The 288,358-nt window shown below is 38.8% G+C and overlaps 9 protein-coding genes and 1 pseudogene across 17 annotated transcripts; 3 read left to right on the top strand and 7 right to left on the bottom strand.

Annotated features, from left to right (window-relative positions):
* The first annotated feature begins 2,313 nt into the window (after positions 1-2,313).
* LOC106965661 (histone H2A.J) lies at positions 2,314-2,985 on the top strand. Its single transcript, XM_015061731.3, has one exon. It carries the CDS (start codon positions 2,426-2,428, stop codon positions 2,813-2,815), a length of 390 nt encoding a protein of 129 aa, XP_014917217.1. The 5' UTR covers positions 2,314-2,425; the 3' UTR covers positions 2,816-2,985.
* Positions 2,986-19,230: 16,245 nt separating this feature from the next.
* On the bottom strand, positions 19,231-35,093 carry WBP11 (WW domain binding protein 11). The gene is made up of 12 exons (XM_053225859.1): positions 34,990-35,093; positions 33,020-33,151; positions 32,500-32,531; positions 31,568-31,661; positions 28,447-28,643; positions 27,040-27,173; positions 26,630-26,829; positions 25,779-25,970; positions 23,513-23,614; positions 22,806-23,099; positions 21,656-21,838; positions 19,231-20,243 (listed from the first exon to the last, which is right to left on the bottom strand). The coding sequence occupies exons 2-12, from the start codon at positions 33,081-33,083 to the stop codon at positions 19,810-19,812; spliced, it is 1,926 nt and encodes a 641-aa protein (XP_053081834.1). The 5' UTR covers positions 33,084-33,151; positions 34,990-35,093; the 3' UTR covers positions 19,231-19,809.
* On the bottom strand, positions 33,068-38,208 carry SMCO3 (single-pass membrane protein with coiled-coil domains 3). The gene is made up of 2 exons (XM_053225864.1): positions 34,988-38,208; positions 33,068-34,350 (listed from the first exon to the last, which is right to left on the bottom strand). Exon 1 carries the CDS (start codon positions 38,206-38,208, stop codon positions 37,531-37,533), a length of 678 nt encoding a protein of 225 aa, XP_053081839.1. The 3' UTR covers positions 33,068-34,350; positions 34,988-37,530.
* Positions 35,121-51,463, top strand: CB4H12orf60 (chromosome B4 C12orf60 homolog). Of its 2 annotated transcripts, none has more exons than XM_027035622.2 (2): positions 35,121-35,261; positions 49,913-51,462. In XM_027035622.2, the coding sequence occupies exon 2, from the start codon at positions 49,937-49,939 to the stop codon at positions 50,669-50,671; it is 735 nt and encodes a 244-aa protein (XP_026891423.1). In that variant the 5' UTR covers positions 35,121-35,261; positions 49,913-49,936; the 3' UTR covers positions 50,672-51,462. The 2 variants fall into 2 exon arrangements, with proteins under 2 accessions (XP_026891423.1, XP_026891425.1); XM_027035624.2 differs by lacking the exon at positions 35,121-35,261 and adding an exon at positions 38,220-40,618 and having other exon boundaries at positions 49,913-51,463.
* On the top strand, positions 35,126-213,340 carry PDE6H (phosphodiesterase 6H). Of its 5 annotated transcripts, XM_053225868.1 has the most exons (7): positions 174,121-174,921; positions 175,959-176,279; positions 178,693-178,755; positions 193,631-193,730; positions 208,933-209,106; positions 210,138-210,178; positions 212,388-213,340. In XM_053225868.1, the coding sequence occupies exons 5-7, from the start codon at positions 208,973-208,975 to the stop codon at positions 212,462-212,464; spliced, it is 252 nt and encodes an 83-aa protein (XP_053081843.1). In that variant the 5' UTR covers positions 174,121-174,921; positions 175,959-176,279; positions 178,693-178,755; positions 193,631-193,730; positions 208,933-208,972; the 3' UTR covers positions 212,465-213,340. The 5 variants fall into 5 exon arrangements, with proteins under 5 accessions (XP_053081845.1, XP_053081844.1, XP_014917229.1 ...); XM_053225870.1 differs by lacking the exons at positions 174,121-174,921; positions 175,959-176,279 and adding an exon at positions 35,126-35,261; XM_053225867.1 differs by lacking the exon at positions 193,631-193,730 and having other exon boundaries at positions 174,122-174,921; positions 212,388-213,339.
* ART4 (ADP-ribosyltransferase 4 (inactive) (Dombrock blood group)) lies at positions 53,832-67,777 on the bottom strand. Its single transcript, XM_015061735.3, has 3 exons — positions 67,000-67,777; positions 64,503-65,211; positions 53,832-56,933 (listed from the first exon to the last, which is right to left on the bottom strand). The coding sequence occupies exons 1-3, from the start codon at positions 67,183-67,185 to the stop codon at positions 56,842-56,844; spliced, it is 987 nt and encodes a 328-aa protein (XP_014917221.1). The 5' UTR covers positions 67,186-67,777; the 3' UTR covers positions 53,832-56,841.
* MGP (matrix Gla protein) lies at positions 108,517-111,863 on the bottom strand. The gene is made up of 4 exons (XM_015061742.3): positions 111,704-111,863; positions 110,223-110,255; positions 109,295-109,370; positions 108,517-108,896 (listed from the first exon to the last, which is right to left on the bottom strand). The coding sequence occupies exons 1-4, from the start codon at positions 111,762-111,764 to the stop codon at positions 108,755-108,757; spliced, it is 312 nt and encodes a 103-aa protein (XP_014917228.1). The 5' UTR covers positions 111,765-111,863; the 3' UTR covers positions 108,517-108,754.
* Positions 148,232-170,934, bottom strand: ERP27 (endoplasmic reticulum protein 27). 4 transcript variants are annotated; one of them, XM_053225861.1, is made up of 7 exons: positions 170,688-170,921; positions 170,217-170,317; positions 168,200-168,337; positions 155,227-155,343; positions 151,109-151,234; positions 148,802-149,041; positions 148,232-148,396 (listed from the first exon to the last, which is right to left on the bottom strand). In XM_053225861.1, the coding sequence occupies exons 1-7, from the start codon at positions 170,779-170,781 to the stop codon at positions 148,349-148,351; spliced, it is 864 nt and encodes a 287-aa protein (XP_053081836.1). In that variant the 5' UTR covers positions 170,782-170,921; the 3' UTR covers positions 148,232-148,348. The 4 variants fall into 4 exon arrangements, with proteins under 4 accessions (XP_053081836.1, XP_014917224.1, XP_053081837.1 ...); XM_015061738.3 differs by having other exon boundaries at positions 148,802-148,999; positions 170,688-170,911; XM_053225862.1 differs by lacking the exon at positions 155,227-155,343 and having other exon boundaries at positions 170,688-170,934.
* On the bottom strand, positions 172,018-191,559 carry ARHGDIB (Rho GDP dissociation inhibitor beta). The gene is made up of 6 exons (XM_015061741.3): positions 191,412-191,559; positions 181,258-181,441; positions 180,519-180,602; positions 177,656-177,732; positions 174,475-174,538; positions 172,018-172,725 (listed from the first exon to the last, which is right to left on the bottom strand). Exons 2-6 carry the CDS (start codon positions 181,433-181,435, stop codon positions 172,526-172,528), a joined length of 603 nt encoding a protein of 200 aa, XP_014917227.1. The 5' UTR covers positions 181,436-181,441; positions 191,412-191,559; the 3' UTR covers positions 172,018-172,525.
* Positions 213,341-233,769: 20,429 nt separating the features above from the next.
* On the bottom strand, positions 233,770-262,444 carry LOC106965711 (sterol-4-alpha-carboxylate 3-dehydrogenase, decarboxylating-like; annotated as a pseudogene).
* Between the last annotated feature and the right edge of the window lie 25,914 nt (positions 262,445-288,358).

Consider the following 288,358-nt stretch of genomic DNA (forward strand, 5'->3'; position numbering starts at 1 on the left):
TTTAGGTTCTCACATCTTCCACTTTAAAATTCAGAGGTCTTAAAATAATAGAGCCCATGATCGTAGCTTTAAAGAGTGATTTGTACTGCAAATAGCTCATCAGGAGGCTTTCAATCTTTTTCTTAAGAGAATCCCTGAACAAAATGAAACTCTCAGTAGTTTCACCGCTCTAGGATACAGGACTCTCTGTCCTCCCAAAAGGTTTTATTGATAAAAGGCAGCAGTATTTAGAGGATGATTCATAACTCTTTCCCAGGCACTTAACATCTGGAGGAAGGAATATTGTAGTAAATTGTACTCCCTGTCCCCAGTCTTTAACTTTCTAAAAAAAGCTTTATAGTAATTTTTTCGATAGGTATAAATGCTTATAATTTACCCATCCTTACCCATCTCCATAACACATTTTTATTGTTAGTGATAAAAGAGTCCTCAGAATACTGTGTGTATGACTGCAAAAAATCTTGAATAGTCATATTGAACTACATGACTTTAATCCTTGACAGGAAGAAAGAAAAGTCTATCAGATCTTGAAGAGATCGGGATTCTTATAATGGTAAATTGGTTGATTAACTTATATTTTATTAAGACTAAAAAATCAAAGTTAGAACATTTTCAAGTTAGAAATCCTCTTGCTGACAAGAATAAAAGGAAAACATATCCAAAATAATAATTGTTAAAAGTTTCCCTTAATACAGGCAAAATTTAAGCAAAATTTACAAAACTCATATCAAGAACATGTTAATAAATGCACCGGAGGTTTGTCCATTATTCAGTTTATCTAGCAGTTGTTGGATGCTTACTAACATATTTAATCTTTAAACACTTTGGAATACCTACAGAGCTTATCAACTGGTAAGTGGTACAGCCAGGATTTGGACCAAGGCAGTTTGGCTCCAGAATGAATGACTTAATCATAACAGTATACTGCTTCTCAACTTCAAAGACATTTATTGAGTGTCTACTATGTATATATAGGTTAATCATTGCTCTAGGCAATAAGGACACGTACAGAAATAGGCAAAAATGTGATTTCATTGCAATCAAATCTTTAATTAGGATGGTGGGAGGGTAAATTTGTTTTACTTTTAAACGGATACTATAATCCACATAAAATGTTACTTATTTTAATGTGCTTAAAACAAATAGTATAATTGTATAATTGTTAAATTATGTCAGTGAATTGTTAAAAAATAGTTTCTTATAAAAAAAACAAAACAACTTATTTTGTTCCAAATGCTATGGCTCTGCAATTTAGGTAAGTACAGTTGATACCATTCTTTTTAGTCTTTTCAGGACTGGAGCACCACAGGGGCAGCAGAGGACTGGGAAAGGGAACTACCAAGTGCCACCAGAATGTCTTAGGCGACCATATTGATTTCCGGACTCCTCTACAAGGAGACCCTCAGTCTCCTTGGAGAACATGATCAGCAGCGCGGTGATGAATAAGGAGCAAACCAGGGCCAAGATTTTGTGCTTCAGAAACTGTGCTGCTCCTGCGGCCTCTCCCTGGAATCCAGAGACTCTTTTCAGGCTCATAACCTCAAAGACAAGACATGTTAGGTTTTGGCTAACCGAACTTGTTGCAGTCTCTGAAGAAAGCATTCACGTCTAGTCTAGCACTCTAGTTTCGCAGTCCCTAGAAGCGAAGATTGGCAACCTGTGAATGGCAGAATTGCGCAGGGATCCAGTGTCATCTAGGCTGATTAAGAAAGTTCAGATGGTCAGTTCAGTCCGAGGCATCTTTTGGAGCCAGCTCCCCACACTGTTGAGTAACAGCAGGAGCATCTGAGTTTGCAGGATACAAGGCGCGCATGTTTAAAGAAACGGCAGGCAGAGGGGCAGTGTTGCCCACAAGCGCGGGGGTCTGGAATCAGATAATTAGCTGGTTAGGATGCTGTATACGGTGAGAAAATCCACCTACCGGGCATAGCAAAGTAGGGCTCACCTTGCGTCCTCAATTGCTTTTAGTATTTCTTGCTGGAGTGCTTCGTACTTGTAGACAGAGTAGCTCTTCCAGATTTTTCAGTTTCTAACCATGGTTCCTTAATTCTTAAGACGTTCCTTGGAGCAAACTTGCACGTTCAATTCTCAGGATGCGCTGAATTCAACGAAGGCCCCAAACGCAGAGCGGTCCGGTCCTGCGTATTCATATGGGGGGTTATGTAAATGAGGACTAGGAGTTTGCTCTTTTGATTGGAGAGAGCTGGAGAAGGCGGTCCCTCAACCAGGAGCGCTGGTTGGAAGCGGAGCCTGCCTGTCATCGGCCAAAAGAACTGAGGATGTTGCTGCGCCCAATGAGAAGACACCGCCTAGTGTCAGCACAAAGTCTTAAAGGCAGTTCCGGTGTAGTACTTCACATTCACTTGCTCAGAGCTGGATTGCTGCGTTTCGCTTCGCAGGCAGGAGTTTTTGGCGAGAGGTGAACATGTCTGGTCGTGGAAAGCAGGGCGGCAAAGTGCGGGCAAAGGCCAAATCTCGGTCCTCCCGCGCGGGCCTCCAGTTCCCGGTCGGTCGAGTACACAGACTGCTGCGCAAAGGTAACTACGCGGAGCGAGTAGGCGCTGGGGCGCCCGTGTACCTGGCGGCGGTGTTGGAGTACTTGACAGCGGAGATCCTGGAGTTGGCTGGCAATGCCGCTCGTGACAACAAGAAGACCAGAATAATCCCTCGCCACCTGCAACTCGCCATCCGCAACGACGAGGAGCTAAACAAGCTGTTGGGGAAAGTCACCATTGCTCAGGGCGGCGTCCTGCCCAACATCCAGGCCGTGCTGCTGCCCAAGAAGACGGAGAGTCAAAAGGCGAAGAGCAAGTGATCCTGTCGCCACCACAGGGGAGATGGCTTTCCCAGCAAAGGCTCTTTTCATAACCGCCCGCAGTATTTTTCAATATACTCGATGTCATGGAAGGCTGGCGGGATTTAGTGGGGAGGTGGGCGGCGAGGGGCCCGCCAAGTCCAGGGCCAATAAAGTCGGTGAAAATCGTGTGGTGGAGAGAGCTATGTAGTCTCGGGGACCTTCCGGATGACCCGGGGGGCAACCGGGAGACCTCTGGAGCAGGTACTGGTGGGTTGGCTTCAGCCGCTTTGTGGGCTACTTTGGTCCGCACCCTCGAGGCGTTTTGTGGGCGGATAAAGGAGACCAGGAGGGACCCACTGGCTTGGAATTGGGCAGAGTTAGGGTCTCTCCCTACTCGCCTTAATGCAAAAGACAGGCAGAGTAGGGTGCGGTTGCGGCAGGGGGATTATTTTTACACCTCTTTCCCAGGGCTTTCACTCTTCTGTCTTGTCCTGGCTGTTCAGGACCCAATTCGGAAGACGCAGTCGGGGCTAGCTGGTGTCTGGCAGGACGTTGGCTTACTGGCCATACTTTTCAAAAGGTGGAGTAACTCTCAGTCTTGGAAGAGTGGTTCTGATGACACCATGTCAACAGATTTTTCTTAGCCTACGAGCTGTTGTGTTTACATGCTTTGGATAGCAGGTATTTTTATACACACATTTATGTTCACATTTCTTTAAGGTGAAGGAAACATCCAGTAAGATGTGTAATACAGAAGCATGAGTCATGAGTAAATTTGTTCTCCTGACACTCATGTTGCATAACAGTGCAGTGTCTTTAGTCATGAGTTGCTTATGCTTAGGAGCTTTTAAAATGATTTTCTCACGATGGCCTTGTCTCCACCATATTATACTCCTTTGGAAATGTAATCAATTTGATTTTGCTTCCTAACAACAAATAACTTGCTTGAAGTCTTTTATGTTCCCCCATTGGCATGGAGTAAAGATCTCATCCCAACAGTCTTCTAGGGGTTGCATTGCTTAATTGTACAGTAATGCTTTAATAAACATGGGATGTGTGAAAATGTAAGGGTAAATGACGTAAGTGCAAGAAGAAACACGTCTCAGATCAGGAATCCACATTTAAAAGTTTAAACCCTAGCCATCATATTCTGTCCTCAACTGACCCTTCCATCTTACCCTTTTCTGCAAGCTTCATCCTGGCCCACCAGGCCCACAAGTAGGATCCCAGTTCAGATTTCACATCTTTGGAGTCCTCTTTCCTATGAGTCAGAGTTGCAGTCTTCCTTTCAAAAAAACAAAACAAAACAAAACATACATATATATTTCTTCATTTTGGTAGTGTGTGGCCCATTTTCCCACACTGACTTTATTTCTTCCCCAGTATTTATTGAGGGAGTACAGCTGTGAATGAGGACAACTAGATTTCCACTCTCTGTGAGCTCACTTCTTTTTCCTGGTAACTGAAGACAGGACATTGAACAAAGAAATGTTAATATCAGAAAAAGAATCCCCTTCAGCTTCCGTTAATACTTGTGTCTGTCTGCTGCTTGTGGAAATGAAGGTCGGGATTACTTCTCCGACATGGTCAACTTTGAGGGCTACACATATCTTTGTTAGGAGGCAGATTATTGCCCCCTAATTCCCCAGGAGAATAGACTCCAAGGGTACCATGGGCAGGTGCCAAGATGTCCACAGCTATTTATTTACTGCACTCCTACCTTCCATCCAGAAGGCTTCATCATGTGTAAAACAGTCATAATACCAATTTTAAGGACTGAGATAGTTCATTTACTATACGTATGAGGCACATATTAGGTGCTGAATAAATTAAAAGAAGTATGATTTCCTACAAGATCTGGGGTTACCCTTATAGGTTAAGGTATAACTGTAACAGGCTTTTGTTTGGTTTTGTTTTGTTTTTTTAGCACACAATCATTAGGATAGTTCTCAGTGTTACCACTTTGGGGTGTATATATATATACACACATATATATATAGGCATATATATATATACATATGCCATATATATGTATATATATATAATATATATACATATGCCATATATACATATATATATGATATATATATATGTATATATGGCATATGTATATAAAGTGTGTATATATATAATATACATATATATACATATATATATATATATATGGCATATGTATATAAAGTGTGTACATATCCAATGCTGGTTTTGACATTTAAGTCTTTTTTTAAATGTTATTTAGTTTTGAGAGAGAGAGAGAGAGAGAGAATGAGTGGGAGAGGGGCAAGAGAGGGAGACCCAGAATTCGAAGCAGGCTCCAGGCTCTGAGCAAGTGGTCAGCACAGAGCCTGATGCGGGGCTCAAACCCATGAACTGTGTGATCATGGCCTGGGCCGAAGTCGGAAGCTCAACCAACTGAGCCACCCAGGCGCCCCGACATTTAAGTCTTAATTTTGTAAAAGATTTGAGGCATCTGAAAGGTTATTACCAAAATGGTGGCAAAACAAGAACAAGGGCCACCAAGACATTTATAAGAAAAAAGCAATTTTTCTTGTTCCTCTGAAGATTCACATGAGTCTGTCTAACCCTGTTACATGAAGAGCAAGCCAGTCAAGCCTAAAAGTACAACCAGTGCCCCCTTTCCTGCACCACCTCCACTGCCCCAGGGATTGTTTCCCCTCAAATACTTCCCTTGCTGCAAGACTCAATCAGTCTCTCACCATTTCTGTAATTTATGTATTTGTTTGTGTGTTCGTTCATTCATTCATTCATTCATTCATTCATTCATTTATAAGAGAGTGGGCACACAAACCTGCACCTCAGCAGGGAAGGGGCAGAGAAAGAGGGAGAGAGAGAATCTTAAGCAGGCCCTATGCCCAGCATGAGATCATTACCTGAGCCGAAATCAAGGGTTATGCTTAACCAACTGAGCCACCCAGATGCCCCTCACCATTTCTGTTTTCAAGGGTTTTTTTAAACCTGAATAATTTATTGGCTGTTAAAAATGCATACTTTTTGCATTACTTTTTGCATTACTTTGCAGTAAGCATGCATTTACTGCAAAATCAATTCAGCCTGTGATCCTGGATGAACAAATAATTCTTGCCAATGTATGACTGTTAATTGCAAAGGCCAACATTTCTTCAAGCACTAGACTGCATAGAAGATGACTTAGGACAGAACAGGTGGGACCTGAATTCTGATTTTTTTAATACATTTACAATCCACAGTTGTATTTATAGACACACATGCCCTTTCCTGCCAAGATAAGTCATTCATGTGGCAGGCTGTGACTTGGGTAGGATTTATGCTTTGTTTTTCCTCTGGGACCAGTCTTGTCTTTGTTTCTCTGAGAACTGGTCTGTGTGGTTTTTTCTGCCTGGAATCAAAAGGTTTAGTCTGTCTCCGTAATTGGTGATGACTGACCTACTGTATGCACTCTTCACAAATGCCCTTGAAAGGTCATAGACCATGGTGTTCAAGGACTTCAGCTATGTGGAACAAGACTTAAGTTCAAGTCCACTCTGCCCCATACTAGTTAGGTGATTTTGGAAATGTTGCTCAATTTCTTTAAACCTCAGTTTTATTTATTAAGGGGGCATAATAGTAGAGTTTATATTAGTGGATTTTGCAGAGGAGTCATTGAGTTAATGTGAATGAGAGCACAAAAGTTTCCCATGTAGAAACAAGTAATTATTATTTCTATGCGCAACTCGATTTAGAGTGAATTGCAATAATTGTGGCACCTATTGAAATAGAAAAACACCACTCTAGCAATCCTGTGACTTTTCTGATAGCAACTCATGAAAACAAGCTTAGTGGCTGTTTTACTAATTACAGGACATCCACAAATCAACCTATAACAGGAAAGAGAGTAATAAATGGTTAAAGCTTGTTAACCAGTCAGATTCAAATCTTAATATGCATTCTCCCCGCCCCTAAAGACAGCCTACTTTGGAATTAATGGCTTAACTACACCCATGCAGATTAAAAACGGAACCTGTTTGTTCAACAACTTATTGCGTATATATTATGTGTGAAACTTATCATTGATAACCAGCTGTTCAGAAAAATGATTATAATATAATAAAAAAAAAAGATTACCGTATAACAGGCTACACGTAAAGAAAGGGAGATGTTTCGGCAAAACATCTGTTTCGGTAAAAGCAGGTGTTTCGGTAACAGGGAACAGAGGCACCTGTCTCACTCAGCCTGGCGGGGAGAGTGGCACCTGAGATAGGCCTAGGTGTGTGAGTTAGCCTGACATGCTAGCGTGTTCCAGGCAGAGAGGCAGCACGCACCAAGGCAGGGGAGTCAGAATACAATGGCTGCAGTTGGATGTGAGAGGACCTAGGGAAGAAGGTCTGGCCTGGAGATGAGAATTTGGGAGTCATAACTAAAAATGGTCAGTGGCTAAAGTCATCGAGAGGGAATATACATACACAGAATATATGTAGAGATGCCTAAGTGGCTGTACAGAAAACAGCCACAGCTGAACGGGATGTGGGGATCTATGAGATCTAATCTCCTGGCAGAAGAGGAGGAGCTGAGGAGAAGGAAGGACATGGCCCATGGAGAGAGTCTGTCCAAGGATGGAGATTTCTCATAGTTTGGCTCCCTGAACTCCTGGACACCCCTAATTTGCTTATACTTTGCCATATAATTAGAAAATGCTCTTTAAAAGTTATTATGTTCTCCCACCCAGGCAATGCGGACAGGCTGACTCAGCTTACTAATGGTGTTGGAATGGATATGCATTTTTACCGTATGAATTTTCACTTTGCACAGACAGAAATTTGAGGGTGTATCTGATGACAGCGAGAGCATTTGTTTAAAAATTTTTTTTAATGTTTATTTCTGAGAGAGAGAGAGATCATGAGTGGGGGGGGGGGGGGCAGAGAGAGACAGAGACACAGAATCTGAAGCAGACTCCAGGCTCTGAGCTGTCAGCACAGAGCCCCATGCTGGGCTCAAACCCATGAGCTGTGAGATCCTGACCTGAGCTGAAGTTGCACAGACAGCATTTGTTTAAAAATCTGGGAAGAATGTTGGCAAAGAACCCTTTAATAATATGTCCTTTATTATCATTCCATTTAGTTGAATATTTTTTTGAATATTGAATATTTTTTGAATGTTGAATATTGAATATTTAGTTGAATATTTTTACATGTTTTAATTTTAATTGAAGTTTTAAGTTTTAATCTTAAAGAAGTTACAGAAACAGTGGTAACTTATTAATTCATCAAACTAGTTATTTAATTTATTTACTTTCTTAAAGAAATACATATTGCTTATAAATATCATTTGTAGAAAGCTATAGTTATTCTTATTGAGGTATAATTGCCATATAACATTTTCAGGTGTAACATAATTGTTCAATATTTGTGTCTAATTAACAACTGTCACCACACATGGTTACAATTCTTTTCTTGTGACCAGAACTTTTGAGATTTACTCTCTTAGCAACTTTCAAATATGCAATACAGTATTCGTAACTATAGTTACTATGCTATATATTACATCTACATGACTTAATTATAACTAGAAGTTTTTACCTTTTGACTCTCTTTACCCATTTGGTCCAACCCCCTCAACGCACCTGTCACCTAAGGCAACCACCAATCTGTGGTCTGTATCTATGAGCTTGGCGGTTTCATTTTTATTGTATATATATATGTGAGATCATATGGTATTTGACTTTCTCTGTCTGACATTTTTCACTTAGATAATACCCCCAGGTCCATTCATGTTGTTGCAAATGACAAGTTTTTATTCTTTTTAATAGCTGAATAATATTCCTGTGTGTGTGTGTGTGTGTGTGTGTGTGTACCACATTTTCTTTCTCCCTTCATCTATCTAGGGACACTTGAGTTTTTTCCATATCTCAGCTGTTGTAAGAATACTGCAATGAACATAGGGGTGCATATATCTTTTTGAGTTAGTATAATATAGACTTTTTCAAATGTTTGAAATGAGAAATTGGACCTGGACAAAGTAATTTTCTTTTAATCAGCTGATGTTTAGTTTCCCAAGGGAGGGAAATGGAAAGAAGAACAGAAAAAAAGAAAAAAAAAAAGAGAAAAGAAAAAGAAAGGAAGGCAACTGGCTTCAGGCAGATATGAAATTACCACTGTAAAGCTTGACTTTGTTTTCTATATAAGGAGAGGAAATAAAGTTTAGGTGTTGAACAATGGATTTTAACACATACACACAGAAAAGAGAATGACAGCACGTTTAGAAAGTAACTCAGGTCCTCGATAATTTTATCAAGTCATACAGTTAAAAAGCCAGTACTGCTTAACTCCAGTTGGGAAGGAAGGAGGGATAAGTTCTGTATTAAGTTACCTTTTTTTTTTTTTAACGTTTATTTATTTTTGAGACAGAAAGAGACAGAGCATGAGCAGGGGAGGGTCAGAGAGAGAGGGAGACACAGAATCTGAAATGGGCTCCAGGCTCTGAGCTGTCAGCACAGAGCCCGACGCGGGGCTCGAACTCACGGACTGTGAGATCATGACCTGAGCTGAAGTCGGCCGCTTAACCGACTGAGCCACCCAGGCGCCCCCCCCCTTTTTTTTTTAAGACAAATCAGACCAACCAATCTCCTCATGTGGGTTTATTTGCTTTCTGTTTTAAAGTACTTCTCAAATGAACTATCTTGTTCATTTCAAAAGCCCAAGTGGCAACTGCAACTCTAAAATATCCCTGGTGAAATTGTGCTTATTACAGAGAGAGATGTACAAATTCCTATTAAAATGAGAAAACATGAAGGAAGCAAGTGGTTGGCTCGAAAGAGGTGCAGTTTTAGATTGTGACAACTAGGAAAAACAACACGGTTTATAAAAAGGGTAATTTCTGGGGTGCCTGGGTGGCTCAGTCGGTTAACCATTCGATTTCAGCTCAGGTCAGGATCTCACGGTTCACAAGTTTGAACCCCAATTTGGGCTCTCTGCTCTCAATGCAGAGTCAGCTTTGGATCCTCTGTGTTCCCACCCCCCCCCCACACACCTCTGCCCCTCTCCCACTCGCATGCACCCTCTCTCCCTCTCAAAAATAAATAAACGTTTGAAAAAAGGGGTAATTTCTGATCCCCACAACTTGTGATCAGTCATCACTGATCATAGATCCAGACAAAACTAAATGGACCAGTCTTCAGGGACACAAAGACAGAGCTCTTTATCTGATTTAGAAATGATGATTGAAAGCAAAGTTTGTCCTAGGGTCGCTGGTCTGAAGAGTCCCGAACGCCTCAGCCCTCGGGGGATAGCTCAGAAACAGACTTGTCAGGCTTCTGTCCAGTCTTGCCCTGTGGACTTTTGTGCTCAGACACGATTACAGAGGAGTCTTCTTTTGGTTTTGACTTTTCATGGTCACGGAATGGCCTGGTCTGCTGTTGGCGTTCTATGACACGGTTTATGTTCCACAGAAAGCTATGGTGTGGCTGCGAGGCCAACCCTCAGCAGCATCAAGGCCTGGCTGACAGTCCAGGCTGGTGACAATGCTGTCATGGGCTGCCTTCCCCTTTGTCAGTGGCTAAAGAAAAAATGTGACACCCGGAAGAGGGCTTGCTGAACCGTAGAAGTGGACAAGGGCATCTCAAGACAATTGCCGGCAGTGTCCAAGTACCATGCAAAAGAGGGAGCTACGGTCTTTGGGTGTTTCAGCCCCACATTTGTATACTTCAAACATCCTGATCCTCTAACAACATCCTCTTGTTTTCATGTTCATCAAGGAGCTTTTTATCTTGAATCATTTTTTGTGTGTCTTTGGCTAGGGTAAGAATATTCTGGTTTCTTTAACATGATATAATCCATGTATCGCTCATAATAAATGATATTTTAAATTTATATTATATTTATATATACTTCTCTATATATCGTTTTTGTATGTTTAAATATAAATACTAAGTAAATGCCATGACCTCACTTTCCTCCCATCTTCCAATATCCTGCTCCCCATGGCCCAGCCCAAATAGAAATCACTGTTACTCTTTTTTGAAAATTTTTTAATGTTTATTTATTTTTGAGACAGGGAGAGAGAGAGAGACAGAGTGTGGGGGGGGGGAGGGGCAGAGAGAGAGGGAGACACAGAATCGGAAGCAGGCTCCAGGCTCCAAGCTTCATTCAGCACAGAGGCCCATGCAGGGCTCGAACGCACAAACCACGAGATCATGACCTGAGCCAAAGTCGGTCACTTAACCGACTGGGTCACCCAGGTGCCCCACCACTGTTATTCTTATTTGAACTCATGTCAGAAAAAAAAATATTCAACCCAATAAAAATATTGACATTTGTTTATAAGCTGGCTAAGCCTCTGTTTTTGCATGCATAAAAATAAGGTAATAGTGTCTATCCCTTATCATAAAGCATTTAGTGATTAGTGTATGGTAAGGGCTCAGTAAATTACTGCTATTGTTATAATCATTACCTTATATTTTCTTTTTCTTTTTTTTAAAAGAGTTTTTATTTTACTTTTGAGAGAGATTGAGAGAGAACGAGAGAGAGAGAGAGCCAGGCAGGGGCAGAGAGAGAAAGGAAGATGGAGAGGACACTGTCAGTGCAGAGTTGGATGCGAGGCTCAAACTCACGAACCTGTGAGATCATGACCTGAGCCAAAGTCAGATGCTTAACTGACTGAGCCACCCAGGCGCCCTACCTTATATTTTCTCTGTGGCTTTTCTCTTTCCCTTTTGTATTACCCTGTGTCTCCGTCAGTGTTTATGATCTATATCCCCTGCCTGCCTCCTGAGCTTCATACTTCCTCCGCCCATTTCAGGTTCCCATGGGGTTTTCTCCCAGAGATCTCAACCTGAGCCTGTTCCGAACTAGACCAGTTCCTTCGTTCTACTACCCCCTCCCTGGGTCTGAATTTCGACTCCCTTCATTGGGTACCCTGGGCGGGCTATCTAACCATTCTGTGCCTCAATTGACCCATCTGTAAAATTAAGGAAATGACAGTAGCTACCTCACTGGGTTGTAGTAAGCACTGAATACATTGATGCACACGAGGCAGAGGGCATGCTGAGAAGGCCTGGCACACAGCAAATGTTCCGCAAGTGTTAGCTGCTCTTACCGTCCGTTTCCTCCTCTTCAGCACCATTACACCTAACGAACCTGCGCCACACCCTTTATAAGTCCCCCGAATAACGAATAACGTCACCGCCATACAACCAAAGCTCTCAGCTGGAGACTATGCTCTTCCTTCCCTTTCTGTCTCATCCCTTCGATGACCTGGACTATCCAGTTTTGTGCTCTCTGTCCCTGAACTAGATCTTCAACTCCTCTCCTCCACGCTTCTGTGTTAGTCTGGGTGCTTGCCTGCAGTGGTCTCCCCCTGGGTCTCCCAGCTCTGGTGTTTCACCCTGCAGCCAGCCGATCCCCTGCATTACAGCCAGGGTCTCATCCTGAAATGCAGAGCCTATTCTGGCAAGCACATTGTAGTTACCATGTGCCAAACGCTACTCTGAGAGTTTTATGCTATGAACTCAGTTGTTATCTGTGTTCAATGACTTCTCCCTGTCTCATATATTATTTATTTACTCAATAAATCTTATATTTATTCAATAAATCGGGAACTAAATCAGCCAGGATCCTGCCAGGAAACAGATGGCATGGCCCAAATACGGTGAGTTGAGAAAAGTGTAATAACGGGATTATATTTTTTAATATTTTATTTATTTTTGAGAGAAAGAGAGAGGGGGGGGGAGTGGGGGAGGGGCAGAGCGAGAGGGAGACACAGAATCAGAAGCAGCCTTCCGACTCTGAGCTATCAGCACAGAGCCCAATGCGGGGCTCACCAACTGTGAGATCACGACCTAAGTTGGACACTTAACCAACTGAGCCACCCAGGCGCCCCAATGGGATTATTTACAATGATGTGAGTAGTGCACAGGGAAACCACATGGAAGGGGGTTAGTGACAGCTGGGCTCCACTACCACCCTTAGGCTTGATGGAGTGAAAGGAAGAGTGATCACCAGACCAGGTAGGAGAAGGTTGAGTGGAGGGAGCCTGCATGACAGGAAGAACCAAGAGAATATAACCCAAGACAGCCATGCAGGGAGGGTCCAAGGGAATAGTTCCCATGACCTCACTTTCTTTCCTTCCTCCAGTATCCTGCTTCTCATTGGCCGGCCCCAGTGAAAGCCAAAAGACAAAAAAAAGCCCATTGATGCAGTCTCCCCAGTTCAGTTTCCCGGGGCCAGAGAACAGAGCGGAAACATGCAAAGAGGGGCTCTGGAGGGCCAGGCCTCTTAGTAATCCGAACACAAAGTGAGCAGGCACTCACTGCCATAGGGGAAGGATACAACTGGGCCTTGCCTCGCATGACAAAAGGTCACCCCCTCACATGACCCTTGATATACAGAGTGTGCTAACAAGAGCAAATAAAACAGATGAAATTCCTGTGTTCCTGAAGCTCCCACAAGAGTAGACCTTAAATGAAGTCCATAAAACTTACAGATGCCGGCCTGTTCTGCCATTTCTTTCCATATATATACCACTACTTCCTGTCTCTTCCAGTAGCCGACGTAGAAGCATGGGGGAACTCACACCCACTCTTCTTTGCTTCAGCTCCTTGAGTAGAACCAGCTCCATGTTTATTTTTATTTTTTTAATACTTTTTTTTAACGTTTATTTATTATTGAGAGACAGAGCCAGAGCATGAGCATGGGAGGGGCAGAGAGAGGGGGAGACACAGAATCTGAAACAGGCTCCAGGCTCCGAGCTGTCAGCACAGAGCCCCACGCGGGGCTCGAACCCACAAACTGTGAGATCATGACCTAAGCTGGTCAGACGCTTAACGGACTGAGCCCCCCAGGTGCCCTGAACTAGCGCCATGTTTAATCTAAATGCCAATAAGGCTGGAATTTGTCGAAGAGCCGTTGGAATATTTTAGCGAGTGCCACCGTCTCTGCCAGAGTTTCCCAGGGCATGTTTTGCTCACCTCCTAGTTCTTAGCTTTGTTCTATTTAACAAACCTCTGACATGGAGACTGCCAGTCAACCAGGGTTCCCTTAAGAGTTTGTTAAGAACAAAAATGACCAAACAAGCCTTTTATCATTAGCAAGTACACACAGGCTAACGGTGCCTAATGACCTGCCAGAAGGAGCTGGAGGAATAAATGCTCCCTATTTTTGTCAAAGGAATTGGTGCTGATAATTGTGCAACTAGGCTTGTGACAGTGGACATAAAGAAGACTGGATTTTCTTCACACTCACATGTGCCAGTTCTGAACTGATTGCTTCTGAGCTCCACGTTCAAACTTCAGTACTACTTCTGAGAAAAGAGACAGAATTCCTTTAGTGATTTTTCCATTTTGGTAAGCATGCTGTCTCTCTCAGTAGAGGGCACTGGAATGACTTTGCAGGAGGAAAGGGCAAATCTTGCTGGCTCAGGCTGCTGGTCGTTGTGGTGGGTAAGCAGTGAGGGTGTGAGGACACCCGGTGGCAATCTGTCCCTACCATGTGCCCAGAATGCACCGTCTCTCTGTGACCTGGCAACCTTGCCTCGCTCTGGGGACCAGCTTCCCATAACCCCCCACCAGGGAGACCACACTCCAGGCCTCTGGCCTTCAGTGGTGCCCAGACTCCCTCACGTGCTTGCTTCCCCAGAGTTGATCTCCAGGGGTCCTTTCCTTGAGGTCAGCGAGAGTGACAGGCAGGCTACCTGCCTGCAGTGTGGGGTTCACACTACGAAGATAGCATTGAGTAGTTGTGACAGAGGCTGTATGGCTCACAACGCCCAAAATATCTACCATCTGGCCCTTTACAGAAAGTTTGCTGATCCCTGTTCTAGTCTAATAGTGGAAACGAACAAATAAAAATACAAAATAAAAAAACCAAATAAATGCAAAGCATCTATTTAAATAACTGGGTTGCTCTAATAAATGTGGTATGTTATTCTTTGCTTTTTTTTATGTTAACCATAAGGTTTTTCATGAACATGTATTTTATGAATAAACTCTCAGTACAAATTATGGATTTTAAAATAGCTCCTCCTATGATCTGTGTTACTCAGCAATAAGAACGGCCGTAGATGTTGGGTTTGTACTCTGTCTGCATTTTGATTCCCTTATCACTCAAAAAAGCCAACAAGTATTATTTGAAGGTATGGAGTTTTTTGTCTGTACGTTTTATTTTTTGTTTTGCAGTTAAGTCCCTAACTATGGCAACCTTTATCAACTCCCAGAAAAAAGTCCAGCTTTCATAAAGATAGAATGACCTTTTCGTTTGTGGGTAGTGTATTTTATAAAATCAGACAGGATTTCAGAGCTATTTTAATATATGTTTTTCCCTTCTCCCTGCCTGAACTTTGGTTGTTACCTTCTTTCTTTACTCTCATTCCCCATTTTATTGGAGCCAAGGTTGCTGGGTAAAGTGATAATAATGGAGTTAATTCTGTTTTTCCCTGGACTCTAATTTTTCTTGAGATTCTATGGATAAAACTATCGCATTCTAAGTTTCCTTCCAAAACATTGGTATACAAATCCCCAAAACAAAATTAAAAAAAAAAATTTTTTTTTAACGTTTATTTATTTTTGAGACAGAGAGAGACAGAGCATGAACGGGGGAGGGGCAGAGAGAGAGGGAGACACAGAATCGGAAGCAGGCTCCAGGCTCTGAGCCATCAGCCCAGAACCCGACGCAGGGCTCGAACTCACAGACCACGAGATCGTGACCTGAGCTGAAGTCGGACGCTTAACCGACTGAGCCACCCAGGCACCCCACAAAATTTTTTTTTAACGTTTATTTTTGAGAGAGAGAGAGAGAGAGACAGAGAGGATCGGTGGAGGGCAGAGAGAGAGGGAGACACAGAATCCAAAGCAGGCTCCAGGTTCTGAGCACAGAGCCCAATGCAGGGCTGGAAGCCACTAACTGTGAGATCATGACCTGAGCCCAAGTCGGGTGGAACCACCCAGGTGCCCCAAAACATTTTTTTTTTTTTTTGCATCTCACAGCATTATTCAAGTGTTAATTCTCCTAGTTATCAGTTATTTATCTCTTGTAAATGTGATACAATTCTTACTAAATAGGGATTCATTATGGTAAATTGCAATACAAGACAACTTTTAGGCTTCAGAAGCCTAATGAGGGGAAATAACCTGTTTGAATATGGTAACAGATCAAGGAAAAACATGTATGTGGGAATCCATGGTCTTTTCTTTGCAAACTTATTTTTTTTTTTTTAAACAAAATGTTTTTCCTATTAGGGTCGCAGCACTATTAAGGTAATCTGTTGATATTTAGTATTTTTAACCTTTCAGAGAAAACATTTCCACTTTTAAAAAACTCATTTAAAAGATTTTTAAGAAGATTTTTAAAAAGATTATAAAGATATGATGAAAACGTCTTTCACTGCTACGTGGCATGTAATAGCCGTCAGATTATTTTTTTTCCAAATTGTTTATTAGCACAGGTTAAATAAAATTCTTTTAAAAATTAGTGTTGGTAAATACTGTATTCAAGGTATGGGACAGAAGTGATATAGACACATGTTTATTTCTTGAAATTTCCCTAAGGACCTTGAAGGTAGGAACCACATCTGATTTTGCTTTACACTGTTTTCCTAGCACCTAGCTCACAGCAGGTGCTCAGTAACTATCTACAGAACGAACAGTTTATTTCTCATGTCTCCTTAAGCCAGGAGATACCTCATTCCATCAACTACCCTTTCATTCTCCAACCTCTCCTTCTCTACTGTCCATTGACCCTCAGCAAAATTGAGCATGCTGATCAAGCAAAACCCTTCTCAGCCAGTCTTCAGCCACCTGCCCTCTGTCCTACCTACTTCTCTTCACAGCCAAACTATAAGGCATTCTTAGAAATAAGAGGGGCACCTGAGTGGCTCAGTCGCTTAAACGGCCGACTTTGGCTTGGGTCATGATCTCGTGGTCTGTGAGTTCGAGCCCCGCGTCGGGCTCTGTGTTGACAGCTCGGAGCCTGGAGCCTGCTTTGCATTCTGTGTCTCCCTCTCTCTCTGCCCCTCCCCTGCTCACACTCTTGTCTCTCTCAAAAATAAATAAACATTAACAAAAAAAAAAAAAAAAAAAAAAAAAGAAAGAAAGAAAAGAAATAAGAGAACTGTGGTAGGGAGACTTATTTTGGTCTCATAGAGGTCCCAGCTCTGACCTTTGCTAAAAGTCCTTCATCCCAGGGATGGAAAGAACAGAAAGATTTCCCCACAGCTCATTTATACCTTCCTGAACCCAGGACTCGGTGTGTAGAAATTATCCATACCTCTGCTCAGTGACAGCTTTGAACTCTAGAAGTGCTGCCGTAAAGGCCTGTCCTCCAAACGGATTCTGACTGACGACGCTTTTCATATAGTAGATGTGCTGCAGTCAGAATTGAGGACACAACCTGAGTGTGCAGTTGTATATGAGTTGGTGATTGTGGCATCTTCTGTGGCCTGAAGAATTACTTGATGAAGTAAAAGAAAGTTTAAGAAATATTACAAAAAAGTCTCCCAACTCTATATAAAGTGGTATTTTATAAAGAGCACAAACTGGAATATACAAAATGAGAATTGAAACTAAACGGAAATTTGGGTGTCGTCTAGGACTTTACGCTGATTCTATGCCATGGCAGAATATTGTTGTGGTGATCCTTCACATCTTAAGCCCAGGAAAAAGAGTAAAAGGAATTTCAAAATGACTTTAAGGGGCAATTAATGTATAACAAAGTGACACTTTGAGAAGGAAACAGTAATATTTATCCGTATTATCTGCTTAGAGATTTATATCAAGCTTAGCAGTGATCGAACCAGTTTTTTGAAAACATGACATAAATTATGATCCTGATGGTTAAGTGCCGACTCAGAATCGACCCAAGTTTTGAACTGCTGATTCCCTTTTCCTGCAGATATGGCTAACATATAAAATGTGTCAGATTGTGCAACTGACTTTTCATACAATTAAACTAGTGATATTAGGAAATGACTTTAAGATAAACTGTCAACAGCTCCCTTAATAAATGTGAAAACACAAATCTCTTGGACAAAAATACAAATTTTAAGCAAGAACATTAAAAATTTGCAGACCAAATACCGGAGAACAATTGTTTACACTTAGATTATAATATTGACTTGATGATGATGTAACTGTGTTTGAATCTTGTATCTAAATGATAAAAGATTCAATTCACTTACTGGCCTGCACTGATTATACCAAAAACAAAAACCTCCAAATGATCCATAGACTGCTTTGACAGGATTTGCTTTAACCCGGAGTAACTTCCAAGAAAAAGTCACATACACAGATTTCAGAACAGAAATGTAAAAATCCATCAAAGAAATCACCCTCAAGAGAAGAACAGCCTTATTGTGTTATTGTACTATCTTTTTAGGATATCACCAATTTTTGATGACTCACATGACAGGTTAAGATCTAGTGGAAAGAATAGGTACACTTAGCCTAAACTCAGTGTATACATGGTCTCCTTGGGCTTGTACATGTGTCTTTGTTCATAGAATATTCACACTTTGGGCCACTGGGTAAGTCACACAAACCTTTTGGCTTCAATATTCTCATTTGTAAAATGGGGACAGTATCTATGAACATCATTTCCCAGGATTACTGGCTAGATGAATTAGTTAGAAAATGGTATTGATGCAAATTAATAAAATTAAGCATTCTTATTTTATGTGCTTTTATTTTTTTTTAATGCTTAGTAAGTTTTGAGAGAGTATGCACACACATGAGCAAGGGAGAGGGAGACGGAGGATCTGAAGCGGGCTCTGCATGGACAGTAGAGAGCCCGATGTGGGGCTCGAACTCATGAACCCCAAGATCATGCATGACCTGAGCCAAAGTCAGATACCTGGGCATCCCTCATTTGATGTACCTTTTTTAGTATTATTTTTGAGAGGGAGACAGTGCAAGCAGGGGAGGGGCAGAGAGAGAGGGACACAATCTGAAGCGGGCTCCGGGCTCCAAGCTGGAGGCGCAGAGCCTGATGTGGGACTCAAACTCACCAACTGTGAGATCATGACCTGAGTCGGCCATATGCTTAACTGACTGAGCCACCCGGCAACCCTTATGTGCTTTTACTAATAAAAGCTTATACAACTGACAATGCAATAAAGTAAAAGAAGTAACCATATCTGGCTATCTAGTGATTTAGAAATGGTTTCAAAGCTTTTTATCATCAATTAGTGTCAGCTCACACAGCTCTGGGAAAGCAAATAATCTTTGAGAAGACTCATCTTCCACACAATTAATAACCTCTCAATTTCTCCAAAGCCAATAAGATAATTCTGAAAGAAAGTAATCCTCTTTTCTTGATCCCTTAAAATTTAAAACTTAGTTTTAACCATATCTTCAATCAGAGTTTCATTGTGTACCAGCTATGGTAGTTCCTTAAAACCCAAGTTTTAAATACTGGTTTCTTTTGTGCCCATAACACAGATATCATATTTATATACTACCAGTAACACAGAGGATGTCTCGGTGTAGAACATTTATTTATTTATTCCATGAAACACTCAAAGTTTAGGTCAGTGGGAAATAATTTTAATCAAAGAATTGTACAATTTCTTCCCACATATCTTGCTTTGTATTAGGAAATGACATTGCGATCCATTTCACTAAAATATTACAAAATATTTACAAGAAAATATTAAAATAACTCAAACACAAAAGGCAAGATGGGGTAAAATAAACTGTTTTTCAGAAATCTCTACTCCAGTGCCCACAGCACACAAGAAGAGAATCATAACAAATAAGTAACAAAGATCCCCCCGATCACGTTTCCAAAGAACTGGAGAAGGGGAACGGGATGAAAATGGTGGTATGAAGGGAATGGATGTTAGCAGCACGGCTTCAATAACCAATCTATTCTGAATGAAATAACTCTGTCTTATATGCAACAAATTCTGAACAAGGCTAAATTTTAGGATATTCCTTGAACTGAAATTTAAAAATACCCTGACAGTGAAAGCAGCTCTTTCACTAAGTTTAGTAAGAGCCTCTTTCCCCATTAACCACTCATGTGAACAGAAACCTGTTCTGGCATTAAAAGCTGTCACAGTAGCCCTTCCATTTCTTTCATGAAAGCTTCATAAACATCATCCTTAGTCTGCACTGAGACCGGGACAGATGGACCAGATTTGGGGGCTGCTTTGGCAAGAGGCACAGCAGAATCATCCTCTGACTTTCTTTGGGGAGCAGCAGCGGCCCCTTTATTCTCCCGACGTACCCTCAACGCAGTGGGCACGAATCGAGTAATCTCTGCCTTGGGATTGGTGATCTGTGGCTTGGCACTGATGGTTGCGGTGGCTTTCTTCTCAATGGTGGCTGCGCTTGTATCATCCGCCTTGGGTCGCTGAATCAAGTTGGGTGGAGCACTTAGAACCCCCGGGTTCGGCAAGGGAGCTGGTGGGAAAAGCCCAGGTGGGGCAGGTCCAAGTGGAGGCACCAAAGGTGGGCGCATCATGCCAGGACGGGGTGGAGGGATACCTAAATGAAGGCGAAAACGGGCCGATGAATACTACGTGAAGCCATTTTAACCATTAAAGATGTTAAAAACATAGGTTGACAATTTTTAAAAAATGGGCAATTTAGAAAAAATAAGCTAAAATCATGCTGCTTGCTATTTGAAACTCAGGAATACTTTTTGATAGGAAGGAGTATTTTATCATGAAATTGTATTCACTTTCATTTTTTTTTTTTAATTTTTTTTTTTAACGTTTATTTATTTTTGAGACAGAGAGAGACAGAGCATGAACGGGGGAGGGTCAGAGAGAGAGGGAGACACAGAATCTGACACAGGCTCCAGGCTCTGAGCGGTTAGCACAGAGCCCGATGCGGGGCTTGAACTCATGGACCGCGAGATCATGACCTGAGCCAAAGTCGGCTGCTTAACCGACTGAGCCACACAGGCGCCCCAGGAAATTGTATTCACTTTCAGTCTGTGTCCCTGTACTTATGTTTTCTTCCTCTCAGAGTAATGTACTATTTTAATCTATAAAGTTGACAACATCAACTGGTTTCAAGTAGGATGTCACCTTTGTCAAATTTCAAATCTGACAGCCCAAGACATTATACTAGCTGTGTAATGCAGATACTATCAAGGCCAAGGTTGGGGGTTTCATTCTCATGCATTATTTACTGATTTCCACACCATTCCTCCCCTGAAAAAAGTAGCCCAATGGGCAGGAAATTAATTCTAACCTTGGAATGAGAGAATGTAACTAATCACAGTATGTCACCACCACTGGAAAAGAATTCGTGTCCTTTTGATGGTTCAGACATACCATTGTCATTTACCCAGAACCTCCAGATTATTTTTCTTCAAACACCACTTTTAAGATTGAATATAAAGTACCAAATTTCACAGAACCTAAGATGCTATTACTTATACAGACTCATAATTATTCCGGATACCACTGAGAATCCAGGGAGCTTAAAAGGAGGCTTTCACATTAAACCGGGAGTCAATGTAATAAACTAGAAATACACATACCACACAAACTAAGAGTGCAAGGAAATCTGCATATTTCACACTGATATTGGTTAAGAGAGGAGGGGGAATCTGCCTTATAATTTTAAACTTTAAATTCATACTCATGTAAATAAATGGAATGACTTCACAATTAGAAGCGTTGCCTGTCCCTGTCTGTGCAAAACACCCTACTCAAATGGAGAGTTTAATCCAAGGTGGTCTTTGGCTGGGAAAAATCCCTCATACGACAGACAGAATCCAATGCAAATACCCTTTGGAAAAACTCAACTTCAACCTACGTCAAAAGCGATTTAAAAACATTTTAGAATACCCCTTGACTTCAGGATATCGAAATGTGACAATATGTCTTAGAGCAGGATGAAGTATGTGGTAGTCAAATTTTTGTAGTATAAATCAAGAGCTTTACCTGGAGGCGCAGGGGGAGGTAGCCTTGGTGGGGGTCCCCGAGGAGGAGGGCCAGGAGGCAGACCTGGAGGTGGACCTGGGGGAGGACCAGGGGGCCGGCCTGGGGGTGGGCCTGGAGGTAAAAGTCGGGGTAAAGGCCCTCGGAGCCCTGGCATTCCAGGTGGTCTCAGGAATGGAGGAGCTCCTGTAAAGAGAAAAACGGCAAATTAGCGTAAGACAAATAACATATGAAGTAGGTAACTGTGGTATAAAGGTAACTCCGATGTGGTCTGACTTATCATTTTAACTTGAAATCAGGTAACTTCAAAAACTGACCAAAACATATGTGGAAACTGAATTCATTCAACAAATATCTGAGCACCAGATAGGGTAGTAATTTTGTTATGGATCATTTCTCTTTATATCCCAGCACTGAAAAAAAACATACTCAATCACAGCTCTGCTGGGCTAGAAATTGTACAAAGATGAGAAGAATTCTTAAATTTCCAAAATAAAGCTGAAAATGGAATACAGAGCAGGGTGCTTTAAGAATTCCCCTGAAACACAATAAGATATTGACAAGGACCACTGAAAAGGGTGTAAGACAGGTAATTTGCTTTTGCACCACCAATTGGAAAAGGATAAACTCAAGTGAAAAAACTTAACTGGCCAACTGCAGGATGAAGAACTATAAAATCATAAATGGCCAAGAAGTTCGCATTTTAAATAAACTTCTTATACTGGTATGCCCAACTACATTAATACTGATCACTTTTATCTCTGAAGACTGACATCCAACAATTCCCAACCAAAGAAGGATACTTGATAGTATTTACTGTGCCCTAGTCTCACTAGCTATCAATTTAGAATTCGGCCAACCTGTCATATTAAAAAGCAGTACTAAAGAAACCCCCAGTTTCGTATTCCAGTTTCTGCCTGCGAACGTCAGAAGTAAAGAACCCTGAAAAAAGAAGACCTTTGGAGAAAAAGACGGCTGTCGTAAGTACTATGAATTGCAAACAGTGCTGTAGGAATAAATCGCACTTATCCTTTCTCTCTTAGGGTATCAGGAGAAAACATCAGCACTAATGATGTATATTTTTGAAATGACTTCATCATTCTAATCACAGAGAGATGTAATTATTTTTCACAATACCGAAGTGCTAGTTTACCTGGAGGTGGTCCAGGAGGAAGGCCAGTAGGTGGTCCAGGTGGCCGTAAAGGTGGAGCAGGGGGTGGTCCAAGAGGAGGTGGTCCTGGCATGGGAGGTGCTTGTATCTGAGAAGGAGGAACAGACTGTGGGGGAGCTTGCTGCTGTGAAGAGGCAGCAGATGTGCCATCAGAAAGAGATTCCTCTTTATGCTGTTTCTGTGATTGCTTTTCCGCTTCAGAATCATCAGAATCATCTTCATCATCATCCTCTGAAAATTCTTCTACTTCTCGTCCCTCCTCTGGGATTTCCTGACCTAAAGGAAATTTTAAACCAGGTAAATGGGACTGATTCATTTTTTACAGTCTGCAAAAAAGTGATGCCTGAAGACACATGCTCAATTCAGTGCTTTCTTACAATTATCTCAATAGTCTTCTTCAGTAAAATACTTAGATGTGGAAGAATCAAACAGTATTCCACTCATCTATGTTAGTGGAGCAGAGGGAAATAAGCCCAGGCTTTTGAACAAGACCGACCTGGATCTAAATGCCAGTGTAACAACTTACTAGCTGGGCAACTCTGGACAGCTTACCTTAATGTCTCCAAACCTAAAACAGGATTTATTATTTGCTTTAGGGTTGCTGACACACTAAATGGGAAACCATATGTAAAGGAACTAGCAGGAGGAAATATCCAAAAGGTGATTTCACGCCTCTTTCCCAGTTGTACCTGCCATTCGAAGCATCATGGCTTGAAGAGGAGTCAGCTCCTTCATGTTCTTCTTTTTCTTCCTTGATTTTCCAGGCATATCCGCAAATCTTACACTCAGACCTTAGGGGCCAGGGGAGGGAGAGAATGGGGTAGATCAGGAACAACAAAATTCAGTAAATGCTTACTATATAATGCTATAAAGCACCAGATATGATGGCTTCCCACTATTTGGCAGAAGTTAAGTGCTGAAAGAGCCGTATAAAAGGTAATAGAAGAAGTGCCCACTGGTGGTAAACATATGCAATTGTGATTTCAAATCCATCAATTTTAAAAACTTGAAGAATACCATCAATATCTTTATGCCTGTAAAACTGAAAACCTTGATAAAAGACAGTTCTCTCTAAAAATATAAATTACAAAAATTGGCCAGAGAAGAGATAAGACCAGAATTTATAAAATTGAAGTGGTAGTTAAAAATCTTTTTCTAACCTGGCCCAAATAATTTTTACAAGGAACTTCAGGCAAACATGGGAGTTACAGAAATTTCCTGTAAAAGGGCACAGGAAAAGATGGAATGCAATCCAGAACTCATGAAGCCAGCACAACCCTGATACCAAAACTAACCTACTATAAAATACAGTTGACCCTCGAACAACATGGGTTTGAATTGAGTGGGTCCACTTATGCATGGATTTTTTTTGTGATATAGTACAGTACTGTAACTGTACTTTCCTTATGAATTAGCCTACTTTATTGCATGACTGTAGTATATAATACACACAACAGACAAAATGTGTGTTCATCAATGGTTTGTGTTATCGGTAAAACTTCCGGTCAGCACTAGGCTATTAAGTTTTGGGGGAACCAAAAGTTATGCACGGCTGTTCTGATTGCACACAGGGTCGGAGCTCCTAACCCCGGTGTTGTTATACCCACCTGTATAACCAAACAGAATCTAACAGTGTTTTAAAAGAAAAATACATCATAAACATGTAGGGTTGGTCCCAGAAATGCAAGGTGAGGTTTAACATTAGAAAAGCCATGAATATAGTTCATCACATTAAACAACTTAAAAACCATAACAACATCCCAACAGATGCTTCAAAATATTTATTACAAAAACTCTTAGCAAAGTAGGACTAGAAGGGACCTTTTTAACCTGATAAATCAAGCTATCTACTAGACGCTATTAACATGTTGCCAAAGGGTACAACATTGGAAGCAATCTTTGTTGGTAAACATTTACAAAGTTCCATGTGGGCAGGGCTTTAGTTGTGTTCACTTTGTATCCTTTGTCTAGGAAAATTCCTTGCATACAGTACAAAATGAACAAATATTAGATGAATGTCAAGTCATAGTTAGGATAGCCACTTTCAGCACATGTACACTGATGAGTATGTATGAGTAACAAAAGGTGGCAGGAAAAGGGAAAAATGAGGCAAAGGATCACACAATGCCAGAGAAAAATGGAGCTGCTGTGGCTCTAAGGACTTGCTATTTTTGAGTGCTAGCTCCTATGTAAGTCCTCCGTAACTTTTCGTTACCAGCTCTAAGGAAAGATCTGTCATCATTATAAATACATCAGTAGTATTACTAACACATAAATATGGTATTGTAGGTTACAAAAACAATTTTAAAAGAAACTGCAAGACTACAGAGGTGTGAGAGATTATTATACATTTTGCACTGCTCAGTTTCTATCATGATGCTTAACATTTTGATGAATATTAACTACTTTTTAAAAGTACACGTAACTCAGTCCGATTTTGTAATAATCAAATGGACACATAACCTACATTTTGGATGTTTCCATTATATCATGACTCACTTGCAAGTGTACCTGAATTATAATTGTGGTCTGGTTCATGTGAAGACACAATGAATACAGAAAATTTAAGTTATTTAAACAGACTTATTAAAAAACAAACAAACCAACAATGTGAATATGGCTTTCTCAGTATGGTTGTGTGCTTATTCTTTCTTCCTACACATCCCCATAAAAGTACATCCTCATGCTGTTGAAATAGTTATTTTTCTCCCCAAGTGGACTTTATTACATAGGCTTCTTTATTACATACACTGCTTAATTTATTTTTCCATCACAAACATCCACCGAGTACTTAGTATGTGTCAAGAACTTTTAAGATTGAGATATAAAGATGAATGGAGCTATGATCCTTCCTTTCAAGATATTCACAATTATTTTTACAGATGTGTTAATAAATCAAGACCTTTGTCTTGTGTGTTCATTGATCAATACCATGGACCTTTCATCAGGACATACCTGACTTTTTTTCTTCATTGTTGTCTCTTTCGTTATCATCACGGTGCACAAATTCATCCCCTTCACTTTCTCCATCTGATCTGTCAGTGTCGCTGTCATCAGTACTGTCATCATGCTTATCTTGATCCATGTCCTCAGGATACCCATCATCTTCACTGGTGCTGGAAACATCGTCGTCATGACCCCGTTGAGCTGACAAAGTAGGAGGGAACAGGAAACAAGTATTACTATTGGATCCTCCACATACACACGGGGTCTCAGAGCACAGAAAACTATTATTTAACTCAGAATGACCTACCTGTTTCTGTAGGTTCTGTATATGAACCTACAGATTCTGGTTCTGTATATGAACCAGAAAGATTCTGTATATGATATGAGCTGTTCATACCGTCTAACAATATTTCCATATGGTAACAGTTTTAAAACCTTTTTGATAACATAAGGTATTTTTTAAAAGGTTTAAATTTGAAAACAAATTCTATATGTGGACACTTGGATGCACACACATATACAAGATACTTGTTTATATAGAGAACATATAAAACTATGTTCTAGTCTGAGGGCAATAAAACTGAAAAGGAAACAAGTATCTGAATCTTAAGGGATTGTTAGTAAGAAGGTGACATATCTTAATAGAGCCTATTTTAAAACACAATAAACATTTCTATACTTCCTTATGTATGATGCTTTTACTTAAGCAAATTCTGTGACTTATCCGTCTGTTAGTATGTACATGTAATCCTCATTCATTTTCCAAGTTCTGAGGATGGCAAACAAGATGTTAAACAGGGCCAGCTTAAAAAATGACGGTAGAAAGGTTGTTAAAAGCAAAAGAAACAGTCACTCCTTACCAAGTTCTGGACTATATAACATGTCTTCATCCCGCCTACGAGGGGGAAGATCTAGAGCAAAGCCCACTTTACGGCCATACATTTGCAAGACTTGAGGAGGTGGTGGGCCAGGGGGAGGACCAGGAGGTTTTCTGCCAGGGGGCAAACGTGGAACACCATGACCGAGAAGAGGAAGTATAGAAACTGCCCGCGTTGGAGGTCTACGAAGAAAATTTTACAGTTACCACGTTAATAATGAGAAGATATTTATTTCCTCTCTTCAAACATTTTTAAGGGATTTCTTCACATTTAATCAGGCGGGACACCACTTACATTCACATTGCCTTTCATTTCCACTACAATAATTTTGGCACTGATAGTCAAAAGGTACTTTTAATAAATGCTATCTGATGATGCTACCGCTTCCTTACCCATAGGCTGAGGTCTTTTTAAGGATGGAGGGTGGCTGGGCACCAGGAAGTGGAATGTCCTGGATCAGAATGTTGGAAGGAGCATGCGGCATATCTGGCAAGGGAATACTCTCCACTTCCACGTGCTGAGCATTCTGAAACAAAATTTTTCAATGGTATGATAAGAGCAAGCCACAAACTCAACATTAAAAATTAACCACCTGCTGCTTCATAAACTGGATTTGCTTTCCACTTAACGTAAGTATCAGGAAAAAATATCAATACCAATATTTGTCAATATTTCCAAAACCTGTCAATGAATGGAAAAAAAATCCTTATCACCTCTAAAAGAGACAAACTCTGCTGCTCTTCTCCCTCCTATCATCAACTTATCCTTTTGGGTTATGGTTTGAAATAGCTGTTTATGGAAATCCAACTATTAAAAGTATCTAGCACCAAAGCCACCCTTTTAAATGTTCTGGATGATAAATAGCACTTACCAATTAACTTAGAAATAGCATATAGCCCGTGGAAGAGCTTGGGTTTCTAAAGTTAGTCTGCCTTCGTTTAATTTCTGCCACACACTAGCTGTGTGACTAAGCAAAGTTACTTTAGTTTCCTTATCTATAAAGCAGGACCGATACTACCTACTTTATAACAACTATATCATTTTTTTTTTACATTTTTGAAACAAAATTCACAGTGAAACGTATAAATTCTGTTTTGACAAATGCATATAGTTCATATTCCTGTCGATCCCTAACAATATCCCATAGCAACCAGTTATAAATTTTTTCATCCACAGATTAGTTTTGCCTATTCTAGAATGTCATACAAATGGAGTAACTATGAAAGAAGTTCAACATGTTTTGACACATATCCATGAAAAAATTTTTTTATCCCATGTGGTTTTGAGTATCAGTAGGTCATTCTTTATTGCTGAGTACATTCAATTTTATAAATATACTAGTTTGTTTATCCATTATCCTATTAATGGACATGTGGGCTATTTCCAGTTTTTGGCTATTACTGTGTTGGCAGATGGATTAACTTCTCTTGTGTAAATATGTAGCATTAGATTTGCTGGCTCATGGAGAAGGTCTATGTTTAGTTTGACAAGAAATTGCCAAGGGGCACCTGGGTGATTCAGTCGGTTAAGTGCCTGACTTTAGCTCAGGTCATGATCTCATGGTTCGTGAGTTCGAGTCCCACACCCGGCTCTGTGCTGACAGCTCAGAACCTGGAGCCTGCTTTGGATTGTTTGTCTCCCTCTCTCTCTCTGCCCCTCCCTGGCTTGTGCTCTCTCTCCCAAGAATAAACATTAAAAAAAAAAATCTGTCAAGAGGAAGAATATGACCAATTCTCACACTATCAATTTTAAGAGCAAATCTAAAAACATTTTAGTTTCTCTAAAAGAAACTTGATTACCTTGACAGCATCAAAATACTGGCTAAGTTGAGCCCTCTTCTGTTCATATTCTACTTCTAGCTTTCTCAATTCTTTGTAAATATCCGGATTCTCTTTTTCATAGAGTCGTAGAATACGTTCAAAGGTTTCACGCAGCTTTTTACGCTTGTCTTTCAGCACCTTCTCATTTAACTGTGGTTGCTGCACTGGGTTAAACTCTGAAAGAAAAGAGTAGATATTCAAATTAAACACAAAAACTTGTTTCATTTAGGTTATCAACTAACTATATAATTTAATATAATCTCCCTATATGCTAAAACTTTTAAAAGGGACCTAGACCAGGTATATTACTTCTAAAATTTACTATAAAGTGCAACAGACGTTTGTTGAAATTCCACCCTTTTAAGATAGCCATTAATTTTACTTTCTTTTATAAAAACAGCACCTAATTGATTTCATAATCACTGTAATAAAAATCGATTTTCATTCCCTTACGCTAACAACTTGCTATATAGTGAGGCTTCAATCAGATCTGACTCTGTCCTTTAATTCTGAGATCCTGGGCACTTTACTTGAATTCTGTGATCTTTAACTTCTTCATCTGGAAAATGGGGACATCAACTACTTTACAACAAAGTCTGATGACTTAATGGGATCACAAATAAAATATCCAGTAGTGTCTACCTCACCACTTAATTATTTTTATAGTGGACTGGTGTCTAGTTACCATACAATCCTTTCTCTTTCCATGTATTCAACATAGGGCTTCATTTCAAGTCTTCTGCCCCAAGAGGGATTATCAGCACAAGACTCCCAGGCTTGCCTGGTCAATTATACCTGCCTCCCTCCACTCCCCCTGCCAGTGACTGACTCAGAGATCAAATGGCACATGATCCAAACTGAAACTAGATACTTCTCTGAGATTTTAAATGTGGATGTGGAGATTTTAAGTGTGGATCCCTCACAGGAGGGATAAAATAAACCTAAAGCTGTGACCTTGTGTCCCACTAATTCCACACACACATATTTCACCTTCCATCCCAAGAAGTTCATTAGCAATATAGAGAATGAGGCTAACAAGAGAGTAGACCAGACAGACACATGAGAGCTTCCCTCTGGGATTTACCAACTATGGGAGTCAATGTACATATTTTCTCTGCCTAAACTAGTTTATACTGAGTTTTATAAACTGTGTTAAGTTTTATAAATTGTAATTAGAAACCTGATCAACAGTGTTCCCTTCTTTTTTTACAGATAGCAAGTTTAATTATCTTCTTCCCTAAATCCTATTAACCTTGGTGATTTATTTGGAAGATTCACTCTTACATCACATACTATTCTTAGTGTGATTAATACAAGTGTTGAATGCCTGAGTTTTAATCCCTGCTTGCCACTTCCTAACAGCACAACCTTGAGTAAAGTATGTGCCTGAGTTTCCTCACTCATAAACAGGTGGAACACACCTACCCAAAAGCTGTTGCAAGGGTTAAATAACATCTGGAAAAAAATTGGTAAATAGCAAGATAAGAGCTCAATAAACCTCAATTGTGATGATTATCTCCTTTAAAACCACAAAAATCATTGAAGTCATGTTAATAGGTAATGTCTTGACATCTCAGGGACAGCAATTGTCCATAGTAATATTTAACGCAGAGGCAACAAGTGGGATCAGCTACACATGAACTGGGAAACATCTGGGATCACTCAATCTGACCCAGAACTCTTGCCCCAGCTAAATGCACAAGATTTGCCACATTATTTAATAAAACTTCTAATACCATAATCCCACATAACTGGATTTTAAAAATTCATTTAATGTATTGTTGAGACCCACTGTACCTCTTTTGCTTACTATCTGAGTTTTGGCAAACCACTAAAACTGGGAACCTTTGCTAACAAAACTTGGAAAAATCATTTCATTATGCAATTAAAAAAAAAAAGGTAGAAGCAAATGTCCATGAACAAATAAATGGATAAAGATGTGGTATATACATACAATGGAGTACTACTCGGCAATCAAAAAGAATGAAACCTTGCCATTTGTAACAACGTGGATGGAACCAGAGTATATTATGCTATGTGAAATCAGAGAAAGACAAATATCCTATGACTTCACTCACATGTGTAATTTATGATACAAAACAGATGAAGGGAAGCAAAAATCACACAAAAATAGGGAGGGGGACAAAACATAAGAGACTCTTAAATACTGAGAACAAATGGAAGGTTGCTGGATGGGGTGTAGGTGGGGCGATGGGCTCAATGGGCAAGAGGCATAAAGGAGGACACTTGTTGGGATGAGCACTGGGTGTTATACACAGAGGGATGAATCACTGGCTTCTACTCCTAAACTCATTAATGCACTACATGCTAACTTGGATGTAAATTAAAAAAAATAAAAATTAAATTAAAAAAAGGTAAAGGAGGCAGAAAAATAAAAAATCCCATGTTCTGAATGGATCTTTGTGGGTTGGGATAAAATTTCCAGTGGTAGCATCACACAGACAATTCTCAAGCAACTTTGATTCAAGGAAAGATAACAAGTTATTTGTATGATTCCAGTTATAAAAAAACTTGTGACATTGAAGATGCATATGAAGAAACTGAGTAAAATTACTCAAAGAAATGTGAAAAAAGGGAGAAATCCTAATACGATATTCTATAAAATTAGATTTTAAGTATTTGATGACTTCTACCACCTTACTAAGTGGGTCAAGTGTCTGATCTTCTCATTGGGAAAAATGGGAAACTGATAAATTCATGGTGGGGTAATACTTAGATGTACGTTGTAGTTGCCAAAATTAAAAACCAAAACAAACAAAAACCTCCAGAATTCAGTCTTGTCTGGAAAACAGGCTTTCATTTTTGAACTGGTCACAACAGGCTTTCATTACTTCAATAACAATTAGTTCAAGCTAAATAAATGGGATTCATCTTACACTAGGTAAGATCTTCAGTGTGCAAATCGCTCCCTACCCCTCCATTTTAGTCTTCCTGATACTAAAACTAAGCCTAACTGTCAAATGTCATCATACTTTTGTTTTACTCATGCCTGTGCTGCTCTCCTCATTACCTGCTTGCCTGCCTCCATGTATAAGACTGTTACACCTGCTATGAAATCTAGCCTTTTATAAATTCTTACCCATTTCATCCAATTTCTCCATGTCTCGGATAATCTGTTTGGGATCCTTCATCTTTAAAACTGCAGCTCGTACCATCATGCGCTGTTTTTTGTTCTTAGAGAAACAAAAGAGCACTATGTCAAGAAACTGGACACCCATATGAGTTTTTATTTCCATTTGCATCAAGAATCTGAATCTATTTGAAATGAAGCCAAACTTCTCCTCGGTTTCTGATCTCGTTTCAACCACCACAACCAAAGCTATGTAATTTTTTGCTCTCAAATATTTCAACTTTAGACAAAAAGATAAATGACCATTACTATGTGTGCTTTCTTAGGCAAGTATTTCCTTCAATTTTGTGAGGTCTTTAGCAATTACTTAAAAAAATCTTAGTTTTTTTAAGCTTAATTCTAAAACTATATATTAGAGAAAAGTTTTGCAGATTTGATACTGAACAATGAACTAAGAAAACCCCATTAAAAGCTATTAAAAATCTGCATTCTCTCAATGTGTTAAGGCATGATACTAAAAAGTAAATACTTTTTTATTCTGGGAAACACTTTGCCACAAACTCGACAGCTACAAAATGAAAAAAAAAACCCCACAAAACTATTTAGAACCATATTTATTTCCATTCACTAATTCAGTAGCTTTTAACAGAGCAATATGCCTTAATAGCAAAAAGAAATTCCTTTCAAAGATATTTAACTCACTGGGAAAGATAATCAAATAGACAATGTTACAATAACTCCTCATGAGCTTAACTGCAAAGTTTTTTCAGTTCTGTTTCCAAATATGGTATTTTGGCTTAGTAATTTTATGGTTTGTTAGAAGCAGTATGAAGTATCTTTCCTGACAAAAAACTGTAAATGTTGTTCTGAAATCCACTAATCCCAAATAGTAAGATGTGCCAAACATCACTATGCCTCATAGGATGCTTCTGAAATCGTACCTTCTTTAATTCTCTCTTCCGGGCTTCTTTTCCTTTAGAGACAGAGAAAACATAAAACTTTTAAATCTTGAACACTAACATTTTCTCCAACTTAATACAGATTAATTCTTATTGTGGGAGGTTGTCCTATGCACTCCAGAATATTTAGGAGCATTTGTGGGCTCTACCCATTAGATGCCAACAGCACCCTTTAATTATGTCAACCAAAAATGTCCTGAGAAGTTTTTGTTTTAAGCTTCTTAAAAAGTAACTATGAATCTGAAAGAAAAAGATGTCACTCTCTCTGCCCTTTCCCCGATCATGCACACACTCTCTCAAAATAAATAAATAAACTTAAAAAAAAATATGGGTACTAATTTTTTTGCATGTTTAAAGTTTTCATCATGTACTCCCAAGAACACTGGATAACTTCATACAACTGACTCCTAGCACAGCTGGTTTTATAATTAAGGCGTAATAGATTCTCTAATGTTTGCAATTTTATCCTCTTCCTTATCATTCCATACTAATGGACACTTACGGGCTTGGTCTGTAGGGTTCATAAATTTTCCACTCTTGGTGGATGATGTAGATCTCCGTCCCATGTTGACAACTTGTATGATTTACTTGTTCATAAAAAAAAAAAAAAAACAAACAAACAAAAACCAAAAACCTGCAAAGACAAAGAAATAGCTTATTTTTCCTCTATTTACAAAGTGTCTTCCATTTTATGTTACAAAACTTCTACCAATCTCTTGAAAACAAACATTCCTTTGATTATTAACTTTTTAAAATGGATCACAACAGACCGACTGTCAACTGAAAAGAATCAGAATATGCTTTGACAATATGGGGACAAATCGTGCCTACGAAAAACCATTAGATCTTTTCCTACACCCTTGGTTTCTATTTAGGGTGAAAGGGGAATCAAAAGAGAATGGCGGTAATAATGTGAGTTCAAAAAAAACAGATAGCTAGCTCATTCTTGTCTCTCTCCATGGTTTTTCTTGTCATGTATTCCCAACATCTTTAAGATAGTAAAAACTCATTAATTTAAGGCTATTTAATTCAGATTTCATTCTAATTCAGATAGAATTCTTGACTCTCAAGAGCTTAAAACATAACTAAAGGTGCAAATATTAAAAATGAAAAGTATTATATGAAGGAGTGTCCAAGAATGTCAAGACACACATTTTTACTAGCACCCACTTGATTCCTGATTTGTGCTTTTTAAGATACCTGAAAGGGATGATCGTGCTTGAGAGAAAATATTTTGCAAGTCAAGGTTTTTACTAATCTGAGACATTATTATATTACTTCTTTCTCTTGTTCCAATTAAGGTTTAACTTTTTAATGCTCACCCTTCCCAATAATAAAGTTGACAAACTTACTTTCTTTTGAAAGTAGACTTTTATTTATCTTTTTAAATTTTTTTTTTACACATTTCTTTCTTTTTGAGAGAGAGAGAGAGAGAGAGAGAGAGAGCAAGCAGGGGAGGGGCAGAGAGAGGCAGACACAGAATCCGAAGCAGGCTCCAGGCTGTCAGCAGAGAGCCCGACGCGGGGTTCCAACCCTCAAACCGTGAGATCGTGACCTGAGCCGAAGTCGGACTCTTAACCGACTGAGCCACCCAGGCACCCCTGAAAGTAGACTTTTAAAGGGTGGGAAAGGGAAGATCATGAGATAAAATTTTTAGTAGCCTATACAAGTAATTATACCTCCCCTTCTTCCTCGTATGAAGATTTTGTCAAGAAAATTTCACTAGTTAATGCCTCTTTCAGCAAGTGTTCAAATGCCTTGATTTCTAAATGCTTCAAAGCTTTTCCAGTGGCAACTAATTCACCCTGCGCAGGATTTCCTTCACAGAAAAAACTGGGAGTCGGGGACAAAGGAGGTGGGAACAAGCAACATTAGTAGAAATATAGGCTCCCCTAATCTTTGATGACTTGTATCTTTTTTGCTGTTTTCTCAATTACCCTCAGGCTCCTGTTTTGACCTTCCTCTCCCGCAACTGTAACAAAGAACAGATACTAATTACAGAGGATTTCTACAGAAGACCATGGAGCCTTAGTCTGCACGAACTACTTTTGGTTTAAAAGCAGAAACGACAGGGAAACTGGGCCACAAAACCGTGGGGAAACTAAATTTAACCGAAGAGGCAGCAGTGGGACGGAGCCCAGTTTACCAAGGGAAGCAACAGCAGCAGCAACTGCCGAAACCATAGCGACGGTTGACCCTGACTCGAGGTACAAGAAGACGTCAAATCTAAAGCGGCCGGTCAACGAGCACAGGCAGGAGGTGGCGCTAACTGACTCGGGTGAACAGCTGCTGAAACGCTGGAAGCCGCACCGCCCTTGGCTCGAAGATCCCCCGGTCCGCGACCCGGGAGACCCAACCGCGGAGAGGAAGAGCGGAGCTGACGGGCCTGGTGTCCCCGAGGCAAACGCGCGGGCCCGGAGAAGGGTCGGGAGAGATGAAGGAACGGAGTGGAACAATCCTGCACACTCACACTTCTGCTGGGTTCCTGGGACTGCAGGAAGCGGGGATGGGACGATTCTTGGCCTCTTTTACCTCGTAGGGGCCTTCACCTCTGCCTCCCGGTCAGCAACCCTGCCACCGCCATCTTGAAACCTCGCGCCCCTCCGCCATCCTTACGTCACTTCCTATTCCTATCGCCAAAGATCTTAGCGTTTCTCCGCCCTGGTACCATAGAGAGGAACCAAGAACTCCCGGACCAGAGTCTTCTTCCGCTCCGGATTAATACCGAATTGGTTGACTTTCTGGTAAGAGCCCGCCCCCCATTGCGCAGAACCACGTTAATTGACACTTCTTTAGACCAATAGAAATAAGGAAAGCGAAGCAAGTGGGCTAGGTGATTGGCTGATGAGAAGACTGCTTTCCCTCTAGGACCGAGACATTCTGACTTAATTTCCGGGGTCTCCGTCACGTTGGGTTGGACGGGACGATTCCAGTTAGCTGTTTTGCGGTGTTTCTTTTGGCCAGAATTATATTAGTTTTTGGATTTTGGATTTTTTCGTGATGTAAGCGCGTGCTGTCTCTTTTGGTTGTGTCTGTTTGATTGCGGGCCCCCAAATTGCACTTGGTACTGTGTTGCTCTTTGCTAGCGTCATGTCGGTCTGGAAATTTTATAGGCACACAGAACATTTTGTAGATTTGAGCAAGTTAGTGCCCGTTTTAGAGTTCCAGATTGTTCATCTACGATAAATTAATCTACAGTAATCTACAATAAATTTTTGAGGAGGAAATGTGGAGATACGTCTGCAATTTTAAATCTAGAAGTGGCGAGGTTGATTTATGTTGGCTCTTTTCCCTTTTGGTCTTTTCACCACCTAGAAGTCCTTTATGATGTCACTATACCTATATACGGATTTTCACTTAGGTCTAGTCTTTCATCCTTCCCTGCTATCTGCGGTTTGTCTGAGACTCCTCCCCCTTTCCCCTAAAGGTAAGCTCAAATATTTAAAAATTTTACTTTTAAAAGACTCCCTTGGTTATTTCTGATTTTAATATCCCTTAATAGGAAAATATTTTAGATATAGTTCTTACTACCAATTATTGTAAATACTCCAACATTGAAGGAGATACATACTAATCTTAGCAGCAGAATATTTAAATGTGCACTTAAGCATTTAAGATCGGTACCTTACCTAAACTACCCTTTGTTTTAGAAAGTTTCCCGGTTTGGTTTTGGACCGAATTTTGAGTCCCAGAAAGAGCATTAACAAGGTATTGTAGTTTAGAACTTGAAAGTTAGGTAATAAAAAAATAAGCTTTAATTTTGAATGTGAACAAATTTAGTTTGCAACTAAGTTTAAGAAGCAGTGACAGAAGAGAAAATGAGTACATTTTGAAACATTAAAGTATTTCATCTAGCTTTTTAATTTTGGGGACATGATGAGATTTTAAAATCTCAAGACATTTCTTGTACTTTTATGCAAAAAATAAACTGTAACAAACACATTCTTGCATCAACAACTTATTAATAATTTTGTGAATAGAACCTAAGAGTCTCAATGGGTAGTTATTGGCGAAAAAACACTTGTGTCTGTAGAAATTAACTGAACCATTAGGCCTCATTAACCTCTGGATTTTTCTGAAATCAGGTAATTAATGAAATGGGCCACCTAACGTTTTATGTAGCAGAGGCAGCTTCCATTCTGATAGTATTGAAAATGAAATTTCATTTTTCTGAAAACTCAGGGTAATAAAAATTATGACTCTCCTTTAAATGACAAAGTGACAAATTCTTAAGAGAGTAACAGCTTCCTTCCCCTGCATCCTAAATGCATGTTATGTAAGTGTAGCTGGGGTTTGCATGTTTTCTTTTTAAATGTTCCAGAGGGTTCACACGTTCACGAGGGATATTTAATCATCACACCACAGTTGGTCAGGGTTGATTGCCATTATAGAAACAGAGCCTTTATCTTTTTAGTTTTAACTTTTATCTTTTAAAAAATCCATCCAGGTTATAGCGTGTGATTAGTAGAAGGTAAAGAACCATTGTGTTCTTTCATGATTGAATTGTTGCAAAACCATATTTCAGTCTCTTCCAGTTTATAGAAAATTGGATTTAAACTGATGAACAAAATTATGGTTGCATTTCTATTTCATTCAAAGGTCACAGTTTGTCTAGGCAGCAGTTACCAAGTATATCGCCTTAGAACTAAATGATGTCTGAAGCTAGTAGTAGAAACAAAAGTCAGTGTAAATTTTAAAGATTTGAGGAATTAGAAAAGGAAAAGGTAACCCTTACACCTGCTCTCCTACAATAGCATTAAACCTAATGTTGATCTGGTAGAGCAGTGTAAGAAAATATCCTGGGATATAATTTTACCTCACAGGGTCTAGCACCAGCTGATTTAGGCATTCATTGTTGATACAAAACTCTAGAGGCATCTAGTTTCAGCGTCTCTAAACCATCTTTCCACGTTGTTAACTGTATTTATGTCCATGTTGGAAACGTACAGAAAATGAACCTAATCAAAGAAGCAGAACACTGTTGTTGAGAAGCAGAAGTGGCACAGTGGCTGTTTATTTCATTTGGTGTTTCACTATGTTGGTGACTTCGGTAATGGCATGATGATATTTTTCTGAAGCTGACTTGAATTCCACCAGATGCTTCTCATAACTTTTAATGGCTGCTTGAAGCTGTGTTTTCTCCACTGCTCCCAGGATAGCACGGAAAATCATATCTATGCCAAGGCCAAGAACAGCAACCCCTATACTACCAAGGAGAGAAGCGCCAATTTGAGCTAACACGGTGACCAACTTGTTAATTATGCCAGTTGTGACATTTGAGCCCACAAGTTTGACAGCCACTGCACTGGCTGCAGAAGTAGCTTCTCCCAGGATGACTGAAATGACCTTTTGTACTATTGCAATTTTCTCTGTTTCCCTTTCTTTAATATCCTGAAGTTTTCTGTAAAGGGTTGGCTCTAGTTTATCTTTCAGTGCTTCATCAACCTTTTGCAATTCTTTTTGGATTTCCATCATGGCTTGGATGATGATATCACAGTTTTCCTTGATGGTCCCATCTCTTTTCATCTCAATGGAGGCCAGGCTGCACCGCAAGTGCGTGTTTAAAACCCCAATGAGCTTATTGGTGGCGTTGAAGCTATCAGATAAGCAGTCAAGAAGCTGCTGGTGAAGACGGTTGACTTCTTGCCTTCTCCTTGGGTTATCTGGGTAGAGGAAGTCACTGTGAGCCATATTTCAAATATAACTTCTGAAAAATAAAGTAGTAAATATTCACTAAAACTTTTGAAAAATATCTGTTGTCTGCATACATTTGACCGGGAAATCTTATACTTTATGAATAGAAAAATAGCACTGTGCTGTCTAAGGAATTCCTCAGAAAATTCAACAGGTTCCTCAAAACAATTAGTTTTATGAAACTTAGAGTCAGTGGATGGAAATGTGGGTAACAGAATGCAACCTGTTGGTGCATTAATTAGGGCACTAGCTTTTTGTGGTGGAGAGAAATCCTAGATAGGAAACACTTGTGTTTATCAAGTATCTTATTTGACAAATGTGATTATTTCCAAGTAATATTTAATAGCATTTGACATACTGTGTAGTTAGCCCTTGGTTTCCAGTGCTCCTTAATTTTCCCAAGCCCTAGTCACCTACCAGATTGATTTGTTTAATATTTGGAGTTAAGTTACTAGGGCCAGAAGAATAGTAAGATCTGAGTTTACAGGGCTATTAATATTTGATTTTGCTTGTATACTGTTACTTTATACTATTCAAGTCACTCTGTATGTCCTTACAGGCAATTATTTGGTCTCTAAACGCAGGGGCCATCCAAAGGCAGCACAGATATAACATTAGAATCTTTACACAAAATTTTCACAATAAGAGCACATATTCAAAATTCTTTAGATTAAAATCTCCCTTGGGGAGAAAGTGTTCATGGTGCCGGACACAGTGTAGTTATGACTACCTCTGTAGTGTCCGTTTGTAAATCTTGTAAGTTATTTAGACTGGTCTGTAGTGCACTTGGGCACTATTAAGTTTAGCTAGAGGGAGGGGCGCCTGGGTGGCTCAGTTGGTTGGGTAACCGACTTTGGCTCAGGTCATGATCTCACAGTTTGTGAGTTCGAGTCCCGCGTCAGGCTCTGTGCTGACAGCTCAGATCCTGCAGCCTATTTCAGATTCTGTGTCTCCCCCTCTCTCTACCCTTCCCCTGCTCACGCTCTGTGTCTCTCTGTCTTTCAATAATAAATGTTAAAAAAAAATTAAAAAAAAAGATTAGCTAGAGAGATGCCTGGGTGCCTCAGCCGGTTAAACGTCTTACTCTTCATTTCGGCTCAGGTCATGATCTCAGTTTGTGATATTGAGCCCTGTGTGGCCTCCACGCTGACAGCATGGGGCCTGCTTGGAATTCTCGCTCTCCTTTTCCCTGCTTTCTCGCTGTCTTTCTCCTCTCTCTCTCTCAAAAAAAAAAAAAAAAAAAAAAAAAAAGAGCTAGCCTCAGTAAGAAGACAATACCATTTCGTGAAGGTAGTAAGGAATGAGTAGCAAGAACGCACCATCAAATAAATAAAATGAATCTGGTAGGAGCCTCCTTGTGTTTGTACTTCTGGTTCAGGGTACTATGTAGAGAAAAAACGAACAATCACGTTCTGAGTTTATTTGGGTGAAAAAGTTTGAGTCCTGTAAGAACAATATTACTCCATATGCATTTGAATAGGCTTACTATGTGCTTGGCCAGTCTATTTTTAGTTTAAAATTCTCTTGGGAGAAAAGAGAAAATGAAATCTGTATGGGGTCTGGCACATTCTGTCTTGAGTAAACAACGTCCTGAGGAATTCAGGCCCTATCTATTCTGGGACCATGGGTCTTGGCCTAGATATGAGGAACCTCACAAGCATGGAATGAAGGAATGGAGATACTTTTTTCTCAAGAAAATAAACATGAAAATAACCTATTCTCCAAGTCATAAAGATATCATTTGAAAATGGAAAGGGGTACACTTTTTAAAAATGGATAGGGAACATAATTATTTATGCTTTTAAATTTAGAAAAAAAATGTCTCAGTACCCCTGATAGCATAAATTATCATGGTAAAAAATTCATTTTTTAAAAAAGTCTATTGATTTATTTTGAGAGAGTAAGAGTGCAAGTGGGGGAGGAGCAGAGAGAAAGGAAGAGAAAGAATCCCAAGCAGACTCCATGCTGCCAATACAGAGCTGGACGCAGGACTCGAACCCACAATTCTTGAGATCATGACCTGGGCCTAAATCAAGAGTTAGACCCTCAACCAATGGAGCCATCCAGGTGCCCTAGTCAGAAATTCATTTTTATATTTGATTCAGATCCGGCACACCCATGTGTTACACAAATTGCCACAAAACTGTACTTAGAAAATATCTCAAGTTCAATTAAAGAAATGGCTGAGGGTTTATTAAATACTCCCCAAACACACCATTGGGTTGCAAACTGCATTTCAATAACCACGAATCTGGACTTTGATTTCTCTTTTATCTTCTTGAAATTTTCCATTAAACTTGTTTCTTTTTTTGGCTCTGAGTTTTCAGATATTATCATGAAGTGAAAACTCCAGTTTCTGACTTTGAATTCAGAAGATCATCAACTACATTGCTATTCAGATATTTAGGTGAGAGGAGTCGTTCTTACCCTGAAAAAGCATAAAATATCTCTAGCATCTATCCTATGCCATTATCTGAAGGCATGGCTTCCAGAAAAGGTGTGTGGTCCTATGTATGTAAAGATAAACAAATGGAGAGATGAGTCTTCCTTCTGGGTGGGAGGGTGAATGCTTCCAAGTGGTCAGTTTCTTCCCAGTTAATTCACTGTGTTAGCACAACTTGATGAATGAATCATAAAGTAACAATTAATCAGGATGTTGTTTACCTGAGGAGAATATGTACCAGATCCCACACAGATACAGAGGACTCCATTTTCTCTTTATTTTCTCCCAAGGGTTTAAACAAAACTAAATAGGTGAGGTTTCCTATTTTTCCAGGAAAAGTAATGATGGGAATTTTTCCTCCCTCAGTATTAAAACATTATGAAAACAATCAGTATTGTACGGGTATAAAAATAGATGAACTCCTGGAACAAAACAGTTCTGAAAACAGACCCTTTTATATATTTGATAAATAATAAACATAGAATCTCAAGTCGATAGTAATTGAAATTATTATTCTATAAATGTTCTGGCATAATAGACTAGTTTGGGGGGGTTAAAAATTAATTTTAAAAAGTTAATGTAATATATGTAAAAAATTATAAAGTAGCTAGAAGAAAATGGATAATTTTCAGATGTTTATATGGAGGAGGACTTTATACACTTAAAGCCAAAGTAAAAAGTTACACAAAAATTTGATTAACAAGGATGACCATGTAAAAAGAACTAAAAGCAAACTGGGAAACGTGCAAGAAAAATGAAGTATGAATTTTCAAAGAGTGTTGTAATAAATAAGAAAAACAGTAGTAATCTAATAGCTAAATGAGCAAACAACTTTAAACAGGACAGTAAAAGAATAGTAGCTAATTAATTGATGAAAAAACTTAAATCTTACCTGAAAGACAGTATTTCAATTATATTTTCTTTCTTTTATATACCCAAGGCGTTACACCTGCACTTTTATACCCTTCTTCCCAGTTTCCAGATATCAAGCTATAATTTTGTGCCAGTAACAATTTTGAATAAGAGACACCATGACTTGCTCAGAATTGTTTTTCAAATCTAATCAAAAATGACTTTTATTTTTTCTGAGTTGGGCTTACCTTTCTAGCTCCTTTTCTCTTGGGGAAGGGTGTTGAAAAGGTTCCTCTGGTACTGAATAAGTTCAAGATTATTTTTATCCCAACAGTGAGGTAAACACTAGAGAAGTAAACACTAGAGAATTAGGTGGAGGAGAGGTAGGGTTTTAAGGTGAAACTAATGAATTATTTTTGGACACATGAAATTTGAAGAAGCTGGTGAAGGAAGTAGTTTAATAATTCAGTAACAATTTCTCTAATGGACTAGTACCTTACTATGTATAAGAAAGCATGCTAGGCTCTATAAAGCACACAAAAATGAAAAAGTACATGGTCCCTGCTTTTATGGCATTTCCAATCTAGTTAGGTAGTTAAGACATTTAAAAGTACACGTGGAGTTGAAAGTAATGTGTCATTTGAAATTATAGGCTTGGTGCTTGACTTGTGCACATTCAAATTTTATTTTATTTTAATTTTTTTTTACCAGTTTCTACAAATTATTTATTATATTTTTAAATTTCTATTCTGTTCTAAATATTTATTGTCAAGTTAGCTAACATACAGTGTGCTCTTATTTCAGGAGTAGGTTCCCATGATTCATCACTTACATGCAACCAGTGCTCATCCCAACAAGTGCCCTCCTCAATGCCCATCACCATTTTCCCCTCCCCTCACCCCCCCCATCGACCCTCAGTTTGTTCTCTGTATCTAAGAGTCTCCTATGGTTTGCCTCCCTCTCTGTTTGAAACTATTTTTTCCCCTTCCCTTCCCCCATGGTCTTCTGTTAAGTTTCCCAAGTTCCACATATGAGTGAAAACATATGATATCTGTCTTTCTCTGACTGACTTATTTCACTCAGCATAATACCTTCCAGTTCCATCCACGTGGCTGCCAATGGCAGGATTTCATTCTTTTTCACTGCCAAGTAGTATTCCATTGTGTATATAAACCACATCTTCTTTATCACATTCAAATTTTGAACAACCCACAGGTTAATATATATTAACATTGGGGCCATATGGAAATATTCAGTCATCTAGGAAAGGTTAACAATTTGTCCACTTTAAAGCTGTTACTCTTAAATAAGTGTTTGATATTTAGAGGAGAGGTTGTAAACCACATGGAAAAACAGCTGACAATATGCAGCATTTCTACTATTGCCCATGACAATTTAGCTTCGACTCTCAAATTGCTTACTTCACTCAGCAAAACAAAAGCCTTGCAATTAGTTGGAGCCACTCTTCTTCTTCTTTTTTAAATCTTTATTTATTTTTGAGAGAGACAGAGCGAGACCAGGGGAGGGTCAGAGAGAGAGAGAGGGAGACACAGAATCTGAAGCAGGCTCCAGGCTCTGAGCTGTCAGCACAGAGCCTGATGCAGGGCTCGAACTCACAGACCACGAGATCATGACCTGAGATGAAGTCAGACACTTAATCGACAGAGCCATCCGGGTGCCTCGGAGCCACCCTTCTTGAAGATCATAGTGTTACTTAGGCATGCCTCAAGTGATGTCTTACCAACAATACACTTCACTTACCTAAGAAGAGTTCTGGGTCGTATACTTCTTCCTATCTTTATTACAATTTCAGGGATAACCATTTATTTATTTATTTATTTATTTATTTATTTATTTTTAGTTTTTTTTTTTAGTTTTTTTTTTTTAACGTTTATTTTTGAGACGGAGAGAGAGCGCGCAAGTGGGGGAGAGACAGAGAAGAGAGCAAGACAGAAGATCTGAAACGCCTCTGCACTGGCAGCACAGAGCCGGGTGTGGGGCTCAAACTCACGAATCATGCATGAGATGATGACCTGAGCCAAAGTGGGACACTCAACCGTCTTAGCCACCCGGGCGCCCCAGGGATGACCTTTTAAATATTGACTTTAAAATTCAATCTTTTAAAAATCATTTCAAAGTCATTTTATAAAAAACATTTAAAGATTGGCACCTACAGGTAGCTAAGTGGTATACACTTCATCCAATTCTTACTTATTACCTGCACCTTTTGTGTGGTAAATGTGATTTTTACATTATTTGTTATCACATGATAGTGCTCCCTGTCAATGAAAAAAATTCACTTTATGCAATTAGCATCCACTTCTTAACAGCAGAGTTTGTACTGTTGTTTGAGTTATTTTATTGCTGTGGTTCATGAAATAGGTTCGAAAGATCCTGGGGCAGCCTGATAGAGAATTGCTGGCCAGCAGGCGGAGCTCGTGGTCTCTGGCATGCCTATTTTTACAGAGCCTTTGCTGGAGCAGCTATGATTTCTTGTTGCTATATATGGACTGTGGGTGCATAAAATTTTATTTGATGACAGAGTTCTGTTGCTAAAAGGAAGTTTGGAAATCACAGGTATTTTTGTCTTGGGAAATTGGAATGTGAACAAAGACTAGCTTCAGTGGATTCTTACTGAAATTAACCTTGTCAATTTTGTTGAAATGAGAAGTCAACATTCAAGACAGAAGAGCGTATAAATGGTAGAAATATATTGATGTATCTAAAAGTTAAGATTTATTTAGTGATACTATACAATTGTTTTAGTTTTTTTCAGGGAAGGAACCACCTTATAAAGTGAAAATGTATTGATTATCACATGTTCAAATAAAAAATTCTCAGGATACTTTTGTGAATAATAGTAGTTAAATGTCAAGTGTCACAGAAATTTAAAGAGGGAAATTATATTGAGGTGTTCAGAGGAAGCTTCACGGAGAAACACGTGTGATATGTGTTTTGACAGATGGTAGAATTATAATATGAAGAAATTAAAAGATTTGATAAAAAAGTATTTTAAAATATAAAGTCAATAGCACTGATATATAAGCACTTTAAAATAGGAGAAAAACACCCATTAACCTATCAATTTTTTTTTTTTTTTGGTTATTCCTTTCTAAAGTTTGTTTAAAGGTGCAAGTAGTTTACAAAGTTGCAATAACAGTGTAAATAAAATTGTCATCTTATATTAATTTGCCTCAACACTTTCCTTTATTTCTAGTTTTATAATCATTATATAAAATATTCCATAAGCTATCTATCATAATTTAATAAATATCCAATTGTTTCCCTATCATAATATTCTTTAAAAAATTTTTTTAATGTTTATTTATTTTTGAGACAGAGAGAGACAGCATGAACAGGGGAGGAGCAGAGAGAGAGGGAGACACAGAATCTGAAGCAGGCTCCAGGCTCTGAGCTGTCAGCACAGAGCCCGACGCGGGGCTCGAACTCACGGACCGCGAGATCGTGACCTGAGCCGAAGTCGGACGCTCAACCGACTGAGCCACCCAGGCGCCCCTAATCTTTTGTTTATTTTTGAGAGAGAGAGAGAGAGAAAGAGAGAGACAGGGTGTGAGCGGGGGAGAAACAGAGAGGGAGACACAGAATCTGAAGCAGGCTTCAGGCTCTGAGCTGTCAGCACAGAGCCCAACGTGGGGCTTGAACTCACGGACCATGAGATCATGACCTGAGCTGAAGTCGGATGCTTAACCGACTGAGCCACCCAGGCACCCCCCCATCATAATATTCTAATGGACATTCTAATACACAGGTTTTTTCCCCTTTTCAATTATCTGGATTATTTCCTCAGGATAATTTCCAGAAGAATTCTATAATCCATGGGAAATAAAGTTTTTATTGCTTTTGATAAGTATTGCCAATTGCACTCCAAAAACTTCTACACTACCATCAAAAATAAATTTTTACAGCAGGACGCTGTGTATGTTTCAAAGTCAAAGATGGTTCTGTTAAACATTATTAATTTGGGGAGCATGCAGTTAAATTTCAAAAAGTTTTTGCTTTTGTAGGAATACATAGTGAATATGTTAATGATAAAATGATATGCTTGATCTCTGAGATTTGCTTCAAAATAATCTGGAAGGGAGAGTGGAGTAGGGTTACAGAGGATATAAAATCAACCTTGTTTTGATAATTTTTGAAGCTACATTATGGGTAAATGGGAGTTTATTTTTTTATTATCTCCACTTCTGTGTATGTTTGAACTTTTTCCACAATAACAATTAAAGAAAAAGATAACTTCTCAGCCTCTAATGTTTAGTCATTTGTGCTCTCTGAGGTTTTACATTTCTCCAGGCTGTTACTTTTCCTCACTATCCATTTTGGGTCCAGGGATCATGCAAGTTTCACTTATTTGGGAACATGGGAAGAGGGTATAGGTGAAGCCCGAAGCTTTTCGGGAGAAAATAACAGCTATTAACTCGCTCTGGGCCTCCTTCTATAAATCAAAACCATGGCCTTTAACTGAAAAAACAAAATCAGGGGTGCCTGGGTGTCTCAGTTGGTTAAGAGTACAACTTTGGCTTAGGTCATGATCTCACAGTTCATGAGTTCAAGCCCTGCATTGGGCTCTGTGCTGACCACTCAGAGCCGGGAGCCTGCTTCAGATTCTGTGTCTTACTCTCTGCCCCTCCCTGGCTCACGCTCTGTCTCTCTCTCAAAGATAAACAAACATTAAAAACAACAACAACAACAAAAATAAGCTGATCATGGTGTCATGACACTGTTTCCCATGTGAGTTCTTCTAAAATATATTTCTGACTAGGGAGAGGAGTATCAAGGAGTTATCAAATGCTCAGGTGAGAATCCTCTACTTATGTGCCTTAAGGAATTAAAAAAATTAGTAGACAGTGTTTCTTGCCCTCAAGAAGATGACAGTCAATTTGGAGATACACAGCAAATGCTAATGATATTTAAATGTAACATGAAGGAGCAGAAGCAGTATAAATTAAGTAGTAGTAGATTATACGTTTCTTCTTTTACTGATTCTGAGTGCTTATATTGGTGTTAAAGACAAGAGGAAATGTTACAGTCCATGTAAACAGTACACATTCACATAGGTATCATTTCTTCTTTAATCCTAATAGTGATGTCTTTACTGCTTTATCTTCCCCTCTGATTTAATCAGTCATATGAGCTGTTACTTTTTTTTTTTAATCTGGTGTCTTCAGAGAAATAATCACAAGGAAGCTGACATCAGATCCTCTTAAAACGAAGTTGTTTTGTGACTATATTATATTTATGGCTAGGATTCAAGACTGACATGTTGTTTCAGGAATCCTTTAATCCGGAGAAACAGAATATCATATCAATACTAGCAGAAATATCCATATTGCTTACCTTGCTGTGTTCCTGAGTTCAGTAGCCCCAGCTTGTTTAGGAGTATTGCTGAAGGGCTTTTTCATCTGGTTTCATCCGGATGTTTCCATGGAATGTGATGACTTATAGCCTTTGCTAGTCTCTGCTGGGTCCCTCTGCCTGTCTGGTTTATAGACAATTTCTGCATTCTTTGTTCTCAGAATTCTTCTATTTCCTGTATAATATAAAGTCAGTGTATGTTAAGTAACATAATTAGGAAGACTAGTAAAGTAGTGAGCCATTTAATTTTCTGTTCTTGAATGGACTTCATTGTTGAAGGGCTGTACAACTGAACTAATTCCATTCAGCAGAGAAGATGACTCTGATCGCAGCTCTCAGATTCTGGGATTCTGTCCTGTCCGCTATTCCAGACATCAAGTTTCCTTTAGCTTCTGTTGCATTTATACTTCCATCTGTTGCTGGTGGCTTTGGGTTCTCAAGAGATGTAAATCCAGATACCTGCAGCCAAATGTGATTTGTGTGTAGAAGTTCTGCTCTTTATCACTGTCTCTCATTGTGTTGGTGAATGTCTTGACAACAGAAAAGCCCGAAAGACCAACCTGACTCCTTTCCCTTAAAGCTTAGATCATGGGGTGCCTGGGTAACTCAGGCCATTAAGCATCTGACTTTAAAAAAATGTTTATTTATATTTGAGAGAGAGAGACAGACAGACAGACAGACAGATGGAGTGTGAGTGGGGCAGAAAGAGACAGAGACAGAATCTGAAGTAGGCTCCAGGCTCTGTGCAGGCTCTGAGCTGTCAGCACAGAGCCTTACACAGGGCTTGAACTCACGAGTGGTGAGATCATCACCTGAAGTCAGGCGCTTAACCGACTGAGCTACCCACGCACCCCAGTGTCTGACTATTGATTTCAGCTCAGGTCATGATCTCATGGTGACAAGAGATTGAGCTCTGCACGGGGCTCTAAGCTGAAGTGTGGAGTCTGCCTAAGATTCTCTCTTTCCCTCTCCGTATGCCCCTCCCCCACTCATGTGTGCGCTCGCTCTCTCTCTCTCTCTCTCTCTCTCTCATTAAAAAAAAAAATGCTTTGATCAGAGTCTTCTATGCTTCTTCATCTAGATTCTGCCCTAATACCCACTGGTTCCTCTACAGCCGGCAGGGACACCTCAGACGCAGGAAAATCAGTCAGTCCCCATATAACTTAATGGAAAAAACACAGGCTTAGAATTGGACCGTCCTGATTTTGTGTACCCCAAGTATCACTTCCTAGCTATGTAGCCCTGGGAAAGTTACTTAATCTAATTTTTTTTCATCAGTGTGATTTGAGTATTAGTTAGTAATTTATGGATTGTCATTATGTATTGAGTGAGATAATGCATGTATAATATGGCAAAAACTTATTAAACGGTAGCTATTCTTATTATATTAACAACACTAATTTCTGTTGCTATTGAATGGGTAGAGGATATAGAACCAAATCCAACTAGAAAATGTGTAAAATGTAAAGATGCTGCTCTATAGTTTTAAAGAAGGATTAAGTGGGGTGTTATTTTACTTTTGTCCCAGTGGGTCATTTTGCACTTGACATATCCTAGGGCTTACCATGTACAGGCATGGGGGGAAAAAAGAGAAGAAAGATGTGTAGACAGTGTATTGAAAGTAATTATGGATGGATAAGTACGATTTCAATAGGTGTGGAGGGGGAAGGAGTGGGAAGAGATAATGCAGGTGGAGGGAGTACTGTGAACAAAGGAGCTAACAAAGTATTGTAGAGCATTTCCAGGGAACAAAATTAATCCACTAGGCTGGTGGCATAGGATCTATATGAGAGCAGTGAAAGGAAGGCAAGTAGTGAAAAATTGAAAGCAGTTTGTAGATGACCTTAAATGCCATTCCGGGAAACTGTATTTTATTCTCTAGGTGATACTGAATTATTGAAGGTTTTTTATCATGAGATAATATGAGGAGGTTTGGATTTCAGGAAGGTTACTTCATATAAAGTGCATTAGTGGGTATAGCCGAGAACGTAACTCCAGTGCCTACAGTAACTGGAAAAAACATATGTAGCTGAAACACTTAGTGTAAGACAGTAGGGTGTAGAGGGTAAGTGTCTAGTTTAAAAAGGACAGCTGTAGCTCCAGACGATTTTTCTAACTTATAACATGGGCTTAGTGCTGCCAGTTACTCTCATTTTTTTTCAATCATCAATAGCAGTCCAGATTTCTATCTTTCAGTTTTTGAATTTAGCAGTTGATACGCGTTTTGAAACTACTTTATGGTGGGTCAAACAAACCACATCTGCTGGTTGGACTTTGCCTGTGGATTGCTGGTTTGTGACTCCGGGGCCAGTGTTCACAATCCTGTCTTTTTGTATCTCCTCTGGAATTCTACTTGGGAACGTTGGTTAGAGACATCAACACTCCTCTCTGAAGCAGAAGAGGAGAAATTGCAGTGAAGGTACAGAAACATTCTGAGGCAAGAGAGACTCTGATGGAGTTTGCATCAGATGGCCTTGATCTTCTTTGGAGTGTGGCACTCTACCTCCTTGGTCTGCTGTTATCCACCTCTCACAGCTATCTGATAGTTACTTTATATATTTTGTCCAGGATTTCTAGTTGTACTCAATGGGAAAGATTGGATGGAGTGTGCTTGCTCTATCTTAACTGGAAGCAGAGCCCCTCTATGTAATTTGTAAGCTTTATACCATCTTCTCCACTAGATTGGATAGTTATTGAGGATAATCTCTGAGAATAATGCTACTCCATATATCAGCACATCTAATTGTGGATCTAGCACACAATATTCAATATGAGACTTAAGTTCATTGAAGCACCCCTACTTTATATATTTATATATAGAAAATATATATTTATATATAAAATATATATATTTATTTTAATTATTTTTCTGTTTTTTTTTAATTAAAACACAGGATCATTTCTGCTTTATAGCTTGGGTAGCTTTCCTACCCTTGACAGGAGTTACCTCCACATTTAGATTATACTTTCAGTCTCCCTATGGTAGACAAGTATAATTTTAGTTTTGATTCAGATTACTACTTTGTTTTGCAGTGCTGAAACATTTTTGTTGGAGAAATGTCTTCAGAATCAGAAAAAGATAGAGACAGGCTGGTTCAAGCTGCCCAAAAGTTCTTCTTTCATATGCAAGATCTTGCTTCCTTCACTAACATACTTATTGAATTGTTTAACTGCAGTCTGAATACTCAGATCAACCACATGACTGTGAAAGAAGATGATAATATTAAGGATGTCTTTGAACAAATGTTCAAAATTTTAAAGGAGATGCAATCTGTACTGGAGGCAAAGTATGACCAAATGCAAAAGGAACCTTTATGTTCCCAGATTGCAACAGCTGTTTGTTCCATAGTTGAGAAGAACACCAATGTAAAGGAGTTGCATCAGTCAGCTAAAGAAATGTTCAGAAATGTCCACACACCAGTCATTGTCTCTGTGCTGAATAGTAGTAACATCTTGGGGAGTTTAGAATCTTCTGTCTCACCCTTGATGAAATATCCCATCATGAATCTTCGGTTAAGTGACCTCTATAGAAAAGACACCAAAGAGCAATCAGATGCCACCACATCTGAGAAAAGCACAAGTCCAGGGCCACCCCAAATCAGTACAATAGACACCTTGAAGAAGTTGCAGGGTGCGCCGAAAACTGAGCAAACCAAGAATACCATCAAGTCCACTGCAGATCAGCTGGAGCAAATTGTCAAAGCTTTGCTACCAATCTTAGAGGTCCTCCAAAAAGTCATAAGCACTATGGAAACCAAGACGCCTGTGTCTAAGAAGACCAATGACCAGTAGGAGTGCTCATTTCTGTCAGAGAATCAGTTTGAGTCCTGTGACATTTTGGAGTATGTTCTAAGACCTTTCATGCTAGAAATGTGTTATGTTGAGACATAAGTGCAAAGAGTAGTCACCCAACAGACCATTTACCTTGAATTTTGCTTTATTCAAATAAAAATAATCAAAGAAAGCCTGCTTGAAGTGGCAGTTACTAAAGATAACATTTTGTTCAGAAAAGCAAGGTAATGTGTTATGTTTGAGGATGTTTCTAAACATTACCTGTCATCTTAAAACAGTTAAAATAACCCCAAACTAATTTCCACCCTCAGTAATTTTTTTTTTTTTAACATTTATTTACCTTTGAGAGACAGAGAGAGACAGAATGTGAGCAGGGGAAGGGACAGAGAGAGAGGGAGATGCAGAATCAGAAGCAGGCTCCAGGCTCTGAGCTGTCAGCACAGAGCCTGACATGGGGTTCAAACACATGCACCATGAGATCATGACCTGAGCTGAAGTCGTACACTTAACCAACTGAGCCATCCAAGCACTCCCACCCTTAGTAATTCTATTTCTAGATACTGCAGTGCGAAATCCAGGTAAATGTCAATGTTATCATTAGATAATCTGGCAGAAACTACTGTTGAGACAGGACACGTATAAAATAAACTTCTGCATTTCTGTCCCTTATATACCCATCTCTGAAACATTAATGCCTTAACTCTTATATACCATCACTAAATACTTTTGGTATGATTTATCCAGAAGTTATTGATTGATTGATTGATTTTTTAATGTTTATTTTGTATTTTTGAGAGAGACAGAGACAGAGCACAAGTGGGGGAGGGACAGAGAGAGAGGGAGACACAGAATCCGAAGCAGGCTCCAGGCTCTGAGCTGTTAGCACAGAGCCCGACGCAGAGCTCGAACTCATGAACTATGAGATCATCATGACCTGATCATGATGCTTAACCTACTGAGCCATCCAGGCGCTCCCAGAAGTAAATAAGATTAATGAAGGAAGAGTAGTTGTTTTCTTGCTTACTTGACTAAGACCAGAGCAAACAATTTATTCTTGTCTGTTTCCTACTGAAGTTTTGTGATTAGGAACTATTGGAGGTTGAAAATGGAGTTGCTCTAACCTTTCATGAAGACTGAAACACTTGTAGGATTTCTGAGATGTGCTTTTATGGGGGAAGAAAAGTTAGACAAGTCCCTTTGCCTACCAGAAAGTCTTTGACGCTTATTCAGTGGGAAGAAGCATATGCTTTCAACATTGCCATATTCTACATGAACCTAATAAGAACTTCATTGAGAATAAGAAAAGCAATTAGTAACTTGAGTTCTTTAAAAAAATTTTTTTAATGTTTTATTTATTTTTGAGAGCAAGAGAGAGCATGAGCGGGGGAGGGGCAGAGAGCGAGGGAGACACAGGATCCGAAACAGGCTCTAGGCTCTGGTCTGTCAGTGCAGAGCCCGACGCAGGGCTCGAACTCACAGACCTCGAGATCATGACCTGAGCCGAAGTCCGACGCTTAACCAACTGAGGCACCCAGGCGCCCCAGTAATTTTAGTTCTTTATTGGAATTTTTTTTTCTGAGAATACCTAAGTTTTTTCCTCGTGTAAACATTTTCTCATCTAAAGCTTTAAGTCCCATTTTCTTCTTTAAAGAGAAAACATATTTCCTTATACTTAAAAAAAGTCTGCAGCATGAGAAACTAAAAGGGAAAGAGATGGTGGGCATTTGATGGAGGGGGGAAGATGGCACTCAGTTTGTGTACTTTTTAGCCTGCGATGCAGTCACTTCCACCAAGGTTCCCAGGTCACCTCCTCAGTCATGGCTACTTTGAGGTTGCACTTTTGCTAACCTGAGTCAGGAGCTCAGCTCCAAAGCCAAGGCTGTCATTGGAATCACCACTATAATTTTAAAGTAGGAATGTCTTCCTTGCTCTCTAACAATAAGACCTTCCGAACATCCTGTGGCAAGGGCCACGGGGATTTTGACCATTTCCAGGGTTTAGAGGGTTTGCAAAAAGGATGAGTTTCATTACATGGAGTCTGCAGTTTCTCTCAGCTCCAATGCTGAAACCTTGTTTGTTTGCAATAGGTATCCATTAATAGCTGTCTTATTTTGAGGACATTCTTGAGCTGATCCATTTCTATCCTGACTTCAAAAATACACATATATAAATGGGAGGAGGGAGACGTGACTCTCACTTTGTTACTTTTTCTGAAACTGTGTGTATTCAGGTTTTCACCTGCTTTCTCTTGGTCTTAAGATTGTGTCCCAGGATATTACAACAGCAGGGGGAGTCACATGGAAATGAATGGGACAAGGGCCAAGAAAAGTCTTGGGCAGAGTCTCTCTGTGAAATGACTGGAAGAATGACTGGTGGCAGTTCTAGGGAAGTCCTCACCACATGTCAATGGGAACGCCAGCTAGTGTCATCCCTTGACCTCAGAGATGGGCAGGTCATCAGTAAGAGTGGTTTTCAGATGCTGGTGGCTCCTGTAAGGCTGGCCATCACTGACAGTGCCTCTCACAGATATTCCCCACCACCCAGGACCGCTAATCTTCCCACATTGATGACTTCTTGGTGGCGGCTGCTTCCCAGCCTGTGGAGATACTGTGTGTGTGTCGGTGGGGAAGCCTCACTCCTTTCCAACCTATTACTCTTGTTTAATGTTTCTCTCAAATTCTTTGTTTTGGGTTCCTCTCATTTTCTATCAGTTCCTCCAGGTTTTGAAAAGCAGCATGGGGAAGACTCACTAGTTTCTACCTCTTACCTAGTTTCAGTCCTCCTCAGGGGCCACGAGCCCAGTGTGAACTAACTGAATGAAGCATAAGTGGGAACAAAAATGTGAACTGCCATAAAGCAAAACAAAATGAAACACACGGGCATTTACTACGAGAAAATAAAGAAAAGAAGGAAGGAAAGAGGAAGGAAGGAAAACAAGGAAGGAAAGTAGGAAGGGAGTCCTGTAATACTTGTAATGCTTTTTTTTTCTTCACGTTTTCTCACTTGCCAATGTTTGGTACGTGTTGGCATCTCTGAAAGCATCTAGTTCAATGAATGTTTGTTGAATTTTACCAAATCAAGAGCTGGTTCATAGAGCGTAAGTCAATTTGATTCTGATCATGACACAACTCAGGCCAAGAATCCTGGCTCCCCAGGCAAATCAAACTCTACAGAAATTTTCTTTCACTGGCTTTATTATTTTTCAAAGTAATAGCAAACAGAGAAATTCACGACAATCAGATAGGCATATTAGAACACTGAATTATAAAGATAAAAATAAAATAATAGATGAGGCCAGATAACTTTTTGTGTACACAAAAAGGAGAGAAGCATGTTTTATTTTAATAAAAATTACTATAGGAGGGAAATACTATGCAACTTTATAACACCAGCTCTTTTAACAATTCATGTGAATTCGTGCACAGTCAAGCATCCATTTTATCTTCAAAGGTATCCCGGAAGAAAAAAAAGAGCAGAAATTACAGTGAAATTTTTGAAAGTGATGTCCTAAAATTTCATGAACTTAGACTTTGAATTGATTTAAATCAACGGTCCACTTCACAGTTTTCTTGCACAAAAACTGTGGACCATAGAGAGAGATCAAGGGAACGTAAACTATGGACATTCATCCTTAACCTACAAATCTACATAATTCAAGGGAATAACTTCTATCTCTGGAGATTTGTTCTATAAAGCAGCGGCAGGATCATAATCCCATAAGTCACAAGCCTGGAGGGCTTCTTAAACATAGGTTCTAAGTTTCTGATCCCATGGATTAGGATCAGGCCCTAGAGCTCACATTTCTAACAAATTCTTAAGGGACACTGATGCCGCAGGTGCTGGAGGCATGTGTTAAGAGTCACCTATTTAGAATGTCTTACTCAGAAAACTGATTTCTCATGGAGATCCAATGCATTAGACTGCCTTTTTAGCTTGTCTGGGTGACTCTTTCCTCTCTGGTCCACATTACAGCTTCACTCTACCAGACCTACTTCCTGACCCTTACGTACACTGGTCATTCCTATATCCTCCGACTCTCTCCTGCTCAGGTGTCTCCTTTCTACCCATCTGAACCCCTTTCTCAAGCCTCATCTCTGATAGAAAGCTGTATCCAACCATAGGTCAGAAGGATCTCATTTTTCTCTAAACTTCAAGTGCTTATTTGTATGCACGATGACACTAAGCACTTGACACATACCTACACTTACTATCTTCTTCCTCTAACCCCTTGCTCCACTCCCAGTGTTCCAAGACCTCGTTCAAATCCTGACTCCTCCCTGAAGCCTTCCTGGCATCTCTTCTTGCCTCAGTTTGAAGGAGTCTCTCTTTTGAACTATCATGAACAGTAGGCTTGATTTCCCCCTTTCTTTTGCTATTTCCTCTGTGACTCGTTTATGTTCTTTTTTTAATTTCTCCCAAGAGATTGTAAACTCATGGAAGATCTGGCCTACGACATTCAACTTTTAATCCCCAAAGTGTTTTGTACATAGTATGGTTCAATAAGTGCATTTATGTGGCACAGAAAAAAAAATTACATATGCAAGATGTTGGAAGGCTTTTCTATTGCTTCACTGAGGCTCACAGCAAAGCTTCTTCCCAGAGTCAGGCCTGCGGGACTCTACTCAGTAGCCACTAACCTGCCAAGCTCCCTGGGCAATAAATCAGGAATATTGTGTTTATGGAAATTTTATCCTTGCTTTATTAGGTATAGAGACCAATGTAAGCTAGGTGACAGAGATGCGCTTGGCCCTATTCTCAAAATTCCGTGTAAAGTATTAGATGCCTGAATTCTCTACCAGGTGATTTTAGGCTAATTCTTCACCGAGTCTCTTCTCTCATGGCACGGTCCTTTTAGAAAGTTCTCCTGGCGTCAGTTAAGCTGATTTTACTTTCGTTGTTTCTTACTCACATCTCAGAGGGGCTAAGTAGCATAGACTTTCAAAATTCAAAGGTAAAGAGCTAGCCCTCACTTTCACTCCATTTAGCCCAATACTAAGGTCTTTGGAAATCCGCTAAAACAACCCCATTACCCCACTCATATTGTATACTACTGAGGTGAGTTGGAGAACATTCCCAGCTGTGAAGTTCGATGATTTAGACTCCCTTTCACTCAATTATTGTCACATAGTGGCGACTCAGTGTATCTTTGATATGTGCTTGGTTATCAGACTTTTTTTCTCCTACATCTTCTCCTTTATCTCCACACACATCTACATACATTCTTAATAAATGTACTTAAATTTTTGATGCTGACTTAAAATCCAATTTGCCGGAAAGTTGTTTCTAAATTAATATATGAATTTAAATTCTCACTTCTGTAATGTTTTAGAAACACGTGCAGCACCCCACTACTGGCAGTGAATGAATGCTATTTCACTAACATCTTGTATTAACTTTCCCTTTTATTTCTCAAGTTTTCATATTTCCTCCTATCTAAGACTACACTGGTTTGGTCCTGAATTCTGATAAAAATCTCACACTTTAGTTATGTCTCTGGGCTTCAAAGCTTTTCCATCTGATGAAGAATTTGGTCTCTGTTTCGAACTCAAGCTTCTCTGGTTTGTTCCTACTTAGGATTGCTAAAAAAAATAATGGAGAATCCTTGTATTCATGATTCCTTTAATTGCTTAAGGTAGGATATTCAATTCAAATTATTTATGCAAATATACTATTTATTGATTTCTGTAATACAAAAAGCCCAGGAGTCCAGTTTCAGGCACAATTGGATCTAGGGGCTCATTTACTCTCATCAAAATGGTTTCTTTTCATTCCTCAATTCTTCCTTCATTGTGTTCGCTCCATTCTCAAGGAGATAGAGTCTCCCCTGCTGGTGGCAAGATAGCTGCTTAGTAGCTCCAGGCTCCTACTCACTCTGCTTTCATTAATCTTCACTCAAAAAAAAAAGGCTCCCACCCCACTCCCAATCCTGATGCCAAAAAATTACCATGATTGTATCTCACGGGCTCTGGCTGGGTCCTTTTCTATTTCAGTGTGAATCTCTGTGTCCAAGGAGAAGAAATATACGGAGTTACAGGTCCACTCACAGGCAGTGGGCTGAGCCAGCTCTGTGTCAGTTGATGACTGGGCAGACTGATTCCCCAAGGGTATTCAGGGTACCCTGGCTGGTGTCAAGCAAAAGGGCACAGAGAAAGCAAAACCACAAGGTTCCTTTATACTCTACTTTTGGAAGAGATGACGACACTGGTCAAGAAGGAGAGAGAAGCAATAACCATGGGAGCTGGGTTGTACTTTTTGCTGGAAGCTGTAAAAACAAACACAAAGTTAGAGATGTTTTAGGTGGCAGAGAATTTTTTTTTAAATGGCCTCATTTCTCCTTTGATTCACTTTTTTTTAAAGTTAGAAAATTCCTAATAAAAGTATTTTAGGTTGGCTATTTAAAAAAATATTCTTTTCGATATTTTCCAACAGAACTCAGCTTGTTTATTTTGCAGATGATGAAACGGGCACCAAGAAGTTCAGATATTTACTGCAGGTTACCCAGCTAGTAGGTATTTGAGATCTCCTGATTTGCCACCTTTATTATCATCAGCAGCACTCCCCGCATCACCCTTACCCCCATCTAATTACCATCAGCTTCATCATCATTATGAAAGCTAACATTGATTAAACAACTCATTCTGTGCTATGATCTATTTTAAGCACTTGCTATAGATGAACTCATTTAATCCTCACAGGAAATCTATGCAGTGTTTATTCTTCATTATCCCCATTTTTCAGTTGGTAAAATGGTGACACAAAATGTGGAGAAATTTACCAAGCATCACACATCTTTTTAACCACTATATTGTTTCTCCATACTTTGCATGTCCATTTTTTAATTACAAAGTGGGCCAAGGGTATTCACACAATCTTGCTTGGTGTGTGGTGTGTGTGTGTGTGTGTGTGTGTGTACACTGCCTACACATGCATGCTCTTCACAGGAAGTATGAGGAAGGTTAGCAGGCAGTTAGATGTGGCTCATGGAAGCAAGACTGGAATACAAGAAACTATGTCAGGTATCACTACTAATTGGGAATTTAATGGGATGAGGATATAGAATGAGTTGGAAGATGGAAACCTTTAAAAAAGGCTCTAGATAAAGAGTGGAATCGCCTTTTTAACCAGCCTTCACTGATTATTTAGAGTAGAAAAGATGTTTAGGGTAGGAAGACTTTCAGCTCTGTGATTGCCTATTTAAACATCTCATTTGATAGGATGACCCGATGATGGAGAAATATTTTTCCACTACTTTCGCATAATAATGCTTAAAATCCTTTGAGTTTCCTGGAATTTCTTAGAATTCTATATATGCAAACAATATTTAAAGCCCCAGTTTTCACCAATAAGAGTAGACACGGAGAGTTAATAGCGGGTACAGATTTCTAAGCTTTTGCCAAACTTTGTGTAAAACTATATTATCTGAACTCTCACAGGGACCTTGGAACCATTAATACCACTGTCGCAGGTTATTCATTATTCACTTCTTGTTTTGTTTTCTCTTCATTCAGGCTGAGGTCCCAAGGACCTCTGACCCTGCCTTTCCTCACTTTTTAACGGGATGAGATTCTACTGAAGAATTATCAGAAAATATTGATTGACAGCAAACCAATATAGCAGGTAGAAACTATGGTTATTGGAAGGAATTAGCTTTGGTCTTGAAGCTTTGCCCCTAGCCTACCTTTACCATGGTAGTCACTTTCACTGGGCCCCAGTTTTCTCATCTGTAAAATGAGAGCACCTCGAGGTTTTTGGAAATACTCGGATCACTGTCATTCCACTTTGTTTCACGGCTATTACAATGAGGCTCAAAAAAGTGACAGACATACAGATATTACTATTTTGAATCATACTCATCCTTCAAACCACCTATTAAGCCCCTTTCATAATAACCAGGATATTAAAAAAGCTTACTTTAATTTTATTTTCTCAGCTAAAGTAACTTTTCTTTCCTCTTTTGTTCCTTTTTTCTCTACCTTTCTTACAGTCATTAAATTTCTACCTCACACTTTATTATTTTTTTGCACAGACAATATCTTTGTTTAGGAGAATAAATGAAAAACATCTGTGAATTAAATTCAATGCAATCTACAAAATCTTTCATTTAAGGATAACTCACATTAAACTGACTTTTGTATTTGTTTTTACTTTTCTTCTAGGCTATCTATTTAATACTTTGTGTTCCCTCTGTCCCTAGTAGAGTGTTTTTCAAATTGGAGTTTGTGATGCATTGATGTCTTGTCATGACCATCACTCTTTAATAATGTCATAAAATGGGTTAGAATAAAAAACACTCTAGTTAAACGGCATGCAAAATGGTAACTGATTGTCTGTCTGTGTGTGTGTGTGTGTGTGTGTGTGTGTGTGTGTGTGTGTTTGTAATTTATGTGTATGCAAAGTGAGTTATAATCTAGTCACAGTCACAGAGGATTAAGACTAATGGTAGGTTCTTAGTAATATTTTTGAACAGCAAATAAATCTCCTGAAAATACTCTAAAGAGAAAACTGTCATGGGCTTTTTGTCATAAAGCATGGGTAAAAGTTGTATTTTTGTCATTTGTAAGCTGAATGATCTCACATAAGCCATTTAACCTCTCTAAACCTCAGTATTCACATCAGTACAGTGGGGTCAGTAACCCAATGTACAGGGTGGTGGTAAGAATTAAACAGATAATGTGTGTGAAAACCTTTTGTAAATGAAATTGCTACATAAATATCATTTTACTAGTGACTTATAACCTCAATTTGGTCATCTATACCTTAGGGTATACAGCCTGGGGAGAACATGATTATTATACCTTTTATTTAATGAATTCTGAATCTGCGAATTATACCGGATTGTTCAGAAAGAGTCAATCCCTTGAAAAAAACAGAAAAAGCTAAAACTGACATACAGCGTATCTAGGTAATCTGGTATTTGGAGCCGAATGCTATCTATAGCTCGTTTCTGTCAAAATGCAGAGATTAATGAGTGTCATTATTTTAGAGTTATCTAGGAAAAAGTTGGCACTCAAACAATGGTAAGCATTGTTTCTTCCGCCTCTTCTTTTGTTTTATTTTTAACTCTCAATGTCACTGAAGCACACATTTGTGCCATTAAACTATTATTCCACTTCCATGTGCAAAGTACCTTGCAGAGTTTTTCAATTGTGTTTGAGAGAGTGGATACCAAGTACTACCACAACATTCCCTCTTGCCCCATTTTATGAATAAAGAAACAGGCTTATAGGCTGTCATTTGCACAAGGCCACGTAGCTATTAACATATGTCCAGCCCATCCTGGCTCCAAAGTCTTCTCTTTCCACCATGCTGTGGTGGTTTCCACCATCCTAGATTCATTCAGTTACTCATTCTTTCATGCATTCGGGTGAGATAGACACTATCCTTCAAGAGTAATGTGATATCACAAATAGGGAAAACTTGTTTGAGATAAAGCCCAGAGTCAGAGAACACAGGAAACAGGAAGTTAATAAAATAAATAATATGTAACAGTAATAGTAGCTGAAAGTTTGGAGTACTTACTAGCATCAGGTATTGTTCTAAGAGCTTTTACATGCATAAGTCATTTTATACTCACTAGAATCTTATAAGGTAGGTTTTTATTAAAATTTCCCCCTGTGTTACATATAAAGAAACGGAAGCATGGAAGAACTAAGCCATTTGTCCATGTCCTTACTGCTAGTAACTGGCAAAGTTAACATGTAAAACCAGGCTTGCTAAAAACAATTAACTGTATTTTTTTCTAGAAACATGCTTAAGAATTTTGATTATGTGAAACATTTTAACAAATAAATCCTTCCTTGTCAATCCAACGATATAGAACAGAGCATGTATTTGTGTGTGTACAGATTTTTGGCACGGATTATTTTCTTGAACAAAGCAACATTTAAGGACAAATAACTGACATAACATATTTTGAATGTTTCAGTGAGCATGAAAACATCTGTTTCTATGGTAACCAGTATAGGTCATATGAGGGGTGAGAGAAGAATTAGAAGGGAGAGCTGTTAGTTTAGAATGTCTTAAATGATTTGTCTTTTTCAAATTGACTCGCTTAAATATATTATGCTACCAATTTGACCTGCTGACTCTCTGAAGGCGACAGATTCCTGGGTGCTCTTTGAACTTGGGAATCGTAGTTACAAGTTAACAGAACCAATTTTGAAATAAATTGAAGGACTGAAGAAGCTATGCTCTCTAATCTACTGTCTTTTCATTGGGAGAATTATGGTGTCCTGGCTGACCAATTTTAAAGGTCTTCGTGTTGTCTTTCAAATATGTTGTCTGTCAGATTAAGAGGGAACAGGAGAGGAAACAAGTCACTGGCTGAGAGGGACTTGTTGAGACATAAGATAGTTTGTGGCTTCTGCTTAGGAAAAAAATTGAAGGGGTAAGAAACAGTTGAGAGGACTCCGGTTTCATGAGGAATTAGATATCAGTAGAATACCATCTGTGCAGCCCTAGACTGAGGTTGATGGTGAACAATATCAGTTACCTAGAAAAACAGGTCTGGAGAGAGTCCACTGATCTTACTCCCTTCCAGTGAAGGACTCCCAGAAAAGAAAAACACACCGCCACCTTCCTCCTTCCATTGTTCATGTATGGATCAATCCAATACTGCTCCAAGATGTTGGGATAAGTGGAGTGTTACTTGTTAGTTAACAGAAATGAGTTCAGGAAAGTTTCAGAAATAGCTTACTCATTGAGAAAACAAATACCACTGCAGTGAATGGCTGCAAGCATCGTGAAATTAATCAAACTTTTTTGTAGTGAGTAGAGATAGGTGGATATTGGTTGTGTTTGTCTCAAGATTAGTCTTTTTGTCCTCAACTAAAGTGTCTATGCTAACCACCAGCCAATGGCAGCCTTGAGGCTTCCCTCAGTTGACTTCCCTAAGGGGTTTAGGGAAGGCAGAACCAGAGGATGGAGGAGCCTTCTCTGCAACTTTCAGCCAGAGCCAAAGGAGTCAAAGGAAGAATGGCATCACAGCAGCTTGGGCTTGTTCCTCTCCCTCTTTCAATCTTCCAAATAGTTTTGTAGTTGTGCTGGCTGGGAAGACACTCCAACTCCAGCTCTTGGCCTACCATGTAATGCCTCTGACCAAAACATCACCTTCTATGACCAGTGGTAGTTTCATTCCACCATTTACAATTTCTTCCCAAGACTGCACAGTTGGGGAATTTCTAGGAAAGATTTAGATATAATAACTCACATTGCAAGTGCCCACATTCCAGATCATTTATATTGTGGCTACAGCTCCTTAGTTTTTGACTAGGGGTTGAGCTTTCTAGAATATTTTCTCATTCTAGTAAGTATTGAAACTGTTTTTAGTCAATTGCGTTATCTGGTCATCTGACCCAAGTCCCAGGTCATGTAGAGGCATTGAAAGAGAATGCTTCATTTATTCACTTACTTATTCAACAAATACAGATTAAGTACCTCTGGTTCCAGGAGACTAAAATTAATATCGGTTAAGGCTTATGTATCATATACTATATGCTAGGGAATGTAGAAATTCTTTAGTGTTTTATTTTATTTTCCCAAGAGCCCTGTGGGGCTCTGTTATGATGCTCCTTACATAGCTGAAGAAACATAGGGAGTTTAAGCAACTGGATTGAGAACAGAACTAAAACATAGTACCAGTTGGACAGGAATTTAGACAGAGTGGACTGGGGTCCAAGTGCCTGGATTCCATGCCAAGCTCTTAAATACTATGTAGTCATATCCTGGCTCACAAAAAGCTTACAGAGCAGTACAAGATTACTGATTCCCTTAAGTATGATTTGTGATTCCAAAGATCCAGTCAAGACCAACCAAGCTTCCAGAATCTAGTGATATGCATGGCTACTCCAGCTAAGCCTTAACTCAAAGCTGTGCTTGAGTTGTTTCCTGACAGGAAAGCAAGGGTCATTAATTTGGTGTGGAGGGTCTTGAAACACCTTTTCTTTGAGACTTACAGAGAAGAGAGTATGGGTAATTGTTTGTATTATATTCTCCTTTTTCTCAGTTTCCTGAAAGCTACAAACATCATGAAATTAATACATTTTTTTGGTAATAAGTAGAGATAGGTGGATATTGGTTGTGTCAATGCCCTACAACTTTTTACTTAATATATTTTATTGTGCTCATCAACCTAGTAGAAAAATTTTTCTGTCTCAACTTCATCATGATGAGGATGAAGCAACCGTGTCATAGTCAAGTATAGTTCCAAAGAATCCTGGAAACTGGCTATGAATGTTCTCATTTATTATCAAAATCTCACTGTTTTCTTCATACTCTAGTGTTTCATATTCTCCTCTGCAAACACTAATCTCTTGGTTCTGTGGAACAGATACTCATTTCACGCATGGTACTGCCTACCACACTTCCAAGGAGAGGCAGGAGGAGATAAAAGTATTGATAGGTCACCTCTCCCCTGGTCTGTGTTTGCAGATAGCACCAGAGTGAGCAGGCCCAAGACTTCAGTGTGGATGATAGTTTCAAGATCTTTGTAACACTGTAGCCCCAAAATTTTGAGAAATGCTGACAGCCTGAATTACTAACAGTACCGATAGTGATGGAGTGGAGAAAGATTCAGGGATATTTCAAAGGTAGACACTGCAGTTGTGTGAGTGGGAATGAGTGCACAGGTGGATAAGGACGGTCTTCCTTCTGAATCAAACAGGGCACAGCACTTGCTACAGAAGTACCCTTTTGTGCAGTGACTGTGGCTGGCAACATACAGGGATGGAAAGGAGTCAGCCATGTATTTTTCTAAAAAAGGCCTTAACATATATTTTTGTTTCATGATGTCTCCAATTCCTCCTGCTTCAGTTCATTTTTTTCATGGTATCATCAGAGCTCTTGCTCAAATACTGCTCTAATCGACATTCCATTCCTTAAAAACTTCCAATGACTTCCCATTATCTATAGCATGAAATTTGAAAAGTCCTCAGCATAGAATACAAGAGTTTTAATGGTCTAGCTCGTCTGAATCTTCCCACTCCAATCAATCCCGTATTGCCTTTCTACTCTTCCTATGTCCTACACCTCCTACATTCCAACCCTCCAGAATCGCGGAGATTCCCTAAAGACACCAGCTATTTGAAATCTGTGATTCAGCATATGCTGTTTTCTGCTTGCAATGGCTTTTCCTCTCTTCTTTCACTGAAAGCCCCATGTGGTCCTCTATCTCAAGTCCCATGTGGTCCTCTATTCTGAAGGCTTTCTTACTTTCTCCAGAGACAATGAATAGCTTCCTGCATAGGGAAGCCACAGCTGTTGCTTAAACATCTAGTGTGTTGCTTAGTGCTTTTGAGTGTGGACAGTTGTTCATATTTCCATTTCTCATTAGACTAAAAATCTCCCTAGGATAATGATCTTGCTTTATTCATTTCACATTGCCTGGGGTCTCCCATTCCAGTTCCTGGAACATAGAAGATAGTTAATAGATAAGAGTGAATGAATAAATCATGCTTCCTGCTTTACTTTCAGCACTCCTTATTCCTGTAATGGCCATGACAAAAAAAAAAAAAATGAGTTAGAGGGAGAAGGTAAAAATACTATATTTTATGTGCTATTTTTTTCAGTAGAGGTTTACTCTCTGTGTCTAGAATGCCCCACTGCAGAAATACATTTTTTTTTTTCTAGAGGTAGTTTAGCAGAAAGAAGAGAAGGGAAACCAAGAAAGAAGGCAGATTATCTCTAATCTGTCAGTTCCACCATCCCTGAAGGCCAGTTTCCATGGTTTTGGCCTTTCCCTCAACAAGCTTACCCAGAAAAATAACTTTTGTAAAAGAACAGTGGTCTGTGATCCTGATTAGAGTGGATTCAATTTAGATCAATAATATAATACCTTTTAGTAGCTGACAGTTATATGTGCTCTGGTTCCCAGCTGACTGCAATTGCAACCAATTTCCTCTTGGGTTGTAGCTCATATTTACAACTTTGAACAACTCATAGGGAGGGACCAGGACCTCCTTCTTGACAGAGACTTCTTCTACAGGTGCACCCAGACAGGTGAATATGGTAAATAGAGTTTGGTTTTCAGACTTCTGTGTGTCTTCTTTTCGGAGGGAGGTGGAGAGGAATTGGCCAAATCGGATGGTGGCACCTCTGTAGGCTTCCAAATTGATACCCTTCATCTCATGATGCACCTCATAACACAATGAGTTATTCTTCCTGACTATCTCTTTCCTTAGCAGCTGGATTGCTGAGGTCAGGTAGTAGTGTAGGTATTTGAAATGGAATGAATGTTTATACTGCCGTGGAGTCCTAGTAGCACTGGCCATGGCTCTGATGAAGTCTGTGCGAATGCTATTGTTTGATGTATAAACTGAGATGGCCACAGCATGCGTAATATTAATGTTCTTGGGGAGATCTTTTTCTTGGTTCAACCAGGTTAAATAGGCATTACTCCAGACCCTGTAGTAATTTCTATGTGTTTCTATTTCTTTTGTGAAATAATCCCCTTGACTTAGCTTCTCCATGACCTGCTGGCTGCATCCTTGGTACTGATCATCAAAGGAATTTGGTGCCAAGTCAAAGTTGATGTTAATGGCAACCTATAAGAAAAGAAAAATATTGATTTTAACCATTCATATCAGATGGTAGGTGTGGTGGCTGACTTGCTATACTCCATAAAGCCAAGTCTTTGCTTCAAAACTTATTTGCTGAAGTAAGTTTCACTCATATTCATTACACACTGCCCCAGTATGCCCTGCATCAGTGACCTGTGTTAGAGATTGAATTTGGGTTGATAAATATTACTAAAAGCTCAAAAAACCCTCATCTCCTCAGGGAGGAAGTGACCCTTCTTGTGTAACCAAAAACAGTATTTTTGCACAGGGAGTACTTTGAAGAAAAAAATTGTAATCTTAAAGTTTATGTATACCTTCTGCTTCCCCTGTTGATTCCCTCCACATTCTCTCATGGGTGTTAAGAAATATCTCTGTAGGTGAATACTTAAAACCTATATTAAGTCTTTGAACTTTATTTAAGAAAAACCTTCAGTAATGAGTAATGTTGGGTTCTCCCAAGGGGGCCCCAGTATATAACAGCCCTCTTTTCTGACCAATTGAAAAAATTGAGGGGGGTGGGAAAGCATATATGAAGGTTAAAATAACATCTTTACTACTGAACTGTTGGGGCACACATCTTTAAGTCTGATGGAAAGTAGATTTGCTAAGAGTAAACCTCAGAATGAGGCAGACCTGCCTACTTAGCTGGAGACAGTGTTGGACTGTGGTCCTGCCCAAAGTAAGAATCTGGTCATGGAGGTACATGGAGCTCATGCCCTTTGCCATCAGGCTAACTCCCAGGAAGAAGAGCAGACTCAAACTCATAATACCCAGTTATTAATCCTAATGTTACCAATCAAGTAAATTTGTCCAGCTCCAGAGGAGAAGTACAGTGGTCAGGAGTGTGCCGAAGATAGTTCCTCCTCTTAGGAGACAGGAGTGGGAAAAAGACATTTTCTCATTGGTAGTCCATAGAATGTTACTTATTAATATCTAGTCCATATTAAACTGAGGTTAGAGATTTGAATACAAATTCATTAAGCATCATCAGTCCATATTTTTTAGAGCCCTATTTTCAATTATCCAAATTCCAAGATGTTTTCTTCTTGGCAAAGAAACTGTGCTTTTCTAATAGACAGTACTCATTATATTAGGAGATAGGATTCCATCCACTCAATGTCAAAGATGTTGCAGCTAACACTCAAAAACATACCATTTGGTGTTTTTACTGTTATTTATGATGAAAAGATGTTTAGTTGTATGTAAAATGGAACAGACTTTTAAGATTGCTTAATGATTTTAACCAATAGCTCTTTATGGAAGATTTACAAATAGTTCTACAGAATCTATTTATGCCAAAAGAAGCCAAAATCAATAATATCATGTTCTGTTCAATCTTGTAAGCTCTAAAAACTTTACTATATTACTCGATCTCAAATATGTACTTTGTTATCTCTTAACAGTAGGTTATTTTTCCTTATGCAGAACTTTAAATTATAATACTTCTTGTGACTTGATCCATATGACACAGTCTAAAGTCAAATAGGCTATTTTGTACCACTTGTCCTAAAGAAGCAGCGTTTCACTTAAGTTTTATGGAGGATCAAGAAAATAACACTATGCCCCTAGCTTCCATAATGCCAAATTTATAAACTCTAAAGAATTCCACAATTGTTGATCATTGTTTTCAACCCCCTTCACTAAGCATTACTTGTTAAAATGTCTGAAAGAAATTAGAATCAAGTGACTAAAGGTCATTTAAAGGTTGTCACCAGGAAAGTGCCCCGCTGGAGCACTCACCATAAAGAAATCTCCTCTTCAATTGTGCCCTACCTCAGAACTCCCGGAGGGTGTCTGCAAGGCAGAGAACAGCATCAGGAGAGGAAGCTGCTTTGGAAGGAGCCAGATTCTCAGCACAGGGGCTGTAGGAGTAGTTGGGAAAAGAGTCCTCCTGCATCTGTTGGTCAATGGATGGTATCTGTTTGTGTTAAAAGTACTTCTTTGCTCTTGCGGCTTCATCCTGAAACGAGTGTTCAGTGTTCTCCTTTGGGAACCTTCCTTGTTCACATCTTGTTGATGACTACCAGCCAGCAGTTTTCTGAGGGAAGAGATCAACTCCAACTTACTTGCAGAGCTGATATTTCTGTGAAATAGCCAGATCTGTGCACCAAAAAAGGGATTCTAAAGTGAACTTGTTACGTTTCCCATTAAAAAAAATCCCTTATCTAGTCTGTGTGGGGGAATTCCAAAGGCCTGTTAAAGGTCAGGCTCAGCAGCTCAACCTTAACTTTCTCAGGAAGACAGGAAAAGGCACAAGCTGTACAGCGTCTGGGGCCAAGCGACATTATCTTGAGCTGCAGGGTTTCATCGCGAGTGATATGATTGGCTCCCACAGGTTGCTGGAAAGATGCCACCTCAAGGTGGGTCTATGTCAGGTACATTTGGTGCCGCTGATAGGCCGCCCCTGCCCAGAAGGGGCTGATAAGAAGCAGCACACCTTTTAGGGTTACTGTGAAAAAGAAGGCTCTCATTGCTGCTTTCCCACGATAGCCTTGAAACTCTCTAATCCAGAAACTATTCCTGTTGGGGTCACAGCTCTTCTGTTTTCTCTTCTGAAGGCATCAGATCCTCTATCCACACTATTTCAGTATAGTGAATCCTACTGACTACTGTCAGAAGACAGCCTCTGAACAGCTGACATCAATCAAAAGCAGGGTCCAGTGTGCTAAGTTAATGCAGCACAAGTGTTCTGTTAGACATTCTCTCTCAGGCACTTCCCTCTCTAGTTTGAACATCTTTCATCTGTTCCCAATCATTGGGATAATTGTTTTTCTTGCACATCTTTCCCATTAACACTTCCCATTTCACTATTTAACTGTGAAGAGAGACTAAATCTTGTTCTTAGAAATTCTGGTATTTTTGGGGGTGACTGTGTGACCCAGTCTGTTAAGTGTCTGACTTTGGATCAGGTTATGATCTCACAGTTCATGAGTTTGAGCCCCACATTGGGCTCTGTGCTGACAGCTCAGAGCCTGGAACCTGCTTTGGATTCTGTGTCTCCCTTTCTCTCTGCCCTTCTCCCACGCACGCTCTGTCTCTCTCTCTCTCAAAAATAAATAAACATTAAAAAACCCATGAAATTATGGTATTCTTTTCAGCATCCTAAAATAGTTTGTAATCTAAATTTTCTGATGATCACAGCAGTTCTGTCTCATGACAAAAGTCCAGAGTATTCACACAAGTATAAAAGGGGATACAAAATTACCCATAACCTATCACCTGGACAAGGGTACTATTTAGATTTAGATTTTGGTATTACACAACACACACACACACACACACACACACACACTTAGGACTGAATTAATATAGTATGCAATTTTCATACTGTTTTTTCCCTTAACATTTTTAATGTAAGCACATCTCCCTATAGTTTAATAATTATTGAAAACATGACTTTTTTTTTATAGCTGCACAGTATTCCACCATAGGTGCTACAATGCAATGAAATATGGAATGGATCCATGCATCCATCTCAGAAACACATTGATCAATGAATAGAACATAATAGTACCTCCTTATCCAACGCTTTGACCTGTTTTTAATTCTTACAATAGCTTCTGGCCCTGAGAAATCAATCAATCAATTAAATAAATAAATAAATAAAAACAATTATCATTATTTGTGCCAAGGTTTATTGAATAAATATCTTACATTTAGCTTGCTTTCAACTTTGTGCTATTATAAGCAATGATTTGTGAGCCTGTTTGGGACATAAATCTTTGTGTGTTTCTCTTCTTGCAACTTTAAGATGCAAATCTGGAGATGTGACCACAGATCGTTGAAATGCATATTTTTTGGACTTAAAGGAAAACACGATAAAATAAATATCCCTTTAAGACTTTTAAATTCTTAAGATTCCTCATTATCAACCATCAATTTGGGAGACTGAGGTGTGGTGAAGAGCACTAGAGTCTGAAAACTTGAACTATGGGCTTAATTCTACAGCTTGCTGGCTGGATCAAGAAGAATAAGCAGGCTGGCTTAGTGGGTTAAGCGTCAGGATCTTGATTCTGGCTCAGGTCATAATTTCCAGGTTCATGAGATCAAGCACTGCACTGGGCTCTGCACTGACAGGCTCTGTGCTGACAGTGTAGAGCCTGCTTGGGATTCTCTTTCTTCATCTCTCTCTGCCCCTGCTCCCCACCCCCCAAATAAATTAAAAAAAAAAAAAAAAGAAGAAGAAACAGCAAGTTGTCCTGAGCTTCAGTTTCCTAACCTTATAGAGTTGTCAAAAGTAAATAACAGTTACCTTTTATTGGGAGTGTACTGTGTTTCAAGACCCTTTTTTTAGTATCTCAACCTACAAGACCACTGTGAGGAGATAGTTTAACTTCCACGTCACAGGTGCATTTCCTGAGGCTGTGTGAGGTTAAAGAGACTGTCAGTGATCACAGGTTCATTCCTCTCCTCCCATTGGCTCCCTGTCTCCAAAAACTGAAGGAGTCTGTAATTTTATTTCTATTGTCTGTAAACATTTGCTAGTTTTCTTTAAGTGTGACTTCCACTTCCAGAATAATACCACTAGGGGGAAGCAGGAAACCTTGTAACCTTTTTATATAGTTCCTTTGTCCAGAATTTAAAGGAGCTGGAAGAAAGAGGGGAAAAAGGGAGGGAAGGAGAGACAGAGACAGAGCAGAGAGTGGGTCTAAGAACAGTAGTGAGAAGTTGAGACTATTGTCGTTGAGCTGATTAAAGAGAGAGGGAGGGAGGGATGGAGGAAAGGAAGAGAGAACTCTGACAATAAAATGGAATAGGGAAAGACAAGAGGTCTGATGTGTGTGTGTACGTTTTTGGATTAAAATGAAAACAATATTTTCTGATAATGTTTTTAAAAAAATAATTATTTTGAGAGAGAGAGAGAGAGAGAGAGAGAGAGAGAGAGAGAATGAGCGAGGGAGGGACAGAGAAAGAGGGAGAGAGAATCCCAAGCAGGCTCTGTGCTGTCAGTTCAGAGTCCAATGAGGGGCTTGATCTCATGGACCATTGTTGCAGGATTCTTTACCTCAGTACCCTGGGGTTCCTTGTCTCCCCGGCTTGAAGAAAAGAAGTGGAATGTAAAAATGTGAGAAGTGAAAATGTGCAGCAGGCAAAAGTTTATTACAGTATAAGATTAGAAAGTAAGAATAGTAAGAAAGCTCTCTTTGCAGAGAAGGAGCATGTGAAAGTGAACGCCCCCGACTATAGGCAAGGCTCTTTGCTTTAGAAGGTTCCGGTCAGTCCCCCCATACTTTCCCCCTTGTTTCTTCTCAGTTTTCATCCTTATTGGCTTGATAACTGTAGGTGCTGGGTTGTCCATTCCTGGTTGGCTCGATTCCATTGTGTTAGGAGTCCGACTATGGTCATACTATCCCTTGTATAACATAAGTTTTATGTTTACTTTTTTTAGTTAGGTATTTTGACTGTCAAATTCCTGAGGAGAACCTGAGGGGGAGGAGGTGGTATCTGTTAACATTCTTAAGAGGAACCTTAGGCCTGAAGGAGCTTTCTGTGGTCAGATGCTCCCAGCATTGTTCCAAAATATGTGTTGTTTTTCACCCTGGGACCTCAGGTTCTAACCTTTCCCTCCCTGCCTATTTTATCCTACCTTTCCCTTATCATACCCAGAGATCATGACCTGAGCCGAAACCAGGAGTCAGATGCTTAACCGACTGAGCCACCCAGGCGCCCCTTTCTGACAATATGTAGAGTCATTAAAAAATCATCTTTTGCCTTGGGGGCTATTTTACGAAAGTTCCCATGTGATAATTTAATATTAGTTCATTTAGAGCTGGGAGTTCACTCCATTATCATTTTCTTGATACCCAGTTCCTTAAAATGCAATCTATCTCTGCTGTCTTGATGGGTAAAAAGGATGTGGGCTTTGAAATCGCACAGAACTGTGTTGGTATTTTGCCTTTATGTCTTCCTTCTTTTTGTGAATTTGAACAAGTTATGTTGGTTCTCAGTCTCATTTTCTGGAGGTGGTATCACTGGAGGTGGTATCACTCTTATAGGGCTGTGATGGCAGTGAAATTGAGATACTCTATAAAATATCATGGAATGGATCCATGAACCATACTGTCTCGGAAGCAGATTGATTAGTGAATAGAGAGGCACTTTGGTTCAATTCCTAGTTCTATTATGACCTTAATGTCTGACCACGGGCACAGTATTTTACCTCTCTGCTCCTCAGTTTCCTGTTTCCTAGTGCCACTGACACCAGCTTCTCAAGGCATGTGGGCTCAGCTTACGCTCTACTCAGATTTGTGAAGACCAACAACTCACAGGGTGTCCAACAAAGTAAAAGTTAATTTTTATTATTTTTTTTCCAAATAAACAGCTGTTTAAGAAAAGGTTTTCAAAAAAAAAAAAAAGAAAGAAAGAAAAGGTTTTATAGAATAAATTCTAAACATTCTAGACTAGTTTTGTAAAGCTACTTTTGGAGCATAGGTTGAAGTAGTCCTAGAGGGTCTTGTCCCGGGGGAACTGTGTCCTTTGCCACCAACCTAAAGGTTTTGTAATGGCCCTGAGTACTTCCTGTTTGGATTTTATTAAACTCCTTTGGACCTGTGTCAATTTAAGGCCAGAAATCCTTGTTATCTGCCAGAAATCCTTTGTTATCCAAAGGAAGGTAGTTTGATAGAGACCCCAAATTTGGTAATTTGGGATGGTTTTAACATCTTGTTAGTTCTCTTTTACCCTCAATACCCTTACAGAAGTGAGCAAAACTTCTTTAATCATTTCATATTTTTATAACTTTTATTTAGATAAAAATTTTAACTCACAGAAACATTTCAAGTCTGTATAAGGAACATGCATATGTCCAAGGAATTCCCCCATACCCTATCCATAATAGATAGCACACATGTTTAGATTTCTAGATTTTCCCCCACTTGCTCTATCATTCTCTTACTTTTTTTTTAAACCACCTGAGAATTAATCATAGACATCATCCCCCTGTGAAAAGATAAACTGAGGCATATTAAAAATGCTAAGAACTTATTTGTGCAAAAATAGATTCAAATCAGGCAGCACCAGACCAGAAGTGATTAGGAGAGCTCCACCAATAGGGTCCAGAGGCAAGATTTTTATGGAGAAAGGTGGAAGCAAAGCAAGGACATTATTTGATTGGCTGTAGTGTAAGCATTTGCCTCATTTGGGAAAGCTTAGTTGGCTGTTTGTGATTGGTTGTCTTTAGGTTCTGATTTCTTAACCTTGAGGTCTTTACATGCTTAGGTTTTGGTTTGCTTACATAGGTTATTAAGGTACTAGAACCTTCTCAGTCAAATGACTTCCTTGTTTAATTAATTTAATGTACTTCACGCTTAAATACCTCAGAATTTATTTTCTAAAGACAAAGATTTTTTTTTACATAACCACAATACAATTAGCAATGATGAGGTTTTTTTGGGGTGATAGTGGGGTTCGTGGGGTCCAGAGCCAACGACCAAGAAAGAATTCTTAAAGACGTCTTTGTTGCAAAAAGGTGATTTATTGAAGCACGGGGACAGGACCTGTGGCCAAGAAGAGCTACTCTGGACCACAGGAGAGACTGGTTATACACTATGGGGTCGGGGAAAGTAAAGTCGAGGGGAAGTTTCCTGTGAGATTTTCATATGCTAAGATTACAGGATCCTGGAGGCCTAGCTATTGTCAAGCTAAGGTTGTTTTTCCCTCTAGCAAAGCATTGACATTAAGATAATAAGGAGTTTCTGGAGAAACTTTGTTCTGCCAGCCTCCAGTATTTGTCAAAGGGCTGCAGGTTATAAGGAAATTGGGTTCTATCTGCCATTTCCTTCTGCCTTTGCTTCTCACATCACTATGGAGAGGTGATGTTGGGGCTCCAGGAAGCAGAGTCTATTGGTTTCTGGAGATTAGGCTATTGATAAGATTGCCTTTTTCTTGTGATTTACTAAGATATTTGTCAATAGATGGAGACTCAAATCCTGCAGGACTATGATCTCTATTAGTTATCCCTTTGTTTTTCTCCTTTCCTTTGTTCTTGGGCAAGCAGGAGTGCCCAAGGAATATCACAAGTATGGCACCTGGGGGATGGGGGAGCGTTGGCAGCCTGTCAGCTTGGCTTATGCTCCCTTATCAACCAATATCAAGAAATTTAACATTTATACAATACTATTATCTTACACATAGTCCATAAATGATTTCATCAACTCTTCCTATAATTTCCTTTCTGGCTATTTTCCAGGATCACCCTTTGCATTTAGTTGTCAAGTTTCTTTAGTATCTTTAAACTGAAACATTTTCCTCAGTATTTATATTGCTTTTTGACCTTGACGTTTTTGAAAATTATAGGCCAGTTATTCTGTAGATGTCTCTCATTTGGGGCTTCTCTATTATTTCCTGATGATTAGTTTCAGGTCATAGAGTTTTGGCAGGGAAATCACAGAAGAGATGTGCTATCCCAGGAGGCACTTGCATCCATTATTTCAATATATTTGTAACAATAGTTGTTAGATCAATAGCTTCATTCTGAAACATATTATCTAACCTTTCTTATTTCCACTTTTTTTTTAAGTATAGGACCTTAGTGTTGGGAATCGTCTTCTACCCACGGTGAATTTTCCCCTCAACATTCTTACAGAATAACTTCTGTTGTGTGTGTTCTTGTAATATTGAGGTTTATAGTAAGTAAATATTTGCTCTTGTCCATGGTTTGTGGCACACACCTCCTAGAACTTTTGTAATTTCTTAAGCACTAAGAGCTATAGGGACATCTTTTCCAGTTCCTCAAACAGCTCCAGAGCCAAAAGGGTGAAATTGGTGTCTTTTGTTATTCCAAACAATTCCACTGAGGTTATGTTAATGAAGTGGTGTTTTAAAGGCCCTAAGGAGGTTCTAGTTCAAGATGGCCACTTTAGGAAGACTCTGAACTCACTTCCTTTGGGGAACACACCAAATTAAACTTATTAATAGAACAATTCCTCCTGAAGAACTGAGGGCTGACTAAACAGCTACTGAGCAACCAAAGACAGAGAGAATGGCATTGGAACTGCAAGAGAGACAGAGACACAGTAACAAATGGAACCCCCGCCATTGAGGCTGCAAACATAGTGGGGAGGGATAGTACTGAGGTTCTGGGAATAGATCCGTGGGTCCTTGAGCACAGGACAAAAGCCATGGTTTAAAAGGGCAACTAGCAAACAAAAGAGACAACGCTAGAACCCTGGCAAGTGGTGGAGGAGCTTTGGGAAACCTTTCCAGGTCAGAGGGACATGGTTTACCTTTTCACCCACATAGACCGGGGCAGGGTCTGGACACCGAAACAGACAGGTGCGGTTGTCTCAGTGAGACTGGGACTTAAGTGAGCCCAGGAGTCACAAGCCCACATCAGCACTAGTCATGCTGGGGCACAGAAAAAGGAGCTGAGTTTTAAAAGGTCCCAGGAAGGGGCACCCGGGTGGCTCAGTCAGTTGAACAGTCTACTCTTGATCTCAGCTCAGGGTCATGAGTTCAAGCCCCACATTAGACTCCATGCTGGGCATGAAGTGTACTTTAAAAAAAAAAGGGCCAAGGAGATGTGGGAATGCTCTCCCCATGCCACCTTAAAGTCCCACACTGGATCAGGGTCTGGACATCATAAGGTATGGGTCGGGATGGCATAATTGGTGGGTCCAGATGCCATAACTGGTGAGTTGGATTGGCACAGAAAGCTTATGACCTCAGCAAGTCCAGGGTCGACAAACCCACACCAGCCCTAGCCATGCTGGGACACAGAACTGCAGGAACATTCTCTCCCCCTCCACTTTAAAAGCACAGACCGTAGGAAGGTCAGAATACCATAAGGTAAAGTGTTCGTTGCCATAAAGGGCAGGTTCAGAATGCATCCTTGGAGGGTCCTGATGCCCCAATGAGCAGGTCTAGAAACCATAACTGGTGGATCCATTCATCACAGGGAACTTGTAACCTCAACAAGTGCAGGAACCTAAAGCCCACACCACCCCCCCACCCCCCATCACACTGAGGCACAGAAAAAAAAAAAGACGAGGTTTAAAAGGTCTGAGAAACTGTGGGAAAGTTCTCTCCCCATCTACCTAGAAAGGGCAGACTAGAGCAGAGTCCAGCTCACAGAGAGGTTGTGACTTCAGCGAGACCAGGGACCATAAGCCCACACCAGTCAACCTTTGGTGTTGGGGTATAGAAAACACGTCATGATTTTGTGGATTTTTAAAATTTTTTAAATATTTTTTTAATTCAACATATATATTTTTTATTTTAAAAATTTGTCTTGTTTTGTTTTTATTTTTATTTTTTGGTTTTGTTATTTTCTTTCTGCTTTTTTCTTTTCTATAATTTTTTCTTTTCTTTTTTCTATTATTATTAATTATTATTATTATTTTCTTTATTCTTTCTGTAAAAAGTCATAGTTTAAAGGAGGCTGCACACTGAAAACCATAAAACATGGATGAAATAAATTAAAGATGATACAAGCAAATGGAAAGGTATCCCATGCTCATGAATTGGAAAAATTAATGTTGTCAAAATGTCCATATTACTTAAAGCAATCTACAGATTCAATGCAATCCCTATCAGAATATCAACAGCATTTTCCACAAAACTAGAACAAATAATACTAAAATTTTTATGGAATCACAGAAGACCCCAAACAGCCAAAGCAATCTGGAGAAAGAACAAAGCTGGAGGTATCACAATTATGGATTTCAAGATATACTACAAAGCTGCAGTAGTCAAAACAACAGGTATTGGGGGAAAAAAGACACATAGATCAATAGAACAGAATAGACACCCCAGAAATAAACCCACCTTTATATGACCAATTAGCCTATGACAAAAGAGGCAAGAATATAAGGTGGGGAAAAGACAATTTTTTCAATAAATGGTACTGGGAAAACCTGACAGCTACATTTGAAAGAATAAAACTAAACTACTTTCTAATATTATACACAAAAATAAACTCAAAGTGGATTGAAGACCCAACTATGATACCTGAAACCATAAAATTCCTCGAAGAAAACACAGACAGCAATTTCTCTGACATCAGCCGTCACAACATTTTTCTAGCTATATCTCCTAAGACAAGGGAAACAAAAACAAAAATAAACTATTGGGACTACATCAAAATAAAAAGCTTTTGCACAGCAAAACAAAACAAAAGGATAGCCTACTAAATGGGAGAAGATATTTGAAAATGATATATCTGATAAGGGGTTGATATCCAAAATATATAAAGAATTACATAGCTCAACACCAAAAAACAAAAAACAAAAACAAAAACAAAAAAATCCCAAATAATCCAAATAAAAATGGCCAGAGGACCTGAATAGACATTTTTCCAAAGGATACATCCAGATGTCCAAGATACATGAAAAAATGCTCGGCATCAGTGATCATCAGGGAAATGCAAATCAGAACCACAATGAGATATCACCTCACACCTGTCAGAATAGCTAAAATCAAGAAACAAGTGTTGGCAAGCATGTGGAGAAGAAAGAACCCTTGTGCACTATTGGTCAGAATGTAAATTTTTACTGCCACTGTGGAAAATAGTATGGAGGTTCCTCAAAAAATTAAAAATAGAAATTCTATATGATCCAATAATTCCACTACTGGGTATTTACCCAGGAAAAATGAAAACACTAACTTGAAAAAATACATGCACCCCTCTGTTTATTGCAGCATTGTTTATAATAGCCAAGACACGGAAGCAACCTAAGTGTCCATCAATAGATGAATGGATACAGGAAATGTTTTACATACATAATGGAATATTACACAGCCATAAAAAGGATGAGAATTGTGCCATTTGAGACAACAGGGATGAACTAGAAGGTATTGTGCTAAGTGAAATGAGTCAGACTGAGAAAAACAAATATTATATGACTCCACTCATAAATGGAGTCTTAAAAAGTAAGTGAAAACAAAATCAGAACTATAAATACAGAGAACAAACTGATGGTTGCCAGAGGAGAGGGGATAGGGAGGTGGGCAAAATGGGTGAAGGAGAGAGGGAGATACGGGTCTCTGGTTATGGAATGAGTAAGTCACAAGAATAAAAAGCAGGGCATAAGGAATACAGTTAATGATATTGTAAAAGCAGTGTAATAGCACAGGTAGTAGCTATACTAGTGGTGAACATAATATAATGTAATAACTTGTCAGATCATTAAGTTGTACATTTGAAACTAATATAACATTGTGTGTCAACTATACTCAAAAACATAAATAAAATACAATAAATACAATAAAGTTGAAAAAAAGCCTTCTAGGTCCAAGTATCTCTTTTATGTAACTGGCATTTGGGGAAATTAATATGTCAAGGAATCTTAAACATAGACTTACTGCACGTGTGTAAAATAATGTATGTTCTTGCATTTTTCAGAGGAGATAGTCCATAACTTATATTAGAGTCTCAAGCTATTTGTAACCATAAAAATTAAAGACAATAATTTAAAATATGTTATTTTTAGATAAAAATTACTTATATGTCATTTTTAAAAAGCCCCTAAAGATGGTTGCCAGGGGAACCAAACCAGTGTTAGAGGGTTGGAACTTTCAGTCCCACTATCTCTAGGGAGGGGAGGTGGCTGAAAGTTGAATAATCACCAATGGCCAATGATATATCGATCATGCCTATGTAAAGAAGCCTCCACAAAAATCCATCAGGCTGGAATTTGGAGAGCTTCCAGGTTGGCGCACACACCCACATTCCAGGATGGTGGCACACCCCACTTCCACTGGGCCAGAAGCTCTTGCACTTAGGACCCTTCTGGATCTCGCTTTATGTACCTCTTCATCTTGCTTATCTGTATCCTTTATAATAAACTGGCAAATGTAAGGAAGTGTTTTTCTGAGTTCTGTGAGCAGTTCTAGCACAGTAATTGAACCCAAGGAGGGGATCTTGAGAATCTCTGATTTATAGCAATTTGGTTAGAAGCACAGGTTGATAAACTGGACTTGTGATTGGCGTCTAAAGCGGGGGCAGCAGTCTAGAAGCACTGAATGAACCCTTCACCTGTGGAATCTGATATTATCTCTGAGTAGATGGTAAGACTCAGGTGGATTGAATTAATTATAGGCCACCCAGCCACTATTGCAGAATTGCTTAATGTGTGAAAATCCCATCCCACACATCTGGTGTCAGAAGTGAAGTGGCATTGTAGCTGAGTATTGAGAGTAAGGAGACATATAGGAGTGTTTGCCTTGATAGCCCCCACACAACAGTTGGCACTCAATAAGTGTTTGCTGAATGAATGAATGAGTGAATGAATGAGCACTTGCAAACTTTCAGTAACTGGACAGTTTCCACCACCCTAGGAAGTTGACATTTGCATTAGAAATGAGAAATGGAAGAGCTGACATTTCCAATAATCTTCTAGCCATTTGTTCAAGTTCATTTCTCTCAAGAAACATGGGAGAATAAACAATGAATAAATACAAAGAAAGTAAACAAGGAAAGAAGGAAGGCAGAAGGAATCAAGAACTAAATGAAAGAAAAAGTGGCTGAAGGAAAGCAGAAAGACAAGGAACGAAAGGAAGAAAAGAAAAAAGATAACTTCAAAAATTATGAAGACATTTTATTAAGTTGCTGTAATCTTACCCACTTTTTTCTTTGCTGGTACATGTGCATACCCCGACTGGGGCAATATTGTCTTCGAGGATGAAGCGATGAATGGAAGGAGACAGGAAGACTAGGAAACTTAAAGCTGGAAGAGAAGGTAGAAAGGACTAGGGGTTAGACAGACAAGACAAGATTCCTTCAAGATGCTCTGAGGCCCAGGCTCACAGGCAAGACAAAGGTCCAAGGACTATGGTTGGGTCTGTCTGTAGCTCTGGGTGCATAACTGGCAGCAGAAGATCCATCATAACTCTGGGACCATCCCAACACTTGGGAAGAACAGAGTGAGAATACCAGGCAAGGGAGTAGCCATCCATCACGCATTTGCTTATAACATATTTGCTGAGCTCTGTCTGAGGTCCTGGAGATTCAGCAAAAACAACCAGAAAGGTCCTGACTCTCAAGGAACTTAGATTTATGCAATTTTGAGGGTCAGCTCATAGGTAACAGGGGCTTAACACTTGGAAGAAAATTCAGGCAAAAACCTCCATCTTTCAAAAGGGTCCTATCTATCTATCATAATCATCTATCATCTGTCATTTTTTCTTTCTGTCATATTATATATATATGTTATATATATAATATATATATATAATATATATTATACTAGTCAGATTAATTAATTAATTAATCCTATACCTCAGGAGATTAGAACTGAAGCATAGCCCCCAAGTGAGCAATTTTTAGTAGAGAATGGAAGCTATAAAATTTTGAAGACATAGGATTGAGGGTAGTAGAAGCTAATTACATTTCTAGGGAGAGGTCTGTAATCCCAGATAAATCCTGAGAGCAAGTTCTTGTTTGGGAGAATTGTAAATGAGAAGACCTGCTTCCAATACCCAGGCCCTGGGTCTCTCTGAGATGCGCATATGAGGCTGGGTGTATGGCAATCTGGATGTGAACAGGATTGAGTTTTTCAGAGATGGAATGAGTGGGACCCTCTGTGGGAAACTGAGGCTGGTAGAAATGGGAGGAAACAAGGAAGGAGCAGTATTACGGCATGAGCAGCCCTGCAGGCACTCTAGTGAGCAGTCACTCTAGTGAGATTGCTGACATCTCTATTTGAGGGGTTTAATTTTTTTTCTTCAATATATGAAATTTATTGTCAAATTGGTTTCCATACAACACCCAGTGCTCATCCCAAAAGATGACCTCTTCAATACCCACCCTCCCCTTCCTCCCACCCCCCGTCAACCCTCAGTTTGTTCTCAGTTTTTAAGAGTCTCTTATGCTTTGGCTCTCTTCCACTCTAACCTCTTTTTTTTTTTTCCTTCCCCTCCCCCATGGGTTTCTGTTAAGTTTCTCAGGATCCACATAAGAGTGAAACCATATGGTATCTGTCTTTCTCTGTATGTCTTACTTCATTTAGCATCACACTCTCCAGTTCCATCCACATGCTACAAAGGGCCATATTTCATTCTTTCTCATTACCACGTAGTACTCCATTGTGTATATAAACCACAATTTCTTTATCCATTCATCAGTTGATGGACATTTAGGCTCTTTCCATAATTTGGCTATTGTTGAGAGTGCTGCTATAAACATTGGGGTACAAGTGCCCCTATGCATCAGTACTCCTGTATCCCTTAGCTAAATTCCTAGCAGTGCTACTTCTGGGGCATAGGGTAGGTCTATTTTTAATTTTTTGAGGAACCTCCACACTGTTTTCCAGAGTGGCTGCACCAATTTGCATTCCCACCAACAGTGCAAGAGGGTTCCCGTTTCTCCACATCCTCTCCAGCATCTATAATCTCCTGATTTGTTCATTTGGTGACTCTGACTGGCGTGAGGTGATATCTGAGTGTGGTTTTGATTTGTATTTCCCTGATGAGGAGCGACGTTGAACATCTTTTCATGTGCCTGTTGGCCATCCGGATGTCTTCTTTAGAGAAGTGTCTATTCATGTTTTCTGCCCATTTCTTCACTGGGTTATTTGTTTTTCGGGTGTGGAGTTTGGTGAGCTCTTTATAGATTTTGTATGTGAGTGTGTGTGTGTGTGTGTATGATAATATAATATTTTGTATGCAAGTATTCTTCATGATAAAGAGTTTTCTATTGAGCTATGTTCCTTCACTTTCTGCCCTTTCCTCACTTTGGTACATGTTTTGATTGATGCCCTTGTTCTTTCTCATGTACAGGGAGGAACTTGCTAGGTATTGACCAAAGTTTCCAACCAACAGATGCAAATCTGTGCTCCATGGCTTAGTAGTTGTAAATTCAGTTCCACGCTTATGTTGACTGCTAGACGCTGGTGAAATTAAGGTACTTCTGTTTTGGTATAATAGTTTTATATTCAATAATATTTTCTTTGCACATTTTCATTTTGTTCATTAAAGGGCAAGGGACTGGGAGGGTTTATACCAGGTTAACATCTGTATCCTGTGTGTGTGATCGGTCCCTTTCTTGCATTTCCTGTATGATGTATCTCTACCACTGATCAGAAAACAGTCATTCAGGGAGGATGAACCTTACTCTTCTCCTGATGCTCATAGTGAATAAATACTTTTGTGACTCAGAAGTCTGCCTCTGGAATCATTCTTTTAACCCATTACTCCTCCTGCTTCTGTGGGTTCATAAACCACTCCCTCGAAATATAATTAACTTTTAGTACCTTCAGTCCTGACTGTGTCTTAAAAACTTTGTAGTTTCTGTCTTCTAGTAAAAATTGATGGCCTTTCTTCTCCACCCAGGTATTGTCTCTCTGAGAAGAGAGGTGTATTCTGGGTTCACTGCTCATTGATGTTTCTTGAGAGTTGGGCAAAGTGACTATCTTTTAATGGATGGTGGTGAAAATAGAGAATAATCTATGCTACAGCCATTTTTTTCTCCTAGGTTCTATGAATATCTGAAATCAAAATGATTTATCAATTTAAAGATTAAATGATTTATCAATTTAATTTTCTTTTAAAAACTCTTATCTTCTACTTGAAAAATTGATGTTTGAGTCATAAATATAATATTAGTCTTGTTCTATAAAATTAATTACCCTGGACTTATGCTAACAGAACTTTTGCTCTCCTCTTACTCTGAGGCATGTTACAAATCTTACATTAATTAACAATGACTGGTACAAACAAATCACATTTCTTTAATCATTAGCTTTTTTCCCCCCTACTAACTAGAGGAGAAAACGTTTCAGTCTGCCTTATCCCAAATGTAATAATGTATCAAATAGCACATAGTATTACATCAGTTTCGTCTAATCCCAATGTATTCACTGTTGTTTTGAATAATCTCTGATAGTGGTGGCCAAATCCCTCCTCCCTCTTTCTTTTCTAAACTTGAAGATCCTATTTTGTTCTTCCAAGTTTTCTTTTTCCAGACTCAACATTCTGACTCCACCCTTCCTTAGACTCTATCATCCTGGCCATCTTCCTCTTTCAATTCCAGTAACTCAATGACCCTTGTGAAACATGGCAACAGGACACCACACATGTGTCTAATTAATGGGACTGAAACTTCTTTTGTTCTGAACACTCTCCACTGTTGCAACCTAAGGTGAAGCAGCTTTTGGGGGACTATATCATTTTTTTGAATCACTGAATTCACACCTATTAGAAATTATGTTATTTGCACATGAACTTCTACTGTTAAGTCAGATATCACCAATAATATGCACCTGTAACTTTGAAGTAGATTTAGCAAGCTGACTTTTAGGACCTGACATTTATGCCTACTTAACCTCTTTATTTTAACCTGTCAATGACTTCATGAATCCTGATTCTGATATGTAGTGTTACAGCAATAACTCATTGTTTAATTTCACGCAAAAATCAGAATACTATTCTTTTTTTATAGCTTCATCAAAACATTAATTAAAATATTAAAAACAGCACAAGACTAAGTAGAGATTCCTGGGTATGATAACAGGTGTTTCTTTTAGGTTGAAATTATGCATTTAATTAATTAATTAATTAATTAATTTGAAATTATGCATTTTAAAGTTCTCTTTAGTTATACATCAATCAGTTAGTCAGCTCAACTAGGTTTGAACACATCTAATTCTGCTAACATCTTAACCAGGTTCACAATTTATCAGGTGAAATCAAAAGATAGTTTAACACGCAAAATGTTTAAAAACTTTTCTAAAAATGCTGTTAGATGCATGAAAAGATGCTCAACATTGCTCATTATCAGGGAAATACAAATCAAAACCACACAGAGATAACACCTCACACCAGTCAGAGTGGCTAAAATTAACAACTCAGGAGACAACAGATGTTGGTGAGGATGTGAAGAAAGGGGAACCCTCTTGCACTGGTGGTGGGAATGCAAACTGGTGCAGCCACTCTGGAAGACAGTGTGGAGGTTCCTCAAAAAATTAAAAATAGAACTACCCTATGACCCAGCAATAGCACTACTAGAAATTTATCCAAAGGATAAAGGAGTGCTGATTCATAGGGGTACATGTACCCCAATGTTTATAGCAGCAGTTTCAACAATAGCTAAATTATGGAAAGAGCCCAAATGTCCATCAACTGATGAGTGGATAAAAAAGATGTGGTATACACACACACACACACACACACACACACACACACACACAAAATATGGAATACTACTTGGCAATGAAAAAGAATGAAATCTTGCCATTTTCATCAATGTGGATGGAACTGGGTATTATGCTACGTGAAATAAGTCAGTCAGAGAAAGACAGATATCATATGTTCTCACTCATATGTGGAATTTGAGAAACTTAACAGAAGACCATGTGGGAAGGGAAGGAAAAAAATAGTTACAAACTGAGAGGGAGTCAAACCATAAGAGACTCTTAAATACAGAGAACAAACTGAGGGTTGATGGAGGTGGGGGGTTAAGGGGACAGGCAAAATGGGTGATGGGCATTGAGGAGGGCACTTGTGGGGATGAGCACTGGGTGTTGTATGTAAGTGATGAATCATGGGAATCTACTCCTGAAGCCAAGAGCACAGTGCATAGTCTGTATGCTAGCTAACTTGACAATAAATTATATTACAAAAAATGCTGTTAGGTGGGTTTGTACTCTCCATTTAGCCATAATTCACACCTTTTACTCTTAGACCAGTTTAATAGCATATGCTATCTACCCACCTGGACTCTTTAGACGTTTGAATATGCCAACCTTATCTGAGTCATTCCACTTAGGATGTAGAAACCTTAATAGACTATCACTCTCACTCTGAAAATGAGAAAAAAAAGCCAGATAATCTACAAAATCATAAATTTCCTGGAATCCGTGAAAGAACCAAGGTCACATGACAAACAGGTCAACTGAATTTCAAAGGGTAACAGACCCCCTGAGGAGATATGGGACACATAAGTCGCTTCATCTTTGTTGAAATAGAAGAGAAAGATGCAACTGCCATAAAAGTAGGGAAAAAGTAAGCAGCCAAAATTTTAACACATTCTTAAAGGTCAGGTGTGGGCTAGCAAAACCATTTAGAATCTTCTGAAGCTCCAGACTGAAAGAGAATAGACACTAATTCTCAAGATCAGAGATTCCTCCTTGGTGATGGAAACAGGTTCACAACTTCTCTCATTTAAAGCAAAGGCCATTTGCCTTTGAGGGAGAGGCAGGGAAACCCATCTGGCTCAGGAGCCTGACATGATAGAAAGCAAAGGTCTACTTCATTGGGAAGGGGCGGGAAACTGTCCTTGCAAGATCCCTCATAGATACAAGGCAGAGTTTGGCTGTCATGATAAGGGGTAGAGGGGGAAATTAGGGTAGATAAAGGGAGTGCTGAGATAGTTCAATCCCAGAGGCCAGGCCAAGAGTCCTTCCTAAGGTTGAGGCTATAGAAGGAGGACAGAGAACCCCTTTCCCTGCTCCACAAGGAGCCTAGCAGCAAGCAGTAAGAAACAGCCAACTACTGCAGGGGGAGGAGCAAGATCACACAGAGAGATGATCTCCTACCCCTGGTAGTACAAGTGCACAAGACCTGCTGAAAACTGAGAGTAGAACAGAAACATGGAGAAAATCCATTAGGCACCTTAGACTCCACACCAGGCACAAGTTAACAGCAGTCCACCACTGGGGGAGTTTGAAGTCAGTGGTGCACTGAAGGCAGCTAGAGCAAAACAAAATCCAACACAGTTCAACTTCTGACTAGGTTGACTTAGTTCCCAACACTAATAGCCTGATAAGATGAGTGTCTCTTCAGGGCCAAATACCACTGACCTCGACTTTATTGTTTTCTACACACAGCATCAAGCCTTCAACCACAAATTATGACACGCATACAAAACCAAGAAAAACAATGTCCAAAGATCAATCTGTAGCGCCAAACATACAGATGGTCTGGGATCCAGATGTTAGAGCTATTAGACAGGGATTTTAACTATGAGCAACAGGTTAGAAACATAATGAAAGTTGGTCAAATGCTTTCCTAAAATCTAGATATAACATGTTCCAACCCTATTTTAAAAATTTTTTTAATGTTTATTTATTTTTGAGAGAGAGACAGAGACAGAGTATGAGCAGGGGAGGGGCAGAGAGAGAGGGAGACACAGAATCCAAAGTAGGCTCCAGGCTCTGAGCTGTCAGCAGAGGGCCTGATGTGGGACTCAAACTTACCAGCTGTGAGATCATGACCTGAGCTGAAGTTCGCCGCAGACTGAGCCACCTAGGCATCCCTACCTGTTCCAACCTTCTTAACTCAGCTGTCATTTTAAGATCTTCTGCCTTCAGTTGTGTTTGTTCTCTCTTTGAACTTCTGGAAACCTATTTCATAAGAATCTGGTCTATCCTGTTTATCAATTTAAATTTCTTCATGCTAATCATCTTGTTTGTTTTACTTAATTTTCTAATTTTCCTCAGCATTTGGTATAGGTGCTCCTCAAATATTCTATACCTATCTTCAAAAAAAAAATGTGTTGCTTTGATTAGATTATCACCTCTTCTGTCTTTTCTTCTCTGTGCCTTCCAAATGACTTTGACATGTTAGGGATCTCATGGTTTCCATGTTCTTTGGCTTCCTATGCCACATATTTGCTTAATCTACACTCAGGTCTTCTTGAAGCTTTTCTAAGCTCTTAGTCTTTGCTATATTTACCCTCTGGTTGCTATTAATTTGTGTATGCATTTTGGAGCTATCACTATGGGTCACATCAACATAACAATGATAGTTCTATCATTTTGTATACTTAAATTGTTCTAGAATTTGACATCATTTTATTGCTAAAATTTAGGGCCCATGATGTTGAGAAGAGAGAGGAACTTGTTTTAGGTAAGCTTTTTGAACTTCCCAAATAAGTCCAAGCGATCTCTAAGTTCCCCAATATATTTAACAGCTATTTGTGTTAGGAGATAACTATATTTTAAATTAAATTTATATATTCTGAAGGAAGTGGGTAGTGTTTTAAGAGTTTACTGTCTTTGGGGCAGCTGGGTGGCTCAGTCATTTAAGTGTCTGACTTTGGCTTAGGTCATTGTCTCGCTGTCTGTGAGTTCAAGCCCTGCACTGGGCTCTGTGCTGACAGCTTAGAGCCTGAAACCTGCTTCAGATTCTTCCTCTCTCTCTGCCCCTTCCCCACTTGCACTCTGTGTCTGTCTCTCTCTCAAAAAATAAATAAACAAAAAGGAGTTTACTGTCTTTGTCTTCTCAGTAGATTTCTATTCAGTATGTAGTTATTGTTGTTCTTAAAGGCTTTTTTTTTCATTTACAAATATGATTCTGCTGGTTCACCACCTATTAACTGTGGATTGGTGACTAAGTTGTGTACTTTGTGTGTCTAATGGCCAGAATGACTATGCTAACTCTTCTCTATCTGGAGCAGTGATGAATAATCTTTTTTCTTCATCCTCTTCCATTTTTAGTATGGTCTACCACTGGTTTCTAATAAATCAGGGCTTGTGGGGCTGTCGTTCTTAGGCAGTCATATTATCAGCTTGATTCAATATGCAGTTCAGATCAGACAAACACTTAAGTAGGATTTGAAATCAAATCTTTTGTTCACTATTCTATCACCTATGCTTATAATAGTGCCTGTCACCTGGATAGGCCTTCAGTAAATTTTGGTTGAATACATTTCTTTTTTTTGGCGGGGGCTGGGGGGTATGTGTGAATGAATCTGTGCTTGCCAAATACTATGCTAAGAATTTTCTAATATATTCTTAATTATGTCAACAATGTTGTGAGGAGGTATTATAGTCCCTTTTTTACAGGTGATTATATTGAGAGTCAGGCAATGTGCCTTGCCTAACTTTGCTCACTTAGTACAAAGCAAACAAAAGATTTAAACCAGATCTCCTGACCTTAGTCAATGAGTGTTTGCTCTAAACTGCACTATATTAGAAAGCTGAAGGTAATCCTTTAAAACAATAAGACCACCACCACCATTTATTGAATCTTTTCTATATTTCCAGATATGTTTAATCTCACTTAACTAAATGTCATTTTTTGGTAATACTATTATCATTACTTGAAGTTTACTAATTGAGGTTTAAGGTAAATAAAGTTTAACCTTCTTTCCTAGTTTCTGTTACCTCTTCTTCCTTAGATCCATTGTTGGGGTCAGGGGAGTGGGGAGGTGTTTAGTTCTTTTGTCTTCACTCTTCTCACTTTGTTGTTGACCCCTTGTACTCTGAATCTTGCTTTTGGAGTGGTGGTACAAGCCTGTCTCTCTCTTTCTTTCTTTCTTTCTTTCTTTCTTTCTTTCTTTCTTTCTTTCTTTCTTTCTTTTGGGAGCACATGTTGGGTAGGGGCAAATTAAGAGAGAGAGAGAGAGAGAGGGAGAGAGAGAATACCAAGCAAACTCTGCTTTTTCAGCCTGGAGCCCTCTTTGGGGCCTGAATTCACAAACCATGAGATCATGACCTGAGCCGAAACCAAGAGTCGGGAGCTTAACCAACTGAGCCACCTAGGCGCCCCATGTCTGTTTTTCCTATGTTCGATTCTTTTCCTTATGAAACTATAGTATTTATGTCTCCTTTCTGACTCAGCTTACTTCTCTGAACTTGACAGAGTTTGTCCAGTTCACAAACCCTGATGCACATGGTTTGTGATTCTCTAATCTTGTCTTGAATTATAGACAGTTTTAATACTTCTTGGCCAGACTTAGAGTCTTGATGTCTGAGTTCTCACTGGACTTATCTTTCAAGTCCCTGCAGGATCAAAGGACACAGTGCTTAAGATATAGGCAGATGTGGGTTTCACTCCAGATTCTGTTTTTTCTAGTGTGATGACACTGAGCAAATTACTTACCCTCTCTGGCAAATGGAGATAATCCAGCTCATATGGTCACTATGAGGACTGAACGAACAAAGTTTATGAAGTGTTTAAGACGGTATTATATAGGCAGTGCTCAAGTAATGGCAATTACTACTATAGTTTTGATTACTAGAATTATTATTATTTAGAAGGAGTTTGGCTAGACTCAAATTGGTATTTTTATTATTCTTAATACTATATGTTAATCATCAGAACAAACCAGTCAAAATAATTTATCTGCACAATTGTTTCCTGACAAACGAACCTCACTTTTCCCGTATATTTAAATAATTTATATTTATATTATTTATATCTTTGCTTAGCAAAGACCTTTGAGAAAGGGGTGGAGGGAAGAGGGATTTAAGTATCAGACGAGGGACCTTTATGGTTCTTTTTAATTTTAAATTATACACTTCCCTTAAGTTGCAACTGTTCAACATTTTATTATGTTTATTCTTATCCTTTCTTTTCTCTTTCTTTCTTTTTTTTTTTTTTTTTTGAAGTAGGCTCAACTTGGTGCTTGAACTCATGACCCTAAGGTCAAGAGTCACATGCTCTACTGACTGAGTAGAGCACCCCAGCCAGGTGCCCCTCTTACTTACTTTTTTAAAGCATTTATGAATGCTATAAAGATTATTATTTTTTTCTTATAGAAGAAAATATATGTACATTTCACAAATAGATGCTTTGTCATTTCAATGTATATTTAATTATAAAAATGTTAATGGGTAGCCATCATGTTCTTGTTCAAATTTAGAGAGTAAGTAAGAATATTTTAACTGAGATATAATGTAGGTTTTCTGGGCCTGACATCCAGTTTCATTGCTTAATTACTAGTATTATTTTTTCCCCTTCATTTTAAAAATATGCTTTTAACTGTTGTTTCAGGCTGGAAGACCTTTGGGTAAAACCCTAATTGCTGTCAAGGAAAACATAATTTTCCGGCCAACTTAATATAACCACACAGTTCTACATTCATGTAAGTTGTGTACAGACGCAGAGCCGTTCTGTAATATTGAGAAGGAAAGTTTTGGTCAAGCTGGTGCCTCTGGATTTTGACTGTAGGTGCATAAACATTGACATTTTATGACTAATAACCAGGAAAACAGCTGCTCACACCAAAGGTTCAGGATTAGTGTTGTTCACTTATTGGCCCAGAAGAACAGCTTACTATAATTCTCTCAATGATTTGAAATTGTGAGTTTTTAGAGCCAGCTGGGGCAGGAAGGATAGGAAACTAAGCACATGAACTCTACAGGCTCACTTGTGCCTGATCTTCCTCACATTAAAGAGGACTAGGCTTGCAGGCAACAGCTAGGGATAAATCTAAAAAGGTGATTATCTACAACAAGAATGGCACATTGATTTTCATGTATCAAGAATGACACATTGGTTTTCATGACTGACTGCAGATTATTTCCCAAGGGGGAGATTTTGGATTGGAGTATGGGTTAATGGGGCTGGCACAGGGCTACCCCTTACCTAGCAGTAAGAGGTGGTAATGGAAGGAGGGGCAAGCAAAAGGGATGAGAGACAGTGAAGTAAAACAAATCTATTTTAAGGATTTTACCTTGAGATAGTCCTTTGTGTGATGAAGTCTTCCATTATCAGATTTCGGTTAGAAGTATTGAATTATCAGAAAACACAGAGATACATAAGTTAGTATATTTTCACATTTAACTGTTTGTAGCACATAGGAAACTTTTATTTTAAAGATGGGTGTTAGAAATTTTTTAAAAAAGAAAGTGATTCATGATCTGCTAAAAAGTGGTTGAGTAGTGTGTATTTTTACCAGCTCTATATCTAGAAGGATGTACTAATGTAGATAAAAATATCTAACCTGGGTAGAGAATTGTTTTTAATGCATGTCCCCTGCCGCATACCAAATATACACTTAGCAGTTTGAAAATTCTCATTATCCAACTTAATTGTAATAAGTGATAAAGTAGGTAGAACAGACATTATTAGCTTTATTTTTCACAATGAAGAAACTGTGGGTCAAATAGGCCAAATGCTTCTGGTAAGTACTATGTAACCAGCAAGTGTTAGGATTAGGCATAAGACCCCCATCTATTATCTACTGTTCTTAAGCCCAGATTCATTTTTACTATATCACGTGGACAACAGCAAAATAAAATGTGTATTACCTTGCTTATATTAGTTTAATTACATTTAAGACTATGAGACACAAGATGCTTAGAGAGTAATAGAAAATCTTTCCTTCCTTGTCGAACTCTTAAATGTTACCTACGTTTGACCACATTTGTTTCATAACCCAGAGCTATGTTTACAATAATATCTAAAGAATGAAATAAGCTATCCAAAAAATAAAGTCAAAAGCCCCAAATATGCTCACCTCAAGTATATGTTATCTGTGCATATTAATGAAGAGTCAAGTTGTGAGCCTAAATGCCAAATGGTTATTTTATTTTATTCTGTAACCATTCATTGAACTAATAGCTCAATTATGATCATCTCCTTTTTTGCCCATCCTCATATGTTCATATGAGGTACCTGTCCTGGAGTACCTCACTTTCTTCAGCCCGCTTCTTGCATTGTATACTATATAATCCTCTCCCTATTCTGAACAGAGTGGGGGCTAACAGCTGGTTTTATGGATATGAATATTGGATTCATATATCTTTCCTTTTTGAGCATGGATAAAAATCACAGAGTATTAAGGTTAGAAGGTTCATTTGGTCTAACTGACAATCCATTCCAAGAATCCCCTTTTCATTGTTCCTGTTGAGTGGTGTTATCCCCATGTTTAAATGTAGTCCGTGGTGAGAAGCTTACTGAAATGACCTTTTCCAAATTTGGATTTGTCTCTTAAATTTTGCATTCATTGAAACATTTTTCTCCCTGTCTTTTTTACCCTTTGTTCATAATCCCACCCTTAAGATGACAACATGTAAATCTTTTTCTTTTCTCACATGTTAAACCTTTGCATGTTTGTACCTGGATGTCATATACACCTTTTCTGCTTCAAACCAAACAGCACTCATGATGTTAACCACTGGTCATACAGCCTAGTTTTAAATCCCTTTCCTTTTCATATTTATTCTCCTCTAGACATAATGGCCTGATATCCAGAGCCCATTTCTATGCTGTAAAATAGAGCCATAAGATGAGTCACGATAGAGAGACAGTCATTCTGATTTAACGGACACATACATCTGAACTTTCTAAGGAGGAGATTTGGGTTACTGAGATTATGACATGAAGAGAGGTCAAACAGAGGCAGGAATCTTCCCGTCTAGTTTTGACCCTCTTTGGTTCTAGTGACTGGAGTGCAAGAAAACACGGAGAGAGATACTGAAAGTAAATTCCAATTAAGTTTAGAGAAATACATGGCCTCACATGAAGGAATAAGCTTTCCAATCCACCTTTCTCAAAACCTCGCATGCCCAGCAAAACATCAGCCAATGATGAATTGTGGAAGCAGAGTGCCACCACCAAAAGGGGAATAGACACAGGCTTCATTTTGGTGCATCCAAAATGAATTATTCTGGATTTCTTTTGGTAGCTGAAGACAGAAAGAAGGCATTTCCTTGATTCTCTTTGAAAGCCCAGATTTATGTGTACCAGGATTAGCATAGTTATCTATTAGATAAACTAAATATCCTGTGGGGTGGTCTCTGATGAAAGATCTTGGAAATCTGGAGGCTTAAGAATACGGATACTGAAAAAGCTTTTTGAAGTATACATAGGGCTAATTCTACAGAATATCTGAATTCCTAGTTGATCCTGTCAAGATCTTCTTTAGCCTCTGGAAGTAATATCTCTTTGTTTTCAATGTGAAGATAATAAATCATGTCATTGTTTAAAATTGTAGGTATGTGTACACCAGGCAGGCACAGAGCTGAATTATGACTTTGAAGGTTTTTAACTGCAACATTTAGAAACCCATATTTTGGTTTGGCTCAGCGCCCTCTTTTCATCTTTCAGGTCACTGAGTGCAAAGGGGGAAAAAAAAAACCTTGAACTGTAAATATTTTTGAAGTACAGGTTTATTTTCCCTTCTTGCAAAACTAAAATTGAATTATTTGATTTTGTCCAAGGGATCTAGTTTGTTCCAAGACAGGAGATGAATCTTTACAACTGAAAAGTGCTTTTTAGACTGATTTCAAACATATAACTTTGTGATTCCCAAAGAAGTCTTATCAGAAACTGAAAGATGATTGCACAGGAGTTTTTCATTCTCAACATTTCTTCAGCATTAGGGTTTGGTCTTCTTTTTTTTTCTCTGCTGTTGAAAGTATGGTCGGTTTGCAAACATTGTCCATCCCTATTTTATTTTTTTTTGCTTTTGCAAAAAGACTCCCAAAGCTTCTCACCTGAAGAATAAGGGGCCATTCAGATATCAAAAATTGAGTTTCAGTCTTGTTTTGCTTTTAGCTTACTTATGACTTTAATTTAGTACTGTTTTAGTTTTCACATCTCTTGATTATGGATAATGATACCTGCTTTGCCTAAAACCCATAGATATTGTTAGTACCAGTGGAAAATATGTATATATGTGAAATCATTTAAAATAAATTCATTTATAAAAATGAAAAATTAATACCATACATCCAAGGCTCCATGGGCAGAAGTAAGGACAGACCTTGTACGGAGAAGATCTTGAATTGCATTTGCAGTGAGCTGGGAGAGAGGAGGGTTATCTGCAGTGAGATTGCTTGTCTTCTTTTTCTCATCACATACATACACGCAAATGCACGCACACACAAATACCATTTCTATTTAGGTTTGCATCCATAGCTGACATTCTAGATATTAGGCCTAGAATGTTTCTCTTTCAAACCAATCCTGACTTCTTATATATGCTGGGAAAATGCAGGGGCTCTAGAAATGAATAATTCCCAAGGTAAGCTTCAGGTTCCCCCTCATCTAGAGAGTTCCTCTAGGAATTGTCTGGGTCTCTTTTTTCTTTACTTTTGGTTCACAACCAGAGAAACCTGCTGTTCAGATGGCAAAGAAGAGCCTCTTTACTTGTCAGTAGACTAGATTGCTACTTTATAATATGATTTGAGATGTACCCTGTGACAAAACATCTTGTTCAGGAGCTTGTCTTGATGCTTTAAGGTCACTCTTTGAGACTAGTTTTGTGTGTGTGTGTGTGTGTGTGTGTGTGTGTGTGTGTGTGAACATAGTCCTCTCCAAATTCTATTTTTAAAATGCAGACCTCTCCTTAGAAAAACAAAGGCAAACTTGTTTGAGTCAGTAGTGGAGAGGAGAAAAAGAGACACTGGAAAGGAAAAGTGTGGATCCTTACAACAATATTTTCCTTCTTTGTCATAGTTCTAGCTCAGATGACCTGGTCTCATGTCTTTCTATGCCAAAGCACATGTTAGTACCTAACATGGACTTAAACCTCTGGGGTAGGGAGGAGTGAGGAAGGCCTGGCCTGGGAAATCCTCTAAATAGCACTTCATTTGGGAGACTTTATCTGACTCATTGTAAACTTTTAATGAACTTCCTTTGTCTTTTGCCCTCTTGGCCCAGTTAGCTGGGTTTATATTAGATTATATGTTAGCCAATCATTATGTAGCACCTGATAACTCTGTTAGGCATTTTGAATGATAAGGGGATAAAGTAAACGGGGGTCAAGTGACTGACCTCAGACAGCATATGTAATGAACTTATTGGCTCCCTAAATCTGCACTGGGACCTCCAATATAGCAAGCTACATTAATGAGGACGCAGTGGCAAGGTGTTACAATTAGCTTTGAAGTGAATTTTGATGCCAACTGTTCCTTCCTAGTGCTGCCTTCCCTCACTCTTTTTGGGTCTTTCCCCCTAATGAATCTGTTGCTAATCTTCATTGGTAAAGACATTTTATTCAAAGGCATAAAAGACTTTCTCATCAAATTTTCAGGTGAGTCATATCTCCAAAAAGAGCTAATAAAATAAATGACAAAATTATTTCAACTATCGAATTCAGCAAGATGACATTTAAAAAGCAATAAAATATACTTTGCATTTAGATTATAAAATGTACTCAGAAGGAGAGGATGGGGGAAGATATGATTTACTAGCAGCTTATGTCAAAACACCTGAAGGATTTAACAGCCCATGAAAAGCAACCATGAAAGAAATAAATGTAGGCTTGGACTCCTCATAGATGAAACAGGTTTGGGTCATGACAGGTCACAGTTAGTTGAACTCTGAAACCATCAGACAATATTTTGTACTTTGGGTCCTATGGGACAGATACTGATAAACTAGAATATATTCAGAAAAGGATGCATTGAGGGAGTGTGACATAAGCAAGATGGTGAAGTGGGAAGGCTTGAACTTGCCTTTTCCCTATAAACATCAATTCAGCAACAATTTACAAATTCTCTTTGTGAGTAATCCAGAAACTAATTGAAAGGCTCCTGTGCCTAGAGCAAACACAAATCCAGACTCACTGAAGCTGGTAGAGAAACTTGGGACCCCCTCACACTGGAGTCCCTGTCCCTAGCACAACTATATGATCTGGAAGAAACCCTTTAGCTCCCAGCTTCTCCAAGGGGAAGGAAGCTGTTGGTTTGTTCACCCAGCATCCTAACTTTTCTCAGGGGGCTACCCAGAAGACTGGCTTCTGTCTCACTAGTTTTGCAACTCTGGCAGGTTTGGCACAACCTAGTCACCCGGGGGAAAATGAAGATGGCATCTTGGGTTGGTAGATGCAATAGATCCTTCTCTCTGCTCAGCGCAGAGTTATTAGGATGAAGAGTGTCATCTCTCAGCTATACCTCGGGAGACGAAAAAGTTGATTCATGTGTCTAGAGCCCCAACTTTTCTAGGGCTGACCAAAGAATTAACATTTGTCAGTTTTGACAGTCTTGGGTGTCTGATGAGTCTGGTACAGTCTAGCTGCTGGGAGAGAATGGGCCAAGTGTGTAGATGCCATAGATCCTCTCCCCAGCTTAGCACAGGATAAGCAAATGAACCTCTCCCTGCCCCCAGCTCTCTGCTTCCCTCAGAGGAGAAAATGATTGATCCATGCATCTAGCACCCCAGCCTCTCTGGGAGTATCCCCAAGAACTGGTATGTATTTTGCCAGTTTTGGGGCTTTGGTTTTTCCAGCACAGTCTTGACAATAAGGAGGAATAGAAATAATGGTTTGGACTGGTAATCACCATAGTTACACCTCCTCTTGCTTCCCCAGCTCAGCACAGAGCAAGAGGACAAAAACCACAGCTTTCTGCTTCTCTTTAAGAGGAAAAAGAGTTAATAGAGGCCCCTAGAATCTCTGGCTGTCTGATAGGTGAAGCTGTTCTTCTGTGTGAGGCCAGTCCATGAAGACTGGGATAGGTGCTTGCTTTGTCAAAGGTGCAGACCCCAATAGAGAGTCAAGAAAAATGAAGAATCAGGCAAAGATCTTCTAAACAAATAAATACGATAAATCTCCAGAAACCAAAATTAATGAAATGGAGTTATATGGCTTACCTGAGAGAAAATTCAGAATAACTGTCATAAAGATGCTCATTGAGGTCAAAAGAGCAATATATGAGCAAAGTGAGAATTTCAACAAAGAGAAAGAAAGTATAAGAAAGTCCCAAACATAAATCATGAAGCTGAAGAACACAATTGAACTGAAAAATTCACTAGAGGGGTTCAGTAATAGACTAGATGAAGCAGAAAAAAGGATCAGCAAAGCTGAATACAGGGCATTGGAAATAATTCAGCCAGAGGAGCAAAAAAGACTGAAAAAAAAGAAAATAAAGCTTTAGGGAACTAATTGAACATCATCAAGAGAACCAATGTACACATGATTGGAATCCCAAAAGAAGAGAAAAACAAAGGACCAGAAAGTTTATTCAAGGAAATAATGGCTGAAAACTTTCCAAATCTGGGGAAGGATATGTACATTCAGATTTAAGAAGCCCAACAAAGCTTAAATAAGATGAACCTCCCAAAATGTACAGATCTTCCTCAACTTGATGGAGTTATTCCTTAATAACCCATCATAAGCTCAAAATATCTTAAGTTGAAAATGCATTTAAAACACATAACCTGAACATCATTAAACACATCACCTTAGTCTGTCTGGGCTGCTGTAAAAAAATACCTCAGAACAGATATCTTATAAACAACAGACATTTTTTTTTTCACAGTTCTGGAGGCTGGGAAGTCTGAGATCAAAGTGCCAGCATGGTCACATTCTTGTGAAGTTCTTTCTGAGTCCTAGCCAACATTTTCTCACACATGTCCTCACACAGCAAGGGGCTAAAGAGCTCTTGACACCTCTTTTATAAGGCACTAATCCCATTCATGAAGGCTCCACACTTGTGATTTATGCATTTCTTAAAGTTTACCTACTAATACCATCACCTTCAGGAATTAGGATTTTAACATATGAATCTGAGTGAGAGGATACATTCAGATGATAATACTCCCAAAGCAAAAGATATGGAGTGACCGAATGGATTAAAAAATCCCAACTATATCCTGTCTGTAAGAAACTCACTTTAGGTTTAAAGGCATACATAGGCTGATAGTGAAGGGATAGAAAATGATAATCATGCAAATAGTAGCCAAAAGAGAGGAGGTGTGTTTATATTTATAACAGACAAAGTGGACTTTAGGTCAAAAACCATCAAAAGATGTAATGGAAGTCATTAAATAATGACAAAAGGGCCAATTCAACAGGGAAGATATAAATATATATGCAATTATAAATATATATGCACCCAACATCAGAGCACCTAAATTTATAAAGCATTGACAGAACCAAAAGAAGAAATAGACAGCAATACAATCACAGTAGGAGACTTGAATACTCCAATAATGGATACAACACCCAGACAGAAGATTCATAAAAAAACAAAACAAAAACAAAAACAAAAACAAAACAAAAAACAGAGGACTTGAATAACACTTTAGACCAATTGGACCTAATATACATATACAGGACATTCAACCCCATAGAGGCAGAATACACAGTCTTCTCAAGCATACATGGATCTTTCCTCAAGATAGATAACATATTAGGTCATAAAACAAGTCTTAACAAATTTAATTTACTTCTTTTTCTGGTTTGTATGCCTTGTATTTCTTTGTCTAGCCTAATTGCTTTGGTTAGGACTTCCTGTATTACATTGAGTGAAAGTGGAAGAAGTGAAATTGTCCTAGTTTGCAGACAACAAGATTTCATATATAAGAATCCTTAAAAACTCTATTTAAAAAGGCCTATTAGATCTAATAAACAATTTTAGTAAAGTTGTAGGATACCAATCAACATAAAAATTTGTTGAATTTCTATACACTAACAATGAACTATTTGAAAAGGAAAATAATTCCATTTATAATAGCATCAGAAAGGATAATATACTTAGGAGTAAACTTATTGAGGTTGAAAGACTTGTATATTGAAACTATAAAATATTGATAACATAAATTAAAGAAGACATAAATGGAAAGACATCCCATGTTCAATGATTGGGAGACTGGCTAAAATGCCCATACTACCCAAAGGAATCTATAGATTCAATGCCATCTTTATAAAAATCCCAATGGTATTTTGGATAGAAATAAGAAGAAAACAGTTCTAAAATTCATATGGAACCACAAATGACTGCAAAAACCCTGAGAAAGAAGGCAAAGCTGGAAGCATCAAAGTTCCTGATCAAAATATATTACAAAGTTACAGTAACCCAAATAGCATAGTACTGGCATAAAGACAGATATATAGACCAAGAGAACAGAATAGAGAGCTCTGAAATAAATAAATGAATATACAGTCAACTGATTTTCAACAAGGGTGTCATGAATACACAATGGGGAAAGGATAGTCTCTTCAATAAATCGTGTTTGGGAAACTAGTTATCCACATTCAAAAGAATAAAATGAGACCCTTACATTACACTATGCACAAAAATCAACTCAAAATGGGTTAATGACTTAAACCTAAGACTTAAAATTATAAAACTGCTAGAAGAAAACATAGGGGAAAATCTTCATGACATTGGTCTTAGCAATGATTCATAGATATGACACAGAAAGCAAAGGTATTCAAAACAAAAATAAACAATTGGGACTACATCAAACTAAAAAGCTTCTGTAGAGTAAAAGAATCACCAGAGTGAAAGGGCTACCTAGAGGTTGGGAGAAAATATTTGCAAACCATATGTCTCATAAAAAGTCAATCTCCAAAATATATAAGAAGCTCCTACACCTCAGGAGCAAATGAAATGAAATGAAATGAAATGAAATGAAATGAAATGAAAATAAAATAAAATAAAATAATAAAATAACCTGATGAAAAAAATGGGAAAAGGACTTAAATAGATATTTTTCCAAAGAAAACATTCAGATGACCAACAGATACGTGAAAAGATACTATCACTAATCATCAGGGAAATGAAATCAAAACCACACTGAAATATCACCTTGCAACTGTCAGGATGGCAATTTTGGAGAAAAAAAAAAGAGATAACTATTGGTGAGGTTGTGGAGAAATTGAAATCCTTGCACACTATTGGCGTGAATGTAAAATGGTGAACTGTTATGAAATATAATATGGCAGTTCTTCAAAAAATTAAAACTAGAATAAAAACATATTAAACATATTAAAACATATAGTCTGGCAATTCTACTTCTAGGTATACACTCCCCCCCCCACAAAAAAAGAACCAGAATGTTGAAGAGGTAATTGTACTCCCATGTTCATTACAGTGTTATTTACAATAATCAATATGTAGAAACAAGTAAAATGTTCATTGACAGATGAATGAAGAGAATGTGGTATATACATACAATGGAATACTATTCAATTTTCAAGAAGAAGGAAATTCTGCAGTGTGCAACAATATGGATGAATCTTGTTACATTATGCTAAGTGAAATAAGTCAGTCACAGAAAGAAAATATTGCATTATTCCACTTATGTAAGATATGTGAAAATGGTCAAATTCATGTAATTGAAGAGTGGATAGTGATTGCCAAGGGTTAGTGGGGGAGTTATAAATCCAGGAATATAAAGTTTCAATTAAACAACATGAATAAGCTCTAGAGATCTGCTATACAATATTGCATCTATAGTCAACAACTACATGTAAAAAAATTAAGACAGTAGATCTTATGTTAAGTGTGCTTACCATAATAAAATAAAATAATGAAAAAGAAGTTGTATAGCTTTTCTGTACTAGAATCATAGCAAATGGAACATATAGCATTGGGCTATTTTTTTGCATCAATATAGAAAGAATATTTCAATCAGTAAATGAAATAGACCCCCATTCCTGAGAGTTGTGAGGTCCTGGTCACCATGTATTTCTCAGATCATGGCTGATATACCAGGTTGCCATGCTCCTGATAAGAGAATAAGTTTATTTTACAAATGAATGGAGTTTGTGTTTCTGTTTGCTAAAAATAAATAAATAAAATAAAGAAAAGAAAAGATATATGGGAGTATGAATGTGTCTGAGCAGCATAGCAAATATAGAAATTTGAAAAGAAAAAAGATATATAAGGCAGTTGAATATATGCACACTGTTTTATTCTAGAGAGAAGAGTTAATGCTAAAATGTTTAGATGGATTCAATATAAGAAAAATTTCTATCCTAACAATTAGTTATCCAAAGATGAGCTAGAGCATCATGTGACCTAGAGAACTTTACAACACTAGAGATTTAAGTGCAAACTGATCATCTGCTACAGTATGGCCATAGGGTGTAGTGTAGAGCAGGTATATGATAAATACTTTTTAAATGTTAAATACATGCTAGGCATGCTATATAAGGAAAGAGTGAGAGGTTGGGCTTGACCAACAATTCTAAAGTAAGTTGGGCACGGTGGTGATCAATGCTCTTTAAAAAGAACATTCTAGTGTCAAATTGTGACCCCCTGTGTTAAATAGATTTAAACAGATCCCTTTATTGATGGACCATACAGAGGTTTTAATATACCAAATTTTATATAAGTATATGCCTCCAAGAGGAGATATATAAAAACAATAGAACTTACTTGGGCATAAAACAACTTTTGGCAGGACAATGACTGGAACATCATTCCTTAGAATATTTTTTTGGGAAACGCTGGTGTAAATTTGCTCCATTTTTTTTTCTTCTCTTAATTCCTTTTATGTTTTTGAAGAGATGGGTGCTATTTGTCCTTGTGCTTCTACCAAATTTTGTAGTTCTAGCCATCTTCTCCTGTATAGCATGGCTGTATGTAGAAATGTATTTATCAGTTTATTGAAATATTTATCTCCTCTTTCTCAGGTCTATGACTTTTTGGTGCACTCTCATGTTTGAGGTCTAATTCACTCCTAGGAGTAAGTCACAGCATTTATGATTTTCTTTGAATACTTTTATAATAGAAAATCGTTATTCTTTAGGATCTTTTCTAAGACTCCTTGTATGGAGGAAAATTCTCTCTCGGAATGTTTAAAAACTGTATCTAAATGTATGCAGATTATTTTTCTATTTTATTATAGGTTTGTGGTCAAAAGAAGAAGTCATTATCCTTAGATGAAATGGGTAGAGACAAATTTTGTATATTACTGTCTCCAAAGTAAAGGAGTCAGAGTGTTTCTAGGTAAGCACCATAAAAATCTCCTGTATTAACTGAAAAAAAGCACATTTCTTGAACAGTATTTTTCAAAGCTTAACCTCATGTTTTAACAACCCTAGATGACTTATGTTCCTGGCTTTCTTGTTTGTTGGTTAGCCTTCACTGTCTGAATTCAGAGAAATGAGAGATGGAAAAACCCCCAACAGGTCACCCAGTTCATTTCTCTAAAAGAAGTTAATAGGTAAGTCTCATAATGTAGTCCCTACCATCAACTTACTTAAGGGTAATTTGGGGGTAGTTTACATTATTAAATTGGAGAAAAATGGGGCCAATTTCAATCTCAGGATGAATTTAGAGTCCACCAAAAGATTTCCATATTCTCCCTCTGCTGTGTGAGTGTGTGTGTGTGTGTGTGTGTGTGTGTGTGTGTGTGTGCATATATATTCATAAACTGAGCAATTAAGCCAAACATTTCTGGCTTTTTAAAACTGAGCTGGCAGGGGAAGGGAAGATAAGAAAGAAGTAATCACAAGACTGAAAGAATCCAGTGTCGGGGAAAAGGCTTATGTCTTTATGCCCTTGCACTGACCAGTTTTAAGATGTGGGCTGTTTCATAACTTGGAGCAAGTTGCTCTCTTCAGCTAAGGGCAATTTTGGGGACAGGGACTCAGCCCACTGAAAGCCATCAGCTGCTGGCATATGAGGAAATGAGTGCCTCAGTCCTGGGGAAAGGAAAGGACCACAAAATCAATTACAGTCTACACTTGCACTGTTACATCCACATAAACACTGTTTATGTTCCAGAAGCAGCTTCTCCAGGATTCTGGTTGGACTCTTTTCCAGGAAAAAATTATAATCTAGTCACATTTTCCTGTTTTATCGAAATGTATTTCCCAGTTTTAGTATAACAATGATCTCTTCTTTCTCAGCTCTACTTCTCTTTTAGTATATTCTCATGTTTGAAATCTAGTTCCCTCCTAGAGCAAGTTAGAATACTTTTAAAAAATAGCAGGACAAACCACAGCCCCTGCTACTGCAGCTCATTGTAATGCAGAGAACCACTAATACTCATTATTTTGCTTTCAACTACCCATTCTAGATCACCTTACTGTTAGTCAACACATCTGGTGGTCTAGGTGTCTAATTTACTAAGTGAAATAGATCCCCATTCCTGAGAGTTATGAGCTGGTCACCATGCCCTTCTCAGACCATGGCTGATATATCTGTCCATTTCTTATCACAATTGGGCAGAGAAACATCAAGAGGTATTCCAATGGATTACCTAGATATCAAATGCATTTTTCCCTTCTTAGATTCAGAAGCCCTACCTTCTCCTGATAAACATGTTCAATTATCTCCTTGAGAAAAGATGACTCTGTTATTTGCCAAGTGTCCTGTTAGCATGAAGAGATGTGACCAGTAGCATCTAGAGCTTAAATGGGACTTTTGCAAATGTCCTGTGGTGAAATTGTTCTTTTTGTATGACTCAGGATTTTCAACCCACAGGTATTAGAACTGTACAGAGGGAAAGTATAAATTCTTCATGTGGGTTACAAAATATGATAAACAGACCCCACTCCTGCTTCCTTACCTTAGTTCTCAGACCCTTCCTTACCTTAGTTCTCACTCAGCCCTCAGTCTCTAGTGGGGACATACTGAAATATTATGCTTGATAGTTTAGGATGTATAATACATCATGGATAAAGATGCCCCTTCTTGTAGAGAAAATGGAATGGGTTAATATGTTCTTTTCTGAATTAACATCAATTACCAGGAATTCTTACTCATGGAGGAGGCATGGCAGAAGATATATCTAGTGATAGTCAGAGAGGTGGCAATGTCTAGGCTCCAGAGGAGGGCCACCTAGGATGAAATAGAACCCTAGTTTTTGAATTAAAAAAAAAGAGCCAATTTGGGCAGTTTCAGGGTTCCAAATCAAAATAAGTTCAGGATAAAATTTTCTCTCATTAGAATTATGTATTATGGCAAAGAACCGAGCCCAGATCATAAGAATTGAGGAAATGAAGGAAAGGTGACTAATGATGGGTAATCAAAGTACTTAAGAACTCAGAGGTAGAACAACAGATTTCTTGCAAATTTTCTTTACTGAAAAGGTAGAGATAGGGATTTAAATAGTGCTTAAATGTACTACTACTACTATTTAAGTATATAACTTTCACTCCATTCTAATATGGATACTTTTATGACTGCATAAAAACCCAGCTGCATGAATTCTAAACCCAGTTGAGCATAAAAGCTAAGATAATAAATTTTTCTTAACAAAAATGAATTGCTCTGGCCTACTGTTCTTATACTACATGTTTCATCAGCATAGGTAGATATTGCATGGGGGCAAATTGAGGAAGAGTGGAGTACAAGCTGGCCAGTGCTCTCAATAGCTTTTGGCTATAAGTTCTGCTGACTGCTTTCAAAGTATAAGTGGGAATCCCCAAGAGGAATTGTCTTGCCATTTCTTAATATACAGAGGATAGTACATTACAACAATAGTAATAGTAGAATAGAAAATAACAGTAACCATAGCTAACATTTATTAAACACTTACTCTATGCCAGACACTGTTTTGTGTACTTGCATATATTTCATTTATTTAATATTTACAACAACTTTAAGGTGGGTACTAGAATAATCTTATTTTACAGATAGGGAAATTGACACCCACTGAGATTAAATAACTTGCCCACAAATTTCACACTTCTAAGTGGTGAAGCTGGGAGTTCCAAAGTCCTTATTCTTAAACTCTATGCTAAAATGTAAGATTTCTTTATAGGTTGGGAGAAGAGTATTCTGCCTACGTTCAAGCACTCTTTGGTTCCCAGGATGTACTATTCCACGAAAGGCCTCACCAAGATCATGAAAGGGGAAGATAATAAGGCCTGTGACCTCTTACTTCATTTGTCTTAGCTCTGAAAAACCAAAGCATATCAAAAAGGAAATAGAACTAAGAAGGTGGATAGATAAAATTTTGACCGACTTGAAACTACATTAAAACTAGCTTCATCAGATTGGAAAGTGTGACTATATACGATGAAAGTTTGGTACAAATATATGGACCATTTGTACATAACCCTTTCTAAAAACTGGCTTATGGATTTAATTTCCATGAGATCAGTACAAGTGAATTTCTCAAGAGAATAAAATTACCTGCTCTTGGAACAGTCATTCAGTCTCTAAGCTCTCAAATTACTCAATGTAAAATGAGGAGGTTGAATTAGGTTATTGATGAACTCCTTGTCAGCTCAAAAACTATGACTATAGTGTTGTGTAATTGATAAGAGGTCTGCAGCTTAAAAACCCTGGTCCCACTATTTACCATCTGATTGATTGTCACAGATTTGGTTCCTGGGAAACAAACTCTAAGACTCAGAGATTTGTGTGCAGATGGTTTATAAGGGAGTACTTTTGGGTACAGCCTGAGAGGGGTGAAGAACATAGGCCTAGGCAGAGTGAACATTTGAGCTGTTATACAATTTTAGTAAATGGCTCAGTCAGTTCTATGAGAAAACTCTGAGGCTGAGATGACTATTCAGAGCAGTCCTGTCTGATAATGGGCTTTTAGGCAATTTACCCTCTCTTAATAAATAACTAAAGAAAACAGACAATACATATGAAATAATGATTTTCAGGACACTGGGCATCAGTTAATGAAAGATGATGGTGATCCCTAAGAGATGAAAAACAAAGTGAGTCCTGTCATTACCTCAGCTTGTTGCCTTAATAGAATTTCCAGGCTATGGCTCAGGGAGGGAGGACTGTCGCGACCGGTGCGACAAACACCGAGGTCAGGGTCCTGAGGGTAGGGGAATGCAAGAAAAGAGAAGAGAAGAGAAAGTTTGGGAACAGGAGGTTCCCCTGGGCTGATGGCCCAAGTGACGGCTTTATTGTTGCTATACACAATCTTTTATAACCAGACTCTTATGGGTTAGGTCATTCTAAGAATAAACAGGTTTCACATAATCGCTGCCAACCAAAACATTTAGTTCTGTGTTTCTTGTGCATTTTCTAGACGGGTCACAAGACCTTGTTGATAAGATGGCTAGCAAAACACAATTCCCATGTTTGTTTCTATCTGACTCGGGGTAGAAAAAGGGAGGTAGCATTACTACCAACACCTGCAGACCACAGGCTTCAGGAATTAACTCTCTCAGCCTTGACAAGGCTTTCGTATGCCCTTGAAAGTGGGGGAATGGGAGGGGGAACCACTGGGTTGGCTTGAGTCAACGGGGAACATTGCTCGACCCGGTCTCAGCCTGGCACCAGGCCCCGGTCCCCCACAGAGGATCAAAATGAAATATGGTGGACTTGTTGAGTTGAGATGAGTTGAGAGTCCTGGGAGAATATGGTGGTTATAGTTTACATGGCAAAATACTGGAAAAGAGAGAGTTACAGAGAGAGGGATCTCCGGATATCTTGAGGACACCTCTCACATATGTAGTAGGGAGCTGATTGGCACATAAATATAAGAAAATACTCATCCAAGAGGAATAGAGGGAACAGTGGCTGGCACTAACTAAGGGCTGGGGTTATTGCCTATTCTTACCACCCAGTCATGGGACATTGGGTGCAACACTAAGAAGATCTTTTCTCAGTGTGGGGCAAGCAATTGGCCTAGACTAAATACTGAGTTTGTCTCATTTTAAAAGCAAGATTTAAGACAATGAAGCTTTTTGCAGGTGATTTAACTTATTCCCGGAACAAAGCTCAAGAATACTTATAAAAATACAGGAATATCCAGCACACACACACAAAAATAAAATTTGCAATGTCTGGCATCAAATAAAAGATTACCAGGAATTAAAGAAGTAGGAAATTATGATCCATAATAAGTAGAATAATCAACCAACCAAAACAAGTGTGGAAGTGACACAGATATTGAAATTAGCAAACAAGGACATTAAAATAGTTATCCAGGGGTATGTGGGTGGCTTAGTTGGTTGAATGTCTGACTCTTGATTTCGGCTCAGGTTATGATCCCAGGGTCTTGGGATCAATCCCCCCATTGGGCTCCACACTGGGTACATAGCCTGCTTGAGATTCTCTCTCTCTCTCTCTCTCTCTCTGTCCCTCTCCCCTGCTCGCACTCTCTCCCTCTCTTTAAAAAAAATTATCCTAACTGTATCTAAGATGTTTAAAATGTTGCGATATGGAAATTAAGAAAACATCCAAATCAAACTACCATAGATGAAAACTGTAATGTCTAAAATGAAAAGTGCACTGGATAGGATTAACAGTAAATTAGATATTACTGAATATAACTGAATAAACTCTAGACACATTAAAAGAAACTGTCAAAAATGAAATACACAGAGGGAAAAAAAAGCTTATAAAAATTAAATTAATAACAGGGAGCCCTGGACAACTTTAAGTGCATGTCATTGCAGTCTCCAAAGGAGAAGTGGAGTGAAGGAAGGAAAATCTTTGAAGAAATAATGACTGATATTTAATTCAATTTAATTAATAAAATGTAATGCAATCTAAGAAGCTCAATAAACTTGAAGAACAAAAAAAAAAATAAGGAAAACCACGCCAAGGTACAGCATAATCAATTTAGTCAAAACCAATGATAGAAAAACCTTAGAAGCTGCAAGACATAAGACAGTACCTATAGAAGAATAAAGATAAGAGCGACAACAGATTTATAGCAGAAACAATGCAAGCTATAAGACAGTGGAACATCTTAAAAGAATGAAAAGAAAAAAACTGACAATGTAGAATTTGATATGCAGTGAGAACATATTTCAAATGTGAAGGCAAAATTTGAAAACTTAAAGAATCCAGCAGACCTTCACTACAAGTAATGTTAGAGAAAGTCCATCAAGCAGAAGGAAAATGAGACCAGATGGAAATCTAGATGCATACAAAAGAACGAGGAGCAATGGGAATGGAAACTACATGGGTAAATGTATGAGATATTTTTTGTATTATCTAAGCCTTTTAAAAAATGATTGGCTCTTTAAAGCAAAAATAACAAAATTGTCTTATAGGATCTATAGCATATGTAAAAGCAAAAAAATAACTAGACCATTTAGATTGTTTACGTATAATGAAATTAGTGTGATAGGTTTTAGTCTATCATCTTGCCATTTGTTTTCAATTTGTCCCTTTTAGTTTTTTATTCCCCTTTCCCCCTTTATTTTGCTTTATTTTGGACTCCTTGACACTGATGCAAATGAGGAGGAGTCCTATAACTGCCCCAATTTTTTGGAGATTTTTCAGAACATACAACAGAAAATAGAACCCAGCAAAGCCTTATGGCCTTCCTAAATTGAGGAGACAGAGCTGGGAGTCCAGAAAGGTAGCTAGTGATCACAGAGAAGAGTACCAGAGAGGAGAGAGATGCACAGAAGAGAGAGCTCTAGAGGTCTGTAGGGAATTGTACTCAAATCCTTGGCTGGGAACCATCAGCTGTCAATATATCTGGTGGCCAGGGGCATATCTCAGCTTGAGTAATACACCACGGCATTCACTACAATGTCTTCAGAAAGTTACCGTTCTGAGTCTCAATTTTACCATCTAATAAATACTACTCATCTTCTGGGCTATTGTAAGACCCAATGAGTTATCACATGCATAATAGCTTAGAAAATGATAAAACAGTCGTCGTTACATTTATATGATGATGGTTTAAATTATGTAACACACATTATTATGATGAATGTAACAGTTTCAAAATTGGGGGATCCCTCCCAGGCATGACTAGTCAGTCTGTGTTTATACAGCTTTCATTGAAAACCCTTTATGAACAGAACTTAGTACCAAGTCTGTAGAGAGAAAAGAAATTACAGTTTCTTACCATAACGTTAGCCAAGAAAATATACATAAAAAGAAATTTTGATCAAACCATGAATTGAATAGGGGCTCCTGGGTGGCTCAGTTGGTTAGGTGTCCAATTTTGGCTAGGTCATGATCTCACGGGTCATGAGTTTGAGCCCTGTGTCGGGTTCTGTGCTGACAGCTCAGAGCCTGGAGCCTGCTTCAAATTCTGTATCTCCCTGTCTCTCTGTCCCTTCTCAGTTTGTGCTCTCTCTTTCTCTCTCTCTTAAAAATAAATAAACATTAAAAATTTTTAAACGAATTGAATAATGTTATTGTACTTGACTCTTTACATATATTCCTCAAGGGCTAGACACTGGCTTGAGTGGTGTGATAGGAAGTGGGTGGATTTAATCATTACTGATTTCATAAAGTGCTTGGGTTTTGTGCTGGATTTTGAAGGATTAGAAAGATCATCCACTAAAGACATGAAGGCAGTGGGCATACCAAAAGGAATGGATGATAAAGGTGGGCATGAACAAGTTCTCATGGCAAAGAAGAGAAAGTTCTGAACAGGGATTGAGAAGTCCTGGGCTCTGTCTCTAACTACCAAGCGGGAGACTCTGGAGTCTCATTTTTTCATTGACAAACCAGGCTTAAGTGAGTTATAGCGTATTGTCTGGCTCCAAAATTCCATGATTGAATTGTTAAAAAATCTCTGGTGATTGTGAAAGCAAACATTTTCTTGGCCTAAGTAAAAGTCAAAGCTGTGACATCTTAAGAAATGATAACACTCAGGAAATTATGATGAGGGTGATGAGCCAAGATAGAACCTGGAATCCACACAGGAAGGATTTAGGACCATTTAAAGTTTGGGAGCAGAGTCGCCTGTCTGGCCCAGTCAGAGGAGCATGTGACTCTTCATCTCAGGGTTGTGAGTTTGAGCCCCACACTGGGTATAGAGACTACTTAAATAAATAAAACTTAAAAAGTTTGGGAGCAGGAAAATCATATGATTATCTATAATGTTTGAAAACCCTGGAAATACTAAGAAGCAATCATTCACCAGTCCCAAGGTAGAGTTTAGACAAATTATGGCTGGGTGACTTATGCCTTCTAAGTTTCATTCTTTCTATGCAGTTATGTTTCTAATCAACACCAGAACATGATTAACAGAATCTCATATTCTGGGTTAGGTGGGCCATGATTTAAATATCTCAGCATTTTGCCAGAAGAAATCAGACTCACAAAATGAAAGTATCCAACCAGCAGTTTATTTTGTAATAATTACACATCTTAAGTCCTTCTTGACTTTCACTATGCTTCGCTTTCATTGCTTATCAATCTGGGGGCAGGGAGGAGGGCTGCAGCCAGACAAGAACGTTTAAGAAATAAGCAGTTTGTATGTGTTTATATAGTTCAGTGATGCTACTGCAAAGAAATACAAAACCAGGCACCAGGCTCTGGAAAGAAAGAGACTTTTTCCAATCTCATTTGCCCCCTCGGCGCTGTGGGAAATAGCGATTGTAGGCAGCATTGTATCCATAAACCATGGCATAGCGTTCGCAAAGCTTGAAGTCATCACAGGCTTCCCGATTGATCTCATAGGTGGGCTTGGTCCTTTCTCTAATCCTAGAAAGTGGGGGGAAAAAAGAGGTCCCAAATGAGAACATAATAGAAATTTTTTTTAAAAAGGAAAAGGGGGAAAAAAGAATAAGAAAATATATGAGACACACCCCAATATTAAGAGATACTTAACAGGGAGGAAAGGTGGAACAGGAGTAATTTTTTTTTTTTTAATAAAAATAGAAATTTTCTTTCTGTCCTCCTTTTCCTTCTCCCTCCCTCTGCTTTCTGGGTCTTTCATAAACTAGTCTTATTGAAATTCAGTTGTTTTCTGTATACTGTTTTTAAATTCTTTGATTTAGGGGGCACAATTAGAAATAATATATATGATTTAAAAAAAAGTTTCTCATTCCATTCCGATCGTTGGGAAAAATTACCTCTTTCCATCAAGTTTTGTTACCCACCTTTCATGGGCTTTAGCTCTCCATCTCTGTTGCGGGGATATAAAAGTATTAGCATTTCTCCTGTTAGTGAAGGGATCTTAAAAGAAAAAAAGATAATTATAGTTTTAGGGAAACAGTAGTTGAAAATATTTCCATGAATAGTCCCTGACACATATATATTTGAAAACTGATTAATTCATGCATTCCATGTAACTAGAGATCTACAAAAGTCAAAGGGAAAGATAAAGCCAATTTCATAAACTGCCTGATCAAAGGAAAGCAGTGTATGTATTTTAGAGACTTATTGCATAGGCCACAGTAATTTCTGTTTGTTTATTTCCCCTTTGGGAAATCATTTTGCCGTTTTCAATTTTGGTGTTCCTATTTGGTGTGTTTTTAATTCCTGTGAGGAGAAATTCTCTCTGTCCTGAGGAGGGACATGCTTGTAAAGCATGACTTTTGATTACTGGAAATGGACAGTGCCAATGTTATGAAAATAGTGAAAAACTGAAAATGAGAGTGTTACGTTACTTCTTCCCACACTCAGTTTTTGAAAGTCCAGATATTCAGTAACATTCAATGTAATGCTGATGACTGTGGTTTCCCAACTGACTAGGCCTCCTAATTCCTTACTCTGCCATTTGTTGTTACTCCTTGTTTTCCATCTGTGTGGTTGATGTGGTGCCAACTTAAAATTTCCAAGTGAGATTTTATGGCTCCAATTCTGTCGAATGCACTTTCAAGGCCATATTATGCTATTTCAAGCTTAAAAAAATTGCTCGTCTGGCGATTTTTACGGTCATTAGATTTTTAAACGTAGTTTTCCAAAAGAGACCCTCTTTCTCTTCCCTATATTACCTCAATGTATTATCATTTTGTCTATTTAAGACTAGGGAGAGAGATTCTTTAATACATGAGATTTAAATAAGGAAGTCAAATATTCACTTACAAATTTCATAGGATTCCATGCTTTCATGAGATTCTGGAATAAAAAAAATTCATTTGATTGTTATTTATCAGACATGACAATGGTCTGCATTTGGGGAAGGAAGGAGAGAAAAGAGTCAAAAAGATGTGAAGAATATATTTAGCAGTGTGGTTATTACAAATTTCAGGCATTTTGGATTTGCAAGTTGTGTCTCTAGCTCTGTCCTTGGTGTAATTATCTCTACACTTCAGATTTGCTGATGTTGAAGGAGCTAGTCGTCACGGCCTTGACTGAAATTTCTCAAGGGCTATGAGGTCCTCAGGCTAGTGAAATAAGATAATTTCGATGTTGCACACAAATCTCCAGAGAGGCATCTTCTCTGATTAATTTGGGACCTGGCTAAGAGCAGGGTTGAGAAAGGGACAGAAGGGTCCAGAAAATAGCCAACGTCCTCCAGGCAGACTGGGGAGATGGTCAGTTGGGCTTTACCAAGACAGGTTTTTAAGAGGTTCCTAAAGCCTCTTAAGGACCTGTGTTAACTTGGCAGGCACAAAACCACTGGCTCCAGAGGACAACTCACACTGGGCGTGATGCCAGTTCAGAGAAAGAACTGAGACGATGCCAGGGCAAAAGTTTTCTTCTTTCCACTGCTCTCCCATGTGCTGCAGGTAAATTTGGCAATAAGAGTTTTATATTCGTAAGCAAGTGGTTTTATGTAAAAAATTAAAAAGGAGATGAAAATACCAAATCCTCTGATACAGAAACCATGTGAATAATTTCAAGAGTGAGAAGAAATACAGATGGTTATTAGTATGATTTAGGTTTAAGAACATCTAAGATATCCAGATAACTGAAGCGTAAGACTGATCAAAAATAATCTTGCTTTGGATTTTCTTTCATAAGCTTTGATCAGACACAGATATAATTAACAACATAGAGAAACCAGGTGAAATTTATCTTTGGACAATAGAAATTATACCGTCTATTTTTCTCTGAGGTTCTTTAAATGTAAAACTTCGTTTTTAGATCAATTCACTGAAGAAATGTAGTAAGTTTAGGAGATTGTCTTGTCCCTGCAGAGAGAGCTATACTTAACACTTCATGTGAAAACTGATTTTCTTAAAGGTGAGTGATTTAACTAATACCTTTAACCAACAGTTCCCAACGTAGAAGTAAACATCCCTAAACATGAGAACTCAGGGGCTGGGAATTTCATATCTTCTTTCTGAAACAGTGAAGTGTCTAGGTGAATAGTGACTTACCAGAGACAGGACACGCCTGTCAAGTTGTATACGAAAGTCTGGATATTTAGTATGTAAAAAAAACACTTGATGGAATGAATCAGTGTCCATAGGGCTTGGGAAATGTTAAGTTAACGATACTTTAAGATTATATCAGAGAAAGGGGGAAGAAGAGGAGGAGGGGGAGGAAAAAATGGAAGTAAACTGAAATCAGAGACAGGAAAGAAACACCAGAAGCATGGCAGAAGAAAGGTTTCTCACCATAGCACAGAACTGCCACGGCCAAGGCAGCCAGAATGGAGAGAAGTAGCAGGCTCTTCATGGTGTCTCTGTGGTCCTGTGGGTTGGTCTCACTGGCTTGCGCAGCAGCAGAGGGGAGAGAGGCTCCTGCAGGCTGTCCGTGAAAGGCTGTGGAGTTTTTATAAGAACTAGAGCAGCTGAAATGGGAGGAACCAGTGGGAGGGGGCCAGAGAAGGTGGAGACTGGTTGGCCCTAAACTAACACTGGGACTTTTCCCAAATATTCATTCCTTCCAGATATTATCTACTCTGGGAGGGCAGTTTTCCCTCACTCCTGGACCTGACTGTGCTGTAGCAGGATGCTGCCCTGAGACAGAAGTTGTGGCCACCCTATATTTGGGGCCAGATCTGGGCAAAGTTCCACAGAGAAGGGAGTTGCCACAAACACGTGTTTGCCTTTCTGATTCCTTCTCTGATCTACTCTCCTGGCCCTGAGTGCAGTCTGGTTTGAAGACAGAGCTGCAGTGTTCTGCTCGCTCCCCTGATGGATGGACGAGAGGTTCTGAGGGCAAAGGACTCCACTTCCTAAACTGGTTCTCATACAGACTTACTTTCCCAGTAAGGTTGAGCTGTCAATTCTGGATCACTTGGCATGTGTCCGGTGATACGCAACATTTTTCATTCTTCCAAGCCCTCAGCACGGCAGAGATGCCCAGTGATGCCATGGGTTCTGTTTCCTCCCTTGGCCCCATCGTAACTTGCCCATCCAGTTTTGTGACTTGAGTCCAAACCTGTGCCCTGAGGCTCTCTTAGGCTGGATATCACTGATCTAAAGTGCAGTGAGGATAAAAGGGTACTCATCTCTTATTTTCTGAAGGCAGTGTCTTGATAATGAACTAATCCAATATGCTCTTCGTGAGTGATAGGTGAGAGGCTGGTTACTGTGCTAGGTGCTCTGGGGGATCTAGAGACAAACAAGACACGTCCCTAAGGAGGTAAGTAATACCTTCTTGTATATTCGCTTTGCTCTTTAGCTGTCATGTATCCTCAAACATAGATTCTCACAAACTCACACTTCCACTATACCTTCAGTAGCAGAAATGCTGTTTCTTTTCTTTTTTTTTTATAGGAGACAGACTGTAATTTGGTGTCTCTGGTTATCCTGGAGGCAGAGCTTTTTTTTCTTCTTCTTCTTGGAAATTTAGAAAACTCTTCTATCAAGATGTGTCTCTGCTGCCTGGTACCCAAGAGTCCTCCTGGCAGACAGATAGACTTGAGTCACAGAGCAGCAGATTGTAGATGAGCTGAAGCTGCAGGAACTCTGACTCGGGCTCGAACAGCAAAAGGGTTGGGAATGAGAGCGGGTGGTATAGTTTTCAATAATAGTTTCTTTCAAGGAGCAGTGATGGACGGTTAGGTGGAGCCTCATTCTTTTAGTCTTATTGGAATGGATTTCCTTCCCAACCTCCCCCCTCTGAAGAGCTTTTAGGATTCCCTGTTAAAGGGAATAGTTCAGAACGCTTATAATCTGAAGGATTCATGAGTTGTGAAGGACCAATAAAATTCAGGCTTTCCCTCCAGATTTATTCCTATTAAGAGGCATATTCTTTGTGATAAAATCTTAAAGAAGACTTCAAAAGGAGACATCTTATGCCTGTATGCTTATCCCTGATAAAGTAAACCCATCATGATTTCTGGTCACAAGATTGGTGGTTGCTTCCCTCTTTAAATTACAAACTTGCAGGGAGCCTGGGTGGCTCAGTTGGTTAAGCACTCTTGGTTTTGGCTCAGGTCATGATCTCATGGCTCATGAGTTTGAGCCCTGTATCGGGCTCTGTGTGACAGTGCAGAGCCTGCTTGGGATTCTTCTCTGTCCCTCTCTCTCTCTCCCCCCCCTCCCACCCCCCACTTGTGTGCTCTCTCTGTCTCTCTCTCTCTCTCAAAATAAATACATAAACTTAAAAAAAAGTTGAAATCACAAACTTGCTTTCAGGGTTGGCTTCAGTGCCCTTTTTACAAGAGAAATCATCCGAATTGTTATATTTGCAAAAGCTAGTTTACTACATTGCATTTACTTCATTTACTGCATTGCTTGTTTGGGGAAAACAAACTAGCCGTGGCCTATTCATGTAGCATTTTATGTGTACTCAACTCAGTTACTAACCCCCAATTTACCTGATATGAAGCAAGTTTAGTTCCAATGTTGCTTCTCTAAAATGAGTAGGACACTCCACCTCCTCTCCACCCTATCTCCAGAATTAAAGAGAATTCTCTCTTTTCCAGCTACAAACACGTGCTTTTTTTTTTTTCAATATATGAAGTTTATTGTCAAATTGGTTTCCATACAACACCCAGTGCTCATCCCCAAAGGTGCCCTCCTCAATACCCATCACCCACCCTCCCCTCCCTCCCACCCCCCATCAACCCTCAGTTTGTTCTCAGTTTTTAAGAGTCTCTTATGCTTTGGCTCTCTTCCACTCTAACCTTTTTTTTTTTTTCCTTCCCCTCCCCCATGGGTTTCTGTTAAGTTTCTCAGGATCCACATAAGGGTGAAACCATATGGTTTCTGTCTTTCTCTGTATGGCTTATTTCACTTAGCATAACACTCTCCAGTTCCATCCATGTTGCTACAAAGGGCCATATTTCATTCTTTCTCATTGCCACACAGTACTCCATTGTGTATATAAACCACAATTTCTTTATCCATTCATCAGTTGATGGACATTTAGGTTCTTCCCATAATTTGGCTATTGTTGAGAGTGCTGCTATAAACATTGGGGTACAAGTGCCCCTATGCATTAGTACTCCTGTATCCCTTGGCTAAATTCCTAGCAGTGCTATTGCTGGGTCGTAGGGTAGATCTATTTTTAATTTTTTGAGGAACCTCCACACTGGTTTCCAGAGTGGCTGCACCAATTTGCATTCCCACCAACAGTGCAAGAGGGTTCCCGTTTCTCCACATCCTCTCCAGCATCTATAATCTCCTGATTTGTCCATTTTGGCCACTCTGACTGGCGTGAGGTGATATCTGAGTGTGGTTTTGATTTGTATTTCCCTGATGAGGAGCGACGTTGAGCATCTTTTCATGTGCCTGTTGGCCATCCGGATGTCTTCTTTAGAGAAGTGTCTATTCATGTTTTCTGCCCATTTCTTCACTGGGTTATTTGTTTTTTTGGGTGTGGAGTTTGGTGAGCTCTTTAAGATTTTGGATACTAGCCCTTTGTCCGATATGTCATTTGCAAATATCTTTTCCCATTCTGTTGGTTGCCTTTTAGTTTTGTTGGTTGTTTCTTTTGCTGTGCAGAAGCTTTTTATCTTCATAAGGTCCCAGTAGTTCATTTTTGCTTTTAATTCCCTTGCCTTTGGGGATGTGTCAAGTAAGAAATTGCTACGGCTGAGGTCAGAGAGGTCTTTTCCTGCTTTCTCCTCTAGGGTTTTGATGGTTTCCTGTCTCACATTCAGGTCCTTTATCCATTTTGAGTTTATTTTTGTGAATGGTGTGAGAAAGTGGTCTAGTTTCAATCTTCTGCATGTTGCTGTCCAGTTCTCCCAGTACCATTTGTTAAAGAGACTGTCTTTTTTCCATTGGATATTCTTTCCTGCTTTGCCAAATATTGGTTGGCCATACGTTTGTGGACTAGTTCTGGGGTTTTTATTCTATTCCATTGGTCTATGCGTCTGTTTTTGTGCCAATACCATGCTGTCTTGATGATTACAGCTTTGTAGTAGAGGCTAAAGTCTGGGATTGCGATGCCTCCTGCTTTGGTCTTCTTCTTCAAAATTCCTTTGGCTATTCGGGGCCTTTTGTGGTTCCATATGAATTTTAGGATTGCTTGTTCTAGTTTCGAGAAGAATGCTGGTGCAATTTTGATTGGGATTGCATTGAATGTGTAGATAGCTTTGGGTAGTATTGACATTTTGACAATATTTATTCTTCCAATCCATGAGCACGGAATGTTTTTCCATTTCTTTATATCTTCTTCAATTTCCTTCATAAACTTTCTATAGTTTTCAGCATACCGATCTTTTACATCTTTGGTTAGATTTATTCCTAGGTATTTTATGCTTCTTGGTGCACTTGTACAAACACGTGCTTTGTAATGCACATTAGCTTGGTCTTTTCTGGCCAGATTCCAACTGTGCTCTGTCAGCCTTCTGACATCACAATTATTTATTTTTACACCTCTGAATCCAAATGTGAAAATCTTACACTTCTCTTTCCAATTTAAGCTTCACCTCTTCCCCACAAGTTTTTTTCATCACTGCTTCCACTGGATTTCTAAATTTGTAAGCATTTTTCCTTATCTTCTTGCTCTTTGCAAGGCTAACACTTTCTGTTGGAAAAGGTCTCTCACCAGTCACTCATCTTCCTTGTCTACTGTTTTCCATTTATTTATGGGTTCTCCTATGCTAAGTACCATTTTTATATAAAAATTAATAGCATGTGCGAGAATTCAGAGCCCTTCTTTTTTCTCTTCTCCCATTCCACTCCCTGTCTCAAAGATAATTTTGTATGTGCCAACTCCAGTTATGTGTTTTTATGAAGAGGATTGGGCTAACTCAATGAGGAACTCAATGGGGACTTTGTATTGGAAAGGGTCAAGATTGATTCATTGGAAAGAAGAGAGAGGGAGAAAAAAAATGGAGGTAGAAAAAAGTGGAAGGAGAGAAATAAGAAGAGCCTTGTAGGAGAGTTTTAGATAGAGGCTGAGTCACAGAGAGAAGAGCTTTGAGGCAGCTGTAAGATGTGAGACATTAAAAGTGAGACATCAGAGGGGTGCCTGGGTGGCTCAGTCTGTTGAGCATCCAGCTTCAGCTCGGGTCATGATCTCATGGTCTGTGAGTTCGAGCCCTGCGTCAGGCTCTGTGCTGACAGCTCAGAGCCGGGAGCCCGCTTTGGATTCTGTGTCTCCCTCTCTCTCTGCCCCTCCCCTGCTCATGCTCTGTCTGTCTCAAAAATAAATAAAAACATTAAAAAAAATTAAAAGTGAGACATCGGAAAAGACAAACAAGAGCTGCTTTGGTTATGAATAAGATTGTTTGAGATTTTAAAAGATTGAGAATTACCAGAAAATGTTAAAATTGGGTTTTTTAAAAATGTTTATTTATTTTGAGAGAGAGAGCATGAGTGCAAGCAGGGGGAGGGGCAGAGAGAGGGAGGGAGAGAATCCCAAGCAGACTCTGTGCTGAGAGCCCTGACTTGGGGCTCCATCTGATGAGAACTGTGAGATCATGACCTGAGCTGAAATCAAGAGCCGAAATCCTAACTGACTGAGCCACCCAGGCACCCCTTAAAATAGTTTTTAATGAACGTTGGTTGCTAGCTTGTATTTTCTTCATTGAAATATCTTGTAAAGACTAGACTACCTGAAGCTCCAGCTTGTATCTGGATTTTAGATAATTATGAAAGACGTTTTTCTATTAGTGCGGAGCCTGCTTGGGATTCTCTCTCTCTGCCTCTTCCCCCAACCCACTCAAAATGAATAAACTAAACTAAAAAAAAAAAAAAAAGCTTTAAAAGTTGCCAGCTCTTTTTAAAATTAATAGCTAATATTCTTGTTATTATGCTTACTAAATTTCTGCTAAATCATTTGCTGTTGTTTAAAACTAGTATTCTATCTTCCTTCGAACTATTTCTCACAATTTGTGACTGTGCTCTCAAGTTCCTGTGTACTACGATTTGATGAGCAAAGCCATCATCCTCTCCCTTCCCTTCATGTCTTGACAGATGTTGACTACACAAGTACTTTGTTTCCACCTCCTTCATAGAGACATCGGCTCATTCCCCCTTACATCCCAGCTCACCAGTCCTACCTGCAAGGCTCCTCTTCCTGTGAGGCACCAAATCTCCTTCAACTCCTACAGATTATTTGGGTCCATTGCTTGCTGTTGTAAATTTCCTGAATATAGGAAGGAGCATTTTAGAGTTGGAATAATGAAAGGCGAATACAAGGATGAACCAGAATGTGGGATGCCAGTAGTAGAGATCTAAGGGGATTCCTTCCCCTCCAGCTAAGGCCATTGGTGCTGTGGGAGAAATTTGCCAGACTTTTCCTTTACACCTCATTCTGAAGCAGCAACTGGAGTCTGATGAGCAAATGGCCAAACTTTCCTAACCTCATGTCCTGCCAAGACACAAGACATAGAAGCTGTTCTCTATTTTGCTCTGAGTTGAAGGAGCAGGTTGTAAACTGAACCTTGATTTCCAGTTTTGCTTGGGGTGGAAGTAACCGTAGAAATTGACTTTGCCGTCATTGCAGAACCTGTATTCTTATACCAAACCAGAGTAAATGTCAGATGACAGTCAGCAAACATGAGTGTTCATAGACTTGGTGATTTCTAAAGTAAGCTGAAAGGTTTTGGAAAGCAGATTTGAGTTAGAGCTTCTTTGGATAGACAATATAGTGTGCAGAGTCCTGAACAGAGACATGGGGTATTTGGGTTCCAATACCAAATTCATCCCTTTCTCTGATTTTGTGAGCCACTTAACTATCCAAGTGTAAGTGGTGATACGCAAATCTTTCATTCTTATTGTTAAATTTCAAAAGACATTGAAGAAATCAGCATTTTAAATATGTGTATCTTTTTATAATTTTATCTTTATTTCTGAGACTTTAGACTCATGCATTCCTGTACATGCGACCACAGAATTCCTTAAGCAGGTGTCAGAACCTTGGGGAATATTTCATGGTTGTATCAGCAGTTAAGTCATATTCTTTGAGATCAAATAGCCCTGTGTTTCTATGAAATCAAATAACCCTCTGCCATGAAGTTACTGTATGACATTGGATAAAATATACATAAAATATATAACCTCTTTGAGCCCTAATTTTCTCATATATAACATGTGGATAATTACATTCAGTTTATAGGATAATTATGAAAAGTAACATAATGAATAAAAACTGATTATCATACCTATATGATACATGATAATATTACTTGGATAGTTACATGATCATTACTTCACATCTGCTATCTTATTGAAATATTGAAGTTTTAATGGAAAGGAAAAGGGTAGAGGAGATGATCTATATGGGAAGACAGCTGTCCCCAACCAGAAGCCCAGTGTATTTAATATCCAGGCTTCTCTGCCTTTCCCCAGACATTTCTGTACATGGTTCCCTAGATGCCCCTCCCATGTCTGAGTTTGACAAGCATTTATTTTCACTTAGTTCAGCTAAGACAAATTAAGAAGAGACAGGGATTCAGTGGTCAGGAAGCTATGGCAGTTAAGGAATCTGAGATGTAGAATCCGTTCAAGGATCTTCCCTTAAACGAACAGAACGAAGAGGTCAGCACTGTGCTGTGAAGCTGGCTAGATTTCTGTCTCTCATTTCGTTGCCCTTTGTTGTCCTAGAAAGTGATTTCTGTTTACATTTTCAGGGCTGGTGCTGCCTAATTCTTCTCCCCTTTGCCTTTTTCCTTTACTGGCAAGACCAAGGATATTAGTGCTGCCAGTAAAATAATACTATGAACTCATAAAACCAACATTCTGTAAATAAAGCTGAATCTCATGGAACAGAAAAAAAAAAGTCTGACTGGAGCCAGGAAAATTCCTCAAAGAGACAAAATACTTAGTCTGAAAAAGAGAGGACGAATAAGCAAGGACGGACAGAGGAAGTAGAATTGGTGAGAAATACATTAATTTTATTACTATGCCATTATTTTAGTCACAGAAATACTATAGAAAAGGGTAACTCTCTTGGCATGTCCTCCAGCGAATAGTTTTCTGAAGCGCTTCTGGCAGATCTGACCATTTTCCCTCCCCTCCATTCTCTCCCTGAATTCAGAATTCTTTGAGCTTGTCGTCAGTGCTTTATGCAATGTTCTGCAAATAACGATGCTCCCAAGTGCTAATAAAAACTTTGTCCAACGAGAAAGCATACCACTTAGACTTTTCTAGGGCCGGTTGGCCGCCCAAACAAATTTTTAAAGAAGAGGAACCACTACTTAAATTTGGGACCTAATGTCACCCTTGATTCATGAGGCTAGGGTCCGTCTCTGTATTTTTCTCCATTATATTTCCAGTTTAGAATTGGCACATAGAAGATGCTCAGTACACTTGTTAAATGGATTGATGGTCGGATGGCTGGTTGGATGGATGAAAGAATGACTAAACCATGAGACTACTTCTGTCTCTGGAGGGCAGGGTCATGCTTCTCTTATCTTCCTGAGGGCAGGTGGAATACAAGATCTTGTTTTGCCTGTGGCTTCTGTTGCCCAGGTTATACCACCCTGCCAATTTCACAAGATTCCTATATAGTCTGAAAACACTGCCAGTCACATCACTGTCTCTCTAATCCCTTTGTTGTCACTCCTGGGAATATCTGCAAATAGTCTCTCCACTAAAGAATACTCTTTAGTCATGGGAAAATATCTATATAAAATATCTATATAAATTCTGACGTGGTGCTGAAACTCTCGGACTGGAAGATCATGACCTGAGCCAAAATCAAGAGTCGGATGCTGAACCGACTGAGCCATCCAGGCACCCCTCAAAATTAGTTGGCAACTTTTAAAGGTGACATGAGAAATGAAAATATGCTTTTTGAAATCCTTCAATTAGAGACAGATATCTGAATGGATCTTGTATAATCCAAAGGTACTTCACTTAAATGAGAATTTAAATCATTCTTAAAGTGGTTTTAACTTTAGGAAACAGATTGACTAGGAAACTTTAGGAAAATCTAGTAGCTAGCTGCATGGAACAAGTCTAGCAAATTCCTTTGCACTGCAGCACATTTTCACCTGCTCTTGCATTGCTCTCTCGGACAAAACAAACAACAAGTTGGGGACGTGAACATTTCTCATCTTCATTCCTTTTTGGTATTCCCTCCATACTTTTGGTATTCCCTCAGACAAACAACCATCCCATTAAATAGATTGGACTCTAAAGAAAGGCCCTGTAAGAAGTAAATAGCTCTTCTGGCTGAGGGATGTGCTTTTTGGAATAAGAAAGTCTATGGAAACAACCTAAGTGTTGACAGATAAATGGAGAAAGAAAATATTGTATACACACAATGGAGCATTATTCAGCCATAAAACCGTTTGTGACAACGTTAATGAACCTGGAGGATGTTATACGAAGTGAAATAAGCCGGACACAGAGAAACAAATCCTGTATGATCTGTCTTACATATGGAACCTAAAAAAGTCAAAATTCCAGAAACAGAGGATGGAATCAGTAGTTGCCAAGGACCAGGGGTAGGAAATGGGAAGATGTTGGTCAAAGTGTACAAACTTTAGTTACAAGATAAGTAAGTTTTACAGATCTAATGTGCAGCATGGTAAATATAGTTAACAATACTGTACTGTATACTTGAAATTTGCTAAGAGAGTAGATCTTAAGTGTTCTCACTGCACTAAAAAAAAAAAAAAGATAACTATGGGAGGTGATGGATATGTTAATTAACTTGATTGTGGTAATCATTTCACAGTTTGCATATAGAACCATCACATTCATCTCAAATGTATACAATTTTTATTTGTTAATTATACAAATTATACAAATTTAGTTTTAGTAAAACTAAAAACAAAACAAAACAAAACAAAAAAAGGCCTGGATTTAAATTCTGGCTCTGCTGTTTATTCTTTGTGTGACATTCGACAAATTATTTAAATTCCTGAGCCTCGCGTTCCTCAGTGCCACATATAAGCATTATAAAACCTGCCCCAAAGGACTGTTGGATGGATTAAATAAGACAATAAATATTAAAAAAAAAACAATAAATTTAGAGCTCCTTGAGTAATGGCTGGCATGTAATGCCATGGAATACACACATTCAATAAATATGATTTCAATAAGATCGTGTTAACTTCATTGGTTTAGTGTTACTTAGGATTTTCCCCAGTAGTGGAGGAATAGATGGCCAAAGCAGAGGAGAGAATGGAAAAAGTGGAAGCGACTGAATCAGCAAGGTGTCCTCCAATGGGAACCAAATTGGGAGCTGGCAGAGCTCAGTTTAATTCTTACGCTGCCATGTAATGCCTACATGACTTTTGATCCGAGAACTCAATTTTCTTTTCAAGCACTAGTTGGAATAGACTTGTACAAGTTTGTGCTGCTAGATTATTTCATCCTTGAAGTGGATCAACAAGATAGAAAATTATTCTCTAATCCAGTGTTTGAGGGAACACTCTGTTCTTAATGCTGTTTTGGGAGTGGTGCTTCCAGGACTGACTGGTGTTTGGATGGCAACGCTTAGGCCTGAAAGCCGCTAGCAAGATGTCTTACAAATGTTCCATTCAAATCACTGCCTGCCAGTAGGGCCCAGGCAGCTGTTGTTTCCCAGGGCAGTCAAATATCTTTGTACATTTGCATGAGATATGGATATGCTTTGAAATCTTTGGGAAAAAAAAAAAAAAAGATTTTTTTCAGCCAGTGTTTGGTCAGTGAGGGAAAAATCTCATGGAGGAGATGCGTAATTCTGCAATTTCTCTCCTTTGTTTCCTCATCTGGTCATTGCCAATCCTGGAAACAGGACGAAATTCAGAAAAAGGATCTTTAGACAGGACACAAAGGAAAAAATTTCAGGTTAGTATTAGGGAGCATAGGGTGCAGAACATGTCTCTGCTGATCAAGCTACAAAGCAAATGGGTTGTATAATAAGAGATTGTTTCCACATCCGAATTCTCCCCAATAGAACCATTTTGGAAAATAACGCCGTGAAATGTGTGTCAGGATGACCCGTGGAGACTTAATTCGGCCCTGCCTGCCGGCGTTCACTTAAGCAGTCCCATAACCAGGGCTTATCTGAATCCGGGTGGCCTCACCCAGACTCTGTTCCTTCTAGTTGATCATTCTGTATTTCCTGTCTTCCTCATAATCTTAGATTATTTATTTCCTGTCCCTATAGAATTTGGAAAGCGACTTTTACTCTGTTGAGGGAGTTCTTCCTCTGGTTTTTTGGTAGGAGATAAATGAATGGGTATAAGAATGGGATCCAAAGGAAAGGAAGATAAACTGAAGAAAACAAGATGTAATGTAGTTTTGTGTTGTTTTGCAAGAGCAATAGAAGGGCAGGTGAAATGGATATGGGCTGGAATGTGGATTAGTAATGATGAGGGTTCGGCATGAATACTCATTTGTCTTGCTCCTCCTCCAGACTTTGAGGTCTTTGAGGTTAGCCTCTGGATCTGATTCATCTTTAAAACATACAACAGTAGCTGCCCACTGCTTGAATTAAGCCAATAGCCCTTTCACATGTGTCCCCGGTTCTCTGGTGACAGAAAACAGTGGAAAAGAGCACAGGCTTTGGAGTCAATGGGACAGAACATGAGTTCTGGTCTGTCACTTTGTGATCTCTGCCATTTCCCTGATTCTCATTTTCTTTATCTTAAAAAAAAAAAAAAATGGCAGTGATAATGCAAAGTAGCCTGTGCAGTTGTAATGAGGATTAAATTAAATAACGCATGAGCACATGTAGCGGGCATAGTGCTGTCATATAGTTAATATACCATGAAAGTAACTATTGTTGTTATTTCAAACTAACTACGTGACTGTGGATAAGTCATTTTCTCACTGTAGCATTTGACGGATAACAATGGTTACATAAATTGTTGTAAAGATTTATTGAGATAATCCTTATAAAATACACAGTGCTTGTGATATAGTGGTTAGTCATTAAATGTAGAAGTCATTAAACCTCTACTCCTGGTTGTCTTTTTCATTCTTTTCTTTCACTATTTCCCTGCATATAACCAATACTCTAGCCAAAATGAGCAACTTGTTCCTAAGACGTCCCTCAACCTTTGCTCCTTTTATTGTTTACTCTCTTTTTCTGTTTTTCTGCCTCTGTCTATAACAACCTTGGGCATTTTTTGAAGCTTATCTCAAAAACTACTGACTTCATGACATATTACTTAAGTTAGCCTCCAAGTGGGTTATTTTTTCCCCATTAAACACTCCCTTAATACTCTTTTATTTCTTTACCACTACATATCTTCTTCCTTTTTGAGTTTACAGGCATTTTTGTTCTCTATCTTGCTACTTACCTTCTCCCCAGCTGTTGATGGTAAAATCACCGGTCTCTAGGCACATTTATCTGCCAGATTCTAGCTCATTAGCTAGGAAATTATCATTTCCAGGGAGATTGAAATCTTTCTTTCTGAAAGAAGAAAGGATTCTCTTGCTGAGTTCACATATTGAGTTAAATATCTCTGGTATCTTCTCATAGTAACCGTATATATGCCAAATAGCTTGAAACAAAGCCCAATTTTTAATTTGAAAAGGAAAAAGATGACTGGCTTATTTATAATTAATATACAGAAAGTTAATTCTAAAAATAGGGTAGGGCAATCCAAAAGCTTCTCATCTACCTCAATTTGCAAAATTTTTATATTCACTAAACATTTACTGAATAGCTGAACCATTTTCCCTCTTCCCAGAAGCTGTGCTGTATTTATTGGAATGAATCTCAGCACTTTCTTCCCATTTTCAGATGACTGTAACATATGAACTTTCTTACAAGGTCAGCAACCAGAGCTGGAGGATTTGTGGGGATTTGTGTTTTGAAGCCAAAGATTCTTGGAAACGAGAAGAAACTTTGATACAGAGATTGGCTATTCTCTATATTGTGGACTCTCCAGAAAAGCAGTTTGTAACATACTTAATATTTTTGTGCCAGCAATAAATCCAATGGACAATGGCACAAAAGTAAAAATGTTCCCGGAACAGCTGGAGGCCTTTGACCTTAGCAAGTCTGGCAACTTTGACTTGGTTTTCTCAGCCGCCACATTCGGCCTTCATATTGTGCTTCGTACCTGGACTCACCCCTTCCAGGGTCACGCACAGTTTATCTGGCCGCATTTTTCCTGCGGAGGCTCAAAGATACATTTTAAAAAAAGCAAACTCACTGCTCTTCTTGCTGGCGAATTTCTCTGTTGCCCTAAACGAAAGCAACAACGTAGGCTGCCGAGTAGATTTCGCAAGGCTTACTTGTAGGAATGGTTTCCATATGGTGTAAGATTAATTATTCAAACACAGAGCAGTTGAAGAGCCCTAAGGCATTTTAATTGTCCCGAAAGAAAAGAGCAAGAAAAGAAAAGATACTGAAACATGTCAGTGACTCTCGAAATAAATTTATGCAGGTCAAGGCATGGAGCCTATTATTTAAGCTATGTTTTAAGGCCTTAATTTATGTTTTGTGGAAACATAGGCCTTAAATTATGTTTAAAAATTCACTAACAGTGTGTACCAAAATTGAAAAAAAAAAATACATGCATAATAAAGAGACAGTTCTTATTATTCTTTAAAGAGGACCAGGAGTAAAAGGCAGACAAACAACTGAACAAATCTATGATAAAATTCACATATGCCTACAAAACGCAAAATATAGCCTAAAATATTATCTTCATATAAGGAATATAATTTTATTTATTTATTATTTTTTAAAATTCTTATTTATTTGAGAGAAAGAGAGAGAGAGAGTAGGGGAGAGGAGAGAAAGAGAGAAAGAATCTCAAGCAGGCTCAATACTCCTCATAGGGCCTGACATGGAGCTTGATCCCACAACCCTGGGATAATGACCTGAGCTGAAAGCAAGAGTCAGACGCTCAACTCAGCCACCCAGGTGCCCTTAATTTATCTTTATAAAGTTCTTATGGGAAAATGAAGGCTTAGAACTCTCCACTGACTTGTCTAAACGATACCAATACCATGGGCTTACATGCCTTGGGCTTTACCTGATTAGAACGATTCTATGTGTGCATGTTTATATGTTTGTGCATATACCATTTGTACTAAATTATAGTATATTAGATTAGATATTTATAGAGTGAAGATTATGTTCAACTCCTATCTGTATTGTAATGTAACACATGGCACATGGCCTGGCAAGTAGAAAGCATGTTATAATTATAATACATAAAACAAGTTAACATAGTGACAGAGCAGTTTTTAAGCACAATAATGATAATTCATTCATTTGCTCATTTATTCTACAAATGCTTATAAACTGCCTACTCTATCTAGATACTGTATGAATTAAAATTCATATCTTTTCTCAAGCAATTAGAGGGGTTGGAAGATATATAAACAAATAATTATAAATACTGAGAGAAAATCTTTTATCAGTTGTATAAAAAATTATACTGTAGGAACTAATCTTAATATAATGGTAATTTTAGTTAATGTAAATGAGTCAAGCTCACCAATTAAAATACAGACTATTGAACTAGATTTTTCAAAAGAAGTCTAATATTATGTAGTCCTTACGGGAGACATTTAAGACAAAAGATACAGAGAGATTTTAAATAAAAGAATGGAAAAATTATTTCAAGCAAATCTGAACCAAGAGAAAGTGGGGTATCACTCTTAATGTATGACAAAATAGAAGTTGAGAAAAAATATCATAAAGGACACTGGAGTATGTTCTATACTGGAAAAAAAAAAAAACACCAGTAGAAAAGAAAAACATAACCATCATGAACATGAGCACGCCTAACATTTCACTGCATGCACACTCAACCTGGCAACCTAGGACAAGATCAAGCAATAAGTTACAGAAATTCAGGGATAAACAAATTCTAAAACTGGATATTTAACACATACACCTTTCTTTGAAACTCAGAAACTGCTCACCAAAGAATACTTGTTTTTCTATCCTATTCTGAAAAATATTATACTTCATGACACAAAGGAAGCTTCAATAGTTCCAAAGTACCAACATTATATAGACTACATTTTCTGATTATAATCCAGTAAATTTAGAATTTAATATCAAAATGACAGCTAAAAAAAGTCAAACGTTTGGAAATTAAAAATATATTATCAAATAATCTTTAGGAAAAAAATGAAATAAAGGATTAAAGGAAATAAAGAAATGCTTAGATTTGAATAATAATAACACTATATATCAAGTTTTGTGAGAGCCAATCAAATTGGTGCCGAGAGGGAAATACATAGCTTTACAGGCATTAATCAGAAAAAAAAAAAAAAGAGGCTGAAAACAAGTGAGCTAAGCATGCAGTCTGAGTTGGAAAATGAGAAAAAGAGCAAGAGAAAAACCCAAGAAAAGAAGGAACAAAACAATAAGTATACAATAAGAAATCGATAAAATATAGAGCAAAATGTAATATAGGAGGTATTTATCCAAGCTTATTGTTTGAAAGATAAATAAGAGAAATATCTCTGCAAACACAAAAGTAGAAAACCCAAAACTGGCACGAGAAGAAATAGAAAATTTGAACAGACTATTAAACATCTAAGAAATGAAAATGGCAACCAAATATCTCCCCTCCAAAATACCCCCTGCCCAGATGGCTTTTTAGTTCAGACATACACATCCTTTGAGAAATAGTTTCTATCTTATACAAGTTGTTCTGCCAAATTTTAAGAGTGTTAAAGGTATATAGTTTGTTTTATGAGTGAGTTCTTCATTATAAATCCAAATTAAAAACTGCAGAAGAAAACAAAATTGTAGGTCTATTTTATGAAGGTGGATACTAGAATCTAAAATAAAATATTAGTTAACATAGTCTTAAAAATATTAAAAAGTCTACATACTGATCAAGTAGGTTTGTACCAGGAATGCAAGCATTTTTAACATTAGAACATAAATCAATGTTATTCACCATAGTAACAGATCCAAAGACAAGAAGTGTGTAATTATCTCAACTGATGCAGAAAAAGCAGCTGGTGATGTATAGCTTTTGATTTTATATATATTTTTATACTGATTTTGTATTTATGTATTTATAAATATAAACATGATGTAATTTACATATAATTACATATATCTTACCAAATTAGGGATATATTGGAAATTCGTTAAATTGGTAGTTATATGCCAAAAACTCACAGCAAACATTCTTCTTCTTTTTTTTTTTTTAATTGGTTCATAGCTTTTTTTTCTTTCATGTTTATTTATTTTAGAGAGAGAGATAGAGACAGAGCGCAAGCAGTGGAGGGGCAGAGAGAGAGGGAGACACAAAAACTGAAGCAGGCTCCAGGTTCCAAGTTGTGGGCACAAAGCCTGATGCGGGGCTCCAGCTCACAAACTATGAGATCGTGACCTGAGCCGAAGTTGGACGCTTAACCAACTGAGCCACCCAGGCGCCCCCAGGAAACATTCTTCTTAATGGAGAAAGTAAAAACGCACTTCCTTTAAAACTGGGGATAAGAAAAGTATGTTTACTGTTATCACTATTGTTTGTCACAGAACCGGAAGGCCTGACCTGTGTTATACAGAGAGAAAAGAAATAAAACAAGGACTGGATGGGGAGAGAAAGATAAAGAACTTTATTTTTTTTTTTGGAAACAATGTTACCCAAAACACATAAAAAATAATCATCCATTCAACAAACTATTAGAATCCATGAGAGTTTAGCAAACTTGCCTATCACAGATCAATTGACAAAGACAATACCATTTCTTTACATCAGAAATAACTGAAAAATATAACGAAAATGGAATACATTTCATAATACCAGCAAGAACTGCTGGGTATCTTTGAATTAATATAATCAAGACTACATAGACTCTCTATGAAAAAAATGCCAACACTCTAGCAAGAGTGATGGAAGATAATCTGAATAGATGGAAATAACTTCCATGCCCGTGGATAGCGTGATTTTCCGCTATAAAGATATCAGTTTTCCTGCACTTAATCTATAAAGTCAGTGCGATCCCAATAAAAATTCCAGTTGTAAATTTTGAGATGTCATAAAGATAATCTCTTAAAAATTTTACTTTTTATGTTTCACATTATAATCTTTAATTCATCTGGAAATATTTTTGTCCTGGCTTCTTTTATGTAATAGTACATCCTTTCCTTATTGATTTGCAATGTTCTCAAGCTGCCTTCAAAGAGGAACTGTTTCTGGTTTCTGTATTCTGTTATATACCTGTTTTCCTTGTGCCATAACAAATCTTACAATTTCCCAAGACTTCTAATAATTCTGTTGTCTGGAAGACTAAGTGTTCTCCTTTTCTTAAAATTATTTTGGCTATGCTTGGCTTTTTGGCTTCTCATATACTCTTGATTAGCCTTGTCAAATTTTATTTAAAATCTTTTTGGGATTTTTCTTGGAATTTTATTTAAAATGACTGAGAAATTTGAGGAGAAATGACATCTTTAGAAAATTGAATGTGTCCATCCATGGCCATGACATGTTTTAAAACTTCTTCAGTTGATTTTATATTTTTTATACAAATTTTACATTTTTTCCCGTAAAGATCTTGAACATCTTTTGTTTGATTTATTATGACTTTCAGTGTTGTTGTGAATGGCATTTAAAAGTTACACTTAAATATAATTTCTACTGGTGTATTTAGGAACACTGAGGATTTTAAAAATACCCTTTATTTTATTTTTATTTAATTTTTTAAAATGTTTATTTATTTTTTATTTTTATTTTTTCGACGTTTATTTATTTTTGGGACAGAGAGAGACAGAGCATGAACGGGGGAGGGGCAGAGAGAGAGGGAGACACAGAATCGGAAGCAGGCTCCAGGCTCTGAGCCATCAGCCCAGAGCCTGACGCGGGGCTGGAACTCCCGAACGCGAGATCGTGACCTGGCTGAAGTTGGAGGCTCAACCGACTGCGCCACCCAGGCGCCCCTAAAATGTTTATTTTTGAGAGAGAAAGAGACAGAGCAGGAGCAGGGGAGGAGCAGAGAGAGAGGAAGACACAGAATCCAAAGCAGACTCCAGAAAAAAAACTTCTTTTTATAACATGGTAATCATATTGATTATCATATTAATTAACTCCCATATTAATCTAAAAATTTGTCTATAGCTTCCTTCAATTTCTATGTAGGCAAATATAAACAGTAAATATTGACAATGCTGTTTTTGTATATTCTTTTCAAAAATATATTTTAGATTTTTTTGTTCGTTTTATTGCATTTGGTAGGAATAAGGTAGATAGTAGGTATCTTTTCTTTGTTTTTAACTTGCAAGGAAATGCTTCTCACGTTCCCCCTGATTATGATGTGATATATTTATAGATTTTTAAAAAATGAATATCCTTTATCTGGAGAAAATGTTCTCTTCAAATCTTAGTCTGCTAAGAGTTATTATTTTTAAAACCAAGAGGGGTCTTAAATTATACATATAAGGTTGTTTTTTCATGTGTTGCAATATCACAGATTATCTTCTCATTAATCTCTCAATATGATGGGTTATAATAATAGATTTTCTAATGTTGGCCTTATTAAATTATTTTTGTTTGCTTGATGATTAAAAGGTCTAATGCCAATTAAGTTATTCCCATGATTAGTCACAGTTACCATTAATGTTTTAGATACCCACTGTTTGTTTTGACTTACACATTTGTTTTCCAATCTCCTTGCATTCAATTTCACCTCTTTGTACAACTTTCTGAAGTAAATACATTGCCAACAAATTACAGTATTCATCCAAAAATATATTTGTGTATTTTGTCCTTCCTCTGAAGTGATAGTTTACCTAGAAATAAAAATTTTAGTTTGAAATTTGCTTTCCTAGTACTTTCAAATGCTTTTCCATTACCTTCTGGCTTCTTCCGATACTGTTGCGAAATCTGAGGTCAGTCTAACAGTTGCCTTTTCTCATCAGTGATTTTAAGATTTTTCTTTTAATTCTTTGGTGGTCTGTGTTTCACTATGACATGGGTATCTGTGTTTATGTTTCTATTTACATGGCTCAGGACTGCGCTTCGGCCATGTGATGAATTCATGCTTTTCTTCAATTCAGGCATTTTCAAAGACATTATTTCTTCACATACTGCCTCTGTCTCACTTTCGTTCACGCCTCTTTCTTCAACTTTTACTAACTGGTGTTGGACATGCTCAATTTATCCTCCATGTGTCTTAATGCTCTTTCATACCAAATTCTGAGTAGTTTGCTAAAATATTTTACTGAATTCTTTACTGAATTCTAAGTAGCTTACTAAAATATTTCCCCCTATTCACTAATGTCTTCTTTTTTAGTGAATTTTTTAATGTTTATTTATTTTTGAGAGAGAGAAAGAGACAGAGTGCAAGCAGAGGAGGAGTAGAAAGAGAGGGAGACACAGAATCAGAAGCAGGCTCTAGGCTCAGAGCTGTCAGCACAGAGCCCAACGTAGGGCTTGAACTCACCAACAGCGAGATCATGACCTGAGCCGAAGTGGGCCACTTAAGCGACTGAGCCACCCAGGTGCCCCTCTTCTTGATTCTTATGTCTGTTGATGAGTTCCCTCATATATTTTGTCTCTTTGAATAATGAGTTTACCTTGTTTGGGCTACTCTTTGTAGGAATCCTAATCAGCCAAGTCATTAGATTATGTTTCCAGAATTGTTTTAGTTTCTATGCAGTTGCCCAAGGGGGCAGAATTTTGTGCTAATTCATCAACTTGAGAGTTCTTAGATACAAAGGTAGTATACATTTAGAGTTCAAACCCATCTTCAGAGTAGACCTAACTTTTTGATTTCTCATGGGAGACATTTTTTGGATATAAACCCAGATACCAACAAGCATCCATGTAATCCCTCTATGCTACTGCATGAATTTCTTTCTGGTCATTTATTGATTCATTTATTCAACAGTATTTGTTGCATATTAACTGTGTGCTACACACAGTCCTAGATGCTGTCTACTCTCAGTGCAAAGATGTCCCTGATATACTTTTCAAAACAAACAAACAAACAAACAAACCCAGAATACAGTGGTGCCTGGGTGGCTCAGTTGGCTAAGCATCGGACTTTTGACTTCGGCTCACGTCACGATCTCATGGTTCATGAGATTGAGTCCCACGATAGGCTCTTTGCTGATGGCCTGGAGCCTGCTTGAGATTCGCACTCTCCGTCTGCCCCTCCTCTGCTCTGTCTGTCTCTCTCTCTCAAAATAAATAAATAAATAAATAAAAAATAATGTAAAATGGTTCAGTTAGTCACTCAAATGTCACAGTAGCAGAAATGTAGGCAGTCCTGCATTTCAAGGCAGTAGAGCCTCGTCAGGAGTTAGCCAGGTCCAGTCTGTGGCAGGGCATAGACACTGAACTTCCTACTTCAGATTCTAGAGCCAGGAAGCTTTGTTGATTTGTTTTTACAACTTCTCAATGGAAAGAATGAGGTATTGGCATGAGTCACCATGGTCAGTCTGTGCTGCTCATGTTTCTAGCCTCTGAAAAGCCTCAAAGCTCAATCAAGCCTAGAAAAATGGCCCCAACACTGTCACCTAGCTCATAGGTCTGCCATAGTGGGGTTTCAACATTTAGGCTGCTTAGAATATATAAAAAAGGCAGAACAGGTATTAGAGGCTCATTCTTCACTGAGGTGGTGAAATGGGGTGAATACAACCAAAGATTAATTAATCACATCCTTCCTTTGTCTACTGGTTGTTAGTTTTTCCCCTTATTAAAATAGCAACAGCAACAACAGAGGTTTACGGAGATGCATTCAACGTCTGTAATAATGTAACCACATATCTCACAGCCACTTCCTTTATTTTATTTATTATTATTTTCTATTCTCAAGTTAGTTAACATACAGTGTAGTCTTGGCTTCAGGAGTAGAATCTAGTGATTCATCTCTTACATATGACACCCAGTGCTCATCCCGAAAAGTGCCCGTCACCCATGTAACCACCCTCCACAATGAACCCTCATTTTGTTCTCTGTATTTACGAGTCTCTTATGGTTTGCCTCCTTCTCTGTTTTTATCTTATGTTTCCTTCACTTCCCCTGTGTTCATCTGTTCAGCTTCTCAGATTCCACATATGAGTGAAATCATCTGCTATCTCTCTCTGACTGACTTATTCACTTAGCGTAATACCCTCCAGTTCCATCCACGTGGTTGCAAATTCCCACAGCCACTTCCTATGCCCAGTGCTCTCTCCAGAGCTACCTTTCCCGATACTCATTTCCACTTTCCAGTCATACATGTTATTCTGAGACACTGACCACCCTCACACATTTATACTGATTTGTAATTATAGACATAATTTCCTTCTTCCCTGGGGCACAAATTCATTTTTGTGGCAAGAGTTATTTCTTTCAAATTGATTCGTTAAAATTTTTTGTTTTAATGTAACATTCACTTTAATTCATTGTTCACACCATCCATTTGTCAAGCTAATACTATGTGTAGGTACTAGCAGCAGAGGAGACAAATAATAAACTAATAAAAATAAGTAAATAATTTTATATAAGATATGGGTAAATGCTAAGAAGAAATGGAAAGATTATAGGAATTGCTTGGAGGGCCTGTACCTGTACTGCAAGATGTGAAGCTCATTTGCTCATTTTTTAAAAATTCTGTTTAAAATTTTTTTTAATGTTTATTTTGTGAGAGAGAGAGAGAGCATAAGCAGGAGAGGGGCAGAGAGAGAGGGAGACAGATAATCCCAAGCAGGCTCTGCACTGTCCGCACAGAGCCCAACGCAGAGCTCAACCTGTGAAGACCATGACCTGAGCCGAAATCAAGAGTGGGACCCTTAACCTATTGAACCCCCCCAGGCACCCTCACTTACTTATATTTAAATGTTCCCTTGGACCAGCCCACCCCCATCTACTCCCAACACTTGTTTATCACAGTGTGGTGCTATGCGAATGAGCAAGATGGATATATCTCCATCCTGTGGAACACACAGTCTTATTGAATGAGATGATCGCGAAAAATGCATAATTATAAACTTCAATAAATGTTATGAAGGAAAAGTATTTCAAGTTAAGAAACTACATGACAATGGATCTAGAGGTTGATTTAAGAGGTTAGGAAAAATTTCTTGAATAAGAATGTTTGGTCTGCAATTTGAAGAATAAATAAATAAAAGGGGCAGTAAACATAGGAAGAGAAAAACTAGAACTACAGTAACTATATACATTGTAAGGTGGAATGAGGCTTTGTGCATCCGAAGGCATAAGATCTTAGGTGTTCTCCTTGCACACACGCACACCCAAAGGTAGCTATGTTAGGGGATGGATGAGTTAATTGACTATGGTAATCATTTCACAATGCATATTTAAGTCATTATTTTGCACACATTAAAAACACATTGTACAGCCTAAATAAATACAAATTTTATTTGTCTGTCACGCCTCAATAAAACTGGAAAAAAAAGACATAAGTCTTGGGAATTAGGCAGGATCATGTGAAAATGCCAAAGGTCTAACATTTAAAAAAATTTTTTTTAATGTTTATATATTATTGAGAGACAGAGACAGAGTATGAGCAGAGGAGGGGCCGAGAGACAGGGAGATGGGGAGACACAGAATCTGAGGCAGGCTCCAGGCTCTGAGCTGTCAGCACAGAGCCTGACGTGGGGCTCGAACTCACAAACCGAGAGTGAACTCACAAACCGAGAGTGAACTCACAAACCGAGAGATCATGACCTGAGCCGAAGTCGGACGCTTAACCGACTGAGCCACCCAGGCGCCCCTAACACTTTTAAATCTTAAAACTAATTGAAAACCACTGAAGAAGTTTAAGAAGGAGAAGGAAGACATAATAAAATACTGTGTTAAAAACATGAGTCTGGCTGCCGTATAGAGAATAGATTGAAAAGGGTCAAGAATTAATTCAGGAAGATCTGTTTGGAAGACCATTGTAGAAACTCAGTGCTGGGTGATGGTAGCTTAATATAAGATGCCATTGGAAAGAGGGAAAGGAGGAGGGACATAGAAGTTACTTAGAAGGTAATGTTGAACCAATAAATGTAGAGGCAAAGGCGTGCGTCAAAGACGGTGCCTTTGCTTCTAGATTATACAATTGTTGCTGATCTGGAGCAGTTCACAGTTTTAGGGAGAAATGAGAACGAATTGAGATGTTTTTGTGATATCTAGATAGAAATGTAGAGCATGTGGTTGGTGTTCAGTGTCTGATCTGAGCTGGAAATGCAAATTTGGGAGTCAAGAGCCCATTCAAAGAAAACACGTGTATTTTTCAAAGTAAATGAAAATACACCTTTCCCTAAATGGGTTCCCACCTGTCTTCCTCCATAAAATGAGCTGCTTTGTACTCAGGGATGGAGGAAGGAGATGAGTCTTTTTTTTTTTTTTTTTTTTTTTTGCTTACTGTTTCCTAACTCCTTCATGAGTTATAATAATAAAACCAAACAATAAATGTATTGCACAATATCAACAAAATAGAGTTATAGAGAGAGAGTTTAAACACACAAGTTCATTGGGATGATTTGCTCAGAGTAGGCGATCGATACATATTTGTTATTTGACCAAGTCACACTAAAAATATTGCTAAATCACTTTTTAAATGATGGCTTACAATTGGGTTTGTTGTAAAAAACATGAATATGGCCATAAATACTCCCCTTTAAGAAGACAAGAGAAAGCCCTTCCCACTCTGGAGATGCTGACTTTGGCTGCCTAGTTCAGTGACCTGACATAACCTCAGACCCAAAGTTTCAGTCTGTCACTTAGCCTTTGGTGGACCATGGGCCTGCTCAGCTAATATAATTTGGCAAACACAAAGTGTTTTATGAGAGAGGCAGTGTGGAAAGAACTCTACAATTTGCAAAAGATTTTGCCAATGTTTTTAACCACTCATCTTCCCAAATGCTCTGCCTCAGTCAAATTAATTTACAAATATCTTGTATTTTCCATGTCTTTTTCCATTCCCTCTCTAGGGACCAAGTACTCGGCATTAATCTGGGCTGTAATAGCCTCATGGGATCAGGCTGAGTAATCATCTGGAGGGACCAGAAAAAGACACTATGTAAGGGCCAAGTTCAAATTACTATCAAGGAAAGGGGAGCAAGAGATAGCACCAGAGGAACAACGTTAAATGTTGGGTCCTAAGGTAGAGTTCCAGGCTGTACATGGAAAATGTACCAAGAAGTCAAGAGATTAGCTGCAGGTCTCTGAGCCTAGGATACGAGAATATTAAAGATATTAATATTTTTATAGCTCTGAATAAAGTAATGTTGTCAGAAGTTTCTTCCACTGGCTCTGGGAAGTGGGTGTTTAAAGGCTCAGGATTATCTCAGACACCTGTGTCCCTTTGCCCCACACCACTCCCCTCTTTTAGAATGCTTTCCTCTCTGTCTACTTAAATCCTGCTTGTTTCTTTTGGACCAGCTCAATTCCCATGTCATGTGTCACCACTGATACAGTATTTATTTGGCCTGAGACTAACCGAGCAAAATCTATTTCCTAATAAAAATGCCCAGTCACTGTAGTATGTTTGTGTTAGGAGGTAAATTTTGCAGCCTTTAACATCTTTAAGCATTTTTCTCTCTTTTCTCCAATATTTTCAAGACGTTTTTCTGATTTTTTTCTGAGTTTAGTCCTTTTAAACCCTTCTGAGAGTAATAACCATGTTTTGCTTATATTGCTTTATGTACTTTGTAATAATAATGATAATAAGGGCTACTGGTTGCCTCAATGGATAGAGCCTATGACTTTTGATCTCGCAGTCATGGTTTTGAGCCCCACATTGGGTGTAGAGATTTCTTAAAATAATAGTAATGATAAGAATAATAATATCTATTATATATCAAGTACCAATTATATTCTAGATATTTCACCTACATTATTTCTAATTTTCATAAAAACCTTTCCAGGTATGTATGTTACACCCATTTTGGGTTTGGAAAGGTTAACCTGCTCAAAGATAGAACCAGTGAACGCTGGAGTTGAGACTAAAACTCAGATTTGGTTTCCATCACTCCAGGCTCCCTTTGAATATCTGTTGAGTTGATTAATCTGAATTGGTTGCACAGTTTATGTTACCTATCTCCTGGAGCTTCTGTGGCCATTCTTAGAGCCATTGCACATGGGAACCAGAGAAAGAGAGAGAAATAGATAGATAGATAGATCGTTAGGTAGCTAATAGCTAGGTGGCTATTGGAAAGGAGGAGGCCCACATTTTATGTCTCCTCATTTCACACTGGAAAAGCTCCAGGTTCTTTATTGGTTTTTGGTTTTCATCTTTTTTGTTTGTTTGTTTTTGCCCTCACTGTTCTTTTTTTCTTTCTTATTCACAAACTTTTTTTAAAGTTTATTCATTTTGAAAGAGAAAAAGTGTGCACACAAGCAGGAGAGGGGCAGAGAGAGAAAGAGGGAGAGAGAAAATCCCAAGCAGGCTCTGTGCTGACAGTGTAGAGCCTGACACAGGGCTCAAACCCACGAACTGTGAGATAATGACCTGAGACAAAATCAAGAGTCTGATGCTTCACTGAATGAGTCACCCAGGTGCCACACACCATTCACTAAAAAAAAAAAAAAAAAAAAAAAAAAAGAGTTTTCTTATATCATACTTCAACACTTCTTCCCACCTCCCTGATTTAATTTTCCATCAGTAAAATGTCTAATTTATATGTATAATTTTCCAAAAGCTTTTTAGGTAAATAAATAAATTCCAAAAAGTTAATTTGTTCAGCAGGGGCTAATTTGTATGGTCTTCCTTGTGTGTGTGTGTGGTGTGTGTGTATATATATATATATATATACACACATATATACACATATATACATATATGTATATATACACATATACATATATGTGTATATATACATATATGTATATATGTGTATATATGTGTATATATGTGTATATATATGTATATATATGTGTATATATATGTGTGTGTATATATATATGTGTATATGTATGGTTTTGAAGTTTTTAAGAGGAGAAAATCTAGAGGTTCTAACAAATTTATTCTTGGAGGCAACCAAGCTAGTTTTCTAAACTAAAAAGACAAATTCTGTGGATTCTCTTTCTGACTTGTCACTGTTCTATGCTCGTACATTTTCAGATTACCATAGACATGGTGGTGGAAAGAAATGTAGAAAACAGGTTTTTGGATGTATTCCAGAGATCTCTAAACTATGTTTCAATTTTCTGTGTATGCTATATGCTTTTAAAGGAAAGTTAGTAAATTAATAGTGGCAACAAGATATGATCAATGCTGTATTGGTTAAGGCCAGTATCATGCACTCAGGTTGCCCAGGGGCCCAAGGGGAGAGACCCATTTGAGTAGGGCCCTTGGTGGCTAATGACAGGCTTCCAACTAGGGAAGGCGCAGCAGATATTCTGTGTAGAAATAGTTAGTACCTTAGTACAAACTAGAAGAGAAAAGAAAAAACAAAGAAAGCTTGTGAAGTGTGCGTCTGCTCCCTTTGGGATATTCCTCAGGGATAGTAATTGATGCTCACTCTTTTGCCAAGTGATGTTCCAAGTCCTTAATTTGTGGCATTTCATCTGATCTTCACAATAAACCTACAAGGTTAGTGCTGTTATTATTCCCATTTTGCGCTGTAGGAGACACAGAGGAATTAAGAAACTTGGAGAAGTTCCCACAGTTAACAAGTTGTAGAATCAGACTGTCTGACCCCAGAGCCCATGTGCCTAACTGTCATGATACATTGCCTTCCACCAGGCTCTTCCAGATATTTGTTCCAAATGAAGAACTAGAAATAATTATTAGTGTGGTTTCTTTGGCAAGTCCCTTGTGAACTTCACTAATCACAAACCCCTACATTTTAATAGCACTTCACATAATCTTCTGAAGAGAAAAGGAAGAGGCAGATTCGAGAGGAAAGGAAACTCTCTAAAAGGTGGAAGAGAGAGAACTGAAAGCAATCTCAATCCTGGCTCGCGTTGTAGAACTGAGTGCCCTGTTGGAACAGGAAGTGATGAAGACCATCATCCTTAATTAAAGCTAGAAGGGCAGTGAGTGCCAAAAAATAGACGGCAAGATGCAGATAAAAATGGGTCTCCCTCACTGGGATTCATGTGCTAACTTTTATACACGGATGATAAAAGATCCTACCAGGGTTCAGGTAATTCATCTTTTATCGTGTCCAAATTATATTATTGTTAGCTTCTGTTAAGAATTCCTTGAATTGGGGCGCCTGGGTGGCTCAGTCGGTTAAGCGTCCGACTTCGGCTCAGGTTGTGATCTCGCAGTCCGTGAGTTCGAGCCCCGCGTCGGCCTCTGTGCTGACAGCTCAAAGCCCGGAGCCTGATTCAGATTCTGTGTCTCCCTCTCTCTCTGCCCCTCCCCTATTCACGCTCTGTTTCTCTCTGTCTCAAAAGTAAATAAACGTTAAAAAAAAAAAAGAATTCCTTGTATTGTTGGTGATATTATTCATGAAGGGGTTGAAATGTTCTTCAAGGATCTGGGGCAATAATCAGATAGTGGAGCCCCAGATTCTGAGGGCTTTGGGGAGCAGATTTGTGAGAAAAGAGTGAAAAGGAAGAAAGAGGGAGGATGTTTATTTTTAATAAAGAGACCCTGCCCAAACTTCCTGAAGTCAAACCAGTCTAGACTTGTTTTTTCCATTTTACACAATGTCCGCAACAACAGAATAAATTTATTAAAACCAAACAAACTGGGGGTTGAGCTTTGGCACTGAAAGCCAGACAGAAATAGAATCAGCCGCTTTTGAGTTCAGTCTAATGGCTGATTTACAAACCAGTGGGAGATGTAGGCTGTGTTGGCCTTAACTGAACCAAAGTTATTTTCATTATGAGGAGACAATGGGGAGGTAGAATGTCTGGCCTGGCGCCCAGGACGTGAGCTAGTCAGTTCTGCCCTCCTTTTCCTTCAATTTTCAAAACCCAAAATGTCGGAGTTGAAAAGAACCTTTACAGTCATTTCCTTCATCCCCTTATTTTGTGTGGAGGAAATTGAGACTTGGAGAAGTCAGATGTCCTCCTGTGCCCATGACAGAAGTGCATTCGAACCACGTATGCCTGTGCTGTCGGGCGGCACCTACAGATGAGGAGATTCCATTCTTGGCTCTTCTGGGCTGGGAAAATAAATGTGGAGACATTTCAGTCTGCACACCCTTGACCATAAACTCACAGAGCCAAGTCTATCAATTAGATTAACTGTGTGTTGGAGGATTGCACAGCTCTCTCCCTTTCTTAGCCATTGAGGCTGAAGTGTTTCAGCATCAGGGATGTGTGTGTGTGTGTGTGTGTGTGTGTGTGTGTGTGTGTGTATTTGTAGAGCGCTTGTTCAGAGGAGTTTCTGGGTCCAGGCCAAAATCAGTGTGTGTTTTTACATCTCAGAGTGCTTTCCATTCCTCACTTCATTTTATCTTTGCTATGTATTTGTGAGGAGATAGAAAGTTAAAATTAACTCAATTTCACATGTTAATGGAGTGGGAAAGTGATGGGAATGGGAAAATAAGACAGTCACATTCCCAGGGGGACGTGCTAAACTTAATGGAGAAGTCGGAACTGTTTCAGCTTTCCTAATGGCAGGGCCACACTGTCCCCGCTCCTTCCATTAGCATGAATTAGACCAGTTGTACAATAAATGGACGCTGGAAAGTGCAGGTGCTCCTACGTTTGTTAGTTAATTTGCTTCAACACGTTGGGTCAGTTTTGAAGAGATGTATGGCATTTGGAATCCTAAGAGTCACTTTTTTCTGGATGCCATTATTTTAAAATCTAAATCTTCACATCTAAAGAGGCAGATCCTTTGACAGTCCTCTTTGTGATGAACAGTACTCCATACCTTTCTCCTCTTATGGACAATCATTTTACTATGACAGATTATAAAAGACGAGATGCCTTAAATAAATGAAACCTCATAATAGTCTCTTAAGTGCAGAGCAGAGAAATAACAGATGGAAAAGATAGTTGCTTAGAGAAGTGACTTTTTCCTTAGGTTTCCCATTCACTTAAAATTTTTTCTCTTTCCTACAACTATGGCCACTTCTCTCCGACCTTAGAGGCTTGATCTCTCTAGAGGGAGAAAAAAATGAAATCTTTTGTCTTGATGGATTTCTTAATATCTGTTTATTTAAGGGATGTGTCCTTTACAGAATCGCGGTCAAGAATTCTTAGAAGTGCGTGAGAAATTAATATTAGCTCCACAAACACAACAGCCTTTGCTGTGGTTTGGGTTCTGTTGTTTTTGGTGACTAATAACTGTAACTGATATATGGCCTATTCCAAATGCATCTCTTTTAAGATCCTGCTTGATGGTTATCACAGCTTTCCTCATTGACTCATTAGTCATCTAGCGACAAAGTCCTTTTAAGTTTATTCTTAAAATGTCTATCTCCTACTGGAAATTGAAAACATTGTGCTTAAAAACAGACATTTGAGAACTATGTGGAAATTGTGTTTCGTGACTTGAGCTTTTCAGAAATTGTTATGCTAAGATACTGATATATACTTAAAATCACACAGATTGGAAAATGGTAAATTTCTCCTTCAGGAAACCCTGATGAACTTGAATATTCTATAATTTAGCAAATTGGAAAATAAGAAGGTGGAAGGAGAACTAGAAGGTCATAAGCTGATGACAGTTCTAAAACTGTAGCCCTAAGTAAATTGCCATTTTAACACTTGGTGTGGCTTCCATAATTATATCCAGCCTTAACCTCACTGGCTACCATTCTTTCCCAAACACGAGCTGACCCCAAGGGAGCAGTGGTTCTTTGACCCTTGGCCCTCACCTTACAGATCAACATCACATTATTGGCCACTACCATTCTTGCATTTCACCGTCATGTAAATACGTACCTTACCACAAACTACCTGCCTGCTGCGAACACCTAATATTTCCCTTTATTGACTGACTAGCTTCTTCCATCTCCAGCCCTGGCATATCATTTGTGGTGTGAAAGGAAAGAAGCATGTGGAGTGAACAGAATGAGTCAGTCCAAGAGAGGCTGCAGGTCTAAGGAATTAGATCACAAGTAATTATTTCCTACCTTCATTCTGTGGCATATTTGCCAAAGTGTGGTGGAGTGAGGGTTACTCTTTCTGTGGTATATTTGCCAAAGTGTGGGGGAGTGCCCTTTGAGAGCAGTGAGATTCTTATGATCCTGATGTAGAGTGTAGAGATTTCAGGACAGGGCCAAAACTTTCGATATACTATTCAGTGTATACCACTTCCCTCCAGATACTTCCTTCCCTGACCACACTCCTTTGTACTCAGCCTTGATACTATAACTCAACCTGATTCAATCTCTGCCCCATCCAGTGACCTGGAGCAACACCCTAGGATGAGGTGAAGATAGAGGAAGGAGTAAAGACAGAGGCCATGAGTTTGTAGGAAAGCAATAAAGGATGGACTACTGGGTGGTAATTATTAGCAAGAAGGTTGATGTGAGGAAGTGAGCGGCAGGAAGTGGAGATAGCAAGATAAGGTACTATCAACTTTGGATAAAAAAGGAAAAGATATGTAGCAAGAAATATGATTGGGTGCACAAAATTTAGTTGGTACAAATAAGCATCACGGTCACAATTTAGAGTTAAGCCTAACATCAATTTTTGCACAGTCGCTAATTACTGTTCAAGTTTTCACTTTCTTTTTGTTGATATGCATTATGGCCACCATCATCAAAATATTTGAATATCTACTAAGTATATTAGAAATTCAGACCACTTCTCAAATTCCCAGTGAACTTTGTGTTTGTCCTGTAACCCATCTGGGGAACCAGATGGTGAGGATGGGAAGAGGTGAAGTTAACATTATGCTTTGGGTGTCTCATCTGTTTTCTGGTCCATCTTCATCTCATGGTAGAGGTACTCAATCAATATTTGATGAAGGGATGAATGAGTGAGTGGTCATGTTGTACTGCCGCTGGAAGCCTACTCGAATCCTTTTAGTGAAGACAACATGGTCATATGTTCTGCCCCAACCCTGATTCAGTGAAGGTACTGCGTATTTTATTTGATAAAAAATCCATTCTTTTGCATTGCATTGGTTCAGTGATTACAGTAATCTGAAAGAAAACACTGTTCCATCTGCTACAGTAGATACTATGGTGAGCCACATAGATCACCCCCAACTTCTTTAGATCAGACACACTCTTCACCTATGTCTTAGTCTGTTTGGGATGCCATAATAAAATATCACAGACTGAGTGACTTATAAACAAGTGAAATTTATTTCTCACAGTTCTGTAGACTGTAAGTTCAAGATCAGGGAGCCATCATGGTCGCGTGAGGCCCCTTTCCTGGGTTGCAGACTTCTAATTGTATTTTCACATGGGAGAAAAGGAAGGAATCTCTCTGGAGTCTCTTTTATAAAACACTCACCCCGTTCATGAGGGCTTCACTGTCCTGACCTAATCACTTCTCAAAGACCCCCCATCTCCTAATAACATCATATTAGGCATTATGATTTAATAAATGCATTTTGGGGACACACAAACATTCAGACCATGACCCCCCAGCTGCTGGTTGTATCGATTCAGCTCTTAGCTGAATCCCACTCACCGACCTCCAACACAGAGATTTCCCTCTGCTAAGGTGAGCTGCCTTTCCTGTGATCACATACCTTTCCTGTGTGCGGCCTGCATCAAACGATCACTGTGAGGGTATAAAGGCCTGGCCCCATTCTCCAGTTTTAGACAACTCTGCAAGTACATCCCAGCACTAAATATGCCCATGAGTTAATCTGAGCCCTTGTTGTGACTGTGTCATAGCCCAACTTTTCCTTCTGCCCAATCCTACATTCCTCATTTCCCCACAGGTCTCTAGGGTACTCTCCAATAAACTTCCTGCAAGGAAATTTAGTCTCAGAGTCTTCTTCTTGGGAAACATAACCTCTAACACAACATGTTTTTTAATTTCAAAGTTCTTACGTCACCACTGCTAGAATTATGTCAGATCTTTTCTATTTTTTCTTCCTCAAGTCTCGGCTAATACCATATGTTCCCATATTAAGACCAGTGGGCCTAATGTAGAAATTGTATCCTGCTATTAAGACTTAGTGGAACCAAAATAACAAGTGGATGTGGATGAGGATGTGGAGAAAAAAGAATGCTCTTGCACGGTCAGTGGGAATGTGAATTGGTGTGGTCACTAAGGAAAACAGTATGGAGGTTCCTCAAAAAATTAAAAATAGAACTACCGTACAATCTAGCAATTCCACTTTTAGGTATTAATCCGAAGAAAACCAAAACACTAATTTGAAAAGACAAATGAACCCCTATATTCACTGCAGCATTATTTGCAATAGCCATGATATGGAAGCAACCCAAGTGTCCATTGGTAGGTAAATGCATAAAGAAGATGTGATATATATAAAATGGAATATTACTCAGCCATGAAAAAGAAAGAAATATTGCCATTTACAACACCATGGTTGGACCTAACGACTATTAATTACATAAGTGAAATAGACAGAAAAACAAATACCATTCAATTTCACTTATCTACATATAAAGGATGGAGTAGATTGGGAGACAAGGTAGGTGAAGGAGATTACGAGGTACAGTCTTTCAGTTATAAAATAAGGAAGACATGGGATGTAAGGTACAGCACAGGGAATGCAGTTAATAATATTGTAATAACTCTTTATGGTGACAAATGATAACTAGACTTCTTGCAGTGACCATAATGTATATAAAGATCAAATCATTATGCCATATACCCAAAACTAATACAATATTTTATGTCAATTGTTCTTCAATTAAAAAAAAGACTAGTGTAACTAACTGTTTGGATAATGAAGCATTCAAGTTTGGATTCCACACTTTTCATAACCTATAGAAGTAACTTAACTCCTTCGCCCTTCACTGTCCCCTGCTTACCTTCACTCCTGGTGTAACTCAGGCGTTTCATTGTCAAGCCCATGGAAACAATGACAGAATGGAAAGAAAAGAGGGAGACACTGGGCTATCGTGGAAATGATTTGAAGGGTGGGGACTCCCCTTCAAATTTACAGGGGTAGAATTTTAAAATTCGTTTGTTTGATTTCTAGAGTACTTTTTCTCCAAAGGTTCAAAACTCAAAACAGGTTTTTAATTAAGTTCTTCCTTTTTCTAGGCTCTAGAAATGTAAAAGTACTGTAATTAGGAGCATGGGTCAGATACATCCCACTCCCTGTTTTATTTTTCTTTGCTTAGAAAACCAGATACTTTCAGAAAGGTAAAATAAATAAATAGGGCTGGTTCCAAACGCATTGTGAAATAGTTTGTCCATGATGAGCCTCTTCCCTTTTGCAGCAGACTATTTTTCTTTGTGGCTACTCTTCCCTTAACATTGAGACTTCTTGGTTTATTGCCAGTCTCCTGTCCTTCTCCTTCTCCTCCCTCTCCTGACCATGACCTACAGTCAGTCTGATGGCCTCCCTGCTACCTGTTGTTAACTATAACTGAAACGTCCCTATTGTACAGCTAACTTTTCTCTCTTAGGAAGCAATTTTGCTTGGCACACTTATACTTGGTTAGTAAGTATTTAAATAGCTGGATGAGGCTATGAATCAATAAACTGCTCCCTCACAATACACCACTTAGCACCCACCCTACCCCCATCCACTCAAGGTAAACATGTATAAACAGGGGCCTGAAAGAAAACAACATACCTTCCCTTGTAGCAGGACCAAGCTAGGTGAGTTGGGAGAGGAGTCCTATGACAGATGAATGTGAGAGTATTGTGTTAACCATGTGCTTCTGATGTTTTGATGTGACGTCTGGGGCCTTGCTGACCCTGGAGAGACTGCTCCTCATAAGGCTAGCTAATTGGCAGAGATGGTGAACAACTCACCCAGGGCTGTCTTTCATATGCAAACCAACCAAGCCAGAGACCATACCCTCCCAAACCTGCTTTAACTGAGCTCTCACTGGGCTTTCACACTCTGATCCACTATTCACCTGCTCTCATCACCTCAGGACCAGGTTCCGGACAGCTAGGGGCAGATGACATTATTCAAAGCAGCCAATCGTAAGCCTGCTTACCTGGCCTTGACTGTTCCTTCTCACACAAAGCACAATAAAGGCTATTGCTTATATGTTCCCCTTGGTCCCTCTGCCTCCTGACCAACCCTGGTCCTTCCCCATGGTATGGCATGTTCCCCCCTCTTGGAAACCATAACAAACTATCTTTTCAATGTCAATTGCCTCCTGGTCTGTTGGCTTCACCATGCCTGAGCAACAATAAAACCTACATTTTATTATTTATTTATTTATTTATTTATTTAATTTTATTTATTTATTTTTTGAGACAGAGAGGGAGGGAGAAAGAATCCCAAGCAGGCTCCACACTGTCAGTACAGAACCCGATGTGGGGTTCGAACTCAAGGAACCGTGAGATCATGACCTGAGCTGGAACTAAGAGTCGGATGCTTAACTGACTGAGCCACCCAGGTGCTCCCCGAAACTATATTTTAAAATAGTTATTTCAAATACTTCTCTAATCTCAAGTGTGAGGCCTCCCGTGCTAATTCTTTTAAGACTCCGAAGGAAGTCTCTCCTTTTTTAAAAGTTCAGACGATTGGAGAAATAGCTGTTATCCAGAGAAGGCAGCATAGTATTCTGTTAAAAAACAAAAGCAATGACACACTTCACCTCAGCTTGGGGTCTCAAAAAATCCTGTGAATTATTGTATTGCCCTCAATGAACTGAAATTTAAAGATAGGGTTTTCCAAGGTCACAGAGTCCCATACACAGAAGACATGAGACTCACACACCAATTTTCCTGGCATTCCTTCAGTCATGCCCTGTTTCTCTACTTCTTCCATCAAAGTCTTCTATCTTCTAGTATCCTTTTACAAAGTTCTATTGTATGACATCACCACTTCCTTCAAACTTTAAACGAAAGTATGGCAATTTCTTGCCAGCTAGGGCTAAAGAATGAGTCCATCATGAAAAGTAGCTAACATATATCTAGATGTTTCAACAATAACATGACCTTGGGGAAAGAATGCAGAGTCTTAGGAAGATATTATCCAAAGACAGAGAAGATCTAGAAACTGTAGAACTTTATAATACTAAGTCTGATATTTAATGAATGAATGAGAAATTTTAGAAATTTCTTCTTTCTGAAAGAGTTCCCTTCTTTGGTCATGAGTTGCCAGAGCTACAAAAACCAGATTGGCTGTGAAACAGACAGGCAAAAATCTCTCCCAGTTCTGGAAAACCATAAACTGAAGGAACAATTCAATACAATAAAGATAAAAGATAAGCATTAAAAGACAATATATAATAAAATTTCTGTCGCATGTCATCAAGCAGCAAAATGCACTATAAAGATGCGGTCAGTGTTGACCAATGTGGAATATTGGGTGAATTCATGGGAATTTATCTTTTGACATTCACCAGATTCTCACAGTGGTTTGGAATCTGCTATTTTTTAAGCAAAAAAAGAAGGAAATGTGAGAAAGAGGGAAGAGGGAAAAATAATAAAGCCAATTAAGTAACTTGGAAATAAAGCAAATTAGCTGAGGAGTTGGACTGTAGGTAGGGAGAAAACAAGACTGGATAAGGAGGTTAAGAACACCCAGTAAGAATTGGGGGTGCCACTTGGAGATGGTGATCGGCAGCTATTAAGAATTTCCATGGACTGCAGGTAAGAAGAAATGGGTTCGTGTGGCCAGAGGATTTCAGCTGAATATCAGGAAGAATTTCCTGACTGTAGACGTCAAGAGCTCTGGTTTACAGGATCAAAGAGAGGCTTCTGGGATGTGCCTACCCTAGGAATATATTTTAGCCTCGAGAGAGAAGACGGGGTGGTTTCTTCCCCGTGGCTGAACTGGACGGCCTCCTCACAATCCTTCAGTCTCATGTTGCTGAGGGAGCATGCCATACACTGCTGCTTTCACAGCGTCCTTGCCAGCTGTCCACTCCCAGCTCAGAGGCTGTGGAGTTTTCCCCACAGAAAGAAACAACTAAGTCTTTCACTCCCTGTTCCGCACTTGGACCAATCCTTAGGGTGCACACTGTGGTTTTTCAACTCTTCGGCACTTAGGCCCTTTCCTTCTGAGCCAAGGGCCTCCTGGGAACAATGTAGCATCTGTGTGTTGACAGAAACAGCCTGTAGGCCAGAGACACTCAGCCAAACTCTCCCTCTGTTTCACATGGGCTGGATTGAACACCTTACCTGCAATAATCCGCTCCTAGTCAGCCCCAACACCCCCCCCCCCCGCCAGAGCCAAGTACCCCCCTCCTTACCTATTCCCCAACCTTTTACATAATTCGACTCCTAGCTCTTTTGCCACATTTATACCAATCCTCATGGAGGATGGTCTCTACCCACTCTCCATCCCACCCACCAAGTTAACAATAACACATTAGTGGCTCATGGCCGGACGCTAAACAGTGGACACCGAAGGGTGAGGTGCCTACTGCTTAATTGGGCATCTGGGTATTTACAAAAGGTTTGGCCTGCAAAGAGATGCCAGTCTTTTCCTATAACATTATTGCTTTTTATTTATTATGCGGTTGTTGATTTACATGGGGAGTTAGGAACGCTACACAAGCATAGAGTTTTTACATAGTCTGTTTCTGCTGAGTTTAGAGACTTGGAAATACCGGTTGACCCCGGCAAAAACGCAGTTCTGCAAAGGTGTTTAAACCTTCCTTTTGTTCTCGGCTGGGAGTTAGAGAGGGACATGTGCTCATGAGGAAGGTAGAGTTTCAACCCTTAAACAACCACTAAAGAGCAGAAACTATGTTGCATGTACGTCCTGTGCAGTGTAAAGATTCAATATTAAATGACAAATCAGAATATCCTCCCTCCAGGAATGCCTCTCCTTCAAAGAAATATCACAATATTTCTCTTAAAGGCTCCATTCAGTGATGTGTGTTGCCGTGTATGGGACTACACAGTATGAATGCGTAGAAGATCGGATGGGTAGTGAGAGAGTGTAGACAATTTAAAAGAAAGGATAAGGAGAGTAAATGAGATTTTAAGGAACAAAATGGAGGGGTGTGTGTGTGTGTGTTTAAGGCCTGTTCATCCTGTTGGTTAGCATCTCTGAAGTTTGAGTTGCCCTTTTGTTATATCGTGTAAATTCTTAGTAGTATGCGGGAGTATCAGGGAGAGCTCAGAGTTCCACCTTTGGAGTCTTTTCTTCTGATTCATGATTTTCTCTCTGAAAAACATCACAACACTATTATTTAGATTTGGGGCTCTTGGTTTTGAGAGATTAGCAAAATGAGTTATGTAATTACTCCTGGAAGACCTAAATCCATCTTTAATTTTTATTTCACGAACTCTTATATATGGGAATCTTATTTATTTCCCATTAATAATGCAAACAGAATGGTAAAACCCCAAATTCAGCTCCTTTGCATGTGCAAGACATCTTCCAAAGATGCATGTGTAGTTCTATTCTCACGATTCTATCCTAACAAGCCTCCTGATCCTGTCCACCATATCCTCATGTACTTTTGCTCTTAGTCAAATCCAGTAGAGCTTAAAGAATTTTTATTCAACAGGAAATGAGAAGACACAGAGAGTAACACTCAACTTGCTCTTCCTGAAGTCTCCCACTTACCAGCCGTTTCCCTCCCAGGAATCCATCACAAAAGTTCTGCACATTCTCCACTGAAACTTCCGCTCTGGGTAGTGTATCCCATTCCTCATCTAGAGTCCGGTAAATTGCCAAAGCGGGCAGTTGAGACTCCTTTAGTTTGAAAAATGAGATCACTTTCCCATTGGCCTTCACACCACTGTCCACCAGAATAAAAAGAATCTGCAGTTGGAGAGGTTTGAAAGGGAAACATCTATCTGAGGTCCGGAAGAGAAAGAGACTTTTCACAATTGTTGCAGTTTATACTGATTGAACTTATGGTCTGTGCCATCCAATTGAATGGATTGCTTCTTATTTTTCACTGCTTTGGTATTTTACCCCTTTGATCAAGTTTATTTAATTTTAAGAACACAGAATTGGAAGCAACTTTAATGATTAGCTAAATAAGCAAGGATAGCCTAATGGTTAAAAGCAGATGATACATTTTAAGTTTTGTGTCTGGTACTTTCTAGCTGTGTGACTTTGACACATTACTCAGCCTTTCTGAGGCTCAGTGTTCTCATCGGCAAAATAGGCTTTTGTTGGGGGAGATTAAATGAGAGGATCCATCTAGTATTTTCAGTACAGTTTTTAGCATATGATAAATGCTTGATAAATGTCAACTATTTTATATTATTAAATCAAACCTTCTACCCAAAGTAGAAATATTTAGAATATTCTTGTTAGAGGATCGTCTACATTTAGAAACACTGAAAACTGCCAGTGTTAGGGAAACAACCACCAGAAAGTCAACTTATGTTACTACCAGACAGATGTCAGTATTGAAAATGTCTCTAGTTTAATGCAGTAGCCTTGAAGTGGTTGAAGTTTTACTATTTCAGTCATACCAAACAGAACTGTACAAAGTAGAGAGGGGACAGAAATAAACATTTATGGGACATCTAGTAGGCCCCAGGTATGATAGGTGCTTTATATGGGAAATAAGTCCTGAGTTTAAAACTTTAAGAGGCAATGGCAGAGAATAAATAAATTGTGACTAAAAAGTGATTTTTATTTTCAGCATCTTTGGGTCTCTATTTTCTTCACTTTTCAATACAGAAAAAAAATAGACTTACCACCAAAGGAAGATATGGTTATATAGGTCTTTAATAGTATGAAATACATCTTTAACTTAATTTAATTAATTTTTTTTGAATTTGAAAGCAAAAAAGTTTATCTTTATTGCTTCATTTTATTCATATTGAAAATATTTGTACCTTTTTTAAGTTTTAATTTTTTTATTTTTAGGAAACTCATTCATCAGCCTTCTTTGTTTGTTGTTTGTTTGTTTGTTGTTTGTTTGTTTTTGTTTTTCAGGAGTAGAATTCAGTGATTCACCACTTACATACAACACCCAGTGCTCATCACAAGTGCCCTCTTTAGTACTCACCACCCATCTAGCCCACCTCCCACCCACCTCACTCTGGCAACCCATAGTTTGTTCTCTATCATTAAGAGTCTTTTGTGGTTTGTTTCCCTGTTGTCTCTTTTATTCCCTCCTTCCCATATATCCATCTGTTTTGTTTCTTAAATTCCACATATGAGTGAAATCATATGGTATTTGTCTTTTTTTGACTGACTTATTTCACTTAGCATAATACATTCTAGCTCCATCCACATCATTGCAAGTGACAAGATTTCATTCTTTTTGATGACTAACATTCCATTATACACACACACACACACACACACACACACACACACATATATATATAAATTCACATTTCCTTTATCCATTGATCAGTCAATGGACATTTGGGCTCTCTCCATAGGTTGGTTATTGTAGATAATGCTGCTATAAACATTAGAGTGCATGTACCCCTATTAATCTGTATTTTTGTATCTTTTGGGTAAATACCTAATACAGCAATCACAACATCTTTATTTTTATTTATTTAAAAAAATTTTTTTTTAACGTTTATTTATTTTTGAGACAGAGAGAGACAGAGCATGAACGGGGGAGGGTCAGAGAGAGAGACACACAGAATCTGAAACAGGCTCCAGGCTCTGAGCTGTCAGCACAGAGCCCGACGCGGAGCTCGAACTCACGGACTGCAAGATCACGACCTGAGCCAAAGTCGGATGCTTAACCGACCGAGCCACCCAGGTGCCCCAATTGCAACATCTTTAATTTTAAAAAGGAGTAATGTGACTTATTATGTCCCAGTTCTTAATTCATGATCTCTTAATCATACTCACTTTCCCTATTTATCTAACCTCCCTGGACCCATCTGCTTTTTTTAGTGTCCTAGTACTGAGTATTCAAAAGGGTATCTGCCATTCCAGACTTACCTTCCCCTGGAAGAGCTTGGCAGCATTTTGGTATCTGTGCATGCTTTCCTCATACTCTGGGGAGGCCTTGTTCATCATCAGTAGAAGATGAATCTGAATCATGCTATTAAATAGGCCAATCGCAGTCTGGCAAATTGAAGTGTATTATAGTTAAATGGAATAGACAAGGAACAACAACAACAAACCATTAGTGGCAACCCAGTAAATAGGTAGGCTGAAATATAAATGAGAACTATCCACCCATAACACAAATGATAACTAGCCTCCATCTCGGCCCTCCATAAGTCTTCCCTTGGGCAGTCATGCAACTGTGTAGATCCCTATCATCCATGATGAAAAAGGCTGAACTGAGCAACCATTGGGATATTGTAGAAATGACAGAGTGTGACTTCCAAGGTTAAGTCATCAAAAACATAGGGGCATCTGCCTTCTCTCTTCTATCACTCATGCTGGGGAAAGCCAGTCCCAGTGTTGGACACACAAGTAGCCTTATGAAGAGATTCACACAGCACAAAATGAAGGTCTTCTACTAATAGCCAGCACTGACTTGCCAGGTATGTGAAGCAGATCCTATAGCCCTAGTCCAACCCTCAGATGACTGACTACCTCTCTGACCAATGACTACAACCTCACAAGAACCCCCAGATCAAAAGCACCTCGCCTAGCTTCTCCCAAATTGTTAACCCACAGAAACCGTGTGAGATAATCAAACTTTACTGTTTAAAAAAGCTGATAAATTTTGGGGTAATCTGTTATACATCAATAGACAACAAATATATCATGTAACTTATCAGTTACTTCTTCTCAGTCCCTTTCCATGTCGCAAGAGCAGTCAGATACACTTTTGAATGCTTATTATGTGCTGGACACTGTTTCCAGGTCTTTACATATAATAACCAACTTGATCCTCAAAGTTTCAGTTTTATACATGAGGGAATTAAGGCATAAACTCTCCCAAAGTTACATAAATTGTGGACTGGGATTCACACCAGGCAGTCTGGCTCCAGAGTCCATGCTCTTTTTTTAAAAATTTTTAGAGAGATAGAAAGCAAGAGGAGAGGAGAGGGGCAGTGGGAGGGGGAGTTGGGGAGAGAACTTAAGCAGCTGCATGCTCAGTGTGGAGCCCGAACACAGGGCTTCATCCCACGACTCTGGGATCATAACCTGAGCCAAAATCAAGAGTCAGAAGCTCAACCAACTGAGCCACTCAGGCACCCCAGAGTCCATGCTCTTAACCATCAGGTTGTCCTGCCTTATACATAGTTAATTGCAAAACCCCATCTAAACCAACTCAAATGAAAGCCATTTGCCTGAAACCTCAGCAATAAGATAAGCTCTTCAGGAGGCCAGAAGCATTGGCCCTTTTTTGCTGATTAGAGATGGTGATTTCCCATGAAGTTATCAGTGACGGAGGGGAGTAGTACAGCCATGAGCCAGAGTGAGGAGAAGAGAGAGCATGAAACTATGGCACTGGCTCTCTTCACTTTTGTTTTTCTTTCTTTTCCTGAAACCGTGCTCCAGAGTCTCTTTTAAATAAATCCTATCCCTTTTCACCTCTCCTGCTTAAATACAGAAAGCATTTCTATAAAACTAGCATGTGTACAGGAAGCGAGAGTATGGTGGATGAATGAACTGTAAGACAGAGTCCCAGGATGCTGAGAAGGGGAGCCAGCTAGGTCGGATTCTTCTGGAAGCTACACACTACTCCGTAGAGATTTTCCAGCAGTATTGGCCAAGTAGGCAAGGAATGTTCAATGAGCTCTTTTCCAAAACTTTCTTCCTGGAATTAATTAATTTATATTTTAGAGAGAGAGAGAGAATGAGCAGGGGAAAGGGGCAGAAGGAGAGAGAGAGAATCTTAAGCAGGCTCCACACTTAGGATGGAACCTGACGCAGGGCTTAATCCCATGACCCTGGGATCATGACCTGAAGGTTGCTTGACCAGCTGAGCCACCCAGGTGCCACTCTACCTGGAGTTTAAAGCCAGTTCTTAGATTTTAAATTTGGGAGATTGGATGTTAAATAAGAGTCTCTTGTTTTACTAGATCCTGCTACCTAAACTTAAAGCATGCATGTATCCTCCTAGAGCTGAGTTGGAGAATAATTTTGGGGAAGTCAAGAAATCAAAGCTAAAGAGTCAACAAGTACAGCTGTCTTACATTTTGGGTCTACCCAGCTGTCTTGGGTATATCAGAAGTGATTAATTTAATCTTAACAGACAGTCTGATTTTCCACCTTGAAGCTAAGTATCAAGTGTGGGCATTAAACATATACAGCTGGCTTAATACATGATTGTGAGTTTCTGCCTCCTCATTGTTACTGGTGCAAACCTCTGCATCAACAGCAGATGAGAAATAGCTATAGTAGAGGAGGCAGGTCTCCAAATGAGAAAAATATCACCTTTGGGAAATGTAGAAGTCACAGCAAAAGGTGAACTTGCTTTTCTAAAGAAATTCTTACCTAATTTCTTCTTGATGTGATTTGCCTTCACTACTAATGTGGAATTTAAAGTAATATGTCATTACTTTATAAGATAAGAGATGAACTAGGCATAAGAACTCAGGAAGGCCAGTCCTTGTTTAGTTAGCCTGCAGAACTCCAGGACCCTGGGGCCATAAACCTAGGGACTCTAAGATCATCTTTTCTTTTCCCACAAGCACTCCTGACCTCTACAAATATAATCATGAGAATAATGATGTCTAGGAGAAAACTGCCTTTTTGATTATTGCTGCCAATACCCCTGGGGTGCGTGTGTTTGGAATCTTAACAGAGGTGGAAATGGAGTCACCACTCTATGAAGACAAACGTGGTGTGAAAGATGGACAGGAATTTAGTCAACAGGAAAAGGGGTGTTTCCTATTGAAGGCTGTGTGGGGCAATGGAAAAACCACAGGATTCTGTCAGACTAGTCATGAAAAAAAAAAAAAAAGCAGGGACAAGTGCAGAGAGCTGTTTCGGAAGCTCAAATTGCTAGTCATATGGCCTTGAGGAACTTCCCTTTTCTGAACTCTCTTTTCTTTCCTGTGAAATGGGAGTAGACAATATGAGCTAATCCATCAGGAGTTAAAATTTCTGCCTTCAGTTCTACCTTTCTGACTTAGTGACCTTGAATAAGTCACTTGGATCTTAAATGTGCTCCTTGATAAAATGGGCATAGTAATTTTCTCTCTTTGGCTTCAAAAAATCAATGTGAACATTAAGTGAGAAAATGGGTGTGAATTGGCTTTGTGAGTTCTAAAAACCATGATGTGCTCTAAAGTACTGTTATTAGAGAATGCACAGCATTTCAGAACTGATGACATCACTGGAAATTAATACGCTATCACCTTATGTTCTACACCAGGGAAAAGAAAAGACGGGACAGAGAAGGTAATTAATTCACTGTGTACGCTGTAGAATGTTAGACAACCAGAAGATGATCGGAATGGGTGGGCTGATGCCTTCACCCAGGTGGCATGCAGTGTGCAACTCCATAAGAAGATAAACCTAGAAAGAAAGCTATGTCACCATGAGGGTCTAGGCATGTGTAGGGGGTGCCAGACCAAGAATTGTTAGTTACAGGTCCACAAGGAGGTAGGACGAAGTTTTAAAAACTTTTGTAGAAATTTTACATTGCTGTAACATCCAAGTATGTGATCAGTGGGCTTTATTTTTTAATATTTAATTTTTCTATTAAATTGTATTTTGCAAGTGGATTGGTCCCTGATGCCTTTGGAAAAGTGGATCTTCAGCATCGATTACAATTTTGTTTGAGAAGTGTGGTCTAGAGTGTTGCTTAGATGAGTTGCTTTTAGCGAACACTCTCAGACAGCAAAGCTCAGAAGTGTTTGGCTCGGTCACCTTGACTCTACATTTTGGCTCTCTTCCTTACTAGTCGTCTGATGAGTGTTTAAGTTTTCTAACTCTGTTTCTTTCTTTGTTGAGGAGGGACAAGTCTATCAAACTTAAAGAGTTGGAGTAAAGTTTGCAACATAAACAGCTGAGTGTTCAGTTAATATCAGTTACTGTTATTATTGGTCAAAGGATTAAAACTCCTGGAAGGAGAGATCTCTGTATGGAGACAAGTGCCCTCCCTGACATAGGGACTTAAGGGTCTGGAGCCAAGGACTATTGTTTACCGCAGGGTTGTACTCTGTCACCAAGTGGAGGCTGTTGATCTCAATGAAGCGGCTTAATTTGGTGGCATCAATGCTTTCAATGTCTTTGCTCTCTAAATCCAATTGTTCGTTATCCACCTGGGTAACACAAAAAGGATAAAATTGTCACTGTTTTGATTTTATTTATTCATTGATAAATATTTCTTGACTATCTACCACGTGTCAGGCACTAAAACTCAAAAGACATAAAGGGAAATAAGAAATATTCTCCACTTTCAAAGAACACACTGTCCTGTGGGATACAGAAATGTCACCACAGGGGAATCATGGGCCCATATGTCACCTAAAGGAAGAGCAGAGAAGTTTCCAGGAGGAAGTAAGTCTTGAAAAATAGCTAAAATTTGGTTAGATGAATGAGGATGGGGAGAGAGTTTTAATTCGAAAAACAGTATTTACAATGGACAAAAAGATGAGAGATCCTATGTTCTGGAAGCTGCAGTTAGTCATAACTATAACAGTAATTCTAGTTAAGTATGAGTAGCAGAGGGACAAGGTTAGTGGGGTAGGCTGGGGCAAACTTCTGAAGGGCCTTGAAGTCAAGCTAAATAGATTACACTCTAAGAACCTGAAGTCAAGGGTTTACATTTACATAATCAGATTTATGTATGTACCCTTTTAATGTGAAATAATATGCTCACACAGAGAAAAGCATGAAACATAAAATGTAAAACTCAGTGTTTAAAAAATTATCACAGAGCAAACAACTGTGGAGCCACCACTTGGGTAAAGAAGTAGAATATTGCCAGAACTCCTGATGCCTTCTGTCTTCCCTTCTAATCCATAATTTGCCCTTTTCTTTTTTTTGCCAAAGGTGACCATTACCTGACTTTTATGGTGGCCATTTTCATCCTTTTCTTTATAGCTTTAGATGCACTTAAAGATGCACTTTTTAATCCTATGGTTTAGTTTTCTTTTTTAAAACTTCATGAAAATAGAAATTAACAGTATATCTTATGTACACATATCTCATTTCTTTGCTTAACATTCTGTATATAGTCATTCATGTCATCACATGTAGCTGAAATTTGCTCATTTTCCTTGGCATATAATACTCCATTGTATAAATATGCAAAACTTACTCATTTTACACTGATGGATATTTAGGTTATTTCCAGTTGCTGATTATTAAAATAATGCTGCAGTGAACATTCTTGTTCATGGGACATAACCGTTGTCCATATACCTTGGATTGGGATTTTTCATGAGAGAGTGTGTGTATTTTCAACTAACAACTGCCAAGCTATTGGGGCATCTGGGTGGCTCAGTTGGTTAAGCATCGAACTCTTGATTTTGGCTCAGTCATGATCTCATGGTCATAGATCCAGCCCTATGTTGGGCTCTGTGCTTGGGATACTTTTTCTCCCCCTCTCTCTGCCCTTCCCATACTCACACACACACACACACACACACACACACACACACACTCTCTCTCTCTCTCTCAAAATGGATAAATAAACTTAAAAAAATGCCAAACTATTTTCTAAAGTAGATAATAATTTCTGCTTACACCTATATTGTTTGAAAGCTCCCATTGGTCCAACACTTGGTATTACCAGCCCTTATAATTTTATTCATTCTGGTGAATGTGTGGTAATGTCTTATTGTGGCTTTAATTGCATTTCCCTGAGTAACCCCTTGTATGTCCTCTTTTACGAAGTGTCAATTCAAATCATTTGCTTATTGTTCTATTGAGCTGTCTATCTTTCTTTCACTGGTTTGAAGATGCTTCTATACACTTTGTTATGTGAGGCTTTTGTTGCTTCTGTATGGCATATCTTCCTTCACAGGGACCTTCCCTTTTGTTGGCTATTGCTCATGAACAGAAGGTAATTTCAATGTAGTTGAGGTTATCAATATTTTCCTTGGTAACTAGTGTGTATTTTTGTTTTGTTTTGTTTTGTTTTTTTCAACGTTTATTTATTTTTTTTGGGACAGAGAGAGACAGAGCATGAACGGGGGAGGGGCAGAGAGAGAAGGAGACACAGAATCGGAGACAGGCTCCAGGCTCTGAGCCATCAGCCCAGAGCCTGACGCGGGGCTTGAACTCCTGGACTGCGAGATCGTGACCTGGCTGAAGTCGGACGCTTAACCGACTGCGCCACCCAGGGGCCCCTGTTTTGTTTTGTTTAAAAATCTTTGCACCAAAGTCATGAAGAAATTCTCTTATCTCCCATAAACATTATTTTATCTTTCACAATAGATCTAAGATCTACCTGGAACTTATTTCTCTCACTTTAAAATGGATGCTTAGATCCTTGATTTTTATCATCATCCTTCTCTAAAATATATATTAAAATCTACACATTTCCTCCTTACAGGGCTATAAATGTATCCATAAATTTTATATGTAGATTTCACTATCATTCAATCCAAATGTTTTCCAATTTCTGTTCTTATTTCTTCTCTAACCTATTGGCTCTTAAGAACTTAATTTAATCTTGTATTGATATGAATCAATATTAATCTTGTAATCAGTATTAACCTTGTAGCTTAATTTCTACATTTTATTTATAGCATTTGTCAACTTCTGCATGTGTTATATATGTCCTTAAAATTATGCATAATCTGCAGTTTTTTAACATAGTATTCTGTATAAACTAATGACTCACTTGGTTAATTTTATAATTCAGATTTTCTATATTCTTATTGAATTGTTTAACCAATTTATTTTATCAAGAGAGTAATATTAAAATCTCTGGGGTGCCTGGGTGGCTCAGTCTGTTAAGCGACTGACTTTTGGTTTTGGCTCAGGTAGTGATCTCACAGTTCCTGAGTTCGAGCCCTGCGTCAGGCTCTGAAAGCCAATTCGCAGGCTGCTTAATATTCTTTCTCTTCCCCTCTCTCTTTGTCCTTCCCCCACCCCCAAATAAATAAATTAACTTTAGGGGGAAAAAGTATTAAAATCTCCAACATGATTGTGAATTTAACCATTTTTTCTTATAACCCTGTTAGATTTGCTTATATATTCTTAGGCCATGTATTAGACTCTATCCTTTTACTTTCAATCTATCTTTCTATTTTACATGTGTCCCTATGTTTTAAAATATGTCCTTTGTAAAAAGCTCAGAGTTGTATTTTTTAATCCAGTCTGCCAATCCTTGTCTTTGCATTACATTATTTTTTATAGAATGTAATTACTAATATATTTATTTCCATATGCATTTCCCATTGTTTCTGTCTGTTCCAAATCCCACTTTCTTCCATTTCTGGACTACTTTGAATTGATTGAGCACTTTATATTATCCCTTCCTTCCCTTGATTGGCTTAGAAGTTACACAAGCTACAATCATTCTTTTGAAGATAACCAGCATGCACTATACAACATGCATTCTTTAGTTGTCAGAGTCTAATTTTAGCTGGCAATTTTGTCTCTTCCTGGACAATGTAGAGATTAGAACAATTTAATACAGTTTTCCTCCATCCAACTATATACCCTGACCCCACACTCAAGGCTTACAGATGATTATTATTGTGTATTATAATTTTAAATCTCATATTTTTTTGTGAGATTTCTTCATTTCTTCCTGTACTTTTGAGCTTCTATCTGGGATGTTTTGCCCTCTGTCTAGAAAGCACCTTTTAGTATGAGTCAGATCTTTTGGGCGACATAATCTCTCAGTTTGGTTTCTGAAAATATCTTTATTTCAGCTTTATTTTTCAAGCCTATTTTTGCTGGAGGTAGAAGTCTATGTTCACAATTATTTTCTTTCTGTTTTTGCAAGATATAATTCTTTATATGTAACATTCCACTCTTTCCACTGAGAAGTCATCAGTGAAATTTAGTATTGCCTTTTTGATGTTGCTTTGAGGGTAATCTCTTCTCTGATTTAAAATTATTCTCTTTTTTTTGGGGTGCCTGGGTGGCTCAGTCGGTTGAGCGTCTGACTTCGGCTCAGGTCATGATCTCACAGTCCATGGGTTCGAGCCCCGCGTCGGGCTCTGTGCTGACAGCTCAGAGCCTGGAGCCTGCTTCAGATTCTGTGTCTCCCTCTCTCTGACCCTCCCGCATTCATGCTCTGTCTCTCTCTGTCTCAAAAATAAATAAACTTCAAAAAAAATAAATAAATAAAATTATTCTCTGTTTCTTTGAGTCAGCTATTATACTATGGCATGGCTAAGGGTAGATTATATATATGATACATAAGTATAATTATATATGTGTAGAGGTATATGTGTGTATATCTATGTGCATGGGTATGTGTGTATATATATATATATATATATATATATATATATATTCATATACGATCATCCTAATCCAATTTCAGGGATTAAGATGATTTGTTGTAGTCCTTGGGAAGGATGATTTACTTATGGTAAATCCTTGTTCTTAGGGTACTGTTCTTTAGGGTTCAAAGTGGGGCAAAGACTGTTTTACTAAATCTACCTCCTACTTCCTCATCTGGGCCCTGGATTTCAACATTTACTTTTCAGGTTCCTTGAGTGTCACAAAAAAGCTGTTAAACTTCTCAGACCCTTGACTACTTCTTTAAAAACTGGCAAGAAGAGCCCCCTAGACAAAAAGCGGTCCCAATACAGGGTTTTCCTTTTGGGGTTTTATCTTCTAGATCTTAGTCTAGTTATTTCTCTCTCTCTCTCTCTCTCTTGCTAGTTCTCCAAAGACTCTTGCCCCCTTTACTATTTGCCTGGATTTTAAAATAAATTGTTATTGGTGAAAGGGATTATTTGGTTACCTAGTCTGTAATCCCAGATTAGCATTTTAGAGCTACCTTTCCACTATACTCAGATACATTAAAAGATAGGACTTCATACTGTCAATTCTTATCCCCAGAGTTTTCCATTCCCCTCCCCCAATCTACTCCTGTCCATAAAGCACAAGATAATACTTCCATCACCCAGAGCAACTATGCCTACAGACAAATGCTAGCTTCTGAACAGTTCTGTTTCTTAAAATAGTTTGAATCACTTTTGAGATCCTTGAGCTACCAACCCTTGGACATCTCAACCCCTTTCCCTTATGTCTGCTTTCTCATATAGGTCCTACCCAATCTGCTCTTGGTCTGGATCAGAACTATCCTTTTACCCCCCCAAGCTCCTTTCTCTGAGTCAACCCAGCAAAGTCAGAGATAAGTGTCGTTTTAGTTTATGCAGGAAGGAATTCATTTAAAGGTAAATTAACGGTAAATTAAACACTAGGAATCCAAGATTGCTCATTATGCCCTTCGCATGATGACTCCCAGTTGCATATTTTTCTCTTCTTTTGTTCAAGGCGGTTTCCCATTGGTTAGTTAAAAGTAATATGCACCTTTAAGAAGTCCAAGGCACGCTATGGTTAATATTATTAATTCTGGATATATCTCCTGTAATACATTTGCAAATGAATCATTTGTTGAGTGCCTGTTGTATATTAGGCACTGAGGCACAGGAGTGCTGACATTCACTCAGATAGCGATTTAATTATTTTATGACTGTTTTGCACAACTCAAATTTAAGAAATAAATAAATGCTGAGGTACAAAAATATGTATTTCAAAATATGAGTTTTGAAAAAAATTCATCAAAACCATAGGATATTTTAATTTTTTTTTTAGACGGAGAGAGACAGAGCATGAGCAGGGGAGGGCCAGAGAGAGAGGGAGACACAGAATCCAAAGCAGGCTCCAGACTCTGAGCTGTCAGCACAGAGTCTGACCTGGGGCTTGAACTCATGGACCCTGAGATCATAACCCGAGCTGAGGTCAACCGCTTAACCGACTGAGCCACCCAGGCGCCCCCAAACCATAGGATATTTTAAAATGTGAAGTCGCGGGGCACCTGGGTGCTCAGTCGGTTAAGCATCTGCTTCTTGGTTTTGGCTCAGGTCACGATGTCATGGTTTGTGAGTTTGAGCCCGGAGTTGGGCTCTGCGCTGCTGCTGGTGCACAGCCTGCTGGGATTTTCTTTTCTTCTCTCTCTCTCTCTGCCCCTCCCCCCTGTGCATGCTCTATCTCTCTCAAAATAAATAAAAATAAAATGTGAACTCTCTCTCTGTATATTTAATTGTTTTAATATTCACAAAGTGGAACCGAGGGGAAGGTTTGGGGCAGAAATATAAAAGCAAAAGGAAAAGTCTTCCTAGGGGGAGTCCTGGCCCAGCCTCTCTTATCCTCCTTCCCAGGGCACTAAGAGTGACGAAAGAAAGAAAATGAGCCCACAGGATCTTTGAGGCTGCTTAAGGCCTGCTTTGCCAGCTGGCATGTGTCCTTCGAACTTAAGGCTTTGCTAATTGCAAACATCAAACTCATCATTATTATAATCACAGTCAGGGTCCTTTTACTATTTCATATGTCTGACTACTTCCTGATGACTCGTCTAGGAACTCTAGCGGCTGGGCCTCACCTAACAGAGCTGTGCTGCGGTCAGGAAGCCCCTCCCTCTCTGCTCTTTTCCAGGCAGTCCTTCCCATTTCCCAGAACAGGGAGAGCAGGAAGCCCAGTTATTCCAGGTGTTTCTGGGCTTAGGGAATGCAGCATCCTGGAGGCGGAGGATGTTAAGTGGCGATAACATTCTCGAAGTAGCAAAGAGTTTTAATAAAAACCACTCTCCTGAAGTCTCTCCAGTTTGTAGTGCTTTTTTTAATAAAACATGGCCGACTGGGTCACTCTTTCGTAAGCTAATAAACTCTGGAACGTCATGTGTAGGGCTCCTGGAAACAATATTCGAACAGGAAATCTCCCTCTGTAAAGGGAAGTATTTGCATAATGCCCTGGACAGAAAATCTGATCCTGAAACCAAGAGCTGGGGAAAGATTTTTTAATATATTTTTTTTCTGCCGTGTTTGGAAAGAATTTTACTTGAGATATCATATTATTTTTCTTCCCCAAGAAAGAAGCACCAGAAGAAAAACAGAAACTGTAAACCAGAAGAGTTTCCACCTTACAATACAATTTTGAGACTCCCCAAAGAATATTTGAAGTGGATTATTTTGTTTTAGATACTACTATCATACCAAAAGATTAATCAGTTTTTTTTTCTGTTCATTAGTACTTCAGCAATATTCTTTTGAATTTCTATGTATTTCTTTAATTAACAACCCAGCACTTCATAAAGTATATTAAAGTTGTCTTAGTTTACACCACAGTTACAGTATTAAATATCTTGAATAACACTGAGAAATCATTTGTTAAACAAAATCCCTCATGTCCCTGGGTTTGTTTTTATAAACCCTTTTAGCTTGCCATAGAGTTCATAAAACTATACTTTAGAAAAAAAACTGAATAATTTGACATACCTTACTTCCTTCATTTATTAGTTTATTTTTATGCACTCATTCCTTTTGATTCTCTTTGTTTGGAAAGGTGCATTCCTTTTTTTTTTTCCTTCATTTCCTTCCTTCTTTCTTTCCTTCCTCTTTTTTCTTTCTTTCTTTCTTTCTTTCTTTCTTTCTTTCTTTCTTTCTTTCTTTCTTTCTCTCTGAGAGAGAAGAGGAGGGGCAGAGAGAGAGAATCCCCAGTAGGCTCTGCACTGTCAGCATGGAACCCAACATGGAACTCAATCCCATGAACTGTGAGATCATGACCTGACCCAAATTCAAGTCAGAAGCTTAACTGACCTAAGCCACCCAGTGCCCGAAGGTGCTTTTCGTATAATAAGTAGCCAGCACATAACCATGTAAGGAATGGAAGAATGCTTTTACTGTGTTTCCATTACTATCCTATTGGGTCAAAGTTAGGCTAATTATATTTCTTAAAATAGAGGTGATTGAAGAAACCCAAAGCGGGATAAACATTCAAATAATATCTGAAATTCCATTTTAGAACAGGCTCATGGTTTATTCAACCCAGGATTATACCTCCATTAGGGCAACAATGAGAGCACTTGAGAGTGTGTGGAGGGTCTCCCTACAGTCACACTCACAAAAGACAAGCTGTCGTACACACTAAACAAGTTGTCATACACAACTGATTATTGTTCCACTTAGTTCAATTTTTCCTGATCACGTTTATATAGCTGTCCTGCCTGTTTTTGGAGAGTGGTGTATTCCATGAATATGACAGTTGCTGGCTTCTTATTGCTCAAACATTTCAAAGCACCCAGTCCTGTCAACTCATTGCAGTCATACTGTGTTTTCACCTATCATTATTCCAGTTTATCTCCAAATATGTTCTTACCACTGAAAACTCTCTATGTCTAAATCCTGAGATTTCTTTGCCAAAATGTGTAATGCCTAGAGTAAATCTGGAGAAATGATGCTAGGGTTTAAGTAGTGCAAAGGCAGGGGTGGGGGTGGGGTTGAGGAATCGTTTAGGAGCAAGTGCTCTAAATAAGTAGGCTTTAGCATGAGAGGCATTAGAATGGATAGAATCTAGGAGTAAAAACAAAGGTTTTTGTCAGGGTTAAGTACTTTGGAAAGTCACTCTCGTATCACAGAAATGGCATGATTTGGAGACAGCTATGCTGGGTATGAATCAGGTGTCTGTTTACTCTATAGACTTTTCCTTAATTATTTAAAAAAATTTTAACGTTTATTTATTTTTGAGAGACAGAGAGAGAGGGAGCATGAGCAGGGAAGGAGCAGAGAGAGAGGGAGACACAGAATCCGAAGCAGGATCCTGGCTCTGAGCAGTCAGCACAGAGCCTGACGTGGGGCTCAAACTCAGGAACTGTGAGATCATGATCTGAGCCGAAGTGGACACTTAACCGACTGAGCCACCCAGGCCCCCCTACTCTATACACTTTTGACAACTGAATTGATCTCATGGAACTTTAGCTTCCTTCTGGATAATGCAGGGACCATAATAATGATTGCGTCGGATTTGTGCAAGAATTAAATGGTAGAACACTGAAAAACACCTAGCATAGTGTCTATGATAAATTAGGTACTAAAAACAAACATAAAAACAAACAGAATGAACTATACATTTAAGATGAAGGTAGGGACCAAGAAATTTGCAACAGGTTCCCATTTCCTCATTGAAAAATGCATAGTCTTGATGTTCTTTAAAAAAAAAAAAAAGTCATCCCAAACTCCTGAATGATAATCCTGTTAAAATATGGACCAAATTTTTGAAAGTATAAACTGAGAAAAATATGTTTATCTAAAAGTTGGCGCAGCACAAGCTGAACCTCTCCCAGACCTGCCAGTGGAGTAGGGCGGAACCGGTGTGTTTGTTTTTGGTATGGTACAACAATAATCTCATCCACAGTGTTCCCAGGAGTTCATTCAGAGTGGGGCTGCCCTTCGCGGTAAACAACAAGCAGATGCTAAGGGAGCATGAACAGCTCTGGGAAGTCATCTACGGGGCTTCACAAAGGATAGATTGTAAGCAAAGCTAATGTGCCTATTAGGGGTTATAAAATCTGTAGAGACATTGGAAGCAACAGCACTTGTTTTTTTCTTTCCCACATGTGTATCTTGGTAGTACTAAGACATTTACTTACTTATTTATTTATTTATTTTAGTACCAAGACTTTTAAAATCAGTTCTTTATGAGGGGCACCTGGGTGGCTCAGTCGGTTAAGTGTCCAGCTTCGGCTCAGGTCATGATCTCACAGTTTGTGGGTTCGAGCCTGGAGTCAGGCTCTGTGCTGACAGCTCAGAGCCTGGAGCCTGCTTCGGATTCTGTGTCTCCCTCTCTCTCTGCCCCTCCCCCCACTCCCTCTCTCTCTCAAATAAATAAACATTAAAAACAAATAAAAAAAATCAGTTCTTTATGAGACTTAAAATAAACTGGGAGAGAAGTACTTGTGGAGATGTAGCTGATTAGAATTTTTTTATTGTAGGGTTACTACCAGTGGTCCAACAGTCACGCAAAAGGCATTAGCCTCACTTTCCATCTTTCCTACCAAAGCTTTTCATTGGAAGAGCTTCATTTAATCCAATTTCACAATGGTGAAATGCACACCTGCAACTATTGTCCAGGTGGGAAAGAACTGGTGAAGGGACTCCGATGTGCTTTTGGAGGTGAGTCAGTTTCTCAAGTACTTCTGAGGGTCTTTGTGACCAGAGGCATATTGTGGGCTTTGGAAAACAAATGTGAACAATTCGTGGTTCCTACCCTTGAACTGCTCATGGTCTAATGGAGTAGTAGGTGAGACAGACACAAAGATACATGACACGCACTATAAAGTGATAAATATAAATAGAGATATCAAAGTATAGAGGAATAGGCGGGCCAATTTGAAGATTCCATGGAGGCTTTGTGTAGGATACAATGTCTGAACTCATTCACTGGAATCTGAGGAGTTAGCTGGGTGAGGCTAGGTGAAAGGAGGCATTGAGGGTGGTGGCATTTTAGGCAGAGGAACAGCCTGTGTGAGTGAAATCATGGAGTTGTATCATCAAACTGTGTATACTTGGGAAGTGAGAGGATAAAGCCTATGGTAGGAGCATGTTGGAAAAGGGACTAGAGAAGCAGATAGTGGCCAGGTCATAAAAGACTATATGTAACATTAAATATGTCAGGTTTTCATCTTGTAAGAAATGGGGAATGTTGAAGAGGTTTTAAGAAGGCAATACCATGGCCCAATTTCCATTTGAAATACAGCATTGTGATACCAATCTAGAAACTGGATATGAAGTAACAAAGGGAGAGTAAGAAGCTATCGAAATTGTTTATGTCAAAGATGCTAAGAGACTAAATAGGAAATAAAATAGAAAAAGTGAAGGGGAATATAGATCCAATAAGATTGGAGGTGCAATGGGCAAAAATTAGACCAAATGAACATAACCATTCAATACAATTGTTTTAGAGGAACAAATATAATTTAGCAGCTGCAGATGATAAATTCAGTTTTGAACATGTTGGGATGGTAGTGCTTATGAGTGTATCCAAATAGTTATATACAACAAGCATTCGAATCATGAGAGAGGTCCAGGCTAGAGATAAAGCACTTCAAATCCTCAGCAGACTCATGATAGTCAAACAATAAGAATTGTATTACCTAAGGAAAACTCATTCATTCATTCATTCATTCATTCATTCAACAAACACTTAATGAGCACCTGCTATATGACAGACACTTTTTTTGGGCTCTGTGGTTGAAGTAATGGACAAAATAGTCTCTGCTTCTACAGAACGTGAATTCTATAAACCAGATTAGAAAGAGCACTGGGTCAGAAAGCAGTGTAGATGGAGGCAGAGAAGGTTCAAGGAGACTAAGAAAAGCAGAAGAGGACCAGAAGTAGGCTCCTAGAAGTAATGGAAAGAAAGAATGTTAAAGAGATAGTCAACAATGTCAAACATGGCAGAGATGTTTACTTAAGTAAGACCTAAAGAATGTTCATTGGGTTTGGAAATATGGAAGCAATGCTGACCTCAGTGAAAGCAGTTTTGAGGGGGTGTGGAGCATAGATAAAATAGCAGTGTATTTAAGAGCTTAAAGAAAATTGGAGACACTGAATATAAAACACATTTAAAAGAGATGTGGATGAGAAGTGAAATATATAGGATGGAGGCTGGAGGGACAAGGCCATTTGTGCAGAAATCTTGAAAGCTTTATCTTTTGTCCCAATTTTGCATTTCCAATGGATTCTGGACATCTTTATCTTGATATGCCACCAACAATACAACCTTAACAACTAACTAAAGCATCAGAAAACCCTATTTTTTGTGTGTGCCCTCACTATTTCTACATACCCTGCCTTTAAACTGCCTCCTTTCCACAATTTTTATATTTAATCAGCAGCAGGACCTGCCTTTTCTTCACTTTCTATTGCTACCTCTCTACTGCAGACCCTCAGTACATGATTGATTTTGTCACCCTAACCAAAGTCCTCTCTAACTCTTGTGTTTTTGCTTAACAATCCATCCCAGCCATCACTGCCAAAATCATCTTGCTAAAAACACATTCCTGGTCATGTTACTCTCCTGATCTCAAGGCTTTAAGGGTTTTCTAGTGCCAACCCAGTTAAATGCAAACCCACTAAATTGGTATTCAAGTTTCTCCATAATATGGTTTCAATCAAACTTCTCTGTCTTATGTTTTTTTTCTCCAAACTTGTACCCTGAGATCCAGTCAAAGTGGCTTGATCACTGTTTCTTAAGTTTAATTTTTTCCCCACCTTGGACATGAATGCTCCTGTACTTTGTCCAAATTTTATCTACCCTTTAAATTCCAGTTCAGTCCAGTTTCTCATTAAAAAGTTTTTTTAATGTTTATTATTTTTGAGAGAGAGAGACACAGAGACAGAGACAGAGACAGAGAGCAAGTGGGGAAAGGGCAGAGAGAAAAGGAGACACAGAATCTGAAGTAGGCTCCAAGATCTGAGCTGTCAGCACAGAGCTTAATGTGGGGTTTGAATTTGTGAATGCGAGATCATGACCTCAGCTGAAATTGGACGCTTAACTGACTGAGCCACCCAGGTGCCCCTCCTTCCTCATTTTTTTTTTTTTGTCAGAATTCCTGCACTGCATTTATCCTTTTAACCATTATAATACTTTATCCACAGTGATGTTTTTTGCATTGTAGATACTTACAAATTATGATTACATTCTCTACTATGTTTTAAAGTCTATTGAAAGCAGGGGACATATTTAACATGTTTTTATTATCCGTATCTTGCAGATGACACAGATATTGTTTAATGCATGTTTGGTAAATGTAAGTGAACTCCCAGTGATATAAAAATATAAAATTTTAGAGCTCAAAATGACCTTAGAGATGATATGGTCAAACTCTTTTATTTTATAGATGAAGGAATTGAAACTAAAAACTGTTAAGTGACTTGCCCATGTCGCATGGCTGGTCAGTGACAAAGCAGTGCTATAATCCTACCTCTTGACTCTCAGTCCAGTCTTCTTTCCAACTCATGACAGCACCTGTTTGGGAAGCTTGAGTTGATCCACCGGCTTTGTCATTATCGTCCCTGACTTAATGGTCCCTGGCACCATCATTAGTGTTAAAGTCATAGAGCCCTTCCTAGTTGCACAAATTTGTGAATCCACAACCAAAGGAAAAACTGGAAGAAGGCTCGAGCAGCCCACCCAACTTACCAGGCGGAAGAGGGAAATGGTGTTCCCGGTGATGTTGTAGTGGGCCAGAACCTCAGAATCCGTGCTGATTCCAAATGACACGGCTTGGAATTTTTGCACCATACTGTGGAATAGGGACACTGCTGGGATTTCTAAATCCTGAAAACAAGAGGGGGAAAAAACCCACAGGGATTATTTTGGAGAGGAGACACATAGAAATAGAATAGGGAGTAGAAATGTGCTCACTCATATAAAAAAATAATAGACTTGATTTAGTGTCAAGTGAAACAACATTTACCTCTAAATTTGCAGTGGTATTGTTGAATTTGCCAGGCTTGGTGGGCTAATAGGTAACTACAAAATTGTAGCTAAGCCTGAAACTCCTGTCTGGCCTTACCATAAAACTTGCAGTTTATTAGCAGAGAAGGGCCTCAAAATCATAGACGCCTGTGGAGTTTGGCTGCACTGTCATTGATATACCCGAGGAGGCAAATGTCTTGGTAACAGTTTGTGGAGGAAAGAAGGAATGCAGAAATAAATAGGTACTGTGAAAGGTCCTGAAAGGAAAAAAATAATAATAATAAAGGAAATTAAAATGGAACTTAGAGGTTTTATTAACAAAAGTTTGTGCCGGATGTGGAAGAACAATCCTCTTCCCCTGCATTGAGCCTGAGGTATTGCCCATGAAGACACTGTTTCCGTGTTGTTCCAACTCTAGAACTCAGGCCTGCAGCAGACAGCAGGGAAACCACATCTAAGCGATGATCCAGTCCTTCTACAGCAAGCTGGCATCATTTTCCCTGCTGTCACAGGACCTTTGCCCATAGCAGCTCCAGGCAATAAACAGGAGGGAGCATATTGTTTTCTGACATCTTTCTGGGCTGGAGGAAGAGATGTGCAAAAAGAAAGAAGCTGACTAACCTTGCATCTGGGGTAATTGGACAGGGTGTGTGGAGTTCATCCGAGGCTATGAACAATTGCTAATCTAGGCTTGCCCTTTTTTAATTCCCCTTAGAGTGGAATTACTCATGGATCAAATGACGGACGGCATCTGGTGGCTGTTTAAGTTATTGCAAATTCCTCTATTCCCACTTTCTTTGCCTCTCCCTGCCTTTCTGAAGGTGGCCGTTTCTGTCTACCGCTCAGATCTCTCATCACTGAGAAACATGCTCCCCTGTCTTCCTTCCCCACATGCATCTCACTGAAGCTATTTCCAGCTGTGTACACAGAATTGACAGGGTGATGGTGACTAATTAGTGGAAATAGATAAGAAGGTCTGCAATAAGAGTAGGGGCTTGATCTGTGAGAATAACCAGATGTTACCTTCAAAGAAAGATAAAAATGCTGAAATGGTGCCCTTTCATTTATGGCTGCTTTCATTAGTCAGGCAGCCAATCTGGAAGATGGAGGCTAATACCTCAAATATTCAAAATGTCATTCTTTTTCAACATTTCGGAACAAACAAAGAGAAAGACAAGTGAGGGACTACCTACTTGGTAAGGCTTTAGAAAGAGATTAACTATTGACTTATGTGTTCCCTGGATAATAGAGGTTGGGTTTACTCTGGTCTCTGCCTCAGCAATCCAGACACTGACTTAACATTGAAAGCATTTATAGATGAGAAGATCCAGAACTCTTTTTTGGGGGGATGGGGGGAAGAGAGGGACAGAGGGAAAGAGAGAGAGAGAGGGAGAGAGAGAGAATCCCAAGCAGACTCCACACTCAGTGATGAAGCCCAATGAGGGGCTTGATCCCATGACCCTGGGATCATGACTTGAGCCAAAACTAAAAGTTGGATGCTCAACTGACTGAGCCACGCAGGCACCCCAAGACTGAGAAGTCTTGAATCAAGTGTGAGGAAGACATAATTCAGAGACTGGGAATGTCTTGAAATTGAGAGGTCTAGATTGATAAGCTGAAAGTGAAGTCTGTGCCCCTTGACTTCTAGTGCAGTGGCCAGCAGGTGACTCTCATGTCGGCTCTGAGGTAGAATGTTTCCGGTTCTTTGGGGGAACAGAAATGGGGTCACTGGACAAACCTGGAAGAAACCTATGACAGCCACCTCAGCAGCAGCAATGAATTCCATGGTAGCTGGGACATCTGTGAGCTGCACAGTTTCCCGGGAAGCACCAGGATCATCTACAGAGAGAGAGAGAGAGAGGGAGAAGCAGAAGGTTTTGGGGTATCACATGCAGAAGAAGCAGTTCTAAATGCTGAGGGTATCCATACTTTTTCTCTCCATACTAAGGCCAAGGAGATCACAGTCTCTAGTGGCACTGTCATCATCCCAAGGCTTTATTGTTTTATTAGGAAGGTGACTTCACCTCATGGTCTCTCTCTGAAGAATAATGCTAGGCTTCTCCTGTTTCTACTATGGAACACAAATCTTTATCCAGCATTTCCTAGAAGATGTTCTACATTGGGAGGAACAACACCCAGATCGCTACCATATTCCCTTTCCTTCACAATACTTTTGCCCTATGGTCACCCAAGTGCTTTTTTCTTTTACCTGAGGATTCCTGAACTTCTGCAGCAACTTCTGGAGATAGTTGGCACATGAAAAGAAATAATAGAAACAGGAATCTGCATTGGTCAGCTTCCATCCTTCTTTTTCTGCTCCTGCTCCAAGCCCTGGACCTGTTATGGGAGGCCAATTCACAGCAGCCTACTCCAGTTAACTGGCCATAGTGTTGTTAGTGTTCTGGGAACTTTGCAGCTGGTTCTATGGAAACCTTCAACTTCTGAGATTAAAGACCAGGTTCAGTGACAAGATCTCAGAACATAACCGGCCAGAAGAAAGTCAAGTCTGTTCATTTATAAAATTTTTTTTTTTACATTTTAAATTTATTTTTGAGAAACAGAGTGAGACAAAGCGTGAGCGGGGGAGGGGCAGAGAGAGAAGGAGACAGGATCTGAAGCAGGCTCCAGGCTCTGAGCAAGCAGTCAGCACAGAGCCCGACGCAGGGCTTGAACCCACAAACTGTGAGATCATGACCTGAGCCGAAGTCTGACGCTCAACGGACTGAGCCACCCAGGCGCCCCAAGTCTGTTCATTTAGATTAAATAAAAAGGAAATATTCTCTGCAGGTATTGATCTAAGTACTAGGGATACAAAGATAAGTATGATCTGATCCAGCCTTTCCCAGATTGTTAGTGTGAAAGATGAACAAATAAACAGATCATTTAAATATAAAATGGTAGGTGATTAAAAATTGAGAAACTCATAGGATACTATGAAAATACAGACTTAAGGACACTTAGCACAATGGTGGGGTTCAGTGAAGGTTTTCTTCCTACAAGGGATGCCTAAGCATAGTCCCCTGTAAATAGGATTTTTCCAGGCAACAGAGGTGGAAGGAGAGTTTCATGTAAAGAGCCCAAACACGGAGATGCAAATGTAATGTGTGAGAGAATTATTAGTAATTGAATTTAGGCCAGATTGTAAGGGGCATTATACAATAAGTGTAGGATCTTATTCTCTAAGCAACTGGGATCATATTGGAAGGTCGTAAGCAGGAGAGAAGCAGTGGCTGATTTGGCCCACACGTGCCCTCTGAAATCCAAGATAGGATTCCCATAGGTAGTAGGATATATGGGTATCAAGCTCAGGAGAAAGTTCCATATGGTACTACCATAAAATAAAATATCTCAGGATTTCTACTATTCACATTCTGAATATTCATTGCTCATTGCACTAGAACAGGGAGACTAAACATTTCCTAGTGATGTAAATACCATCTCTACTGTGTCCAGCCCACACATATGCTCTGAGGAAACTCACAAATGTAAACAATGTAGTTATCATATTTGTTCAAAGAAAGAAGGCAGGGAAATGAGGGTCTCAGTCAGATCATACAACTGTTTTATTTATTCTCTTGTGTTGTTTACAGTGTCTCCCATAAAAGAAGAACCCCAACTGGTAGGCAACGTGATTAGGGACCTTCACTGAGCCAGCAGCAACCACAGAAGAATGCAGGGATGGGAATGAGCTACTGGAACCCAAGGCAAAGGACTGTTAGTGATAGTTTGCCTATTTCTTGGCCTCTAGTTGCTCACATGGGAAAAATAGAAGGAAATACTAAATGACCATGTATTGAAATGAAGAATTTTGAAGATCTGGCCATGATGAGGATTGGAAGGAATGGGGAGGATTAAAGTCTGGGTGTTAAGCATCTTGTGCTAGGGACCACTTTGAGAGACATTGCGGGACAAGAAGCATTGATAACAGAATGTGGGGAGTATTGGGGAAAGGACCTAGCTCTGAACAGGGAGGAGGGACAGGGTGATGAATATGACAGAGAGGGTACTTCTGAGTGGCAAGGTGGGGAAAAGAAAGGGCAGATGCACTCATTCTGTCCATTCCTTCTTAATAGACAGGTTCCACTCCCAGGTAAGGTGGTCATGCTTGTCATCGTCGGTGAAGAAGGACTTGTTGTGGTAAGTGCCTCGGGCCAGCATACCCTTGGGAGCCTCCTCAATCGGAGTGAGGAATTCATACTCCTCTGGCCGAGGCCCGTAGCTGCCAACCATAAATGTCGCTTTATCCACTAGGAAGAAAGGAAAGTTCATTAGGGTAAGAGTCTGAAAGAGAAAACAAACACAGCAAACTGGAAATTTCGGAGCACAGCTCACAGTGATCAACGCCAAGAGCCACAGTTTCCAATACTGGCAAAATGTCAGATTTACATGGGGCACCTTTTTATTTTCTTTAAAATATTTTTTTTTATCGGAGTACCTTTTAATAATACAGTTTTCTTTGACCCACTCTTAGATACTATGGACCAGTAATCTTCCATGGGTGGTCCCAAGAATCAGTGTTTTAAAAAGCATCACAGCTGATACTATCAGGAGAGTTGGGAAATCTGTGCCTTAAAGCTATGGGGATCAAGACTCTTTTATGGTAGATGTAGCAGATTATACCATAAAAAAAACTCCACATTAACGGAAACCTGAGTTCTGATCTTAGCTCTGCAACTATTTAAGTCACATAACATTTCTGGGCCTCTGTTTCTTCCTATATGCAATTAACTTCTTCTAATCTACAAACTATCGTTCTATGAACATATCAGTTGGGGGAGGCAAGGTAACAGAGGGTGATCAGAATGAACAATACTCATGGATGGAATTGTTGGATGGATGGGGAAAATCAATAATTTGGTAAAAAAAAAAAAAGTCTTCACAAATGTTGAAAATAGCCAACCCAAATTATTAACAGGTGAATAACTGGGATATATATTAAGTAGAGCATTAGAAACTGTAACTAAGGCTAGGTAGATAGGCAGGCAAAGTGTAGTTAGCTGTAAAGTGTTGTGAAGAAGCTTAGAGGAACAGCTACAGACATATCATCGTCCTCTTGCCTAATTGAGGCAACATAGTCTCTATACCCAAGGAAAATAGGAAACAGAACTATTTTTTCATGAGACTTGATATTGGAAAGGCCAGTTAAGATCTTCCAGATCAATAATCTTCTGTGGGGTTTGAGTCATTGAGTGGTTGTCTGTGTCCTGCAAATTTATCAGACAATTCTCTCCTAATCCTTTGTGTATTAATTCGATGGAACTGATCTGGGCAGTACTGTCTCACACCCCTGGAAGGAGACAGCCCCCAAGGTAAGATGGAACTGTAAAAGTACTTCCGTCATCTTTCCAAGTGTCATTTCTCCCTGCCCACAATAATGGAAGGGAACTGGAGGCAGTTCCCCAAGGCATGTACAGGTTAGGTACAATTTGTCAAGAGCAGCTGCAGATCAAGTAGTGTCACATTATGTCTCAATCACAGCTTTTCTCAACTCTAGAAAGATTCTATTTCTTTGTTTAAAAAATTCAGTGCTGCTCCCTGCTCCCCTACCTCCACTCCACAACTGCCCACATGCTACTTCCGTCTCCCATTTCCAAAAGACACACATAACACATACCACTAGATAGATCTTTCTGGTCTTGGATTTCTCTGACACATGTATACCTGTGAACTTTTTTTTTTTTTTGAGAGTATTTTAATATACTCCATCTTTATTCAAACTTATCTTGGTTACTCTTCCCCTTTATGAATAATAAGCTTAAATTCCAGAAACTGAATGCGGAAGGTTAGTGGTGGACCCAGTCTAAACTGGATCTCTGGACGTAGGCCTTACCATTGGTGTCGAGGTCAGAGGTACATATGTGCTTTTTCCTAGGGGGAGCGCCCATAGCTTTTAATCAGATTCTTACATGAGCCTATGATTAAAATTGTTAATAAGCAGAAGATTAAGTATCAGTGGGGAGCAGAGTTTGGGACAATGTAAAGTGTGGGTCCCTTACCTTTCACCCCAGTCCGGTAAGTATGCTGAACATATTTCAGGCCTGACACAATATCTCTGTTCACCTGTAGGTGGGAAGGATCCAAGCAATTCAGATTAAAATAGGTCTTTCATTTTCCCTCATCTTTCATGCTTATCCTACCTAGCAGTCTTCTCTGAGGACGGAAGAAGATTGAGATTTAATTCAGAATAAGTGTTACTATTATCATTTCATGTGATGGTGAGGCAGAGATTGGAGAGATCACAAGACTCAACGTTGCCAATCTGGTTCTAATCATGGAATACTGTGCTGTTTGGTTTGGGAGAGGGGGGTGCTTAATTAAAACATTGTCTCAGTGTTCTTCATTACATTTATCCTTCCTCCAAAAGTCCCAAGAACAGTCTTGAGCTTCCCCTCCCTGATACTACTGGCCAGAAGACTGTCCTTGTCTTAGGAAAGGCTACAAAGGTACCAATGGAAAATATTATGTGAATACCTGAAAACCCTAACCTCAGAAATGATCTATCTAGCATGAAAAACAAACAACAAGGAGAAAAGCCGTAATGGAAAATCAGATTTAAAAGATGGTTGTGCCTGTAATGTCACTGAGACTGGAGTCTAAAGATGGGGAGATAGGCCTCATGGAAACATAGGCTTACTAAACTGATAAATAATGGGTGAAATCCACTCGTGTTTGGCAAGCATTTTGGATGTCTGTTATTTTCACATGTTGTCTGAGATGTCACCACTTTCCCAAGCCTTTCAGAGAAAGTTCACTAAAGTAGGATGAAAATATATATAGCCCAAGCACTTTGTTTTTCCATGATTCATTTTGCCTAGGACTAAACTGCATTGCCCATTAATTTTATACTGTGCTCATGTTCATACAAACAAATAAAGTGGACATTGCGTCATTAGCTGGAGGGCTTGGTTAATTGTTCACCAAGATGAAGAATGAAAGCATCTTCAAATAATTTCTCCCAAAAGTAATTATGGCTGCCTTCCTGTTTTGGACAGAATAATTAAACCAATTTATCAGTGCTATGTTTTGTTTTATTGGCAATGAGGTAGCTCAGCCATGAACCCTAGCTTAGGTTTTAGATGGTCACTCAGTAAAATCTGTCATACAAATCTATCAAAAGCATACAGAATGAAAACAACTCCATGGAAGAAATTGTGACAAAGTGATGCCCTAACTTTCTGATTACTCTGCCAGATGTGGCTCATACAAATAGAAAAAAGTGAATGCATTTTTCTAGAAGTCTCTAAGCTAGTCCTTTGGTCTTTGTAAGAGATTTGGTCTGGTGGTAAAAAGACTGAAAAACAGGAATGGTGATTGCTACTCACCATAAGGACTTCAAAACGGAGCCTCCTGTTTTTCTACTGCTCCATAGAGGGTTCATTTAATATAAATATGTTTGAGATGGGTAATAGAGAAGTACGAATATTCATAGAACTCTCTTCCTCTGTCTGCACGCCTTCCCATTGTTCCTCTCCACTTCCAGAGGAAGAAGCCTTGGTGACCAGAGGACTGTGAAAGTCAGAGATACTACATGTCCTTGGGAGCAGAAGGAAAAGGGGGAGAAACTAGAAGAATCATGCCCCCCAGGCCAGGTTTTGGGGGGAAGAAAGAGAAGAACACTGAACACCATTGAAAGACAGATAATGCAAGAGGACTTTTGGAATGTGTTGCTGGTGTTATAAATGCAAACTTTCTTGGATACTTTTCAGCAGATGTCAGTAAAGACTCAAAACGCTTCTCAATTATTTCCAGTTTTGACCTGTTATTTCTTCTAACTGGAGCCCCACGCTGGGACAGGCCACAGGTTGGTTAACATTGTGTGGGTTGCACACAGAGAATGGTTTTCTCTTGCTTGAGACAATGCTAAGTATCTGAAGCGGGTGGGACCTGAAAACTCCTTTCTGTGCCCTCCTCCTGCATCACCCTAATGTGTAACCCCGACCACTGCATCCTCTTCGGCTTTCCCACCACAGCAGGGGCCTATGCTCCAGACCTTTCCTTCTCATCTTACTCCCATCAAAATTTACCTTACCTCCTTCATTTGGTACAAATGGGCTTACTAAACTGACAAATTAAGGCAATAGCATTAATGATTAAAAATTCAACCGATGTGTAACCCCTTCTAAGCATATTCGGATGCAATGCCTTAGATATAATTCTAGGCATATTTAGATACAATACCAAACTCTCGGGTGCTTTGATAATGAATAATCCTACACGAAACAAGCAAGTGAACCATGGCTCAGTGCATATTGTAGAGTAGGCATCAACAAGTATTTTCAGAATGAAATTATTTTGAGGCATAATTATACGTGGTACAGAGTGATTGTCCACAGACCCTGAATCAACCCTGCACTGAGGGGAAAGAAGAGCCCAGTGTGCAAACACAGAGGGCAGATGGGGTCTTCCTTGGTGGCCCTAAAGGTCCCTGAAGGATATGGCTGAGAAGGGCAACCAAGGCAAATATAAGCAATTGAGAGCAAACAGTACATCTCTGACTTATTTGTTTTCAGTCAAGATTATTTTTCTTCTTGCTTTTGGCTGTTCAATGGGGGTATGCGTTCATTCTTTATATGTCAATTCCTGTTCAGTTTTTGCTGTTACCTGTTTGCTTGCTCCACAACTATAATTGTAGTTTCCAGTTATTTTCCAAGGTCCATACTCCTGGATTTATACAACCATTGAGCAATTAGAACTGTGGCTCCATCTGTTCCATTGTTTACTAATAATTGATTCATTCATTTATCGATTTCTCAATAAGTATTCACTAAATATCATTTACAAAGTTTCGGGTAAGATACTGGAAACAAGAGATAAATAATCTTTTCCTTTCTCAGGGCACTTGGGCTGTACAGGGAAGAAATGCCACAAATGGTACAATACAAAATAGGGTGTGCTTCATGGACGGGAGCGTTGGGAGTTCACAGAACAGTCCTGTTGGTTGAGTTATCAATGGAGAGTTCAAGGCGAGGGCTCTGGTTGGGAAAAGGCATGAAGCAAGGGTGGGCCTCAGCAGGTAGAGCTCAGAGTTGGGGAGAAGACAGTCTAGAGAGGGGAGGTCAGGAGGAAGGAAACACAAAAACTATGACAGCATGTTAATGCAAGGTATTTGGGTTTTTTCCTTCTCTGATTATAGGAAGAATTTAAGCTTTATAAAAACATTCAGGGAAAGATACTCACTTTGAAGTTAATTTTGACTCTGTATTCAACACCTTCCTTTAGCACAAAAGTTTCTTTTTTGAGAGCTTCAAGATCCCCTGTAGAAGTAGATTTAGAAAGAGATTATTCTCCTCAGAAGGAGAAACACAAGAAGATGAATGATTTAAACTCCGGAGCTGTTTGCTGGGCTCATCAGAGCAACACAGTCCTCTTGGCCTTCAATTCAAAGAATATTTGAGACTAGTTGCTACACACACACACACACACACACACACGCACACACACTTAAAAGCTGAAATCTTATAGCTAGATATGGAAGAAATGTGATAGTACTTTTCCCCCAAGTTTGATGACAACCCTAAAATATATAAGGTATTAACAGCAGTGAGTTGTGTGTGACGATGTCTTTTCTTTTTCTTTTTTAATGTTTATTTATTTTTGAGAGAGAGAGAGAGAGAAAGAGAAAGTATTAGTGGGGGAGGGGCAGAGAGAGAGAGAGGGAGACACAGAATCTGAAGCAGGCTCCAGGCTCCGAGCTGCCAGCACAGAGCCTGATGCAGGGCTCAAACCCACAAACTGTGAGATCATGACCTGAGCTGAAGTCGGACGCTTAACCGACTGAGCCACCCAGGCGCCCCTGACTATGTCTTTTCTAATTGTCAATAATAAAAACAAGTTTTAATCAGTGATCCTAGAGGAACATCTGAATGATCTTGCTATTTTCTCTATTGAAAATGATATCACATATGTGGCCAAACAAAAAGATGATTAAAGAATATGCCCTTACCTCTCAAATAGATAAATATAAGAAAAATATTATATGGTAGTACCACCTAATTGTTTTTGTAGATTCGGTGATGTTTATGGCATTTTCTAGCTTTAAAAAAAATTTACTTCTCTTGGTTTCCCTTTTATCATTCTAGATATATATTCACTTTGTACTTAATTTTGCTTTTGCATTTGCAATTTCATATTATTTTCCTTAAGGAGAGTCCCTTAAGTAATAAAAGCTTCAGGACCCATAAAACCAGGATCTGACTCTAATTCCTGTACTTTAGGTATGGAGATAATCACTCTCTGTTCTTCTCCCAATGTGATCCTGTGTCATCTGACCTTCAGGGGTAAGTGTGTGTTTGTGTGTGTGTGTTTTGCTGTTTTGCATAGCTCTGTGCGTGTGCTTCACACCATGTAGTATATATACTACAATACTACATAGTATATATACCATATATATATACCAAATAGTATATATATATGTGTGTGTGTGTGTGTGCATTTATATAGTGTATATATATATATATATATACACATATACACACACAGTTTTGTATATATACTATATATATATATAATGTATATTGTACATATGTACACATATATACATACACACACTGTTTTCTATATATACTGTATATTATGGGTATTATATATATGTATGTGTGTGTGTGTGTGTGTGTGTTTATACTGGGATTCACCTCAATAGCCTTTTTGTGACAGAAAACCAAACTTAGACATCCCAGTGCTAGGAAAGTGAAAGAAACTGAGTTTTCCCTGCAATACCATCAGGCCCTTAGATTTCCTTAGAGCTAATTCAGACCCCATCTAACAAATTGACAGTTGCACCTGGTAACATTACCCAATTTCACACAGGAAGAGGCCTGAGTCCTGGTGAGAAAGAAAGAGAGAGAGAGATTCTCCTAGAGAGATGCTAGAATGTGGGGGTAGCTGCACTTGTGTCTGCTGTAATGATTTCAGTTGAAGGGGAAGTGTGTCTTCTCAGCCTCTGATTTCCTCCCTCAGACAAGCCCATATAAGGCAAAGAGTGGATGTGTCCTGTGAGAAGGGAGCCACCTGGCCGCTGAGCCTACTGTTCTAGAGTCATGCTTTGCTCTGTCTCATGAGTCCACCTTTTGAATCTGGTAATTTTATTTTTTGCTGAAAATCTACCTTGGACACCCTCAACCTCCTGGCTCTTCCCTCTCTACCCTGGGATGCACACGTCACCCATGATACCTGACTTCTCAGCCTGTCTTTATCTCCTCAAGATTTAAGTTCCAGGAAAGGATTTGACCCTTGTCACAATAAGGGGAAAAGAAATAACATCTTAATTGGTACATCTTTAGTGGGGGAAGTTGCTTATACAAGAATCAGAGCTTTAGGCTAAAATAGTATGTACTTAACAGTAGAATTTCCAGCACTATTTAAAAGATTTTAGGGGTGCCTGGGTGGCTCAGTTGGGTAAGCGTCTGACTTCAGCTCAAGTCATGATCTCGTGATTCATGGGTTTGAGCCCTGCATCAGGCTCTGTGTTGGCAGTTCAGAGCCTGGAGCCTGCTTTGGATTCTGTGTCTCCCTCTCTCTCTGTCTGCCCATCTCCTGCTTTTGCTCTGTCTCTCTCTCTCAAAAATAAACATTAAAAATTTTAAAAAAATTAATAAAAGATTTTAGATTGCTTCTTGCCTTCAAGTAAGGTCTCTAGGTGATGTAAGATGAATATTTTCTCTGATGTTTAGAATGGATAAATATTACATTTCAGAAGCATACAGCTTACTTCTTAATATTTCCATCATCAGTCGCTTTATATGGATAGTAATTCCCCTGGTACTGTGTAGAGATAAAATTCTGAAGTAATTATGATACAAGTAAATACATCCAACGCTTATGACTGCACTCCCTCCAATTAATTAGAGACAGAGATTGAGCTTTTCATTAAGCATGGTAAATACTGCACTCTGAGAGCAATGATTTGTGAACCGATGCCAGCATACATGTGTCTGGCATTCACCTTGCCGGCATTTCCTTTTTTTTGGGAGAGGGGGCGGAGACTAAGTTTTCCCTGCGATATCGCTAGACGCCTTTGAACAGAACAGATGTGTCCACTTACCAGTGAGGTCCATGGTGATTGGTCCTGGGGCACTGTCACAAACCAGGCTAAGCCGGGTGACCTTGACATTGGGGGCTGTTGGGTCTGCAGGATTCAGAAAAGAATGTAATTTTAGGGAAGAGAACATGCGGGTACAGTGTGTGTACATTTCAAGTAGGAGAGAAGGAATATAAAAAGAAAAGTGATATCTCTAATGTGGAGCGAATATACAGATGAAAGCGGCAGGTTCACTATGTTGCCCTTAATGGCCTCAGAAACTCGAGCAGGACTATTTCTGTGTCAAGCTTTTGGAGGCCCATCTTAGTTATCAACAGCAAACATTTCCTGAGTGGCTGTGGGTAAGTTCCTCTGCTAGATGGGCAGTGCCCATCTATATCCAATTCTGCTGTTGTGTATGTGGAAGAGATGAACGGTTAAGTAAGGAGCAAGGAAGAGAAAGAGAAGAAGGAAAGAAAATGTGAGAGAATGGAGAGAATGCCATCTGAGTGGTAGTCTGAAGTTCTTTCTAAATCTTCCTTATGTGTAATTTTTGCCTATTTCAATGCCAACTTGCACTTTATCTCCAAAAAGGACTTAATCCTGCAGTTGTCACTTTATGCAGCATATATAGATCGTGCCTCACTCACTGAGCCCTGGAAACACTTGGTATTCTTTCTTTTGCACCTGCTCCTGTGTTGCCAAAATGTATGCTTGATCGGGGCCCTCCCACCTCCCCCCATCCCCCTGTACACACACACACCTGCCACCACAGGGCCATCCCCCAGGAGTGTTTTCTTGTACTTGATTAGGCTTTCATCATCCTTGTCCATCTCCTGGAGCTCTTTCAGCGACTTCTGAGGTGGAGGCTTGTAATTGAGCTTGCTGTCCAGCTCATCAACATCTTCCTCCAGGTGTGCTTCTGGGTCCTTTTCAGTCATTTTGATCTATTTTAGAGACAGAGAGGATGATAGTCCATTAGCCAAAAGTCCACAGATATGGAAAATGTTTGTGGGGCTACTGGTAACACCATCCTTGCCCTAATGGACTTTTGTCATTGTCAGGGATTTTCCAGGATATTTTTTCCTAATTTAATCTCATATTTTTATGCAATGAGAATATAGTGCATTTGGTCTTTTCTCGGATCTTCCTGAATTTCTCTGCACTGTGACAAATGTCCCCTGTTCACCGAATAAAACTGACAAGAAAGAAATAGCTCATTTGTGAGTAATGTGTAAGCGAAGCAACATAACACAGGCAGCCCCAAATAATGAGCAGAGAGCCCCAGTTCAAATAATTATAGAAATAACCACAGTTCTCTAAATCCAGCCACCACCCCTCCAGTGTCAAGGCTCTTAACGTTGTACAGTCTCGGTTATGATGGTTTCAAAACACAGGGAGCCAAAGAGAGTTGGCATCTTCCCATTAATTGAATCTTTCCCTGAACTCCTGCAATACTTCAAAGGTAAGTCATGCAATGCTGTAGACCCCTATGATACCTGCCTGAGGTGTAGGAATGGTTCCCATCCAACACTCCTTGAGGGCAGGTACCAGGTTCTGTGTTTCTCTTGAATCTCCCATAATAATTGAATAGTGGAGGCATTTTATAAACATCCATTGTTTGATTTGTTTGGTTCTATAGCTAAAGATCTTCTGTTCTTTTGAAATGACATAAAATAACAAAATTAAATTCCTCCAGACGAAATGGTAAGGATTAGTATGTCTTTCCTTTTACCTTTCACTGATCTCCCCTTTCTGGATCCCCTTCCCTTTTAGTACCTCCCCTACCCGGATTTCTAGTGACTTTATGCCCTAAGGCCTCATCTGGGCATACTCTGGAGTCTGTCTTCTTCCATTATCACATTATAATCTACCTTTACTTGCTGTGTATTAAAATAGTGAGGGGAGATTCTTTTTTTTTAATTGATTTATTTATTTTGAGAAAGAGAGAGAGAGAGGCAGAGAGAGAGAAGGAGAGAGAGAATCCCAAGCAGGCTCTGCACCACCAGTGCAGATTGGGTCAAACTCGCGGAACCATGAGATCATGACCTGAGCCAAAATCAAGAGTCAAATGCCCAAATGACTGAGCCACCCAGGTGCCCTGAGGCATGATTCTAATTAAATTATTCACACTTAATTGTTAGTGACTGAATAATAGATTTTTTAAAAATTACCCATTTTAGGGCATGTGTAGTCAGAGATTTTCAGAGCAGAAAGGAAACTTAGAGGTGATATATTCCAACCCCTCACTGAATCATTGAAAAAATGGAAAGTCAGAGGTTAAGAGAAATGCTCAAATTCCTATAGCTGGAACTGCAGTGTCCTAATAAAGAAGAAGAAGTCTGTGCTGGAAGAATTTCAGGCCCATGGCTGGCAGCAATGGAGCTATTTGGGGGAAACACAGGAGGTATTTGGGCAAGGAGATAATTTCCTGATTTCCTTCAGTCCTCCCCCAAGAGTATGTCTCTTCTCTGCCATGTTAAAGGCTACATTGTTCCTGAGTGGCACAACTGTGAGACAATATCTAGCATATCTCATCTTAAATGACTCTGTAAACCTCTATAAAGTCCCCCAGGGGATGAAGCTATCTCTGGCCAAAACCGGTTATGGTTTTGAGTTTCGATGTCTCCATCATTGGCATCAGAAAGGAAAATAATTGGGAAGTGAAGCCAAACAAAAACAATTTTAAGAGAAAATGAAGGAAAAGAAAGAGAAGAGAAAGAAACACTATCTCTTGGCTCATCGATCCTCTGCTAGCAAAATAACAAGCCAAACACCATGAGCTTGATCAAGTCTGCAAACAGCATTGCAATGCCCAGGTCCACTTCCTGTGCAGGAAGGAAACAGGCAGGCTTGTTCCTATGGCAACTCTTGCTTCAGCCCAAGATTCAGCACCACTCAAAGCGGAGCCTCTCACAGCACAATAAACATCATGACCAGCTCAACTCATATTCCAAACAACACTCAGGGAAACTGAATGAATGGGTTAGAAAAACAATGAAGGGCACAGTGGGTCGAGATTGTAGATTGTAGGTAGTTTGAGGACAATCATGAAGCAGTGAGATGAAGAACAAACCAGATAAGACTAATCAGAAGAGACAGGCTCTCCTCTGGTGACACCCAGGAGCCTGACTAGATACCCAGAATGGAAGTCACATAACAAACCTGTGGACAGGTCATCAGGAAGCCTATCTATAGATGAGGACATCTTGGCCCTCTTCAAAAGGCCTTTCTGGAATATATCGCTTGGCTCTAACAAATCATCTGTTTGAAGTCTGACCATCAAAAGATATCACACGTACCCACTAACTAGCCCAAGGTAATTTCCATAACCTGCAGGGAATTATTATTTTGCAGGCTGAAATCTCAATTTTGAAAGGAGAAAGAGAGGGAGAGAGAGAGAGAGAGAAGAAGGGAGAGACAAAGACAAAGACCTGATCTCAGGCAGGGTTTGACAACCTCTGTGTGATCATTGTCAAGTCAATTTATCTGTCATCTAGATCTTGATATTTTTACCTGTAAATCTGAGACTTACGTCAAGTCTAAATTTGCTTGATTCATTGCAAACAGGTATACAATAATTGCTTCACAAAAATGAAACAAATCTGTTTAAAAGACATGTAAGAGCAGAGGATAGTATGAGGTTACTGTATAAAATTGCTGTAGTAAAGAGGAGAAAATTCAGGACCACATCAAAATAATTTGTTTGTTTTTTAATGTTTATTTATTTTTTGAGAGAGAGATTGACAGAGTGTGAGCAGGGGACAGGCAGAGAGAGAGACACAGAATCCGAAGCAGGCTCCAGGCTCTGAGCTGTCAGCACAGAACCTGATGCAGGGCTTGAACCCACCAACTGTGAGATCATGACCTGAGCCGAAGTTGGACGCTCAACCGACTGAGCCACCCAGGCGCCCCAAAATAATTTGGTTTAATCACATAGCATATAAAAAGGAGATATGAAGCTAGATGGTCACAAACCAGTTTAATCTGGAAAGCTGAGTAGAAAAAGATGAAAACATAATAATACAAGAAATAAAGAGCTGGAAAAGCAATTCTCAAGGAAACTTCTTTAAAGCATAATGTTTGGTGAGCACCTACTATTTATAAGACACAGTGCTTTAGCACACTCATACTGGTGTTTAAGTTACTCTCCAAAGTGGAGAGGGCTGGGGGATGGACAACCACAGTGGTTTGGTTGGTTCATCTTTTCAGAAACTGTAGGTCTCTTGACAAATCTGGTGAAAGTCACAACTTAGAAAAAAGGAATACACCTATGAGATTGTGCTTGCAATCCAGAGGCTTCTAGGCTTTACTGGAGTCCAAGATTAGAAACATGACCTTGACACTGTGACTTCTTGGAAACATGAGGCAGAGAGAGTTGAGTGTTACAATGGAAGCTTGCCTGGCTGGGTCACTGACCCCACCTAGCTTTCAGCTGAGAATCATGTGCATCAAACCCCAAATGTTGGCTTATGTAGAAGCAGAAGGAGATACCGGGTAATGTCTATATCTGAGGGAATGACACAAAGCCTGGCAGAGGAGCAAAAGTGCAAAGGGCACAGCTCTTTAGGGGAAGAGTTCTGTTCAATATACTTGATTTTGGATAATTATCTCTGCTTTGAACTAGGACTTCATCACGTGTGGATTTTGGTTCTGGCTTTGCTACTGATCAGCTGTAACACCCTAAGAAGATGTTTCAAATACTGCGGATCTTACTCTCCTTATCTTGGGGTTTGGGGGGCTGGAGCACACAACCTCTAAGTGTATCTTTCCTAAGGTCTCCATCTGTAGATTTCTCCTGCCCTGCAGTCATGTGTCCACGAAGCCACAGTCATTCAGTTACCTTATTTCACTTGTGTACCCAAGAGACTTATCTATCTCTGTTTTACTATTTCAGATTTGCATGAATTCCCAAAAGGAACTGCATTTTTCATTTCACAGTTCATCTCTGCAGAACTTCAGATTCTGCCAAAGCCTCAGCCACAATAGCTTATATAGTTTGATGATGATTTCCCAAATTATATGTGTGCATATATTTAACCACAGATATCCGTTTTCTCTTTCTATCCCCCCATTTTATGGGTGCTTGCCAAAGTGAGAATAGGCATGTCATGGAAATTCTATAGACTATCTTCAAGTATCATCTAAAGAACAACTGATTTTCGAGGTGCCTGGGTGGCTCAGTTGGTTAAGCGTCTGACTTCGGCTTAGGCCATGATCTCATGGTTTATGGGTTCGAGCCCCGCATTGGGCTCTGTGCTGCCAGCTCCGAGCCTGGAGCCTGCTTTCGGATTCTGTGTCTCCCTCTCTCTCTGCTCCTCCCTCACTTGCGCTCTCAAAGATAAATAAATAAACATTAAAAAAAAAAAGAAAAACCGGTTCTCTTATTGATGGTAATAATTATAATAGTTAACTTACATAATGCTAAATGCTTTCCTGAGGATTATCTCATCATCCTCATGACAGCCTTGAGGACGGGTATTATCATTCTCTTCAGGAAACTAAAGCTCAGGTAAGTAACTTGCCCAAGATGACATGCTGTGTAAGGGGCAGAATTATATCTGAGCCCAGGTTGTCTGGCTTCCAGGAGCAACGATCTGTTGCTTCAGCCGTCTTTATTAAGAAGTAAAGATAAAATTATAGAACCCATTAGTCTTCTTGGGAATCTGTCTTGAGGGTGCCCAGGCTGCGGTAAATGCTTCTTTGCAAAACTCTGCAGGCTTTAGCAAGGCAGGGAAGTGTCATATAAAGAGGGTTTCCATGCAACTCTGCCCAAGTCACCTGGCACAGGTCACGGAACCTCCCTGTGCTCCGGATTTTGTCCTCTGCAGAATGAAATCATTGCATTGGAAGGGTCTCTGAAACCTCTTCCTAATACAATGAATGCTCGAATGCTCCTTAATTTACAGAAGCCTCTGAAATGAGAAAAGAGGAAGTGGAGGTGGGGTAGGGGAGAACCCAGTCCATCTGTGTAGAACATTCTGGCTGGTCTTTTCTCACCTTCCTCTGCAGCTCACCCACTGTTCCACAAAGACCAGAGCTGGGGTTTTTTTTGTCGTTGTTGCTGTTTGCATGTTGTTTTGACTTTGGCTTTTTTAAACAGTAAAAGTGGAATGGACAATGAACAATTACATGTTTAACGAGGTTAGTGTGGGCTCCGTCAGGACCTGAAGCACATACTGGTTTTGTGTGTGTGTGCTTACTACTCATTATCTTTATCTTCTGTTTCACTGATGCTTCCACAGATGAATTTTCACAGTGAAACCCTCACACCCTTGTGTTTGCTACTCAGCAAAGCAGTGTAAACACGAAGGGTGTGCTGAGTTAGGAACTTAATCCTCTCAGGCTCAATTAAAATGCCACATTAAATTAGGATGCTTCCTCATGGTGCAAGAATGCCATAGCACCAAACTGGTGGTTTTGCTTGCAAATTCAGTGAAATTTCCAAGACCTCGCAAGTGAAATACCCTTAAGAATTTGCACCCACCTCGGGATAGAGCACCCTTGTCTGGTTCACTAATGCAGTTCTAAATAAGCCAAGGGCCAGAAAAGGTGAAACTCGACTTTAGATAAAACAAATCACCTCGTTATGTCAAAGAAAGGTGATCCTCAGTGCCTACTAGAATACGGACTTTGAGTCTGATGGGTCGGAGATTCAAAACGCGGTTCTGCGGGACACCTGGGTGGCTCAATGGATTGAGCATCCAAATTTGGCTCAGGTCATGGATCTCATGGTCCGTGAGTTCGAGCCCTGCATTGGGCTCTGTGCTGACAGCTCAGAGCCTGGAGCCAGGTTAAGATTCTGTATCTCCCTGCCCCCACTTGTGTTCTCTCTCTCTCTCTCTTTCTTTTTCTCAAAAATAAATAAACATTAAAAAGTAAAATAAAAACAAAATGTGGGTCTGCATTGAATTATTGCATGACACAAGTAAATTATCAACCTAGCTGAGCCCAAGATTTTCCACTAGTAGTGTGGGAGTAATAATCTTTCTTTATGGGGTTGAAGAATTGGAACAAAGACATGAAAAGTTCCCGGCTGTCCTGGCCAATGGTAGATGCTGAATAAAGGAGCCATGCTCGTCCTCTGCTCCCTTCCCAGCGATGCCATCTGTTTTGCTGAACACTTTCAGCAAAGTGAGGTCACTGACTGCCTAGGCACCAAGTGCTTTCCCTTGGTTCTGTGGTGTTGACAACGTCCACTCCTTCCTTCTTAAAAATAGATTTTGTTTCTTTGAGGCGTACGGAAGAGACAAGAAGTTCTGGGAATCGCAAGGATTGTTTATTAACTGGATCAACCTGAAAATGGGACTGTCACTATTCTATTTCTTTAAAAAAGCTTCCTCATGGGCAATTTAATTTTAGATTCTATTTATTGCTCCCTTTCATAATTGAAGCCAGAGTTCACTCTGTGAATGATGAGAACTGATAAAAGACACAGGGGCGGCCAATAGAGAAAACTTCCTTTGGCTGTGGAGCAAAACACTGTGGAGATTTAACTTCTGTTCCAAAGTTGCCAGATCACTCACATATCTAGATGCGCAGGCCATGAATATTATTAGATAGAAGTGGTGGAGATGAGAGAGGGAAGTACCAGAAGTAGGGGGATTTCCATCAGAGAAGTACCTATGCGAGTATGAGCATTCTCTGTCACCGTGTCCTGTCCCTTCCCTGCTGACCAGGACACGTCCCACTTTCCCCAGCTCTGGAGAGTTGGGCCATCCCTGAAGGACTGTCCACATGTCAGAGCTGGTCAAGGGTTTGGCTCTGCTTTCCTGGCTGCCTGGTGATTTGGCTTATCTGGGGGAATCCAAGGTCATCCCTCAGGACACCACAAGCTGTCTGGGTTCTGGAGTCCTCTGTGGTTTATCAGTATTCCACAGCACCATGGCGGGATTGGTGCTTCCCAGGCTCCTCAGGGCTGCTTTCTACCATCTTCCCTCTATGAAGAGCATCCAAGAGAGCAAAGCTGGATGAGGGGAATCTACTAAATGCCTGAGAGTCCCTATTAGGGTCAGTAAACATTAAAATCAATCCAGAGGAGGGGACATATTACTAGATGCAGAATTCTTTAACATTTTCCTTGGTGGGAGAACCAATACATAATTTCTTCCCTGTGTATTCACAATACATCCTTCTAACCCAGATTCATACGTGGAAGGAGAGAGGACTCAGTGGACCCATTCAACTTTTCTGGGTGTCTACCCTGTGAAGTTACTATGCTCAGTATTTTTGCAGATATTTATTTTATTTTTAAATTATTTTTAAAGGCTTATTTATTTTGGAGAGAGAGGGAGAGAGAGCGTGCACACACAGGGGAGGGGCAGAGAGGCCGGGGGCAGAGGATCTGAAGCAGGCTCTATGCTGAATCAGAGAGCCCGACATGGGTTTTGAACTCATCAATTGTGAGATCATGACCTGAGCCGAAGTCGGACGCCCAACCGACTGAGCCACCCAGGCGCCCCTGCAAATATTTATTTTAAATAATCCTCAACAAAAACTGCATTAAGCCGTTATTAAGCAAAATACTACACTGCCATAACTCAATACAGTCACAGAAGTTTTAAATTAAGCATGAAAATAAGTAAAGACACTCTCTATAATCCCTTGTGCCGACAAGATCAGGCCCTTTAAGAAAGCTTTACTGACGTTTTACCAGCTCTGGCTATGGTGACCAGAGTACAGGGGACTCAGTAAGTGCTTGCTGAGGGGATAAACATTGAAGTTTCGGGAGCAACATGAGACCCATCTCCGGGTATGCCAGTATGGACTTTAATCCAGGGTCCCTGACAACATAACACTGACCTACAAACAAGGGATTAAAAAAAATTTCTCCCATGAGACATTTCTTAAAATGTCCTTCTAAGGCATTATAGCTGTTGGTTCTTTTTTTTTTTTTTTCCGCACCAGTATGTGACTTTAGTCAAATAATTTAACACTTCTGAGCCCTACTGTCTCCTTTGAGTCCTCTCAGGATTCAGAGTTGAGTTTCTACCAAGAAAGCACTTGACAGATGCTGGTTCTTTCTCTATCTGCTTATCTGCTTAGGTTTTCCTCCCTGGGGCTTCTCTCCCTGCTAGCTGCAGTTCGTAACATTTTGTGCTCCCAGGGCAATCTTTCTGTCGGGGTGACTTTGCTGAAAACAGAACCTCGATGCTGCTCACAGCACACTTCCCTAGGGACAGATTCATGCTCTCCCAAACAAGGAAGGACGAAATTCCAGTGCCTGGAACACTCCAGTCGGCTTGTGTACATCTGTGACATAGCTCTTGCACAAGTGCTGGGACTGTGTAGCATACATGAAGAATGAATTCTTCTCTCAGAATTCTACACATCTTACAAGAGAGTAAGATGATCTTACTACTATGCTTGTGTCGTATTTGGATTTGGGAGGGATATTTTCTTGTCCACTTAACAAAACAAAGCAATGGCAAAGATCAAGGATGTCTACCTGTGCCTGAACCTCCTGGGCCAACACCGGCCCCTTGATTTCCCTTGCTTGATTGTTCCTGCAGGGAGGATCCAACACGCTCACCTCGATTTCAGTGGCTCTTGGTCTCCACGTGAAGGGGTGACCATGGGACCTCTCTATGAAAGCAGTCTGCCTTCCCCAGGATTTATCAGACCCAGGATAAATTACCCTAGGTCTAGAGTTTAATTACAGACAAGATCTATAAGACATGCTGACTGGAGCGTCCTCTAAAGGGAAGAAAGAATTTCAGGTCATGCCTAAAACACTTCTTTCTAATGGTCTCCAAATTTAGTGGCTTCCCAGATCAGGTATCCTAACAGATCTATTTGGATTTTTGTAGAACCTCTATTTTTTAATGTTTATTTATTTATTTTGAGAGTGAGAGAAAGAGAGGGAGAGAGGGAGAGTGAGAGAGAGAGAGAAAGAGAAAGAGAGAGAGAGAGAGAGAATGTGCACACATGCATGAGCGGGGGAGGGAGAGAGGGAGAAGAAGAGAGAGAATCCCAGGCAGGCTCCACACTGACAGGAGCCTGGCACGGGGCTCAACCCCACAAACCGTGAGATCATGACCTGATCTCAAATCAAGAGTCAGACGCTTAACTGACTGAGGCATCCAGGTGCCCCAGAACCTATCTCTTAATAAATTATTTGGTGCCTTCCATGTCTGCCTTCAGTTCTCTTGGATGTAAAGAGCTATTTTTTGGCAACAATACCCACTATCTTTCCGCCCGTCTGACTGCAGGCATTTAATAAACGGTTTCTGTTCATGGTGGAAATCTGTCTCTATATGACTGATAAGTAAATAACAATATGTTCTACCATAGTTTCCCTTCGATTATTAAATCCCACTGTACTCCAAGGGAGGCTTTCATTATGCGTTTCCCTCCTATCCCCAGAAAAGTTCTTTAGTGGCAACGAGTTTAATGTTTGACAGCTTTGAGTCTTTATCTTTTTTGCTTTGCAATCAGTCTCTTTCAATCTACTTAAAAACAGGAAACCACACATCTCCACCCCAGCAGCAACCCATCATCTACCAGCATGTTCCACACCAGTTTGTGTCCACAGTCTTTGTGCTTCTGAACTCGGCTAGATGCCCAGTCCTACCTTGTAGGAAACCCCTCCGGGCACTCCGCAGCAGTTACACTCAGAGTCCTTTCCCCAGACACACAGGATTTCATCCCCAGGGCTGCAGGGCACACCCTCCCCTCCCTCACGGGGCTCTCTCCCCTGAGTCATTGCTAACATTCCCTGCTCTGACTTCCCCATTCTCTGCAGAACTGTTCCAACAGCCTCTTTAGTACTTTCTTATCATAAAGTTTGTTTTAAAGAGGAATTGCCCTTCTAAAAAAAAAATAATAAACTGGAGAGGGTCGTAGCCTTGTTGCGAGATTTACCACATTTCCCTGCGCCCACCTAGAGCCTCCCGCATCCGAGGTATTTCAACTTACATTCAGTGGCTCACAGCTCTCTGGGGTGCCTCTGTCTCTTACTCTGACTTCTGAGTACTGGCAGTTAGAACAGGAAGGAAGTTAGTGAGGGGAAAAAAAAATGTTTTAAACCTACTAGAAGAGGAAACCCTGGGCTGTCTCAAATTCTGTTCCTTTGGACTGCATATCTCTCGATCAGTCAACTGAACATGTTCTTGTCAATTAATGGGACATGTGGGAGCATGACTGCCCGTGTGAGTGTGAACTCGGGTATGCATGAATGTCCATGCAAGGGCATCAAGGCCATAGCCTTGAGCACTACGAATAATTGTGTGGGTGTGTCTAAAAATCGAGTCATTTCAGTCCATAAGCTTCTTGAGGCAAGTATCCTTGAAACCAGTGGCAATAAATTCGCACCAGCGTCAGTTCATAGCACTGACGTCTCATCCTATATGGTCTCTGCCAGCTTTCTCATCAGCCAGATATCTTGAAAGTTTGCTGGCTGTGAATACAGAGTGCTAAGGAATTATGAATGTTAACTGCATATACTTGGCCCTAAACTTAAAAAAATTGTCCTCACACAGATTTTGGGGGTTTTGTTGGTATAATTTCAAAATGCAGCTCTGTACTGCAGCACAATCAAATGTTGCTTGTCGTTGTGGCCAAATGTTTTAAGTAAAAAACGTAAAGCACTGCTTTTGATTAAACCTAGGAATGAAGATCACAAAATAGCATCTAACTTCATTAGTTCGTTGTCTTCTACCTCAGAATTTGTGCTAATTTAACAAGTACTGAAATTGACTTTGTACCATATCTAGGGAATTGGTCTGTGAAGTAATTTAAATGGGAACGAGTTGCGGAGGCCATATTGAAACCATTTAAAGGAACACTTTTTAGGCATTCAAACCACATTTATTCCAAACACTTCCATAGCTGCTACCAATAAACAATGCTTATTTATACTAACATTTCAATATTCACTATTTGTATCATTTCAGTACGTTTAGAGCTGACTAATCAAGCAAATATATTTGAAGAAATGGACATCTATTTTGCTGTCATTTAAGTGTACTGCATTTTGCTCCCTTTAATTTGTAAACGGATGCCGCCAAACATACGTTACCTTTAGTCACTGGAACTGAAACAATCGAGATGGTGGTCATTTGGTGGGAGAAAAGAGGTTAATCTAGAAAAATAGAAAAAGGACAGCAGTGTATGATTAAAATTGGCAAAAGCGCTGAAAACCAAATACAGACTTAGTGTGTAAATTTCAAAATGATGTAGAGAGAAGATAGCCCTTGAAACAAAGCATCTGACTGCATCATAAATCAAAGCAAATATTAGTCTGCAGGGAAGAGATTTTGTAGCTTAGTATTCTCAAGAGGGGACACATTTCTTCTTTCAATAGCATTTGTCGAGCACCTTTTTTCTGCCAGTTATTGTTCTAGGCACCACTGAAACATCAGTAGACAACAGACAAAAATCTCTACTCTCTTGTGGAAATTATGTCCTAGGGGAGACAGACAATTAAAAAATAACATAGGTAGAATAAATTATTTAGAACAATAAAGATTTAAAAATTGGGAATGGTAGATTCATAGTCTCCATGCCATACCCATTTCTCATGCTATTTGGGAAGACGTCACGAGTCAAACAGGGCTTTTTTTTTTTTCCTGCCAAGTCCAATGTGACTCCACAATTTTTCTTAATGCACTGCTCTAGGTATGGACATTAGAAGGTATAGACACCACTAGAAAGTGTCTGTAAAATCAGTTTGTATGTGTGCAGTGTGTATGTATTTATTGGGGGAGGAGAGAGCATTCATAATTTTCATCAAATTCTCAAAAGAGTCCATGACCTCAAAAGGATTAAGAATTGCCAACTTAAAGCCTCTCTTTCTTTTTAATTTGAGAGAGAGAGAGAGAGATTGAGAATGAGCAGGGGAGACAGGCAGAGGGAGAGAGAGAGAGGATCTTAAGCAGGCTCCGTGCTCAGCGTGGAGCCTGAGGAAGGAGCTAGATTCCACAACCCCAGGGTCATGACCTGAGCCAAAATCAAGAGTTGGATGTTCAACGGACTGAGTCACCCGGGCACCCCTAAAGCCTCTTCTTGATGATATAGCAGTGGACTTTCAGTAACTTGGGGGACAACTGTGATGTTCTCCTAAAATATCCTTTGGTATCGCAGTCAGGGCAGTGATCTATCCAAAATTCCCATTTCTCATTTTTCTTCCATCATAGTTCATTGTTCACCTGTATTTATTGGATGGGAAAACCGATGAAGAGACTTTTCAAAGAAGTCTACGATGGGAGACACTGCTTCTAGCCCATGCTGACGAAGGTGTGTTATGCATCGAAACTTCCTTCCCCATATCTAAGCTTCCTCAGATGTAAGACGAGGCCCGTCGTGGCGGTAAGGATGCTCTCAGTCTAAGGACCTTAGCTCTGTGCTGCCAAACGAAATCAGCAGAACTTGGAAAACCGCCTAAGAATTTCTAGAAAAATGATGGAAACTTTGAGGTATTTTCCAGCTTTCCTTTGTTGTTATAAGCACAGCCTGAAAGGTAAATTCTAGGCAGATCTTCCAAGGGGCGGTGCCTTTGCCACGGGCCTAAAAAAAGCAACAAAGGACTGCAGACTTAAAACTTCCCCTTTTTGCACAGACGTATTTCTCTGAGGCTACAGGTAGAGACAATAGACTCTCAGAGAAGACTTTCTGCCCTGAGAGCTGTCCATTTTCAAATGTGCCCACGAGGCACCAACAGCAGGCTGGGGGTAGAGCTGCAGTTCAGACAGAGGTCCTGGCTCTGTGTCTTCCCATCAGTGGATCCTTGGGCCATGGTTTTCATTTCTCTGAGCCTTAGTTTTCTCATCTGTGAAAGAGGAATGATGTCAACCTTCAGCATTGCTAGAAGGGTTGGAAATAACGTGTGAGAAAGCATCCAGCAAGGTTTCCACCTCAGAAAAGTGCTCAATACTCAACAAATGGTGGAGGCTAGGAAAATCATCACCATCATCATTTCCACATTAATTTTTTATTTTTATTTTTAGAGAGAATCCGAAGCAGACTCCACCCCCGGCGCGGAGGCCGATGCGGGGCTCGATCCCATGACCCTGGGATCATGACCTGAGCTGAAATCAAGAGTCAGGCGCTTAATGACTGAGCCACCCAGGCGCCCCCCAACTTTACATTTTGATACTTATTTTCGCATAACACATATTAGAATAAGTAGGAGAGAGGCATTTTCATCTAAGTACTCACAATCAGCATCCATAAATCTCAAATATAAATATCTTATATAGTAACTCCTTCTTCTTTGAAGCTTTCCAGCACCGATCCAGGACAAGTGTGTTGTATTTTTTTTTCCCCTAGAGTGTGCACTGTTTATACAATTATAATTTAGACCGTTAGTGAGTGCTGCTTTGTGTTAAGCGATTATTTTCTGAGCGTTAGACTTATCTCTCCACCCAAATATAAAATGTGTGAGGAAAGGCCGGTGTCGTTCGTATCGTGTAATGCTTGGAGTGGCTCGCATAATGCTTGTCAGACTCATGCAAGACATTGAGTAAAATTCTTTAGTAGATATGTATATGTCTAAATTAGACAGGAATGCCTACATTATGCACCCCACTCCATCTCTTTCCTCTGGTGAGAGCGTTGCCTTGGCGAAGAAAGAATACAAATATAAGCAAGGTCGTGTGTCCACAGGGAATCACTGAAACCAAATTCTCTGTTTCTTCCTTTCTTCTATATATACGACACAGCAAACTATATTCTGCAGGGGTTCAGAGCCTTGACATAAAGGCTTATTTCCGAATTCGACAAGCCCTTAAGAATTCCTGACTATATCCCAGGACCTGTGCACAGGAGCAGAGATAAACACAGTCCTGAGGCACAATCCTAGACCTCATGTTACTAACAACGTAGTGAGGAAGACAGAAACAAATGAAATTTTTTATGTATGCTTAGGAAAAGAAATGTACATGGGGTAGTATGAGAGAAGTCAGTAAGGACATCAAAGGAGTCTTCTTGGAGGAAGTGACTGCAACGCTAAATCTCAAAGGTTAGTATACATTGGTACATTGGGGAGGGTTGGAAGTGGAGGGCAAGGCAATTGAGGAAAGGGAGACCATGAGCAGTGGCGTGGCAACCTAAAATGGTGTGGTATGTCCAGGGAATTATAAAGAAGAAGCTCAAGGTTGCTGGACTTCCAAAGTGAACATTATATAAGGATAAGAAATGTATCTAGAGCAGGGCAGGCACAGGGTTCACATCACAGTAGATCTCTTATGCTATGCAAATAAGGAACATAGTCTTGATCCTGTCAGTGACAATAGAGCTGTTGAGACTAAAAGAGGCGCATGAACAGTTTTGTATTTTATTCTATAGTTTATTCTGGTAGCTGTGTTGATGGATTGGATGGGAACAAAACCAGTTTAGAGACTGTTTAGGTCTGAACTAGAGCATTCACAGGAGGGATGGACAGAGGCTGTCGGATACAAGAAATACTTAGGTAAAATTGGCACGACCTTGTAATTGGAGGGGTGTCAAGGATGAAGGTGAGGAGGAGTGAGGACTTGCGGGTTTCTTGCAACAATGTCCTTGGGGGTACCATCAACTGAGATAGAAAATACGAAAGAAAGAATAAACATTTGGGGGGAGATTATGGCCTGAATTTGGACATATCGAGTGTTGAGTTTGAAAAACCTGTGCTATTTCTAGGAGGCGATTTTTTGACAGGCAGATATATATATATCTATGCCCGGATTTCAACTCTAAACTAATGATTTATACTTCATCAGGCTAGGGATAGTAGTTTAAACCAAGTTACCCAAAGTGTGGTCCGTGGATCAGCAAATTGGCATCACCCAGGAATTTGTTAGAAATGCAAATTCTTAGGTCAACTGCAGGCCTATGATATCAGAATGTCTAGGGTTGGAGTCAGGAATCTATTTTAAAAAACTCTGCAGGTAAATTGTGAAGTTTGAGAAACAGTGGTTTAAACCATAGACCCTGGATAGACCCTCAGGATGAGATCATCCTGAAAGAGTATAAAAAGAGAAGTTGGCCACGCATAGGAAAATCCTGTTTTATGAAAGCTCTACTTTCAATATATAAGCTGCTGACTACTTCTCATCTCCTCCTCTGCTAGAAGCCTAGTCCTCCTCTCACCGTGCCTGCAGTGCAAGGAAGCAACAGTTTCCTTGTAGGCGTTATTGTCTTCAAAGTAGTCAGAGTACAAAGCATTCTTATGACCAGATCATTCCTTTCTGAAACTTCTAGGCACATTTTACCCATTTACACTAACATTGAAGCATTTACCATGGCCAGCAGGTTTTCTCATTGTGGTAACCACCCTCCAGGATGGCCCCGTTGATCCTGATACCAGCCCTGATCAGGGTTGGTCTGTGTGACCAATACGGCATGGCAGAAGTGAAGCTATATCAGTTCTGGGGCTATGTTATAAAAGACACTGTGCCTCTCTATCTCTTAGATCACCTGTTCTGTGGGAAGCTAGGTGACATGTCGTAAGGACACTGAAGCGACATAGGAAAGACATGGTGAGAAGCTGAGGATTTCTGCTAACAGCCATGCGTGTGAGCTCTGTTGGAAGTGAACCCTCCAGCTCCAGATGACCGCAGCCCCGGCTGAAAGCTTGCCTGCCACCTCATGAAAGACTGAGCAGGAGCCAGCCAGCTCCACTCCTCCCGGATAGACCCTCAGAAACCGTGGGATATTAACAAATGTTTATTGCTATGAGTTGCCAATTTTTATGTTATTAGATAACTAATGCACTCATGATCTGGCCCCTTGCACCACTCCAGACTGCTTTCCCTACTGTTTTATTCTCTCCATTCCAGTCCCTGCTCTCTTGCTAATCCTTACATCAGAAGGAGATTCCTATTTCAGCAATTACTCTCCCTGTAGGAATCCTCTTCTCCCAGATGTCCATACCTGATTCATTTCCTCATTGTGGTTTTTTTTTTTAATGTTTATTTATTTTTTCATGACAGAGGGAGAGAGAGAGAGAGAGAGCACAAGCAAGGGAGGGGCAGAGAGAGAGGGAGACACAGAATCTGAAGTGGGTTCCAGGCTCTGAGCTGTCAGCATAGAGCCCGATGTGGGGCTCAAACTCACAGACCGTGAGATTATGACCTGAGCTGAAGTCGGACACTGGACGCTTAACCTACTGAGCCACCCAGGTACTCCTCCTCATTGTGGTTTTAATTTGCATTTCCCTTAGGGGTGATTATGGTGAACATCTTTTTATGTGCTTATTGCCATTTGTATATTCTCTTCAGTGAAATGTTTATTTGTATTCTTTGTCCATTTTCTAATGGGAATGTTTGCCTTTTGTTTTTTTTGTTTGTTTTTTTTAACGTTTATTTATTTTTGAGACAGAGACAGAGCATGAACAGGGGAGGAGGGTCAGAGAGAGGGAGACACAGAATCTGAAACAGGCTCCAGGCTCTGAGCTGTCAGCACAGAGCCCGACGCCGGGCTCGAACTCACGGACCGCGAGATCATGACTTGAGCCGAAGTCAGCCGCTTAACCGACTCGGCCACCCAGGCGCCCCAATGTTTGCCTTTTGAATATTGAACTTTGAGAGTTCTTTGTGTATTCTAGATGCAAATCCTTTGTTGGGTATGTAATTTGCAAATATTTTCTCCCAGCATGTAATTTGTCTTTTTATCCTCCTAACAGAGTTTTTCACGGAGCAAAAGTTTTAAATTTTGATGATGTCACATCTATCAGTTTTTCCCGCCAAGTACGTTTGCTGGCAACTCTAAGACCTCTTTGCTTAGTCCAAGGCCCTGAAGATTTTCTTCTATTTTTTTTCCTAAATGTTCATAGATTTACATTGTACATTTAAGTCTGTGATACATTTTGAGATAGTTTTTAGACAAGGTGTGTGGGTTGGGTGTGGAATTTTAGGTGCATAAGGTGTGAGGTTTAGATTAAGATTCACTTTTTTTTTTTTGTTTCTTTATGGATGTCCATGGACAAAATATCCATGCTTAGCACCATTTGCCCAAGCTTTAGCTACTCATTCTCCAGAACCATTTGTTGGACAGGCTATCCCTTCTCCATTTAATTGCTTTTGCACCTTTGTCAAGAAGTACCTGGGCATATTTGTGTGGGTCTACACCTGGGTTCTTTACTTGGATTCACTGATGTGTGTGTCTATCACTCCGTCAATAGCATACTGTCTTGACTACTGTAGCTATACAGCAAGCCTTAACATCAGGAAGACTGATTCCTTCCCACCCTACTTCCTTCTTTTTCAAACTTGTTTTGGCCATACATTTTGGAATAAACTTATCTATGTCTCCAGAAAACCTTGCTAACAGTTTGATAAGAATTGCAATAAACATAGATCAATTTAGTGAGGATTGACATCTTTACTACGTTGAGTCTTCTAATCCATAAGCGTGGTATGTTTTTTCAACTATTTAGGTCTGCTTTGGTTTCTTTTTAATTCGATTTCATAGTTTCTAATTATACAAATCTTGTGCATCCTTTGTTAGATTTACACCTAAGTATTTCATTGTCTTTAGAGCAGTGACAAATGACACTACTGTTTAAGTTTCAGTTTCCATTTGTTCATTGTTAAATATAAATGCAACTGATTTTTTCTGCATTAATCTAGTATGTTTCAACCTTGCTGAACTCACTTATTAATTATAGGATAGTTTTAAAATTACAGATTCCTTAGGATTTTCTATGTAGTTAGTCATGTCATCTGTAAATAGAAAGTTCTGTTTCTTTATTTCCAAGCTGTATGCTTTCTATTTTTCTGATGCCTAATTGCATTGGCCAGAACTTTCAGTATCATGTTGAGTAAGAATCATGAGAGCAGACATTCTTGACTTGTTCCTGATCTTAGAGAAAAAGCATTCAGTCTTTCACAATTAAGTATGAGGTTAACTGTAGGGGTTTTTTGGTAGATGCTCTTTACGAGTTCCTATTTCTAGTTTGCAGAGAGTTGTCATAAATGGGCACAGGGTTTTGCCAAATGCATTTTCTGTGTCAATTGATATGATCATATGATTTTTCTTCTTTAGCCTGTTGATACAGTGCATTATGTTAGTTGGGTTTTAAATAGTCTTGCATACATGGAATAAATCCACTTGATCATGGGGTGCTATTTTTATGTACTTCTGTATCTGATTTGATAATATTTTGTTAAGGATTTTTACATCTAAATTCATGAGAGAGATTGATCAGTATTTTTCCTTTTTGCTACCTTTGGTTTTTGTGTTAAAAAAGTTTATGAAGGTCAAACTGGCTTCATGAAATGAGTTGATAACTGTTCCCTCTTCTTCATTTTCTGAAAGAGAGTATTGTATTTTTATTTAATAAGTTATTTTTTTTAAGATTTGCACTGTTGGTCTGGAAAATGCATAATATGATGAGATATTAAGATATTAAGAGAAGGTAACTTCTTCCTTCACATTTAGGGTGTTCCTCTCTGGAGTCCACTATGTATTGATTAGAGATGGAATCTCAGACTAGAAAAATCCAAATGTGGAAGGAATGTGTCTCTGATGTCTGTCTTCCTACTCAAAGGTATTTTAAGAAACACTAAAGAAGGATTAGAGATTAGCACTTGGGTAAGGAGCTTATCAGACAGCTAAAATTTTAATCACTTTCTAATTACTTAGTACCTGCCCTTTGAGTCTTTTCCTGTATATGATTAATAATATTTTCCCATCTGTCAGAAAGTATCAAGAACCAAGGATTATAGAGCTATGAAACATAATTTGTAAAAAGTATTTTATGATATTTAAGTTTTAAATTTGCATATAGCAAAACTCATTTTCTGTGGTGTGGACTTCTATGGGTTTAGACAAATGCATAGACTTATAGATCCACCACTATAATCAAGATGCCAAATAACTTCATCACCCTTTAAAATCCCTTGCATCGTCCCTTTACATGCAGTCTGCTTCTCTCAACCCTTGGCAGCCACGGATCTGTTCTTCAACATTATTGTTTTGTCTTTTCTGAATGTCATTAATTAAATCAGACAGTATAGAGCCTTCCAGTTCTGGGTTCTTTCACTTAGTGAAATGTGCTTAATATTTATCTATGTTATTACATCTATCAATAATAATTCCTTTTCTTTTCCAGCACGGTTCTTGTTGGTTTTATTCTTATGTCTTTGAAATCTTAGTGTCCAGCACAACCAAAGTTCGTCTAGAGAAATTTCTTGGTCATCGGTCAGCTTGTTTAGTGCCACGTGACTCCATTACCTGAATGACAAGATCTTGAGATAGGCAACCAATCAAAAGTCAGTCATCACTAACCTAGCCAATGACCAATGAAGTGATCTGGTAGAATTGTTCTGTCTGACAGAGGCAGTGTGTATTTACTGCTGATAGGCCAGGCTACTCAAATCCTCTAAGACTCAGTGGCAACAGGAAGAATAGTTAGAAAGAACAGCCCCTTGGAACAGGGAACAATGGATACATTTCCTAAAGGTACAAAATGATCAGATCTTTAGAACTTCACAGAGTCTGGAACACTGTTTCATTCTCCACAAGACCTTGCTGAATGTGGTTGAGGGTCCTATCTTCCACACTTCCCTTGTATCCCATACTATCTCTTTTTGTTGTTCTTTTTTTCTAGATATTCAAAATTCTTTCTTTCTTTCTTTCTTTCTTTCTTTCTTTCTTTCTTTCTTTCTTTCATTTCTCTTTCTTCTTTCATATCATGTCCATTCTGTTTTGAGAACTTCCTTTATCATTTATTTTAGTATAAGTCTTCTGGGGATAGATTGCCTTAGCCTTTCTTTCTTATGATGTCTTTATTTCCTTTCATTCCTGAAGGATAAATTTCTGGACAGAGGTGACAGGTTTTTTTGTTTTTGTTTTTTGTGTTTTTTGGGGGTCAGATCTAGGAAAGTGTTCTGCTTCTTTCATTTTGACCCATGGTTTCTGATGAGAAATCCTCTGTCATTCTATTTTTTTTCACATCTAGGTAAGGTGGCATATATATACATATATATATTTATATATATATATACACACACACACGTATACATATATACATATGTATACACATATACATACATATATACATATATATACACATATGTACATATATACATATATATACATATATATATTTAAGTTGCTTTCAAAAGCAAATATATATAAATATATATATTTTTAATTGCTTTCAAAATTTGTTTTGTCTTTAGTTTCTTGAAGTTTGATTATGATGTGCTTTGGCATACATTTCTTTGGGGTTATCTCATTGGGGTTTGCTAGCTTCTTGATTCCATAGACTTATGTCTTTCACCAGATTTAGGAAATTTTTAGTCATTATTTCTTCAAGTACTTTTTTAGCCTTATCCTTTTCTCCTCTCCCAGAACTCTGATGACAAGAATATTAGATCTTTTAGTTTCCCAGGTCCCAGGCTGTCCTCCTCCTCCACCTCCACCTCCCCCTTCCTCCTCTCTTTCTTCTTCTTCTTCTTTTCTGTTGTCAAGCCCATCCATTGAGTTTTTTATGCTGGTTGTTTTATTTTTCAGTTGTAAATTTTCATTTTGTTCTTCTTTAGATACCTTGCTATTGCTGAATAGTGATGAAAATTAAGATTCCTCATTTGGTCTCCTCTGATACCATTCTTGTAGAAAGGAAGAGAGTGCCTCGTTATCCCTGGTGGGAGATGAAAGTTTAATATCCCCATATGGCCTTCTCTGATACTACCCAGGTAGGGATGGGGTAGGATTACCTAATTATAGCTGGGCCAGGATGGAAGTCTCTTTACTCTGCTTGTGCTGAGGGGGTTGATGTTGGCCTTTTTTTCTTCCCATGATATTGGATTTGTTGATGTTGGATTTGTTTCCACGGCATCGAGATTTTGTTCTACTTATTTTCTGCCTTACTAGATTCTCTTTCCTGGTTATTTGTCTAGAGAGAGTAGGCTTTTTGAGAGGATATATATATATATATATAATTTTTTTTGTCTGCTCCTGTTTGTGTTTCCCTAGATGCTTCCCTTGCATCTAGGTCAGGATATACAAGGCAAAAAGAGAACTCAAAGAATTTGCTGCCACATTGTTCCTTGAGTCCCAAGTTGCCTATTTGATCTATCTTCTTTTGAACGTTTAAAATATTCTTATATTTGTTCCATATGTAATATCCAGGAGTTTTAGCTGTACTTAGCAGGAGAAATGGAAAGAAGTATATCTACCCCATTCTTGTCCAGAACTGGATATGATAGAAGCTTTTAAATCTTTAAAGCAATTTAAGATTTTTCTAATCATAAACCATCAAGAGCTATATTAGAATCATTTTAGGAGAGTTTTTTCCAACCATAGACTTTGCGTTGCCCCACACATCCCACTCTTCACTCTCCATTCTCCTGGGTGTCCCTGGGAGGGAGAAGAGTCGTGGCACAACAGCCCTCGTCCTCCTTCTAACATTGGGAAATCACTGGTTACAAATCCTGCTACTGATCAGTATGGTTTATCTCTCTCAGGTGGTGTGCATGCCATTACACTCTGAGTAGCAACACTTGAGAACATTCCGCTTATTGTTCTATTCACCGCTTGTATGAATTGCAGTCCTTCAACAAAGAAACAGAGAATGGGTGAGGGTTTGACAGATAAGAATCTCAATATCCATGTGCCTGGTGTATAAGAGTAGAGGAAGATCTCAATGGTAATGGAGACACAGAGGTGGGAGTGGAAAGACTCATCCAGACACCAAACACTCTGCCAGCTCTGTGAGGTGTCTGCTGCTTCAGAACTCCTCTAAGTTTGGTAAAGACCAGAGGAAAGCTCATCAAAATACCCTGTGAGCTGTTTAGCTGCCCCTTTAATCTGCTTGGGGCCCCTGGTTGAGAAGCTTTCCCTGCCCGAGAGGGATGAATTGACCTTCTTTCTCTATCATCTTATGGAGTGCAATTCTCTAACAAGTAATGATTTAGGGAAGGCACGTCACAATCCGCTGGCAAGGTTTTAGAGAGACCAGCGACAGATACATCTTGGTCTATGTCTGCTTCACTCTACTACAGTAGACAGATGGCTGAAATATGTAAGGTGTGCTCAGATTTTTTCTCCTGGATTCACTACGAACTTCATCAGCAGTTTTGAATCAATCACTTTATTTCTCTATGATAAGTATGTCAAAAGAGCCTGATGATATTAACATTAGGCTAAGATCTATACAAACTGATGTCCAAATTAACACTAGTGGTTCAATGTAATTGAAAGACTGAAGCCAAGTGTACGAATGAATTGAATTGCAGCCTGGGTCTTGCTCCTGAAGCCTTTGGGTACGAAGATCCAGCAATCATTTCAAATAAATGCCATCAGTTAGCAGTTATTCTGTGTCTTTTTTGATTTGTGGTTCTGTCTTACTGAGGAAATATATACAGTACCTGTTAGGGAGAGATGCTGAATACTTTTCAGTGTGATAGCTCACACAATCAGCATCCCAGTGTCCCCATGGGGTGTAGGGGGACACACTGGTTGACACTCTTTTTTCCAGTTATCTAGAGTCCCAGGAGAATTATGACACGATGTGCATATGGTGGGGATTGATTTATGATTGGGGATGTGTGTGTCAGGGAAAGGGCAGGAATGGGAGGATAACAAGGACTAACGGTGGGAATGGAGGAGGCACCAACTGGAAATATACTCCTGGATATCAACACTTTGTGTGTGTGTTTGTGGATTCAGTACCTATTTACTGACAGGAGAGAGCCCAAGTAAGTTTTGTGAGAGTATTCAATTGTCAGAAAACTCCTAAGCCTGTCCCAGTCTCACCCCTTGTTCTTCCAACTTCTTTGCACCTGGGTTGGTTCTCTAAGCTCTTAACAGTGGGATTAAGAAGCATGTGGGTATTATAGGAAGATAAATTGGGGTGCAAAGATCCTTTATTCATCTCCTGTGAAGAAGGCAACTGGACAGTTTATGAGAGCAACATTCAACTCTGTGAGTATTTCTCAACTTGTGGTGTTTAGGCAGATTATAACTGAAGGGCTTTTGGTGGGGGTGGGGGGTGGGAGTAGGGGTTGATCTGGCTCTAAAATAAAGAAATGGAAGAAGAGGACACACTGAACCTGTGGGCCTGGACTGGGGCCGGGAATGAAACTAGGAGAAAACATGAAAGAAATACACCCAAATAGCCTTATAATGTCATGTAGCAAGCTTATAAGTAAAACTTGATCGTTACAAGGTCATTGCAAAACTTGATTACTAAATTCATTTGGAAAGGACTCCAAACTGACCCTCCTTTTTTCTGTGGTTCCATGACAAACAGTTTTCTGGGAAAGGAGGGATTTAGGGCACTAAATGACCACAGAGAAAACAGTTATTTATTCCTAGGATGTGCTTAAAAAGACCAAGGCACAAGACGGGGAACATGAGAGTGTGAGGATAAGGAGAAAGAAAGCCAAGAGCCAGCACAGGCATGACCTTGGTGCAGTGTGGGTGGCTTAGCCTTCTCTTTCTGAGGTCAAAGTGTTTGTTTGTTCCAGTCTGAAGGAAGGCACTTGTTAGATTTTTGTTTTTATCTTTTCGTGACTTTGGTTTGGGTCTTCCTTGGCTCTCCAAATTATTTGATTCTCTCTGCTTCAGCAGAATCCTTATGGGTTCAACCCCATCAGTGCAGAGAGAACACACCTGCATCTATCTCCTCCCCAACCCTTCTCTTATAGCCCCTCAGCCTATATCTTTGCTGAGGAGAGACCGGAAGTCTGGGGTGATAGCAGCAGCATCAGAGATCCTGACTCAAGAACCTTCTGAAACTGCTCTTCCTTAGCTGGAATTTATAAACGATCATCCTCTGTAGCTTCCTACAGCTGAGCTCCATTGCCTTGGCTCTAAGGCGACACCAACCCTGGTTTCCTACCAAACTGCACCTTGATGTAGTACTCTGCGGCATCCACTTCTTCCTGAAGAACAACGCTTCATAACCTTCAAAAGGAGAAGAGCTAGCATTGCCTTAAAAATAGAAAGCCATTCTGCCTCACAAAGGAATGGATTGCTTGACACTTTGGGGAGGCAAAGATGTGAAACGTCCTTTTTAGGTAAAATCGAGTCTGACTCTAGATTCAGGATTATTTAGCCCGGGAGATACCCTTTTAATTCCTAGGAAAGCATGGTCAGGATAAGTTTAGCTATGGTGATATCTATGGCAGACAACACTAACTTCCACCCAGGAAAGGGTCATATTTGTCTGCTCCTCCCAAAGGTTGAACAGGGAGAACAACAGGGCATATCTATGACAGAAACACTCTAGGGGTTAGTACTCAACCTATGTACTCCTGTGTACTCAAAAATGAAATATCGTACATGAAATGCACACGAAACATAAACTTATTTTCCACAGTGCAAACCCTTCATGATCCAGGGATTAACCAGGCAACTTTTATGTAACTCTTTCTGAAGAGAATTCTTTTACATAATGCATCACACCTAGCATAGACAGGAAGTCTGTGCAAGCCCAGAGGTACAACTTCAAAATTATATGTGAAAACATGCAAAAGAAACTTATAAGAAAAAAGGGGAAGTATAATCAGGGAAAGATGGAAATCAAGTGTAATTTTTACGTTCTTTGGGACTGCTGTTAGGGATGTCAAAGGAATCCAAGGAAGGTTTAAGACAGAATTTCAAGACGAGGCATAAATTAATAGTCAGGGTTTTTGAGGGATGCAGAGGATTACCCAGCAAGTGCTGAATGACGGTCACCTCTCTGGTACATGACAGGGGATCTTCAGCAGTTGGCCCAGGAGAATGAGTGTAGGAGTGCAGGTGAAACTGTGTCATAATTATAGATTTACTTGCCTGGTTTCCACTACTTATGGAAGGTCTATTGCATAGTTACTCTTTTTCTTATTTCTTATTTACTTTATGCCCTTTAATTTTCCCTGTAACTCTAAAAAAGAAGTTATATTTGATTGACTCTATAGATGGAATGAGGAGCAGAGAAGTTACGCAACTTATCCAAGGTCACATAGACAGTTTGTGGAGCACGGATTTGAAACTATGTCTATTTGATTCTAAAACACATCCTCTGTTTTTTAAATTAATTTATTTAGTTTTGAGAGAGAGAGAGAGAGAGCACACAAGCAGGGGAGGGGCAGAGAGGAGCGACAGAATACCAAGCAGACTCCACGCCATCAGGGCAGAGCCTGATGTGGGGCTTGAACCCATGAACTATGAGATCATGACCTGAGCCAAGATCAAGAGTAGGACTCTTAATCGACTGTGCCACTCAGGGACCCCAAGCACATACCTTTTACATTGCACTGCCCTCAAAGTGTAATTTGACTGATTAGTTTACCTTAGGCCCTCATATTGTAGACTCTAGATCTTACATGGTGGGATCCTAATTAGACTTGCTAGATAAAATAAAATATTTCCAGTAAAATTAGAATTTCAGATAAAGAATGAATAATTCTCTTAGTATAAGTATATACCATACAATATTTGGGATATACTTATACTAAAAATATTTGTTATTTATCTGAAATTCAAATTTAACTGGGTGCCCTGTATTTTTATTTGCTAAATCTGGTAATCCTAGTCCTAGTAAACTCTCCAGATGAGAGAAAGGGAAGTTTGTGGTATGTTAACATTTTGAAAGAATTGAGAAGTCACAAAAACTTGATCTGGGAGAAATTGTCTAGTTTTCCTCTATGACTTTGTCAGAGTTGGGATGTGTCAGTTAGCGGTGGTAAACTCTGACAATAATGTGTCTCTTGGCTGCCTACTAGCAAGTTACATGGTCCCAACCACATTCGGATGAGGCACAAACTTTGGCTGTTTACTAGGGCAGAAGAGGGACCATAGCACAAGGACTGGATTCAGTGAGCAGAGGAGCTGGCAGCCTATTTCCAAAAGCCACTGAGAGCTTTGTGAGATGAAGGCCAAATGATGCCTTCTCTATGGTTTGATGGCGAAGTCACAGGGTCAGGATCTTGCAACCCAATATCCCAAGTATTAGTTCAATTTTTTCACTTATTTATTCACCCACTCGACAAATATATATGGCACACCTGCTATGCTCCAGGCACTGTTGTAGGTTCTAAGGTCACAGAAATGAATGAAAACTGAAAAAAAAAAAAACAGGCTTATGGAACACATTCCAGTGGGGAACTTAGATAAAATCCATGGCATAAGCAAGTGATCCAGAGCCCTAGCCAGGTGCACCACCCCTGGTACCCACTCACAGATTAGTCAACGTGTTTCTATTGAAGAACTTGAGAATCAGCAGGAGAAAATGAAAATAGTAAGTGGGGAAAAGAAGATAAGGAAAAAATATCTTTTGGCAAAGATAGTAATTTAACCCTATTTGAAAGTAATCAGAAAAAGTGGATGAACTCAAAGTCATACAATATAAGATTTGAAGGATGTTCAGTGTGGCAGAAAAAGAGAAAGATGGTTAGCACGGGCCAAAGAGTGTCAGGGAGAGTTGAAGCTAATAATATTAGCATAAGTCTATAATTTACAGATTATATAAACCCTCCAGGTAGCAGAGTATGAGATGGTTTTGCTCAGAGTAAGTGATTAAGGCTACTGAGAAGTTGTTTCACACTTTCTAGAATCTTCCTTCTGAGGATAGGTGTTATCAACTTTTGTGATAGAAAAGAAGAAAGAAAAAAAAGTCATCCTTTGGCATAGCATATGTATTTTTTAATTTTATCTTTTTAACACACCTCTATTTTTACTTGAAGAATGACAATGTACATTTCTGTAGCTAAAATCAAAGTCTGTGAAAGTCACATTGGATAAGTTCCATGATTTGGATAGAAGAAAATATTGGACATTTCAGAGGAATGGGTGACTTTAGAACCTCACGTCTGGATATGGAGCGAAAGCACAAATTTACTACTTAATCACCCTCCATTGATGTGTGTGTGTGTGTGTGTGTGTGTGCACGCACGCACGCGCGTGTGTACTGGAATGGACCGAATATTATGTGGGTGTTAGTATCCCTGGTGCAGAGCTTCCCCAAGTGCTATCCCCCAGAACTAGAGAAGTAGAGAACTAGAGAAGTATCTTGATCACACGAGGATTAGACAAAATAAGGATTATAAAGAAAGAAGCCCATAAAATGTGAGTCAATAAACATTCAGAGTCGGGTTATTTTGCAGTTGGGTGGAAAAATATGTAAAGTTTAAAGAACATACCAATGCTGTAAAGACTATAGTTAGCATTTAGTCCATTTCCTTGGCTTTACAGATGGTGGAACTGGTAATCACGGAGAAGTATATATCATAATAAGCCAGAAAACTAGTGACACATTGAAAGCTAGGGACAATTTATTGAAACAACATGTCTATTTAGATTTTGGGGGATTATTTTAGATTAAAATAGACTTTTACTCTATTCATTGTCAGTCTATGTTAAGTGCCTCCATTGATATTTTCTTGATAATCTCTTCAAAAGATGATAAATTCTTCCCTTTTATGTCAACACAAAATCCTAAGTTTTTCTGGAGTGTCCAATGAGGGTTTAAGAAGCAATGGTTCCTGTACCCTGAAGGGCTTTCTTTTTTTTTCTCTCACTGCCTAAGGAGCCCGAAAGAGAACCACCAGACACCCAAGGACATCAGAATGAGTGACAACACTGCTTTGGCTCCTCCAGCTTCAAACCAGGGTCCCACTACCCCACGCAAAGGGCCCCCCAAGTTCAAGCAGAGGCAGACTCGCCAATTCAAGAGCAAACCTCCTAAGAAAGGGGTGAAAGGGTAAGACCAAATTAAAAAGAAGACTCTATTTTTTCCCCACAACCCTGCTTTGGTTTTGAGAAATTAGTGCTCATAAACGAAAACAGACTTACAAAGACTTCCACCCTCTGCTCTATTTTCCTCTCTACCACAATCTTCGCTGAATCGTGTCCTTAGCCCCGGAATCCTTTCTCCCTCACCAACCAGGTCTGTGGTGACATTTAGCATGGCAAATGGGGCCTCTCACAGCAAACTTCGACTTGACCTTCCAGACTCTTCTTGACCACTCCTCCTCACCAGCACACCCTGTGATTTAATCTGGAATACTAAAACACTGGCCATTGCCAGAACACAGAGTTTATTCAGTTTATTTGTATGGCAACAAATGTTATGCCTTCAGTTCTTTGCTTTTTTCTGGCCAAATTCTATTTATTCTTTAACATATGCTCATTTGTTAATTTCCTTTTGGACGCCATTACTGACTCTCTTATTAGACAAGTGTGATCATTACTTCTATGTTTGCATTTCATACATTCAGCTATCACAACTTGTATTATTTTACACTACATTTGTTTACTTATATCTGTTCTCAGGGATTGAAGTCCCTCAAAGAAAATTTATTATTTTTTCCCTAATTCCCTATGCTCAATACGATGCCTGACATATAGTAAATGCTTTGATAAATGCTTTTGGATAACTGATCAAATGGATAAATTGATCACTTTAATGCCTTTCATACTGTGTTTTCATTCCAATTTCTATTTTTAAAAGTGGAACTTGACTAAATTGCCCCCATGATGGTGCTATTTGGTTCTCAGTTGTCATAGGCTATATTCTTACAAAGGAAAAAAATCTCTCTCCAAGGGGACACGCTGTCTGAAAACAGCCTGAGTGACATCGCCTTTGCCCTGGGTCAATGCAAATTAAAGGTGTTTCACAAAGACAAAAACCTAAACCTCTTCTTCCGCTTTCATCAGGAAACTCTCTATATGAGTAATTCCAAGATCTTTTCACTCTTTCAGCTAATTTTTAATTTTTCTTTTTTCCCCCAGGTTTGGAGATGACATTCCAGGCATGGAGGGGCTAGGAACAGGTGAGCCACCAAAAGATGTGGACTTTCACTCGGAATTTCACTACTATACACACTTTAGCCCTCAAAGGGCTGTGAAAAGTTAAAAGAAATACCTGAGGCAGCAGATCCTTGAAGGCGTAGAAATGTGGGGTTTAATTTTACCTCCTAAGTAAGTGCACGTGTGCCTAGGGGAAACACACCTACAGGAATCAAGCTAAGGCCCAGAGTTACTAAACCCTCTTCTGTTAAGCAACTCTTGAGGACATATAATGGTTGAGTCGTAGACTTTCAATGTAGAAAGATTCTCAGGGTTAGTCCATCCCAACTTCATTATTTCTTCAGAAGAGAAACCTGAGGCAGAGAGAAATTAAGGGACAATCTGAGGCCCCTGAGTGAGATATTGGAAAAAAGGGTGGGGACTGGCAAACCACTCTGTAACCAACTTCCTCTTTTTACACATCCTCCAGCACCCAGAGCAGGGCCTGCACCCTGAATGTATCCAATACAAAATTTCAGTTGACTAGAATAACTTGATTTGTTGGCTAATGAACACAAATTACCAGATATTCCTTTTAATAATATTAAACTTTATTTTTTAGAGCAGTTTTAGGCTGACAGAAAATTTAAGCAGAAAGTATGGAGCTCCTACATGCCCCCTCTGCCACCTTCCTCCTCCTGCACATAGTTTCCCCTACTATTAGCATCCTGCATGAGTGTGGCACATTTGTTACAATTGGTGAACCAGTATTGGTAACATTTTTATCAACTAACACCCATAGTTAATATTAGGATTCATTCTTTGTGTTGTCCAGTTCTATGGGTTTTGACAAATGCGCAACGTTGTGTATCCATCATTACAGGTATATACAGAATATATGCTCTAAAAATCCCCTGTGTTCCATCTGTTCATCCCTCCTCCCACCTCCACAAACTCTTAACAACCACAAATCTTTTTACTCTCAAGGGTTTTGCCTTTTCCAGATTGTCATATGGTTGGAATCACACAATATACAGATTTTCCAGACTGATTTCTTTCACTTCGCAATGTTTATTCATTTAAGGTTCCTCCATGTCCTATGTGGCTTGACAGCTCATTTCTTTTTACCACTGAATAATATTTCATTGAATGGCTGTATCAGAGTTTGTTTATTTTATTGAAAGACATTTTGTTGCCTCCAAGTTTCACAATTATAAATAATACTGCTATGAACACAATTGTGCATGTTTTTGTGTGAACATGCCTTAAACTCACCCAATATTCTTTTGACAAATGATATAATTGGCAATCAGTGTCCTTACCAGGCAATTCTCAGTGTGCTTGCTTTTTGCAGTCAAGTGCCACCCCTGGGATCTCAAATTCATTTTCTAGCCCCTTTACAGAGCTCATTTCGCTGTTCTCCTAAATCAACTGCTTCTGTATTTTGGCCAGGTGTATAGAAGACCAGTAGGTTGGCTTTGGGCTTATGTTTAACTCTGCCAACATATTTGGAATACTAGAAAGAGCTTTACACTGAAGGGAGATTTGAGATCTTTGGCTTGGTTCTAGTCCCATCCTTGTAACTCCGATTTTTTTTTTTTATATATAGGTTTTTAATCTCTTTAGGTTCCAGTCAGCTTCTCTGTAATCCAGGGATAATAATATTTTATTGCCTGAAGCGAAAAATTGGATTAGTAGATGTCTTGAGATTATTTCTCAGTACGTGATTGGGCATTGTAGGCATTTCAAAATGTAAAGGAACAAAAGAGTGCATCAGAGAAGCCCAAGGAATGCATCTGAATTGGTAGGGGGTAAGAAGGCAGTGGATTTCCAGATTGTGGGGATTTAAAGTGCTTCTATTTCCCATTTTAACCCTTGGCCTGACTAGAATTCCACTTGTGTTCCTTCCATAGTGATTGTGCTTTGGGGAGACCCCGTTTGATCAGTGATATGCACCCCCTCAGGCTAGCTCCAGTCAAAAGCCTTGGGCAATCTCTTCAAAGAGGTACAGAAGGAAACCAGTGAAGATGCCTACTAAGTGGAGTCTGTTCTGGGGGCATCAGAACCCAATTGGTCTGATCCTTTCTGGACTGCAGGGCCATTCTAGATAACTTCCTGGTTGCTGAGACAACAAGTAGGAGAGAGGAGTGAGGTGTCTCTGCCCAAAGGATGTCTTTCTGAGCAGAAGAGGCACCCAAAGTTGAGGTGGTGGTGTTGAGGCAGACTTACAAGTTCTTCTTCCCTCTTCTGCAGATATCACGGTGATTTGCCCCTGGGAGGCGTTCAGCCACCTGGAATTGCATGAGCTTGCTCAGTTTGGGATCATCTGATGCACCTGAGGTTCTGCCACTTTCAACAGCATCTGCTGTAATTTTGCTTACTTTTGCCCTATTGATCTGCCAGAGTCTTGAAATTCAGCTGTTCGGAAGTGGTTTCTTCAGCTTACACAGTCATTTCCCCCTAAATTGCTATGAAGAGTTCTCTTGGTGTGAGATTCTCTCTTGCCCTATATAGTTCAGCTCAGAACAGTGGATGCAAATAGACTTTTGTTAGGACCCTTCAAATTTCCTATCAGCTGGTTAGAATTCAGTGATAGTTCTTGAAATTTTGTTTATCTGTTAAGTCCTTCAAAAGTAGTTTTTACCAGGCAGTCCCTACAATTAATAGCAGTTTTTAAGATAACATTTTTGTCACCCCCCTTCCCCTTCTCATTTAATAAAGGAGATACTTACCTTGAATCTTATGATGAAGTCGTATTAAATGCTATATGCAAATATCTGATGCCCTCTTCTGAAAGTCAGTTCAGCAAAGAGGGCACAGTCATACAGGAAATAAACACAATGCATGCAAAAGAGCATAGGAATAAAGTCAAGTTCTGATTCCACTTTGTAACTTGTAAATCGTACATTTTCTGTGTCTAAATTTGGAGACGGAAACTCAGGAATCTGTTAGCGTGAACCTTCCTTTTAGTGTCCTGGCTCAGTTGATTGAAAATATTTATATGCTACAGAATTTAGACTCAGATGGGACAGGTAGTTGAACCCTCTGAATAAAATGATGGTTTGCTTCACCTCTGAGGTTGTGTCAAATGTAATGTGCACATAGCCATCTTTCCCCAATACTTTCACGGCAATTGTGCAATTCAATTGCTGCCCCTACGTGACCTGGATGCCTTGGGTACTAGCAGTATTGATTTCTTCATTTCAGTTTCGTAATCTGTGGTAAAAGAATGGGGAAAATTAACTGAAAAGAAAGACAGGGTTACAGAGACAAAAGAGATCTGGGTTCTAATCCTGGCTTGACCAGTACATTACTCTGCAATTTTGGGCAAAAATCTTTCGCCTTGGATCTTCTGGTTTGCCTGAATTAGGCCATCTAGGTTCACGGTATTGATAATTCCACAACTTTGAGGTCTGCAGAGTGTGAGTGTGAAAATCAAAGAAGCTCAGCACTCAAGAAAATGTCTTGTGCTGCAGGCTCTGCACTGTTTTGCACAAATGACCTAGTTACCTCTGGCCAAAACATTTGAAGCCCAAGAGAGGAATCTGGATTGGTTGGGGGTAAGGAGATGTCCAGACCATGGGAATTTAAAGCACTCCTATGTTTCATTTTAATTCTTGGCCTGTCTAGAAGTCCATTGCTGTTCTTCCTTAGTAGAAAAGAGGGGCACCTGGGTGGCTCAGTTGGTTGGACATCCATCTAAGGTCATGATCTCATGGTTCATGAGTTTGAGCCCCATGTTGGGCTCTATGCTGACAGCTAGGAGTCTGGAGCCTGCTTCGGATTCTGTGTCTCCCTCTCTCCCTGCTACTCTCCAGCTCATGCTCTGTCTCTCAGAAATAAACATTAAAAGTTTACAAAAAAAGAAAAGAAAAAGTACAGAAGAAAAAGTAAAGCATAAAATCTAAGAGTTGGAACTGTGACATGCAGGAAGTACAGTGATGATGTGTAGGCACTTCCCCTCCAACAGGAAGTCCTGCTTCCACTCATGCTCCTATTTTCAAGTCAGAGACTCCACTTGATGGCCAGAGCCTCCGGGTGTGCTTGTTCATTCCCGTGCCTTTCAGGTAGGGAGGTCTGCGTTCTTCTCCAGTTCAGTGAGATTTCTCCATTGGATTACTTTGCAAATAATTCTCTAAACATTTTAAGAATGCACCCAGAGGAACATATTCAATGGTCAGGCTAGAGAAAGATCTAGAAACCATGCTGCATGAAAAATTGTTGAAGGAACTGATAATATTTAGGCTAGATGAGAAAACCATAATTGCCAACAAATATTTGAAAAGTTGTAATGAGTGGGATGAAGCAGGTCTATTTTATGAAGTATAGCATTTAGTGGTAAGCTAGATCAGATATAATTGAAAGCCATTCAAATTCTAGAATTCTGTCCTTTCCATTTCTAATTCTATGTCTACCATTTCTATTATTCCTAATAAGAAACAAGAAAACTTTTCTCATATAAATAGCACACATATGAAAGAGAATAAAGGTAAATCATGGTCTCCGTCAAAGTCCTGGCAGCAGAAATGCCATACTCAGAGTAACTGAGGAAATTTTAACAAAGGAACTATTTAAGGCTTGGGGTGGGGAGAGTGCCTGGGTGGCTCAGTGGTCGGACTTCAGCTCATTCATGATCTCGTAGTTCATGAGTTCAAGTCCAGTGTTGGGCTCTGTGCCGACAGCTTGGAGCCTGGAGCCTGCTTCGGATTCTGTGTCTCCCCCTCTCTCTACCCCTTCCCTGATCACGCTCTGTTGTCTCTCTCTCTCAAAAATAAATAAACATTAAAAAAATTGTTTTAAATGCTTGGAAAAGGCCTGGCTGGCTCAGTGGGTAGAACATGTGACTCTTGAGCTTGAGTTCATTAGTTCAAATCTCACATTGGGTGTAGAGCTACCTTAAAAAAAAAAAAAAAAAGGAGAGAGTAAGGAAAGGCTTGGGAAGGGTTAAGGAATATCTAAAAAAGGTAGGACAGTAACTTGGGGCTGGCTACAGTGTTGAAACTACAATATTTCAAACCCTAGGCCTGAAGGAATCCCAGTAGGTCTTCTCTCTAAGAAAGGCCACTGAGGGGGCTGTAGAAGGACACAGCCACCTCACAGGGATCCTGTGAGTAATCAGGAGGGAGTGGGGATGAGGCTGGTAAATAACCCAATGTTATTCTTCTTTCATTCTCTACTCTTCTGCGGATGCCTCCCATTAGATAAACCCAATTGGAAGTCAAAGGACAAAGGAGCCCATTGACTAAGGAGCCATTGTCTAAAGTTGATTCCAACAACAGGGATCAGGTGGACAAGGGTAGAGAGTGGAGGGGCAAATGGGAATTATCCAGCTGGGCACAGTATCAAAGAACAGAAACCATCCGTCCACCAGAGCTTGTTAGTTGGAGTTGGGAAATAAGCCTGTGTATGCGCAAAACCTAAGGTATGTGTAAACCAAAGGTGGAGGAAGGATAATGTCAGGCAGAACACAACAGAAAAAAGAGAACAATCCCAGAAGGAAGTTATCATAGCATTCTGCGATTTGGAGGATTTTTTGAAATGTTCTAACACTTTCTTGATAATAAAAACCATTGAGGATTTCTTGTTAAAAACACAAAATTTGGGCCACATTTTGGATTTTCTGAAGAAAAGACTCCAAGGGTGAGATCTAAACGTCTTTTGTTTTCAAGAAGGACTCCAGGTGATTCTCACATTTGTACCACCTTGAAAACACTGATGCCGTCCAAGCCTACGTTAGGAAATGTTAGGAATTAGAGAATTCTAATAACATCCAGGTGACTGATTTCACTGGGCCTACTTGCCATAAAAACATATGTAATATATGTGAGAACAGGGGCTACCATTCATGTGTTCTGACTCTTTTAGACTAATAGACATGCCTCATGACTTCAGACCTAACCCAGTTAAATGCTTCTCAAATTGTACAGAATGTCAGAGTTCAGAAGGTAAGTGTTAGACTGAGGCAGTTCCAAGAAATATCGGGCCAAATAGGCACCATTACTCCTGGGGTGGACCTCTTACCATTGTCTCACATGGCCGCCCTCTGTGTAGTCAATGTCACTTTCTGTCCTCATTTGTCCCCTCTGACTGGAGTAGAGGGGACCAGGGAGGGAGAGAGCTTTGTCTCAGCAGGTGGAGGCCGTGACCTTCACTTATCCGTCACCCCTTTTGTATTTGTTCCCATCAATGAGTAGAAGTTGGGGTTGATGGTGCTGGTGATGTAGGCAGCAACTCCCATTCTAGAGCTCAGGAGCGTTAGAGCAGAAAAAAGTGTGTAAGGAGGAAATGCTCTTCTGGAGGGCCCCACTGTGGGCAAATATACACAGTTGTTACTAAACAATTGAGACTGTGCAGTTGACCTCTACTATTTTTCTTTGCACCATGAGAAAAACAAGAATCGCTATAAACTGAGAAAAGGAGGGAGAGTATTTTCTCAACAACTAAAGAAGTGAAGGGAAAACACACATAGATAAGACTAATCAATAAGACTAATATCTTGCACAAGAGGAAAACCAATAACATAAGACTGGCAACACAACAACTAATATTATGAGAACAGAGATAATATGACACTGAATTTTTTTTTTTTAAAAGACGTATTTTATAAAAGGCTAGAGGGAAAGGCTTATTTACACAAGCCACAAAAATCATGTATGTGTATAAACTAGCACAGTGCTTTCTGCAACTCAAAATGAAGTATTTGACTTTCTTCTTTTTCAAGGGCAGAGCCAGACTGATGAAAACTGAAATTTAAGACCAGATTCATAAACCGATTGTGCGCATCAGTCACACCATGTCCTTATGGTAAAATAATCATGAGGCTCGGGTTCTGCCTGGCTGAGCTGCACAGGATCCGCTAGACATCTTCTTGGTCTCAGTGTTTGAGAATAAAGCAAAGATATTGGATTAAATAATTGCTAAGGTCCCTTGCAGCTCAAAATTCTAAAAATCAAGTAATAAATCTAAGCATATTTCAAACATGAAGAAACCGTTCTCTTTCTGGCCAGAAGTCCTAAGGTGCTGTTTCCAGCTCTTTTCATGTATAACACTGCCACCTGCTGTGATGAATGAACACTTCATGAACTTGAAGACCATTTGCAATGGAAAACTTTTAAGTCCATTGAGCTAGTTCTGAATTTGTTCCCACTCATTGGCCAATTTAAAATGGACCACTTGGTTATTCATGTGTATCAAGTGCATGTTTATTCAGGCATAAGATAAACATTAAAGGAGTATACATGCGAATGAGGTAAGTTTCATTTACCCCATGCTTTCTGTCTCCCTCCTGTTCTTAGTCAATCCTTGTTATTAGTTTGTTGTACATACTTCCAGAGACAATGTTATGTGTATACATTGTTTTCTTTGCATGATGATAGCATACTGTATTCACTATTCTATACCTTGCTTTTCCACCTATCTTATCTTGGGGATTGCTTCATGTTCGTTCATTTTTATACACCTCATAGGTTCCATTTATATGATTGAATTCTAATTCACTTATTTAGTCTCATACTGATGGTCGTTTAGGATATGTTTAGACTCTTACGTCTTTCATTAATTGTCTGCACATGTATGACACTTTTGCACAGATTTATCTCCAGGGTAAATTCTTAGTAGTAGAATGGATAGATTCTGAAGGAAAGAGATTGCCAAATTAGCCTCCAAATAATTTGTAATTGCTAACACAAAATGCACAATTATATACACTTTCCCTAACACTCTTGTCTACACAGATTATTAAATTTTTATTTTGCCTGAGAGTGAGCAAGTTTTCATGTTTAAAAATCACTTTTGGGGTGTCTGGGTGGTTCAGTTGGTTAAGCATCAGACTTCGGCTCAGATAATGATCTAACCGTTCATGAGTTCGAGCCTCATGTCGGGCTCTGTGCTGACAGCTTGTAGCCTGGAGCCTGCTTTGGATTCTGTGTCTCCCTCTCTCTCTGCCCCTCCCCTGCTCATGCTCTCTCTGTCTCTCTGTCTCTCTCTATCAAAAATAAATAAACATTAAACAATGTTTTTAAACAAATAAAAAAATCACTTTTGCATCTTTATAAATCTTAAGTGCTTTGCCTGTTTTCCAATAAAATGATTGATCTTTGTACTGAATTATAAGATACTGATCTCTATTTTCCTATCAATCTATCTGAATGGAAATATTTGTCTTTATCTGTAGTAAAAACATTTTTTCTATTTGGTTTCTTAGTTTTTTATTTTCCTTTATATTATTTTTTTATCAGGTAGACCTTTATTTATTTATTTATTTATTTATTTATTTATTATCTATTTATATTTTGAGAGAGAGAGGGAGAGAGTGCCCACATGCATGCAAAAGGGGGAGGGGCAGAGAGAAAGGAAGAGAGAGAATTCCAAGCAGGCTTCACTCTGTCAGCACAGAGCCTAACATGAGGCTCGATCTCATGAACCCTGAGATCATGACCTGAGCAGAAATCAAGACTTGGTCACCTAACTGACTGAGTCACCAAAGCGCCCCTGATTTTAATGACCTCTATATAGTTTTGTTTTACTTAGGTTTTCCCATTCCAAATTTGCAAAAAAACATTTCATGTTTTCTCCCAAGTTTTTTCTTTCATGTTTTACTTTAAATCTTGGATTCATCTGAAAGTTATTATTGTAGAATGTATTTTTTCCCAGGTAAACAGCCATATATCCTAATGGGATTTATTTATTTAACAATCCATGTTCCCATTAATTTACTGAATTTCTGTATTTATCACAGTGGCTCTATTTCTGTCATTTTATGTTGATCTATTTCTAAATAGCTACCCACTTCAGAGTATGTTATAAGACCTGAGAAAACTTCCATTGCCTCATTATGATTCTTTTTCATATATTTTCTGGGTATTATTGCATATTTATTTTTTCATGTATAATTTAGAATCAGCTTGTCTAGCTCCTTCCACTCTCATCCTGTGTGTGAACCTTCCTAAAAAATTACCTTGGAATTCTTTTTATTGTGGTAAAAAACACATATAAAATTTACCCTCTTACATTTTTGTGTACAATATTGTTAACTATAAGTACAATGTTGTATAGCAGATCCCTAGAAATGGCTCACCTTGTATGACTAAAACTCTATACCTATTAAATAGCAGCTTCCCAATACCACCCCCAACCTGACCCTGGTAACCACCATTCTATTTTGTCTTTCTGTGACTAACTTATTTAACTTAGCATAATATCCTCACATTTCATCCATGTTGTAGCATATGACAATATTTCCTCATTTTTCATGGCTGAATAATATTTCATTGTATGTATATTCAACATTTTCTTTATTCATTCTTCTATCAATAGACATTTAGCTTGTTTCCACCTTCTAGCTATTGTGCATAATGCTTCAATAAACATGGAGGGGTGTGCAAATGTCTCTTTGAGATGCTAATTCAAATATTTTGGATCTTATGATAGGTCTGTTTATTTTTTGGGGGGCTTCTACACTTTTCCATAGGAGCTTCACCATTTTACCTTCTCACCAAAAGTGCACAAAGCTTCCAACTTCTCCACATCCTTGCAAACACTGATTTTCTGGGACATTTTTTTGTTTGTTTATTTTTTATAATGGTTATACTAACAGATATAAAATAATATCTTATTTGTGGTTCTTATTTGCATTTCACTCATGTTTTGTGATGTTGAGTATGGTTTAGTGAGGTTTTCACATACCTGTTTGCCATTTGTTATGTTTTCTTTGGAGAAATGTCTATTCAAGTCCTTTGTCCATAATTAATCAAGTTATTTGGGATTTCTTTTTCTTTCTTTTTTTTTCTTCTTTTTTTTTTTGGTATTGAATTGTAAGAGTTCATTATGGGCATTAATCTCTTACCAGATATATGGTTTTTAAATATTTTCTCCTATTCAATAGGTTTCCTTTTCATTTTGTTGACTGTTTCCTTTGCTGTACATAAACATTTTAGTTTGATGTAGTCCCGCTTTTCTATTTTTGTTTTTGTTGCCTGTGCTTTAGGTGTTATATCAATGAAATCATTACCAAGACCAATGTTATGAAAGATGTCGTCTAGGTTTTCTTCTAGGAATATTATGGTTTTAGGTCTTTAAGTCTTGATACCCATTTTGAGTTGATTTTTATGAATGGTGAAATATAGGGTTCAATTTCATACTTTTGCATGTGGATATACAGTTTCCCCATCACCATTTGTTGAAGAGACTATCTTTCCTCATTGGGTACTATGGCACCCTTGTTGACCATTTGACTGTATTGGTTTACTTTTGGGCATTCTATTCTGCTCCATTGATCTATATGTCTGTGGTTATGCCAATACCACACTGTTTTGATTACTGGGGTCTTGTAATATGTTTTCAAATGAGGAAGTCTTGGGTCTCCATGTTTGCCCTTTTTCAAGATCATTTTGGCTATTGGGGGACCTTTGTGATTCTAGATGCAATTAGGGATTATTTTTTATATTTATGTCAAAACACTATTGAGATTTTGGTAAAGATTGCATTTAACTTATAGATTGCTTTGGGTAGTATGTACATTTTAACAATACTAAGTCTTCCAATCCATGAACATGGGATATTTAAATTTTTTTTTTTTATCCATTCAATCACTCTATGTCTTTTCACTGGAGAATGTAATCCATTTTCATTTCTGATAGGGAAGGACTTACTATTGCTCTTTTGTTAAATGTTTTTTATCTGTCTTGTAGCTTTTTTGCCCTGTCTTCCTCTCTCGCTAATTTCTTTTTTATTTCATTGATTTTATATAGTGATATGCTTTGATACTTTTCTTATTTTTTTTGTATCTTATATAAGTAATTTTTTTCTGGTTATCATACTTATAATAATCTATTTTAAGCTGATATCTTAAACTTCAATGGCATACAAATACTTTACACTTTTACTCCCCTTTTCTATGTTATTGATGTCGCAAATTACATCTTTTCATATTGTGTATCCCTGAACATATTTTTATAGTTATAGTTCTATTTTTGTATTTTAACTTCTATACCAGAATAAAGGTGATTAACATATGACCATTACAGTATTACAATATTCTTTATTTTTCTCTATATTTACTGTTATCAGTAAGGTTTATATTTTCATATGCTTTTGTGTTGCTGTCTAGTGTCTTTTTGTTTTCATTTGAAGAACTTCCCTTCTATTTCTTGAAAGGTATTGTGTCTGTTTACAAAATGTTGGACCAAATAAAGTGCTGACCTTGAGTGGAACAAATTAGTTTTTGAAAATAAGCTGACATTTGCCAAAAAAAAAAAAAAATACATATACATCTTGGTATTTTCCAAATCCTCTCAACTTGAAATTATTTTATTTATTTAGTTAGTTAGTTATTTTGGCCTGAATAATGTCATGGTGGAAGGTTGTGAGATGCAGACAAGGAAGATAATGATCAGAACAGGAAAAAGAGGCAAATGGTATGCTTTGGTTATAGCAATTCAATAGACCCTCTGATAGGCATTTTTGGAGGCTTATTAGGATGAGACCCAGCCAAGACAAACTCTGGAGTCACAGAGATAAACAACTTGCTTCTCCAAATGTATTTTCTCATCTGTAAAGTGGAGAAAGTAGCATCTGTTTCATGGGGGTATTTTTTGAAGATTATATGAGATAAGAATGTAATACCAAGCTCATAGTAAATGCTCAATGATCACAGTATAATTGCTATTGTCATTGTTATTATTATCATGAATCTCTTGCTCTCAAGATGCTTATAGCCTAGCACAGGGCACGGTTTGATATGAAATCACACTGAAGGGAGCCATCAACTGCATGACAGTACTGGTAGATGTGTCTGTGGGGGATGAGTTTTGAAGTTAGGAAGAGTAATAATTTAGGTGAATCTGTCCATTGCTCTCCGTTTCTATAGTCTTCTGGATCAATTATTACAACCAGCTTCAAATAATCCTTCTGTTCTCACCCCTGTCCCCCAATTCATCCTTCAGATTGCGCCATAATGTCTGTTTTCCCAGAACTTAGAATGTAAACTCCATGAAAAAAGTGACCTTAAAGTATTATTCTTGGCTGTTTTCTCAGTGTCTGTCATGGAGTCAGCAGACAGTAGGCACTCAATAGGTATTTGTTGAATTAATGAATAAGTAATGAAGTAAAAGACTCTGGCCCTAACATTGCTATCCTAACCTAAAGGAACCCTCTTTCATGTTGACTTTGTATTCATGAGAGCTCACTTGGCAAAACTGGCAAAATATTATGCGGATCTAGATGAGCATTGTACTCTCAGCTGAAACTTCTACATATACTCTCTCTCTTCCTAAAAATCAAGAAACATCATGAACAATGTCAATTAAAGACATAGCAACAGCACCTTGCTTGCATATCCTTCACTGGCTTAGCAGAATTCTATTGATTTATGTTTTTAGGAATCGCCATAGAGTAAATGAATGTTTTGTTTTCAATTAGAGACCACAAAGTTTTAGAGCATATTAGCTTTTGTTTTTAGCTCTATTATGTAACATTCTGTCTAGAGGTAGAGAGAAGGGCATTAGGATAATTGAAGAGTTAATTCACAAAGCCTCTGGTTTTGTCCTTTATACATCTATTACTCAAATATTTTAAAAAATTTTTTTCAGGGAGAGAGAGAGAGAGAGATTGTGAGTGGAGCAGAGGGATAGAGGAAGAGAGAGAGAGAATCCCAAGCAGGCTCCATGCCCAGTGTGGAGCTCGATGTGGGGCTCAATTCCACAACACTTCGGCCACGACCTGAACCAAAAGTAAGAGTCAGATGCTCAACTGACTGAACAACCCAGATGCCCCTCAACATTTTTATTAATATTTTTGAACACTTAGGAAAATATTGTGGTAGCCAATTTTGTCTCACACTTAAATATCTGATACGGCCAATTACCTTAGTGCTGAGTTATTCTCATTTTAAAAAAAATTTTTTTTAACGTTTATTCATTTTTGAGACAAAAAGAGACAGAGCATGAATGGGGGAAGGTCAGAGAGAGAGGGAGACATAGAATCTGAAACAGGCTCCAGGCTCTGAGCTGTCAGCACAGAGCCCGACGCGGGGCTCAAACTCAGGGACCGCGAGATCATGACCTGAGCCGAAGTCGGATGCCCAACCGACTGAGCCACCCAAGCGCCCCTCTCATTTTTAATTATGTGGTCCTATAGATCTTCCCTTTGAAGTGGGACAGTCTCATTTTACACATAATGTCCGGAGACCCAGGAGATAACTAATTCCTGGTTTAACACTTTAGCTCCTATTATGAGCTCCGATATTTTCCCATGTTCTTCATAGCAAACATGGACAGATGAAATATATATTTTTATATGCACAGATTTATATACAGATGCTATATAAGTACGTGTATATGTAGTGTACCTATAGTACACACATGTATGTGTGTGTGGTCTCAGATAAGGTAGCAGAAAAATTGACAGAGGTGTAAGAAGAAATGGATATTCATTCAACATGTTCTAAGTGTCTGATGACTTATTACCCCTTTTAGTTGTGAGAATAACAACGCAATATGTGCATTGTTAATAGCATTTTACACCACAGGAGAGTATGTCTTAGCAAGGTTAAAATAACAGAACTATGATTAAAATTCTGGTCTTTGAACACAAATTGGAAAGTTCTTTTCATTACACCTACTATTTGCACAGGATGAAAAAGGACTTGAACTACATTGAACATTCAAGTATAAATTATTGTTCCATGGAAATGCAAAGAGTAGTTTGAAGGGGATGCTTGGGTGGCTCGGTTGGTTAAGCATCCTATTCTTGATTTTGGCTCAGGTCAGGATCTCATGGTTTGTGGGTTCAAGCCCAGCATCAGGCTCTGTGATGAATGTGGAGCCTGTTTAGGATTCTCTCTCTCCTTCTCACTCTGCCCCTCCTCCACTCACACACTCTCTCTCCCTCTTTTCCTCTGTTTCAAAACAAATAGTAAATAAACTTAAAATAGTTTGGAGGTGTTCTAGGAATAAGATATATATGGCCTCAAGTAAAACATATTGTATTATGTGATGACATTTCTGCTTGAAGTTTGGAAAAATTTACATAAATTTAATAAACATTTTCAGTATCAACTTTTCAAAAGACTCTGTGTGTTATAGAACGAACTGTACTCCCCTCAAAAGATATGTGAAAGTCCTGATTCCCAGTGCCTGTGAGTGTGACCTTACCCGGAATTAGGGTCTTTGTAGATGTAATCAATATGAGATAATATTGGAGTAGCTTGGGACTATAATTCAATATGACCATTGTCCTAAGAAAAGGGAATTTGGGACATAGACACTGACACACAGGGAAGATGGCCTTGTGATGATGAAGGCAGAGATTGAAGGTAGGCTTCCAGAAGCCAAGAAACAGCTGATACTGTCAGAAGCCAGATGAGGCAAGGAAGGACCCTTCCCTAGTGGCTTTGGAGGGAGCATGGACCAGCTGATACCTTCATTTCAGACACTAGGCTTCAGAACTGTAAGAGAATAAATTTCTGTTGCTTTAGTCACCCAGTTTCTGGTACTTTGCTATGGCAGCACTAATTGCCTTTGCTATGGCTGTATGGAAATTAATACACTGTTAGTTCTGGAAAGGAATACAGAAGCTAATTATTTATTCATTTACCAAATTTTTGAGTGCCAGCTTATGCCAGGTTCTCTTGCACGGGAAGAATACGCACTGCAGACATAATGAACAAAAACAGACATGATCCTTGCTTTTGTGGCACTTACACTCTAGTTGGGGAGAAATAAAATAAATAAAGATGACATACAGAAAAGTAAAATTTCAACCGTGGTTAGGTTTGTAATTATCTCTAGTGCTTAAAACTATAAGTATACATAATGGGGAAGTAATCAGATAAGGTTATTGGGACAGACATTCTTGAAGAAATGACAACTGAAGTGAGATCTAAAGGAAAAATCTCATTATCCAGATGATGGGTTAATGAGGCTGTGGTGAAATATACCAGGCAGAAGGTAGAGCACATACAAAGGCCCAAGGAGGAGTGAGCTTGGCAAAGTTCAAGGACTGAAGCAGAGACCGTTGAAGCAGGAGTGTAGGGCGAGACTGGAGAGACAGAGGGAATCAGACAATGTGTCTGGAAGGTCACGCCAAGAGTTAGTTAGACCTTTATTTATCCCTCCTAAGAGCATGTTAGAGAAAGCCAAGGTATACACGTTTAGTCCAAAGAAAAGAGCTAGTGGCTGATGGTGTGTTTGTGCCAGATTATGTCCTCGGTTCTTCCTACTCAGATTTTCCAGTGTCCTGAGACCCAGGAAGAGATGCTGTAATCAGAGACTGTGTCACTGAAATCCGGGAGGAGCACTGAGAGGACAAGGGGACATGAGCATATTCAAAGCCTAGGCGGTTACAGCTTCAGTGGTTCGGAGAGAGTGTTCCAGGGATGCTGCACAAGAGCAACACCACAACATCTGCATCTTTGGGAGTCAGCCTTGCCCCAGAGAGCAAGAGAGAAAGAAAAAGGCAAAGAAATTGTGAAGGTTGGTTTTAAGTATCAGCTTGACAAGGCCATAGCACCTAGTTACTCAATCGAACACTAACGGACAGGCCAGGAAGAAATTTTGTAGTTGTGATTAACATCTACAGTCAATCGATTTAAATAAAGGAGATTATCCTTGCTAATCTGGGTGAGCCCGATCCAATCAATTATCAAGCCTTGAAAGAACTGACATTGCCCTTAAAAAAAAGTTTGGCCTGTGGACTGCTGCATCAGTTTCTACCTGAGAGTTTCCAGCCTTCACTAAAGATTTCAGGCTTGCCTAGCCAGCCCCCACAACCACATACACCAATTTCCCACAACTTCTGTGTAAAAATGTATTAATGCTTAAGTCTACTCATTGTTTCTCTGCTAGGACATTGACTGATACGGACATGAGGGTGCTGAGAGGTATGGCTGATGAAGCACCTGTTGGGGATCTCAAAATTAAGTGGAGGGGTTAGGTTAGTGAGCAGCAGACCGAATTTCCCACAGGAGGAGTGGAGGTCCAAACCAGAGAAGTATGGTTTTGTGATCGTTATTTTGAAAATATGTTAACATTCAGGCAGTTATGATCCGTGGCAATGTCGTTCCGTGTTATTGGACAGGTTAAATGGTGGTGAAAGTGGGGGGCAGTAAGCCTGTCTCTGAATGTTATTTATGGCCTTATTGAGCTTTCCTCAAAACATTTCTCTTAGTTCTTTATGCTTTGTAATTTCTACCAGCAAGATTAGGAGACTGCCAGCTTGTGGACATTTAGCTTCATAGTCTAGTGCTAACAAAAACAAATACATAAACAAACACATGTGCACAAATGTTCTTGAGACCTGTTAAAATGGGAACAGACTTTAAATTATTCACTGCATGACCTCATTTTACAGAAGGAAAACTTGAGGCACAGAGGATGAAGTGGTGGGTCACTCATGATATTTTCATTTGACCAATTTGATCAGCCATTTTGAAACTTTAGCTACGTGCTCCTCCAGGGCTCAAAATGGATTAAGACAGGCTAAAGGTGCAGGTTGGACAGATACGAGATTTGGGGTGAGAATAAGGATAGGATGAGGTTCAGAAGAGGATGAGCCTGAGGGATGGTTCTTAACACATTGTTTTATTGTAAAATTAGTGTTAAAAATCAGTGTAAAATACATATTTGATAAAATGGAAGAGCTTGTTCTAAATAGTAAAATGCCCCTCATACCCATTATGTTCTCTACTTCCTAGAGGCCACTCTTTATCTGCTTCTATCTTTTATCATCTCCTAGTTACCAGGATAACTTAAAATTATAGGCTTCTGTCTTTATTTAAACAATATTTAGAGACTCCTTGTGATAAAAGATGACATATTAACTCTTATCATTGGCTACTTACTTCCCTTAGCCAATCTCATTTCCTATATTCAATACTTATTATTTTTAGATTTTCTATTCATTACCACTATTATTTCAATGATACAGTTCAGTGACGTTCCGTCTTCTACCAGCTTTAGTCATTATCTTGAATCTTTGCTTATTTAGGATGACACTCTTAGGGTTTCACCCCTGTCTCCAAATTTCTTTCTTCTTTTGCCCATTATGTCAGCCACAACTTTTCTTTTATATTCTCAGGATTTTCAATATTAACATTCTGTTCACTAGCCCTACCTGAATCTTCTATATTTTCCCTATAAATTGATTCTAAAAACAAAACTAATCAACAACAGTTACATTATTGTGACTATATAATTTCCCCCCACCCCTCAAAGTGGGGCCAACTAGTATGCTTAGTAAATATCTCTTCTCTACTCATTCAGTGTCTACATTTCTGGATTGCTCAGGGAAACATCTTTCCAGTATAAAGGTCAGAAAGAATTTCTTCCTCTACACATCATTAGTTATTTAAGGTCCTGTAAAGTTTTTTGTTTTATTTATTTGTTTACTTGTTAATTATCTTGTTTGTTTTCTTGTTTTCTCAAAAAAACAATATACTACATCATACTCTCATAGTTTATCTAGCTTCATGATTATTTTGTTTATTGTGTCAAGTCCTCCAACTCTGGGGGACACTTCCCTACCAGAGCCTCTATCCTACTGGGCCTATCTGGACTGGCTGGTTTCCAAGCTCAGAGCATAGCTATGTTGTTTCAGACATACTCTTTTCTAGATCAAATTCATGTTTTCCTTCCTGGAAATATTTATGATTATTTTTTGTTGGTGGTGCTCTAAAATTTACAAGGATTTTTCACTCACTCTACTCAGCAATTAGGAAATCCTTCTCTGCTGAAAATGTCTTTCCCAATTTTGGAGATTTTTTTTTTGCCTGCTGTGTCTTTGGTAATATTCTTTCCCCCATTTTCTCTGTTCTCTCTCTCTGAGATTCTAAGTCAAAAGATGGTTTCTCTAGTTCTCTTATGTTTTCTGTCATATTACATTTCTCCTTTTTGTTTTGCTTATGTTTCTTGATATTTTTGTCCAATATTTTTCTTATAGTTTTGTGGGGGTTTTTTTCTATCCTATTTTCAAACTCTTTACCAGTCTCTGCTTTGTCCTTTTTCTGCACATCCTGTTCGTGGATGTCAAATCTTTCTCTATACCTGAGTTCTCTTTTATTCCCTGTGGTTATTTTGTTGTTGTTGATGATGATCTTTTTTTTTTTTTTCTTTATGCTGCTGTACTTTTTCACATATCTAGTTACCTTTGGTTTGTTTCTCCATATTTAAGAATGAAGGATGGGATCTGGTAAAAGCACCTCCCTTGTTATACTGGTTTCTAATATTGGCTTTCAGATATTAGAGTATTCCACTGAGTGGAAATTCTGAGAGGGACTTCTGTTTATAAAGGCAGAGCTTGTGCAATGGCAAGCTTAGCTTTACGATGAGAAGATGTGAGGGTGGCTGTCAGGTGTGGTTTCCCCAAAAGTCAGAGTGAGGAGACTTGACTGTGAGTGTCAACATCATACTAGAAGTCTTAGCTCCCCAGACTTGCAAATGTCAGCAATGAGAGAGAAGAAGAGAGCAAAATTTCACTAGTAACCTCTTCTCTGTTTATATTTCCAGTAAATCTGTCTATTTCCAGGCTCCTAATCAGTCCCTCCCCCTGGGCTCAGAGCCCCTCTGATATTCTAGTTGGCAGATGGTGGCATCCCCCACCCCCTTCATCTTCCAACACAGCTCCCTCATGGAACATTCCAGGCCATGACTTCTTTTGCTATAGTCCATCAATAAACTCCCATCTGCGTTCTATCTTCCAAAGATTTACTAAAATCTCTTATGTATTGGTTGTTCTTGCCCTCTATCTGTACTCTTTTCTTGAGTCTGTGTGTGTATATTTCTGAAATATTTCAATCTATTCTGGGAGATATGGGACATTAAGGCATGTACCTTTGAACAGTTTGATTCCTTTTGATGTTAAAATGTTGTATTTTATTAGTGCTAGTGTGTGCTTTTCTGATTCTTAAAAAAATAATCTTCCCACAATTTGTTTTTTATGATGTCGGTTTCAGGACACAGAAATTATTTCATACATATTTTGTTGAGTAAGGATCTACAAAGGAACTTGGAGATAGTTTCTGTTCCTTCCAAATAATAAATCAAGGACAGTCTGAGGACCTCTATGCATTCTGGAACATGATATGCACTTTGGTACATAAAAATACAACGTATTGTTGCTGCCTTCTGGAACTATAAATGATAGTGGCAGGGACAAAGCTATTCAGAAAAACAAGAATCAATAAAAGACATTATATAATTAAATCCCAAATTGTATAAAATAGCTGATTGTCTTTTAACCTCCTTCATCGAGACTGAGAGCCATGAAGACTTGAGACAGTGTGGCTGCCTCCCTAGAGGAGCTAGAAGCTGAGTTGGCATAAATAGGACCATAGTTAGAGAGAGGGTGGGCAGATGGGAATGGTCAAGGCACAGAGAACCCAGTGAGGGCCAGCTTATTATGGTCTAATGAATCAGACAAAACCCAATCGAATGTGTGGAATCACTTTTTTGGTCAATAAACAGTAACTGAGCATCTCCTATGTGCAAGCAAGGTATTGTGTTGGGCACCAGATGGGTAAAACAGTGAAAGAAATCCTTGTCTCTTTCTGTTTATAGAAATAGATACAGCTGATGGGAGCATGAGAACATATGTTAAGACAGCTCCCAATTTAGGTCTTTCAGTCTCCTCATTTGTAAAACAAAGATGTTAGATGGGTGATAGAATCCTAAGCCTCCTTTCAATGATTATAACTTATGCAACAATAACATTTAGAGGTACTTCAAGTTGTTGGCTTATTCTGTTTCAGATCTAGGGGTTTTCAAACTGCTGCAGATGCATGGCAACAACATGCAGATCATCAATATTCATTAGTTTTTCAAAGATAAATATTAGTGGATAGCAATATAATGATTAATCTTTTCATCACTGTAATTGGTTTGATAACATTGTAACAAGGTATTAAAGCACTTACCACTAAGACAGTCTGATTGTGAAAATACAGAGGGACTGTGGATTTGGACAGGGCTAAATTTACTGTTCTTTGCTGATCAAACAGATGCAAAGGCCATTGGGGAACTAGGAAAAGGAGGGAAATCATACACAGTTTAGCAACATTGTCTACAGTGACAAGGAGCTTAATTAGGGACTTCAATATCTATTCCAGAGAAATGGAGAAGTAAGTTTCTAAATTTTTTTTTTTTTTCCCATTTTCCAGCAGGGTTGGTTAATTCTTAGCGTTTGTCCTGGAGGGAAATCATCTGAAGACTGTAGAGAACACTGGGAAAATACACCTTGGTTTCTGACATCACACTCTTTCAGACCCAAAGTGCTCTGAATACATTTACATTCCCCATCCCCACAGTGTGTTTAGCAGAGAAACTATATTCCAGAATTGTGTAACTTTAACATTCGATACTACTCATTAGTGGCAAGTAACAGGAAATCTGTTGGTTTAAACCTTTTTCGAAAACCTTCACTTTTTTCAAACATCAGACCGAAGCTGTGTAGATGCTAGTGACAGGTCCATTGCTGAAAGATGTCAGGGTTGCTAAAACATGCTAAAAGATTTTCAGGTCTTTTTTTCCCATAACTGCAAGGTGGCTGTTTCAGCACCAGCCATCACATCCATGTTCAAGATAGGACGAAGGAGACAGAAAAGCCAAAAACAGCCAGAAAATGCAACACTGATTCCTATCCCCACTCCAGCAGACTTTTCCTTACAGATCAGAACTATCACACGGCTACCTCTAAGAAAAGGAGGCCGTAAAGATTTCCAGCTGCTATACAAAGAGACTATGAAGATGAAGGGTTTGGGAATGCCTTTTGCGTAGCCAATCACCAATGTCTGCCCCATTATTTCATAAGTCAGCAGCATACTTTGAACAAATAAATGCTTAATATTACAGATTCCCCCCCACAACTGTGTGCCAAGATAGCTTACTGATTGATATTCATCTACTTATCCATTCAACAAATACATTACTCTGAGTCAGGCAGTAAAAAAAACTTCCCTCAGGGAGTTTCCAGATGAGACAGATAAACTAAAACAAAGGGAGAACACCTAAATCGGTTTGAAGTTGGAAGAGGCTGGGAGGAGGCATTTTGAACCAGGCACTGTCTTAAATTTGGGAAATACAAAGACAAAAGAAATTCAGTTCAGTGGAAGAAGACAGACAGGAGAGTGGGATAAGGGATGAGATAGAGGTTCCTGTCACCTTAGTTCTTCCATTATTCAGGCCTTTGGGACCAAGGAATCATTGCTTTTCTTAATCATTTTTAAAAAATGTTTATTTATTTATTTTTGAGAAAGAGAGAGCGTGCACAAGAAGGGGAGATGCAGAAAGAGAGAGAGAGAGAGAGAGAGAGAGAGAGAAAGATAGAATCCCCAAACCAACTGAATCACCCAGGTGACCCTTCTTAACCATTTCAAAACAGAAATGTCTTAGATATTTTGTAGGTCTAGCAACTTCTACACCCCATGCTCAGGCCCTTAGAAACTATATTCTTTCTGAGCTCTACAGGCTTTCTGTAGGTTTTTTGGTAGAGATACACACACACACACACACACACACACACACACACACACTTTCTTCTACCCTCAAGTTCTATGACCTGAAGGCCTCTTATCCTCTTTTTTCCCCTCCACATCTTCCTTCCCTTCTATATCTTTCCTTCCCTCACTGGTCACCTTAAACTCATGAAGGAGTCTCATGAATCCTTCACCTGAAGAATGCACACCTACATCTGGTATTCAGGCAATGTGACCCTATGGGCTGTTCAGATATTGATATTTCCATAACATAGGTACATAATTACTGTCCTGAGCCCCCTACATGCCCCCCCACACTCCTGCACCTTAGACTCTTTTCTACACAATCCGAAGCCAATGGGTTAATACCTAGCACTGCATGAGACCTGGAGGACGTCACTTTATTGCCCGTGCCTTTTGGTTCTTAAATATGTTTAATATCTTTTCTGAGCTGTTCAACAGCACATAGAGTCTGCAAAACTCAAATGCCTCCAGAGGCCAGGAGATAGTGGAAACCTGGTGCAGCAAGCTGAGTGGGACCAGAGGTTGTGCAGCACTGAGGACAGCATGCTCGTGTCAGAAGACATCTTCAAGCAGTGGACCCTGGAAAGTGAGGACTAGTATTACCAGATTCTCAGAAAAGAAGTCAGAATATGGGTTTTAATGTTAGCTATGAGAAGCAATATGGTGAGAAGAGTTTTTTTAATCCCTCGGGAAATAAAGATTGTATTTATAGCATTTTAAGTAGTATGTATAACCTGATGTTTTATATTAAACAGAGTTTAAATTAATTAAGGATCAGTAAACGTATGCTGGAGTCTCAGTTACTCTTTCTAACACATGTTACTGTAACGACACACATGCACACTCATAGAGGTTTGATTAATATCCTCCATAATTTAATAGTCATAGTGCCTTGAAGAAGCAAAACAAATTAGAGTCCAGGCATCTGTGGTATTTATTTTGCCCAAAGTAAAAATATAGCAGAGCTGGAACAACCATTTTACCATATTTTTATCTAGGCAACTAACTATACATTAAGCTACAAACAGGTGATTTGCCACTGAAGCTTTAAAAAAAAGGACAAGTTGAAGGGCACCTGGGTGGCTTAGTCGGTTGGGCAGCAGACTTCGGCTCAGGTCATGACCTACCTCATGGTTCGTGAGTCCATGAGTTTGAGCCCCGCGTCAGGCTGTGTGCTGATAGCTCAGAGCCCGGAGCCTGGAGTTCTGTGTCTTCCTCTCTCTCTGCACCTCCCTCGCTTGTGCTCTGTCTCTCTCTCTCTCAAAAATAATAAACATTAAAAAAAAGTTAAAAAGAAAAAAGGACAAGTTGCTAACTCATCTTCTCTGGGATTTCATTCTCCTATATAATCTGTGCCCGTAGCTCTTTACCAACTTTGAGGAGATCATTTCAGACACCACAGAGTATGTCTGGGATGCAAAAACATCCTCCAAGAGAGTGTCCTGCCGCCCACCCACCTCAGTGTGCTGGGCTTGAGCTGATGTGTCTGTCTTTGGTTCTTCCCAGGACGCCACAAATCTTAGGTCTTGTTGTTTTATCAGGGAGATGATGTTAGCCAGAATGCGTGATACGAGCCACTGACAGTTGGAATGATGGCTTATGAAAAATAGAAAGTTAATGTAAAATGTCAATCCAGGTGAACTGGAGCCATTAGTTGTTTTTCTAGAATTTTCTGTGTGTTCATCACATTAAAAAGAAGAAGTGGATTGAATACCCTTTTCCCCCATGGACCTAGCACTACCGGCCATTGGTATGTATTTGTCTCTGTCTGTCTTCCTCATTGGAATGTCAGCTCCAGAAGGACAGGGGATTTGTCTGTCTTATTCACTGTTATAACCATCCCAACACCTAGAGAAATGCCTGGAAATGGAAGGATGTCAATAAATATTTCTTGGTTAATAAATACACGAATGAATAAAATGAAGGAGATGATTATTTGTGTGCATGGATGGCTGCAAAGATCAATGGGGCACAGACGGGCTTTCCTACTCTAGACTCAGCAGTGCTGTCGCTTGTTTGCAAACCTCAGGTGCCAGTTGAACCATCAGCTGTGATTTGTGAATGCCTCCGTTTACTCGAAGTCATTGCTAAGAAGATGCTGTGCTGATTTATGAAGTTAGTCTCGATTCCAAACCCAGCTTTCTATCTTCAGCTTTGTGACACAGGGCTAGGAAATATAGTTTGGGCTGCCTGGAAGAGGAAGCCCTGGGGGCATGCTGTGAGGTTGGAAGGGGACTGCCTGGACGTTCCTGTTCTGGTTTCTGTCAACAGCATACCCAGCAGCAGCTGCTCTCCTTTGGCAGCTGTGACTGTTCCAGTCTGTTCTCCAGTTCCTTCTAAGCCCTCCCTAATTCTGCAGAGCTGTCTGCACCAGCCAGGCAGTGCCGTCTCCGCAGCGGTCTGCTGGGCTTTGAGGACCCGTTCTCCACCGCCAAGTTCCCCCCTCCACTGCACCTTCCCCGTGGTGCTTCCTGCTTCTGGAAGTTCTCTCTGTGTTAATCCCTTCAATGTCCCCTTTTCGCATTTTCCACCCTCTAACACTTACTTAGGCAATTGTTTAGTTGATGATAATTACTTTATACTACGTCTGTTAAATGATTAGTATGCTTTCTAGTTTCCTGAACTGGACTCCAGTGGACAAAGATTCTTGTCATGTTCTTTGTCCTAAAGCTATATGTGTTTCTCCAAATTTTATGTTTTAAGGCTCTAATAATTCACAGACTTTCAGAGCTGCTACAATTTAATTTAATTGTAATTGCAGGATTTCTTTTAATTTAAAAGATCTTTCTGATGATGGGTATTTAACTATATAACACACATGGAAACATGTACAGAATACAAATACCATAATTCCTTTCATCAACTTTAATACATTTCAGTTGGATCAATTTTTTTTTTTTTTTTTTTTTTTTTTTACTCTTCAGAGCATCTCTTTTTAAAAATGCAACATAAAAAAAAACAAAACAAAACCTGAATGGTCCATGAATTCTGAGATCATCATCTCTTTCCATGATACTGGAGGAGAGAAGAACTTCCTATAGATTTATAATCCTGTCCCAGACAGGTAAAAAAAAAAAAATTCAGATGGAATAATTTGAGTAGTTTTCAGGAGGGCCTCATCTTGACAGACCACTTGCTTATTCCTGCCAGAGTCTGTTCATAGCAAGAAGGATGCAAGTACACAGAATTTGAAAACCATGTTTTAGGAAGCTATCCTTTCCTGCTGGGTCAGAGTAAGGGGTTCCAAACAGCTCATTAGGAAATCCTGGGCTGCGACCAGACGAGAGACAGAAATGGCCATCTACGATGGCTGAAGTTCTGTGTAATCTCACAGTTATGCCCACAGTAGGCTTTCTGTCTCTGAATTGTGACCTAAGGTCCAGCAATCCATTTGATTTTGCTGATCACAGCATTTCCTTGTATTCAGCAAAAGATGAAAACGTGATATAATGGGAAGGTTCCAGCCATCAGTAGAGAGTGTTGCTTGACCTATGGAGAGGACATAAAAGTGTTCCTCTCTCTCTCACCAATTTCTGGGGCTCCTATCTGCCAAGTGCCTCTTAGGTGCAAAGCATTATTGTAGACACTTTACATGCATTTTTTTTATTGGTTCCCCACAAACCTGTGTTTGTAGATATTATGGTGACATAATTTATCACAAGTCTTGAGCCCAGAATTTAATCACCCACAATTAGAAAGTGGTGGAGCTAGCCCTTTGTCAAGACTAAGTTTAAAACCTAAAGTTTTGTCTTTTTATTTTCCTTCCTTTCACTATAACAGCTGATGTGCTCTTGTGCATAATCTTGTGGGGCATTTTTCCTATTTTCCATTAATGAAGACCACAGAGGACTTATTGTCTCTTGCAACTTCTTTTTGATTTGCATTATTTTTCCATTTCAAAAACAGGTATCATGCCATCTCTTGTAATTTTCAATAGATTTTATGGCATCAGTATTGATTCCTAAAGATGCCCCTTAGAGTTTCAGATCTGAAACTATTGATTACTCAGAAATTCCTCCTTTATTTAATTTTATTTATTTTTTCAACGTTTATTTATTTTTGGGACAGAGAGAGACAGAGCATGAACGGGGGAGGGGCAGAGAGAGAGGGAGTCACAGAATCGGAAACAGGCTCCAGGCTCCGAGCCATCAGCCCAGAGCCCGACGCGGGGCTCGAACTCACGGACCGCGAGATCGTGACCTGGCTGAAGTCGGACGCTTAACCGACTGCGCCACCCAGGCGCCCCATCCTTTATTTAATTTTAATGTCAACTGGGTCATTAGAACTTCAGGTTTCACATTTCCTCTGTAAGTAGTTTTCTGGCAGAAGATGGGCACTTCCTTTACTGTTTTACTAAAATTGTATAATTTTGGGGTGTTTTCTTTAGCAAACATTGAAAGAACACTTATATACATTGGGTGCTGGAGTGCAATTCTTACTGCAATCTTACCTAAGATACGTAATATTGAAAGCCCGATTTATAAATAAGATACACTGAGGCTTAGATGGTAATTGCTCAAGGTCACTAACTAGACTAGAAAGTAGTGGGGCTGTGCCTCAAACCCAAGTTTGTCCACTGCGCATAGCCTGTCCCTTGACACACTAAAACCTATCCATGTCCACTGCATCATACCATCACCCCAAACTTGACTCAGAGTGATGGTTTACAGAGCACATGCCCGGTGCCCCGGTGGCCCTGTGTGTTCACTCCAGAGCCAAGGGTCCTGTGCAATACCTGTAGAGCAATGATCTCACTTTCTTGTAACTGACTTAATTTCTGTTGCCCCAACTTAAGGAATAACAGGCATCTTTGAAAGAAGTCTTTCCACTATTTCATTCCAGCATTTGGCCTAATGAGGAGCCCATAGTTGTGATTTAACAAATATTTGTTAAATAAATGGATGAATGATTCTAGACTTGCCAAAGACATGCTCAACTTTGCCTTCTGTGCCTGTATCTACCTGGGGGAATTTCCATCTGCTTCAGCTACCATCAGATCTCCATAAACAAACACGTAGTTGTTGTTAAGTTGGTAATAGATATTTGTTGTTGACAAAGCCGATTAAGGGATGTGGAGAAATTACATCTTTGATTACCTACAGGAGCAATGGAAGATGTTCTTGAGTGGACATTTTTATAATAGTACATCGAACTGAGATTATATTGGTAGTATCATTTTTTGTTGCAAGTGGCATAAACCCAACTCACACTGGCGTAACAAAAAGTATAGTTATATAAAAAAAGTATATTTATAACTTTTAATATGTAGCTGGGAAACGGAGTGTTGGAGCTGGCTGCAGACCCTGATGGACCCCAGAGCTGAGCAGTTGTGTTTAGGTTTCTCCCCACGTTCTCCTTCCTTTGTCTTTATTTCGTTTCTCTGACCCTGACTTCGTTCTACAGAAAGGCTCTCCCCATTTGACCAAAGAGGAAAACCGGGATAGGAGGACCGTAAGTCAAGGGTCTTAGAGTGCTCCCAGCAGGATCAGCAGCACCTGTAAGCTGGTTGGAAATGCAACTTCTTGGGACCTATCCCAGACATTGACTAAGAAGCTCTGAGAGCAGGGATCAGTAATCTGTGTTTTAACAAGCTCTCAAGCTCTTGTGATACACACTGAAATTTGAGAACCACTGGATTAAAGGATGGAAACTGAGTCATGAAATACATGGGCATCACCCAGTGCTACCTTCCATGTACAGAAGTAGAGGAACATGGAGATGGCCCTGAAGGACAGATGTATGCCTGGAATTCATCTGATATACACATCACTCACTTGAGAAGAGCCTAATCAACCCACCTTAATTAGGTCTTTATCTCTATTTGGAAGAGTTTTCAAAAAGAAAAGGATTTGGGGAAAGTGTAGTAACAGATGATATTTTGGTAAATCTCACCTTTAAGACTTATGGCAGCACCGGAGGAGAGTGGGGTCCATGCCTCATCCAAGAAAGGCATTCAGAGTCAAAACCCCAGAGTTCCGGGAGAACTCTGGGAACCCTGTAGCTTCCAATTTTATTTTCTGTTAACAAAAATTTTGGCACCATTCTTTTACTGTATGGTAATTAGTAATAAAATCATTGGATGAGAGTGGGTTGTTTGCTAATTTGGGGAGATAGCACAAAGAGGAAAAGGTCAGAGAGAATTGTGATCCTCTCTGAAACAGGTCTTGGGGAAAGGACATCCCGGTCGATGAAAACAGAAGCCACAGCTCAGAGAAGGAGAGGAAAACTGCTTGAGTTCATTGTGCTTCTAAGAATAGAGGAGCCCCCAGGGACTACAGAGGATTCCCAGGGACCTCAGTTCCCTTAGAAGTAGTAACAAGTCACTTTGGAAGGCTGTATTCTGTGCAGCTCCCCCCCCCCCCCCCGCCCCGTTATCTGCAGGGGATTGGTTCTAAGGCCCCCGGTACATGCCTGAAACTGTGGATAGTACTGAACCTTCTATATGATGTTTTTTTCCTAGACATGCACAACCACGATAAAGTCTCGTTTATAAATCAAGCACAGTAAGAAATGAACAACAATAACGAATAAGTAGAAAGTATAACAATACATTAATAAAAATTATACGAATGTGGGTCTTCTTGCTCACAAAATAGCTTACTGTACTGTACTTACCTTTCTTCTTCTTGTGATGACAGGAAATGATACAGTGCCTACATGATGACATGAAGTGAGGTGAGTGATACAGTCCTGTGAGTAGCTTTAGGCTACTCTTGACCATCAGAACGAGGATCATGTGCTTCCCAACTGTGATTGACTGCAGGTAATTGAAACCTTGGAGAGCAAAATCACGGGTAAGGGTTTCTTTTCAGACTATAATTGCTTTTATTCTTGTTTGGTCCTTTAATTTTTTTTTTTCAATATATGAAATTTATTGTCAAATTGGTTTCCATACAACACCCAGTGCTCATCCCAAAATAATTTTTTTTTTCAAAGAGATTTTCCCTCCTTTCCGGGCTAATTAGAATTTTCCTGGCTAGGGTCGTCGTAGACAGAAGGTTGTCAGAATGCCTCTTCAGGACAGTAAAACCGATGGTAGTTTGGAGTTCCTGAGCTAAAATTAAGGTAGCAAGAGCCAAGAAAGAGCTAATTAATAAATCGAAATAATATAATGACTCAAAATGGAATAATCCTAATAATTATTCTAAATAAAACAAGTCTAAATAATAAGAGTAATATATAATGGCAAATGCCATTGATCTTTTATGGTGTGCTAGATCCTTCAGTTGTATTAACTCAGTTAATGTTCCTAGCTACTGTCCATTTCAAAAATGCAAAAAAAAAAACACAAAAAACAAAAAACAAAAAACAAAAAAAACCAACTGATACAACTTGTGCGACTCAGTTTTTTTTATATAAACCCATCAAGTTCTGTCCTCAGAGCTTATGCAGCTTATCATGACATAATGCTACCTCTTGAGAGAAAGTGTATATTTCATCAAGTGCACAGAAATCTGCAAATATTTAATACTCCTTAGCATTGAGAAGGCCATTGCACATAGTTTCCTTAAGAGGCCCTCTGTATGAAGATAGGATCCAACCTGCCATCCTATCCTCACCGTGACATATTACAGCTAAGACATCAGAGTGTACATTAACCTCTTCTTAAGAAGCATTTCCATCAACTGACCCTATAGAGAGGTTAGTAGTGCTACCCATAATTTATATTCTTCTTTACAATTATTTGAACTCTTTGCTATGAAGGTTAAAGACTCTTTCCCATCTCAGCTATTTTTATAGGAAAATTAACTTGAAGTTAACTTAGGAAGAAACACATGAACCAGTGACTGAATAGGAGGCTGAGTAACTTACAACCTGACTTCTTGACAAAGTGACTAACATTCACATGTTGGGTTTTATTGTAATTTGCCATAGTTCTCAAAGACTGCTCAGAATATTCAATTGTATTTTAATTTCACTGCTGGCTTAGCTGATGAATTCAGTTGTTCTTATCTGAGCAGTAGTAGAGTCTAGCAAGATCTTACATCGTTCTAAAGGAATCAATTTATAAATTTTGTTTACTTCAAGATTCTAGCTGACACATAAATTTAGCAACTACAGAATTACAGATAGCATTACAAAAAAGCTATTAGCTCTTCTCATAGAAATAATATTTATACATGAAATATAATTACTGCCTGAAAGCGCACTGTTTCCAGAGCTAAAAGCAATAAAGCCAAAGCAATAAAGAATTTACTATTAGTTCTCCTGGGAGAAAGAGGCCACCAGCAGGATGGGAAAGAAGCTGTCGAAAGAGCTAAAGTCTTCTGCCCTCACTAGGAGATTCGTTAAAGTATTTTTCTCATTGGAATGCTTTGCTCACAGATGTTTTCCCAAACGATGCTCTCTCTTCTTTCCCCAGATAACTGGATTAAAAAAAATTAATGAATACAACCCCAACAAGCTAGATAATATATAGACTTTGTCCTTGAAGTTTAAATTCAGTTCAGCAAATACTTACTGAGCAACTAATTTATGCAAGATACATTTCTAGGTGTTTTGAGAGAAACCAAGGTGCATAAGGTATGATTCCTATCCTTAAGAGGCTTAAGGTTTAGAAGGGAGAGAAGCCATGCAATATTGCAGCTACTAATACTAGCTACTTCATGCCAGGCATCGTTCTCGGGGCTTTAGACATATGAACTCATTTTATCCTCACAGTAATTCGGGAAGAGTATGTCATCCTTAGCTGATAGGTGGAGAAACAAAGGTAGAGTATTGTTATAACTTGTCCAGTATTACACAGAAAAAAGTGAGTGGAAACTTGGGATATTAGGAGACGACATGTGTGCCTTAAAGTCATACAGTAAATCAATGTCAGAGCCTGGGCTATAATTCACATGGAGTCCCCTGACTCTTGGCACAAGGCTCTTTTTATTAAACTACGAAGTCTTTTTGTTTTTTCCTTAATAATGAATGGGGCTAGAAGGGATTTCCACACTCCATCCAAGACTCCTGCTTGCTTATTCTGAGAAAGCAATCAACTTTAACTCCAACTTTGTTTTTCCAAAGAGCCTCGACAAGTATTCACTAAGGGCTTTATGAAACCTTAAGCAAAGCACTCTTTGTATAAATGCCATTTTGAAAGAGTTTTCTGGCTAGAATTAATATAAACGCACATTGACTGTTGACTTTAGGAAGACTTTCACGTGAATATCAATTTTTGAAGTTTATTTATTTTGAAAATTCACTCATTTATCTAAAAATGTATGTTTTGGTTTAGCAAATTATAATCAAAGTTTGTTAGATATTTTTTTATTGGGGAAACTGGTTTTATTTACATAAAATAAGCATGCTAATTTTCCTAAATGATTTTCAGGACATAGGCAAGGCTGACTATCATCAACCTGGACCTTTAGACAAAAGTGAATGGCAGGTAGTCTCACTTTAATATCATATTTTAAAAAAATGTTTATTTATTTTTTTAGAGAGAGAGAAAGAGAGAGAGTGAATGGGGGAGGGGCAGAAAGATGAGGTCAGAGGATCCAAAGTGCGTTCTGTGCTGACAGCAGCAAACATGATGTGGGGCTCAAACTCATGAACCGTGAGATCATGACCTGAACCAACATTGGATCCTCAACCGACTGAACCACCCAGGTGCCCCAATAATATCATATTTTTGATCTGCTTTCTCTTCAGTTCAGTTCCTGGATTGTCATATTTGTCCACCAACCACATGGGATGGCTCACTCCTATGCTTTTGGCAGCCACTGAAGCTTCATTATTTTCTATTTCATTCTTTCAGATTCTATGCTTTTTCAAGTGGTTAGGAGATAACTGCATGGATAAGTCAATTAGTGACAACGGGCATATTAGTTTCCCAAGGCTTCTATAACAAAGTGCTACAAGATGAGTGGCTTAAAACAGCAGAAATTTATTCTCTCACCATTTCAGAGGCTAGATGTCCAAAGTCAAGGTGTTGGCAGGGTTGTGCTCCCTCTGAAGGCTCTAGGGGAAGAAAACTTCCTTCTTTCTTTCGAGCTGCTGATGGCTTCTGCCAACCCTCAGTTTTCCTTGGCTTGTACCTGTATTAGTCTAGTCTCTGTCCCTTATGTCTCCTCTATGTCTCTGTATCTGAAGCTCCACCTTTCTCTTATAAAGACACCAGTCACTGGATGGCTCACTCTAATCCAGTATGACCTCATCTTAACTAATTACTTCTCCTTACTGCCCTATTGCAAATAAGGGCACATTGTGAAGTTCCAGATGGATGTGAATTGTGGCAGACCCTATTTACCCTGCACAAAGGGGTTTAATAAGAGGAGGAAGGGGGAAAGGTCTACTCATCCAAACAAATACAGTAAAACTTTGGTTTGTGAGCATAATTCGTTTCAGAAACATGCATGTAATCCAAAGCACTTGTATATCAAAGCGGATTTCCCCATTAGAAATAATGGAAACTCATGATTTGTTCCACAACCAAAAATTTTCATATAAAAATGATTGCAGTACTATAATACAAAATAATAAATAAAATACAAAATATAAAGAAAAATAAACAAATTAACCTGCACTTACCTTTGAAAATCTTCGTGGTTGGTGTGAGGGAGGTAAGAGAGGAGAGGATTATTGTGTAGGATGATTTCCACTATCACTAATGGAATCACTGCTGTCTATTGGTTCAATGGAATCTTTTTCTTTTTGTACAACTTTAACCAGGAAGCTATCCAATGACCGAGCATGAAGCAAAGCATTCCTAAGCTGACCCTTGTATGGAAAAGCAAAGGAGTAGCCAAAGGTCCTTTGAAGTGACCAAAAAAAAAAAAAAAATACACTAGTGCCAGTTGTGGGCACTTTCCAACGTTCTGAAAAAATCACTGATTTCTGCCAAACATCACGGCCTGAGACCAAGTATCCGAGCACCCACAATCCCACAGCGAGAAAGAGAGAAGAACCATTGGCTCAGTTGTGATCATGTGACATTTGACATCAGGTGCTATTCATATTGCAAGACATAACTCACTTATCAATTTAAAATTTATTAGAAATGTTTGTTCATCTTTCAGAACAATCACAGAATAAGTTACTTGCAATCCAAGGTTTTACTGTATTGGTTTATTTTGAGAGGAATTGTAAGGTTTCATCTGTCCAGAAGTTACTTTGCCTACAATTTTGTCACGGTTTTAGTTTCCCTTTATGGCTGATTAGAAATGTCCATTGACCCCCTTGGGTCAGACATCATCTCAAAAAGTCATGGTGACAAGTGCCCATGTTACTCAGCAGAAGAGGGAGGGTCATATTTGGTCATATTAATTCATCCACTTCACTAATTATCTTCCAAAGAGCAACAGAATTAGGTATGTCTTGAAAAGAAATGATTCTTAAAAAGAAAGACAGCAAGAAAGCCACTTGAGCATAGTGTCTTTAGTGTTAGACAAAACATTTAATTCTCAGTACTGCCATGTACTAGGTTCCTAATCATGGGCAACTCTCTTGGACAATTAAAATTACATCCAGGGTTTGTTATTATTAGGATTAGAGAAACACATGGTAGGGGCCCCTGGCTGGCTCAGTCAGAAGAGGACACAACCCCTGGGGCACCTGAGTAGCTCAGTTGGTTAAGCATCTGACCAACATGTTCTCATGGTTTATGAGTTCGAGCCCCACATTGGACTTCGTGCTGACAGCTCAGAGCCTGGAGCCTGTTTTGGATTCTGTGTCTCCCTCTCTCTCTGTTCCTCTCCTGCTTGGACTCTGTCTCTCTCTCGCTCTCAAAAATAAACATTAAAAAAAAAAAAAAAGAAGAGCACACGACCTTTGATCTTGGGGTCGTGAGTTTGAGCCTACACATTGGGTATTAGGGATTACTGAAAAACAAAACAAAAACAAAGACAAAACAAACAAACAAACAAACCCCAAAACTTACAAAAGAAAGAGACGGAGGCGCCTGGGTGGCTCAGTTGTTTAAACGTCCTACTTCGGTTCAGGTCATGATCTCGTGGTTCATGGTTTGAGCCCCATGTTGGACATGTCAGCTGTGCTGACAGCTCAGAGCCTGGATTCTGCTTCAGATTCTGTGTCTCCCTCTCTCTTTGCACCTCCCCTGCTCACACTTTGTTTCTCTCTCTAAAAAATGAATAAACATTAAAATTTTTTTTAAATAGACAGTAGGTATTAAAAATAATAGCCAATATGTTTCCTACAATTAAAAAAATAATAAAAATGTCAAAAGGGAATGGGGTTGCTATGTAAGAAGATGACATCTAAAATGTATTTTACCTTTTTATTTTATTTTTTGATGAAGTTAGTCTCCTATATTCCACACCGAAGTAGGGGACAGTAGGCTACCTTAGAATGCTGAAACAAAAGATTTACTACTTACTGGGGTAGTGAAACCACCAAACCCCTCATCCTTTGTAAGCTGTGGTTCAGTTTACCCACAACTCATGTTTGACAGAGTGCCCGTGTTGGGCCTGCTAACTGCAGGAGCCCAAACACAACCCTTCCCCAACACGGCACAAATTCCATCTTTCCTGCAATAATTTTTTGTGTGTACGTAGGGTAACTCTAAAGATTAAAAGGAAGTGAGAAAGGGCACCTGAGTGGCTCAGTTGGTTGAACCATTTTGGCTCAGGTCAGGATATCACAGTTGCCATATTGAGCCCTGTGTTGGGTTCAGCACTGAGGCGGAGCCTGCTTAAAATTTTCTCCCTCCCTCTCCCCCTGCTTCTCCTCCCCTGCTCATCTGCATGCACTCTCTCTCAAAAAAACTTTTTTTTTTAAATAATAAAAGGAAGTGAGAAGACACCACTTACAACGAGCAGGTAATGTGGATAGTTGGTGTATTTCTAAGAATGCAGGCAGCTCTTCGAGACAGGATTCTGACTGCGTATATGAACCTCGGGGTTTTTTTTGTTTATTTTACACCAACTGGTAGACCAATCTGTTGCTCATTGCTTCTCGGTTACTCCCATCAGTCCCTAGTTTGCAAAAGACAGTGCCTACGTGATCACTGGGCTTGCCATGGCTTAGGCCTGGGGCTGGCTTAGTCTGCAAAATCTATTAATGTGGTGATACTTCTCATAAGTAGTCATTGAACACCCAGGTTTGGTCTCTGTATTTCGGTCTCAGGGTCTTTGGTGGATTTCTTGCCCTTCCTGATCCCCTCTGCCCGTTCCCACCAACACCACTACCTATCTGGCCCCACAGACCCCAGTGTTGTTGCCTGTGGTACAGTTCTGGAAGAGCTAGCTGTCTTTTTAACAAATGCTCACTAGGGAGCAGCACACTGAAAGGTTTAAAGCCATATATACTTTTCACTGGGTGGATTCATTTAACTTTCTAAACAGTAATTTCTTATAAAGGTACAATGTATATTTTCACATGAAATTCTTATTTGAGTATTTTTCTTGGACTTTTGGGACAAAAACAGTCAGATAATGATACTTTCCTGACACTCACTGGTTATAGAAATTTAACTAGGCTCTGTGGGAAGGCAAAATAATATGGTGCTTGCTTCAGGGAGGTCAAAACACATCCTATTTTTCTCATCCTAAATGACCCCCCATTCTTCTACTGTGAGGGGAAAAAAATCAAGGAAAATGTTCTATCACACAGTTCATTCCATTTCCTTCATTCTGTCCTTCTTTGAAATGTCTACCACAGCCAACAGCAAAAGATTTTCTAAGCAAAACAAAAATTTATCCTTGCCAAAGGAAAAATAAGGGTCAACCACTGGAAGAGGCTCCAATAGTGAACTGAAACTAATGCAGCCCCAAATCCCTCTTTTCTTAGCATGATCCTTGTACTTTGAATCTTGAAATGGAAGAACAAGGGGAAATTGTGCTATGTTCTATGTACTACATAGGCCAATGTCACAGATAGGATCTTATTTAAGAAAAAGAACTTCTATCACCCTTGAATACACCAAAATAATTTCCTACTTTCTCTCTCTTTCTTATAAATCACAAACACTCCTCCCTACTCCCCACCCCCACACCCTTATGTAGTTGTTTCTCAAAATTGATTGTGGAAAGGAGAAACTTCAGTAGCTAGTTCAAGCCCATTTATCTCAGTAGATAAACTAACCTGTAATTAGTGGGTTACCATCAATTGGGATGCAAGTTCAAAATAAATGCAGTTTTCCATGCTTGGTGGCAACTAGAACTTACATCCTCATATAGTTCCAGTCCTATAGTACACACGGAAGGAAAGGAAGCAATGTAAGTACATATAGTGTTCTGGTAACATAAAGAAGCAGTAAGATAAAAATTGAGCGTGTCTGTGGCTGAAGCTGGAAAGTGGTTAAGCACATAGCATAGAAAAATGTCAAGTATAAAACTGGGATCCAGAAAGTAGATAATAAAGAGTGGCCCCTGGATTTAGCTAAATGGGAAGGGAGAAATTCTTGGGATTGAGATAATTAGACTTGGAAAGTAAAATGTTTAAGGAAAATGCTCTTTCCTGAAAAATGTGTTAGAATTAAGTGATGATCACTCATTCAAATATTGTAAATACGTGTCATGGACATGAAAGTGGAGGCATAGCAGGGTCAAAAGACATCTTTGTCTTTGAGCTAGTTCCACGTGGGGCTCAAGAGGAGGTACCAAGAACAGAATTGATGTCAGAGAAGGAAGAAAGGAAGGTGTAGCTGAGAGCAAATTGTTCTTTGTCCACGAGATGGAATGGAATTTTGTACTGTTGGTTAGACATGTACATGGCATAGGTCCCAGAATGAATTTTTTAAAGATGTCTTATTGTACAGAATGAATGGAAATTACATGACCACCTGCTCTGACAGATCCAGTAAGGCAGACTGAGGATCTCACACTCAAGTTCTCATGTCTGCAATGTGTTCCTCAACATGGGATACTACATTTAACGTGTCTTTTGTCTTTTAATCCTCAAGGCTGTTGCCCATCACATATTCATCTTATGTGGTTACTGGCGACTCATTTGCCAAGAGGTCACCTTCGGAAGCTGGAGACCCACTGTGGGGCAGCCTCGTAACAAACCTTCGGTGTCTCTGAAAGAGAGAATTTTGGAGTCATTGGTTTTTCTACTTTCCCCTTGTGGCAAGTTTCTGCTGTGTTGCCATGGAGCAACGCTGCAAACTGAATGTGGCTTTATGGTGTCCAGAGTTATCAGTTAACACAATCCAAGTAGGTTATTCATCCCATGACATGACTGAAAACACCACCATACCCTTCCACTACCCCATCTCCTCTGCTGAAACCTATTATTTTCTCCAACCACGTGGTGATCAAAAGACCTGACATTGGCTCCTCCTTTGGGTAAATGCTTGTAATAGATATTGTTGTATGGGATGGGTTATTGCTCTAAGCCAAGACTTTTCAACCTTGACATTTGGGAGCACTATTAGCATTTGGCTAGGTAATTTTTTTCTTGGGGGCTGCCCTGTGTATGTAGGATACTTAGCAGCACTTGATCTCTACCTGTTAGATGCCAGGAGCACAAAAATAGCTCCAGACACTGCTAAAGTTCTCCTGTGGGGCAAAATCACCTGGTTGAGAACCACTGCACTGAAGTATTTTTTTTTTAATGTTTATTTATTTCTGAGGGGGGGAGGGGCAGAGAGAGAGAGGGAGACAGAGGGTGTCTGTTCCCCACTGACAGCAGGTTCCCCACTGACAGCACAGAACTGATGCTGGGCTTGAACTCACGAACTGTGAGATCTTGACCTGAGCCAAAGTTGGACACTTAACCGACTGAGCCACCCAGGCACCCCAACTGTACTGAACTGTTTATGTCCTGTCAGTTCCATGTGGCTTGGCTCCAAGAATCTAAGAGAGCATTGACAGAATGAGAGGTTTCTGGAGCTGAGGAAAACCAGAAGTTCAGGAAGCTGTAGGAAGTGGCTACAAAGGGTAAATGTGAACTGGTTATTGTGACACAGAGGTAACTTCCAGAGAACCGCAGAAGACCGGATGACGGGGAGGCAGGGATGAGGGGGAGAAAGAAAGCTGAAAGGAAGATGAAATATTGAGAACAATGTGGCTTTCCCTTTAGTGCTTACACAGATAACCAGCAGATGAAAACCACAATGGAGAGTCAGAAAACCTAGGATCCCACTATGCTCCCCTCTTGGTCTTTAAATCATGACTTTATGCTTAGTTTCCTTATCTATGAAATGGGGCTCTGTTTCCAGACCCGATTATCTCAGGTTGTTGTGTTAAGGTAATACATGAGACCATATCTTGTGATTGTGTTCTCCATAAAAGCGTCACAAATTACTATTTTTGTATGGCCGTACCTCACATGTAAGTCAGAGGCTGAGGGCATGTAACTCAAAACTACGGAGGACCTGGAGGCAGAGAGAGTCAAATCCATCCTCGGGGAGAATCTTGTAGTTTAATTAAAATGCAGGCCATCCTTCATCACCTAACCCCGGGGCTCAATAGCAGTTACAAGGCATCCAAGAGTGAACAGTTATATCTGGGTAGACGGGAGAGAAAATTCAACTCTTAGAATCTTCCATCTAAAGGAATTTCTGAGAATCTCAATGTGCAGGTATAGGTCTTCCCAAAAAAGAAATCTTATTAAATCTCAGTAATAAGATCACGATATGTCTATAAGGTGCTTGTGTTCCATGGTGGAAAGAATACTTGCCTGGCAAAAACTTTTAGATATTTTCAATAACTCCCTACACAGAACAATCATGAATTTCCCCTCCCCCTCCTCCCCTTCCCCCTTATATCCTGTATGGAGGGCCGATAAATCTTTCTTAAAGCATATATATTTTTTCAGGACTGGAATTGGCTGGTAGACAACAGGGGAACAAGTGAAACACCAGTCTGAAAACCTAAGGCAACAAGACCTTTTGGAGCTTCCTAAAAGGTTATGATGAGGATCAGCTCAAGTTTGGAAGCAAGATTTAGTGCTTATTTGCTCAACCCTAGTCAAAATAACTAAACATGTTTGCCTCAGCAGTCTAGACGTTAGCACCAGGCCGAGAGGAAAAATGACATCGACTAAGATGCACCCAGTTCTTCCGGGGATATACCACATGTGGCAGAATTCAGAAGCATAGATATACGTACAGTGACTGGATTAGCCCCACCTCCTCTTTATGTAGAAACTTAGACATCATTTCAGAGTTTCATTTTCATTTGCAAATTTTCTGTAGACCAAGCTACACATAAAGACATGTGGAAATGTGTTTCAGGCTTTCTATATCTGAAATGCTGCTGGAGATCACAGTCGTACTAAGTTGGAAGCTGAGAGCTTAATTATAGTAAAATCTAGTAGCGTAGGAGGTAGCAGCTGAGATGCCAGACTGCCTTTCCTTTGTTTTTGGCTTTTAGGGATGGTTTCTAACCCTCTTCTTTTATATGTCTCCCCCTTTTCATTTTCCCAAACCAGACAGCTTACCCAACGGGCACATCGTTACTGCAGCCATCTTCTAGGGGGTGATTAATAAGTAACTACAGTTTAATGATACAAGGAATAGAAGGGCTAGTAGCCAGAAAGACAAAGGTGACTTGAAGAATGTTAGGAGGTTTTAAGAAAAACAAGTGCTCTAAACTGGCATTCTATACTTCCTCTACGTCTGTCAAATTCTAGGATTCAATAAATGCATCCTCAGAACAGTACAGAGAGAAGAGCTTTGTAGCTTTTAGTGATGAGGTTTTTTGAAAAAACGCAGTAGTTTTTTGAAAAAATGCAGTAGTTTTTTGAAAAAATGCAGTAGTGCTCTCAAAATTAGCGGTTCCCTATCATGGAATGATTTCTAATAAGAAGAATGATCTCTTCCATGTTAAGGATAGCCACAAAATGGATGGAAAAATTCTCATGATTCCTACCTAACTGGAAATTGTGTGACTTGCATGTGTTGTTGGACTCTTAGAACTTTTACAAGAAAAACACTGAAACCATGTTTGTTTGTTTGTTTTACTGTAATTTATTGTCAAGTGAGCTAACATACAGTGTATACAGTGGGCTCTTGGCTTCAGGAGTGGATTCCCGACTCATCACTTATATACAACACCCAGTGCTCATCCCAACAAGTGCCCTCCTCAATGCCCATCACCCATTTTCCTCTCTCCCCTCCTCTCCCGCATCAACCCTCAGTTTGTTCTCTGTATTTAAGAGTCTCTTATGTGTTTGCCTCTCTCTCTGTTTGAAACTATTTTTCCCCCTTCCTTTCCCCCATGGTCTTCTGTTAAGTTTCTCAAGTTCCACATATGAGTGAAAACATATGATAGCTATGTTTTAAAAATAGGTCCATTTTATGTGGTACAACATGGATGAATCTTGAGGACAATAAGGCAGTCACAGAAAGACAAATATTGTATGATTCCACTTATAAGAGGTATCTAAGATAGCCAAATTCATAGAAACAGAGTGTATAATGGTGGTTGCCAGCAGCTGGAGGGAGGGAGAAATAGTTTCTCTTCAGTGGGTAAAGTTTCAGTTTTGCAAGGTGAGAAAGTTCCAAAGATCTAATGCACAACAATGTAAGTATACTTAATAGTATAATAGGGAATAGTACAATAGGGAACTATATAGTTAAAAAATGGCTATGATGGTAAGTTTTATGTTACATTTTTTACAATTAAGCATTTTAAAGTATTTAAATTTTATTTTAAGCTACTTTGCAAACAGCGAGACTTTGCTCTAAAATATTGGCAAGAATTATTGAGTAGGAACACAGAATGTAGAGAGTGTAGCTGAGTGTGGTTGTGTTAGTCTGTCAGATAAGCTTTCAGATCAGAGTGAGGATCACTAAATGTTAAGTACAGTTGACAAGAAAGAACAACAATTATTTGCTCATTGCCTGTTACATGACCTAGGAAAAGATATATTGTGTAATCACTCAATAAGTATTTACTGAACAATGAGAAGAACAAATCTTTTTGCTAGGTGGTAGGGATTCAGCAATGCATAAGACTGACTTACATTTCACACCTCAATCTATTGCAAATTCCTCCTTGTTGAAGTTATCAATGACCTTCTGGTAACCAAATACATTAGAAGCATGTTTCATAGAGCCTCATTGATTAGTTCCTCCTTCTTAAAATATTTTCTCTATTGGCTTCCATGACATCACCCTTACCTGGCTCTTTTTCCACTAGAGCTGCTTCCTCTGGCTGGTCCTATGAATATTAGTATTCTTCAGGGTTTGATCTTAGCCCCCCCCCCCTTTCTTCTCTATGCATACTCCCTAGGAAATCTCATCAACTAACTTATGACCCCAAATCTTATCTCCAGCTCAAATATCTTTTTCTGGACTCCAAAGTGTGACATCTTACATGGTACTAGATAGTTCTACTTGAACGTCCCAATGACATTCATTTGAACAATCTCCTTTTAATTATTCAACAGATTCATTAGTTCCCACCCACCTAGCCTTGACTTTCCTTAATTCATCCAACATATTGTTTTCAGAAGGACCTTAGTACATGTTGAGGAGGAAGAACTTCCTTTGTCCTTCAAGGTCCTTCTATTGGACTTCTGCCCTTCGTGGTCCTTCTAGCAGGATTAAGAATCAAACTGACAAGAGACAGATTGACAGGAGAAAAGTATATTTAATTTCATATGTGTGGGGAATCCACACAGACAGGAACTTCCAGAGACACTCAGGCAACATGAGGTACACGTGTCATCCTGAACTAAGGAGAAGGATGTAGAAGTCTGGGACTTCAGAGGGAAAGAATGCGACTCACAGGAAAATTAAAAAGAGTAAATGTTTGGTACACAAATGTTTGTTGGGCCATTCAGAAACAATGGAACATAGATGACTTTGACCAAAGAGCCTTTGCTATGTTCCTCCCTATCTACCACACCTAGTACATATTATAATGTAGTTATCTACTGCGATTGCTCTCTTCCTGGAGCAAGTAAGTCCTCTATCTAAATTCTTTTTAGGCAGTTGAGACCTGACTATCTCATTTCACTGGTTTGGGAAAATGAAAAGGAGAAGTATAAAAAAGCAAAGAGCTTTTCCTGAATCTGCTGGATTTTGATAACTTAAAAAAATTTTTTTAATGTTTATTTATTTTTGAGATAGAGAGAGAGAGACAGAGTGTGAGCAGAGGAGGGGCAAAAAGAGAGGGAGATACAGATTTTGAAGCAGGCTCTAGGCTCTGAGCTGTCAGCACAGAGCCTGATGCAGGGCTTGAATTCACAAACATGAGCCGAGGTCTGATGCTTAACCGACTGAGCCACCCAGACGCCCCTGGGTTTTGATTACTTTTAACTCAAAAATGATCTTCATGCTCAAGTGGGTCGTCTCGGGGCAGCCTGCCTTTGGCCCCTACACACACCGTCTGATTATGTTGTTTTTCTTTGCAAAATTCTTGAATGGATCCTTATTACCTGTAAGGTAAAATCTTTACACTTTTTCAATATCTTTTGGGTTCTCTCTTTGCCTCTTCTCAAGCACCACCTCTTATTTATATAATCTCTGCATCCTATTCTCAAGCACATTGCTCTTTAATTTGAGACTCTCTCATGCTTGCTTTCACTTTGGTGCCATTGTATATTATTTCCTTTGGCTAAAATACCCTGCTAAAGACTTGCCCAGGGAATTCTTTTATAAGAGAACGTACTTTTTGTACCCATATGGAGTCTTATTTGTAGGTGGTTCATAACTATCGTTTTATTATTTCTTTGATTTTAAATGTACACAAGTACATGGGAACTCTATACTCTTTGCTCAATTTTCCCATAAACCTAAAACTACCTCTAAAAAAAGAAACAAAGTCAGTTATATATTTTAAAAGTACACCTTAATTCCTGAAAATAGGCAGGTAATTAGTTTACTTAACCATCTATATCTGCTTTATGATGCACCTTTAAGAAACTAAAGACAATATGAATGAAACACAGGTGGATACGTTTTCTTGTCATTGATTGTTCATGCCAAGCATTACAGGGGAAGAACTGGTGATTCTCAGGATATTTATGAAAATTTTGTCTTTCTGTGGAGTAGGATAGATTCTCAAATCAGCCAGTTCTTCTATGCCATTGGAAGCAAGTGAATAGTCTGCCGTGTTGAAAAAATGTTTATTTATTTTTTAAAGAGAGAGAGGGGAGAGTCAGAGAGGGAGGGAGTGAAAGAGAATCCCAAGCAGGCTCGACACTTACAGCAGAGAGAACCCAACGTGGGGCTTGAACTCACAAACCATAAGATCATGACTTGAGCCAAAGTCCAATGTTTAACCGACTGAGCCACCCGGGGGCCCCATTATATCTGCCATTCAAAGAAAGAAAAAGTTAGTCAACGACTATACATCTTCTAAGAAGAAAATCCTAAATGACCATAACAATACTTTTGAAGAAATAGCATTAATGCTGTTGATGATGTTGATAATGATAAAAGCAGTGAACATTTGCCAAAAGCCCACTACGTGCTAGGAACTAACCATTTTGCCCACAAGGAAGGTATCATCATTCTTAGCCCCATTTTTCAGAGGAAGGCTCACAAGGTTAAATCTCTTGTTGGAGGCCACACAGCTATAAAATAAGAGTATAATGTAAAAGCCTCTTTGGTATTATAGCTACTACTGCCTCTAAAAAATGTAGAAACAGAGAATTTGGAATCGGGAGAAGGCTTTGGAGGGCTGACTTCTTAAAACCTGAGCCCCCACACATTTCTCGTTTCTTTACTCTTAAGTTTTCTCTCATTTCAAGGGATCTGCACCACATTAGCCAGGAAGTGTGAGAGAGACCTTTGTCACAGTTATTTAAAACCCAGATTATATGAGCGCTATGCCTTCATCATCTCTACATTAAGCCACAGCAGGGGGAGAGCTACATGGAAAATGAATATCTGTTAAGTATTCTTTGCCTTGGGCCACATCTTCCCTTTGAATTTGAAAGAGAGGAAAAATGGCATAGCTCTGTTATGACTGGGGGGGGGGGGGGAGAAAATCCTAAAAATCAAATGGCTTTGTTAGAGATTCATGCAAGACAACAAAATGAACAGACAAGTCCTTTTTGCAGCACTGAAGCTCTTTCGCTGGCTTAGGCTGAACGTGAAATGACATTGGAGCAGGATTTGTGAAAAGGGAATTGGATATCTTGATGTTCCTAACAAGATAGAACATAACCAGACCTCCACTGCTTACAAAAGCCATTCGGGGCTGGCGGAATGAGGAGAAAGCCCTGAAGGGGAAGGTGAAATGGGCAACGCAGAGACTCCTCCATCCCCCTAGCCAGTCCCAGCAGGGCAGTGGGATTTCAGAAAGAATTTTCCCTGTGAAAATGAAGGCACAAGTGTTCTGACTTCACATTCATCACGCTTTATTCTTTCCCACTTACTTTCATATTTTATCTTCATGACAAATCTGTGATGGCAGTCAGGAAAGTACTGTTATCCCTATTTATCTAAGAAAGAAATAAAAGACCCGGTGAGGTCCTGTGTCTTGGCTGAGTTCAGGGAGTTAATAAGGAACGACAATTGTACTAGAACCATGAATGTTTGGATAGGTACTGGACTCATTGCTCATAGCTGAAAGCAGATAGAATGGGAAAAGAATAGGACCTCAGATCTCATATATTTTCAAGCTTTCAAGGTCCAGGTAAGTGCAGAAATGTGAAGTGCAGGAAAAATGAGACCATACCAGGCCCACCAAAATTCACTGCCAGAATTTTGAAGTTAGGTGTCTTGTTTAGGGTTTTTCAGAAACAGACCCAAATACAAGGACCCAATACAAACAGACCCAATGCAAGAAGTTTGACTGGGAGGTGGTGTTTCCAAGAAAATACCAGCTAGAGGGTGGGAAATTGAGAAAGGGAGAGAAGCCAGGCAAAAATGGGCGATGCATGACACGCCAATTACAACTGTTTGCTACTGGATCTTGATTCTACTGGGGAACTCCCTGGGAGCTGATGTAGAAAATGCACTTCATAGTTTGCTCATCCAAGGGCTGTGGGTTAGGGGATGCTGCAGAGATTAGTGTAAAAGGGAAACTGTTCCCTCAGCACTTGTTGCCAGGTTTGTGCAGGTTCCGGCCTGCAAAGAAAGCCTTCAGTCAGTTTAAAATTGGTTGGATTTCCACTCCAGTGATAAAATCATAAGGAGTGTGGGTGAGTGCTGACAGTCTACAGCACAGTGTCTCCAGCAAAGGTCAAGAGTGGGAGAGAAGTACTCAGAGTAGGCATAGAAAATTCTTATTTTGGGATAGAAAAGCATAGTATGGTAATTGATTGAGTTTTCTCAGCATCAGAGGTAATATCAGATGACCTCTTTTTAAAATTTTTAATTAACCTTTGTTGAAAGGTTTGTTGAAATTAACCTCCCTCCTCCTTCTTTCTTAACCCCTGGCAGGCACTGGTCTGTTCTCCATTTCTATAATCTTGTCATTTTAAGAATGTTATACAAATGTAATCAAATAGTATGAACCTTTTGGAATTGGATCTTTTTAAAGCAGCATAATTCTCTGGAAATCTATTCAAATTGCGTGTTTCAATAGTTCATTCTTTTTCATTTCTAAGTAGAATGAAAATGTGGTATGGAGGTAACAGTTTGTTTAACCATTCAGCTGTTGAAAGACATCTAGAATTTTGCTAATTTCTTGCTATTATGAATACAGCTGCTATGGCCATTTGTGCATAGGTTTATCTGTGAACATAAGTTTTAATTACTCTTAAGTAAGTCGGCCCAGGAGCCAACTGTTGGATTACGTGGTGGTTTTGTGTTTGGTTTCCCCGCCTTGATTGCCAGTCTTTCAGAGTGGCTTTATCCCTTTGTATCCACACCAGCAACATATAGGTGATCCAGTTTCTTGGCATCCTCACTAGCATTTGGTGTCATCACTATTTTTCATTTTAGCCATTCTGATAGGTATGTAGTTATCGCTCATTGTGATTTTAATTCCTATTTCACCGATTGCTGATAATGTTGAACATATTTTCATATGCTTCTGAATATAAGGCCTATGTGGTTTAACAAATATATGGAGTCCACAATTTGTCTTTTCTGTATTTTAACAGGATATTTTGCTAAACAAAGTTCTCAATTTTGATTAAATCCAATTTATCATTTTTTCCTCTTATAAATTGTGCTTTTGGTGTGTTAAGTGTTAAGAACCCTTTGGCTGGTCCTAAATCCCCAGTATTTTATCCTATGTTCTTTTCTAAGAATTTTATAATGTTACATGAAATCTGTAACCTATCTTTGTATAAGTTACATTTTGTGTAAGTTAATGTTTGTATGATGTGTGAGATATAGGTCAAGTTTCATTTTCTTTCTTTCTTTCTTTCTTTCTTTCTTTCTTTCTTTCTTTCTTTCTTCTTTCTTTCTTTCGTCAATAAATACTCAATTGCTTCAGCGCCACTTATTGAAAAAGCAACGCTTCCTCCACTGAATTGCTTTTGTTTGTCAAAAATTAATTGGACATATTTGTGTAGGTCAATTTCTGGTTCTCAATTTTATTCCGGTGATCTTCATTTGTATCCTTCTGGTACTACTATACTCTCTTGATTCTTTCAGCTATGTAGGAAGCCTAGGAACATTAGGAAAAGTGATTCCTCTACTTTATTTTTGATTTTCAAAATTGTTTTGAAAAATAAAGGTCTAGAACGTTTACCCTTTCCATATAAATTTTAGAATAAGTTTGACTATGTCTACATGAAACTGTCTGAAATTTTGGTAGGCATTTTGATAAGCAGGCAGATAAATTTGGGGACAATTGATGTATGTGCTATGTGGAATTTTCCAATCCATAATCATGATATGGTCTCTTCAAGTGTTTAAGTCTGATTCTTTTTCTGAGCATTTTATAATTTTTGCAAACTGATTCACTATGTTTTGTTACCTTTATACCTAACTATTCCACTTTCTTTTGAGCAACTGTAAATGGTATTGCATGCTTTATTCCAGTTTCTACTTGTTCCCGGTCAATATGTAGAAAAACAGTTGATTTTTGTGTGCTGATCATGGATCCTGTCACCCTACTAAACTGTCCTAGAAGGTTTTGTTTTGTTGATTCTTTGGAATTTTCTGTATATATATATATGGCATCATTTGCAAATAGTAGTAGTTTTCTTTCTTTCCAATTTGTAAACCTTTTGTTTCTCTTTTATGCCTTATCACTACAATGGCAAAATTTTCCAGGTCTGTGTAGGATAAAAGTGTGAGAATGGATAGCCTAGCCTTATTTCTGGTCTTACAGGGAAAGCATTCTTTCACTATTAAATACGATGTTAGCTGTAAGTTATTTGTAGATGCTCTTTCTGAGGTTAGAAAAGCCCTCCTTTATTCCTGGTGTACTAGGAGTTTTATTACGGATGAAGGTTGAATTATATCAAATATTTTTTCTGTGTTAATTTATATCATGTGATTTTTCTTCTTTAGTGGTTGTTATGTGAATTACATCGGTTAAATGTTGAATATTGAACCAGCACGTATACATGGAATAAATGGTACTTGGTTGTGATATATTATATATCTTTTCCACGTTTGGTTAGATTGCTAAAATTTTGTTGAGTTCCAAGAACTCTGCTTCTCACTAGGATCAAAGAGTTTCAGATACTTCGAATCTCTGACAAACAGATATTTTTTTCTACCAGGCCCGCACTGTCTTACTTCTGTGAAGGAGATGTGATTTTAGGGATACTGGAAAGACTCTTACCGTACCTTTTCTCAGGCTTGCTGATAATAAAAAAAAAATTTCAGAGGAAACAGATTATTTCATTCTACAGTTAGAAATAAACAGCTTAAAATGCAAAACACCTATGGGAAAAATACATGTGCAGGTTTTGGCCTTGGGAAAAGCAGTGGTACCGACAACCTCTAATGTCGGCTATCACGAATGGCAACATGTAGAAATGTCGCATTTGCCACTCCTCCCAGCCACCCGTGATCCCTGCACTTCTTATCTCCTACTCTTTCCTACACACACTACATCAAAGCCCCATTGCCAAACCACTCCCCAAGATGTTTAAAATCACAGACACCTGTTTTTTTAAATTTTAACATGGATGTGCAACATAAATAAAACATATAGATCTGAATTGTTCTGGATTAAGTGGGATAGCTGGAGAGGAAACTCAAGCCCAACCCTTTTTTCTCTGCCAACAGTTCCAAAACCACTCTCCTAACTCATTTTCCCCTGAAAAATATGCAGGATGGTTGCCTGAAGAGTGGGGAAATATTGAAGCAAGACGATTTCTTTTTGGTTAAAACTACATAGTTTTTAAAATCCAAACATGGAAGGCTAATCAAAATCACTGCTAACGTCACTCTTTCTAATTACCTTAAAAATCAAAATAAAACAGAATGTTGTGCAGGACCGAAGAAGGAGAATGTCTCTGCAGAAATTATGTTGATGTCACTGGGATGAAAGACATGCTCTATGTCCAAGTTTTGACTGCAAACAGGGAGTTCTCTCTGTGAGCCTCCAAACTCCCCATTCCCAGCCTCTGCTGCTATCTTCCTGCACCAATGTGGATTCAGTGACTCTCAGGTCACCACAGTCTGTTTTTGGATGGGGGGGGCGGATTTTGAGGAAGTCTTGGAGCTCAAGCTTTAGTACTTGTGGCTATGTCAATACATGTAATACAAAACCTAGAAATGATGATATAACAATAGAAGTTGTGGTAGGGTGGTGAGGTTACAAGATTTTATTTCCCCATAAATTTTGAAAATAATGTTCAAATTTAGAATTTGGAGCTAAGTAAATTGTGTACTTTATAGCTTTAATAGGAAACAAAGAAGATGTAACTGGGATTTCCATTAGCCCAATGTACTGTCTTCCAGTGAGAAGGGAACACAAGACTTGTGGAGGTGGGGTCTTCTGCTCACCTCCTCATACTCTTGCCCGGCTGTCAGAGAGCAAGCACAATTAGGGCTCCACTAAATGTAAAATGAAAATTTTAATCTAGGCTCCATGGTTGTAAAAGATGTAGGAAAGAAGAGTTCTTGCATCGTGGAAGGATTCCTGTACTTTGAGGCAGGATGTTTATGTTCAATTCCTGCTCTGAGAATAACTAACCATGTGATTTTGAATAAATCACTTCATATCTCCAGCTGTTTTCTATAGGACAAAATATTTATCTCACAAGGATACATTGTTAGGTGCTTCAGAGTTGCACTGGCATCTCTCACATTAGGGGAGAGCAATTTCCTGCATGCAACCAAACAGCTATTTACACTTGGAATTAATCTCTGGGCACTACTGATGAAAACATTTTCTACAGTGGTTCTTGAATTTGACCAAGTTTTGGGAGTTTTAAAAACAGATTTCGACCCACCCCAAACTAAGAGAATCAGCATTTCCATGGGCAAGATCCAAGACTAAATATTTTCAAAAGTGATCTACTGTGATTTTGATGATTGCCCAGACTTGGGGAAACCTATGCTTTTCAACCTTTAAAATGCATGTGATTCACTCAGGCTTTTGTTAAAATGGAGATTCTAATTCAGGAGACCTGGGTTGGGGGCTGAGGCTCTACTCTCTAGGTAGCAAGGGTTTAGATGTCCTTTGGGTCTCCCTCTCTTTGAGAGGGCAAGTCACACATTGTCTAGGAGGTTCTCTCTAGGAAAAGGGGAAGATGACTTGAGCTCAGAGACTTTTAGTTTGTGAGTAACTCAAATGGTTAAAAACCACATAAATTATTCCTGCCTGGACTAAAAAATAAGTGGTTGAATGTGTAATTAAAATGTCAACTCTGAGAAGGCATTAAAAGAAAGGAGGCAGTGGATCAAATATCATTCCTTGTTTTTATAAGATATTTTGGGAGCTAGGGGTGGAAACCATGCTTTGTTTTGCATGCTCATGCATTGGGCAACTTGATTGTTATCTTATAACAATTTAGAATCACTTCAGACAATAGCCCAGGTAATAAAGGTCCTTTGCTATTGAAAGACTCCCTCAAAATGAAAATTTATTGGGAAATTCCATTTTTAATCGTTCAAATTCAGACTTCTCATAAATATTGAAATGGGACCAGGAAACATTTTAAGAAATCCAAACAAATATCTAATTTTCAAAAATAAGTGAACGTAGAAAGCAATCCCATTTTGACGAGTTTGTCAGGGTCTGGGTTCTTATCCTCAACTTTGTATGTTCAGACACTGTATTATTAAAAGTTAACTATAATATCAATGTTCTTAATATACACCAAACAGCAGGCAGGTATAGCAGTTATTTCCTTGTTCTGATCAGGGTGTATTTTCCTATAGGCAAACTAATGATGATGATGCCAGGAGGCATGGTTTCATAAGAGAGGGATCACTTATATAATCTAAATGCTTACTATTATCAAATTCTGGTAATTTGATTATTCAGTCTCCACAGTGGAATTGCATCTATGGTGGGTAAAGTGCAGGGCCCCAACCCAGATAAATGGATACTGTTACCAATGCGGTCTCTGGCCATAATCTACCAAAATGGTGCATACTTGCTGAATACCAACCAGTCTGTAAGGTGGATGGGACATTTGAGTCAGTCTGCCAGAATATTCTCATCTCTGGAAAGTGAATAATAAGTCAGTGTTTCTTATTTTATGCTTTTATTGCTGACAACCACAACCTCTCTTCCTAAAATTCACTAAATAATACTTTTTTTCTTCCTTTAGGAAAATAGAACTGACTATACTCCTTGTGAGGTTTCAGGCTCGTTATAGTAAGCATTCCAAGATTTAATGTTTATTTTGTGATATTTATTATTTTTTCCTTTACCAGCTCCCAAACACAATTCCATTTCCTTATCCCCTCAGGAGGCACCCACTCTAGTATTTATAATATATGTTCTTCCAATCCACTTTCCATATATGTTTTAATCTTTGAAGAATGCAAGGTGGTATTTTGTCCGTTAAATATTCATATACATTTAACGCTATAAAATAAAAGTTGTAATTGCATTTTTCTTATGTTTTTCACACAACATTTGCTCTTGATGACCAACAAAGTTAAGAATTCTAGTTATGGCTTCTGACTACTACAATAGTAATTCTATTCTATGTATATATCAGATGTTCCTTGGTCATTCCACTAGTGATAATCATGTTAGATATTTCCAACTCTGCTACCATAAGCAATACTATGTGGGTATTCTGGTGCACTCAATCTTTTGATTGAGGTTTTTCATATATAGTTAGTGAGTTTTAAAAATTAAAAATACCTTCCCCACTCAATCTTCTATTCATTTGCCTTGTCTAAATTGTCCTTAATTGAAGAGAAATCTCAGTTTTGATGTAGTCAGATGTATACATTTATTTGTTAACATCATAAAAGTACAAACTAAAGAGGAAAAAGCAATTTGTACATTTGATTACCTCATTATTAGTTATCTCCCAGATATATATAATATATATATGCTTATATAATATATATATAATATATATATAGTTATCTCCCAGATATATATAATATATATATATATATAATAAGTTACATGTATACAGAAATTCATTTATGCATTCTTTACTTGTTTTATTGGTCTATTTATTTGTTCTTGTTCTAGAACTGCACAATTTTAAATATTTGGCTTTTTTTTTTTTTTTTTCACTTGAAGGAGGCTTGTTTATTGGACCACAGGGGATAGTTAGTAGCCAGGGAATGCACTGAGAGGACCCAATCTCCGGGGTGCCTCCCTCGATCTTCCATAGGTGGTGACAGTTTTGCACAGTCCTTTCTATGGTGTCATCTATGGTGACTAGGGGCCGGTAGCCCATGACCTGTTTGGCTCTCTCACAGCTTAATAGTGGAATGTGCCAACCAGCATGACCCGCATTGGTGTGAAAGGGGGCTGGAGATGGATGACAGGACTGATCACCGTCACCAGGAGGGACAGCAGAAGGGCCAGGTGGTAGGGCACCCAGCACAGGATGTGGTACTTGGGGGCCTCGTAGTTGAGGCCTGTCAGGATGTGGGGCAGGAATGTCCAGAAAGGGATGGGTTCATCGTTGGTGATGTGAAATGCCTTCCCAATGATGGCTGCATCTTGGGAGAGGTGTTTTGCAGCCAAGATGTGTCCGTGCACCACGTTCTCCACGTTCTCCACAAAGGTGAAGCCCACCAGGTCCTCCCCGTTTCCAATCACAAACTTCATGTTGCATTTCTTGGCTGCCTCGATGAGGATGGGGACCAACTGGGGGTCTTTGGGGCCAACAGTGACATAAGGGCGAGTGGCTATGGTTACAAATTTCCTCTCAGGCTCACTGGGGTCCAGGACTGTTCTCTCCTTTAAGATTTTTGTCTCCATGTAACAGTCAATGGGTTTCATGGCATAAGGGAGGTCTTCAATCCCATTCTTGATGTTGACACCCTCAAAGATGAACTGACACTGCTGGTTAAAATTAGTTTCTAAACCCCAGCCTCTTTGCAAGTTTTAATGACATTCTTGGTTGCAATGTAATTCACTCTGTAAGAGTTCCTTGTCGTTACTGGATGGTGGGGGTGATGCACGGTGGAAAACTGATTATACCTTTCAGAGCTGGGTATGGATCCTGTTGGTTGCAGAGGTCACCCGGAAAGAATCCCCCCCCCCACCCCGGGGGGGTTGTCAAACCCTTGCCACATACCAAATCCATTGACAGTGTGGCCTCTTGCCAGCAACTGCTCCACCATGTGCTGCCCCAGGAATCCAGCGCCTCCAATCACTGTGCACTTGTTGGCATTTGGAACGTCTTCTGTCAAATGTGTCCATGTGACCTGGTCTCTCATTGGCTCACCAAATGCTTGTTCCATTTCAGCTCCAAATATCGTTACGTTTGCGATGAAGTTTTCTCAGTGCTCACTCAATCCTCAGCAAACCAGCCTCCATCCGTAGGCGATCCCCGGGGCCAGCCTCAGCGCTCCCTCAGCTTGCACCCAAACACCTGCAGGCGCCAGCGGCCATCCGTTTCTCCACGCCCCAGTGAGCCCAGTACAATGTTGCTGGAGTACAAACACCTTTGTTCTTCTTTTTTTCAAAATGTGTTAGTTCTGCAGGAATTTTTATTCAGTCACATTAATTTTTGAGTTAATTTATTAAGGATCTTCCTTTCAAAACTTTCTGAGGTTTTGATTGGAATTTCATGGAGTGTATAATTTATAAATTATTTTAGAGGCAAACTGCTATTAACCCATATACACATACAGACATATATGATCTTTTGTATCCTCTAACAGAATATTCAGATTTTCTCTATAAAGGTCTTATGCCATCTTTTTTAATTCCTAGGAATGGTGCAAATTTTGTAAAATATAATTTTTTATAGTTGATTATTATTGGACTAGAGGAAGAATATTAATTCTTATATGTGGCTCTTTTATTAAGTAAATTTATTGTACTTCTTATAGTTATAATATATATAGTAATTTTCTTGGGATTTCATTGTAAATGAAATCATTCATAAATAATATCTACTTGTTATTATAGTTTTTCTTTTTTGCCTTTTTTTACTAGGAAGACTTACAATACTTGGTTGAGGCACCATTTATAATGACAAAAATTCTTGTCAGTCTCCTAAACTTATGTAAAGTTTGTCTAAAACTTTTATATTAAAAGTGATTGGAAAACAGCCATAAGATTAAAGAAGCTCTGTTCCATCCATAATTTTCTGATAATTTTATTATTAGTGTATTTTGAAAATTATAGCATACGTTTTTCTTTTTTTCTTTTTTATTCTGTGATGTGGCAAATTTGAGAGTTTTTTTTTATGTTTGACCTCCTCATATTCCTGAGTGATACCTACATTACCATCATGCATTAAAAAGGGAAAACGTTGAGGTAAAGGGGATTGATCCTAGTATTACTCCTATTTTTCTGAGAGTTTGAAAATGTTCACAACCAAATTTTAAAATTTAAACTTTAAAAATTTAAATAAGAACCTGTTCAATAATCGGGAGTTAATATTTTATGTAGAACTGTTACATCTATGTGGTTTTTCTTAAATGTGTCAATATCATTAGTTATTTCTCTTTTTTAGCAGGGCCCTTCATTCTCTACAGGGTAATTTTATTTATTTAATTTTTAATATATTATAAGTTTGCTTTATTTTTTAAGGCTCAGAGGGCAATCTTATTTCCCTGAGTGTAAGCCATTATCATTTCACAGGAGTTCTCAAAATCCTATGAAAATCATACAACATGAAGGATGCTTCCCTCTTGAGCTTCTGCTTAAGGCAGAGGCTGTGAGATTTAGGGAAATATAAGGAAAGTGGGGTCATTTTTTGTTTTCTTTTTTAACCTTCCCAACCTGTTTTCTAGAAACCAGATGGACATTCTAGCTTCTGGTAATTGGCCAATAGCTTGGTCAAATGAACTCTTCTAAGATGACAGTTGTGAAATCTGGACACTACATAAAGCACAATTATTAGAAGGCACCAGAAAGTGATCAAATGCAGGCTGAAGGGAATAAACCATTCAAATATGGAAAATACAACAGGTAAGTTTTGCAAATTTACAGGTTTGTGCCTGAGCACATATCTTGCACAACTTGGGGTAACAGACAGCCATAGTTCATCAAAAATTATGTGAACCAGACCTCCAATTCAAAAAGTTAGAGAAAGAACATCAATATTAACTTTATAAAGGCAGAAGTAATTACTAAAAGTAAAAACCCAATGAGTTAGAAAACAAAAATTACAAAATAAAAGAATATCATATTTGGGAAGTTATCAACAAAATAGAAAGCATTTTTGTAGTCTAGTTAAAAGAGTTAGGCATAGATGCACAGATACAATAGTAAGTTGACAAAAGGGAATAAATAGCAAAGTGAAATAATTTTAAATTACCATGTAACTACTCTATAAATCTTTTGCAAATAAATGTGTAAACCTAAATGAAATGAATAAGTCTCTAGGAAACTATAGTTTATTAAAAATGCAGTTAATATAGCAGATCCTTGCAGACCAAGTTCACTGACCCAGACGATTTCATAGGGAAATGCTCCTTAACCTTTGAAGATGTAGATAGCCCCAATGCTATTTAGGCTATTCCAGTACATAGGGAAAAAAATTCCAAATTCTTATATAATGTAAATATAGCACTAGCGTCAATATCAGATGAAAACTTCACAAAAGAATAACTAATTTTGTTTATAAATACTGATGCGAAATAGTCAATTATAAAAATCACAAAGCACACATAATTCAGTATATGTTATCTTTGGATTCAGTGGGATTTATTTCAACAATGCAAAGGTGGTTTTTAATATTATGGGTTCCACTAATCTAAACTGTATATTGAAATTTCTAGAAGAGTTATATGGTAATCTCCATAGATTCTGAAGATGCATTTGACAAAAATCAATGTCTATTCCTGATTAAAATAAAATCAGTGGTATAAGAATAAAACAATACAACATGCATACTCTGATGCCAGCATTGTATTTAACAGGAGAGCATTAAATAACCAACATATTCCTCCTAGAGTCAGAAACAAAACAGAATTTCCTATATCATTGCTATTATTTAACATTACAAAGTATTACTAACAAAATTAGACTGTTAAAAGTTATTGAGGACTTAAGATTTGTAAAAGGAAAGGTAAAATGATCTGCATCTATAGATGATATAACAATATATCTAAAATCCCCCACATCAGTAGAAAAACTACTACAAAATAAGAGCCCTTAATAAGGTAGAAAACTATAAAAAATAATAATCTATCTATCCATCCATCCTTTGTATATACAGACAATATCTAGTTAGACAATATAGTTGGATAGAAGAATCCATTTACAATCATAATAAGAAAGATAAAATGAACAATCTCTTTATGAAGAAAGTTTTAAAACACTCGTGAAAAACCTAAAAGTTGACTTAAACAAATATACCCCGTTCCTATTAAAAATTTAATATCACTTAGTTGCCAGCTCTTTCTAATTTATTTCATGTAGTTCAAATAACTATGCCAACAAGTTTTTATTTTCCGAAACCACACAAATAGATTCAAAAGTTCATTTGGAAGAGTAAGTAAACAAGAATAGCTAAAAAATACTTTGAAGGAGACTAGTTTCATGTTCCATGTTCCATGTTAAAACCTAATATAAAGCCTCTATAATTAAGGGAGTGTGATATTATTGAATAAATAGGAAAACTAATGGAATAGGGTAAAGAAATTTTAAAAATAGACCATGAAAATAGTAATTCTGCAAATGATATGATAAGTTTGGAAATTCAAATTCATGGATGAAAAGACAGATTTTTAATAAAAGGTTTTGGAGCAACTAGTTAGTCATTTGGAAGAAGGCAAAATTCTATCCAGATCTTATATTATAAACTAAGAAATATTCCAGAAAGATTAGCACCATATGAATGGAATTGTACCATGTCTAGAGGAAATCATTTGTGAAGTCCTTTTTCTCAACAAGGTATAGGGAAAAACGTCTTAATTATGAGTCAGAATTCAAAAGCAATAAATGTAGATACATTTGGTCATATTAACACAAAACCAAACTTCTTCATGGCAAATACCAAAAGGACAAATGACACACTGGGAAAAACCTGTTGTAAAACCCTAATATGTAATAACCTCCACACATTGATAAATGTTTGATTTTTAAAACTGGACAAAAATACAGACAGTTCTCAAAAAAGAATGACAATGACCCTGACGAATATGAAAAAGCTTTGCTCAGTCTTTCTCATAATAAGAGAAATGCAAATGAAAACCCCAGTGACATACTGTTTCTTGCCATCAGTTTCACGGCCCACTTTGTTGGTGTGACTGTTAGAAGACAGGCACTCTCACACTTTGCTAGTGAAAGTGCAAAGTAGAGCAGCTCTTACAGGAGAGAATTTGACCACAGTGAGTAAAATTCCCACTAAAATTGCTCCTTTGACTTAGGAATCTCACTTTTGGAATCTATCATAAACACAAATCCGCAAAAATAAAAAGTGACATATGTACAAGATTATTCATTGAGGCATTATTCGTAATAGTGAAAGACTCAAAACAACTCGCATAGTTATCCATAGGCAACTGGTTGCATAACTATAGCACAATCTCACCATGAAAACTATGCAGTGGTAGAAAGGAATAAAGGTATTAGAAGGATCTTTATACATTATAGTTATCTCCAAAATATATTGTTAAGTGAAAAAACAAAAAAAACAAAATATAGAAGAGGGTATATAGCATGCTAGCTTTTGTATTAGAAAGAGAAAAAGGGAAAATTATTTGGAATCTTTCCTTGCAAAAGGAAACAATGAAGGGAGTGTAGAGTTAGTGCAGGAATTCTTTGAGATACCTCACTGACTTTTGAACTTGGAATTATGTAAATATTTTACATCATAAAATAACTAAGTAATGAAGAAAAATAATCCTTTGGTATTGTTGAAAATTGAAAACAGAAACAAATGAACATTACCACACACTAATTTGGCGGAAAAACCTTACAAAGGAAATATTTATTCTGCTTGACCTTGGAACACAGTACTATAACTGTAAATCCTCAGCTATGTATAACTTCAGGACTAAAAACTGAAAGAAATCTTAAACTTCATTGAATACTTTTATTGCGGATTAAAAAAACTCTATTATTCATTTGAAAGTATTATATGCATACCATATGTATACATGAATAAAGTACAGAATTATATTAATATTGTTAGGAGATGTTCAGATAGCTAGCATTTTATATTCACAGGGAGAGTGTGAAGGGGACCAGCTACCAAGAGGCAGTGCAATACAGAGAAATACCAGCACTCTAGGCAGAAGTTAACCCTAGAAACCAGGCCAAAGCTGGTCTCAACAGGCCAGATAATTGTAGGCAGGAAGATAATGTTGGCAAACTTAATATGAGGCTTGGTCCTTGTTTGAGTATTCCAGGATAAGATGAAATCATCAAATAGTTGCATATTCAATTTATTTATTTATTAAAAAAATTTTTTTTACATTTACTTATTTTTGAGAGAGAGAGAGAGACAAAGCACAAGTGGGGGAGGGGCAGAGATAGAAGGAGACAGAATCCGAAGCAGGTTCCAGGCTCTGAGCTGTCAGCGCAGAGCTGGATGCCGGGCTCAAATTCACAAACCGTGAGATCATGGCCTTAGCCAAAGTCAGACGCTTAACCAACTGAGCCACCCAGGAGCCCCGTATATTCAATTTATAATTGAAGCAAGTTACAATTGTTTCTTATATTTATTCAATGAAACAAAAACATTTATGACTGCTATCCATTACGATAATTTATTATATATTGAAATACATGACACATTTATTTCTCAACTCTCCACTCAGATTCAAAAAGTAGAATTCTGTTAGCTTTTTCTTATGTTTTATTTTTCTAATCCCGTTATTTTTCTTCTTTTTAAGTCTCCTGATCTAGATTTTAATTACAGAGCACATGGAAACACTGTATCAATATCAGTAAATCTTAAAGGGTACATACAAGAATTCAACAAAGAGCAAGAATTCTACACATTAAATAGAAGTCATAGGAGTCACATGGACTGATGGGGCCCGGAAGAGGCCGGCAACTAAAGTCAGTGACTCAAATAACATTGGCATTTTCCACAAGGCAAAATTGTCTATGAAGCAGGTGTAATGCTATGTCCTGTATCCAGAGGTGGAAATTGTCTTTTTTTTTTCCCTCTCTCTCTTTTAAGTTGGAATACAGTTAGAAGTCTGATAAAAGTTTTTTTGCTTGTGTGAAGTCCTCGTCAGGCTCAGCAGGGTTTGTCAGTTGGATGTGCATATGGGAACTACTCCTTCCAAATGTGGAGCGTCTGCCTCTACCTCAAACATGATGTTTTATATTTCCATTTGCTCAGATCCAAAAATATCTTTCCCAATGGAGTGTTCACCTACCCATCTTGATCTCTTTTTCTCACCCCACCAACACTTTTTAACTTCAAGTCACTATGAAGCCCAAACAAATAAAGCTTCCTGAAGTGTGTAGAGTTTTCCAGATGGTTCTTACTTCTTTGTTTCATGGAAATGGAAAAGTGCATATAGCTTTCCTCTGCTTAAGAATTAGAAATCATAGGAGCGCCTGGGTGGCTCAGTCGGTTAAGCCTCCGACTTCAGCTGAGGTCATGATCTCACAGTCCATGAGTTCAAGCCTCTCATTGGGCTCTGTGCTGAGCTTGCTTTGGATTCTGTGTCTCCCTCCCTCTCTGCCCCTCCCTTGCTCATGCTCTGTCTCTCTCTCTCTCAAAAATAAATAAACACTTAAAAAAATTTTTTTAAAAGAATTAGAAACTATAGGGGCACTTGGGTGACTCGGGTCATGATCTTGTGGTTTGTGAGCTCGAGGCCCGCATTGGGCTCTGGGCTAACAGCTCAGAGCCTGGAGCCTGCTTTGGATTCTCTGTCTCCCTTTCTCTCTTCTCCTCTCCTGGGCATGCTCTGTCTCTTTCTCAGGCACTTGGTGTATTACGATTACATTTTTTCTTGTAAAAAGTTTAATTTCTCCTGGAGCTAATAATTGCCTCTTTTTTCATTTGTTTAGTTCTTTTGTTTGTTTGTTTTTGTTTTGTTTTTATGTATCTAGAAACTTCAGAAGGTGAGGGTGCCTGGCTGGCTCAGTCAGTTGACAGTTCAACTTTGGCTCAGGTCATGATCTCACAGTTCGTGGGTTCAAGCCCCACGTTGGGCTCACTGCTGTCAACACAGAGCCCACTTTGGATCTTCTGTCCCCCTTTCTCTTTGCCTCTCCTCTGCTCATGCTCTCTCTCTCTCTCAAAAATAAAATAAACATTAAAAAAAAAAGCTTCAGGGACACCTGGGTGGCTCAGTCTAAGTGTCCCACTTTGGCTCAGGTCATAATCTCACAGTTTGTGGGTTTGAGCCCCACGTCGGGCTCTGTGCTGACAGCTCAGAGCCTGGAGCCTGCTTCAGATTCTGTGTCTCCCCCTCTGTCTGCCCCTCCCCAGCTTGTGCTCTGTCCCTGTCTCTCAAAAATGAATAAATGTAAAAAAAAAAAAGAAAGAAAGAAAGAAAGAAAGAAACTTCTGAAGGTGAAGGAAAGCATTGAACCTCACTGCATCTCTGAGGGCATGGGTGTTGGAAGCATCACCAATGACTTCATTTCAAGAATTGACAGAGGCTAGTTCACCAGCTGGTGTGTATGTGGGGTCAATGGGGAAACTGTGCCTAGCAGGATTCATAGGTAGCACATGGCAGAAGACTGGAATGCCTTGGAATCTTCCTGGGAGGTAAAAATAGATAAAAAGTGCAAAGAAAGGACAGTAAATGTTGCTTTGAGAAGTTGCATGTTGAAAATGAGAGGAGCTTTACTTATAAGAAGCACCAGTAGTTACGTGAGAAATAATTTACACAAATTCCATGCCTAAAGCGCTAAGTACATAAAGCTCAAAGGGAAAATGGAAATTAAGACTTTTTTAAATATGTGGGATCAAGGAGCAAAAAGAAGGCTCAGGGAAACTGGAATATCTCAAGTGCTCTGACTGAGCGATAAAGCATTGTATATGATAGATATTTTTCCCCCAAGATGGGGAAACATACTATAAAACTTTATGGCTCAGTGGGAGATTTCTTGGAAATGAGTTTCATCTCACAGATAGCGAGCTTCAGACTACTGTTCAGAAAATGAGTGGCATCCTAATCACTGAAGGCAAGATATATTTTTCTCCTTTACCTCTTATACTTCCTGTCTACCCTTCTTTCCAAGACAATACCAAGATTTTGCCTTGGTACACTTTTGTAGGTATAGGAAGTCTTGAGTTATGGAATAATTTTGTTCCTAGGAATTTGGCCACGGGGCCAAAAATTTGTTGTATAAATTTTATGGACATGAGGCCAGTGGTGTGACAGCCTATATCTTTTATGGTAGGACTGCAAAGAGGTACACACACGTTTTAGAGTCGAAATAACAACAATTTAGGAGGCACCCAGGGGGAGACAGTGCAGCATGCAGCAGGTGCTACAGAAACCCAGATTAAATGAGTATCCTCTGGGTTGAGCTGAAAACTGATTTTGAACTTAAAATTTTTAGTGCCTAAGAAGGATATTCCATCCAAAACTGTAATTCTCTCTGGCAGCTTCATATTTGAAAGATCTATATCTTATTAATTTTCAGCACATTGTATCATTTGGAGATGGTCTTTGCGCTGTCATTTGGGTATCACATATAATCTTGAGTAAGTTACAATGGATAAAATTACTGAGCATAATTTGAAATGAGAAATAGAATAAAACTGGCTTTTGCTATAGACAGCATAACTTTGAGTTAATGTTCTGTTCTGACCCATATCAAAGCACGTGGGGGCAACCACTGAGTGGCCACATCATGAATTTCAGGAGAATATTTCAGGGCATTGAGCGTGGTGTGGCATGGCACCGTGAAGGACAGCCATGAGGGCCATTCACACTGCTGGTTGACCAGACGCTTGGCTGTACGGTCCGCGGGCTATGATAGAACAAAATTTGTGGAATCTTGATGACATTGCACAACCCTATACTGCTGTTTTGGCCAAGAAAGGAGGAGATTTTAATTTTCTATTATCTATAGATCTATATATGTATAGATAATAGATCTATTATCTACATCTATCTCCTACTCTATAGGAGAGAGTGTTAAGCCTACTTCACATCCTTACTTGCTGTCCTTTTCAGATGGAGGGTGAATAATGAGAGTCTGTGCATTTATTGGGTCGTGGCTTTTTACTAGTTTCTAGAGGACTCTTCTTTAAATCTAGGAAAATGGCACCACTCAGCCAAAAGGCTTATCTTGTTCTTCTGGTGCCTTCAAGGAAAAAGAAAGATAGGGGTTTTATCTGGAAGGCCCAACTAAGTTTCTGCTTTCTCTATTTCAGCTTCTTAGCCTGCCATGGGGTGAATAAATCAAACCAGTTCTGCGTATTTTTGATGTCTTCAATTTGGGGTTAGGGAACAAATGGCCTTTCACGTTGTTGAAGTCACTGTTGCCAAAGGACACTGCACTTTAGTAGAGAAATGAGCACCTGACTGACCGTAAATAAAACTGACATTTTGAGTCCTATTAGCTATAATATCATTGTACCTATTCTTTCTCACAGGAAGGTGAGTCTTATCATTCCTTTCTCTGCAAAGCCTCCCTATCTGTTAAATGACCCTGAATTGAGCTGTTGCACCTGTAGTGGCCACCAGTCTAAACCACACCCACAGGCACTTCGCTGGGCCCAACTGAAGAGCCTATGGGGAAGTGGGGTTTGATCCTGAATTACAATCACCTGGGGCATTTCAAATAATCATGATGCTCAGCCCTGCTCTCCAGAGACATGATTTAATCCGACTGATTGGGGGGCACTTGGGGGGCTCAGTCGGTTGAACGTCTGACTTTGGCTCAGGTCATGATCTTAGGGTTCATGAGTTCGAGCCCCATATCAGGCTCTGTGCTGACAGCTCAGAGCCTGGAGCCTGCTTTGGATTCCGTGTCTCCCTCGCTTTCTGTGTCCCTTCCCTGCTCGTGCTCTGCCTCTGTCTCTCTCTCTCAAAAATGAATAAATATTAAAAAAAATTTAATTGGACTGACTTGGGGATCCTAGCATCAGTGTTTCTGCAAAGTCCTTGGAGTTTCTAACATGCAGCGAGAGTCAAGACCCAAATAAAACTGGAAGCTGAACAACAAGTATTCTTATTTCACTTGAAACAGGCAAGGAACCCAGCTCCTCGGTAATCAGAATGCTCTTTTCATTAAGGCCAGCTTCATGACTCCGAAGGCTGCCTGCAAAATAAGGAAAGAAATGGCTAACAGGTTGGGGTGCCTGGGTGGCTCAGCTGGTTAAGCGTCCGACTTTGGCTCAGGTCATGATCTCACAGTTTATGAGTTCAAGCCCCATGTTGGGCTCTGTGCTGACAGCTCAGAGCCTGGATCCTGCTTCAGATTCTGTGTCTTCCTCTCTCTCTGCCCCTCCCCTGCTCATACTCTGTCTCTCTCAAAAATAAATAAACATTAAAAATTTAAAAAAAAAGTGGCTAATAGGTTGTGTTAGTTACACACACTATAGCTTCCTTGTGCTGGTTTAAAAAGTAAACATGTGAGTTCAGAAATTGTGACCCAGAGTGATGTGAATTCCCTTTGAGTCTGGACTATTGTGAGAGAGAATACTTTAAATGTATCTTGGCAAGAATATCAATGTGTCTCTGTGATTGGTAAAATTATACTTCTAATCTACTTTGATGCAACAAACATCATTATTTGGGCTTCTAGCTATTTGTTAATTTATAATCAATCTTTACATTTTCTTTCACCTTTTAAAATATTGCATAGTAATTTTAGAAATATAAAATGATTCAAGCATGCTGAATATCTCTTATTTATAAACTTATAATTTCAGTGTTTGAGTAAGTAAAAATATTGGACCATTATAAATTTCCTCTTTAGATATCAAGATGACACATCAAATACAGAGAATCTACAGGGCACAGGGCAGTATAAGTAGTCAGTGTCACAATTTTCAAAGATAAGGCTTCAAGAGAAAGGAATGGCTTGAAGGAAAATCCCTTGAAGAAAACTTTATGGGCTTGGCAAGATTATTGTCATATGGGAATGACAGGAGCAAAGGTATTGCCACAGGAATGTCAGGTATGGTCACAAACAATAAGTAGATTGTCAGCTGGAGGAAAGGCTTGTATTCAATTTCAGATCCCTTTTAGGAAAAACACATTGATAAATGTACTTGCCCTTTTGATGTAATCTTATTTACTAATACAAAAGTCATTTTGAAGATGCTTCTTTAGTGTAGTTTAAGAGCGTATCTCCTCTCATTTTTGTTGCCCAATGTTTATATACTAGTTAATACTTATTTCTGGGCTTGCCCTTTTCTTTTTTCCTTTTAAAAAGCTTTTTTTAATGTTTATTTATTTTTGAAGGAGAGAGAGAGAGCATGAGCAGGGCAGGGGCAGAGAGAGAGGGAGACACAGAACCTGAAGCAGGTTCCAGGCTCTGAGATGTCCCCAGCACAGAGCCCGACGTGGGGCTTGAACTCTCAAGCCGTGAGATCATGACCTGAGCTGAAGTCAGACGCCCAACTGACTGAGCCCCCCAGGTGCCCCATGGGCTTGCCCTTTTCCGTTAATGGTAGAAGACGGAGGACCACATTTTCACTAGTCACTGTTTGCTTACCATCGATCTACTACTGTGTGTTTGTCTAATGGTGCTGGAGAGCTCATTCTGTATTTCACATGAGACTACCTCCTTCCCTTTGCTGATAAACTATAGTTCTTTTATAGTACATCACGTGTAGCATCTTGTCTTTTAGATATTTTTACCTGTAATAACTGAGTGGAGGTAGATGGACAGATGGATATAAAAAACATTTCAAATAATCCTTACAGGCGCCTGGGTGGCTCGATTGGTCAAGCGCCAGACTTCAGCTCAGGTCATGATCTCACGGTTTGTGAGTTCAAGCCCCGTGTGGGGCTCTGTGCTGACAGCTCGGAGCCTGGAGCCTGCTTCCGATTCTGTGTCTCCCTCTCTCTCTGCCCCTGCCCTGCTCATGGTCTGTCTCTCTCTCTCCAAAAATAAATGAACATTAAAAAAAAATTAAAATAATCCTTATATTTCTAAGGATGGAACTTGCTTCCTGCCCTCTCAAAGAAATAGTGGCAGAGTTGATCAGTTCAGCCTTCTTTAGCCCAAGGCATCAACATGATATTATGACTAAGGGTGAGAATTCTGGAGCCAAGTTGCCTTCGTTTGAATCCTGGCTCCACCATTTTCTAACACTGCTGACTTGGCCAAAATATCTAGCTTCTCAGTGCATCTGTGTCTTTACTTCTCAGATGCAGATGATCATCAAAATCCACCTTCTTGGATCATTCTGAGAGCTTTAAATAATGAATACATGCCTTTTTAAAAAGTGTTAGGCACAAGTAAGAAACTGTAATGTAATTAAGGTGACATATTTTCATTTTCTAATATTTTTTTTCTACTACTGAAAAGTTGCTACTACACAGGCAAAATATAATTGTAAAACTTTAAGTGAACCTTGACACGCCTCTACATATTTGCTTTTTTTTTTAATCCACCCTATTATATTCTCCCATTCATAAAATTGTGGTAGTTTTACATTTCTCTGGATAAACTGTGTCCTTCTCTCCAACGATCATGCAAAACGTGTATTCTGCTGGTCACAAAGTCTTGCTTTGCCGCAAGACTTTCAGTGCTCTGCCTCACTTCCCCATTTGCTGAGGAAGGAGGGAAAACAAAGAAGGATTGTCTCCCCTCCCTGTAAGTTTCCTTCATGTTCCCCCCTCCCCCCCGCCCGCCACACACACAGACATGCTGGCACTGAGTTACCTTCAGGAGAATATAATAAGAAAACATGAATAAGGACTTTTAGTCTTCCACATTTGAACTTTTGGACACAAATTTAAACAAATTTGGCATATGTTAGCCATATGTTTAAATGTCAGCCAAGTTGTTAGATGTCTAATATGCAAACATAAGCTGCAAAGTTTAGGGTTGCAAGTAGAAATTTTCCTTTTTGTTCGGAACTGGGCTCACACTGTTATGTTTTAATGTTTTTTGATTTGAAGGGCATCAACAACCTTTTCCCTCTGTCCAAAAAATATCCCCTTTTGCCCTCCTGTTCCAAATGCCTCTTCCCTACTAATTATTTTTGGAAAAAATGACAAAGACTTGCATGCCAAAGCAAGTTAGATTGTTTTCTGTGCGGGGAGGATTAGGAAGCATGTAAACAGCCAGTATGTTGGAACAATTCAGTTGAGTAAGAGGAAAGATGGGGGGGGGGGGGGTGGTGGAAGGGACAGAGCCCTGAATTAATTTTTGCGCATATGTTTATCTTCCTTAAAGAGTTTCTGCTTTCACTTACTTCTAAAGTTCTTTAAAGGGAGATTGGTTCAGTATAGACCTCCCTATGTTATTGGGCAAATAATAGTTGGTTGCCTTTTAGAAAATGGAACCACAAAGACAGCTGAGGACCAAAGAATATGAGCTAGAACCAAAAACTATCCTAATATAAGCAAGGACAGGGATATTTGCCTCTGAGAAATGATCTAACACTTAGTGTCCATGACGCTGAACTGAAAAGAATATCCACTTAATGGAAAACAAGAGTAGAGTAACTACTCACTGTTTATGCTTATATGATCTTTGTTTCTTTAAATGTAATGCCATGTGCTTCTATGTCTTGATATTGCCAAATAAAAGCAATATAGAAGAAATTAACAAAGTATCTGCAAACCCCTTGAGGCCGTATTTCATATGCAGTGATGAGATACTGACCCAGCTAAATCTCATTATTCAAAACATTTAATTTCCATTTATTCTCACTTGTGCTGATCATTAAGAATGGCAACAGACTAGGGGAGCCTGGTTGGCTCAGTTGGTTAAGCCTCTGACTTCAGCTCAGGTCAGGATCTCATGGTCTGTGAGTTCGAGCCCTACGTCTGGCTCTGCTGACAGCTCAGAGCCTGGAGCCTGCTTCGGATTCTGTGTCGCTAGTTCTCTCTCTGCCCCTCCCCCACTCACGTTCTGTCTCCCTCTCTCTCTCTCTCTCCTTCTCAAAAATAAACATTTAAAAAAATTTAAAAAAAGAGTGGCAATAGTCTAAAATCTTTCTTGTTTCAACTTAGCATTTGGAAAGCATCTTTATTTTGGTTTGGTATACCTATTAGTATACAATGTATTCACTCATCTTATCTCTATAGTAACCAGCTTTTGGGGCGGGGCGGTTGAGGACTCTTTTTCTAACCTTAAACTGAGGCTGTCCTGATTAGAAAGATAAGGCAACATACATTTGAATCAATATGTTTACATGCAATAAAAGAGCTTTTTAGTCATCTGGCTACAGGCAAAAATTCCCACATTGTATATGATGTGGAAAAGGGTAAACTATAAACACTATAGATTAAAAAAAAAATTGAATTCCATTGTGGTTGTGGTAAAAAGCACAACAAACCATGAGTCAAAGTTTGGATGACTTAAGGTCAAATCTTGTCTCTACCTTCAGTAGTTACATCATTCTGGGTAAGTTACTTAAAGTTTGAATGCCTATTTCTTTTCTTTAAATGAAGATATAAAAATATTCCTTGATGACTAGTGTGAGGAGGGAAGAAAATAAAGCGTGTGAAATGTAGGTGGGTTGTAGACATTAATATTAAGGTTATAGATGTCTAAACTTTCTTTAATCTACTTACTATCACCATCATGATGATCCCCCATACACTCCCTACTTTTATCCATGCACCCAGTGAACTAGATCTGAAAAATCTGTAACAAACAGATTTTCTTTGTTGTTTGGTTGATCCCTATTTGAATGGATCTTAATTAGCCTGTAAGGCAAGACAGTATCTCTCAAGAATTTCCATGGATGTCAGGAAGCTCTTTGTGCCATTAGTATGTTCGCAGCTTTGTTTTGTTTTGTCTTGGAAAAAGAACCTACACTTGCATTTCTTTGTTGACTGAACGCGTAGCTATGCCTTATCATTATTCTGAAAATGTGTAAAGATAGACTAAAATTATTTGTCAGCCTTTTTTGTTTGCAAACTGTGCTACATTGCCAATATAAATTCTCCAAACACCTTGCTCTGTAAGACATTCATTGGAGATATTGTCCCAGTGACTTTGGGTACCATCTAATAATTTATCTTATTTTAACTTCATAAGTTGGCTGAACTTTTTGTTGGGATCTTTATTCAATGATTCTCGGTTTCCCAAATTCAAAAGCTATCTCATGACTGGGAACTGCCACTCTTCTGGAACACAAGATTTAAACATAAGTTAAATGTATATAAATATAAATAAGGTACCTGTTTGTAGGGCTTATCACCTGTATTTAATTTAGAAATATTTACTGTATGAAGAAGACAAACAGGGAGGGGAGCATTATCTCCGTAATTCCACTCTCCATTTTGAAATAGATTCTGTCCACCACTGCCTTTTGTGATATCAAAAGTATTCAATTTATTCCTCAACATTGGAATTAAAAAGGAAAAGACTCTTCATTAAAATAAAATTTACTAACTTAACTTCAGTGATGAAAGTATTTTACAAACTTAGTTTAGATCCCACAAAGCCAAATTTGGAAGAATTTATCAAGACATCTTAAGCATGGTGTGGGGCTTATTTCTGGCATTTTAGGTTCCCAAGTTGATATTCCAATTAAGGTTCAGAACTAAATGGAATTAGCTACTTCTACTTCAAAGTAATGGACTGTTTATCTTCTATGAGCTATATAGATTTAAACCATTTATTTTCTAACTTTGAACAATTTTTTTAAATCAATGATTATTCCTGTTTAAAGAATATCATATTTTAATTTATTGTACATATGGAAGTTAAAATGAGTAAGAATAGAAATGATCTATTATCATCCTCATTTTACCTCCATTTTTTGTTTAGAACATTTCCTTCTGATTCATTCTGGGTCCACTGTTCTACTTCGGGGATTTAAATTCTTGATCTTTAAGCTTTTGATTTTAGGTTTGCTATTTCCCTTGGAAACCAACTTTAATTGCACAAATAAGAGTCCTTTCTGTGATGATGAAGCAAAAGGGCTGTGTGTAGTTTTCCTTTTAAAATATGCCCTCTCATCTAAGGTCTCTCATGTTCTCTCTCATGTTAAAAAAGAAATTAGTTTCTGCTATATACAGGATGTGTCTCCAATTTGAAGCCCTAAATATGTCTTTTTTTTTTTTCTTTCCTGTTAGGTGGTTTCTGTTACTTGCCCAGTAAAAAATCATAATGTTTGCATACTTTCTTATGTATAAATTGCTTTTGTGTTCTCATTTGAACTTCATAATAAGCCTATGAAGTAATAGAATCACTTATGAAACTCCTGGCATGTAGTAGCTTCTTAAATATTGACTGAATAAAGCGTGGATATTGATGTCTTCTTTTTTAAAATAGGTGCCTGAAGCACTGAGAAGTTAAAATAATTTTCTAAAGTTTCTAGTTAGAGTTTGGACTCATTATTTTCAGCTTTTCTAGATCACTGGGCAAGGTTCTGGCTACCTACCATATGATACCACACTGATGACAGTGTGCCTTTAGTTGTTGTAAAGGCAAATTTTACGTTGAGTGAAAGGTTCAGATATTAACTGTACTATTCAAGTTTTGAAAAATGCATTCCTCTGTACAACCAACACACCAATGAAGATACTGAGTATTTTCATTTTCCCAATATTCTCTGAGGACCTTTCCCATACAGCCACTACCTCAGGCAATCACTGTTCTGATTTGTTTCCCACCATAGATAAGTTTTCCGTAGGCTAACTTTCTTACAAATAGAATCACATAGTCGATACTTTCTTGTGTCCCAATTCTTACACACAGCACAATGTCTGAGACTTACCCATTGTGTTACATTGTAAGTAGTTTATTCCTTTTTATTGCTGAGTAATATTCCATTGTATGAACATACCACAATTTGTTAATCTGTTTTCTTCTTGGTGAGCACTTGGATTATTTCTAATATTTAGCTATAAGTGAAACTGATATAAGCATTTATGTATAAGTTTGTGGATATCCACTTTCTTTCTTCCCTTGCCTTCCCTCCCACACCCTATCCCCTCCCCTCCCTTCTCCTCTTTCTTTTCTTCCTTTCTTTCTTTTCTTTCTTTCTTCTTTCTTTCTTTCTTTCTTTCTTTCTTTCTTTCTTTCTTTCTTTCTTTCTTTCTTTCTTTCTTCTTTCTTTCTCCCATCCTCTTTCCCTCCCTCGTTCCTCCCTCCCTCTCTGTCTTTCTCTCTCTCTTCCTTTCTTTTTTCCTTTCTTGAGAATTGCTAGGTTACAGGGTAAATGATGGGAGATGAAAGAAACTGCCAAGACCTTCCCAAAAGTGTACCATTTTGTCCAATTTTATGATAATTCCATTTGTTTCATATCATTATGTCGTCAGTCTTTTAAATTTTGGCCTCTGTACTGGGTATAAGGGGATCTCTTTGAGGTTTATTTTGCATTTCCTTGGTTAATATGTTGAGTTTTTTTTTCTTGTGCTTATATGTCATTCTTGTATCTTTGTTAGTGACATGTCCCAATTTTCCCCCCATTTTCGAATAGGATTGTCTTTTTGTCATTGAGTTGTAGTCATTCTTTATATATTCTGGGTATCGTTCACATGTACTGTGAATATGTACTCTGAGTTGGTGGCTTGCCAATTTATATTCCAAGCCTGTCTTGATGAACAGAAATCTAATGCTTCTTTTGTTGTTTTTGCTTTCGGCATTCTGTCCAAGCAGTGTTTGCCTTATCCTAGGTTGCAAATATATATTTCCTCCTAATTTTTTTTATAGATTCAGATTTTATATTTTAGTTTGCAAGTTTAGCATTTCCATATATCCATTTTGTGTTAATTTTTCAGATAAATGTTGAGATGGATTCTTTTCCATGTGGATAGTCCGTTGTTTCTGCATTTTCATTGAAAAAAATGTTTATTTGCTTACTGAATAGTTATATCATCTTTCAAGTCAATTGACTGTGTAAGTTTGTTTATTTCTGAGCCCTCTCTTCTGTTTGATCAATCTACTTGCCAATCCTAATGCCAGCATGACACGTGTTAATTACTGTAGCTTAATAGTAGGTTTTGAAATATGTTAGTGTCTTCTGATGATTTGGTCAAAATCCTTTTGACTAATGTAGGCTCTTTGCATTTCCATTTAATTTTTAGAAATAGCTTGTTGTTTTTAGTGAAATCCTGCTGGAATTATAATTAGACTGTTTTCTAATGTATATGTCAATTTAGGGAGAATTATTAACATGTAAACAATACTGAGTGTTTCAATCCATGAATTTAATATAACCTTTATTTACCTGGGTCTTCGTAGTTTTCAGTATACAGGTCTTTAGATATTTTGCTAAATTTATTTCTAAGTATTTTAATTTGATATTACTGTGGATATAAGTTTTACATTTTAGTTTTTAATTGTAAGGTATAAGTGTATAGAAATAAATTGATTTTGCATATTGACTGTATGGAGAACTTACTAAATTCTCTTAGTAGTTGTTTCATGAATGATCTCAAATATTTTCACATAGACAATCATGTTATCTTCAAATACTTTTCTTTCGTAATTTTTATGTAGTTTGTATTTTTCTTGTTTTGTTGCACTGTGTAAGACCTTCTGTATTCTATTAAATAGCAATGATGAAAACTGATATCCTTGCCTTGTTCCTGATCTTAAGGAAAAAGTATTCAGTGTTGCACCATTAAGTAAGCTGTAGGGTTTTCTCTTTCTTTCTTTCTTTCTTTCTTTCTTTCTTTCTTTCTTTCTTCTTTTTTTTTAAATAAATACCCTTATCACAGTAAGGAAATTCCATTCTATTCCTATTTACTGTGAACTTTTATCATGACTGGCATGTAATTTTGTCAAATGCTTTCTGTATCAGATGAGATAAGCATATGACTTTTCCTTAAACCTGTCATTGTGCCGACTTAAGTGATTTTCAAATGTTAAGCCAACTTGCATTCCTAGAATAAATACCATTTGGCCATTACATTTTATTCTTTTTATCTGTCGCCAAATTCAATATGCTAAATTCGTTAAGGATTTTTGCATGAATGTAATGACGCATATTGGTCTACAGTTTTCTCTTCTTTGTAAAATCTTTGTTTACTTTTTGGTATCAGAATTATGCTGGCCCCAACAGTCTGGGCAGTGTTCCATTCTCTTTCCTTCTGCTGAAGGGCATATGTAAAACTGCTATTATTTCTTTGTTAAATATTTAATAGAACTCACTAGGGAAATCATCTAGGTGTGGCATTTTCTTCATGGCCTTTTTTTGTTTGTTATTATGGTTACCTTAGTAGGAATAAGTCTACTCAGATTTTCTATTTCATATTTTCTTAATTTTGATTCAGTTTTGTCTTTCAAGGAATCTAAGCGTTTGATCTAAGCTGTTGAATTTATTGGCATAAAGTTATCCATGATGTGCCCTTATTATTCTTTTTTTTTTCTTAGAGAGAGAGAGAGAGAGAGAGAGAGAGAGAGAGAGCAGGGGAGGGGCAGAGAGAAAGAGAGAGAGGGAGAGTCCCAGGCAGGTGGCAGGTGCCACGCTTAGTGTGGGCCCTGATGCTGGACTGTATCTCACAAGATCACTGCCTGAGCCGATATAAAGAGACTGAGGCTTAACTTACTGAGCCACCCGGACACCCCTTATTATCCTTGTAATATCTGTGGCATCTCCATAGATGGCATTTTGTCTCTCACTTATAGTTTTGGAAAATTGTGGTCTCTCTGTCCCTCCTCTGTCTGCTGCTCCTCCTCTCCTCTCTCTCTCTCAATCTCTCCTTCCCCCCCTCCCCCTCTCCTTTCCTTTTCTTCTCCCCTCCCCCCACCATGATACTCCCTTGGTAGGAGTTTTCCAATTCTATTGTTCTTTCCAAAGAAACAATTTGGCTTTAATTTTTATATCGTATGTTATATTTTTATTGTATTGATTTCAGCTTTTTATGTCTTTTCTTCTACCTCTCAGATGAATAATTTAAGCTCAAAGAATATTGAGAGATATTATTTTTATGGAATTCGAATTTAATTCTGCTGTTTGTTTTATTGAAAATTTTGTTTTATTAAAAATTTTTTTAACGTTTATTTATTTTTGACAGAGAGAGAGAGAGAGAGAGAGAGCATGAGCAGGGGAGGGGCAGAGAGAGAGGGAGACACAAAATCCAAAGCAGGCTCCAGGCTCTGAGATGTCACCGCAGAGCCCGACCTGGGACTCAAACTCACAAGCCGTGAGATCATGACTGGAACTGAAGTCAGATGCCCAACTGACTGAGCCACCCAGGCACCCCAAATCCTGTGTGTTTAAAGAATGTACTTCATGAGATATCAGTCTTCAAACTGAATTTAAATTTATTCTATGGTAAAACATATGGCTCATCTTTGTAAATATTTCATATCCACTTAAAGAGTATATACATATGTAAAGTTCAGTTGGATATTGTGAGAAGTGTAAATTAGGTCAAGTTGGTTATGGTGTTTAAATCTTTTTTGTCTTCACTACTTGGTTTTATATAATTAATTGTTTTATCCATTGCCGAAAGAGAAGTGTTGGCATCAAACTATCTCTGGGGATTTTGTTTCTTTAATTCTGTCCGTGTATTGTGTTTCATGTATTTCAAAGCGCTATTATATTAGGCATACATACATTTATAATTTACAATTTGTTATGATTTCTATTGAACTGGCCTTTTATCATTATTAAATGACTTTGTCTTTAAAAACATTTTTTTAAATTTGTTTCTGAGGGAGAGAGAGGGCACATGTGAGTAGGGGAGAGGCAGAGAGAGGGGCAGGATCTGAAGTAGGCCTTGCACTGACAGCAGAGAGCCTGATGTGGGGCTTGAACCCACAGACTGTGAGAGCATGACCTGAGCTGAAATCAAGAGTCAGACGCTTAACCAACTGAGCCACCCAGACGCCTCAATAACTTTGTGTGGGGTGATATTCTTTGTCTTGAAGTCAGTCTACATCATCTGCTATTAATATAGTTACTCCAGACTTCTTATGCCGACTCTTTTCAGTGTGCCAATATTGTTTCCATCTATTTGTTTTCATCTTGTCAGTGTCCTTATATTTAAAGTGTGTCTGTAGAGGTAGCGTTTACTTGAGGCTTGCTTTTGATTCAGTCTGACAACCTCTCCTTTTTTATTTGGAGGGTTTAGATCATTACATACGACATAATTATTGATGTGGTTGGATTTAACACTATTTTGTATTTATAAAAATTTTGTCATTTATATGTGTTTTTTTATCCTCAGTTCTTCCTGTCTGGTCTTATTTTAGATTAATCATTTTTTATTTCATCTTAGTTCCTCCATTGGCCATTTAGGTATATCTTTTTGCTTACATCTATATATTTTTATATTTGTAGGATTATATTTTAGTGTTTGATTCAAAGTATTCAGAATGTAGCCCTTTGAAATGATATCTAAACCCTTTACAAACAATTCAAGAACTTTTTAATAGTGGAATTCCCACTTTCCTATTGTATGTCATATATACATACACTATAAACCCCACAATAGACATTTATTGTTGCTTTAAATGGTTGTTTGTAAAAAAAATTAAAAGAAGAAGAATATAGTCTTTTATATTTACACTCATTTTTACCTCTTTTGGTACTCTTCATTTTTCCTCCGTATTCAAGTTTGCATTCAATGTTAATACAATGCATTGAGAAAATTTTCCTTTATATTTTATTGTTCTGCTATCAACAAATTCTCTTAATTCTTCTCTATTAATACTACCTTATTTCGTAGATGAAACATTTTCACTGGTTTACAATACAGGATTGCTTCCTGCTACCATTTTCCTCATCTTTTAATACTTCAAACAATGGGGGTGCCTGGGTAGCTCAGTCGGTTGAGCGTCCGATTTCGGCTTGACTTCGGCTCAGGTCATGATCTCACACTCCGTGAGTTCGAGCCCTACATGGAGCTCTGTGCTGACAGCTCAGAGCCTGGAGCCAGTTTTGGATTCTGTATCTCCCCCTCTCTCTGCCCCTCCCCTGCCCATGCTCTGTCTTTCTCGGTCTGAAAAATAAAAACATTAAAAAAAAACCTTTTTAATACTTCAAAAAATGTCACTCCGTTGTCTTTTGGTCTTCAATTTTTTGGATAAGAAGTCTTCTATGATTCATATAATTGGTTTCCTGTATCTGATATTTTTCTCTGGTTGTTTTATTTATTTTCTCTTTATTCTTTATTCTCAACAATTTGTCAGTAATGTGCCTAGCTGGGGTTTTCTTAGTCTTTATTCTGCTCAGAGTTTATTGAGATTTTTGGATCTCTCTGTCACCCACCAAATTTGGGAAATTTTCAGCCTCTGTGCTTTCAAATATGTTTTCTTCCCCCACACTCTCTTCTCTCTCTGGGATTTGAATTTTATGTCTAGTAGACTATTTGCTGATGTTCTCCAGGTCACCTAGGCTCTAGTTTTTAATTCTTTTTGTATCTATTTTTTCAGATTTCTGTTGTTCTCTCCTCAGATTCACCAATCTTTGGTTTTCCCCAGTCTGTTTTTTATGTTCATTGAGGGAGTATTTATTTTAAATGTTTTCAATTTCAGTTCTAGAATTTCTTCTGTTTCTCTCCTTTTTCTTCTTTTTAATAGTTTCCATTATTTTTTCTGCTGAAAGCTCAGTTTGGGCCAGTATGGATTAATATTTTTTTTTCTTTAAGTCCCAGACCATTTTTATGATGGATTTTTTTAAAGCCACTGTCTGCTATTTGCCGTGTCTTATCTCATTTGTTATATTGTGCCTTCATTCCTCCTGGTGTTTAGTCACATTGTTTCGCTCATTTGCTTGTCTAGTAATTTTTTATTGTATATTGCACATTCTGAGTGCTGTGTAGTTGTATCTGGATTTATCACCTTTCATATTGTTCTGGCAGACAATTAATTTCCAGGTAGATAAGCTTGATCTTTTTGAGGTTTGTTTTTAAACATTTTAAGGTTGCTTCTAGAGGAGCCATTATTTTAGCCTTATGTGTATAAGACTGGTCAGAATTTCTCTGTCTCCCTGTATAACTCTAGGATCCACTCATCTTCTAAGTTCCTAAGCATCTCTTTTCTGGAGGACCTTGCTTACCATTGTCGTATGCATGTGCATATTAATATTTGGCTAAAATCTTAAAAGGAGTCACATGAAGATTTCTTTCTTTCTTTTCATTTGTCTCTCTCTTCTCCCTGGTAGACTGCTCTACAAATTTCAGCCAGTGTGGTAACATCGAAGTCTGATTTAGGACTTTCCAGCTTATTGAGACCCATGTGGTCTTCATGAAGTCTCCCTTCCATGTAGATCAATCAGGAAAGTACCCCCAGCCAAAAAGTCATGGCCATTCCTAGGTTCATCTCACTGACTTTCTTCTCTGAGGGATCACAGCCCTATGCCTGTTGTCCATTATCTGAAAATAGATTCCTCAGATATTTTATCCTATTTTACAATTGCTTACCTTGGAAACATCAGTTGGGTACTAGTTACCTTCTCATGAGCAGAAGTGGAAATCTTTCATGAGCAGAACAGAAGTTTTGATCACTGATTTTTTCGGAGAAACTTTGTTCCTATTAGCTTTAAATACATGTATAATCATGCTTTCTACTTATCTTTCCCATAGTTCATTAACTTAAATAAGCTTAAACTTCTTCTTCGTTTCCTTTTTCTCATTACCCTCCTCTTCTTCTTAATTCTTCTCCTCCTCCTCTGCCACCTCCTCCTTCTTTTTCTTCTTCAGAATTAATGCTTAGCCATGACATTTATCAGTTTTGACCTTTATTACCGGTACATATATATGTGTGTTTGTTTATTCATGTATTTAATTTATATATATTTTTATATATTATATAAATTATTTTATATAATTTATATTTATAATATACTATATTAATATATTAATTATATATTAATTAATTATAATATATTATATATTAATATAATAATATATTATATTTATAAATTATATAATTTATATTATATAATATTATATAAATATATTTTATATATTATATAAATATTATATTTATATATTATATATTATAAATTTATATAATTTATATTTTATATAATATATAAATATATTTTATATATTATATAAATATATATTTTATATAAATTTATTTATATAATTTATATGTCATATAGAATTAATTTATAATTAAACTACATTTATAAATAATTTATGTAATTATATAAAAATTATATTTATACTTTATATATATTTAAGGAGCTATATTTTTAACTATTATGTATTTTAATGTATAATTAAATAGTGTAAGATATAATATATGTTTAGATGCCATTAAAATTTGGGAAGATTACTGCTTTTTCTATACAGCCTGACTGCCTGTCCAAATCTACCTCTCATCTTTTGTTTTTTGTACATCTAATCAGAATATTTTGTTTTATAGATAGATGCATTGTCATAAAAATTTGCTTCTCATATCAGCCGATTCAGAAACATAGCTTGGGATCTTTGTTTAAAAATGTTATGCTGTGTAATTGAATACATGCCTATTTGCCACTTTGATAAAAATAACCAGAGTATATGGTATTTAACCAAATATTCACCTTTGCTAGACATCATAGGTATCATTTTCTTTATAGCAAATATTGAAAATGTTAGCAGCAAAACTTGTTTATGCTTCAATTTTTTCTTGTATGAGATCCTGGCTGTATGAATAAAATGAGAGCTTTTCCTTCCTCAGATGGATCTGTTTTCAGTACAGTCACAGAGAAATCAGTTTCCATGACTGCGAGATTAGTTGCCCATTCATTCCCTTATTAAATTACTGTCTAACAATAGTCTTTCCTACTTGCTGGCCCAGGGACATGATTTGACCTTTCATTTTGAATTGCTAAGTAAAATTATAAATTCATGTATTCATTTCCTATTTGAAAAGACTGGTTTTTATGTTTCCTTGGTTATCAAAGTTAATTTTTTTTTGGATTGATTAAACTCAATCTTGTTATGTGAACTCTCAGGGGTGGAGTCATAGGGTTTATTGGTTTCACAAGGACTCATAAAAGATAATTGACTGCCTACAATGGAACTGACATTTCTTTTCTATAAAAATTATAACAAGCTGATGAGTGTCTGATAGTCACATTTTTACCACTCACATACAGGAGTTTGTATATGTCTTAAAATGAGTTCAATCAAATCAGCTAGCAATAACCAGATATATTAGACTTATTGCTAAAAGAACTCTACTCCCAAATTAAGTTTGAGGTAGGATTATAGTAGCTATTCATTTTTGCTCTGATGGTAAAAAATATTTATATTAAAAATAATGCTTTTTTAAAAAGAAAAGATGTATCTATATCTATATATCTATATATCTACATATGATATTTTCTCAGTATTTTGATTACTTAATACCTCTACTTTCCTGTATGGAATTCTGTGAGATACTGAAAGAAAGGTATTGGAATCTTGTCAGCCTCTGGGGGAAGATACGAAATTAATTCACTAAGATGAAACCTACTACAAAGCAATATAACTCTTATAAACACTGAAAGAATGACTGGAATAGAATTGATTTAGGTGATATTGGTTTCAAAAGAACATTTGGTATGATTGCCTTCATATAATTTAAGACTTATTTTCTGTGTCTGTTAATCTTTGTAAAATGCCTGTGTATGTCTTTGGACCCTTCTGAAGAATTGAAAAGGAAATGATGAAGGAGTAAATTCAAGATTAGATGTTACTTCTAACAATCACTGTTAGCAAACCAGTGCTGGTCTATTGTGTGTATATCAGAGCATGCTAGCTCAAAGATTTGGTTATTGAATCATCTAACGTTTTGACACCTTTAGGAATGTCACATACCCTTTCTGGTCTTAGTTTCCTCACTTATAAACAAAGGATACTGATTAAATACTTTCTGGTATTTAGTCTTATATTTTGAGTTTCTCTGATCAACTGTCTATTACCCTTCTGGCCACAGCTGTGACCCTTTGAATGTACATAGGTCTCCATGACACCCAGCTTCAGAAATTTCAAGAACATTTGAATAAAAATGCTGACTATGTTAGACTTCAAATCAATTCCCCTTCCTTTCCCAATTTTGCTTAAAACAATGACTTTTCAAGCCAGAAAGGAGACATAAACCAATTCTGAAAGTGTAACTGTCATTTTTCTGTTAGATGCAGTTAATTATAGATGTAAAATGTAACTAAGAACTGGTTCTACTTGAAGCGCATGATTATGGTAGAGGAACTTCCAGAGAAAGGAAACAAACTATCCTAACCCCCAGCAGTGATGACTAGCTTTAAATAGTTGAGCTTGATCATCCTAAAGTATAAACTGTCTCTCATTCCTGCCCTTATCCGGTGCCCTTCTGTTACTTATTTATTCTGGCTCTTTTTTTTTTTTTTAACTTGACCAATGAGTAAATTGGGATTGAAATAGGGATGGAAGGGATATGAATAAAAAATGGCTGATAGGTTGTAGCGTTCACTATTTCAAGAAAGCACTGTTGATCTGTAC

The sequence above is a fragment of the Acinonyx jubatus genome, chromosome B4, assembly GCF_027475565.1.
Source record: "Acinonyx jubatus isolate Ajub_Pintada_27869175 chromosome B4, VMU_Ajub_asm_v1.0, whole genome shotgun sequence".
Taxonomy (NCBI): Eukaryota; Metazoa; Chordata; class Mammalia; order Carnivora; family Felidae; genus Acinonyx; species Acinonyx jubatus.

What these genes read in the sequence shown, in the direction of transcription:
- LOC106965661 (XM_015061731.3), top strand. Translation starts at nt 2,426, where the DNA reads ATGTCTGGTCGTGGAAAGCAGGGCGGCAAAGTGCGGGCAAAGGCCAAA.
- WBP11 (XM_053225859.1), bottom strand. Translation starts at nt 33,083, where the DNA reads ATGGGACGGAGATCTACATCATCCACCAAGAGTGGAAAATTTATGAAC. An exon ending in GGAAGAGAGAATTAAAGAAG is followed by an intron (nt 31,662 to 32,499) that starts GTACGATTTCAG and finishes TGTTTCTCTAAG; the next exon opens with AACAAAAAACAGCGCATGAT. An exon ending in CAATGAAGAAAAAAAGTCAG is followed by an intron (nt 23,615 to 25,778) that starts GTATGTCCTGAT and finishes CTGGCCCCTAAG; the next exon opens with GTCTGAGTGTAAGATTTGCG.
- SMCO3 (XM_053225864.1), bottom strand. Translation starts at nt 38,208, where the DNA reads ATGGCTCACAGTGACTTCCTCTACCCAGATAACCCAAGGAGAAGGCAA.
- CB4H12orf60 (XM_027035622.2), top strand. Translation starts at nt 49,937, where the DNA reads ATGTCTTCAGAATCAGAAAAAGATAGAGACAGGCTGGTTCAAGCTGCC.
- ART4 (XM_015061735.3), bottom strand. Translation starts at nt 67,185, where the DNA reads ATGAAGCCGCAAGAGCAAAGAAGTACTTTTAACACAAACAGATACCAT. An exon ending in CACCCTCCGGGAGTTCTGAG is followed by an intron (nt 65,212 to 66,999) that starts GTAGGGCACAAT and finishes CTTTTCTTATAG; the next exon opens with GTTGCCATTAACATCAACTT. An exon ending in TAACTGTCAGCTACTAAAAG is followed by an intron (nt 56,934 to 64,502) that starts GTATTATATTAT and finishes TTGTTTTTACAG; the next exon opens with CTTCCAGCAAAAAGTACAAC.
- MGP (XM_015061742.3), bottom strand. Translation starts at nt 111,764, where the DNA reads ATGAAGAGCCTGCTACTTCTCTCCATTCTGGCTGCCTTGGCCGTGGCA. An exon ending in CATGGAATCCTATGAAATTT is followed by an intron (nt 109,371 to 110,222) that starts GTAAGTGAATAT and finishes TTTTCTTTTAAG; the next exon opens with ATCCCTTCACTAACAGGAGA. An exon ending in AGAGCTAAAGCCCATGAAAG is followed by an intron (nt 108,897 to 109,294) that starts GTGGGTAACAAA and finishes CCCACTTTCTAG; the next exon opens with GATTAGAGAAAGGACCAAGC.
- ERP27 (XM_053225861.1), bottom strand. Translation starts at nt 170,781, where the DNA reads ATGGAAGCTGACCAATGCAGATTCCTGTTTCTATTATTTCTTTTCATG. An exon ending in CTGTCATAGGTTTCTTCCAG is followed by an intron (nt 168,338 to 170,216) that starts GTTTGTCCAGTG and finishes TCTTGTTTTCAG; the next exon opens with GATTTAGAAATCCCAGCAGT. An exon ending in TCCTGGGAGGGAAACGGCTG is followed by an intron (nt 148,397 to 148,801) that starts GTAAGTGGGAGA and finishes GATGTTTTTCAG; the next exon opens with AGAGAAAATCATGAATCAGA.
- ARHGDIB (XM_015061741.3), bottom strand. Translation starts at nt 181,435, where the DNA reads ATGACTGAAAAGGACCCAGAAGCACACCTGGAGGAAGATGTTGATGAG. An exon ending in GGATGGCCCTGTGGTGGCAG is followed by an intron (nt 180,603 to 181,257) that starts GTGTGTGTGTGT and finishes TGAATCCTGCAG; the next exon opens with ACCCAACAGCCCCCAATGTC. An exon ending in TTACCGGACTGGGGTGAAAG is followed by an intron (nt 172,726 to 174,474) that starts GTAAGGGACCCA and finishes CTTTCTTCCTAG; the next exon opens with TGGATAAAGCGACATTTATG.
- PDE6H (XM_053225870.1), top strand. Translation starts at nt 208,973, where the DNA reads ATGAGTGACAACACTGCTTTGGCTCCTCCAGCTTCAAACCAGGGTCCC. An exon ending in CCTAAGAAAGGGGTGAAAGG is followed by an intron (nt 209,107 to 210,137) that starts GTAAGACCAAAT and finishes TTTTTCCCCCAG; the next exon opens with GTTTGGAGATGACATTCCAG. An exon ending in CATGGAGGGGCTAGGAACAG is followed by an intron (nt 210,179 to 212,387) that starts GTGAGCCACCAA and finishes CCTCTTCTGCAG; the next exon opens with ATATCACGGTGATTTGCCCC.